General features: G+C 50.8%; 12 protein-coding genes across 45 annotated transcripts; 3 read left to right on the top strand and 9 right to left on the bottom strand.

Annotated features, from left to right (window-relative positions):
• Positions 1–911: 911 nt before the first annotated feature.
• DNAJC7 (DnaJ heat shock protein family (Hsp40) member C7) lies at positions 912–28,956 on the bottom strand. Of its 6 annotated transcripts, XM_060133323.1 has the most exons (16): positions 28,331–28,956; positions 20,481–20,519; positions 17,357–17,445; positions 15,530–15,654; positions 15,037–15,150; positions 14,314–14,388; positions 10,506–10,624; positions 9,648–9,801; positions 8,951–9,115; positions 8,036–8,127; positions 4,942–5,015; positions 4,417–4,563; positions 4,032–4,184; positions 2,680–2,799; positions 1,652–1,714; positions 912–1,243 (listed from the first exon to the last, which is right to left on the bottom strand). In XM_060133323.1, the coding sequence occupies exons 1-16, from the start codon at positions 28,405–28,407 to the stop codon at positions 1,206–1,208; spliced, it is 1,644 nt and encodes a 547-aa protein (XP_059989306.1). In that variant the 5' UTR covers positions 28,408–28,956; the 3' UTR covers positions 912–1,205. The 6 variants fall into 6 exon arrangements, with proteins under 6 accessions (XP_059989306.1, XP_059989307.1, XP_059989308.1 ...); XM_060133324.1 differs by lacking the exon at positions 20,481–20,519 and having other exon boundaries at positions 28,331–28,954; XM_060133325.1 differs by lacking the exon at positions 2,680–2,799 and having other exon boundaries at positions 28,331–28,954.
• Positions 28,957–30,653: 1,697 nt separating this feature from the next.
• On the top strand, positions 30,654–35,091 carry NKIRAS2 (NFKB inhibitor interacting Ras like 2). Of its 2 annotated transcripts, XM_060132888.1 has the most exons (5): positions 30,654–30,791; positions 31,778–31,885; positions 32,285–32,526; positions 33,172–33,264; positions 35,059–35,091. In XM_060132888.1, the coding sequence occupies exons 2-5, from the start codon at positions 31,792–31,794 to the stop codon at positions 35,074–35,076; spliced, it is 447 nt and encodes a 148-aa protein (XP_059988871.1). In that variant the 5' UTR covers positions 30,654–30,791; positions 31,778–31,791; the 3' UTR covers positions 35,077–35,091. The 2 variants fall into 2 exon arrangements, with proteins under 2 accessions (XP_059988871.1, XP_059988870.1); XM_060132887.1 differs by lacking the exon at positions 35,059–35,091 and having other exon boundaries at positions 33,172–33,545.
• A 229-nt stretch (positions 35,092–35,320) lies between these two features.
• Positions 35,321–92,631, bottom strand: LOC132510688 (zinc finger protein 385C). 8 transcript variants are annotated; one of them, XM_060132880.1, is made up of 10 exons: positions 66,210–66,338; positions 49,768–50,489; positions 48,199–48,586; positions 45,292–45,440; positions 43,390–43,500; positions 41,922–42,087; positions 38,095–38,388; positions 37,373–37,569; positions 36,962–37,072; positions 35,321–36,432 (listed from the first exon to the last, which is right to left on the bottom strand). In XM_060132880.1, exons 2-10 carry the CDS (start codon positions 50,293–50,295, stop codon positions 36,196–36,198), a joined length of 2,181 nt encoding a protein of 726 aa, XP_059988863.1. In that variant the 5' UTR covers positions 50,296–50,489; positions 66,210–66,338; the 3' UTR covers positions 35,321–36,195. The 8 variants fall into 8 exon arrangements, with proteins under 8 accessions (XP_059988863.1, XP_059988862.1, XP_059988861.1 ...); XM_060132879.1 differs by having other exon boundaries at positions 36,977–37,072; positions 49,753–50,489; XM_060132878.1 differs by having other exon boundaries at positions 49,753–50,489.
• Positions 92,632–94,637: 2,006 nt separating this feature from the next.
• DHX58 (DExH-box helicase 58) lies at positions 94,638–103,885 on the bottom strand. Of its 3 annotated transcripts, none has more exons than XM_060134450.1 (13): positions 103,841–103,885; positions 103,427–103,595; positions 103,014–103,215; positions 102,440–102,630; positions 100,767–100,880; positions 100,044–100,170; positions 99,699–99,890; positions 98,760–99,022; positions 98,071–98,220; positions 97,817–97,978; positions 96,908–97,098; positions 95,522–95,618; positions 94,638–95,226 (listed from the first exon to the last, which is right to left on the bottom strand). In XM_060134450.1, the coding sequence occupies exons 2-13, from the start codon at positions 103,592–103,594 to the stop codon at positions 95,041–95,043; spliced, it is 2,043 nt and encodes a 680-aa protein (XP_059990433.1). In that variant the 5' UTR covers position 103,595; positions 103,841–103,885; the 3' UTR covers positions 94,638–95,040. The 3 variants fall into 3 exon arrangements, with proteins under 3 accessions (XP_059990433.1, XP_059990432.1, XP_059990434.1); XM_060134449.1 differs by having other exon boundaries at positions 103,768–103,875; XM_060134451.1 differs by lacking the exon at positions 96,908–97,098 and having other exon boundaries at positions 95,088–95,226; positions 103,768–103,875.
• Positions 103,886–104,312: 427 nt separating this feature from the next.
• On the bottom strand, positions 104,313–112,754 carry KAT2A (lysine acetyltransferase 2A). 10 transcript variants are annotated; one of them, XM_060134329.1, is made up of 18 exons: positions 112,348–112,754; positions 112,085–112,208; positions 111,605–111,750; positions 111,413–111,502; positions 110,923–111,104; positions 110,641–110,832; positions 109,687–109,793; positions 109,381–109,491; positions 109,152–109,288; positions 108,849–109,057; positions 108,506–108,632; positions 106,524–106,634; positions 106,059–106,202; positions 105,689–105,803; positions 105,561–105,597; positions 105,415–105,478; positions 105,197–105,281; positions 104,313–105,098 (listed from the first exon to the last, which is right to left on the bottom strand). In XM_060134329.1, exons 1-18 carry the CDS (start codon positions 112,684–112,686, stop codon positions 104,905–104,907), a joined length of 2,514 nt encoding a protein of 837 aa, XP_059990312.1. In that variant the 5' UTR covers positions 112,687–112,754; the 3' UTR covers positions 104,313–104,904. The 10 variants fall into 10 exon arrangements, with proteins under 10 accessions (XP_059990312.1, XP_059990308.1, XP_059990311.1 ...); XM_060134325.1 differs by having other exon boundaries at positions 105,981–106,202; XM_060134328.1 differs by having other exon boundaries at positions 109,152–109,291.
• Positions 112,755–114,034: 1,280 nt separating this feature from the next.
• HSPB9 (heat shock protein family B (small) member 9) lies at positions 114,035–114,496 on the top strand. The gene is given in 3 exon segments (XM_060135733.1): positions 114,035–114,152; positions 114,155–114,203; positions 114,205–114,496. Coding segments are annotated over 3 exon segments (459 nt in total).
• Positions 114,497–115,911: 1,415 nt separating this feature from the next.
• RAB5C (RAB5C, member RAS oncogene family) lies at positions 115,912–137,799 on the bottom strand. 3 transcript variants are annotated; one of them, XM_060134100.1, is made up of 7 exons: positions 137,664–137,766; positions 133,291–133,400; positions 119,627–119,879; positions 118,031–118,182; positions 117,702–117,824; positions 116,750–116,843; positions 115,912–116,240 (listed from the first exon to the last, which is right to left on the bottom strand). In XM_060134100.1, exons 3-7 carry the CDS (start codon positions 119,790–119,792, stop codon positions 116,125–116,127), a joined length of 651 nt encoding a protein of 216 aa, XP_059990083.1. In that variant the 5' UTR covers positions 119,793–119,879; positions 133,291–133,400; positions 137,664–137,766; the 3' UTR covers positions 115,912–116,124. The 3 variants fall into 3 exon arrangements, with proteins under 3 accessions (XP_059990083.1, XP_059990081.1, XP_059990084.1); XM_060134098.1 differs by lacking the exon at positions 133,291–133,400 and having other exon boundaries at positions 137,664–137,799; XM_060134101.1 differs by lacking the exons at positions 133,291–133,400; positions 137,664–137,766 and adding an exon at positions 124,284–124,437.
• Positions 137,800–140,356: 2,557 nt separating this feature from the next.
• On the bottom strand, positions 140,357–156,713 carry KCNH4 (potassium voltage-gated channel subfamily H member 4). The gene is made up of 16 exons (XM_060133499.1): positions 156,638–156,713; positions 154,514–154,747; positions 154,047–154,193; positions 153,796–153,920; positions 152,776–153,019; positions 152,319–152,476; positions 149,430–149,637; positions 148,195–148,389; positions 147,550–147,749; positions 145,706–145,955; positions 144,913–145,157; positions 144,214–144,252; positions 143,682–144,034; positions 143,310–143,416; positions 142,465–142,538; positions 140,357–141,221 (listed from the first exon to the last, which is right to left on the bottom strand). Exons 1-16 carry the CDS (start codon positions 156,711–156,713, stop codon positions 140,826–140,828), a joined length of 3,051 nt encoding a protein of 1,016 aa, XP_059989482.1. The 3' UTR covers positions 140,357–140,825.
• Positions 156,714–159,116: 2,403 nt separating this feature from the next.
• On the bottom strand, positions 159,117–160,553 carry HCRT (hypocretin neuropeptide precursor). The gene is made up of 2 exons (XM_060134825.1): positions 160,426–160,553; positions 159,117–159,591 (listed from the first exon to the last, which is right to left on the bottom strand). Exons 1-2 carry the CDS (start codon positions 160,444–160,446, stop codon positions 159,217–159,219), a joined length of 396 nt encoding a protein of 131 aa, XP_059990808.1. The 5' UTR covers positions 160,447–160,553; the 3' UTR covers positions 159,117–159,216.
• On the bottom strand, positions 160,463–167,487 carry GHDC (GH3 domain containing). 3 transcript variants are annotated; one of them, XM_060134822.1, is made up of 9 exons: positions 166,556–167,487; positions 165,849–166,378; positions 165,427–165,548; positions 164,767–165,268; positions 164,184–164,376; positions 163,993–164,064; positions 163,783–163,916; positions 163,370–163,455; positions 160,463–160,566 (listed from the first exon to the last, which is right to left on the bottom strand). In XM_060134822.1, the coding sequence occupies exons 2-9, from the start codon at positions 166,264–166,266 to the stop codon at positions 160,525–160,527; spliced, it is 1,569 nt and encodes a 522-aa protein (XP_059990805.1). In that variant the 5' UTR covers positions 166,267–166,378; positions 166,556–167,487; the 3' UTR covers positions 160,463–160,524. The 3 variants fall into 3 exon arrangements, with proteins under 3 accessions (XP_059990805.1, XP_059990804.1, XP_059990803.1); XM_060134821.1 differs by lacking the exon at positions 160,463–160,566 and adding an exon at positions 162,318–162,603 and having other exon boundaries at positions 166,556–167,486; XM_060134820.1 differs by lacking the exon at positions 160,463–160,566 and adding an exon at positions 162,318–163,103 and having other exon boundaries at positions 166,556–167,486.
• STAT5B (signal transducer and activator of transcription 5B) lies at positions 166,002–235,231 on the bottom strand. Of its 6 annotated transcripts, none has more exons than XM_060134815.1 (19): positions 235,038–235,230; positions 197,343–197,480; positions 194,076–194,232; positions 192,796–192,885; positions 191,713–191,887; positions 188,400–188,530; positions 188,040–188,191; positions 187,413–187,568; positions 186,825–187,004; positions 186,383–186,470; positions 186,182–186,304; positions 185,417–185,509; positions 182,851–183,057; positions 181,641–181,735; positions 181,404–181,534; positions 179,810–179,980; positions 175,789–175,840; positions 175,407–175,514; positions 172,248–174,884 (listed from the first exon to the last, which is right to left on the bottom strand). In XM_060134815.1, exons 2-19 carry the CDS (start codon positions 197,468–197,470, stop codon positions 174,758–174,760), a joined length of 2,364 nt encoding a protein of 787 aa, XP_059990798.1. In that variant the 5' UTR covers positions 197,471–197,480; positions 235,038–235,230; the 3' UTR covers positions 172,248–174,757. The 6 variants fall into 6 exon arrangements, 5 of the variants coding, with proteins under 5 accessions (XP_059990800.1, XP_059990798.1, XP_059990802.1 ...); XR_009537647.1 differs by lacking the exon at positions 172,248–174,884 and adding an exon at positions 176,657–176,741 and having other exon boundaries at positions 175,434–175,514; positions 179,802–179,980; positions 235,038–235,231; XM_060134816.1 differs by lacking the exon at positions 172,248–174,884 and adding an exon at positions 176,657–176,741 and having other exon boundaries at positions 175,434–175,514; positions 235,038–235,231.
• On the top strand, positions 202,468–203,706 carry LOC132511569 (3-hydroxyisobutyrate dehydrogenase, mitochondrial-like). The gene is given in 2 exon segments (XM_060134824.1): positions 202,468–202,906; positions 202,908–203,706. Coding segments are annotated over 2 exon segments (1,011 nt in total). The 5' UTR covers positions 202,468–202,546; the 3' UTR covers positions 203,559–203,706.
• Positions 235,232–243,666: the final 8,435 nt, after the last annotated feature.

The raw sequence follows: 243,666 nt of genomic DNA on the forward strand, positions 1-243,666 counted from the left end.
CTAGGGAAGGCCACCTTCAGATCAGTGCCACTTCAAACACAAGGGAAGAGCTGACTCTTCCAAGCCAACAGGGGCCTGGATGGCTACATGGGAACTTCCCAGGCCTCACACAGTCAGCATTTCAGCGCAGCTTTGGCACTAAAGGGGGAAGGCTGAAAAGAAAGGGGCAGAGGCTCAGATGGAAGAGAAATAGCTATTTGGGCCAAGGTCTTTACCCAGCCATCTCTACTTACCCAAAGCACCAAAAATCAGAGCTTCAGCCAAAGCTTCAAGTGTGTCTGCCTGGAACTGAAATTATTCACCACAAACACAAAAGCCTGACCTGAACAGCATGACATATACCACTGCTTCCTCCCCCTGCTTGCCTCCCATACAGGAAGGGACACCAGTGGAGAAGGCAAGGGGCGTTTGCTAAGAATGCTGTTTCCAGCTAAGTGAGCTGACGTCAGCGCCCAGATCCCTGCACCCAGGAGCTGCCTGTCCCACTTGGAAAGGGTCTGAGGGTCAAAAAGGCAGGATTTTGTCCTTGTCACCATCTCCCTCAAGCAGTGAGAACTCAGAGCCCGTGTAAACCTCTGAGTTAGCCCAGCCTGACACCTGGCACCCACTTTGGACACATGCAGCTTCTAGTGATTTCTGGTGGCCCTACCATAAAATGTGTTTTCTGAACTCGCTGCCCCATGACTGGCATCAGGCTGGGCACGGCAGCATCCCCAGGGCCTGCTCAGCACTCCCGTGCTAAACCGATTTGGGGGCAGCCAGCACCCCACCTGCCTCCAGGTGCCCCCACCCCTCGTGGGGTGGCTCACGGAGCCTAAAGTCCACGTGGGCATCAGCTCCGTGCTGGGGGCTCAGCTCTGGCCCACTGACTCTGGAGTGACACAAAGCAGTTGCCAGAGCAAAGTGCCAGAAAGGGTCAAAACATTTTATTCTCTTAATTTTTTTTTTTTAATAAAGTTAAACAGTAAAACAAAAATTCACAAGCTGCCCTGTCCACCCCCCACCTCCCTCCCCTACCCGCAGTCTTCGGCACTGGCTCCCTTTCCTTCACCCCACTCACACAGACACTGGGTATCCAACTGAGAAAACGAAACTGCTCTAAGTACGTGGATCATAATGAAGGGAGGAGGTGAGCTGTGTCCAGCCACATTCGAGGTTAAACGGAGCAAGTCTGCATTTTCTGGGTTCTGGATGGTTTCCTTTCATTAGCCAAACTGAAAAAAGAAATTCCCTGGACCAGATGCTGTAGGGAAAAGAAAAGCTTGTCAGCTGGCTCTGTGGGTTTTCTGGGGGAAGATCAGTTTGCCCTGATTATGGAGAGTCTTTAAGGGCTACTTCAAACAGAAAAACCTCTAAGGGTATCAAACAGGCTGGGCCTTGGGGTGCAGGAGGGAGCATGCAAGCAGGTTGCACGTGCGTAGTTCTAACACCTTCACTCTTGCAGAGAAGCTCCGGTACTAGGAAGCTTAGAGACGTCTCCCTGACCCTGTGCAGGTGTGCCCGCAAACCCCTCCTCCATCCTCAGCAGCACCCGAGGGTGTAGATGTCCTGCTGGACGAGAATTCTGCTGCCTCCACTGTTGGGCCCCTAGTGCTGCCTAACTGGGGAGTCCTTGTGTCGGTTTGTGGTCTGGGAACTCAGGCACACCCACCTTCAAAGCTGAAGCCCCCAGGACCGCCAAAGAATGCCTTGAAGATGTTGTTTGCATCAAAATCTGCGGAGCAAAGTGAGAAGCAGAGAAGGCACAAAAAGGTGAAAAAATTAGAAGTGTCTGAAGAGGAACTTAAGAGAGACCCTTCTCTAATGGGTCTCCAAAGCTTTCCCAGATAATATCACTTCCCTCCTTTCCCCAAACTTCACCGACGAGAGGTGATCCCACTACTTGATCCCACTCCCAGGATGTGTTCCCTTCTTCCAAGCATGGTCCCAAAGGAAAGCTTTCTTTGCCTCAACCCACTTCACTGGGCCTTCTCAACAACTGGAAATGCCATTTGCGCTTTACGACGTAAGACTTTCTCCACACTGTCTCCCTATAATGCTGGGGCTGCTACTGAAAAGACTAAAATCTATCACTTAAGTGCTACTAAGACTGTATATAAGAATGAGACCTATGATTTACTGCATGTGTTTGATGCCATACTCTGTCTACACTGTATGCCGGGAAAAAAGCTATAGTTTACTAAGCACCTACCAGGTGCCAACCACGGTGCTGGGTACTTTGCATACATTATATCACTGAGTACCAATTTATACTCAACAAAACCTAAGCAGAAGCTCAAGTAACTTGCCCAAGATCACGCGGCCAGTGAAAGCAACAAAACAACACTGCCAACTCCTGTGTGCCTCTAGCACCGTGCCTTCTTCACCAGGCCACAGCAGGTCTCACACCGCCAGTCTGCCTAACTCCCTAAGCTGCACAGGATTTATCTCCACCAGCCAATCCCACCCACGGGCACATCGTGTCCAAAAGTGAATTTTTCTTCGCCTGTGTGTCTGCTCGTGTTCCTGGGTCCCCAGCTCAGGGAACAGCCCCGTCAGGCCAGCTGTGCCAAAGCCGCTCTTGCCTTAGTCCTCTGCCTCGCCCAACATGTTCTGCAGCCACTCCTGTTGATTCTCACACTGTCTCCCGATTGTACCCTCCGATTCTGTCCTAGTGATTGTGTCTTCCCTCCTCCTCACCCTTTCCAAACCAGCTCGCCTCACTGCCATCACAAATACATCTCCAGAGCCTAAATGAGGTCCATGGCTCCCCGACTTGTATCCCTTCAACAGCTTTCGACTGCTTACAACTCTTCTCAGCTGCTGGGCAGAGCAATGTTTATTTTTTTTTTTTGGCGGGGGGGGGGGGAGCTGCACCTCGCAGCATTAAAACCATGCCCCCTACAGCGAAGTGCGGAGTCCCAAACACTGGACCGTCAGAAAGTCCAAAGCTAGGCTTTATAACACACACACACACACACACACACAGACACACACACACGAACTGGCAAGGTGAGAACTATCTGTAGCGCATCAACCTTATTTTAAATTCCAGTACATTTTCTCAGCGGAAGAGAAAGGCCTGGCGTCAGAGGCAGTGGTCTGAGAACTGCATTGTTCGGGGCTTCTTTTATCTCCACCTAAGCTCACAGTCAGCAATGATGCTCATGGCTGCACTTTACTTCATTCTAGGTCTTCTGGGGAAACTGCAGTCTGTAAGGGCTTACAGGAATGTGGGAGACGCATAAGTATCAGCAAACACTTTGCAGTGGGGGAAGAAAGAACTTCCAGCCGAAAGGAAAAGCCCACATTCTTTCCTGTAGCCTCTAAGGCCTGCTGAGGTCTGACCCAGCTTCTGTGCAGTTCTCACCGCTCTGTGCCTCGAGCACCCTCTATCCTCCTAGCCGAGCCCCTGGTAGCTCCCACAAGGTGCTATGCTTTTCTGCACATCCAAGCCTTCCCTTGCTAGTGCTGACCTCCTCGGCACCCACTCTGCACCCTTGACACCTGCTATATTTTATTGCCCTCGTTGGACTCCGTGTCTATTAGACCAGGGGTCAGACTTGGCCTATGGGCCAGAGTTTGCAAACCCCTGGACTGTGAGTTCCCGGACGTCAGGGAATGTTGGATTCACCTTTGTTATTTTCCACACCCATCAGAGTACCTCACACATTACAGGTACTTATCAGAGTGCACTTTACAAACTGCAGAGCATCACTGGCTGATTACGTAAGACTCTCCCTCTGGAGTGTCTTTAAAAAAATAACGTTCTGGGGCTTCCCTGGTGGCGCAGTGGTGGAGAGTCCGCCTGCCGATGCAGGGGACACAGGTTCGTGCCCCGGTCCGGGAAGATCCCACATGCCGCGGAGCGGCTGGGCCCGTGAGCCATGGCCGCTGAGCCTGCGCGTCCGGAGCCTGTGCTCCACAACGGGAGAGGCCACAACAGTGAGAGGCCCGCGTCACGCAAAAAAAAAAAAAAAAAAAAAAAAAAAAAGTAACGTTCTGCAGCTGTCAGATTCATCCTAGGCTGCCCCAACCAACTGCCAACTCACCACCCATATTCATGCCCTCTTCATCCAGGTCTTGTCCACTGTCATATCGAGTCTTTTTCTTGGGGTCGGAGAGAATGGTAAAAGCTTCTCCGACTTCCTTGAACTTTTTCTCCTCCTCCTTCTGAACTTCAGCACTGGCTCCACTGTGCCGATCTAAAGGGAGGAGTATGGGAAGAACTCAGAGCCTGAAGAAAACAAAGTCTGACAGAAAGACCACATTATCCCTGATTTTAGAATCTGGTACTTCCCGAACTTGGAGGGTATGGAACTGAGCAACACCTTATTCCAGCTGAGCAGCCTCTCTGAGGCTTTCGTGCTGGACTGAGCTTGGCAGCGGCCGGCCTAGCCTGCTCCCCGCACCGAGCCCCCTCCCCACCCGCTCTACCTGGATGGTGCATCAAGGCCCGTTTCCGATAAGCTTTCTTGATCTCGTCCTCAGAGGCATTCTTGTCTACCCCGAGAATCTTGTAGTAATCTTTCCTCTTACTCTTCTTCAGTTCCAGCTGTGCATTTTTTAGGAGCTGTTTGTGTTCTGGAGGAAGACATCTGGCGTCAACGACGCGCCTGATTCTGGCTTCCCTTACCAGGCCCCGCCCAGATGCCCTGGAGTCAGAAGCCTCATTAACCTTACCAGGGGCTTTTACGGTGTTTTCTTCTGGAGATTAAAAAAATCTACTGCTAGGTATGTTCTTCACATTGGCCTCATCACACAGAAAAGCAAGTGAAAGTGACAGGGAGGACTGGGGACCAGAAAACAGGTGCCTTGTCCCACTCTCGGGGTCTCTGCTCACTTCTTCAAATAAGCTCCAGGTTCATTCATCCCTGAATCAAACTACTCCTATGTCCAGTTTTAGGACCTACAGGTCAGACCACACAATTCCCTGAGAAACATGCTCTCAAACTCCTTTACCTTTTGTTTTCTCCGTCTGATACACTTTTTCATAGTCCCGTACTGCTTCTTCATACTGTTCTGTGTCCATGTAACTGAGAAGGAAATACAGGGCAGTACAGCGACGTAAATAGCAGTGGCCTTCAGTACCACTCTAGGGGAAGAGGCGCGGCTCAAGCGAGAGACACACACTTTTGGTTGAGACGCTTCATGAAACAGGAGTCCTTAAGCTAGCCATGTGAAAAATGAACTACCAAGTCCGCGAGAGAGAGAGAGAGAGGGCTCATGCCACTTGCACCTAACCAGCAAAGTGATATTCTGCTCTGAGCAGACAGCAACCAAGAGGAGAAAGTTCCTTCTGATTTCACTCAGAGCCACCGAGAGGCATCTGGATCACCTCAGGAGAGACAAACGTGAAGGTACCTACTTGATTACTTGGGACTGAAACACAGGAGAAAAACTATCAAGTGAGGTCAATGGATATGGAAGAGCTTGGAAACAGAGAGTACCATAAACATGCAGGGCCAGCTCCAATCCAGAGGTGTGGGATTCGTCAGCCACTGGAAGGATCAAGTTCAAGGTGGTGGCTGCTGGCAAATGCTTCCATTAAGACTAATCAATCCGAGAGATGTAGGTTAATGAGATAGAAAAGGAGACGTAAACACAGGCTTGCTTCTACTTCAATAGCACAGAAGAATGGAGGGCCCCTGGCCCAAGATGGGAGGAAACAAGCTTGACAGGCTGATCGCCAGACCTTTTAAGTGTCTCTTCCACAGAAGTAAAGGGCATTTTCCTGATAATATCACTGGCTCCAAGACTGGCCTACCGATTAAACAGACTCTGGTAGCAGTTCCAGACAGTCACCATCAGCTGGGGAGTGGGAAGCGGCCATGCAGTGCAGCTAGCCACTGCACCAAGAGGTTCAGTTTCTTACACTGCTGCCACGCAAGCCGATCTTTGCAAACATCACAGAGCCCCACCAGGCTTAGAGGCCAGAGCAGGGGGAGCACTACTGATGTGGCTGGCAAAAGTGAAGCCCAACATCTTAGGCATCTGATTTTCTGGCCACATCTTGATTAATGACTTTTAAAAAATGGTGACAAAACCAATGCCCCACAGACGCAAGGCACAAATGCTACTAGGAGTACAGAGAACCCATCTGCAGGATGGAGTATAATAATATAAACTGAAGTAACAGCAAATTAAGAACTGACAGCTCTGGGTATAGAAATGATGTGACAAACAAGCTACCTTGATGGACTTACCAGGCCCTACAAAATGTACTAAATAAGCTTATATTAGTGACTTGCATTTTTACTTCACATTTTTTTTTAATTCAAGGACATCCTTACATTAAAATATTTTTTTTAAGTTGAAGAAAAAGTAGAAAAGTAGAGCTTTAGGGCAAATGGAAAACTCCAGCCCATCATGGGAAATGTAGCAAAGATCTGGCCTCTCCCCACCTGTAGGGGTGAGCTGAGGCAGACTGGGGCAGTAGTCAGGGCTCTCGTAAGGCTCTGGCCTGAACTAATCTCCAGTACTTCTTGTCAATCCCAGCTGCCTGAGGGGACTGCTGCCAAGCCCTCCACCGACTGTGCCGAACAGTGCACGCTGTCCTCTGCGGCAGGATCTCATGGCAGAGCCACTCAAGAGAACAGTTCTGTTTCTACCACAAAGATAAGGAGCTATCTGATCAAAGCAACTCCTGATTTTTATTTATTGCACATATGAAAAACAAAGTCCTTCATCCCATTACCCTCCTAACAAATCCAGAATTTTCTGTTCTCTTCCCAACCCTGTTCAAACACTACAGTGTTCCATTGAGTTGATACAGTATTATGTATCCAGCCACCCCCTTCCCACTAGACATCTAGGTGAGATTCTCCTCTTATGCTATTACAATAACACTGCAGTAAACATGTATATAGCATTTTGTGTCTGATAAAATAAGTCTTTAGCTGGGTCAAAGGGTACGCTTTTGTCTTCCATGTGTGTCTGCAAGTGGTTTGAAAAGATGAGATGACTGACAGTTGGTCTCACAGAATCTGTAATATAATTCCGTGTATGTTTGTTGGACAGATTTAGTCATCTACTTAGAAATTCACTTAAAAAAAAAAGCACTACACACAGGAGTTTTCCTATTTTTTAAAAACGTGGATAATTTTGAGAAAACTAAATGGGGAGTAGCCCATGCTCTGCACAACTGGTGAGACTGGAAAGCTTGAAGAACTATGGGCTCATCAGGTAGCAGTAACAGCACCTGTCTTTGGCTATGCCATTTCATGACAAGCAATGGGATGGGTGTTGGAGGACTGGTATACAACAAATAGGTCTTCCTTTAGGAACTTTAAAGACAGGACATTCTTCTCCGGCTGGGAAATTAACCTGAAAAAAGAAAAGATGGATTCTGGGGAGAGGTCTCTCCTAGCCCCTGCTCATGTTCCTGTCCGGAGAAAAGAGTCTAGTGGGGTCAAGAATAAAATGAACAAGTATGCTGGGGAGCAACCTGACTCTGAAGGCAAATCTGAGCACTAGACCTAGGCAGGAATATCCTAGTCAGACAAGGATATTTCAAAAGGGGCTTCCATATACTGCTGGGAGGCTGAGCCAGATTAAATCCCTTCCTGTCAAAAGACTGTCTTCCCTAACCCAGAACATACAGGATAGGCACAACTCTCAACTATCACAAGAGATACCTTTCCTCCTCTTCCAACCACCATACATTCATTCAACAAACATTAATTGAGTGAGCACCTACTGTGTGCCAAGCACCAAGCACTATGCCAAGTTAGAGCAAAAGTGTACAACACAAAATAAAATCTCCAAAGGAAATGGATTTAAACTTTAACAAAAGGAATTTGGGTCAGGCATCAGAGGAAACTTACTGACCGTGAGGGGCGTAAGACACTGGCATGGGAGACTGAGGGAGCTTGTGCAATCTCCTTCGCTGGAGGTCTATAAAGATAGTCTAGGGCTGGAACAATCCCACCTAGAGGCAGGGGGAAGGACCAAATGACCTCACAACATCCCTGGGTCTGCTTCATCATCCATAATGCAATTCCCCTGGCAGGCCAGCAGCAACACCCTCTTCCCCCCACCCACCAGAGGAACTTACCACTGAGCTCTTCTCAAGTAGGCTTTTATATAAGTGTCATCAAGCTTCACTGCATTTGTGCAGTCTTCTATTGCATCATCTAGTTTCCTAAGCTTCAGGAAAAAGAGTAGCAGTCATACTTCACATCTTGGGTGACTGAGGGAGCCCAGAAGCTGTGGGCATGGCTTCAAAATTCTAGGAGGATCGATCAGTCATGCTGGCCCCCTAACCGCCACACTCATTCTTGGTCACTGGAAAGCCAGTATCTCAGAGGGCTAAGGACACCAAATTCAAAATTGGTTTCTCTTCTAAAGGATGGAAGCAAAGCACACTTATCTGCAAGGATAAACCACCTCTACCATTCCAGGTTAGTGCCCAACCAAGACATGGAAAGAGTAAGGGTGGTTCTTGCCTCCTATTCTTCCAGAGGCCAACTGGAGGGATCAGAATTACTGTGATTTTTAAACCACTAGGACTCTGCGAGAGCAAGGAGCCTATTCTTTCTGACAGTTGTGTGGGACAGAACTTAGGACATTTTCAACTGAGCATGGTGACCATCAGTTATACTGGAGAAAAAAACTAAGCCTGCCTCATACTCGAATTTCCTCCAAATCACTCCTAAAAAAGAAATAATCACTTGCTTAGGCAAAAAGAAGCAATACTTGCTTTAAAAATTGTCCCAAAGCCTCTAGCCATTCTTTTACTGGAAGAAAGAAACTTGAACAACAGGTGGGAATATCCTTCTGAACTGTCCCTCAAGTGCCCCTAAATTCCACAGAAAAACTAAAAGCTTGCCTCTCAGAAGGAAGTTCCTAACAAGCTGAAATATCAACCTTTTCTCATCTGGCTTACCCTCATTGGGCAAATTTCCCACGACTGCATTGTTGGCCCTTAAAAATATCTCCATAGGCCCCAAGCCCCAGACCAAGTGCTTACCTTGGAATTAACCGTACCCCGATTACAGTAGAGTTTAGCATTTGTTTTTATATTATTGGGGTCTATCCCCAGGGCTTCTGTGTACAGTTCATATGCTAGCTTGTAATTTCCTTCTTTAAATGCTTTATTCCCATCTTCTTTCTTTGCTTTAAGTGCTTTGGCATTCTACAGAGAAAAGCAAGGGGAGGTCAGTTCACATCCAGAAAGCCTCGTCTGAGAGGCCACTGCACAGAGAGGCCAGAGTCTATTTTCAATTGCTTAGATCCCAGCGGTTTAGCATCACATGGCCCTCCACCCTGCGCAACCCCACCACCTGGGCTATTTGTTGCTCACTGGTGCTTCCTACAGAGTGGACAGGGGAAACCAAGATTTATAAAAGAATACCAATGAGACCTGTGTTACCCAGGGTTTACCTCCACTCCCCAGGATAAGCATTACTATCTTTTCTTCACTGAAGGAAGAAAAAAAGAAAAAACACACTTAGATATTAAAAGGATCTGACCCTATAGATCACATTTACCTTTAGGCAAATAAAAGTTGCCCTGAAATAATTTCTCATGAAAGGATCAAGCATCCTGGCAAGGAGGGAAGAAGTGCTATCACATTCCCTGTGATTCTAAAACCTTCCACCTTAACTCTCTAAAAGGCTCAAAAAGAAAGCTTTCTTTCCTACCCAGATCTGGTGCCTAGAACTTACTCTGCAAGCAACGCAGGCCTTCTCATGGTCAGGAGCCATCCGGAGAGCTTGGACAAAAAACTGAACCGCCTTCTCAATACAATCTTCATAATAAAGGCAAAGACCTCGTACATATAGAGCATCGGCATTGGTGGAATCCATTCGTAAAATGTCACTGCAATAGCCAGAAAGGGGCACATTCAGCTGTGGTTAGGATCTCCCCCACCATTACTATCATTTGGCCAGTTTTTTTCTTGACCATGTGTCTAATATGGAAAGTATCCAAAAGTAGATTCCCAAGCACTCTTCCCAACCTGTCCCCAAATAAATCACCTGTATCTATCCTTATATACTTCTTGTGTCTCACAATCTTTATTAGATCAGGGGTTGGTAAATACAGCCCACAGGCCACATCCTATCTGCTGCTGGTTTTTGTAAAGAAAGTTTTATTGAAACTCAGCCACACCATTTGTTTATCTATTATCTATGGCTGCTTTTACACTATAGTGACTGAGTTGAATTGTTAACAGAGACAACACGGCCTGCAAAGTCTAAAATATTTACTACCCAGCCCTTTAGAGTTCACAAACCCCTTGAGTAGAAAGAAACGGACATTTAAAAAAACAAAAACACACCAAAAAATCCACACATCTCTTCTTTCACATATAGCTCAAGTACCTACTGAACTCCTACATAAATACCTTTGGATTTTCGGTATAATACCCGGTCTAACCTTTGGCTTTAAGTCCCAGGAAGGTCTGATCACCCTGGCTGGCCTACCTACAGGACAATATGTTAACTCCTGTTGTAGGGAACTGCCAGACAGCATTCGTCCAGTGGTATCTGGCATTTTAATACAAAACTGGCCTGACTTCATACCTGGCCACAGACTGTGCTTCTGGATAACGACCCAGCATTGCTAAACATTCTGCTTTGAGGATTTTGAAGCGATGGCAGGCAGGGGCATATTCTAGGGCACGGTCCATGCAAAAAACAACCTATGCGGAAGAAGAAAGCAAATAAGGTTCTTCATCCTGGACTCCAGAAAATGTCTTGACTTTAGTTTGGTCACAGGCAACAGATTCAAAGGGAAGTAATACCAGAGTTTAAGAATATACCTGTTTAAACAAACAAACAAACAAATATATATATACACACACACACACAAACACACCCCTAATTTATTTGATTAAACCACTGAAATGAGGAGAGCAGCCGATACAGATGATAATGATGACAGCAAACATTTACTAAGTACTTTATATATTAACCCATTTAATGCCCACAACAATTTTCTGAAGCAGGTAATATTAATACCCTTATTTTACTGATGAAAAAACTGAAGTAGAGATTAAGTAACTTGTTCAAGGTCACCAAAGCCTGGACCTTGGACCAAATAGGAACAGAATTTGATCTTAAGACACAAAGACTCCAGAGCCTATAACCTTAATCACCATACTAAGGTGCCTCCACAGGGAATCATATCGATAGTGACTGTGATCAAAACTCACATTCTTCTAGTAGAAATACCATTATTTGCTACTTTGCATAATTCATCATGCTTAGCCTACTAAGTAAGACAAGGAATACCAAAAAGAGAACCTGATAAAGAATCATTACTCCCTATATTACTGAAATTGCTCACAGTTCCCTCCTTCCTGTGGCATAAGCCTCACATGGTGGCCACTCTTCCACTTCCACTTTAGTACAGAAATATCTAATGATTAGTTTGCTTTCAATAGTCCTAAACTATACCTAACACATTGCTATACAAACCAAAAGGTTCTCTCTCTCTCTCTCTCTCTCACACACACAGCTGAGATTATTTCAGTCTTTCAGCTTCATAAAGACTTCCATATATTCCTATTTTTTCTGAGTTTGTTCTCTGAGCTTTCACTTTGGTTTATCTGTTATTCCTGGGAAATCCTTCCTGAATCATATTCTCCTCCAAGAATAACTGACCCAATGGAGAAATCTGGAGTTAAGGGACACCCGTTCCCTCTAAGAATCTGGTCATAGGGATCAGGAAGAGATGAAGTCTGAAAACTGGAAGCAGAAATAACTCAAATTCCATCAACAGGAGACTGGTTAGGCAATGTAGACACTCATATACTAGAACACTAACTACTATGTGGATCTAAAATAGAATGAAGAAGTTCTGCATATACTAATATGGAAAGACTTCCAAGGTCTATTAAGTGGGGGGCAGGGGGGAAGCAAGGTACAGAACTTTGCAGAGCGTTATTACCTTTCATGCAAAAAAGAAAGAAAGAAAGAAAGAAAATTAAGAATCTATCTTTGTATTTGTTGGGAATTCCCTGGCGGTTCTATGGTTAGGACTTGGTGCTTTCACTGCTGGGGCCAGGGTTCAATCCCTGGTCGGGGAACTAAGATCCTACGAGGCACGAGGCGTGGCCAAAAAAAATGCTGTATTTGTATTTGTTTATGTAGAACAAAACTGTGGCAGTAAACAGAACAAGAACAGTGGTTATCCTAAAGGGTGAGAAATAGGCAGATGGAAGATAAGTTTGGGGGGAGCACTTATCACTGAGTAATTGTTTATACTTTCTAACTTTTGAACCAAGAATAGCACCTACTCAAATATTTAAATTTAAAAATAAAGGGAAGTAGGTAAACACCATGAGCTGTTGCACTGGCAAGGCTTTCCGCAGGGTCAACAGAGCAGTGGTGGGGACACCTTTCCTTGAATGGCACAGCTTATGTTCTAAGAACAATATGAAAATGCAGGTACTGAGCAGGGCAGTCATGGTGCTAATTTTCCCCTCCTTAAACAGAAAAAGAATTGGGAGGAGGGCAGTCAGTCAAAATGTAAGCAGCCACAACCTGCTGCCTTTGTGACGTTCTGTACAGAGAGGGTTTAGCTCATGGTGGGGAGTGTCAGTTGGAGCCTCACTTCCCACCCCCACCTCCCCATGACTATGGACAGCTGCAGGCAAAGAAGATCTTTGTTTCTTCCAAGTTCATCTGTTTCCCCTGCCAGGATCATAATTCTTCATTTGTGACATCACCATGAACTACAGTGGGGGTGCTGGGATGTCACAAACAGAGGATTCTGTCACAGACTAGGGATTCTGGCTCCAGGGTGGGCAAGAAAGAAAAGAAACCCAAAAGACCGCCTTTTGAGACAAAGCTTTTGCCTATGCAAAGCTCTAAAAATGTGACACGAGGCAGAATTGCTTTCCAAACACACACACACACACAAAACAAAGTATGAACTGCACTACAAAGACACTGTGGTTATTAAAACCAATGGACAGAAGAGGGACGCTAATAAGTTAATGCTAGGACTCTGTATAAGCTAATCAGATATTACCAAATAAAAGACTGTCACAGTTTGTGGCTTAAGAATGATTCTTAACTGTACCCTTTTATCAAGCATTTGAGTACCTGCTACAGAAAGCACTGAGCAAATTCCCACATATGAAGTGACGACTCCAGTCCTTGGATGATACAATCTTAAGTGATCCTGAAAACTGATCCTGATCAGTGGTTTTTAACCCTTTTGGGGGCCACTTACCTCCCCTTTTGAAACTCTAGTGAAAGCTACTTCCAAGTTCCATCTAAAGAAGGGAATCAGGAATTACTCAGCTGAGAGATAACCACTACAAATAAGACTTAGAAAGATACCTGGAACTTTGATACCTTTCCCATACTTCACATAGGTCAATCCCTTTGGCACGTACATTTTTCATGTACTATCACACAGCTCCATAAAGGACGGTAGTGTGCTTCTGTGGAAAGGCTTAACAACAAAAAGGTATGACGACAGGTTACGTACACTATTCAAAAATGTAAAAGGGGCCTTTATCTTTTATTTATGGCTCCATCTAGATCACACAAAGCAGGTGTTAAAGCTAGCTCTCATTATTCTAATAAAAATGGGTTATCCAAACCTAATATTTAATTCCAACTGGCTTTTCCTCTACTAACCAGCATACCTTATATCAGAAACAGGAACGAACTCAAGTAACAAACTCATATCGCTTTTTATGATAAAGCGAAATATAATTAAGAAAATAAGAACCTTAACAAAAAAAAATGTTTTTAATGTTGATGATGTGGAGCGACAGAAGCGCCCATTCATTGCTGGTGGGAATGCAGAATGATACGGTCACTTCTGAAGACAGTTTGGTAGTTTCTTGCAAAACAATCTTGCAATACTTTTACCATAGGATCCAGCAACCGTGCTTCTTGGTATTAACCCAAAAGAGTTGCAACTTATATCCATACAAAAACCTGCACAAAGATATCCAGAGCAGCTTTATTCATAATTGCCAAAAACTTGGTTGTAACAAGATGTACCTCTGGAATTCTCCTCTGGGGAACACTGATAATGGGGGAGGCTACGCATGTGCGGGGCAGGGGATATATGGGAAATCTCTGTACTTCCCTCTCAATTTGGCTGTGAACCTAAAACTCTAAAAACAATAAATACTCTAAAAACAATAAATAGAAGTCTTAAAAAAAAAAAACAGGGAAAGAAAAGGTCAGTGCCAAATTAAAGTGATAATTTACTATTCTAGATCTTCTGTAGCATACTACTCCTCTAATTACCTCACACACACACACACACACACACACACACACACACACACACACACACACAGAGAGAGAGAGAACTTTGTGAGAAAAGTGTAGATGAGACTTCCTCACGGTTGTACTTTACCTTCCGAAAATCCCGCTTCTCAAAATCCGTTTCTGCTATTTTCTCATATTCTAGGACTGCATTAGCATTCTTGAACTATACCAGAAAAATCATATAAGAGAGTTTTAATGAAGTTGCAGATTCAACAACCAGAAAAACCAACAAGGACTTGATGAGTTTATTTCAAGAAAATCAGAACCACAGACTTTTCACAAATCAATTTGGTGAAGATGTAGCCGAGACTCCTTAACAGAAAGGTTAAGGCCCAATCTTTACCCTCAGTTTGAACTTAAGGTCAGAAACAAAGGAGCCATGACGCACATACATAAAATAAAAGGCACTGTCAGAGGTTCAGTGAGATTCTCACTAAATGCATCCAGGAGTAAATTAGGTACATATGAAGATGCAACTAAAACATCTTCTAGCTGCTACCAATTTAATCAGGATATGAATTCAAATTTTTTAACCTCACTCAAATCAGTTCCTTGACGCATCTGCCCATCCTCCCAGCTATCTCAGAAACCCTCCAAATTGCACAGATTTTCAAAGCTGTAAATCATATGCAAAATTCGTTTTACAGATAAGGAAGCTGAGGCTCAGAGACTATGAGACTTGCACACATTCACCCAGGTGTGGCTGATGGCAGAAGTGAGACAAGATCTCAGTTCTGATTCTCAAGTCACTATTCCTTCCAAATATACCACCCTGCTGTTTCTTCTGATACTGACGGCATCAGACCCATACCTCCTGTTGTGCCTGAGCATTTTTGTGATCCAGTTCTAGGGCTCTCTGGAAACTACGACATGCTGCCATGGCATTCCCTAGAGATAGGTGGCATTTGCCCTCTCGTAGATGTCCCTAGAAGAAACACAAAGAGGGAAGAAAAGGAGCATGATTGGCCAAGCCAAAGGAAATCAACAGCAGCAACATGCACACACAACCAACAAGGGATGGAGCAGCACGGTTCTCAACCAGGGGTGATTCTGCCTTCCATGGGACATTCAGCGACGTTAGAGATATTTTTGGTTGTTACTACTGGGAAGGGAGGAGAGTGCTACTCACATCTAGTAGTTAAACGCCAGGGATCTACTGAAAACATCCTATAACGCACAGGATAGCTCCCCACAATAAAGAATTATCTGGCCCCAAATGTTAACAGTGTCAAAACTGAGAAACCCTGGGCTAGAGGAATCCAACTACAGCAACTCAGACCCCCCCAAACAGCCCCATTACATACCCGAACAAAACTGTCATCCAACCTCACTGACTGCTGTGCATCTCCAAGAGCTTCCCGGAACTTTCCAAGCATCATCAAGGTGGCTGCTCGATTCCCGTAATAGCTAGCATTTTTAGGACACATATCTACAGGAAAGGCAGAAGAATGTGAAACGAAGTTTAGCATGGGTCACTGCTTCAAAAACTCAGGGGCCGTCTCCCTCAGAACTATATCAAAGCAATTAAACTGTAACAGGAACGCTGACATACTCTAAAAGGCCACAGCCAAATTTTTGACTACTTGGACAAACGGACAGCAGCAATGGTGCAACCACTTTACAAAGACAAGTTATTTAAAAATATGGGGCTTCCCTGGTGGCGCAGTGGTTGAGAATCTGCCTGCCAATGCAGGGGACACGGGTTCAAGCCCTGGTCCAGGAAGATCCCACATGCCGTGGAGCAACTAGGCCTGTGAGCCACAACTACTGAGCCTGCACGTCTGGAGCCTCTGCTCCCCAACAAGAGAGGCCACGATAGTGAAAGGCCCGTGCACCGCAATGAAGAGTGGCCCCCGCTTGCCACAACTAGAAAAAGCCCTCGCACAGAAACGAAAGACGCAACACAGCAAAAATAAATTAATTAATAAACTCCTACCCCCAACATTAAAAAAAAAAAAGCTTGGGAAAAGAATTGCTTAGGATACTTTAAAAATATATATATATAATAATAATAATTTATACTTAGCTTTAAAGTCCACTGATTATTCTTTATGGGTTAAGGGGTTAGCATATTTGTCTTCTTAATGATTTGTGTTTTATGTAATAAGACATGAAAATGAATTTGCATTTGTTGAGTTGGGGGTGGGGAGCCTGTAAACAAGTTAGGTGAGAAAAATGCTGGCATGGGATTAAAATATACTGGCAAATTGAGCATGGAGGTAACTAAGACTTGTTAATATCTACAAAGGCCATTTTCTAAGATGGTAAATGAGTTGGCAATGTCTGAGATGCATTTAGGTGGGTATCTTATTGCCATATTATCTAGAATTTCTAGAACTGCCTTTAATTTGCCAAATGAAGAACTACCTGCTTGAGCTAGGAAAAGTTATCCCTCATAACAGGGGGCCCCAACCCCCGGGCCGCCAACCAGTACCAGTCCTCGGCCTGTTAGGAACCGGGCTGCACAGCAGGAGGTGAGCAGCGGGTGAGTGAGCGAAGCTTCATCTGCAGCTCCCCATTGCCCACATTACCACTTGAACCATATCATCCCCCCCACCCCGCCCCGTAGAAGAATTGTCTCCCACCAAACTGGTCCCTGGTGCCAAAAAGGTTGGGGATCACTGCCACTAAGGACATTAAACCCAAAGACTTCACACAGTAACAGTTATCAACCCACTACGCAGAAAGACTACTTCTTAGAGAGGAGCTATTTATAACAGTATTTGGCGGGGGGTTTTCCTGGTGGTGCAGTGGTTAAGGACCTGCCTGCCAATGCAAGGGACACGGGTTTGATCCCTGGTCCGGGAAGGGTCTGGGAAGATCCCACATGCCGCGGAGCAACTAAACCCGTGCACCACAACTACTGACTCTGCGCTCTAGAGCCCTCGAGCCACAATTACTGAGCCCATGTGCCGCAACTACTGAAGCCTGGGCGCCTAGAGCCCGTGCTCCGCAACAAGAGAAGCCACCGCAATGAGAAGCCGGCACACCGCAGCGAAGAGCAGCCCCCACTTGCCGCAACTGGAGAAAGCCCGTGCACAATGAAGACACAACGCAGCCAAAAAATTAAATAAATAAAAATTTAAAACAACAATATTTGGCAAATTATTTTCCAGTGTATCCCTTCTCACCTATGGCTTTTGTATAATAGTTATAAGCTTCATTGTAATCTTTCTTGGCATAGTATGCATTTCCTTGTTCCTTGAAAGACTCTGCTTCCCTGAAAAGGAAAGAGAAAGAGAATCATGTTACTATACCGAGGGAATAACCCCTGTAATCTCACGGGAACAATCTTTTGGTCTAGAGCCCCCAGCACATTGAGCTGAAAGTTTATGTGATACTTGAAGGAATTTATAGATTTGTTTGATGGGCTGATGGACCAAAAGGAGGTGCTAATGAACGAATCCAAGTTCTTCAGATGCTATTTTTTGTCACTTAATACATTCAAACTAAATCAAGAAACCTCTCTGATGTCGCCTGACCTTTCCTCACTACTCCTACCTGTAATCATTCCCCTTTAGGACAGGCAAATTTAGACATTCTCTCACAGAGACGGAATTTTTATATTTATTTCCTTTCCACTGTGTCACAACTTCTGCCTCTTTAGCAAACTTACAGAAAGTCAGTTATAGGTAATGCTGTTCAGGGGCAACTGATTTCTCAATGTGAAATGGGTCATATTCTTGGAGTTTTAATGATTTATTCTCTTGAAAACTGGCTCATGCATTTGTCACTGGAAGGACAAGCAGAGCAAAAGCAGGTGGCAAAGGTGTTAAAAGCACAGCATATTGGTGTTTAAGATGGAGGACAGAGTTGAGTGACAGCAGAGACCAAGAACTTCGATGACAGGGACATACAAAATATAGACTGCCAGTGCCATGCTCTAACAAGTACCCGCCTACTGATGCTCTCCGCCCATCACATCTATGTGGATACTTAACTGCCTCCTCAACCATCCCTCTTAGTACCTTGTATAACCACCCAATGGCGTGGTTATGAATATCAAAAACTTTGCCCTACTCCAAGATCCATGTTTTTGAAGCTGTGCATGAGACAAACTGTACTTTCCAAAAGAAACAATGATATATAATTGCAAATTATATTCTTGACCAAAGAACTAGACTCAATTCAGACATGACCAACAATGTCTCAAAGAACAAACTTGTAACCTCTATCAGAGATACCCAAAATCACTCTAATGACCAACTTGAGTGACAAAGATAATTCTTTACCAAAATGATTACTGCAACATAGCTAAATATCTGGCATTTGTTATAAGGAAGAATCTTTGTTTCTTTTTCTGTCCTCCACGCATGCTAAAAGCCCAGTTCAAGGGCTGGCTGAAGTGGGGACAAAAATACAGTTCTTAACCTTGGTGATGGTATAGGAGTTTACAGCTTGATTCCATGGACATCGGCAATGGGAAGATTTGTGATTTTATTTACTCACGTATTTTAAACTACAAACTGGCAAAACCACCCTCCTTTTATTGAGGCGATCTCCCTTTCCATTCTTCTCCATCACTGTCTTGGCAAGCCCTATTAACAAGAAAAGTCTGCTAGCAGAAAGGAGACAGAAGATGGGGGATTTCCCTAGTGGTCCAGTGGATAGGACTCGGCGCTTTCACTGAGGGGGCCTGGGTTCGATCCCTGGTCAGGGAACTAAGATCCCACAAGCTGTGAGGCATGGCCAAAAAAAAGGGAGAAGGAAAGTGGAAATGACCTATAAATGATGACAGATTTGAACTGTGATGGATTTGAATAATTTTATTACACCAACTGTCACAATGATGTAAAGAGGCCATCTGCTATTAAAAGTTCTCAAGAAGGATCCCCCAACTGCAAGACTTATAAGACCAAGCACAATCTTTCCACATGCTGAACAACTCTAAATTAAGCCAGGCACTATAAGAACTATGAAGAACCTATCCTTTAAGAGCAGACATGCCGAAAGATTTGAAGAAGGGGCTTCCCCAACACAGGATGTCAGAAGTTGAATTAAACCACTATGAAGAAATGGAGTAGTAAATTCAAAAGCAACAGGCCCAAACTGTACCTGAAAAGATCTAGCCTTCTATTCAGTCAGCTAGTGGCTAAGACCACACAAATCCTTGAGGAAAACCAAAGGCATCTGAGCACTTGGATAGACGTTGTAGCAGCATATAAAGCTTGTGAGTCAAAGGGGGGACAATCTGTAGAAATACAGAGAGATACCCTTTCTTTCCTGAAACACTCACTCCAGTGGAGGCCATGAGTTCAGCATTGGCTTTCCAGCAAAAACGTAAAGGATGACTTCTGTGGAAAATCAGTAATTATTACTGAGGCCAGGTACTTTCCATACATTATCTTATCAGGTGAGTTTCATTATTCCCACTTTTCAACAGAGGAAATTAAGGGTTAGAGATTAAAAACTGTCCAGAGGGTCAGGGTGTCAACCCAGACCTGCAGATCCCAGAGCTGTGCCCTATCTACTATGCTAAGCTCTCTCTCTCTAATACTCACCTCTACCTATTGCCTAAGACTTTAAACATTAATCTGTACTGCTAAGAACAATGAATATGAATTTCTTTCAACTAAAACACAAAATAGCCCAGCGTATAAAATCCAACTCCAGAACTGCAACCTGGATTTAAACAAGCCAAATGACATTCCTAACAATCAGTCACAGACAGAGTAAGGCTCCTTTCCCTTTAAGATGCAAGACCTAGTGAAATGGACTTTGCCTCCCCCAAGAAATGCATTTCATTTTAGTAAATGGTGAGTAGATTCCATTCTAGAGCAAACAAAGCGAGTAATGTAGAGTCAGCCCACAGCAGAAAAGAACAAGAAGAATTGTGTTGTGACACGTTACCATGTTTTTAACCTCACACTGCACAGCATCAGGCCAGAATTAGCTATTCCCACACAACTGCCTCATGAAAAGGACTTATTTTCATAGAAACATGGTTGATTAACAGCTGCCTAAACAATGGGCACTTAGTGCTTTTAGACTGAATGCTTATTTTTTGCCTCCAGGTCCAACGCCCAAAGTGGAGTCCCTCCGTCATCTTGAACCTCCCCACCAAATACACAACAAGCTTTAACCAATGGGCCTGACCCTGCGAGACCAGCCGAGGAAAGAGTGGATCTTTGGAATCCAGCATGGCAGCAGCAAGAACTGAACAAGGCTGCATCAGGAACAATTCCAGGGTCAAATCCATTCAAGTCCTGCCTGGGAGTCTGAGAAAGGGCTGAAGCTTGTTCAAGTTGCCCTTACAGCAAAGGGACTGAAGGATGAGATGTCAAAGGCGTAGGACTGGAAAAGAAGGAGAAGAGCTGGTTAACACTGGAATTGAGGGCAATCTGGCGGTGGCATCTGTCACTCCACTCACTGCCAGTCAATTCATTTGAGAACCAAGTGAGGTTACAACATGTATCTAACTAAAACACATCAGTACTAAGAAAGGAAGAATTAGGATTAACTGAGTTCACCTGGATTAGGTAAAAAAAAGGAACAGATTCCAAAAGGGACTACATTAAACTGCAGACTATTTTCTGTGGCCACAAAATAAAATTCAGACTAAACCCTGAAATATAACACCACATCAAAATATAGACTTGGCCATAACTGACCCGATGACACTATTAACAGAGACTGTATCTCTAGTGCATTTTCAAATTTTCAAAACATTTACAATGAGGGTCTTCACAACGGCCTTCTGAAGTGGTGATGGTGATAATATCACGTGTCCTCCAACAGACGAAGAGCTAGTGAGGCACCCAAGGTGGCTGCACAGGTTTCCTAAATCTTAGAGTCCCATGTTTTCCCCGCTAGATCCTATGAGTGGCAAGGTTTTTGGATTAAAACTAATTTATCCAGTTCCCCACCCAATCCTTGGATCACCTCTAAGCAGAAAAAGCTTCACTTCTGATTCACCAAGAGATGCTGGGAATGACTACCTCTACCAGACCAGTCCTTTCACTTGAATAGCCAGCAACAAATTCCTGTGAAAACAGCTCATGAAAGGTTTTCCAAAAACTCTGCCCTCTTTGGATGTATGATGGGAGGGTGTCCCACAACGGGATCAGTGTCAGAGGGCCAGGCCGGCCTTCTCTCTGACAGACGTAGGTAAGGAGAATACATTCTACTCTTGCTCTGCTTTGCTATTTTAAAATGTATTTATTTTTCAGAAATAACCTCATCAATCAGAAAACTGCAGTATGAAAACCTGCTCTTCTAACACTACATGTGCGTGAAAAATCTGTATATCCTCTGATCACACAGTTCCATTCTCTCTCCCAATTTAGCACTCATTCATCACAGATGCTAATTACTCCAACAAACACTGCCAAGGGAATCATTTGGTATCACACAGGTCTTAGCAGGGCTCAGCATCATGCGATCAAATCAGACAACTTGGGCTTATGATCACCAGCCAACTTTGCACATTTACAGATAAATTAAAAACAAATTAAAACACCACAGTTGAAATCGTAATGTGCCCCAAATTAGATGCTCTATAAAAACTTCCATTTTCTCTCTAAATACTTCCAAGTTGAACACTTAAGCAATATCTTTGCCTTAGGCCAACTAGTCTATCTTCTAGAAATTAAACAGGTATTTAGAAACTTTACTCAACTCTCACTAATGCAGGATTCACTGGCAAGTATTTTTTTTAAAAAACGTCTCAACATCTCTGGGTTCTCTCTGGAATTACTTCACATGTATATGTGTAATGTACCATTTTTAGATTTATTCTACCCCACTGCATGAAAAATAAAGACTAACATGGCTTCACTATTCTACATTTGCAACTGAGGAAATACTGATTAGATTTTTGAATGACCAAGGGCAGGGGGGGAAGCGGGGGGGTGAACCACAGTACTCTTATTTATTTCAAGTATTTGGCTAGAATAATGTATTTTTAATAAAGTTCCGCTCTTCCAATAGCCATTAATACCAGTTTAAATCAAAACAGACGTAGCAGCTTGAATGAGATCTTTTTTTTCTTTTTCTTTGCATTTTCTTGATGTAGTCTGCTACTCCAGAAGTGGAAGAGAAATCTACTAAAATTACAACTCAGGACAACGTGATTTCTTGTGAGAGCAGAGGAGCGTTTAGGGGCCTCTGACCTGGAGACTATTTTACTGGCAGGAAGAACTTTAAAGAAAGATATCTTTCCTTTTTTTACCCTCAGGTCTTTAATAATAATACTTTATACTGCCAACCAGTCAAATATCCTTTATGCATTCCTATTATATTTACTACTTCCAAAATGTCACCCTTACTCTAGATTGTTGCACCCATTTCTTTTATTCAGTCAAATTTACTAGTTGCCCGTTGATGAAGGAATGCCCTCCACCCTTCAGAATTTACGGGATCTTGGCCAGTCTCAGAGTAGAAATTCCTTGCTCCTTCCCACAGTACAAGACCTCTTGTTCCCAAAGGCATGTCACAGGGCCTGTTTCATGTTGTACTCTCTCTGACCTTCATGAGAGAGTAAAGTAAAAGGAGCCCAGAAGCCTTTTACTCCATCTTACCAAATGCATATTATTCGATTTCTTTCTTTTTTATCCTCTAACAATTTAAGTTTCACATGGATAGGTGGAAGCCATATATGAGCGGGAACAATTCCACAGATTGAGTGTTTGCTAAAATGCAAGGCGCTAGATGTTGAGAGCAAATAAAGGCTTCATAAAGGTCCAGAGAAAATAGAGGGTGGACTCTATCCAACTTCTACCTGTTGGTAAGGGTGGGCTACCCAGCTTCCTTTACCCAATTTCCTATAGAATAGGCAGCTTCTGCTTTCACTTAAAAGCCCAGTTAAAACACCCACCCTCCCCCCAAAAAGAGAAGGAGATGAAGATGAAAAAAATATACCACTTCAAACTGTCCTCCGTCTGGACACTCAGGGAATCTCAACAGGGGCAGAGCCAGAAGAGACCAAAAGGCACCAAGTGCAGTCACAGATACAGACTACACAAGGCAGCAGCTCTCTCTACTGCTCAAGTAGGGAAGGACACCAGGCAACGCACTGGAGGTGGCTGTCTTATTCAGTGGGGAAAAAGAGCAAGCAAGCAAGCAAGCAATCCGGACGGAAATTCCATCATTGCAGGCAGAAGGATATTCACACAGAAATAGCAGCCTCAACTGTGTTAAAAACTTCTGCTAGTTCCTTAAATGGGAGGTGTCAAAATCTGTGGCATCTACCTAACCTTCATTTACCCCTGGGGACAGGAGACACAACCAAGAAGTTGCTTCTGAGAAATAAGCTTCTCAGAAGCTACTCTGAGGACACAAGCCACTGGCTTTTTGGCATTAGCCAGAGACTTGTTTTCATAATACCTCCCCAGACCCACCATTTTCTATCCCTTGGTTTCCCATTCTGTGACATCTCCCACTACCCTCACGGGGACACTAGCACTCATCAAAAATCTAGAACTGGGGAATTCCCTGGCGGTCGAGTCGTTAGGACTCTGTGCTTTCACACCCGAGGGCCCGGGTTTGATCCCTAGTCAGGGAACTAAGATCCCACAAGCCATGTGGTGCGGCCAAAAAAAAAAAAAAAATCTAGAACTGAGGAACTATAATTAGGAAAAAGGTTGCTTTCCGAGTTTTTCTGGTTGTTTTTTTTTGGTGGGGGTGGGGAAAGAGGGGGGGAGATGGAGATGGGAACTAGAGTCAGAAGTCTACACTGTCAACTGTTATTTTGCTTCCCAAGTTTTTGTGGTTCTTTAGCTCATCAGGTGGTTGACTGTCTCAGAGCAAACTGCCCGAGGCAGAATTCTCAGGACAGAAACTCTAATAAGAGAGAGCCCTGCTTGCCTCACACACCCTCCCCAAAAGCCTTATATTACAATCAGAAAAGACAGTTAACACTTCGCTTATCTGACAATCTGGCCACCCCACACAAAATCATAGGCCAACAGAGTATTAGGTCTCAGAATCAGACTCTGAAAGTCAAATATTCCTGATCATATTACCATTCTCAAAAGCCTCAATCACTCATACCCCTGCCATGGTGGGATAAACACAGAAACTGCTGTTTGGATCTGCATGGGAAAGAAAAAAACTGTTAATCCAATAAAATGAATAAACTACTGGAAAAACTTGCATGCTGAATCCTGTTCTTACTGCTGAAATCCAGACAATTTAAAAGAATACCTGGAACGACCTCTAAGTAACTTGCACATCACTCAGCACTGGAGAAAGGGGACCAAACATTAGTGGAGTAAGGGAGAAATGGGCTCTCAGAGACTCTGCAGACCACAAGGCACCTAGGCAGCCACTGACCATTGTTCTCCAATCTTCTAAAGAGAAAGAAAGCAAAGGCAAGTGCCCAGTATGCAGCTTTTAAAAACTTAAGAAATACTACCTTCAAAGACTAAACCAATTCCTGATTGGTTGGAATGTACAATAAGGCTGATCTTTAAGCCAATCAGAGTTCTGGTTGTTGGGAATGAACTAGACACTAGAGCAACTGCCACTCACTTGGCCCAACATTTTATTAAAATCGCTCAATTTACCTGGCTTCAGTTAATACATGAATCTGAATTAAACCAGCAAGGAACAGAGAGACCCTTTCTCTGTGCTCTACCTTTGCTCCAGTAAAGACTATTTAACAGTTTTGCCACTTGTTAATACCAGGGTTCAATTCAATCAATTATTTGCTGGTATTCAGGATTCTGTATTCCTAGCTTTATCCCTTCCTTAACCGTGACTTATTTGTCCCACTTCTTCATCTCTGACCCCACAATTAAAGCATTCCAAAATGAAAGTGAAGGCTGAAAGCAGTGTTTCTCACTGATTTGGGCTCCAGGTCAAAGATAAATTCCCATTCAGTTTGCAGGCTTTGTCTAGCTGCCTGCCTTGGAACTTCAAGAGAAAGTTTAGGGGGACACAAACCTAAGAATTTGAAACAGAGTGGGGAAGAAGGGGGAAAAGTAACCCCACAAGCTCTGCAGTTAAGGCCACAAACTCCAAAACACCCCAAGAAGCTGCAGTTAATAGCAACTACAGCAGCCCCCAGGATATGGATTCAGGGTTCAGTGCTTCCCACCAACAATATTCATAGAAAAATAAAAGGCAAAATCCCAAAAGAGTTTACAATACCTAGGTACTAAGAAAGGGCCTACTAATAATTGTTCTTGCTCTCCTCCACCAGGAAAACAGACACTGAGAAGTTAAGATTATCAGCCCAAGCAATCAGGTAAGGATGCCCTTGGATCCTAAGTCGATGGCTCCCATTGGTTCTTTTGGACCTCACTGCCCAGTCAGGCCAGATATATGCTGAGACACAGAAGTACTTCCTCTGTTGATTAGCAACTTGAAATCCTTCGATTTTACCATAATAAAGACCACCTACGGAGACCAAACTACTCCCCAGTCCAGGAAATACGACCAGGCAGCCTTCACTCAAGACAGGCATTCATGTATTAGGTAAAACAATCAGCAACTTCCCAGGAACATGTAAGTTTTTAAATTAGCTGAAATGTAAAACCTCTGAAATTTAGTCCTCTGGCTCCCCAAGCAGCTTTATCTATTCTGGTGGGCAAAGGGAAATAATAATCTTCATGTCCAGAACCCTGATCTATTTTGGAGTGCCAAATAACACATCTTTTATTTTAGCTTCTCAGCTGCTATAAGGGAAAAAGAACTTTGTCCAGAGTGACAGGCAAAAAAACTGGAGTCCATTTCTTTTTCTGTAGAGACTCTAATGCTAAGGAAATAAAACATGTAGCCATTTAAAATGCTACAACCATGAGGTCCAACTTCTTGAAAGTTCCTCTCACTGTGCCCGCCCCCCCCCCCCGTGGGACTGTGACAATTCAGCAGCAGCAGCAGCAGCAGGATGCCCTTGGGCCACGATGCAAAGAAGGACTCCTTGCTGGACTTTACAAAAACAACCCGAGAGCCATCAACTCCTGTGTCCCCAAGTGAACTAGGAGTAGGACTGTAACAAGAGACACGAACTTGGCCTAATAACTAACCAAGTCAGATAGTAAAGGGCATTTGTAAGAGATGTGCCTATCCCTGCCCTCTGCTGTGGCTACACAGGAGGATTCCAGGATATGTGAAAAATGTAAAACAATCTTCCTCCAAAACTTCTAAGTCACCACTCCATTTTCAGCCTTGGAAAGCTACACATAAACAAGGCTTTTTCTTACTAACAGAGCCCAGTATTTACCCTCCTAAGGATGCCTTATATGGCGGAAAGTCAAATGGTGATATTTTTATTTCACTGTATTTTCCTTTTGATTTTTTCACATAAGTGGTATACAATAAACATTTACATTTTATTATGTCTAAAAAAGATCTATGTATGTTTTACATATAAGTCTATTTCATAAGAATGCGTTTTTCAGTTATAGTTTTTTTTCTTAGTGGCAGAGAAAACAATCGTGCATTTTACAACCAATGACATCTTAAAACTCCATGAAATAAGGCAGTTAACATCAGTCAACACCCTCCCTTATTCTGTTTACTGCTACCAAATACCATACTTTTTTGTGTGTCTGATGTGGTCACATTACGGCATCACCTGTTTTATGTTTTTTTATGATAGAATATCATAAAAGGGCTGATTTTGTTTTAAGGAAAAAAATTTGCTTTACATAGGAACTTTGAAGGGAAACTCAAATTAAGGACAGTGCCTACATCAGAGATTTATACTAAGTAGGCTGAGTTTATTTTAAATTACATATAGCCCAACTCCCTATTTACAGCACAAAGAACCACTGAACTCCTTCCAAACACAAGTAAAGTAAATCCCTACAATTAATTTAAGTTCTGCCTGTATTGGTGGGAGTTTTGTGTCCTGTTTTGCAGTTCCTTAATGATGCTTAATTCTAAACACCTGGAAAGAACTGGTTTGTGAAACCCCAAAACCAGGAACAGACAGAGACTAGGCTCTGGTTTCCTGCCTTCTCTGATATCCCAGGGACCTATTACACTTTGTCAAGGCTCTCAGCTCCTGCTCACAACAGATCAGGAACCTGGGACACTGGCCGTAGTAACTACCCTTAAGCTTGATAACTATTAATTCTGCCTCCCTGAATACCTCTGATGTTTCAAACCTAGATAGTTAAAAAAGGTAAAAATTCTCGGAATCCTGATTTCAGATCTCATGAACTAATCACCACCTCGAATCCTCCAGACTGAAACCATAATGGGCTTGGTATAAAGACATGAAATATGTGGGAAGGAGACTGAGAGAATTGTAGTCAGTTCACCTGCGGTTGATGAGGACAGGGCTCCAAACTTCCAGAAGCTTTTCGTTAATTCTGCTCCAGAATTAGGACAAGTATGACTACCCACAACTGTGTTCCAACCCCACTTCCAATAACCTGCCTTAGCTGTAGCCAAAATCCAGAGCGTTCTCGAAAACCACTCACTCTGCAGCTCCCTTGCCGAGTCCGGACTGGCAATCTCGAGCCACTGCGGCTGCCCAGCAGAGCCAACAGCGCCCAAGCAGCTGCCCTCCTCCTTGCTGCTTAATTTAAGAAACAGCCCTGAAAGAATGACCTTTGAAAGGGTGGAAGGAGAGGGTTTGACGTGTGGAGCACGAGACAAAACCCCTCACCCTTCTTTCTCTATCACCTTAGACTTCTGGGGTAACCGAGGGACCACCAGGTCAATAACGGAGACACACAATACCTCGGGCCCAGACTAGCGCTCGCTGGGGTATAATTACTGAGGAAAGGAAGTGAGGACAGCAAGAGCTTCGGAGACGCAAAGGGCTGAGACACAAGATACAGAAGTTAACAAGAGAAGGAAGGGGTCGGGGGCGATGTAAGAAGGCGTCATCACAGCCGCGCCGCCACCCCCCCCGCAACAGACCTCCGAGACCCCCTTAGAGACCCGGCCTCTACAATGAGAACATCCTTCCTCTCTGCTGGGCAACAACGCCATGCCTCAGCTCCTCAGCCAGGCGGAAGCAGGAGAGGAGGGCAAACCTCCGAGAGCGCCCCTTCAGGGGGTCCATCCGGACTCGATCTCAGATGGGGGAGGGGGGATTCTCGGAGGGCGGGGCATTGCCTCTGTAGGGCCTGCACCACGGCAAGGACGGGGTTACCGGAGCCATGGAGCTGAAGATCGCCCCTTCCCCTACCCTGCCACCCGCTTACCTCTTCGCTTCCTCGTCGTCTAGCAGCTCTGGCTCGGTCGTCGCCATTACCACATCGCACTCCGCGGCAGCCGCCATCTTACCGCCGGGACCAGAGAGCCGGGTGGGAGGTCGGCGGTGAAGAGCACTTCCGGTCGGAGCATCGAGCAGCTCGGCGGCGCTGCGCCCAGAGGGGCTACCTCGGGCCCGTCTACCAGCGAGAGGCCCTGATTGGGGCCAGAGCGGCCTCCCGCCCCCGGAGGTCCAGGGTGGTCTCCTCGCCGGAGCGGGGGCCCAAGGACGGTTTCTGTGCGTAGGAGGCGCCACTTTACCCGTGGGTCGGAAGCGGGAATACAGGAGGGTGTCGGCTCTCTAGGCTTTGGCTTTCCTCAGTATTCTGAGAGCCTCGTTGCCATAACAACTTCCAATCCTAGAGAGTCTCCTGTGAGGCTCAGGGAGTCTGAGTTGGGTAGGGACGCGGTGACCCTGCACCCTGGAGAGAAAGTGCCCCCCACTACCACCTTTCCGACCTTGGAGTATGTCCACAGCTTCCTCCCGCGAAAGGCAAGAAGAGACACTCTGAATCCAGTTTCCTCAGCGTTCATCGGCCCCTGGAAGCCCTGACCAACCAAGCCAGGGGAACGCAGGGCGTCTTCACACCACGCCTTTCATCCCCTCCGGATCTCCAAGCACCAACTCGTTCATCACCCTAATGACGCTGACCTTTTTATGAGGCTGCTTTCATGTCAGCCGCCTGGGAATGCCACCTCAGCATTAAGCCTAGGGAGGGTGGCACAGGGCCCCAGACCCTGCCCTGGAGTTTATAAGGTAGCTCGCGGGGTGAGGTCCCGGCTATACAGTGTCCTCAGTGCTCCCAACCCTCATATAAACTCTGTGCTCAGCACGCTTGTCTTGCCGATTGCAGTCTGGATTGGGAACTCAGAGAGGGCAAGGACACAGCCCTTCGTAGTACTTCCCTTCACCCAAACCAGTAATTTTTGTGGAATTGAGTTAAATAGGGGTTTCCTGAGGTTAAACTGGGGGAGTTTGAGGTTAAATTTTTAAAGTTAAAGGGTACTAAAATAAGAATGGGTCAAGAGAATTTTAAAAGGATTTACCCCGCCCCCCAGACCCCTGACGCCCTTGCTTGCTTCTCCAGTAAAACAGTCTGTGCCATTGTCCATAGGACGCTTGCATGGTTCTTCCTATCACAGTGCTGAGGGAGCTGAGATCACACCTAACACTGGGGAGTGGAAGATGGGAGAGGCTCAGGGGTTTGGAAGAGAGAAGTCATTCAGCCAGCCAGTCATTCAACAGCCCTCTCCAAAGTACCTACTTTGTGCTGGGTTGGGAAAGCGCAGACTCAGACCATCTAACCTGCTTGCCAATGGCTCACGGTCTACAGTCTAATACAGGAGGCCCATCTGTCTTTAACCATCTTCCTCCTTTGTGTTCTTGGCATCTAAAACTCCCAAGTTATCACCAAGTCTTGTTGATTCTCTTACCAAATGTCTCCCAAATCTATCTCCTTTCCATCCCAATTCAGATTCTCATCATTTTTTGGAAAACTTGGAATACTACCATAGTCTAACTAACCCCAAGTCTCACCTCTCTCCAACCTTCACTCTTCTACCAGAGTGATCCACTTAAAAGCAAAAACTGATCATGTCACTTCGCTGGCATAAGTCGTATCAATGGCTTTCCACTGCTGTTAGGATACAGTTTGAACTCTTTGGCCAGCACACAGGCCTTTGATTATTTGGCTCCTTTCTACCATCAGTAATGAACCCAAATACTTGTAGTTCCAGTAAATGCCATGACTCTTGCCGTATTTCCTCCACCCTTTCCTCCCACACCCTTCAAACTTCAACACAGACCTGACCTCCTCTAGGAAGGTTCCTCGGAGAATGTGATGCCCACTGCCCCCAAGTTAAATGCCCTTAGTTGTGCTCCCATAGCACCTCTGTAATAGTTCTTACCATGCTGTACTGTAATTATTGGTTTAGATGTCTAGCTCCTCTAGATGGTGACGTTCTAATGGGCGGCAACGGTGTCTAATTCCTCCGCTTTTTCTCAGCACGTGGTCCTGTACCTGGCACAGAGTAGGAGCTCAGAAGACATTGGATGAATAAATGACTGAGTAAACAAAGTGTTACTGTAGTAGCCTTTAGAGAAAGAACATATGGGCATCTGAGGCACCAAAACAGCCGGCCGGTCTAGGGAGCCTTAGAACCCTGTGCTCTGGAGACCATTCAGCCCAGGTCCCGGCCGTCATTTCCCCGCCGGCCTCTGGAGGCGCTGTTCGGCTGGCGCCGGCTCTCCTCCGCCAAAATAGGTCTTGCAGGATGGAAGCTACGGGGCGGGGCCAGACGGAGCCCGGAAGGAGCCGGAGGAAGATCCGAGTGTTTGCGGCCGTGCTGCCCCACCCCTGGTCCCGGCGCGCGTAGAGGGGCCCGGCCGGGCTGCTGCTAGGGCCCCAGGAGGTACGGAGCTGGGAGGCCGGGATCGACCACTGCTTCCGGACCCTTTAGGTGGCAGGATTCCGATTCCCTCTGGGAGCCCTCTCGTGGGGAATTCTGTTCCGGAGGCCCGCCTAGCAGTCGGGGTATCCCTTAATTTCGGGGCTCACTATATGAGGCCCCTCGCGGGGAGGGGGATCTGTACTAAGAGTTTACTTTGGAGAGGTTTCTGTTTAAGATCCCTTTGGGGAGTGATCTCTGTATCTCTCCTCTGGCAGGGGCGGAATCCTCGTCTGGGGCTCCTTCTGGGAAGCCTGTGTTTGGGATGCCTTCGAGGAGATCTCTGTTTGGGACCTCCAAACAGAGAAGGGATTTCTGTGTCTAGGCCTTATCTGGGTTTGTCAGTTCAAGAGAAACAAAATTATTCTTTTTTCTGAAGCGTTTTTTTCCTTAGATTCCTTCACTCTTTTGTTTGTCTTTTTCATCTGAGCCATGGCCTTGACTGGGAATTCGAGGGAACTAATTGTCTGGATAAGCCATACGGGAAAGCAAAATGTTCTTCCTAATTGTTCATTCTCCCCAGGAAGAGTGGTATAAGACAGATCCACACAAAATAATAGTCCCGCTTATTTCTCCATGGGGTCATGGGTAAAGAGAGGGAGCTGAGCCAGAGCTCCCTTCAGCAACTGGTCCTCCACATCCTGTGCACAGAAAGGAACCTGGCTAGTGGTTCCTTTAAACCAGCGACTCTCTTCCCCCTTTATGGCAACGCTTACCGAGCACCTGCTCTGCGCCAGTTACTGGCCTCGTACTGGGAATAAGATGAATAATATACAGCTAACTGTCCAGTAGTGGATATAGACACATCACTTTAGTACACCCTGCCTAGGGTAGCAGACAGGGCCGAACCCCTGAGGCCATGCATCCACTTCAGAACTTGCGTCCTCAGTCAAGGGAAGTTTGCCCTTGGTTTTGATCCTGCCTCACCCAGTGTGCTTCCGTTCTTCAAGGTTGAAAGCTAAGCATGGGGAAGAGCTGCAAGGTGGTCGTGTGTGGCCAGGCTTCTGTGGGCAAAACGTCAATTCTGGAGCAGCTTCTGTACGGAAACCACGTAGTGGGTGAGTGTTGCTGGGTGTGAGGCATGGTGGAGGAAGTGGAAGAATGAGGAGAGGATTTGATCGCAACACGAAAAGGCTAAAGGTCGCTGCTGCTGGTCATTACACCGAAAGATCCCAACTCTACAACACTGAGGACATCTGGAAAGAGAAAACCCAATGTCCGAGATAGGAAGGAAAAACTTCCGCGTCACACTGTGTTTAGCAAGGTATCAGCGTGAGATTAGAGCTGTCCCCCCAAGTTATTCCAGTCTGGCCAGACTCGCAGTCTTTGGCCCTCTCTCCTCAGCCCCCATGTACCTTTCTCTCCCTGTCTGGTTGGCCTGTTAGGATATATTCAGTCACTCATGTTCCCAATCTCTTTTCTCCCTAGAAACAAGTTTTCTCCTCATTTTGTCCCAGGTTCTGAGATGATTGAGACGCAGGAGGACATCTACGTGGGCTCCATTGAGACTGACCGGGGGGTGCGGGAGCAGGTGCGTTTCTACGACACCCGGGGGCTCCGAGATGGGGCTGAGTTGCCCCGGCACTGCTTCTCCTGCACTGACGGCTACGTCCTAGTCTACAGCACGGACAGCCGAGAGTCCTTTCAGCGCGTGGAGCTGCTCAAGAAGGAGATTGACAAATCCAAAGACAAGAAGGAGGTGTGTGTGGGAACCCTGGTGATGAGAGAGAGTGGGCCCTGGGCTGGCTTTGGGAGGCCTGGAAAGGCTCTGTTTTTCACTGATTTGCCAGGACGTGGGTTTAGAGCTGGAGGGCGGAGATGGAGGCCACTGGAGGATGTCTTCACTCCTAGAGGTGGCCGTATGTTGAGGCAGCTCTACCAAAGAGGCTTCTCCAGTTTAAGACGTCCCCACTAGTCTTTCTTTATAATGGTTCTGTGCTCTCCCCTGTGAAGGCCCTTTTGTTCTCAGATCCCGCTTTAAGCTGCAGGCATTCTGGGAGCGCTTCCTCACCGGTTACTTTGCCAACAACTAACTGACTGCCAGTAATGATCAGGCATTGGTGACACCACAGGGCTTGTAATGGAACTCATCCAGATGGAGGCCCCCGTCCACAGTTTCTAATACAGGAAGAGATGAGACATCAGCCATTGAGACTTTCCCTCGCCTACGACTCCGAGGTGGAAATGGTTGCTTTTTCCTCTCCTCCCTCTGTTCAAATTCTGGCCTCCATCTGGCACCCCCTCCAGGCGTTCCATTACAAGCCCAAGGTGGTCACTGGCCCTCACGACCATTCCTGAGGTCCATGCTACAGCCACGGGCCTCTACTCTGTCCCTCTTCCCCAGGTCACCATCGTGGTCCTCGGCAACAAGTGTGACCTGCAGGAGCAGCGGCGTGTAGACCCGGATGTGGCTCAGCACTGGGCCAAGTCAGAGAAGGTGAAGCTTTGGGAGGTGTCAGTGGCTGACCGCCGTTCACTGCTGGAGCCCTTCGTCTACCTGGCCAGCAGGATGACCCAGCCCCAGAGCAAGTCTGCCTTCCCCCTCAGCCGCAAGAACAAGGGCAGCGGCTCCTTGGATGGCTGAAGAGCTGCCTTGCCAGCTCTGGAAGATGGGTTGAGGGGAAAGGGAGGGGGGGTTTTAGGCAAGCTGTCCTTCCCAGTCAAGGGGGGAGCTCCCCACTAGGCCAGGCAGCTGGGCTGTCCCAGGCTCAGGTCACTTTTGCTCCCTCCCAACTCTGGGAAATGCAAATAGTCTAGGTTAGTGGTCCCCAAGCCCCCCAGCCCCCAGCCTGCTGTATCCTAACAGCAATGGAAAGCCATTGATAGAATTTATGCCAGTGAAGTGACATGATCAGTTTTTGCTTTTAAGCAGGTCTAGGGTGGTTTTGGATCACTGTCCCTTCTGCCGGCCCTGGACAGGAAGCAGAGCTGTGTGTGGAAGTGCCCAGTCTAGGGTCTGATTCCTATCGCAGGGGTCTTACACCTCCGAGTTTCCTGCCAATCTCACACACACACACTCACACGCTTACGGCACCAGCCTGGATTCTAGAGAAAGGGCATCCAGGTGTCTCGTTTGTGTGTGTGTGTGTGTGTGTATAGATGTGCACACGTGTGTGTGCTGGTGTTCGGGGCGCCTCCTCATCCAACACCCTGACCTCTCTCCTGTCCTGTCCTGGGCTGAGAGAAGCTAGCCTGCTGGGAGCATAATCTTCTGTTTCAACTCTTCCCCCAGCTTCCTGCTTCCCCTTCCTGCTCAGGGAGCGTTTTCTTGGTTGAGGTGGAATGGAATGCCGACTGGGCTGGGAGTCACCAGCTGGCTTTGTGGCCCTGCAAGGCCTTTCGCCTCTAGGGGCTTCAGTTTTCTCAGCTGTAAGGTGACGGCAGTTGCTTAGATGATCTAGATCCTCTCCAGCCCTGTGTGGGTTGTATGCTGCCCATGGTTGGGCTGGCTGCACTGTTCCCTTAGCTTCTCCCGTTTCAAGGTGCTATGCCTGTGGCCCTGGAGGCTGGGACACTGCTCCCCACCCCCCAACCACCAGGGGGCAGGAGTGCACTACCCACTCTAGTTGCCAGAGTGGCTGCCCAGTGCCCGATCCGCGGACCTCACAGCCCTGGGGACTGGTCGTCACCCTTTCCTGTGGTTTTCAGCTGATAGCTGGACTTCTATTTATAGATTACCTGTGTTTATATGCCTGCCGCCATGGTGGAGGCTGGGCAAGGTGCTCGTCTAGCCCTCCCCTCTTACCTCAGATGCCTGAACAGAGTAAAGCCGGCCAACAGCAGCTTCTCAGGAGCTGCCAGATCTCTGGGGGCTCAGAAGGGTGGTTACGCTTCCAACACGCTGTAAAGTGAGCTGGTGACCCACAACTTCCCGTGCCCACTTCGTGCTTCTGATGTACACACCTAGCATAGGTGAAGACACTACAGCCAGGTGACCTTCAGTACACGCCCCTTCTCCCCAAGATGGGAGAGGTGAGCAGGGTCAGGTGGCCCAGGCTGGGCGAGTTAGGGCGTGTACAGGCTTGGGCTTAAATTGATTTATTGATGCGTTGGACACAATAAAACCACAACTGTTATCAAAAAGTTTCCCACCCTCCCCCCTTTTTCTTGTTCTCCCATTGGAAACAGCTTTAAAAAAGATACAGGTGGATACTGGCAAAGTCCCATATTGTGGGGTGAGGGTGGCAGTGCTGCTCGGGTGGGATGGAGGTTATGACATTAATTTTGACAGCATGAAAACGGGTCTTGAGAGTGGCTCCAAGTGGATCCCAATACTCAGGTGAGTCACAGTGAGGGGGCCTTGGGGTGCTCGTGGGGGAAGGGAAAGCTGAATTGAGCGCTTAGGGGCCAGTTTGGGGTGAGAGCTGGAAGGGAAAGCTCTTTGTTTGGGAGCCCTGGGGGGATTCGGTGTTAGCTGGAATTCGGTGTTAGCTGAAAGCTCTTTGTTTGGGAGCCCTGGGGGGATTCGGTGTCAGACTGGGTCTGAGGGAGACCCAGTGCCACCCCCCCTTCCCCCCACCCCGCCCCGAGAGCTGGGATTCAGGAGGAATCAATGAAAGGCTAAGAGAGGAGAACGTGTGTGGGACTGAGCACTTCCTCTGTTAAAAACTGGGCCCGGCCAGCACATTACCCTGGCCTCCCCGTCGTAGCCCATCCTGTCAGAGCGGATGGAAAGCCCCAGAGGCTTGCAGTTCCAGCCACACCTTGGCTTTGCCCCACTTAGCACTGCTTCCTTCCTCCACAGTCTTCCACCACATCCCCAATGGTCAGCTCGTCCAGGTAACCTTGAACCCACTCCATCTTGAGACCCTGTGGTTGGGGTGGCTGTGACTGTCCCCTTAGCTTCTCCCTTGAGACGGCCCCCTCAACACCAGTGATTCTCTAGAGAATCCAGTGAATGGGGAGGGCCTCCCCTCCCTGCCCCCAGGGCATGGGAATAGAGGTCGGGCTAGGAAAAGGTAAGAAGATTCCTCGGACCTCGGGCCACATGGGTATAGGTCTTGAGTGGGAGAATGGGAGCACCACAGGGCTGGGGCTAGGATTTTGCATAGATCTTTGGATTTTCCAGTTTGTTCCCCATAAATCAGGATGGGAAATGGAGGGGAGCCCAGGGCTAGCCCTAGAGGCCTGGGGAGGGGAGGGTGCAGAGGGATGGTCCTTGGGCCGGGGGCGGGGGGGCATTGGTTGAATCCCCAGTGCAGGTTGAGTGAAGGGCTCTTAGCATTAGCCCAGCTCTTCCTAGATTGGGCAGGAACCCCTAGGCTGTAAAAGGCAGTCTCCTGTGGGACGCAGGGAACCGAGGCATCTTGGGGAGAGGAGGAGGGGGAGGGCAACTGCTGGGAAATCAGCCCCGGGCTCCCCAGGAGGGCTAATAGGGGGCAAAGACGATGGGTCCCGTGGCAGGGCGAACGGCTCCTGCTGGGGTGCGAAACAGAGCTGGGCCCAGGATCGGAGGCGGGAAGAGGGTGGTGGCTGCCGTAGGCGCAGGCCGGAGGGCCAGGGGCCCTGGGAGGGCACAGATGGTTGCCGCCGCGGTGGGGATCGGTCTGGGCAGGAAGCGGGCTGCCAGCGTCTTGGTGAGTTGCTTCTGCAAGGCCAGTTTAGACTGCAGAGAAGAGAGGAAAGGACTCAAGTCTCTGACCCCAGGAAAATCCCGTCCCCTCCCTGGGCCCCCTCCTTGGGCTTTTTGCTGCGGAGTGGGGGGGGAAACGTGACTGTCAGGATTCCAAACCTAAATCCTCCTCCCCACCCCCAAACATTCATTCCAAAGGGCTTTCTCCACCACCTGCCTTCCTGCCTGGAGGGAGGAGAATCTTAGGATGGGCCGAGGGAGGAGGCTATGGGGAGCGGGGTGGAGATGGTCTCCGGGAGATGCAGGCCCACGCCTCGCTGTTGCCCCTGAGGTTCCTACCTGGGCCCACCTTCCCCCCCCCGGAAGTGTTTCTGAGCAGATCCCCAGACAGCCAAAAACCCAACCCCAGCTCTTTCCCTGCCCAGGCAGCCTCCAACGGGGGTGGCTTCCTTCCTGCCCCTCCTCCCAGCCCCCCAGCTGGCCCTCCCTTCCGGCCTACCCTCTCCCCTTACCCTCTCCCCTCTGGACCCGGGTCCCAGCTCTGTCGCCCGGAGACAGATACCTTGAGGATACTCACAGCCAGCGCTGCGTGCTTCTGCAGCCTGCTGTGCTGGCTGGAGGGCTTGGGGGGCTTCCCGGCCAGGCGGTCTTTGTGCCTCCTGCTGCTCAGGTGCTAATGGACAGACAGACAGACTGGGAACAAGATGAGGAACCCAAGGACCCCCAAACTACGGCTAGCTCACCCTTCCTCTACCCACAATTCACACACCTAATGCACATGGCCCTGGAGCGGCCCTGGGAAGGGGAGGTTAAGAATTGGCCTTCGCCTTCCAGGAGCCTCGCACCTCTTCCTCCACTGCTCCCTGCTCTGCTCTACCCACCTCCTCCCCGCAGGCTCCCTCCTCCTGGCCTGGCAGTGGGCCCACCCCCCTCACCCCTGCTCCACCCCCAATCCCAGCCGCACTTGCCCTACCTGCTTGAGTTGGGTCTCTGAATTGACCTGGAGCTGACAGAGAGCACAGTGGAAAGGGGGCCTGGGCCCCTGCCGGCCCCCGCGGACCCCCGTCACTCTCTTGGCCTTGTGTCCAGCTCCTCCCCGGGGCACTGCGTGGCCCCTGCCCCTGCGGGGAGCGCCCCGCTGACCTTCCACCATCCACCGGTGCTTGGCTCCTGGAGGGAGGAAAGAAGACAGCTTGCTAGCACCAAAGAGGGGTTTCAGGGGCCACGGAGACCCCCTCCAAACCAGGTCAGTTTGGCTGCCCCCTGAAGCTTCCAGGCTGCTCAGCACCGCCAGCCCCTCCAGCCATGTGAGATTTCTCTTTCCCTCTCAAAGGTCCTCCCGGCTGTTCTCATTTCATGCCAGCATCCCCCAAGGAAGGCCTCGTTGCTGAGTAACAGGTCGGCTTCCCTTTGGCTCTCATTCCAACCCAATTCCCTCGGGTCTGATGCAAGGAGAGATGGGGGGGTGTCTCCTGTCTTCAGTGATGACCCTCCAGTTCTTGCTGCCTGACTTCTCTCCCCGACTCTCCCTCCTCAGGCACTACCGGGAGGACCTGAAATGCCCGCCCAGCCACAGCTGAGCACAGCGCCTCTGTCACCTAGCCCTGGAGCAAAGTGCCCGGAAGCTCTAGCCTGCCCACACCTGCTGAGGGCCATCTCCTCCCCGGGACTCGAGCTGGTGAGGGGCGCACTGACCTGTGTTGTGAGCCTGAAGCTGGGAGGCGGAGTTCACGGTCACCTTACATGTGGGGCAGTAGAGGCGCCCCTTCTCGCTCCTGCCTTCCCCACTCACACCACTTTCCACAGCAGCCGCCGCCGGTTCAGGCCCTGGCGCCTCTCTCCCAGGCTCTGGGGAGCAGGGTGGGCAAGAGGAAGAGGAGGAAGAGGAGGCAGCATCCAAGACGTCTGAGTGGGCCGGCTCCCTGGGCGTGGGTTCCGGACTCAGGGGTGGCTGGACTTTGGGACCAGGAGGAGGGGCTGCAGGAACTGCTGGGGAGATGGAAGGCGTGGGGTAAGAGTGTGAGGCCCAAGATGATTCTCGAGACCACGATTTTAAGCGCAGATATTCTGGGGGTGGCATGGCAGATTGGAAGGGTCCTTGGTGTAGATATGACCAGCACTGAATTCCAGACTCCCCACCAAAGCACTGGGCAGACTTGGGCCTCCTTGGGCCTCAGCTTTCCCACCTGATATGATAAAGTTGGATCCAGTGGTCTCAGAGAGCCCACCCAGCCCTGATGATCTACAGTCATTAGGGAGCTGTTAAATATGTGGAAGTCACCCAAAAGATGTGCTAGAATATTCACGGAGCACTATTCATAGCAGAGAAAACTGGAAACTATCCAAATATCTGTCAACAGGAGAATAGCGAAAGAGTTGATGGGGCACGCAATGGAATATTACATGGCAATGAAAAGGGACAAAATACAGCTACACGCAACAACTTCTGATGGGGTTATATCCTGATAAACCCATCGTAAGTTGAAAATACCGTAAGTTGAAAATGTCATAAGTTGAAAATGCAGGTACTTCCCTGGCGGTCCAGTGGTTAAGAATCTGCCTTCCAATGCAGGGGACATGGGTCAGTAAACTAAGATCCCACATGCTGCAGGGCAACTGAGCCCACGTGCCACAACTAGAGAGAAGCCTACACCTTGCAACAAAGAGCCCTCCCACCGCAACAAAAGATCCCGTGTGCCGCAACTAAGACACAACACAGCCAAAATCAATCAATCAATAAAAAGGAAGGAAATTTTTTTTAGAAAATGCATTTAATACACCTAACCTACGGAACATCATAGCTTGACCCAGCCTACCTTAAATGTGCTCAGAACACCTACATTAGCCTACAGTTGAGCAATGTCATCTAACACAAAGCCTGTTTTATAATAAAGTGTTCAATATCTCATGTCATTTATTGAATACTGTGCTGAAAGTGAAAAACAGATGGCTTGCATGGGCACAGAATGGGTTGTGTGTCAGTTGTTTACCCTCCTGGGCACGCGGCTGTTGCTGACCAGCATCACAAAAGAGTACGCACCTACCGCATATCGGGGTCCCCACCCCCCAGGCCACGGATCGGATCGGTACCAGTCTGTGGCCTGTTAGGAACCGGGCTGCACAGCAGGAGGTGAAAGGTGGGTGAGCGAGTGACGTTTCATCTGTATTTACAGCCACTCCCCATCGCTCGCATTACCACCTGAGCTCCGCCTCCTGTCAGATCAGCGGCAGCGCATTAGATTCTCAGAGGAGCGCGAAGCCTACTGTGAAGTGCGCGCGCGAGGGATCTAGGCTGTGGGCTCCTTATGAGAATCTAATGCCTGATGATCTGGGGGGGAGCTGAGGCGGTGATGCTAGCGCTGGGGAGCGGCTGCAAATACAGATCATCATTAGCAGAGAGGTCTGACTGCACAGAGACCACAATAAATCAACTGCCTGCAGACTCATATCAAAACCCTATCCGTGGGCTTCCCTGGTGGCGCAGCAGTTAAGAATCTGCCTGCCAATGCAGCGGACACAGGTTCGATCCCTGGCCCAGCAAGATCCCACATGCCACGGAGCAACTAAGCCCATGTGCCACAACTACTGAAGCCCAAGTGCCCTAGAACCCACACTCTGCAACAAGAGAAGCCACCGCGATGAGAAGCCAGCGCACCGTAACAAAGAGTAGCCCCTGCTCGCCGCAACTAGAGAAAGCCCATGCACAGCAACGAAGACCCAACACAGCCAAAAATAAAAACAAATTAATTAATTAAAAAAAAAACCTATCAGCGGGCTTCCCTGGTGGCGCAGTGGTTGAGAATCCACCTGCCAATGCAGGAGACACGGGTTCAAGCCCTGGTCCAGGAAGATCCCACATGCCGTGGAGCAACTAAGCCCATGCGCCACAACTACTGAAGCCCAAGTGCCCTAGAGCCCATGCTCTGCAACAAAAGAAGCCACCGCAATGAGAAGCCTGTGCACCACAACAAAGAGTAGCCCCCGCTCGCCGCAACTAGAGAAAGCCCATGCGTAGCAACGAAGATCCAATGCAGCCAAAAATAAATAAATAAATAAATTTCTTAAAAAAAAAAAAAAGTCCTATCAGTGAGTGGCAAGTGACAATTAAGCTTCATCTTACGGAGTAGACTGGACATGAGCAACACACTTCGGGTGTCACTGTCTCCCATCATCCCCAGATGGGACCAACTAGTGGCAGGAAAACAAGCTCAGGGCTCTCACTGATTCTGCATTATGGTGAGCTGTATAATTATTTCATTATATATTACAATGTAATAATAATGGAAATAAAGTGCACAATAAATGTAATGTGCTTGAATCATCCTGAAACCAACCCTCCCTCCCCGGTCCGTGGGAAAATTGTCTTCCGTAAAACTGGTCCCTGGTGCCAAAAAGGTTGGGGACCACTGCCGTATGTTGCTAGCCCAGAAAAGATCAAAATTCGAAATTGGAAGTCCAGTGTCTACCGAATGCATATGGCTTTCACACCGTTGTGAAGTCAAAAAATCATAATCCAGGGCTTCCCTGGTGGCGCAGTGGTTGGGAGTCCGCCTGCCGATGCAGAGGACGCGGGTTTGTGCCCCGGTCCAGGAGGATCCCACATGCCACGGAGTGGCTTGGCCCGTGGGCCATGGCCGCTGAGCCTGCGTGTCCGGGGCCTGTGCTCCGCGGCGGGGGAGGCCACAGCTGTGAGAGGCCCGTGTACCGCAAAAAAAAAAAAAAAAAAAAATCATAATCCAAACCACCATGAAGTCGGGGACCATCTGTATATCATTAACCAAAACCAGGTGAAACTGATCTCTGGTGAGAAAGGTCAGGCTCGTAGTTACTCTGGAGGAGGGGTGTAGGTGGTTGGATAGCATCACCTCCAAACTCATGTCCATCTGGAACCTTAGAATGTGATCTTATTTGGAAATAGGGTCTTTGCTGATGTCATTAGTTAAGACAAGATCATACTGGACTAGGGTGGGCCCTAATCCAATGACTGGTGTCCTTATAAGAAGACCATGTGAAAGCACAGAGACACTGGGGAAAATGTGATGTGAAGTCGGAGGCAGAGACCGGAATGAGGCATCCACAAGCCAAGGACTGCCGGCAACGACCAGAAGCTAGAAGAGCGGAATGAAACAGATTCCCCCCACCCAACCGTGCCCCCAGAAGGAACCAACCCTGCTGACACCTTGCTTCAAACTGCTGACCTCCAGAACTGTGAGAAAATACATCTCTGTTATTTTCAGCCACCCAGTTTGTGGTCATTTGTTATCACAGCCCTAGGAAGCTAACAACAAGGTAGTGACCGGGAGGGGACCCAAGGAGGGGCTTCTGGGGTGCTTGTGACACATTTCTTCATCTCAGCAGATCCAGACTGGAAAATCCGTGGCGCTCTACACATGTGATGTGTGCCTTTCCCTGTATGTATGGAATACTCCCACACGAGCAGGAATAATAATAGGCAGAAATCGCTCAACCCCTTGTCAGAAGCCAGATTTGGAGTGGGATGGGGGGAAAAGTTCAGGACTGACCTTTGCTCTGTGGCTCTTCAGGGGCTCCACTGGCTGGAGTCGGGGATGGGGGCACCAGCGTCCCATCCTGGGCCAGGGTTTGCGGCCTCTGCTTGCTCTTGGTGGCTTCGACAGCCTTGAGTTTTCTGGCGTGTTTGTGGCCTTTGTAGTGTGCTTCGGCCTGGTTCTGGGGAGGGGAGGGCATGGGGTCACCATTCACTGGCTGAGTCCACCTGCCCCATCCATGAGCTGGCGCTGGGCAGGGGGCAGGTCAGAGGGAGGCACGGCTCCGGCCACACAGGGGGCACCGCATGTGTGTGGCCCTGAGGTTTACAGAATGCATTCTCATACACGAGCTCCCAGGCAAGCAGCCCCTGGCTTCAAATTCTGCCTCAGCAGCTTATTAACTGTGCATCTTTGGGCAGGTCCCGTCACCTCTCTGAGCCTCAGTTTCCTCGCTCGTGAGCTCTGTGATGATAATACTGATTTCACAGAGTTGTGAGAATTAAAATGAGAACATGAATGATAAGGGCCTAGTACAAACAGTAGGTGCTCAGTGAATGTTAGTTACCAACAGGTTTATAAATGCGCAAGTGGAAAAACAGAGCAGTCCCCACACTCTCGGGAATGTGCACCTCAGATCATTCAACCCTTTGTACATTTTTCCAACAAATAGTTATTGAACATTTGCTATGTGCCAGGCACTGTGCTGGGCCTGGTATGAAGAAGATAACGGTTCCTCCCTCAGAGTGAAGTCTCTCTGTCCATCACTTCCATGACTCACATAACCTGAAGGCCTGGAGGGACCCTCCAGATCTGGCCTGTCCACTAGGGGTCCCTTCTTGTTGCTCCCAAAAGTAGGAAAGACAGGCCCCCGTGGCCCCTCCCTGGGCACTTTCACCAGAGCAGGGAAGGTCCGCTCTCTAGGGGCGGGCCATGGTAGAAAGCATGCGGACTATGGGGTCAGCCAGGCCTGGGTTCAAATCCCAGCTCTACTTACCAGCTGTGTGGCCTCATGCAAGTCACTTAACCTCTCTGAGGCTGAGTTTCCTCATCTGAAAAGTGGGGCTGATGATAGCACCTCTATCCATCTCACAGATGTATCATGAAAACTCATTAAGAGGATAGGCATGAACACATTCTGGAAACTCTCAGGTGCATTAAGAACTCAGCTCTGGACCGAGAGCCGATGGTGACCCCTGGGACCCGGAGTAGGGAAGGGCAGCCTTCTCTCTGGCAGAAGGGTCCAGGACACAGGAGAGAGGCACAGGGGAGGGAAATGAAATCCCAGGGGGATGGGATGGGACGGGGCAGAGGAATCTGGAGAGAGGAGAGGATGGGATGGATAAAGGACCAGGAGGGGCTCTTCTGCAACGAAGGACAGAAAATACGGAGCCCAGTCCCTTTGCCACCCCTATTCCTCCAGGAAAGACCCCAGAAGCCCAGTCTCCAGCCCCCTCCCCAGCCTGTTTCCACTACTCCTTCTCACCGCTGAGTTGAACCTCAGGTGACAGATGTTACAGGAAATGAAGAGCTTCTTCTTCAGAGGGGAGGGAACCCCAAATGTGTGACTGATGACGGCCTTCTGGACCGGGTCCATCTGTGAAGGGGGTGGGAGTGCACAGTAACTTTGGGGTCAGCTCAGTAAGGGCGGGGGGCGGGCACTGCAAAATGCCAAAAACTAAGACTGTGGAGGAGGGCAGTGACCAGCCCAGAGGAAGAAATTTCCTATGTCTGTGGACATTAGAGAAAAAGAAACAGCCTCTTCCCTGGCTGACCTTCTCTGTCGGCCTACGCTTCTGCTTAGAGGCAGGGGGATGGCCAGGATGACCTCCATGACCTTGCGAAACAGAACCATGCGCTGGCGATCACACTGGCATCTCTTGCCGCCCCTCTGGTCTCTTTTTTTTCTCATTCGCAACAGTCACAACTATCGGGACAGAGAGTTGGGGGCAGGCAGAAGCAGAGAAAGGAATTTGCAATTTCCTCTCCCATAACCCAGACTTGCGCTGGACCTGCGGGCTGGGGGACATAAGGCTTATCTTACCAGCTCTGCCACTGTCACGGGGTCTGAGAGGGAGAGGGACAGCCACGGCCCAGGGGCGGTGGGGGGCTGGGCAGGCGCAGCAGGGGCAGCAAGTGGAAGCCAGAGGAGGGTTCCCCGAGTAGTAGGGTCGTTTCTCTGGCATATTAATTTGCGTGTGTTTTTCTTTTCCTTATTTTAAATAAATTTTTTTTCTTCTATCAAACAAAGCTTTTATGTTCCCTTTTCTCAGGGGCTAGGTTGTTGGGCCCAAAGCAGAAGCTGTCTGGAAGAGGAACTTTCCAAACCTTCCTGAGAGAGGAGAACAGAAACTTTGAGAGAAACTTCCCTGACAAGAGAAAGAGGCTCTAACTCCCACAGCACCAGGACGGGGGCGTGCAGAGGACAGGACTTCAGAGGAGAGTGGCCTGCGGGGCCCCCAGTAGGAGGACGACAGCGGGTTGACCCCCTCTTAGGGATTATGTGCCTGAGCAGTGAGCATGTCAGCAAGTGACAGTGGGGACCGAAGACCAGAGGACCCTCCCCAAATGTCTCAGGCTCCATAGGACGTTTGCACAACCCCGGAGGGTGGGAAGGAAGGAGCTCCCAAGGGTGACTGAGACGGAATTTCCTACCATCTTGTCAGGATGGGGTGGGGCTCATCAATGATTATATTTGATTTTCCAAATTTTTTAAAAAAGGGGACGTACCTTATAGGTCATGTAGTGAAGTAAATTTCATATTTACACACATACACACATGGAAATACATGTTTCCGTGTATACAGACTAGTAGACAGACACACAGCGCATAAGCTTACAGGCAGTTACAAATTACAGAGACAAGTAGGAAGATACACACTGGCATACACACCAACATCCACACACTTACTGTCACCCAAACCACGAAAAACACACACTCAGAGGCCAGACACACACCAAATACATACACAGTCACACCAAGACACAAAAAAACTCTCAGATACACAGGCACATACACTAATTACAGACAACTACCCAGGCACAAAGAGTTTATAAACACACATGCACAAGCTCACACCCACGAACAACAAAGTCCTATAGAGACAAACTAAAACAGAAAGGCACACCCCAAGTGCACACAGACATCCCCATAGAGAAACTCAAGTGAAACCTGCAGTTCACAGGCCCCCCCAGTGCCCAGCAGTAGTTGCTGGGGGGAGGGGGTGATACCATCCTGGATCCCTGGCCTAAGTGGGAGCTGGGCCCCATTTCAGGAGCACTTGGTTACTCTGGTGACCAGCTTCTGAGAGCTGGGCCCTTGCAGCCCCCCTTCCCCTCCACCCCCACACTCGGCTGCATGCCCCCCACCCGCCAGCCCAGCCCGTACCGTGCTGAAGTTGGGGAAGAGACTGAGCGGGGTGGCACCATTGAAGTGGAAGGCGAGCAAGTGCTTGAAGTCCAGCGGGGGCTGCAGAGGCCTGGCGGGCAGGGGCAGGGAGGCCAGCAGGGGGCTGGGGGTGCTGGAGGCCGGGCCTGCTGCAGGAGGAAGAAGGGCAGGGTCTGAAACGGGGAGCCACGGGGCTCACTCCTCCCTCTGCAGCCAGAACACGAGGCTGATGGGCTTCTTGGGTGTAGAGAGAGAGCAGAAGCCCCTGTCTCCCTGTTCGCAAAGTAGCACTGGCCGAGTCCAGGGCGAGGACAGCGCGTTTCTGTGCCTCTCCTCTCCACAACTGGGGAAGCAGAAGCAGGGAGTCCACAGTTCCAGGCTGCCAGCCCAGAAGGACGACCACCACCCCACCCATAGGGGCAGCGTAACGACCTAAATGAAGCCCAGAGGGGAGTCAGGCCAAGGGAGTCAGGCCCCTGACACACACACCACCACGGAGACTGCACGATGCACTGGGTTTCCACTTTATTGCAAATTAAACCCAAACCCAGGAGGCCTGGGGAGAGGCCAGCCCCCTCCCCTCTCACTACCTACCCTGTCCAGATCCCCACATGGTTCACAGCAAGGGCTGACAGAGGGGATAGGAAACCCACTGGAATCTGAAAGGATGTGTTCCCCAGCTCTGGTGAGGCCCCAGCTGCTTCCTTCAAGAGGCAAAAAGCCCTCCGACATCCCTGTGTTGGGCCTGAGGCTGCATCTCGGACTCAGCCAGTCCAGCACTGCGGTTTTACAGTCTTTGGTCTTAAAGGTCTGAGGCAGGGGCCCAGGTTCGATCCCTGGTCGGGCAACTGAGATCCCACAAGCCAAGCAGTGGGCAAGAAAAAAAAAAAAATCTGTTGGGAATTCCCTGGCAGTCCGGTGGTTAGGACTCTGCGCCGAGGGCCCAGGTTCAATCTTTGGTCGAGGAACTAAAATCTAAAATCCTGGCGTGGCAAAAAAAAAAAAAAAAAAAAAAAAAAAAAGTCTGAGGCAAGGGCAGGGGAAGGCCAGGAACTTAGAGAGCAACAAGATTTTGAGGAGGAAAAAAATTAGAAATAAATTTAGTTCACCTGGGACTTTTTTGGACCCTGTCATTGCAAAACCAAAGTAAGTCCTTTTAGATTTTGTGTATTAACACTGTGAAAGATAGGATAGATTTATTTTACATTTATAGATGTGTATGTCGATATACACAGCCATATAGAGAAAAGCCTCAGGCAGCCTACTGGTGAGGAGGGCACCACCACTTCCCTTGAACTGTTAGCTTGTGCACAGAGAGGGTGCTGTGCTGTGTGTCAAAAACAAGGGCGGTCATCTGCTCTCCAGTCACATCTGAAGAGATGTTGCTAGAAGTGGGGGCCAACAGTCAAGGACCCAGTCTCCTCTCCTTCAACCCCTGAATTGCGCAGACCCTGTCTTCCTCCCTCCAACCAATAGCCCCTCAACTTTTCTAGGACCAAAACTTGGGCTGAGTTCAGAGGGAAAGGGGTGAGCTACTCTCACCAAACTCTGGAAAGGTCAGGAGTGATATTTAGGGTGCCCCAGACCCCAGCACCTCTGCCCACTGGCCCGAGCCCCGCCCCCGATCCAGCCCCTCCTCCACAGCCCACGGGGCTGGGTTAGTACTCAGCGTGGAGCAGAGGAAGCACGGGGAAGTTGGGTGGGAGGCCACAGCTAGGAGGTCAGCTTGGGTGCAGCACAGTCAAGTCCGGCTTGGCCCTTAGAGAGCCTAGGGCCCCGGGTTGGCTGGACAGAGGAGAGGAGGCCGCCCTCACGTGAGCTGCGAGCCCAGGAGCCCCTCGCCCCACCCACTCTCTAGGAACTCCACCGCCAGCGCAAAGTCAAACTCGTGCAGCGGCGGCCCATCCACCGCGATCTTCACCGCGGGGCCGCCCCGGCCTTCCCCCGCCCCGCCCGGCCCCCACCACCGCAGCTCCCGGCTGCGGCCGACCTTGTCCAGGAGGCCGGCGCCCGCGGGCAGCGCCAAGGCCAGGGAGGCGAGGGCGGCGAAGTCAGGGAAGAGCTCGTGCAGTTCAGAGCGCGCGCACGCCAGCTTGGCGCACAGGGCCCGCGGGCCCAGCCGCCCCAGGCTGCACACCACGCGCTTGAAGAGCGCGAAGTCGCCCAGCGCCCGCTGGCACACCACGGCGGGGGCGAAGGCGCGCAACAGGACGCGCAGCGCCCCCTCGCCGTGCGCGCCCAGCTCCTCGGGTGCCTGCGGGTAGCGGCGGGGGTCGAAGATGGCCGCCAAGGCGGCCACGGCGTCCAGCGAGGGCCCGGGGTAGGAGTCCCGCAGCCCCCTCCGCATGGAGTCCAGGAAAGCCCCCCGCAGCCGCTCCAAGCCCTGGACCGCAGCCTCGGAGTAGCCCACCAGCTCCACACCGCGGTAGGTGCAGCGGCCGCGGCCCAAGTCAGGGCTGGAGGTTGCCAGTTCCTGCAGGAAGCCCTGGAGACGCGTCCCACCTGAGCTGCGCTGCGCTTGGAGGGAGGCTGCAGCTGCCGTCACCAGCGGTTGCAGCAAGGCCAAGTCCGGCTCTTCTGGCTGCAGGACAAGGGCGAGCTTCTGCACGGACGGCAGAGCATCCAGCAGGAGGTGGGTGAAGGCCACAAAGGTGAACTGGCGCAGGGCGAGGGCCAGTGCCCTGGTTGTAGGTGAGGCTGGGGCAGAGGCCTCCAGCGTGGGCACCAGGCAAGGCCAAGCCTCAGCCACTGCTTCCACCACAGGCAGCAGGGAGGCCCAGGGCACTGGCCGTGGTCCTGCCAAGTCAATAGCTGCAAGGTCCAGTGCCGCCCGGAGCTCAGGGACCACGTGGGAACTGGGGCCACCATGGAGGCGGAATAGGGCATCCAGCACACTTTCATATTCACCTAGGTAGGCAGGGGGCTTGGGATCTGTCCGGCCGGGGAGGCAGTGCAGCTCCATGAGCAGTGGGCAGGCAGCCTGGAGCTGCGGGCCCACGCTCCCCAGGCGGTCACTGGGGAGGCTTGAGCTGAGCCAGGCCAGCTTGGGTGCAGACACGCCGAAAGCCTGCAGAATGTCCAGGAGTTGGCCAGCAGTGGCCTCGCCTTCCTGTAGCTCCACACTGCCCAGGAAGGTGGTGGCAGGCTGGCCATCGCAGGGGGACACCGAAGTGGCAAACAAGGCCAGATTGTGGGACTCAGGCCAGTCCCTGGTCTCGTCCAACACCAGGCCCACATACGGGGATGCCTTCAGGCGTTGGCAGGCCTCTGTGTGCAAGACACTGGCAATGGCCACCTGGGACAGCCAGGGAAAGAAAGGGAGGGAGGACAGAGTTAGGCTTGTCCTGGGAAGGGGAGGCAGGCAGGGTGGGGTGATAGAAAGAGCACAGGCCTGGGGTCAGACTAACCCTAGCTTTGCCACTTACTGACTGTGTGACCTTGGGCAAATCATTTCACCTCGCTGTTCGTCTCTGTTTCCTCAGCTCTAAAACCAGGCTGATACCTGCCCCCAGGCTCCTCAAAAGGTTGTTGTGACTCATATCTTAGTGCCCTGACCAGGGACTGAACCCGGGCCCTCATCAGTGAAAGCGCAGAGTCCTAACCACTGGACCGCCAGGGAATTCCCATCAATGTAATTTTGTGTTGTACTTATACGTGTAAAAATGCTTTAGGAACCATAAAGATTCTACAGCGTTTTGTGTGTGTGTGTGTTTCTACAGCATTGCCCCTGTCAGCCTTATTCCTGGGGTCTCCCTCTGCTCTGCTGCTCAGGGATTAACTGATAGACACGTTGACTCCCTACCAGTTACAAAGGGCCCCAACTGTGTGCTGTTTGTCGTCTCTCTGGGCGATGAGATCCAACTCCCCCACCCCCTTACCAGCCCCCAGGACTCATACAGCCAGTGCCTAGGACACAGCTGCAATATGCATGCCCCCAGGGGCCACATGGGTGATACTGACCTTGAAGTGGGCCAGGGATAAACCAAAGGGAATGGGGAAGCCCATGCCCTGCTCTCCAACTCCAGAACTTCATGCCCTGACTGCACAGGACCTAGCTTTTTAGTAGAAGTCACAAATCCACATTTTTATATGTAATCTCTTGGGTTTTTTTGGTTGTTGTTTTTTGTTTATCTTGGAGACTAAGTTTTCTTAAAAACTGTGAAAACCACCAAAACACATCTGTGGGCCAATCGAGCTCCCAGGCCACCAGTTTGCAACCTCTGACCTAGGTAGTGAGGGGAGCGGACCTGAGCCCTTGAGGACAGGGCCTGGTCCGGCCTCTTCACTGTTGGGCACCCAGGAGCTGGCACCTGGTACGCCCTCAGTGAAGGCTCTGATGGGCGAAGGTGTGAATGAAGTGCTTTGGCTGCTGCCCGGGGGCCTGGCGTGCTGGTACCATGCCCAGATGGCTCGATGTTCTCCCTCCTCAGTCCCTCCCCCACAGCCCTGGCTGCCACCCACCTGCATGTCCCTCACCCTCCTAGGACTGTAGTAATCGCCGTGCTCCATGCCCAGCAGCGCCTGGCACAGGTTGAACCTCTGCAGCTCGAGCAGGGCAGAGCAGCGGTCGTCAGGCACGTCCTCCTTGGCCATGCAGTACACCGTGGTCAGCACGGCCACCTTGGCCGGGTTCGCTTCCACCTTGACACTCCTGAAGCTGGGGGTGGTCGCCAGGCCCGGACAGGTCCCTCCACCCTCAGCCTGGCCCTCAAAAGTGGGCCGGCCCCGGTTGACGGCCAGAGCCTGGCGGTGGGCCCCCGAGGTCACGTGGCGCAGCAGGGCATGGCGCTGGAAGTTGTCGGTGCCCACAGTGAAGGCGTTCTCCGCTTTGCCGTGCTTGTTCCGCACCAGGGCCTGGCGGCACTCTAGGCAAAACATCAACTTCCGCTCGTAGTCGAAGTCCAGCCAGGTGAACTCCTCTTTCCAGTGCTCGTTGAAGTAACGCTTGCACTTCTTATTGGAGTTGGAAGCCTCTCCGGCTGGTTTCTTCCCCGGGGGCACCATTCCTGCTCGAGGGGCAGGGCGCCTCCAACCCCCACCCAGATGCTCTTGTCCCCCCAGCCTGCCCCGCACACCGAAGCACCTCCTTTGACAAGGGGAGTCGGTGGGGAGGCAGGAGGGGGGCAGCCCGCCAGGCTAATGGGGACCATCCATCTAACTTAGCCCGGAAAGTTTATTTCCACTCCGCTGGTGGGAGACTGGAGGTGAAAGAGACAAGGGAGAGGTGTTAGGCGTCCACTGGGGGTTCACACTGCCCACAGAGGACTCCCTGGGTGAGGGGTGGACTGGACCCAATGGGGAAGGGCTACTGGGAGTGGGCCATAAAGCGTTATCCAAAGTGGGTAGAGGTACGGGGTCTGCAGCCCCCTCTAAGGGTCTCCCTGTATCCAGGACAAGGCATGTCAGAACTCAGAGCTGGAAAGACCAGCACCATCAATGCAAACACACTGTATAATCCCGAGACAGCGCTGGTTCTCAGGGCTCACGAATAACTCGGGGCTGAATCCTGGCTCCTCGCCCAAAGGATAACTGGTACCATCAGGCCAGTCATTTGTGTCAACAGAAGGAAGTTAGCACGAAGCTGAGCTCCCAGAGCCACAGGACTGAGGAATGGGATTTGTTTCCTCTGGAGCTCCCTTCCCTAAACACACGCGTGGGCACGCTCACACACACACCAGCTGTGCGGTTCTGGGAAGGGTAGCCCAGAAGCGGGGGCTGGGTTCCAGACTAAAGGCAGCCAGCTGGTTGCCTCTACCTCCCTCCCTCTACCACCACGCCAGGCGCGAGGCGAGGATGAGGAGTCCAGCTGATGGCCAAGACCTGCCACCTCTGCTTCCTCATTCTCTCTCACACCTGCCCCTCCCCTCCATGGTTACTGAGAACAACAGTGGTAACTACCATTTACCGAGTGCGAACTGACTCAGGCCCTGTGCTAAGGACTGGGGTGACCCCATCAGGAGACCAAGATTACTCTTGCAAGTACTCTCTGAGGATGCTATCATCCTCACTTTGGACAGGAGGAAACTGAAGCTCGGGAGCTTTAAGTGACTTGCCCAAGGTTTGCCAAGCAGTAAGTGGCTGAGGTGGAATTAGAACCCAAGTCCCCCTGACTCCACAGGCCATGCTGAGACCCTGGCCTGCACCGTCTCACCTGGATTACGCAGCGGCTTCCGCCTCTGCCTTTGTTCCACCACATTCATACCTCACGTAACGGCCAGAGAGCAAGGCCACACACAGATCCCACTGTGTCACTGCCCTGCTTCCGCCTCTCTGGTGGTGTCCATTGCCTAAGTCTACATACCTCACCGTGAGCCAGCGAGACCCCCCCCCCCAGCCTCTGGACACCTCCAGAGCCTTCCCACTCCTGTCTGCTCAGCCAGCTCCAAAGGCTTCCCATGTCCCACACACATTACTGTTATTTCTGCTCCTGCCTCCATCCCCTGTGCCTGGAACTCCCTATCCCTCCTCTTTCCCTGGCTATTTCCCATTCATACCTGGAGAGCAGCTCAGGCATCCCCTCTGCCACCCTAATTCCGCCCCCCCCCCGAACCTGGGCTGGTACCTGTCCTCTATTCTCCCATAATTCCCCGTGTATGAGTCTTTGTAACACAATATGGTGAACGCAGGGATGCTCTACGTATCTCTGTACTTGGTTCCTGGAAGGTCAAGATCACATTTGTTCATTTTTGTACCTCTACGTCCCTGTACAGGACTGGGCACGCAGATGGCTCTCAGCAAAAGCTGGTTGTTTAAAAGAACAAAAGGATTATTTTGGCTATATGAAACAACTTCTTGTTTCTTTTTTTTTTTTTTTTAAGATTTTTTTTGATGTGGACTATTTTCAAAGTCTTCACTGAACTTGTTACAATATTGCTTCTGTTTCGGTTTTTTGGCCGGGAGGCATGCGGGATCCCAGCTCCCCTGACCAGGGATCGAACCTGCACCCCCGGAACTGGAAGGCGAAGTCCCAACCACTGGACCGCCAGGGAAGTCCCAACAACTTCCTGTTTCTGAGGCTGTTGGTTTAGCTGATTCTAAACTCTGAGAAAGCAGTGACTGTCTTGCCCACCTGATATTACACCCAGCGCCCTGTGTGGAACCTGGCGCTTAGTAGGTAGGTAGAGTAAGGGCAGATGAGTAGAATTCCACGGGCAGCCCATTCAGTGTAAGGAGAAACACTCCATGTTGCCAGAAGTGGGTGAACCTTGCTGGTCCTCTTCCCCTGGACTCTGAGTGGCAGTTGGTATTGCTCATCACACCCCCCTGAAACACACTTTTCTCTTGCCTTCCAGGACACCACAGCCCCTGGTTTTCCTTGCTCCCGTCAGCCACTCCTCTGATGTCATCTCATCCTCTTCTTCCCTATCTCAAACTGTCCCAAGAGCTCAGAACCATCTCTACAGGACCCTCCTCTGGGCACCACACCTTTCTATCCAACTGCCTTCCTGGCTTTTCTAAACAGATCTCTCCTGTATCTGTCCCTACAAAATATGCTCCTCTCCCAGGCTGCCCCGCTCAGGAAAATGGCCCTTTCTCCCACCCAGCTGCTCCGGCTGGAAAACTGCCCATCCAACCCCCACTCTCTTCCGCATCAGGACCTGGTCTGTCCACAGGTCCTGTTGATTCCACCTCTACGATCTACCTTTAACTCATCCCTTCTCTCCATGCCACTGCCACCTTCCCTGTCCAGGCCACCATCATCTCTTGCTCGGACTACAGCAGTTGCTTCCCGATGGCACTCTGGGTCTCCACTCTTACCCCTGTCTGGGGTCAGAGACTCTCAGTAGCCAGAGGGGGCTTTTTAAAACATACAGCTTAAAATCCCTCCATGACTGCCCATTGCTCTGAGGCCAGCACCAGAATCCCTTTCAAGATCTGTCAAATGCCCAGGCACTGCTGACCTCTCTGGGAGCCACCTGTGCCTCCCTCCCCTTCCAGCTACACTGGGCTTCTCTCAGTTCCTCCAGAGTGCCAGAGTCCCATCGCCAGAACCTTTGCACATGCTGCGGCTTCTTCCAGAATGTTCCCACCCTCCCTCCCAACACTTTGCCTAATCCACTTTCCCTCTGGTCTTAGCATAATGACCTCTTCAGGGGAGGCTTCTCTAATTATCCTTCCCCAGCAAGTCCCCTTATTTTCTGTCACTGCCCCGTTTGTTCCCTCCAGCGCACTCCCCAAAGTTTACAGATATGCTTATTTCTGTGTATTGCTTGTGCTCTTGCTGTCCGCCCCCCTCCCCTGGAAAATTCCCTGAGGGCAGGTAAGGTAATTTACTTGTTCCTCTTTGGACTCCAGAGAAGGGAACCACCGGCTGGCCCCCAGCAGGTGCTCCACAAAATTTGAGCAGTAAATGAGTCAGGAAGCACAAGCTCTCAGGCAGAGAGAGCAATGGAGAGGACACCTGGGCACCTTTTGGGTGGCTAAAACAGCTGCCTTTGACGTCCTTTCCTCCTAAGATCCCGTGATTCTGTGACTTTGTCTAGCCCACCACCCAAAGGGTCTTAGAATGGAGAGGAGGTGCAAAGTCAAGGTGACACCCTTCTGGGTTTTTGAGAAAAGAACAAAAGAGTAGGGAGGGAGGAGGCCTGGGAAGATGGAGATTCTGAAACTGTACTGTCCAATAGGGTAGCCACCAGCCACATGTGGCTGTTTAAAATTAATCAGAATTTTAATTTTTTTTTTTTTTTATGGTCGCACCACGTGGCTTGCAGGGATCTTAGTTCCCCGACCAGGGATCGAACCCACGCCCTTGGCAGTGGAAGCGCAGAGTCCTAACCACTGGACCGCCTTGGAATTCCCCAGAATTTTAAATTTTTAAAAATTCAGTTCCTCAGCCACACGAGCCACACTTCAAGTTCTCAATAACCATGTGTGGCTAGTGGCTATTGTACTAGATGGCCCAGATAGAGAACATATACAGCATCCCAGAAAGTTCTACTGAACAGCGCGGCTCTAAAAGACCAGGCAAAAGCCATTGACATTCTCCTGCCTCAACCTGAGGGAACCGGCTGGGTGGGGCGGGATGTAAGACATGACTCTTGAGGGGCCCCTGGGGCGATGTGTGTTGGCCGGTGGTCCCCACTCCACCCCAGCACTTAAGCCTCAAACAGTGTCTATATGGCCCCAGGATGGGGGTCCCCAGTCCCCTCCCCAGGCTTCTTTGGGTCTCCTACTTTCGGGACCCCACAAGAGGAGTCCACGCTCCCGGCAGAGTAGGGGCAGGAGGCCCGTCCCCTGGCAGCCCATCCTCCCGGGGCCTGGATGCGGAGGGCTGGGGAACTTCCTCTGGGGGGCGCGTGGTGCAGGAGCTCTTCGATGGGCGCCGCCCGCGCCGTGCCGCCTCTCCCGCAGGACCCCCAGCCCCCGTGGCCGCCCCCTGCCTGGAGGTTCCTGGAGGGGGCGCCCCGCCCGGCCCCCTCCCCTCCCCGGCCCCCGCACGCACGCACTCACTGAGTCTCGGGAGCCACCATCTTGCGCGGTGGACGCTCTGGCCGCGGTCTCCTTGGGCTCCACTGAGCGACAGCAGCCACTAGCGGTTACCGGGGCGAAGAGGCGCCAGCGGCGGCGCGGGCCGGGGTCGCGGGCAGGGCGGCGGCGCCCCAGGGGGTCGGCCGTTCGCGCCCACCTGCCGCCGCTCTGGCCCGGCGCACCCTTAGCCCGGCGTCGCTCTCACCCTCCCCACCGCGTGCGCTGCAGCAGGAGCAGCTCAGGTTAGACCGCAGGAAGGATGCTCCCCGCCAGCGGGAGGGACAGTGGTCATTCATTCACCACAGGTATCCGTGGGTTCCTAGAGGAGCTCACAGGTGAGAGCCAAACAGGCGGAGCGCTAGGGAGGCTACACTCTGGCAAGTGCCCCGGGCGAGAGTGATGAACAAAATGCTTTGGGATCACAGAGGAGCAGGCGGGCAGCTGAAGGTCATCAGCCTGGAGAGCCAATTAGGTTTCACAAAAGGGTCAGTGAGAGTTTACCAGGCAAAGGGCATTTCAGCAGTGGGAATGGCAGAGCCATTGGGAACCATCGTGAAGTTCAAAGTCGAGTGCAGGTTCTCAAAGCTCAAGGTAGAACAGAGGTATGGAAGCTCTGCAGTGAATGCTGGGGATTTTGACCTTCCGGCCTTGTGGGGAACCTCAGGAGGCGGGTGAGCTAGAAAATCATGTGGATTGAACCTGGGCCCTCAGCAGTGAGAGCGCAGAGTCTTAACTGCTGGACCACCAGGGAATTCCCAGGAAATCAGTGTTTTAATCTAATGAGTTATTTGTAACAGGGATGACAAATGGGGTGGGTGGGAGGAGTGACCTCTTCCTAGAACTTTCAGATGCCCAGGAGACCCTCACCCCTGTGTGGGTTTCCCTGCAGGAGGAATGTGGGTGGTACCCCACCCTCCTAGACCTAGAAGCCTGCAGCGGAGCTCCAGTAATGACATCAAACTCTGAGGCCTTGGCAGCCCAGAACTTAGCCTCAGTTTCCTCACCTGTGAAGTGGAAATTACAGCTGGGTAAGGAGGAAGGGGCAGGACAGGAATGGGTCTGAGGGCCAAATAAGATGCTGGGTGTGGAGGCTGTTTGCACAGGGGGTGCAGGGCACTTGGTGACCCAGTCTCCCCTTCTGGTCAGCACAAAGTCACCCGGAAATGCCTTCCAGCCCCTGCACAACTGGGTACACTCTTCTCCCACTCAAGGTCTAAGGCACACGTTGAGATCAGGGCCTCTCCAGTGGTTGCTGGGAGCTCCCCGCAGCCCCCTTCACGCAGCACTGCTCTGAGCTGCCCACCACCTGCCTCTGACATTCACTGTGAGCCCTGGCCCCCAGGGCCGCTGGGATGACGCACGAGTCATGACACATGCACACACGCGTGTGGCCACTTGGCTTGTGGGTGCGCTCAGATGAAGGGAGACATGGCAGCCCCCACCCCTGTCCCAAGATGGTACCACACAGCCTGACGGGTCTAGAATTCTGCACCCCAAAAACGGTCAGGTGTGTGTTGGGGGGTGTTCTCGGGTAGCATCTTGCAACAGAACAGCCACCCTGGCTAAGTGTCTCAGAGCAGTCCCTCCCCACCCCTGGCCAGGGGTCCACAGCCGGGACCCGGGGCTCATTGGATGGCTGCCTCAAGAGGGTGGGTTGCTACTCTGATCAAACAGGAATAAACCAGACGAAGTGACGGAGAAAAGGCCACCCCCAGGGGTCCAACAGAGCCTAGGGCAGGGGCGCAGAGCAGGTGTCTCATGAAATAACATCACCCTGCCTGCCATCCAAGGGAGAGAATCCGGGGAAACTACGTCCTGCTGTTTTGCCATCACTGGGAAAGATACACACGAAAGAGCACAGGGACACACACCCTGAGGTCCACAGGCATCCACACAGATAGTGACAGGGACAGACACCAAGGCACACACTCACACACATCTCCCTATGGTGAGACCGTCTATGCACACTGATGTGTGTACATACGGAGGTGGTACCCACGCAGAGACAGACAGATACCCCTGCTGGCCAAGGGGCGGGCACAGAGGCCACGCATGAGCATGCATGAACACACAGACAGGCAAGAGCAACAAAGACACACTCGGATCATATATGCCCAGAGGGACAGACACACGAGGACACGCAGACCCCTACAGACGCACATACGGACAATACAGAACAACAGGCATGCAGTGGCACACAACATCACAAAGAGGTGCACGTGCACAAAGGTCCATATACAGAAACACACACCCCCCCTTACAAAATTAAATGCATCTGACACACACACAAGCTCATGTAGCCAAACCAGAGTCCCCCTCCCACCCCCCCCCCCGAGCCATAGGGGCAGATGGTAGGGTCCTCCCCAAGGCAGGCATGCACACGCACACGCGCGCTCACACACAGACACACACACAGACACACACACAGACAGACAGACAGACACACACACACACACACACCTCAAATAGTAAAGTTGCCAGTTTCTATCACAGATAAAACCAAAACTCTGAAGAAAGGGAGTCCAGGAGGGAGAGAGCGCCAAAGGCAGGGAATGAGAGGTTGAACCAAGACCCCAGCTTGCTCACTCCCCGCTAGGATTAGGATTCCTCCCCACATTCCCCAGCGCCCCCAACCCACCCTGGGCTGGCCAGCACTGTGGAGGCGTTGATGTTCCAGACTCCCGCCCTCCCTGCACCTGAGGAAGACCCCCGAGCCCAGTCACAAGAGGAACTCTGCTCCCAGCCCCACGGCCTCCAGCCCTTGCCCTTGTGGAAGGAGATCCCCCAAATCCTTAAAGGGTAACGGCTGTTTCCCTCAGAAAGGACCAGGCAAGCCCTGTGTGGGGAGGTGAGCCCGGAGACCACGAGCGAAGCACGGGGGGCATCGATGTGGACCCCAGCGCGGTGGCTGGACCTCAGCGGGCGCCTGGCTCTCTCCTCTGCTGCATTAACAACTGCCTCTAGCCCCCGACCCCTGCTCCCCCAGGCAGCCCCTTCGAGGCAGCTGAAGGTGTGATTTGATACAAGCAACCTTTGTAGCGGCTCCTCGGATGGCGCACACCTGCCCCAGAGCGCAGCAGCCTCATTCCTGCAGTCCGGACCTCCAGATTCCCGACCATTCCTGCCACCCCGGCCCCACCTTTGCTCCCGGCCAGAGTGGGGGCTCCCCCTGCCCATCCTTGAACTTGGGAAAAGGTACCAAGAGTCAGCTGGCTACTGGAGCCTCTAAACAGACGACTCTGGGGGGGCCGACAAAAGGAGGAAAAGAATAGGGCAGGGGAGAGGGGAGAGGGGGAGAGGCCCACTCTCGGCTGGAAGCCCCCGCCCCAACCCCCCAGCTCAGGCGTCCTCAGCACTCACCCAAGAGCATTCTCTGCCTTTGGAGGAACCGCTGAGCGCAGAGTGAGAAGTGAACGAAACCCAGCCGGAGAGCGACAGAGGGAAGGGGTGGGGGTGTGGAGGGACAGGAGGGGAGGGTGCGAGGGAGGGGCTCCTGCTTCTGCTGGGAAGCCACGGTTACCGGGCCCTGTCTCCCCTCTCCAGGAAGGCGCTGCCTGTTCCCTGGTTTCCCCATCCCAACCACCGGTGGAAAGAACAGGGCGCTTCTTCCCCGAAGGTATGGGGATAGGGGGAGGGTGTCCGGGGACCTAGTGCCTCTTATACTGAAGCGAAGAGTTGACCCTGCCCACAGAGGCCTCCAGGACAGGAGGTGCTTCCAGCCCCTTCTCTGCCTGCCAGAAAATTCTTCTTCTGAACTTTGAAGCCCTGCCTCAGGGCTTGCTGCCGCAGGGGCCCCGTTCTCCTATCTAGCCTTACTTATCCTCTGCCCCCATCCCCTTTTTTTTGTTTTTGTTTTTTTTTTATGGTACGCGGGCCTCTCACTGTTGTGGCCTCTCCCGTTGCGGAGCACAGGCTCCGGACGCGCAGGCTCAGCGGCCATGGCTCACAGGCCTAGCCGCTCTGCGGCATGTGGGATCTTCCCGGACCGGGGCACGAACCCGTGTCCCCTGCATCGGCAGGCGGACTCTCAACCACTGCGCCACAAGGGAAGCCCCCCCATCCCCTTTTATTTACCTCCTTTTGCTGCAGGAAAAACCGAGGCTCAGAGAGGGGGAAGCGAGCGCACGTGGCTTGCAGTTCAGTACCTGGACTGCCGGACCTGCTAAATGGGCAATGCCAGGAAGCGGGGAAGGGGTGTTCATCTGATCACCTAGAACTTCTGACGCGCCTCATCTGCCCGCACCCTTCCCTCCCACCCATCTTTTCTCTTCTGATTTGGCTTCCTCCTCCCCCTCCTCTTCCTGAAACCTGCGGGCTCCTAACTCACCTGAGCACCTGGTGCCAGGAGGGGGGTGGAATGCGGGAGAGGAGACAGCCAAGCCACAGCTGGATCCAGTCTCGCATTCCAAGCCCGGGTCCCAGCGCTAGCCCCCCACCCCCCCAGCATCCTGTCTCCACCAGACAATAACCCGTAATCTCTGGAGTAGCCGGTTCTCAAGCTGCAAAGAGGTCTGGGGAGGGGGTGGCGGCAGCAGCCCCTGAAAACAGGTTTGTTAGGAAGAGGCTCTGTGGGGGGAAGGACTTGCTGGTGTGGGGAGAGGAAGGAAACTCAAGCCCAGAGCTAATTAACCCACCCAGAGACACAGACGGAACCTTTGTCTTCTGCGGGGGCAGGGATCTGAGCTAAGCCCCCTAATTTCCACCCAGACAGCCTTGCCTTTCCTGGTGGCTGCTGGGGGGAGGTGCTGATGGTCAGGTTCACATCTGTGAGCGGGTGCTGTCCAGGGAGAGTGAGGGCACCGCCATCACCGGCCACTTAAGGAGAACCGCAGGAGGCACTGGTTAGACCCCAAGGACTTCTTAGTGGCGTTGCGGGAGCCAAGGTGAAACAGGCATGCAGAGGCCTCAGGATGGGTTGGGAGGGGTGCTGAGGAGGAACTGGAAACCCAGGGAGATACTGAAGCCACGGGGGGACAGGCTGGAGGGCTTCCGGGGCCTCCTGATGGGACTGAAATTAATCCATCTGCGGGGAGTGGAGGGAGAGGAGCTCATCAAGCCAGTGACTCAGGGGTGACCCAAGCTCAAGGCCTTTGATCTCTGGGGCTCAGAATGCAGCCGGAGGCTTCTGCAGTCAAAGACTAGGAGAGGAGGTGGAGGGGCTGCTTAGAACGGGATCTAGGAGAGGTCTGAGGGCGCAGGGCCGGGGACAGCCTCCATCTGCCACTCTGATGCCTTCCCGTCCCCAAAGGCACAGGGGTGTCTGGTACAGCTGCAGCCAACTTTGCCCTGAAATCCAATATAGTCTGACTCCGTCTCCGCTTTCTTGTCCCCGTTAGCGTCTACCCTGTGCTCCCCATCCGAGTCCCGTCTGGCCATTTCGGTAAGCCAGAGCTTAAGTCATTTTTGAAATCTCCTTCTCTCCCCGCTGGTGTCATGTTGCAATGGTGGGGAACAGGGGATGCGCCCTAAATTGGGCAGCTGGGTCAGTCCTGCCAAGAGACAGGGGGAGGAACCAGTTGGATTTAGAAGGTTCTCCTCCCTGTCCCGAGCCAGCCTAAGCAGAGCGGGAGATGGCTGGCATCTCCCCATTGTTCAGTTGAGGACACCAAGGCATGGGTTCTGAGCACTTGAACTGCCTGTCACGGGAGCTGGTCTGCCTGCGCTGGGCCATCCCTCCTCCCCATTCCTGAAACATTAAGGCTCTATCTCTCCTTAGGTATGCTGCTCTCCTCAGCAGCAAGGTGGGGAAGGCACGTGAGAGACAGGATTTAGAGTCAGAGATGCTGGGATCTGAACCTCGCTGTGGCCTTAGGCCTGTTGCTTACACTCTCTGAGTTCTAGTATCTTAGTTTCTAAAGTGAGGGCTGAATGCCAGTCAGCTACGCCCGGGGATGGCTGGGTGAGGAGGGAATGCTGTGCTGCTTGTGGAAGTGCTTTGCAAACAGTTCATCTCCTAAGTACATGCTCATTGGCCCTGGGGGTAGGTCACAGCTCTTTCCCCAAGGTCCAGGTCCAGGTGTCCGTCCCCCAAGCCCGGTGCTGGCCCAACATCTACACTAGAGGTTGGAGGTAGGAGGGTTGAGGCAGCAAACCTTTCTCTCTACAGATGTTCAAGAACTACCTAAAATTGTTTAGGGGTACGCGCACGCACGCGCGTGTGTGTGTGTGTGTGTGTGTGTGTGTGTGTGTGTGTGATGGTCAATAGGGTCACTGAGTTCAGCCACATTGAGGCGGAGGTTCCTGGTGCCCACACCTCCCATGGGGGGCAGGTGGGGTGAAAGATGGCTCATTCCTGAAGGATGAAAGGGTCTGCTGTGTGGGAGACAGATCGGGAGGAGGGCAGGTGGGGGAATGACCTGGAGGAGGGGCTGGGGAGGGGTGCGGTTCCTGCTGTTTCCCCATCCTGTGCTGTTTCCCCTTCCTAGGTGTTCCAGGCTGACTCATGGTGGGCAGCTGGGTGAGGCTGAGTAAGGAGGCCTCTGACACAGGCATTGGTGAGGAAGCTGAGAGAGGGGACAGCCGCCCCCCATATCTCCCTCCCACAGATGGCCTCAGGGACAGGATCCTCCAGACAGGATCCCGCCTCACTGCCCGTGACGGCCTGTCACTGTGCAAGGCGCCAGCCCCCCCAGACCCCTAATCAGAGTGACAGCTCCAGGAGGCTTCCCAGAAGGGGAGCCTCGAAGGGGCATGACTGGGCCGTCACCCCCACCACTTCAGCACCCTCCCAGGGAAGGGGCGGCCCTCCTGGCTGCCACGGGACTGAGCTCTCAGGTGTCCAGGAACAAAGCCCTGCGTTCAGGGCTCCTCACACTTTGCCTCAAGCTGCCTGAAAGTAGACGTGACTCTCTCCATTTCCGGAGGGTGCCCCAGTCAGCCGTGCCCTCAGGGCTCTCTGCTCTGGTCCAGCCTCCTTGAGAGGACTATCGCATGACTGAGGTACCCACTCCCTCACCCCTGGGGAAAGTTGCTAGCATTGGGCTGCCTCTCCCACCCCCAACTCCCAGAGGGCCAAGGAGACAGGAGAGTCCATGGAGGGGGGTGGTTTGCTGGGGGTGATGACCTGAAGTAGAGTCAAAGATAAGCAGGCCAAGGGACTTCCCTGGCGGTCCAGTGGTTAAGACTCCGTGGTTCCAATGCAGGGGGCACGGGTTTGATCCCTGGTCAGGGAACTATGATCCCACGTGCCTCTTGGTGTGGCCAAAAAAAAAGAGAACACAGGTTCTCGGCTGGAGCCCAGGGATTCCCGGGCTCCCAGAAGTCTGAGGATGCAACATCCTCGTTCTAGTCACAGCCATCACCCCCCGGCCCACCATGCTCCCACAGTGCCGCTCACTCCTCTTAGCATGGTGGTGGGGGATGGTCTGGCCCCGTGGCTGTCTTTCCCTCCAGACCGTGAATGCCCAGCACTGCTCGGTACAGAATCCCGGCATCCTGCACGGGGCCAGCGCAGGGGTGGAAGGCTGGTGATACAGGACAGGTGACTGGAGGGCCAATGACTTACGAGGTGTTGTTTAACAATCTCGGGGGGGAGTACCAGGCATCGTGTCTCCTGGTGACCCCCCCAAACCTACCCTGTACTCGGGGGATAAGGACTGTGAGAAAAGGGAAGCCAAGTGAAGGGGGACCCCATCCCTCTGGGCAGCCTGTCTGTGGCCACCAGTGTCAGGTGCTGCGGTCCTTTTCCTCACACCCCACCTGCTCTCTCCACACTGGGATGGTGGGTGGGGGAGAGAAGGAAGGACCACTGCCCAGAAGGAAGGCCTGAAAAGCCAGAGTTAGAGGGGAGCAGGGGTGGGACCAAGTCCTCTGGTCACAGGAATGGCCTTCCCCACCCACCCTTGCCTCCCTCTCAGCACCCCCTTTCCGATGACGGAACTGTCCATCACAGCATCCCCTAAGCCAGAGTCATCCTTGGCACCTCCTTCCCCTTGGCCCCACATCCTGTCAGTCACCAAGTCCTGCAGAAAAGACCCCAGAATCTGGTTCCACCATCCTATCCCCTTCCTTCTCATGTACCCGCGAGACTCACCCTTCCCCCTCACCAGAGACGTCTAAAAACACTAACTACTCCGCTCAAAACACTTCAGTGATGCCTGTCACCTTCAGGACAAAGGCCAGATGCCCAGCCTGGCTTTGAGGACTTTACAGGCAGCCCCTGCTCACCTCCTGCCACGCCAGCCACTTGCCCAGCCCAGCACCACCTGCTGTCCCTGCAAAGCCATGGCCTCAGGCCTGGGTGCATTTGCTCTAGCTCAGGGGTCCCCAACCCCCGGGCCGCAGACTGGTATTGGTCCGTGGCCTGTTAGCAATCAGGCCGCACAGCAGGAGGTGAGCGGTGGGCTAGTGAATGAAGCTTCCTGTATATTTACAGCCACTCCCCATCGCTCGCATTACCACCTGAGCTCCGCCTCCTGTCAGATCAGCGGCAGCGCATTAGATTCTCATAGGAGCGCGAAGCCTACTGTGAAGTGCGCGCGCGAGGGATCTAGGCTGTGGGCTCCTTATGAGAATCTAATGCCTGATGATCTGGGGGGGAGCTGAGGCGGTGATGCTAGCGCTGGGGAGCGGCTGCAAATACAGATCATCATTAGCAGAGAGGTCTGACTGCATAGAGACCACAATAAATCAACTGCCTGCAGACTCATATCAAAACCCTATCCGTGGGGGGCTTCCCTGGTGGTGCAGTGGTTGAGAATCTGCCTGCCAATGCAAGGGACACAGGTTCGAGCCCTGGCCTGGGAAGATCCCACATGCCACGGAGCAACTAAGCCCGTGTGCCACAACTACTGAGCCTGAGCTCTAGAGCCCGCAAGCCACAACTACTTAGCCCGCGTGCCACAACTACTGAAGCCTGCGCGCCTAGAGCCTGTGCTCCGCAACAAGAGAAGCCACGACAATGAGAAGCCCACGCGCTGCAACGAAGAGTAGCCCCCGCTCACCTCAACTAGAGAAAGCCCGCACACAGCAACAAAGACCCAACACAGCCAAAATAAATACTTTTTTTTTAAAAAAACAAAACCCTAGCAATGAGTGGCAAGTGAAAACAAGCTCAGGGATCCCACTAATTCTGCATTATGGTGAGTTGTGTAATTATTTCATTATATATCGCAATGTAATAATAATAGAAATAAAGTGCACAATAAATGTAATGCACTTGAATCATTCCAAAACCATTCCCCCACCCCCCCAGTCTGTGGAAAAACTGTCTTCCACGAAACCGGTCCCTGGTGCCAAAAAGGTTGGGGACCACTGCTCTAGCTGCTCTAGCTGTCTCCCTGCCTGGGCGACAAGATCCAACAAGATCCACCTTCAGTGTCACTTCTCTGAAGCGTTCCCTGACTTATGTCAATTCACCTCTCCCTCCCACTTCTCAAAGGAGCCCATCCCCACATCTATGAAGCCTGCTGTTATCTTGGACAACCTTGTCTGCATGTAGTTATCTAGACAGTTCTTTCCTAACAGGCAGCTCTGTTGCCTTTTAAAAAGACAAATTCCCAGACAAATGCTGTATGTTCTCACTTACATGCAGATTCTAAAAAAGCGGAACTCATAGACATAGAAGAGAGTAGAATGGTGGTTGCCAGGGGCTGGTGGTGGGGGAAATGGGGACATGTGGGTCAAAGGGTACAAAGTCCCAGCTGTAAGATAACTACGATCCGGGGATCTAGTGCACAGCATGGTGGCTGTAATTAGCAGAACTGCCTTATACGCTTGAAAGTTGTTAAGGAAGTAAATCTTAACTGTTATCTGTACACATACACTCAGAATTATGTGAGGGGATGGAGGTGTTAACTAACCTTACTGTGGTAATCATTTCACAATATATACATGTATCAAATCATCACACTGTACCCCTTAAATTTACATTTGTTATATGTCAGTAATATCTCAATAAAGAAACATACAAAAAAATAAAAAATACTACAAGGTCCTACTGTATAGCACAGGGAAATATACTCAATATTCAATATTTTGTAACAACCTAAAAGGGAAAAGAATCTGAAAAAGAACATATATATATATATATGTATATATGTATATATATATATATGAATCACTGTGCTGTACCCCTGAAACTAACACAACATTGTAAATCAACTCTACTTCGATAGAAAAACAATAAAAATAAAAATATGAATACTCCCAATCAGCAGCTCGCACATAGTAAGCTGTCTGTAAGTATTTGATGAATGAATGAATGACTTTTGAACACACACACACACTCCAGAAACATCCATACGGTTGAATATGCCCTTATTCAGAGTCACATCCTGGGGTCCAGCCCCAAGTGCTCAGGTGGGGAAGATGGTACCAGCCATTAGAGCATTCCCTGCTTTGCTTATTCAGTGACCTCTGCCTGTGAGGTCCCTTTTCCTCTGACCCCTGTTCCAAAGCTCACTGCAGCCCCCCTCCTTCGGGAGGCCTTTCGTGGTACCCTCAGGTAGAATCGCCCTTTCTCCTTTGTACCCCTGGGGTCATGTCCCATGTAGCACCCACAACACTCATCTGCTCATTTCGTATCTGTCTCAGCCTAAAAGACAGTTTCAGTCTTGGGGGCCGTGGTGGGAGGAGCAAGACTGGAACGTCTCCAGGCCCCAGCACAGTGTGGGGAGCACAGAGGGCATCCCATAAACACTCACCCAAACAACAGGCAGCCCTCAAGAGGTCAGAGTGCAGCCCTCTGGCGAAGCTACCAACCTGGGCTGCAGGGTGTGTGTGCAGGACATGCTTCTGGTGGCCGCCCCCAGGAACCAGGCAGAAGTTCTGGCCCTTCCTGCCTCTCACGCTGGGCCTGGTTCATAACCTGTTTCCCCTGCCGGCCAGCAGCCTGCTGCCCCTGGTTTCTCCCATGACTCCCATGTGCCTGTCAGCTGGAATCATACTCACGAATCCATTCACCCACTTCGCCCAGAAATCTGCCTTGCAGCCAGCGGCCCTCTTGCAGCCCAACCTCTGCAGAGTCATGCCAGCCAGGGAGAGGCCGAAATTCTGGCCAGGAGTCCAGTGGCCAAAGGGAGAGGGGCTTCTCCCCCCTCTTCCCCTGACCACCTCTCAGCCCTTAGCCGGAGTGTCGTGCACTTCGCTGACCCTGGCCTTCAGAGACCAGAGCAGGAGCCCGGGATGCCCCGTAGGTGAGGCCCTTATCTGGAAAACTATCTGCCAGGGGGCTCCTGGCTGGAGAAATGCTGCTTAGGGGGCCTGGTCCTAAAAGACCCCACAGGGAGAGCCCCAGATCCAGAGAAGGCCTCAGACCTCAGGCCCTGAGAGACCCCATAGTGGGCTGTCCGGATGCAAAAAAACTTGATGGCATCTGGGGAACTTCAGACTCTAAGACCCCATGGAGGGTACTCCAGACCAAAAGACCCCACAGAGTGAGGCCATAGACCCAGAGCCCCTCACAGGGGCCCAGAACCAAATCTGTGGGAGCAGCGCCCCTCCACACTGACCTGGCCCCAGGGGCGTCTTTCCCAAGCTGAGCTGCCGCAGGCGCCTCTGGTGGGCCCGCCCCCCACAGTGCACCTGGGCCTGGGCTGCCGAGTTCAGCTGGATGTTGCAGACGTCGCAGAGGGTGTACGACGGCCGTTTTCTTTCCCGCTTGGGTTTAGGTGGTTCTGGAGGCCGAGGGGGGCACTCAGCAGCTGCAGATCCTCCAGGGGGCTCCTTCTCACCCGGGGGAGATGGGCTCAGTGGCCGCTTCATACCTGGGCAGATCGGGAGACAAGTAAACAAAGGCGAGTGCAATGAATACACAGAAGGAGCAAGAGGGCTTCGGGACCCAGAGATGCCTGTGCCCCAGATCCCAGCTGAAATTCCCTGGCCTTCTGAAAGCCGTAACCCAAGGATGGCAAACGGGAGCAGAAGGGGGGCTGTTTTAAACAAAGCAGCAGTAAAATGCAGGGGTATCTGCAAGAGTGTCAGAAATGGCCACACACTGGGGGGCCGACACCTGAGGGCTCAGAGCAAAGCGCTCAGAGGGAGAGCGGGGCTCTCAGAAAGCAGGCGACGTGGAGGGAGAGCCAGCAGAAAGGCTACTGGAGACACTAGCCTGGCCCAAGGCAGGCCAGGCGCTGACAGTGCTGGGACAGGCAGGCCTGTGGTGCCTGCTGGAGATGCAGGAGCTGCCCGCCAGAGGATGACTGCAGAAACCCAACCACCTCGTGCCCAGTGCCGGTGACATTCACAAACGGTGACAGTGTGTGAAGCCATCCCCACCCCTGCCCCACGTGGCTCCCGATGCCCCCTGCTGTTAGGGCAACAGTTGGTGTTTACACACACACACACACACACACACACACACTGGGCCCTGCAGAGCATGCGCATCGCCCCTCCAGGCCCCTCCCCTTCTCCTTTCCGACTCACTTCTCTGAACCTTTCCCACCCACCGGACCTTTCTGCCTCTAACTGGCTCTATTCTGCCCCATGACCTTCCTCAGACTGAACTGGGTTGATTTTCACTTTCCTCCTGAATCTGTGTAGATGCTTCCTGCCTCTGCTTCAGATTGGGTACTTCCCGAGGGCAGGCCTGGTGTCCCCCTCACCAGGACAGAGAATTCCTGAGGTCAGGGACTGTGTCTCTCGCTCAGAGTTGGGGAGCCCCAAGGCTAGGGCCTGAGTGAGAAGTGACAGAGCCCATTTCTCTTGTATGGGCTGAATTATGTCTGGTGACCCCCACCCTGCCCCCCTCCCCACAAATTCATACGTTGAAGTCCTAACTCCTAGTATCTCACAATGTGATTGGATTTGGAGAGAGGGTCTTTAAAGAGGTAATTAAGTTAAGATGAGGTCATTAGGGTGGTCCCTAATCCAATATGGCTGTTGTCCTTATAAGAAGAGGAAATTTGGGGAATTCCCTGGCAGTGCAGTGGTTAGGCCTCCATGTTCTCACTGCCGAGGGCCCGGGTTAGATCCCTGGTTGGGGAATTAAGACCCCACAAGCCGTGTGGCACGGCCAAAAAAAAAAACAAAGAAAAGGAAATTTGGACAGAGACATTTACAGAGATAAGACCATGGGAAGACACAGGGAGAAGATGGCCATCTGCAAGCAAAAGAACAAGGACTTAGAAGAAACCAACTCTGCCTACACCTTGAGCCCAAACTTCTATCAAACTTCTATCCTCCAGAATTGGGAGAAAACAAATTTTTGGTATTTAAGCCACTCAGTCTGTGGTTCTTTGTTACAGCAGCCTAAGCGAACCAATACATCCTCCTAAAAGACATTTCCTGTGTCTTTAGACTTGTGTTCATTTTGCAAATTAGACCCAGTGAAGTCAAGTGATGCCATAACGTTCCCATAAGGCCACATGTCTAGTAGTGGAGCCCACATCTGAACAAAGAAAATTAATTTCTCAAGTTCACAGCCAAGAACCTTGCCTGCAGTCCCTGGACCCCACCCCCTGCTCTTAGTAAGCTGCTTGTCACTTTTGCAGGCAATGTTCCCACAAAATGGGCTGTCATGACGTGTGTGGGGACTGTGAGTGAATGGAACAGAGGGGCACAGTAATGAAGAGCACGCGCTCTGGGACTTCCCTGGTGGCACAGTGGTTAAGAATCCACCTACCAATGCGGGGGACACGGATTCGAGCCGTGGTCCGGGAACATCCCACATGCCGCGGGGCAACTAAGCCCATACGCCACAACTACTGAGCCCGCGAGCCACAACTACTGAGCCCACGCACCACAGCTACTGAAGCCCACGCGCCTAGAGCCCATGCTCCGCAACGAGAAGCCACCGCAATGAGAAGTCCGCGCACCGCAACAAAGAGTAGCTCCTGCTCACCACAACTAGAGGAAGCCTGCCCACAGCAACGAAGACCCAATGCAGCCAAAAATTTAAAAAATTAAAATTAAAAAAATTAAAATTAAAAAAAAAAGAGCACGAGCTCTATATTGACCCCCACCTGGTTTCACATCTCAGCTCTGTCACTTACTGGTTGTGTGACCTGAGCCTCAGTCCTCTCATCTGTATATCTGTAAAATGGGGGTGATGAGGAACGGTTCCCAAGTCATAAGGGCACTGTGAGGATTAGACAAGCTGATCTATATAAAACGCCTCTCAGGGTCCTATAAACGTCAGCACATGGGAGTCATGGGAGAGACCAGGAACAGCAGGCTGCTGGCCGGCAGGGGAAACAGGTTATGAACCAGGCCCAGCGTGAGACACAGGAAGGGCCGGAACTTCTCCCTGGTTCCTGGGGGCGGCCACCAGAAGCATGCCCTGCAGATGCCCACCTGGGCAACGGGACCCGTCCCAAATAAGGAAAGGCATATGCCCTGTCCCACTCCCACCCTATAGAAGGAAGGTATATGTGCCTCGACCAATCAGTAAAGGAAATTTTCACCTTGGACCATTCTTTTGTTTTCTGGCTATAAAAACTGATCAATAGCACATGTTCGGGCTCGACTCTTCCAGACTACTAGGAAGTCGGCCCGCTGTTCTGGCAGTGACCCTTCCCTCTAATAAATTCTATCTTCTTTACATTCTGCTTTGTGTCTGGAAATTCTTTTCCAGCCCGCGTTCGGACCATGACAGCATGGAACAGACTTCCTTACAGCCCTCAGAAGGAACTAACCCTGATGACACTGATTTTAGACTTCCAGCCTCCAGAACTGTGAGACAAGACATTTCTATTGTTTAGGCCACCTGGTTTGTAGTGCTTTGTTATGGCAGCCCTAGAAAACGAATACACCATGGATCTGACCCTTGTGCAATCCTACGTGCCTGGTGACTTGAGGGACCCCGGCACTGTGCCTGGTGGTTTGGCTGGGCTGCAGTACAAGAGATAGCCTCCAGGTGGCGCAGAGAGCATCTAGCGGGAAGATAAGAGGTGGAACTCCTCCACACTCTTGAGGCAACTAGGTTGCCCCTCTGAGCCATGCCAAACTCCTGGGCACCATGTCTGGGGTCCAGGGGACAGCTCTGCCCACGGAGGGTACACTGGAAGGTCACTCCATCACCTTGTGAGAGTCTACCTCCTCTCACCTCTAGATGGAGGTCATCACAGCTATTCTCCTGCCTTTACAAGTCTTCCCCCACTCTCCCAGCAGGAAAGAGGAGCAGGAAGAAAGTACCAGGTATGGGTATTGGGAGGTGGGTCCAACCAGCCAGGGGGAAGAGGCTTCAGGGGGATGAGATTTTCCTGGCCATGGCCAGGAGAGCTGCCTGCTCCACCAGCAAGGGGACAGGGGTATTTTGAAATCTCAGTGCAACTTATGACAGGCAGGCCCAGGACATAGCCCAAGAGAGCAGACAAAAAATACCTGCCATGGGGCTGATTAAACGCCTGTGATATACAGCCTCTGAGCTCACAGAGCCCTCCTGGATTCCGGGGCTAATTGTGCCCCCCCCCCCCCAGCCAGGCTGCTGGGGCTGCCGCAGCCTGCCCTGCCTAACCCCGGCTTCACAGCTGTCCTCTCAGGAGCTCCACCACTCCAGCTCAGCTAAGCCTCCCAGCAAGAAAATGTGGAGGGGTGGGCAATTTTTAGGGCACACACAGGTCAGTCTAACCCCTGCTGTGGGCATCAAGAGGCCAGTACACCCCCTGCTGGGCCCTATTCAGAACCAGCATGACTCACCCTCGCTGGACCCACATTTGCATAGGACACACTGTCTTTAACAAAAGAGGAAATCGAGTCCCAGAGCAGGGGAGGGGACTTGCTTCAAAGTACATGGACAGGCAGTACAAGAACTGCTTCTGGAAGCTTCCCTGCTTCCCTCTCTACCACTCAGCTGCCCAGACCACCTCTTCTTTATCATTACACCTCTGTTTCCCGAGAGCTCACTGTGTGCCAGGTGCTTTACACACAGGACCTCTTTTAAACTTCACAACCCCATGAGGTGGGCACCATTATTGACCTATTATCCCACTTCATAGATTAGAGAACAAGCATGGAGAGGTTTCATGGCCCTGTCCCACCTCTCCTTAAAGCCTGTCAAGTCCTGATCTGAACTGCTGGGTGGGAAGGGGGGCTACGGATACAGAGAAGGGCTTCTGGGGAGGCTCAGGGATGCCCAGCCCCTACCTGGCAGGCAGGGAGGTGCTACACCCTGGGCAGGGAGAGTGGGGGCCAGAGCCAGAGAGGCTGGGAGTAAGGGGTGTGAAGACAGGGAGAGAATTGAACTTAACTTGGGAAAAGACCAGGTGAAAGCAGAGGAAAAGAGCATGCGTGTACCCAGGTGTCTGTCTGTCTGATTTACACGGGAAGCGGGTAAAGCTCCCTCTGTTCTCACCTTCCTTGAGAGATGGGCTGAGGCTGCAGCAGGGAGGGAGCCAGTACTTGAAGGCAGGCTCAAAGCAGCACTGGAGAGTTGATGGAGGCCAGGGCTGCTGTCTGCCTGTCTGTCTGTGTGTCCATCCATATGGAGCTAGAGGGGGTCAGAAAGGAGCACTCAGGCAGGCCCCAGGGCCCATTTCCATCCCTTCTTCCTGGGCGACAGTGGGCTTCAGGGCCCCAGGTTTCTTCTTTTCTTTTTCTTGTTTTGGCTGCATTGGGTCTTTGCTGCTGCGCTCGGCCTTTCTCTAGTTGCGGTGAGCGGCGAGCGGGGGCTACTCTTCGTTGTGGTATGCGGGCTTCTCACGGCGGTGGCCTCCCTTCTTGCCCAGCACGGGCTCTAGGCATGCGGGCTTCAGTAGTTGTGGCTCGCAGGCCCCAGAGCACAGGCTCAGTAGTTGTGGCGCCCGGACTCCGTTGCTCCGCGGCATGTGGGATCCTCCCGGACCAGGGCTCCAACCCGTGTCCCCCTGCACTGGCAGGTGGATTCTCAACCACTGCGCCACCAGAGAAGCCTCTCTTTTTTTCTTTTTAATTTATTTGGTTGCACCGGGTCTTCCTTGCAGCACGTGGGCTTCTTAGTTGTGGCATTTGAACTCTTAGTTGTGGCATGCACATAGGATCTAGTTCCCTGACCAGGGATTGAACCTGGGTCCCTGGCACCAGGAGCGCGGAGTCTTAACCACTGCACCACCAGGGAAGTCCCAGGGCCCCAGGTTTCAGTGGAGTCCTCGGGCACTGTGTGGGATTCTCTGACTGTACTATCCAAAGAGGGGTGGATAGAAAGAACTCTGGAGGCCGTAAGTGCAGAGCAGGGAGTTGTTTCAGCCGCAGCCTGGGGAAGGGTGTCCTCGGGAAAGCGCTGCTTTTGCCAAAGGGTTAACAGGAGAGGAAGGTTCTAGGCCTGTCTCCAGCCTTTGGCAGGGCATGAAGGGCTCCCTCACCAAACCCTTAATGAGCCCAACTACACTCCGGTATTTTTCCCCAGGTCTGTCAATAACTACCCTCCCGCCTCCCTGAGCCAGGTCCCAGGCCCTGCCTCTGAGAAGGGAGCCTGGCTGGCCAGCCAACCTTGGGCCAGTCCCTGCCCCTCCGGGCTTCAGTTCCCCTTCTTTAAAGAGAGAGGGTGGGGCTGGGCTAATCTCTTAGGTCCTTTGCAGGTGGGCAGTGGCAACACAGAGCAGCTGCCTCTCAGATTGGGGTGGGAGGGGGGAAGCCAAGTTGTATTTGTCTGTTTCAGCTGCCAGAGAAAGGCAGGGTGGGGATAGAGAAAGAACTGCCCCATGGAGAGTGTCCATTGCCATCTGGGCACTGTGTAGACAGCACCTCCGTTAACCCTCATAACAACCCCGTGAGGCTTTACAAATGAGGAAGCTGAGGCTCACAGTCGAAAAGAGAGGCAGGTGAAAAGGGTCAGTTCTGTACCATCCTATGATGAAGGGGCAGGGGGTGCACACCGCGGTGGCCCCCATCCCCGTCACTCACAGGGTCACGAGCATGAGTGTGGGATCGTGCCTGGAAGAAGAGAGGCCTCATCCGTTCTCGTCCTAATGGAGTGTGAGCCCTCCTGGGCCTGGCTGCCCCCTCAGTGTCCCCAAGGAGCCACCACTGAGCACTTTGGTCTCTCTTTCCTGCCACTTCTACTCTCCCAAGGCTGACACTTTGCAGGGTGAGGAAGGGCAATAACTCACTTCAGTTGTGCGGCCACCATAGAGCGGCACCCGACGTGGGATGGCCCAGAGAGCTGGGGTCTCTCAAGACTTACACAAAAGACTCCCCAAAGGAGTCAGAGACCCCCACCTCGAGGAGTGGGATGGCGCGAGTGGGGGCAGCCACGGCAACCCCCAACCCACACGTCCCTGCTTGGCCAGAACAGGAGGCCCTGGGGCTGGGCAACAGCCGGTCCAGGTGTCAGATGCGGCGGGGTGGGGATCCATTAGGCAAACCAAGACGGCCGTGTCTGTCTTCCCCCCCGAAGTGATGACAGAGAAAGCCGGTCACCTCTCCCTGGGGACTACTGGGTGCTGGGGATTTCAAGGGTGAGCTGGATAAGAGGTGCTGAAAGTCAACACTCCAGCTCCAAGGATGGGAGAGAGGGGGCATGGGAGGTGACGGAGAGCGATGGCCCAGAGACGAGGTCACCGTCCCCCCCGACCCTCTCTTCCCCCAATCTGTCCTCACCCCCTATTGGCTGGGAGTCCCAGAGGGCCTCCTTCCCTCCTGACACCCCCAGAGATAAGGGCTGCCTCTCCTGGACACTGAGCCTCCCCTGAAAGACCCTCAGGCCACCCTCAGGAAGGAAGTCCTTCTTGCAATCTAAGCTGCATCCCTCCTGCAGGGTCCACAGTGGCAACACAGAACCGCTGCCTCTGAGGTGGGGGTGGGGGAGGGGGTATGAGCCTCAGTACCCCCTGTTCTAGCCTCTGCCGCCAGGCAAGGCCTGGGAACCTTACTTGTTGTGCAGGAGACCCTCCACACTGCCTGCCCAGGACTCTGGCACGGCTCAGCCTCATCCACCGCCTGCTCGCCCAGCACAACCCCCCGTAAGACTGAACAGTGGCTCCCCCAATCCGTGCTCCCCATCGCGATTGTCCCACAATGGGGAGCACCTCCCTATCAGCACTTCCAAGTTGGGGCTGAGTGAATGCGTCCTGAGAGCCAGAGGAAGGAGGGTTGAGACGTCCTAGGACTGTTTGAGAGTTGTGGGTGGGAGAGAGAACCCTGCCTCCCCCTTGGACCGCGAGGGCCAACCTCTGCCCCTGACCCCGACAGAAGAGGAAGCATTCTGCTTGAAGGGGGAGGGGCGGGCAGGAAGGCCTCCAAAGACGGTGAATGAGGGGGATGGGACCCGGGGGTGGAGAGCATACTCTTTGCACCCCTGCCCCAAAAGACAACAGATCTCCCATCCCCCACCCCTTCCATTCTACTCTATCCCAGGGGCTAATAAGGGGGGGTTGATTTTTGGAGTCTCTGAACAACTTAGACGAAGAAGGTAGGTTATTTGGTGGAGCCCCCTGTCTGCAGAGAACGGTCCCTTCCTTTTTAGGATGGGAGTCTCACCGTCTCTGCCCCGTGGTCCCCAGCCTCCCTTCCCCTACCTCCTGGGAGCTGGAAGTCCTCTGGCCATCACCCTTGTCCCAGCTCCCAGCCTCTGTTTCCGGTTAAGTCGTGATTCTTGTCTCCCACCTTCCCCCAACACAAGGCGGGGCAGGGTACTCGCCGCTGCCACCAGCCCTACAGAGACACCAAAACCGCCACCCCGCGCGCGGGCCCCCTCGGGCGCTCGGCCCCAGCGGCGCGTCGGTCCCGGTTGGGGAGCCAGGAGTGCGGTCCCACGGCCCGCGCCCGCCCCTACATGAAGGGCGCTCCCGACCGGAGCGGGGCTGCATCCAGCCGCCCGCGGCCACCCGGGGCGATCTGGATTCTCGGCTCCCAGAGGTGGGCGGCGGGTGAGTCCCGGGCCCCCGCGTCCCGGGGCAGCCGCGGAGTCTCCGGAGCCCGCCCCTGGGCGGCCCGCGGGAAGCAGGTGCCAGGAGCCACGCCGCCCCGAACGGAGGGCAGGCGAGCAGGCTGGGAGAGGGGCTGCTCCCCTCGATGGGGCTCCCCAGGAAGGAGAGGAGGGGAGACCCAGGGGCTCTCCTGGTGGCGGGGCTGGGCCCATGGGTGAGTATCCTCCCTACCCCTGGCTGGCCAGTCCTGAGCGCTCCTCGCCTTCGGAGGGGTTCCAGAGCTTAGGGGAGGGGACCCCAAAGTGGCCACCTCCCAGTGGCCTGCTGTGACCTTCCCTACCCCTTTGTAAACCAGCCCCTCTTCTCGGGGGAAGTTCAGGGAGAAGGAGGAAGCTGACATTCATGGAGCACCTCCTGGGTGCCAGGACGATGGCATTCAATCCTCCCAACAACTCAGCCCAGATTGGTTTGATTCCCATTTTACACACCAGGAGATGAAAGATTGGGGATGTTAAGCAACTGGTCCAAAGTCACTCAGGAAGTGAGCGCCGAAAAGGAGACTCCAGGTTGCCCGGAGGTCAGAGCACCAAACCAGGCCGGTGCGCCTGCTGGGGAAATATCACCGGTGTGTGCAGCTGGGAGACATTTCTGATTCTTCCCAGGGAATCAGTGCACTGGGTCTGGGCTGCATCAGGGCACAAGGCAGGGGTATGAAGCCAAGCAGAGGAGGGCAGGAGGCAGGGGCCAGTGGCATAACGTCCTAACAGCTCTTGCCATCATTCCATTATTGGGGAGTCCCCCCAAAAGGGGATGGGAATGGCTCATGTACCTAAAGAAGATGTACCACTGCTGCTCACCCCACCTCATGCTCCGGGCAGGCTTCACGTGAAAGAGGCCTTCCAGAGAGGAGATCCCGCTGTGGGGAGCCCTGGAGATGCCATGCCCGCTCCCTCCCAGCACTTCTGGTTCTCACACCCACCAACTCACTCCTGTCTTGAGGCCTCTGCTGTTGCCTCAGCCTGGAACTGATCTTCACAGGGCTGTTTCCTCGTCACTCAGGCCTCAACTCCAATATCACCTCCCCAGGACCCCATTTCCCCAGCCCCATTATACTTTATCCCAGCCCCTGGTTAACTTCCCTCTTAGCACATCTCCCAGGATGTAATGCTTTTGCTTGTCTCCCTCATGGGGGCAGGGCCTTTATTTCCCAGATATCGGAAGCACCAGCGCAAAGCTTGATGCGTACCTAATAAATGCTCCATGTGAAGAGTTGCTGAACGAATGCATGAATTCACTTCCACGCTAAGAGTCAATCCACATTAAAGTGTACACTTTAAATGGGCGAATTGGGCTTCCCTGGTGGCACAGTGGGTAAGAATCCGCCTGCCAACACAGGGGACACGGGTTTGAGCCCTGGTCCAGGAAGATCCACGTGCCGCAGGGCAACTAAGCCCGTGCGCCACAACTACTGAGCCTGCGCTCTAGAGCCCACGAGCCACAACTACTGAAGCCCGCGTGCCTAGAGCCTGTGCTCCGCAACAAGAGAAGCCACTGCAGTGAGAAGCCCGCGCACCTCAACAAAGAGTAGCCCCTGCTCACCGCAACTAGAGAAAGCCTGCGCCCAGCAACGAAGACCCAACACAGCCAAAAATAAATAAAATTATTTTAAAATGGGCGAATTGTAAGCTATGTGACATATCTTAATAAAGTGGTTACTCACAAATCAATCAGTGCAGGGTGGGGCTGACAGTCATGGTCCACCACGGGTACCTCGCCATCCCCCAGCACACCCCCCCCCAACTTGATCCAGTCACATCTCTGTCCGTCACAGTCCACATCCTGTGTCTGTCCATGGGGAACTGCAGTTGCTCAGACTTGGAAGGGATCTTAGCGGTCATCCTGTCCCTTCTGTAACGTGTCCCTGACAGGTTAGCCTCTGGCCTCTGCTTGCCTATACTGATGACTCACTCTCTCACAACACAGCCCATTCCGCTGATGGATGGTTCTCGAGGATAGAAAGCTCATCAGTATGGGGTCTGGAAGTTGCTTTCCTGTAATGCTTGTGCAAGGGTTCTAGAGCTGCTCTCTGGTAATGCAGAAAAAGCCCACCCCGACTTCCATAGCCTGCCGAAGACGGCTGGCAGCCTCTTCCTCAGGGGTCTCTTCTCCCAGCAAAACAGACCTATTTCCCTCAACTATTCTTTCCCTTATATGGCCACCTCCTCCAGGAAGCCCCTCCTACATGCTCCTAGGGCATCTCCTATGGGCCCCAACACTGCACTTATCATACTGTATTGAACTGTGTCCCCCAAACCCTGCCCCAGCCATCCCACTGTGCTGAATAGGCTAGTTCTGGGCCTTTACTCATTCCCTTCTGCTCAGTCCCTTGCATGGTGATCCAGTGACCTGAACTGCACAACTCAATAAAAATCTGTCTCCAGAGGTTTTCTGACCCCACTCATATCCCTCTTAAACTTACTTGGGCTTTCAATGTCCTGCTTAGAACAGAGCAAAGGAGATAATCACCTCCCCCCATCCTCCATCCCGCCCTCTATGAATGCTGCCCAGCCCTTAACTTTTCTGCCCTCCTGAGTCAGCTCTATATAGAGCTGAGGGGACCTCCCATGTCTACTTTCACGTGATATGTTGGCAAGTTCAGCCTCCCCATCTAGTTGCCCAGAGCGTGATTTCTTGAACTATGACCACCAGACCTTGTGTTTGGGCTTGCTGGCTCTCCCATGAAATCATTCTGCCCAGCCTGATGAAATCATTCAGCAGGACCACAAGTGCCAGCTTAGTGCCACCACAAAGACGTGGCTTCACCTAGATACACAGGGATAACACGCCCTTGAACTCCAACCCTGCACACACGCACCACACTGCTCTCAGCTGTGAGCCTTCTGCCTTCCAGACCCTTCCCACAGCTTTATCGATCCATTTTATCCTCCCAAATAGCCTTGAAAAGTCAGTATTCCTCTCCTCACTTTAAAGATGAGGAAAGGGAAGCTCTGAGAGGTTAGTTTACCTGCCTGAGGTCACACAGTAGAAAGGGTTGAAGTTGAACCCCATCTGGTTGACTCTAAACTCTAGGGCCTCTTTCCTCTATGTAATGGTGCCTCTAAAGGCCTTATCCCAATATACCCAGACATTTTTCCTATAAAGGTGGGTGAGGAGGAAGAAAACACAGAAAACCTCTTCTTCGTCATGAGAGCTGGAGGTGCCAGGTTGGGCTGGTGCTCCCTTTCCCGCCCATCACTCATCCAAGGAGGGATTCAGGCCCCTAGTTATTGTCTTCCCCCTCCAATGCCGCCAGAAAAATGACCCTTAGTCTAAATAAGGCTACGGAGTCTCTAGTTGGGCCACTCAGTTCTCCCTGCTGCTCAGTCTCATCCCATCATCTCCTCTTCCTCTGTTTTGTCTGTGATGAATCCTCAGCCCTAGAACAGTGCCTGGCACACCAAATGCAACCAACACATATTGCTGGATTTGAGGGACGAACCAACTCTCACTGTGGGCACAAAAAATGGATTGGGTTCCTTGCTCTGGCTGTGTGGGCTGAGGCAAGTTACTTTCCCTCTCTGAGCTTCAGTTTCCTTATCTGTAAAACAGGACAATTAACAGATAATAGGGCTTCCCTGGTGGCATAGTGGTTAAGAATCTGCCTGCCAATGCAGGGGACACGGGTTCGAGCCCTGGTCCGGGAAGATCCCACGTGCCGCGGAACAACTCAGCCCGTGTGCCACAACTACTGAGCCTGCGCTCTAGGGCCCGCGAGCCACAACTACTGAAGCCTGTGCGCCTAGAGCCCGTGCTCCGCAACAAGAGAAGTCACCACAATGAGAAGCCTGCACACCGCGATGAAGAGTAGCCCCCGCTCGCCACAACTAGAGAAATCCCGCGCGCAGCAACAAAGACCCAACGCAGCCAAAAATAAATTTATTAAAAAAAAAAATTTGTTTTAAAGAAAGGAAAAAAGAACACATAATAACATGGCAGAGGGTGATGTGAGATCATCCCTGCAGAATGACTGACATAATATGTGCCCAATTAATAAAATGGGTATCATTAATGAGGTGTTATGGTCCCTGCTTTAGAGACGGGGCGCTGGGGCTCAGAGAGGTGAAGGGACTTACGTAACACACACAAGCTGTTATGCCCAGCTTGGAAGTGGCCCATACAGAATGGGAGCCCGGTATGTCTGGCCTTAAGGCTGTGCCCTTTTCCCTGCACCGCAGGGCCTCCCCTGAGTGCTCAATAAATATAAATCCCTATCACAAAGATAGGAGATGGTTATACTAATCATTCTTACTAATAACACCAAGGGCCCCAGCTGAGGCAAAGCCTGTAGCAAAGGGGCTCAGGAGAGGCGCCAAAGACCCCTGCCCAGACAGCAGCTCCTGTTCTGCTCATGGCCCCACCTGGGGTTGGGGGCGTAGAGTAATTCTAGGCCCCTGTGTTCCAGGAAGGCGGGGGAAGCCCCAACCTCAGGTGGGCCTGCCCTGTCCATCATGGGTCCTTTCCATTCCCACTGAAAGGGCAGAATCACTAACGGCTGAGAGCCCTCCCCGCAAGGGGGCCAGCCTTTTGCCTCCTAAAATAGCCCAGAGCCACCATGTGCCCAGGGCGTCTCCCCACTTGTTGCAAATCCCTCTGAAATTAAATCCCCATCCTGCCCCAAGCAGGATGGCACAACCTGCTGCCGCCGCCGGGCTCTATGGCTGGCCGGGCTCCCCCCAGGGGAAGCTGGGACAGCTGTCCTTCACGGTGACCGAGACATAAATCCCCAAATAATGAGACAGGCGCTGGGAACACAGAACCAGACACGGTGCTAATTGGTTTACTTCTGGGCAGGCATGATGTGGAGACAACAGCCACAGGCCTCGGTTTCCCAGCCGGGACGATGGGGTGGGGAGACGTGATGACCTTCTGGGTCCGAGTTTCTGTGCCCTCTGACTGGCTTCACACCCAGACTCGCCAGCAGTTCCTTCCTAGAACATCAACTTCTTAGATGTAAAAGGGAAGGACTGGGATCCCCTGGTCCAGGTCTTGAAGTAGGGAGGCCCAAATCATGCCTACCATGATCTAAAAATACCTCTTTCCGCTAAGAACAAAAACAAAACAAAACACAAAACCTAAAGTCTCAGCCACCTCAACATGCTTGAGGATGGGGGGTGGGGGGAGGGCCCAGCACAGTCTCCCTGCTCCTCGCGCATGGTCAGTAGTGGATTCTTGGACGCGCAAGAGGTCCTCAGTTTTCAGTAATCAGGATGAGATTCTCACATTAAACTTTAAAAGTCTTTGCTCAAAAAGAAGCAGCAGCGTGAAGTCAGAAAGGGAAAAACAAATATCATATATTAACGCATATATGTTGAATCTAGAAAAGTGGTACAGATGAACCGGTTTGCAAGGCAGAAATAGAGACACAGATATAGAGAACAAACGTATGGACACCAAGGGGGGAACGTGGCGGGCGGTGGTGGTAGTAGTGTGATGAACTGGGAGATTGGGATTGACATGTATACACTAATACGTATAAAATAGATAACTAATACGAAAATAAATAAATAAAATAAAACAAACAAACAATAAAAAGAAGCAGCAGCAGCTGACGCCTTCGACTCCCCCGACTTTGCCACCATCACCCTCTCCTGGAAACATGGCCAGATGAGCTCCAAATACGGGCCACACGGAGGCTCCATTGCACTGGCTTAGAGGCAGTAGGATGGACAGGACGACCTTTCCAGGCCTGGGCTGCTTCTGCGTTGTGGTGAGATGGAAAGGGGAGGAGCCAGGGGAGGGGATAAGTGTGTGTCTGTGAAAGTAATTTGGGGGAGTCTCATGAGAACCGGAGTAAGTTGGAATCAGGGAAACATGCATTTAAGTACAACTCTGCCACGTACTGACCTGTGACTGGGAACACGGCCCTTTTCCCCACATCTCAGTTTCCTGATCTGTGAAATGGGGATGACAATAATAATAACTAATAATAACTCCCCTAACCCAAGGCTGGCAGCTAAGAAGATTAAATAAAATAACAAATAGAAAATACCCTGCAGGCTATAGAGAGCCATTGTGACGTGAGGGGATGACATTGTTAGTTAAAGCAGGAGGGACAGTGGTAAGACTGCAGAAAGAACTTCCTCACAGCTGTGCAATGGAAACTAATGGGGCAAAAGAGAGGGAAGACAAACGGGCCTGGGCAGAACCCCCCAAACCTCACCAATGATCCCCTTTCCCAACACAGGGTGCCCCTCCCCATACCCAGACTAGACCCCTCCCCTCCTGCCTGTCATCTTGCCTCACAAGGCTATCAGCCCGTCCCCAGTCTTTCCCAGCCCAGAGCTATATCCAACTTGTTTTTGTTACCAACGCAATGGAAATTATTTCAACCTCCTCACTCAGCTTGGCAAAGCTGCCTGTGTTGTGTAGGAGAGGTCGAAGCTGGAGGAGAGGAGGCTGGGAACTGACGTGTCCACAGCAGGGGTAGCCCCCTCCCCAGAATATTCATTGCAACAGCAGCAGTCCAGAAGGCAGTCAGCTTACTGGGGGGACTTCCCCATACTGCCCCATGGAAGAGAAGGAAAGGCTGAGGGCCCAGGGGTCCTCACTGGGACCTTGGCTACCTTCCCTCTTACTTAAAGAGCTGTATTCAGAAGAGGCCGGGAGAGGCCCTGACTACCAGCCAGGATCAACCCTGAGGAAATTAAGATCTTTGAGTTTCCCCAACCCACCCTTCATTTTCTGATGCTTTTATTTAGTTAGTTTGTCCAGCAGAATGCTCCCACCCCACCGGACCCTGAGGTCCTCTCCTCTTCCTCAGTATAAGTAACTGAACTTAACGCATCCTAACCTCAGAAGGATGGAGGCAGGGGGAGGCTGAGGATGACCCTGAGGATCTGGGGTCACCTGGGGCACGAGGTGGGGGACAGACTCCAAGCCCACTGGCTGAGGGAGATGGTGGGGTGGCCGCGGTCCACCTTGCTGGCCAGGGAGCAGCTGCCGACCACAAGGAGTCCTCCTCTCAGATCAGTCGGGTGGGTGGAAGCACAGGGCCGTTGCAGGCCATGAAGGAAGCCTTTCAAAACCAGCAGAGAGGCTCCAAGAAACGCCCTGGGGATGGGCTGTGTCAACACGCCCTATGCCCCCCAGGCCCTCCGCTCAGCCTCCAGGCTGCCAGGCTGCTTCCCACAGTAGAGGCTGCCAGAAGGCCTTGGCTGGGAGACAGCCTGGGGCCCAGGACAGAGCCTGGGCTCTGGAGCCATCAGACCTTGGGCAAGTCGCTTCACCCCTCTGATCTGTAAAATGGGCACAATAGAATCTACCTTGCAGGGTTGTTGGGAAAATCAAGGGATGTATATGGAGAGTGTCTCCCTTTGGGCCTGGCATAGAGTAGGGGCTCGATAAACTCACTCAATAAACATTCATTGAATACCTACTCTATGCCAGGCCCTCCATTCTATGCCCTGGGGATCCAGCAGTGAACAAAAGTCCTAAGGGTCCCTCACGGGGCTTGCAATCTAGGGAGATGGTCAGGTCAATACGCAGACAAACACACAAGGTCAGGGAGAACAAGAGGCCAGGAAAGGCCTCTCTGAGGACAGGACAGTTCAGCCCAGAGCTGGCTGATGTGAGGGACAGGCCTGCTTGAGGGTCCTCAACTGTGGCTGTTCACTGGAATCACCTGGGCAGCTTTGAAAATGATGCTGGGGCCCCTCCCCAGGGATTCCGATGAACTTGGTCCAGGGTGCAGCCTGGGCACCAGGACTTTTCAATTCTGCCCAGGTGATTCCCATGTGCAGCTAAGGGTGAGAACCCCTCACCCTGCAGTTTTCCCCAATGGCTGGCCCCTTGAACATTACCTGGGAGCTTGCTGGCCATCCTGGGCTGGGCCCCAATCCCAGGGGTTCAGATTCAGGGGCTGGCGTGAGGTTCAGCGTCTGCCTTTTTAACAAGCACCCAGGTGATTCTGAAGAGCAGACAGGCCTAGAGATGTGTCTGGGATTCCAGCACTGTCCTGTCCAGAGCCACGCCCTGCTGCTTAGGAGCAAAAGGACCCACCTGTCTGACCTCAGCCTGGGAAGCCCCGCCTCCTTTCTCAGGCAGTCAAGTTCTGCGCATGCTCCTGGGCTTAACCGTGAAGACGGAAGGTCCCCACCGCTGTGGGCTTGGACTCTGTTTCCTCAGCCTCTTGGCCGAAGCCCCCACGCCATTCTGTTCCATGTCCACGTTTCATGTCCAACCATGTGGCTCCAAGTCTGGCGCCCCACAGGTAGGACTCGTCCTGGTTGAAGGAGTACCAAACCTACCCCAGCCTCTGCTGGACACAGCTGCTCCCACAACTGGGCCAAAGGCGGCGGGGTTGTGACCTGCTCCTGGAAATCCCTGCTCCACCCCCTTCTCCTGTCCTGGGTCTCTGATCCCAGGACTCCTCCCGTGGAGTCTGACTTCTCTCCCTCCCACTACACTCTCAGCCCTGCCCTAAGGGCCAGGCCCTGGGATGGGAGAGAATCCCCTTACATCCCTGCTGAAGAATCAGGTCCCCGCCCCGCCTCATGCTTTAGCTGCCTGGCCTAAGGGATGCTCACCCTTTAGGGAAGCAGCATAGTATAGCCATATCCCCACACTGGGTTCAAATCCTGCCCCTGCCACTTCCCAACTGTGGGACCTTGGCCACCTCTGTGCCATAGTTTCCCCATCTGTAAGATAAGGATAAATAGTATCTTTCTTAGAGAGTTGTTACGGGGATTAAATGAGTCAATATTTGTACAGTGTTTAGCAAACAGGTACATCGTACATTATGTGTGTTTGTTAAATAATATTTAAAAATATATGATTCCACGGGCTTCCCTGATGGTGCAGTGGTTAAGAATCCGCCTGTCAATGTAGGGGACACAGGTTCGAGCCCTGGTCCAGGAGGATCCCACATGCTGTGGAGCAACTAAGTCCGTGCGCCACAACTACTGAGCCTGTGCTCTAGAGCCCGTGAGCCACAACTACTGAGCCTGTGTGCTGCAGCTACTGAAGTCTGCAAGCCTAGAGCTCATGCTCCGCAACAAGAAAAGCCACTGCAACAAGAAAGCCCGCGCACCGCAACAAAGAGTAGCCCTCACTCGCCACAACTAGAGAAAGCCCACGCGCAGCAATGAAGACCCAACACGGTCAATAAATAAATAAATTAATTAATTAATTAATTTTTAAAAATACACGATTCCAGGAAGGTGATGCTTTAGTCAGTCAACAAAGTGGGTCCTGGCGATGCGCTAGTTCTGGGAGGCTGGGATTAAGATTCCATTTTACCGGCAAGGAGACTGAGGATCAGGTCAGTTACTTCAAGCCTTCTCCCTTCAAGCACCCCAAGGCCCACCTCCCTTACTCCTCAGGCGCCTGGCCTGGCCCAGGTGGGCTCTGTGCCCCGCACCGACAGAGGTCCCTTTGTACCCCTGCCCAGGGTCACACCCAGAGCTTGGAGCCACGGACCAGACAAGCGCCTTGTGTCTGGGTCTGTTTCACGGCCAGATCTGTGGTCGCCCTGGCTGCTCCAGCCATGTGCTCTGGGCAGGTGGGCCTGAGGGCCATCCCCACCCCTCCCAGCCCCCCACCCCAACCTCAGCAGGGCATCCTTCACCCTCCCTCGCCACATTCAGCCAGGAGACAGACTGGGAGGGAGCCCCGAGGAAAACACCCTAGTTCTCGGTCTCTATCCCGTGCAAACTTCAAGTGGTCGGACCCTGGGGTGTCTGGGGCTTCAGAGGAAGGGAGGGGCAGGAGCTGAGGGTGTGAGGAATGACATGGAGGTCACTCTGGGGGAGTGGGGAGGGCCATGGTGGGATCCGGGGAGTGAGACGGGATTACCTAGCCCTTTCTACCTCCCTAATCTGTCTTCAATCTGTTCACTTCTCTTTACCACCTGGATTAGCACCATAGCCTCCTCACCAGCCTCCCTGCCTCCACTCCTCCACCTCCCACACTCCCAGTCTATTCTCCACATGGCCAGAAGAGCCTTTTTAAAAGGCAAATCTTCCCTGGTGGTATAGTGGTTGAGAGTCCGCCTGCCGATGCAGGGGACACGGGTTCGTGCCCCGGTCCGGGAAGATCCCACATGCCGTGGTGCGGCTGGGCCCGTGAGCCATGGCCACTGAGCCTGCGCATCCGGAGCCTGTGCTCCGCAACAGGAGAGGCCACAACAGTGAGAGGCCCGCGTACCGCAAAAAAAAAGGCAGATCTGAACTTGTCACTCTCCTGCCTAAAACCTCCAAAGGTTTCTCCTTCACTTTATTATTATTAGTTTTTAAATATCAAATCTGATTTTTATTTTAAAAATTTTATTTATTTATTTGGCTGCATTGGGTCTTCTTTGCTGCACGTGGGCTTCTCTAGCTGCGGTGAGCGGGGGTTACTCTTTGCTGCGGAGCACAGGCTCTAGGCATGAGGGCCCCGTAGTTGTGGCTTACGGGCCGTAGAACGCAGGCTCAGTAGTTGTGGCGCATGGGCTGAGTTGCTCCGTGGCATGTGGGATCTTCCTGGACCAGGGCTTGAACCTGTGTCCCCTGCATTGGCAGGCGGATTCTAAACCACTGCGCCACCAGGGAACTCCCTGATTTTTATCTTATTATATTATTATTATTTTTTATTTTGGCCGCACTCTGCGGCTTGCGGGATCTCAGTTCCCCCACCAGGGATTGAACCTGGGCCATGGCAGTGAAAGTGCAGAGTCCCAACCGCTGGACCACCAGGGAAGTCCCTCCTTCACTTTAAGAGAATCCTTACCGCCTGGAAGATCTGGCCCCTACCCGTCTCCCCAAAACCCTTCTCCTCTGCAACCCACCATCCTGCCCACAGATTAACTGAGATATAAATGCAACTCTCCACTTAAGGCTATGGCTGGTAGAAGTAACACTGGTAACAGCTAGAAACCAGATACAGGAAGACTCGTTATTGACTAAAGTGGACACAGGAATCTAATCTTGACCACAAATCTCTTTTTACGTTCGAATCTTCCAAAATTGGAGTTTACCCAGTCACTCACGCAATGGCAGAGACTAGGGTTGGGGGTCTTTGATCATTGTGAAATTGATCAGTGAATCAAATCTCGGTGGCAAAATCTACACAGAATCGATGCCAGTGAAAATAATTTCAGTAAAATTAAAATAGAATGGAAAAAAAAAGGAAATTTGTTTAATTGTAGGGGAAGAATGGAAAAATCTGATCAAGGAGTTAAGCTGGATGAATAGGGTTCAAACTGGAAAACACTTTCTAAAAGTCTTCAGTGTTGGTATGTTTTGATTTAAAATGTTTGCATTCAAAACATCCTTTGGGTCAAAACGTCCAGGTCAAAATATCCTGTGCCCCTCGGATCTGTTTTCGTACCTCTCCCTGCCTTTCTTATGATACTCCAGCCACACTGGGCTCTTTCTCTCCCCGGAGCACAGCAAGCTCTCCCTCACCCCGGAGGGTCTCAGAACCTGTTCTTACTGCCTGCAGCGCTCTTTTCCCCCTGGCTCCTACCTCTCTTTCTCATGGCTGATGCTGAAATACCGTTGAGAGGCCTTCCTTCCTTGCCCTCTTTAAGGTAGATGTCCTTCCTGCCTCCTCATGTGCTCTCTTATTCCCCCTGTCTTATTCCTCCTTGAATTCCCAGGGCAGGGCCTACCAAATTGTAACACGTAGTAGGTGCTCAATAAATAGTTGTTTGTTTGGTTGTGCCACACGGCTTACAGGATCTCAGTTCCCCAACCAGGGATCGAACCCGTGCCCCCGGCAATGGAAGTGTGGATTCTTAACCACTGGACCGCCAGGGAAGTCCCAATAAATATTTGTTGAATGAATGAATAAATCAGTAGCACCAGGGTGAGGGGCGGGGGGATGGGTTAGGGCTTACAAAAGCCCCGGGAGAGCAAAGAGACAGGGCAAGGGAACAGTCTTCCACCTCTAACCCCCTCTTACTCATGACACCAGGTTCTGGAGAAGCCCATTTCAGCAGAAAGGAGGGGACAGTACCAGTTCTGCTTCATTTCTGCCCCTTGCCCAGCCTCCCAAGGTCCGAGCCCATGTGCCAACTGGCCAGCTGCCCCACCCCCACCCCAGCTGGGCTAGGCACCCTGCCCCCCCCAGGCCTGGCTCCCACATTTGGCTGTTGGCCAGGCTATTTGGGGAAACTTCCTGATCCCCCCTCTGGCCTCTCTGCTCCCACACCTCATCCCACAGCCCCGGAATAGCTGTCCCCGGCCTCAACCTAGGGACAGTCGCATTCTCAATTAGCACCCAGATGGTTGCAACCATCTCTAAAAGCTTCTCGTGTCCCTCTCCCCTCAGGAAGCCGCTAACTAGGACAGCAGATCTCGGAACAAGGTCACAAGACTCGTGCCCCTACACTCCCTCCCCAGCTAGAGACACGGGAGTCTCCATTGCAGCCCGTGAAGATGGAGGAGGCGTGGGTGAGGGTGAGATGCAGGGAGTGCCAAGTCAGCCTGGGCTCCTTTTTGCCCACAGAGCAGTTCTGGCTCAGCCCGGGGAGGAGGCCTAGCTGTGGGGAATGAGGAGACCTGGCGTCGAGTCCACACTCTGCCTGGATGGGGACTTCATGACCTCTCCAGGTTTCACAGGGTGGGATGTGGCAGTTCTGTACACAGTACAGTACCATACAAAATCCAGGGACAGAATAACCCTTGGGGTCCGAGGGAGATCATTCTGGGATGAATCCTGGGAAGGGCCCCAAACCCATTAGAGAAATATTCCTCCACTGAAGTCTTGTTCTACCGCTGGCTCCACGCTCAGCCAGTGAGGGTGGGTAGGCAGGTGGGCAGACTTCTCCCACATTCTGAAAACTACACCCCATGTGTTCTCTTTGGGAACCCCCAGAGAACCCAAGGGATCCAGTTCCCAACACCTTCTCAGGGTATTTCCGCCAACCCCAGGTGAGGGATGGGGGTTGCAGGGCTGTGTCGTAGCTCCCTCTCCTGCCCGGCCAGTGGGAAGGGGGTCGCTGGCATCAGATGTAGGAACCAACAGACCTGAGATCAGGAGGGTAGAGATGTCTGGGGCCTGGGGAGGTAGGAGAGGCTGATGGGGGTGCTGGGGGAGGGCAGTGAGGGCGGCTGGAGCGTGGCAGGGCCCGGCCTGGCCTCTGGCCTGGGCATCTGAAGTGGGGGAAGAAAGCACCTATGGAGTCGGTCCTCACCCCACCCAAGGAAACCTTAGTCAAATAAACAAACAGCCAACACAGCCGCTCCTGTAAGAGAAGCCAAGAAGCCGTGGCAGTGAGGAGAGGCCCCCTGAAGTGGGGAGGCTGTGGGAGAGGGCAGGGAGGCTGTTTGAACAGGCCCCGCGGCCCTGGGGCAGTTGGCAGAAATGTTCGGAACAGGGCGGGGAGCGCAGTGGTGGTTTGGATCCACTGGGGCCTGGGGTGGGCGCGCTGAGCTGGGCTGCTTCGAGGAAAAAGAAAAGCGTCAGTGGTCAGCGACGCTTCTGGTCAGTGACGCTTCTGAGGAAGACTCGTAGCCCCCAAGACCTTTCCCTCGGCTCAAGGCCACAGACAAGGGGCTCTCTCCCTCGTCACTCTGAACCCCCAGCCCTGCTCCCAGGCCTGTGACCCGGGGCCTTGTTGCAGAAGAAGATGCTGAATATTTCTGTCTGGAGCCAAAGCCCCCAAATTCTCAAGTTCTCAACAGAGGAGCTGGGGCGGGTGGGCCGACATCCGTCCTCCCCAGAACCTGATAGTCCTCCTCCTTCCTGGCAGTTGGAGGGGCCAGAGGTGATGGCAGTGCCTGGGGACGCTTTATCACCTTTTTCTGCACTCAGAGACACCTGGCTGTCCTGTTCCCTGGGACGCCTCATGAGAGGAAAAGAGACTGGAGAGACAGAGACCTAGACTTAGCAGCAAAGATGGGGAGAGGCAAAGACAAACAGACACAGAAAGATGAACTAGTGAGACGCCACACGACCAGAGACACAGAGCCAACGGACAAGGAAGGAGATTGAGAGTGAGGCGGCGTGTGTCCGTGACAGAGAGACAGACGGAAGGCAGAGCCACACACAGAAAGAGACTAAGAGAGACAGAGACAGATGTACAGAGAAAAGGGGAGAGGAACAAAGAAAGACACACAGAAAAAGAGAGACTCAGAGAAGGACAGAAAATGACAGGCACAGGAGCAGGGGGAGGGCCGCCCAGAGAGCACACGGGACACAGGGACAGACACCCGTACAGGCTGAGAGGCTTCCAGAACTACACAGGGACCTGGAGACACTCCCTGCGAGCCGCGGGGGAACAGAGGGGCCGATTGTTGAGCCTGGCGGGGTTTGCAGGGAGTCCCAGGAGGGCGGCATGGCTGCCTCCTGTCCCTAACGCTGAACCCCTGCAGGCATCTGGCCCCCAACCACCCTCAAGTAAGCCAAGCCCTGGCCACTGGAGCTGGTGGGTCACCCAAGGTGAATGAGAAGTCACCAATAGGGGAGAGGGAATGGGAACTGTAATGAAGGCAAAGGAGCTGGTGTAGTGCACGTGTCGGGATGGGCCTGTGGGGGATCTGTATCTCGGATTGCACTTGCAGTGGTGATTAGGGGTGCGCCACCGTTCAGTGACGTCTGTGGGTTAGTGTAGGTGGGCATGCTTGCCTGGGTGTGTGTCTGAATGCGAGTGTGTGTGTGTGTCCGGTTCAACCAAGCACTTCACAGCGCTAATGAGGCCAAGGCAGCAGGTTTGATCCTCAAGCAGCCCAGTCAGGACCCGTGAGTGAGTCGGAGGCGGCCACGAGAAGGCTGCGCGCCTCTCGTTCCGAACAGACGGTGTGTTCAGGTGCCACAGGGCACTCAGCTCCAGTCGAGACCAACATGCCATTCCTTCCGGCTGGGGATGACCCCACTGCCTGGCCAGCCGGCCCCCACACTCCTCCTCATCCAAAGCCCAAGATCCAAACTTAGAGGAGGACCCGCATTCCAGACACACGGCCCCCTTCTTGGCTGCGGGCCCCACGCCCTCTGAGAAGGGCAGCTGGAGAAATGGTCCAGCCCTGATCTTGCTCCAGTCTGACTTCCATCCCTCCTGCTGCTGCAGCCCCACTGAACTCTCTGCTTGCTCCTTGGGTCCGGTGAGTGCCCACACCCGCCCTACAGTCAGGAGATTAGCAACCTCTCTCCCTCTCATCCCTTCCCTCTTAAGCATCACAGGACATTTTTTAAATGTCCCAGTTTTGGCATGGAGAATGAGGTCAGCAGGCCCAAGGGGGGACTGCTTGTCGGTGGCAGCTGACAGTCTTCATTTCACCTTGCAGCTCCTTCCTGGTCCAGGTGGGCGTGTCCTAAGCCCAGTTTTACAGGGGTGCTATTGGGGGACACAGAGAGCAGGAAGGGAATTCACCAAATAGCGGTTTCGGTCACAGATGCTGCCAGGCCCACCTCTAACATTTGCAGGGCCTGGAGCAGGAGGACAAATGGGGGCCCACCTGCCCATGTCTAAATATTTAAAAGTTATAAATCGAGCTAGTAAACTGCTAATTAAAATATGTTCTGGGAATTCCCTGGCGGTCCCGTGGTTAGGACTCAGCGCTCTCACTGCCAGGGCCCGGGTCTGATCCCTGGTTGGGGAAATAAGATCCTGCAAGCTGCGTGGTGCGGCCCAAAAGCAAACCAAATAAAATTAAAAAATAAGTTCTAACCTCCCACCTTGATAAATACACTTTCATAATGTCCTGGAAGACCAGTTTCCAATTTAGATGCCTCTGACTCCTGGGAGTTTTGCAGAACAACTCTGTATAGGGAGAGACAGCTCCACTCCCACCCTGCGCCCCGCCAGCAGCCCCCCTTCCTACTGCCAGCTCCTTTCTACACTGCAAGGGACTCATAGGCATGGAGGTCGACACCCAGCCTCAACTCACATCCTGGTTCCATCTTCATGCCCTGCAAACAGCTGTCCCTTAGCCATCTTCAGGTGTCCTTCAGGTCTAGGGGTGCACACACTAGTGGCATGACCTGCCCTGAGGAGAACAGGCCCAGGGAAGAGGCTTGCATGTGCTGGGAGCAAGCCGGAGACCTTCTGGGCAGGGACCTCCGGAGTCACAGGTATGGCACATGTGGTCTTGAAGGGGATACCCAGGCTCATCCCCTTGGCCCTGCTGACTACTCCTCACCCGACAGGGAGAGGGATGGCAAGAGGAGGGCCAGAGCAGAGACCTTGAAAGCACCCAGCCAGGGTATGGGCCACCCCTCCCTCGCCCAGGTTTAAGGGCGCTCATTAGACCCAGACTTCCCTGGCAGCCTCCAGAACTCGGGCCAGGAACGGGAGCTGTCTTTCCATTGGAGGGCAGCTTGGACAATCCCCAAACAGGACTTTCAGTCACTTGTATTATTTATCTTCCTGGAAAAATTTAGTGCAGCTTGATCCCAACTTGTGGATTTCTGGATGTGGGGAGGGCAGAGAGGTGATGACAATGGGGCTTTTTTTTTTTTTTTTTGGTTGGGTCTCTAAGCCAGTTTGTTCCCCTGAGGCACAGCCCTCCCCAAGTGGGCTGCTGCTGGTCCCCGCCCTGTCTTCTCACCCTGGAGACAAAAAACAGGGTGACTAAGGAGAAGGTGGTGAGGGGACCTGGGCAGCCCAGACAGACCCAGTCAAGATCCAGGGACCAGCAGGGGCTGGGTGGGGATGGGGGTGAAGGGCACGGCCCTCTCTGGCCAAGTTTAAAAAAGAATTTCCAACCCCACCCCTACCCCTGGCAGATCGGCTTTGCTGTCCTACACAGGAGGGGACACTTGCACTTGTTGAGCCCTCACCAGGCGCCAGGCACTGTGCTAAGCACTCTATGCCCACATTCTCATTTAATCCTTGCAGCCACCCTATGAGGCGGGTTCTATTATTATCCCCATTTTACAGGTGGGGAAGCGAACTCATAGGTGAACTAACTCGCCTAAGGTCACACAGTAGGTAGAGGTGACAGAACCCAAGTCTAGGTGACCCCAGAGTCCCCACTCTTTCCACCATAGCACATTGCCTCCCAGAAGCAAGAAGCTGGTACAGAAGCGGAAGGGATGAAGGTCAGATAGGAGAGAGAACTTCCTGACAGTGTCAGTGCATGTGGTGAGAGGAGACAATGGAATGGGCAAAGCAGACAGACACAGAAAGCCCCGCCACCTGAGTTGGGTCTTGGTCTGTCTGTTAGCTTGTGATGATCTCTAGAAGGTCCATGGGGTGCTGGCTGGATCCAGACAGAAGCACCCTGACCTCCCTCCGTTCTGCTATCTGGGGTCCTCTGCTCTACCCTAACACAGCAGCTAGGCCCAAATTCTGACTCTCCTTTGTGGCTCAGAGCTCTAAGCATCCCATCTGAGCGGTCAACTCAGGACCTCCTTTTCCAGGAAGCCTTCCTTGAGGTCCTAGGAGGCAGGACCCCTTCCCTACAGCCCAAATCCCAGCACAGAAGGTGCAAATGCACCCACGTCTACAATAACGCCCACTTCTGTGATCACCTCCCCCATCCAGCTCTGGGACATGGACGCAGAGAAGATCTATTCAGTCCCCAGGCTCTCTGGGTTCCCCAGGCCATCTGGACCAGCCCCTGCTCCCTCTTCCCCTTCACCCCCACACATCTGTTTCCAGGGTGTAAAGAAATGATGCAGGTGCCCTGGGGCACACCAGAAAACCCAGGCTCCAACTCAGGTATGCAGTGTCTCTTACCGCATTTTCCCTCAGAGGCCGTTTGGGTCACCCCATCACCCCCTAAGTGGGAGGAGGGAGTAGGATGCTGCACTGAATGAGGCACGGGGCACTCTGAGTCAGTGAGGTTCCTTACCCGGAGCCCCGCAGTCACCACCCGTAACCTGCTCTCCTCCAGAAAGCTGCGTGCCTCAGGTCCGGCTCTGTCCTTTTCTGTCCCTCACAGCCTGCCTCGGCATCAAGGAACGCCAGCCGTGACCCTCTAAACTTCTCCAGAGTTTAGTCTCACCCGCTACCTAGATGCCCAGCATCAGTGCTCAGAGCCAATAGGGATATCCTCCCTGCCCCTTGGGGTCCCCCAGTTTTGAGGCGAGGGCACAGGACAGGTGGAAGGGGCTGCCTTGTTCTCCCGCACTGCCCTCGAGGTCCTCAGCGTGGACCAGCCTGCGTCGCTGACTTACCTGCGGGGCACAGACGAGCCCGCCGCGGCCACCTGCTCTCACCGCGCTCCGTAGCGCAGCGGCTTCGCGCTTGCCGAGGCGGAGGCGGGGCCGGCGCGGGGGCGGGGCCTGGGGGAGCGGCGGCCGAGCCCCTCCCCGAGTCTCCGCGGGGAGGAGCGGGCCGGTTTATTCAGGTGGGCATAAGCGGGGGGAGCATCCGGGCCACTAGGGAGGCTCTGGAGCTCTAGCTATTCTGAGGGCTGGGATTAGGATTCCTGGGTCCTGAGGACCTCATGAAGTGCCCTCCTTCAGGCAGCCTTACCCAAGTGCCCAGGAGGCAGTGGCTCCGCATGAAGACCCCCTCACACGAAGAAGCAAGCCCGGGAACCCCTCCTCGTCTGCCTTCCCCCTTCCATCTGAGCTCAGGAAAGCTCTCCCAGCCTGGCAAGGTGGGTGCGCGATAGGACACGTCCTCTAAAGTCAGGGCCCCCCCATCCAGGGGTCAGCTGTGTAGGGGCTCAGGCCACCGAGGGGACCATTAGGTGCCCAGGTCATCTTTATCCTCAGTCCATCTCTCTCCCAGCAACACAGCCACACACACACACACACACACACACACACACACACACACACACACACACACACACACACACACACCCCACGCCACCCCCACCCCTGCCCTCAACACCAGCTCAGGTCCCTCAGCTGTCACTGTTTAGCCCTGGAATGACAGGCATCTGGACTCCGCGCATCCAGCCACACTCAAGGCCATTGAGCTTAGCACCCCTGGGCCCCTGCCCCCCTCCCTCTGCCCCCAGCCGCTAATTTTATTGACCTGTAAAAGGCACGTTGCTGGCAGGAGAGATCACAAGTGAAGGTGAAGTGGGGAGCAGAGGGGCAGAAGAAGGGGCCCTGGGAGGCAGAGATGGGACAGGAGGGAGGAGAAGGGTGACTCCTGGAGCCATGGAGAATAGCAGGAAGAGAGGCCCTAGGAAAGAGGGGTACACTCTCTGGGGGAGTGGAGGCCAAAAAGACTGGTACTGAAATGTCAGCCTTCAATCAGAAGATGAAGAAAGATGCTGGGAGAAGGGAGTGCACATTATTTCCCATCTACCCTTAGGCAGGACCAGGGATGTAGCCAGAGGGAAGGAGGTTAGATGGCAGGAAGGACTGCCATCCTGCTCTCAAATCTCTGCCCTAGCCCCCTCCCTTCCTCTTGAAGGTGACTCCTGCCTGCTGGGCTGCTTACTACAGAAATAGCCCTTTCCCTGAAGAATCAACCTAGATCTTGCCTTTCTTTTTCTTCCTTTCTTGTTAAAACGAGAACAGAAAATTTAGGCCTTTACAACTTCTCCCACCCCCCATGCCTACCTGAGCCCTACCCCTCAAATCCTGGATCTCAGCCTCTCCTCAGCCCAGGCGAGATGACCTGGGGGTTAGGAGAGGATGGAGAGGGGGGCACTGGGGTATGAGCCTATTATGGGGTGGAGGAGGCAGAAAGGCCTCACATTCTCAGTGGCTCTCAAATTTAGACTTTTGATGCTCTCTCCAAATCAAGGTTACATGATAGCCATAAAGAGGGGTGTTAAAAAAAATTTTTTTTAAAAAGCTTTGAACATTAGAAATACAGCACAGGGACTTCCCTGGTGGTCCACTGGTTAAGAATCTGCCTTCCAATGCAGGGGACGCAGGTTCGATCTCTGGTCGGGGAACTAAGATCCCACGCGTCACGGGCAGTTAAGCCACAACTAGAGAGAAGCCCACGTGCCACAACTAGAAAGAAACCTGCATGCCGTAACCAAGACCTGACACAGCCAAAACATAAATTAATTAATTAAAACAAAACTAACTAAAAAAAAAGAGAGAAATACAGCACAAAGCAGATTGGTGGATGGGGAAGGGGAAGAGGATTACATTGGGAGCAAGGAAGTTTTGAGGGTGATGGTGATGTTCATTATCTTGATTGTGGAAGCGCATACATACGTTAAACTTATCAAATTGCACACCATAAATATGTACAGTTATGTCAATTATACCTCAACACATCTGTTTTAAAAATACCACCCACTTTCTACATGAGTTCTACTTCTTTATTTTTAATTTATGGAGAATCTCAAAGCCTACAAGTGGCCTTGGCAGGGAAGGAATGTTGAAGCCAAGGGAAACTGGCGATGCCTAGTACAGTGGGGCCATTCCTCTGCCTCAGTTTCCCCCCACCAGCTCCATCCATTGCATACGAAGGTGTCTGTGTACGTGTGAGGGGGGTCTGGGATGAGCTGTGGCTCTCCAGCTGCTTCCTCGGTGTGGGAGTCCAAGCCAGCCTGGGTGCCCAGGGTTCCTCTGTGGCTGGTCAGCCGGGAGCCTGGAGCTGGTGACTCGGGAGGGAGGGGCTGGACCCAGGCTCTGCCCAGGAGATGGTGGCTGCTGTGGATTCTCCCGCCCCCTGCAGGCTACAGCAGGCACTGCAGGGACAAGATGGTCAGTCCAGGGAGAAGTCTGCCAGGCTCTGGGCACAGTGCTGCACGTAGTCAAAGTCAGGCACGGTGAAGGGCACGCGGGACCACTTCTTGGACTGGACCCGCCCTTGCGGTGTCTCCAGCAGCAAGCTACGGACTTTGAGTACTGGCAGCTGCACTGACTTGTAGACCATCTGCAGACCCCAGCCCTGTGGGTGGGACAGAGATGACCAGGTCTGCACCTCTGTCCTCAGACTGGGCTTCTCTCCTCAGGTCGGAGTTCATGAATGCTGGGCCTATGTCTCCCACCTCAGCCTGAGAGCCATCTCCCCCACCACACTGTGGGCTCCCTAAGACAGGGGTGGAACTCCTCAGATTGGGAGCTCCTGGGGCAGGGCTGCCTCCCCCATCCCAGTGAGGGCACCCTGATGGCAGAGGCTGGGCTTCCTCTCTCAGACCGAGGACTTCTCAAGACGTGCTAAGGGCCACGGCCCCAGCACTTACCTCCCCACAGTTCCTGCAGCTAATGACACCTCCAGGCCTCCAGTCCTTGAAGACTCTGTTGATGACCACAGGCTCCTGGGAGATGTTGTAGTAGATCCTGGAGAAGAATGGGCGTGGCCACAGCCCTCATGGACCACACCCCCCACCCCCAGCCCCAGATCTCATGCCCTCCTGCCTGCTGAGCCTGCGCCTGGGCCCTGGGCCTTCCTGCCTGTTGAGAGGTTACACTCTGCCTATGCTGCCTTCACGGCACCTTCTTCTGCCATGCTCAGGCCTCAGCACCACCCACCTGGATGATTTCAACAGTCCCCCAACAGCTCTCCCTGCCCCATCCTTCCATCCCATTCCATCCTTACTCTCAACCCCACATCATCCTTCCACCAACTGTCAGAGTGACCCTCTACAAATGTACATCTGACCCTGACATTTCCTTGCTCAAAATCCCTCCAAGACTCCTCATTGCCTACAGGACAAAGGCTGAACTTTCAAGCCCGACCTTCAAGGTCCTCCACAGGCCAGTCTGTGTTCCTTCAGAATCTCATCCTTCACCATCTCTTCCACTCAAGTCAACCAGAATTATTCCCGTTGCATCATCCCTGCCTCTCCTCATCTCACATTCCAACCCAGTGCATCCTTCAAGACAAGTCCTAGTTGAAATGCTACCTCCTCAAATGAGAGAACCTGTGTGAAGATCCTTGGCATAGCAGGTACCTAATAAATAACGAAGGGATGGAGGATAGGGAAAGTTTACCCTCTAGAGGGTGGAAGATGAGGGGATGGCTCAGGGACAACTAGCCTCTCTTGATGTCTTCAAAGTAGGTAGGACCACCTGGTTGGGGAACCAAGATCCCACATGCTGCGGGGCAATTAGGCCCAGGTGCCGTAACTACTGAGCCCGTGCGCCTCAACTACAGAGCCCATGTGCTGCAGGTAATGAGCCCATGTGCCACAACTAGAGAGAAGCCCGCGCGCCACAACGAAGAACCCACACACTGCAACGAAAGATCCTGAGTGCCGCAACTAAGACCCAATGCAGCCAAAAATAAATAAATATTAAAAAACAAAGTAGGTAGGACCAGGGGGCCAGTCTGTGGCCCCTCAGCATTTGGCGTCCTGAATTCCAGCTCTTGCTCAACCACATAGGGGCTGTGGGAGCTTGGGCAAGTCACTTAGCCTGAGCCTCTGTTTCCTCACCTGTGAAGTGGGGTGATGATAAGACCTGTCTACTCAGACTACCGTGAAAATGCATACTTGGTAGTTGTTAAAATGCTCCTTAACCTTCCAAACCCTCAAAGCACTGTCTGGATGGGAGGGATTCTCCATCTCCCATCATACCCTTCTTCTCTCCCCGCCTCCCATCCCGACAGCCCCTTCTACAGTTCTCACAAGAAGTTGGGGTTCACATTGACGTGGTGGGTACCCTCCACCCTCCGTAGGTCACTCCCATAGCCCACGGGCACCGTGCAGTTGACACAGAGGAGCCGCACGTGCTCTGCCAGGAACTTGTGCTGGTGACTCTCCCGCTGGGCCGCCTGGGCTGCCCGCTTGACCAAGGCTGCCCGCTGCAGAGCCTGGATCTGGGGTGGGAGGGGACATGGGGCATGGTTGGGGCCTGAGAGACCTGACCCCAGGAATGCTCCCAGGGGGACAAAGGGCTCCCAAAGACCTCAGATTATTAGCACCCAGAAGGGACTTCCTCAACCATCCCTGGACTTTTTAGAAGCAGCTCTGTGGAAAAAAATATGGGGTGGAAAAAAATATGAGAGGAAGGCAAGTCTTTTTGCTGAATCTTTACTCCCTCTTTGGAGGATTTTGTGCAAAGTGGCTTCTTTTAATCTAACATGGGGCATCATTAATAATTATGCTGGGACAACAGGAGTAAATAGGGACCATCTTGAACAAGGCTGGACGATAGTGACCCTGCCTAAGGGGAACTGACTTAAGCCCTGGTTCTGGGCTTATTTTGTGGATGTGTCTGTTTGTTTCCCTGCTGCCTGGTTCCAGAAGGGCTGTAAGGCGGCTCTCACAGATACACAAAATATTTGGTGATGAGGATAAATTCAAAGCCCTGGATAAGGCCTGTTTCCAAGGCATTTTGGAGAACAGCCATTGCCTTCCCTGGAAGCCCCACCCCCAGCCTCTACCTTTCCCTTCATTCAGATCTTCCCCAGGTGGGCCAGGCTAGCCCCCAGAGGAAGGGGGACCAGGGGAGTGTATGTGTGTGGCAGTCAGAGACCTTCTAGGCAGAGTGTCTTCAGTCCCCTTCCCCGTAGGGTACTCAGGCTGCCCACAAACCTTGTCCTGGTACTTGGCCCGGTCCATCTCCTGCACAGCAGCTACTGCCCGTTCCATCAGCGTCTCTAGCGCCTCATTGGTCAGCTCCCGCTTCAGCTCCCGACTACCTTGGGCCGCCACAAATGAGTATACACTTTGGCTGGCCCGGGCACGGCCCCTTGCCTGGGAAAAGAGAAAACAGAGGGGCCTGAGTGGGGCTGGGGTCCCACACAGCATCCTTGGAGGGCTGTTTTGGGGAGGGATGCTTTGGGCACCTGGACCATGGAGATCTCATTGGTCAGGAGCCCATAGCGCACCACCACCTTGCACTGGGGGATGTCCAGCCCCTCCTCTGCCACGCTCGTAGCCACCAGGAGGTTCAGGGTACCAGTCCGGAACTTCTGGATCACTTCTTGCTGGTCCCTCTGGGGGGAAGTGGGGGAGGAGAAAGAGGATGGTAAATGAGGTAGGTTGAGGCCTATCTTCCTGCCAGCCCAGCCTCTCCTGGTTTAGCCCTTTTACTCACAATCTTGTCCCCTTTCCCTAGGAACCCTGCGTCCCCACCTCTATCTTCAAGTAGCCCCAGGACCTTGCTCATCTTCCCAGGTACCCATCTAACCCCCGTTTCCCTTAGAAGTCCCTAAAGGTCCCTGCCCCTCTACTCTAGGAGCTCTCATGGACCTATTCTTCTCATGCAAGGAACCCCAGACCCCTGATTCCCTGTCCTGAGGACATCACTCGCCTCTCCCTGCAGATCCCCAAGCCTCTGCCTCTCTTCCCCCAGAGATCTCCAGGTTGGGGGAACCTTCAACACTGGGGATCTCAGTGTCTACCTCTTCCCCCCAGCTCTCTGCCCTCTGCCTGGAGCTCATCAGTCCCCCATTGCTCTGTGCTGAAGATCCTGTCCCTTCCCTTTCTCCACTAGGGAAGCCCCACCCTCAGCGCCTTTCCCCAGAACCCACACCTGGGTCATCGGGATCATCTGAGCGCTCTGGCTGCTGTTCCCAGCCCCAATCAACAGCTGAGGCCTGATGGCCACTGTCTGCAGGCCTGGCTGCTGCTGGAGCCAGAGCAGGAGGGAGTGAGCACTCTGGCGGGTCCGGGTGAAGATGATGCCCTGGGGGCTGTCAGGGCTCCTGAACTGCTTCTGCAGGATCTCTTCCAGCACCTCCAGTTTCGGGTTCTCTGGGCCACGAGTTGCCAGGTGGGCCAGCTTATTCTTGTGGTCTGCCAGAAAAGCCCAAAGCAGAAGCGCAGGACTCAGGTCTGGAGGTGGGCAAGGCGTGGGTTGGGCGTGGGGGACTCATGGGGATAAGATTACAGGAGTTTGGGGTCCGGGGGTGCCTGACGACACCTGCTCCTGCCTAATTCCCCTGAACAGCACCAAAAGCACATTTAAGGATACCCTCTGCCTGCCCAGCCTTAGGTCGGGGGCCTACAGTGTAGAATCCTTTGCTCACACACCTCATCCAGTACCCCTCTTCAACCCAGCTACCAGGATGACCCTGGACATTTTCATGCTAATCTTTGCTCCTGGGGTCTGACTCAACTCAGGTCTCTTCAGAAAGATCCCTGCCCTCCAGCCCGTGCTGAGGCCTCCTCTAGCCTTACATTTCATCCTCTGACCACCTCACTTTCCCAGTTTAAAGGTACCACACATCCCAAGCCTTCAAGGACCGTCCCAATTAAATGGTTTTTTAAAAATCTCTGTCAAAAACATGAATTCGTTTTTATATCTATGCAAACCTTCACAAATGAGGGCATATTATCTTTTGTCATATCCACGGCCTTGACTTTTGGTTAGAAAATTCGGGCCCCAGTACCCTCGTTGGCACCTTCCCCACCCACGTTGGCACCTGCGTCCTGGCTGGCCTCTGACCTTTAGTTCAGTTGCGAGCCTCACCATCAAACAGCGCCAGCAGCCAGCGCTCGGCACGCAGGATCTGGGTCTTAGTGGTGCGCTCCCTGTCGTAGAAATCCTGCAGAGTGGCCAGGGCATCCACCGCACGGACCGTGTCGTGGATGAGCAGTGCGTCGTTGTAGCGACGCAGGTGAAGCGCGTACACCCGCCGCTCCTGGAGCCCCGCCTCAGCCGCTGAGGGAGGGCAGGGTTCGCAGGGCCTGAGTGGCCACGCCCCTCCAGGGCCCACTTCCGCCTAGACTACGGCCCCCGAAAGGCTCCGCCCAGGCTGGCCCCGCCCCGGCCCGTCCCGGCCGCACACCCCTTCCCTAGACCCGCCCCTCGCACCATCCCGGCTCAGCTCCACCACTTGTTGCTCGTAGGTCTGCGTCCCGAAGTCCCGTCTCAACTCGGGCATCTCCAGATGGTCGTGGATTTGGTCCATGAGCTCCTTCAGCATGTCGCCAAACGGATCCTGGACGAGAAGAGTGAAGGTGTGAGGGGTTTCCCACACACATCGGGGGAATGGGCACTCAGAGGGGACGCTGATCTCCGGGTGAAGCTGCGCCGCTACTGCCGGCACATCGGAGCTGGACAGGAGGGAGCCCCGGAGGGAGGCCGGCTGGGGTGTGAAAGGAGTCCTGGCTGGAGGCAGAGGTCGGGGTCCTGCACCGCCCCCCCCCGCTCCTGCTACGTCGGAATCCTTGACTTCTGGCCTGAGCACAGTGATGTCTAGTCCTTGTCCAGCCCTGTCATAGCAGACACCAGACAGTGTCTGCACCGCAGGAGAGAGCTTGGAACAGCCTCAGCACAAAGTGGCCCAGCTTTACGGTTTGCAAAGCGTGCCCAGGGTTTTGAGAGATGCCCACGGTGGCATCTGAGTCCAACGAAACAGCAGGCTGAGGGCATGGGCTGTATCTGCCCCATTTCACAAAAAGGGGAAATGGAGGCTGAGACAAAAGCAAATAACCTGAAACCACAGAGCTAGTGAGGGTGGAGTCAGAGCTCAACCCCAGGTGCTCTAACTTCACACCAGACCCCACCCCTTGCCACGGCCCTCCCCCCACGCACCTGGGTGCGTCTGTGGCAGAGGTCGTACTGTTTGCAGGGCTGGCGGCTGTGCTGCAGCTGGGAGCGGTAGTCCCGGGATGACATGATGCGCCACGTGTCCAGGTTGGCACAGAGCTGGGGCAACAGAGAGGGGTTCACTGGAATGGGGGGTTCTGTGGGGACAATGGGCAGAGCTTTGGGGCAGGATGGGCTGAGGCAGGGCCATTGGGAGTGGAGACTCATGTATTCAACAAATAGCTATTGACCTCCTTCTCTATGCCCAGTGCTGTTCTAGTTACCAGGGATACAGAGCATCTTACATTGGAGTTGGGGAGACAGGGGATAAACAAGAGTAACAGAATGAGGGACTTCCCTGGTGGTCCAGTGGTTAAGAATCCGCCTTCCAGTGCAGGGGACACGGGTTCGATCCCTGGCCCCACAACTAAGATTCCCACATGCCGCGGGGCAGTTAAGCCTGCACGCCACAACTACTGAGCCCGCGTGCTCTGGAGCCCGTGCCCCAAAACTAGAGACAATCCTGCCCATTGCAATGAAAGATCCCGCATGCCGCAGCGAAGATCCCGTGTGCCGCAGCTAAGACCTGACACAGCCAAATAAATTAATTAAAATTAAAATTTAAGGGCTTCCCTGGTGGCGCCGTGGTTGAGAGTCCGCCTGCCGATGCAGGGGACGCGGGTTCGTGCCCCAGTCTGGGAGGATCCCACATGCCACGGAGCGGCTAGGCCCGTGAGCCATGGCTGCTGAGCCTGCGCGTCCAGAGCCTGTGCTCTGCAACAGGAGAGGCCACGACAGTGAGGCTCGCGTACCGCAAAAAAAAAAAAAAATAAAAAATAAAATAAAAAAGAGTAATAGAATGAGAGAATTTCACATAGTGTTAACTAGCTCTGAAAAAATAAAACTGGATGATATGAAAGAGTGCAGTGGGACTTCCCTGGTGGCGTTGTGGTTAAGAATCCGCCTGCCAATGCAGGGGACACAGGTTCGATCCCTGGTCCAGGAAGATCCCACTAGTTGCCGCAGAGCAACTAAGCCTATGCATCACAACTACTGAGCCTGCGTGCCACAACTACTGAAGCCCGTGCGCCTAGAGCCCGTGCTCCGCAACAAGAGAAGTCACTGCAAAGAGAAGCCCGTGCACCGCAACGAAGAGTAGCCCTCACTCACCGGAACTAGAGAAAGCCCATGTGCACCAATGAAGACCCAACGCAGCCAAAAATAAATAATTAAAAAAAAAAAGAGTGCAGTGATGATCAGGGAAAACTCTGAAGACGTGACATTTAAGCTGCTCCCTGAATGACAAGAAAGAGCCTGACAAGTAAAGTGCAGGGTAAAGGCATTCAGGGCAGAAGAAATGGCAAGTGCAAAGGTCCTGAGACACGACAAGCCTGACGTGCTCAAGATACAGAGAGAAGGCCAGAATAGTGGGAGTGAGGGGAAGGGCGCAGGAAATGAGGGTGGGAGGTAGGCAAGGCCTAGGTCACATGGGACTTCGTAAGCCAGAGTGGACTTGGGAGATAGAATAAGTGCGACAAGAAGTCATTCGAGGCTGGGGCTTAGGTGGGGAAGCGGCTTGAACCCTGCCTGGGGGAGTCTGGAGAGGGCTGATGGGCATGGCGTAAGGCAGGACAGGTTAGGGAGGTTTCTGGTGGGAGGGTCACAGGGGCCAAGCTGACCTGCAGGACGTGGTCAATGGCCCCATTGAGCGTGGAGGCCCCGCCAGTGCCTGGCGAGGCTGTGAGACCCAGCACCTGCGGCAGCGGCCGGGTCCTCCGGAGTTTAAGCTCCAGGTACCGGCTCAGGATGACGTTGTAGACGGTGTCTTTGTGAGTGTGGTGACACTCATCCACCACCAGCAGAGAGAAGGCTGGAGGCACACAAGAGAAGGTTATTACCTAAGTTTGCAAAGCCCTTCCTCCCATAAGCTGTTTCATGTAGTCCCCACAACTCATCTGAGAATTCCTTCCTCCCTTCACGGCTTGCAGCTAGGCCCCAGAGAATGGGCCAGGCAGGGCCGATTTACCTCCATTTTACAGGTTAGTAAACTGAGGCTCAGCTGGGGGAAGGTACTTGCCCAAGACCCTGCACTCTAGCCAGGTCTGTTTCTACTGGGGTGTATGCTGGGGTTTGGTGAATGGGGAACCCCTCATCCCATGAAATGTCCCAACACCTTTACTAGAACAGGAGCCCTGGGGTTGGCAGGCAGGGGGCCTCAGGGGTGCACCCTTTCCCCCTGCCCCCAGCCCTCACCGTTGAGCTCCACATGCTCCCCCTCCTCCAGGCTGGTCAGTGCCTTCTGCAGCAGCTCAGCTGTGCAGATGAGCAGGTCGTGCCTCTGGGCCACGTGGCCAAAGCCAGCTCGTGGCCCCATGTCCCCACTCAGGGTTGTAATGGTCCAGCGTTTGCCCAGCATGCGGCTGAACTCCTCACAATGCTGGGTCACCAGGTGCACCTGGGGGTGGAGAATGAGATGGGGAGAGGAAGCTGGATCAGGGCCTGGGGAATAGGGGGAGTAAGGTGACCCCCCAGGACATGGCTGAGTTCTGGAATGGGTGAAAAGACAGGTGAGCTTAGAGACGGTCACAGCCGCTTTGGAGTTCCGGAGGGTCCTGAGAGGCACCCGAGGAGTTGAGACGCCGCTGGGGGGAGGGCAGGACACTCACCCTGTTGACCAACACAACCACCTTGGCTCCGTCTACAGTCTCTAGATGCCTCTTGGCCAAATAAGCAGCTGCCCTGGTCTTCCCGGAGCCCGTGGGCAGCCAAATGATGATATTCTTGCCCTCCAGGGCAGGCATGATCACCTCCCACTGGTAGGGTCGCAGCTCCATTCTGGAAATGGCAGGGAGCTCAGACCACTGGTCCTCCTGGCTCCCTCCCAGGCCCGGCACCCCTCAGAGCCACTCTCCACTCCTGGCCAGCTCAGTCTTGCGTAGGGAACTCCCTGTGCCCCGGACTCCATCCAGCTTGAGGGAGAAGGGGGCAGGGCAACGGTGGGACCTACCGGAAACCGATCTGGGCAGGGGAAAGGCTGAGTACCACAGACCACACTTGCCCCGTGCCAGCCCGGGTCTCACCTGCAGCCCTGCCGGCTTAGCCCAGATGCTGCTGGGCTCCGCTGAGCAGGAAATGGAAACTGAAACTGAGGGGAGGAGCCAGCCCTGCAGAGATCAACCTAGGAATCTCCCTTCGCTGCCCCACAGAAAAAACTTTGTGCGCTCCAGGGGGCCCGGGTGGGGGGCTATGGTGGGTGAGGGGGGAGTGAGAGGGTGAGGGGTGGAGGGAGGGGGAGAAGTGCTGCTGACAGCAAGGCACCCTCTCTTTCCTCCTGGGTGCTGCTAGCCCCTCCCCCAGGAGTGGAGTCTTCACATGGACCAGGAGCAGACAGCAGGGAGAAGTGGGGGGCTGCAGCCCGGCAAGCCCCACCGCCCCGGGGGCGCGGGACAGGCATGAGGCTTGCTGAGAAGAGCAGCCCCAGCCTGCAGGCAGTATTGGCGGAACAGGGTCAGCCTGCTAAGGCCAGGGGTTCTACTTAAGAAACAATCACACTGAGAATAAAAACCCCAAAACTTTATTGTTCCCTCCAAGGGATTAATGCCAGGAAATGAATGGTCCCCATGCCCCCCACCCCTGGGGGACAAACAGAACAGTGCAGGATGAGGCACGGCCCCTCCAGTCCAGGTTGAACTTCCAACCCCTGAAGCCCCCTCACTCAAGCTAAAGTTGGCAATCCTGCCCTTGAGGGGGCCAGGGCCAGGACTCCAAAACTCCATAGCTTGGGGGAGTGTGTGTGTGTGTGGGGGGGGGGGGGGGGGGGGGGGTGGGGAGAAGGGGGGATCAGGCAGGACTGGGGGCCACCAGGGCTGGACAGGGTTCATCCTCTGGCCACCAGCCACTCTTAGAGGGGCTGAACCCCAGACCTGAGAGACCCCTTCCCAAGGTCAGACACAATGAAGGGTGGGACAGAGCTGCAGGCTTGGGGGTGTCCCAGGGCCCTGAAACGGCTGCAGGATCAGGGGCTGGAGGGCCCCTGGCTGGAGTGTCTCAAACTGAGGCAGACCCGGGCACAAGGGCACCCCAGGGATTAGATCAGAAGCCGAGGTGGAGGCATTCCAGGTTGAGGCCGAGGTCCAAAGCCAGACTACTTGTCAATGAGCCCGCCCTCCTTGAGCTTGAAGTAAAAGAACTTCTCCAGGGCGCTGGCGCAGCGGCAGTACTCGCTGTCCGGGGGGTTGTACTCGCGGCAGTTAGCGATGACCCGCTGCAGGTCAGCTACAAAGAGCTTCCGGGTCACATAGTAGCGGCTGCGCAGCCTCTCCGTCATGGTCTTCAGGTCTGGGCAGCAGGAGAGAAGGGCACTGTTTTCAGAGGCTGCACGGCCCAGGGAGCTGGAGCAGGTGTGGGAGGAAGGAGTTGGAACGGGGGGTCCTCACCGATGGGGAAGCGGATGACCTCGTAGTAGTCTGGGGCCTCCGACTTCTTCACGGGCTCCATGAAGGGCCAGGCACTGGGGTGGGACTGCAGAGGAGAGCCGGGCTGAGGCCAGGCCCACTGTGCCCCCGCCCAGCTCGAGACAGCCACCCCCCACCCTGGGTCAGAAAGCCGCAGCCATTGGCACAGGGACCCCCAGAAGGGAGCCTGGTCTCCCGACCTTGATCTGGGCCAGCAGGTTTTTGAGGGTCATGTAGAGCTGGTCTGGGTCCTTCAGCTCCTTCCTGGGGCAAGAGAGGCCGAGTCTGAGGCTCCTGGGCCCTCTGCCTCCCCCTCCTTCCTCCCTTCCCTCCACACAACACTCACCCCTTCTCCTTCCCCAGCGGCTTCCAGCCCGTCTCTCCTGCAAAGTGGAGAGTGGGGAGAACACCCCTAAGAATGCCTGTCTACACCCCAAGCAGTACACCCCCTCCCCAGCCAAGACCCCTGCTCACGAATGCCGGGGACGCTCTCCACAGGGATCTGCCTCACACCCTCCTTGAAGCAACTGAGCCCGGGGTAGACCTTTCGGATCTGTGCCTGTTTGCGCTCAATCAGCTTCTTGATGATCTGAGGGAAGGAAGGGTCTGAGGGGCCAACCCAGCTCCAGCAACCACCCTCCCAGGCCACAGTCAGGCCCCCCTAATTTCCCCTAAGAGGCAGAGCAAGAACCAAGACCCTGGCCCATCCTTCTTCATGTGCGTGCGCACATGCGTGTACACGTGGTACACATCCACACGTGTTCACCCTCAAGTGCACGTTCATGAAAAGCCCCATGGAGACGTGCGTGTGTGTGCGAGTACACGCACACACATGCACACACACCTCCTTCTGCTTCTTGATGATGTGGGACAGCTCCGTGTAGGGAATTCGCGGGTTCAGCTCACACTCCATCAGTGTCGCGCCCTCATAGTCCTTAATGTAGCCCAAGTAGCGGCTCTTGGGCACCTTGATGTCCTTGGAGAAGCCCTAAGGCGTGGAGAGTTACGGCCAATCCATCAGCAAGCCTTTTCCAACCTGAATCTGTCCCTGGCATGTTTCCAGGCTGGCTACCCACCCCCCGACTCACCCCCAGAACCTCCCAGCTCCCCCAGCCTGCCCAACTGCCCTAGAGAACCCTATCCTTCCCTGGAGCAGCAGCAGGAGGGAGGAATACAGGCGTGAAGGACTCCCCCGCAGGTGTGGGATGGAACAGGGGAGACGAAGGACTCCTACTCCATCCACATTGGGGATGAGACAGAATGACCCCTGTCCCCAGGCAGTGGGCAAACGGGGTGAGGTGAGGGTCACCTGCTTTTTGAAGTAGCCAATGGCGTACTCGTCGGCGTAGGTGAGGAAGTAGAGAATGTTGTGTTTGATGTGATACTCCTTCAGGTGGTTCATCAGGTGAGTCCCATAGCCCTGCAGGGGAAGGGGGCAGGGCTTTTCAGGGGGCAGGGGGCAGGCCTGTGGCTAGAGAGGTCTCAGGAGGGCAGGGAGGGGAGGGCAGGGACAGGAGGGAGCAGACTGGAAAGGAGGTGGGAATAGCCAGGGGATCCAAGTCAGGTAGGAGGAAAGGCGACTGGCAGAGGAAGGGGAGTTTATGGGGAGAAAAGCGAAGGATGCTGGATTTCTAAGAGCTTACTCTGGAACAGGTGTGGTGCTTGGTTCTTTACAGAGTAATCCTCAAGTTAACCCATGAAACAGCTATCGTTACCTCCATTTTACAGAAAAACACCTGAAACTCAGCTATGTTAGGAAATGTGTCCAAGTCAGGTGGCCAGCTATGGCAGGGAGGGCCTGCATCTAAACCCAACCAGGAAGCTGTGGTCCTCAGGCAGCTAGTTCCCAGTCCCCGGGCCTCAGAATTGGAGGAAAGGGGAGGGGGAATCACAAGGGCCCCACTCATCACAATATCTGAACCCCAAAGAGACTGTCTTCCACACACGTCAGGACCAAAGAGGCACCATGCAGATATGGGTTATGTAAAACAGGACAACGGTGGAAGTGTCTGTCAGCCCCGTGGTTAGGACCCCAAACTTTCACTGCAGAGGGCGCGGGTTTGATCCCGGGGAAATAAAATCCTGCAAGCTGCACAGCGAGGCCAAAAATAAATAAAGTGGCTGCATCATTTTACAAAGTAAATAAATAAAAACAAAACAGGACAAGGGACTTGCCCGGTGGTCCAGTGGCTAAGACTCCACGCTCCCAATGCAGGGGGCCCGGGTTTGATCCCTGGTCAGGGAACTAGATCCCACATGCCGCAACTAAGAGTTCACATGCCACAACGAAGATCCTGCGTGCTTCAACTAAGACCCGACACAGCCAAATAAACAATAAATAAATAAACATTTTTTAAAAAGAGTATTAAAAAATAAATAAATAACAAAAAAATTGGGCTTCCCTGATGGTGCAGTGGTTAAGAATCCACCTGCCAATGCAGGGGACATGGGTTCGAGCCCTGGTCTGGGAAGATCCCACATGCCATGGAGCAACTAAGCCCGTGCGCCACAACTACTGAAGCCCGCACGCCTAGAGCCCGTGCTCCGCAATAAGGGAAGCCACGGCAATGAGGACCCCGCGCACCACAATGCAGAGTAGCCGCCGCTCGCCGCAACCAGAGAAAGCCCGCGCGCACCAACGAAGACCCAACACAGCCAAAAATAAAATAAGTAAAATAAATCTATAATAAATAAATAAATAAATAAATAAAACAGGACAACCCTGGACCTTACTAGTGGGTCTACTGTAACAATTAAAGGACAGAAACCAGGACTATCACCCAGCACAGGTGCTGTTATAAAAGTTAACTCCCCGACATACGTGAACATTCTTGTGACGAAAGAAATACAGGTCCGTTTAAAAGTGTTACTGTAAATCTGAAGAGTTCTCATTACAAAGAAAAAGCATTTTTTTCCTATTCCTTTAATTTTGTAACTATATGAGATAACGGATGTTCACTAAACTTACTGTGGTCATCATTTCACGACGTATGTAAGTCAAATCATCAGGCTGTACACCTTAAACTTACACAGTCCTACATGTCAGTTATATCTCAATAAAACTAGAAGAAAACAAAATAAAAGTGTTACTGATTCTGGCGTACCATATGTCAACAAGTGTTTCCTTAATCCAGTTATCAAAGTACAACTGCCACCTTGTGGGGGTGTGAAGAACTGTCTGGCCACTAAAAGAAGGGTTGGGGGCAGCTGTGTCACTATTGTGTTGCTCTGACCTCGTCCAGAGCAGAAGCAGGGGGTGGGATGGAGCTGGGACCAGGGGCATGGACTCACCTTGACCTGCTCATTTGAGGTGACAGCGCAGAAAACAATCTCCGTGAAGCCCTGGGTGGGAAACATGCGGAAGCAGATCCCACCAATGACCCGCCCGTCCTTGATCAAGGCCAGAGTCTTGTGCTTCCTGAGGGGAGAGGGGTCAGGTCACAGGCCCTACCTGTCCCCCAAATGCTCCCCAGGAGCCCACAACCACCCCGGAGGCCTGAGCTGTACACGGTGCTGGGAACTAAGGAGCAAGAATCGCCCAGGGTTGGAGGAGGAGGCCTGGGGAGCAGTGGGGAGGCCAAGGAGGAGGTGCCCGGGTGTGGTGGCCTGGGGCTGGGCTCTCCTGGGGACATACGGGTCAAAGACGAGACGGGCGATGTACTCCTTGGGCATGCGGGGCAGCTGGTGGGAGAAGACGTTCTGCAGCCCTACGAGCCACAGCAACACCCGCCGGTTGGCCTTGGGTGTGAGCGAGTTGCCGATGACGTGGAACTCGATGATGCCGCGGCGCTCCTCCAGGCGGGCAGTCTCATCCCGGGCGGCGTTGGCCGACAGCAAGCTCGTCTGGGCACCAGAGCAGGGGTGTTGAGCTGGGGTCTCAGGTGGTGAGCCACCACCCCACCCCCAGCACAACTGGCCCATAAGCTGGGCTGCCCACCTCAGGCCCCAGCATGGCCGCGGGATCCGTGATGGTGAGCATGACCTCATTGACGAGCTCCATGGGGATGTCGCCCATCACACGGAGCCGTTTGGCATCCTCCAGGGTCAGGTTCTCTGGCAGCTTCCTCTTCTCACCTGCTGAGGAAGCTGGCAAAGTCTCCCAGGGACAGCAAGAGGGGCCGGGGGAGGGGTGAATGAGGGGTAGAGGTCAGGGGTCAAGCACCCACCTGGCATGGGCTCAGCCCCTCCGGAATCCAGGCTCAAGGAGCTGTTGCTGCCCCCAGCCATGGTGGGACTGAAGATGGGGGCGCTGGGAACAACCGCAGCGCTGACTGTAGCTGAGAGAGAGACGAAAAAATCAGGGGATGGAGGTTGAAGGTGCTGGTGTGTCCCTCTAAGGGATCCAGGCTTTCCCACCCCCAGCTGAGCCCTCCTGTACTTCCCCACTGCTGCCCTTCGCAGCCCCTCCTCCACTGCGGGGCTAAGGTCAGCCAGGAGGGCCAAGCAGAAAGCCTACTGTGTGTGGCACATACCCGGCCGGGGCACCAGCTGGGTTCCCTCTGAGGGCGGCATGGTGAAGCCCGACTCCCAGATTGGAGAGTTTGCCCCGTAGATCTCCTCCTCCAGCATAGACAGGAATCTGGGGGGAGGGTAGAGTCTGTCCCACAGCTCTGTCCTCCAACCGAGGGAGCAGCCTGGGCCAGACACGGGAAGGCCTGGAGGCTGCCCTCAGGGAACTGGGAGACAGAGACAGCCTCTGCCTTCAGACGAGGAAGAGGCACAGCTCCCTGTCTTCTGGGAGCCCCCCGTTGAAGATAGGAGGACAGGATGATCCAGAACAGAGACTAGAAGCCCAGTATGCCACGGTGAACAGCACAGGGAGACAGGGTCTGAACCAAAGCCATCCTGTGCTGTGTGCCAGGCGGGGCACCCAGTCACCCTGGGCCTCAGTATCAAAATGTGATTCCACCCTCTCCTGCCGCCTCTTACTGCCACCTGGTGGCAAGAGAAGCACATGAGGGCCTGCATTAGTTGGGAAAGGCTTCTTGAACTGGGTGGCTGTAAGCCAGCTTTAAAATGAAGAGATGGTGTGGCAGAACAGAGAAAAATCTTACAGAAAGGGCTAGGACAGGGGTGAAAAGCAGTTTCACCTCAAGTGTAAGCTCTTGAGGAGTGCTGTGGTGAGAAGGATTCTGAGCTGCGTCCACACCCCATGGGAAACAGTTAGTCATGTCTATCAGGGGCATGGGCAGTGTTAGCACTCGGGCCATGTACCTGTCATCCCCAGACTAGTACAGGAAAAGGCAAGGAGCTAGCAAATTATATCTGGGCCTTGGGCAAGTCTCCCAGGTAGAGGCCCAGATCCATCCCAGAAGATTCATGGAGTGAGAGGAAGGACCAATCCAGGAAGTCCTCCTGGAAAACAGGGGACCACAGGGAGGATGTGAACGTGGTACAAGATCCTGACAGGCCAGAATAAGCCTTACTTGGGGAAGTGGGTGAGGATGAGGGTCCTCTTCTCGGGCACCAGCTTGTCCTTCTCCACCCGGAACTTCTCCAGCAGCTGTCGCCGGGTAACGGTGAAGATGGAGCGGAGAAGGCTCCGCCCAAAGACGTGAGTGGTCTCGTACCGGGGAAGGCTATCGCAGCTCTGGGGCACGTGGCAGTAACAGAGCCATCTGCAGAGCAGATGAGGAGCAGGGAGGTGGTAAATGAAAGCCCAGGCTGGGCCTACAAGCCTCCCCCATGCTGTCCCTGGCTGGACCTACCTGGTATAATTGACCTTGTAGGTAGCCACGTCCTCGGCCTGAGACCTCTGCCGAAATTGGGCAGGCGTCTCAAGCTTCCAGTAGTTAAGGCAGAGCAAGAACATCTTCGAGAGCTCGAACATTGTCTGCCGCTCCCGGGGAGCCAGATGACTAAACTTGTACTGCACAAAGTTCAGCACACCCTGAGAAGGGGAGGTAGGTAGGGGACAAAACAGGAGGAGGTGTGGGCAGCCAGCAGGGCCTTCTTATTCAAAAGTAGGTGCTTCCTGAGGGCAGGGAGCTCTCTGCGGCTTTTGCTCTGGAGCTGTCTGTGAGGAGAAATTATACCCCCTCCCACCTCCATGCCCACCTGAGGTTAGCCCAAAGCATCCTCCTTTCTCTGAACCTCTCCCCTGTTCTCAGCTTGGGCGGCGGGGGGGGGGAATGGATAACACAGCCTCCCCACTCCTCCAAGATGCCCCCAATCCTCTTACCACCTGCCTCATCCCACCTGCTCAATATTAGGCTTCTCAAATGGGGGGCTGCCCAGGGACCCCTCCACCACGGGCCGAGTCATCTGCAGGATGCATTTCCGCAGGAGCTGGAAGAAGAGGAGGGAGGGGTAGAGGTCAGCGGAATACAGAGCTGCAGGGCCCCCAGCCTCCCTCCTTCGCCCACGCACACTCACTTGGAAGAAGCTCACCTTGAAGAGGTAGAAATAGACCTGCTTGGTGTCCGTATCCTCCTCCTTGTGAACAGACATGAACAGATTCTCCACGTCCACCACCATCCCCAAGAGTCGGTTAATCTCATCCTCTGACACATTCTCCAGGTGGGACACGTGGTCGGCTGTAAGGATAAATGGCAGTTGGGAAAAAGAAACAGAAAAAATCAACAGGGCTTCCTACTCCTTTTCATCGCCAGCCAAGACACACCCTCAGTCCCTCCAATCAGCGTGACCGGCGACGAGACTGGCTGCTCCTATCTGGGTGGCCTCTTGTCTCTCTGGCTGGCAGATTTCCTTTCTCCTTCCCTGGGGCATACACGCTCCCAGACCAATTCCTCTTTAGGAGGCATCTTCGGTCTTTCAGAGATGCAACTATGTGGCATTAAGTCATCCTGTCCAAGTAGGACCCGGCACCTCCACCCCCACCCCCAGCTCCAAGGGCACTACCTGCCTTACCCAAGGGGTGCTCACAGCTGCGGCACAGCTCGCTCAGGTTGGCAGCTGGCTGCTGCAGGTCCATGCGGGGTGCAGTGGGGGGCTTGGGGTTTTTCCAGCCATTACACTTGCAGGTTTCATTGGCCTGGAGGCAGAAGAATCAGTCAATAACCCTGTAACCCGGGGTGAGAAGCCGTTCCCCAGCCAGAACTTTGCCCCCATTCCCACCCAAGTCCTAGGATGCCCCAAACCCCGCCCCCTCTCACCCCAGGCCCCGCCCCCACCTTGCAAGCCGAGAAGACCCCTAGCTTCTCAAGCTTCTTGGCGCGCGGCAGCCCCCGGACTTGCGCCTTCCTCTGGCTGGCGCGCTGCTGCTGGCTCAGGCCAGGTCGAGCCGGATCACCCCCGCTCCCGGTACCCCCACTTCCTACCCCGGGCCCCCCAGTCCCTGTGCTCCCGGCTGGGGCTGTAGCTGGGGCTGGGGCTGATGCCGGAGTGGGAGCCGGAGTCGGGGCCGAAGCCGGGCTGAGGGTAGGAGTCGGAGTTGGGGCGGGGGCTGGGGACTGAAGAGGACGGGGCTGCGCGGCCGGGGCCGGGGTCGAGGCCTGGGAAGGTTCCGTCATGGCCTCCCCGCAGCGGAGCGCGGCGCAGCGCGGCGCGGCGCTCCCAGCCCTAGGGCCGCATGGGCAACCGGCGTTCAGTGCGCAGGCGTCCATGCCCCGGAGCATGATGGGAATTGTAGTCTTACACGGTCGCTCCCTTTGCCTCCAGCTTCGAGGTTTTTTTGTTCCGTCTCTTGATGTCGGACAGACAAGTGAGGCCCGAGCGAGCACCCCAGATTGACGCCTCCTCACTTGTAATCTCTATTGAAGGCTTCCAAGATAGTAAAGATCGCTGCTCTTGGGACAAGGAGAAGTACCCCAGAACACAGGCTTCTGTTTGGGGAATCACCTCCCAAGCCCAAGGGTGAAAATGCAAGCCTGGGGCCTGGAGTCGAGTTGGTTCTTGCGCATCTCCCTCCTGCCCCGACCCTGGTCCTATCCCACACGTCTCGGGACACAGAGTTGCACCCAGCGTGGCGATTAAATGGCAGCAGTTCTATTTCTTGACCTGTTAAGTGGTTATACGGGTGTGTTCTCTTTGCGCACTTTTCTCTGCGTACATTATACTTCAACAAAAAGGGTTTAGTTTATAAGCACTGAGCGCCACAGTAATGGCCGTGGTCAGGTAAAAGGCTCCCAAGGTGGAGATGGAGTAGAGGCAGAGGAGGGCGGAACGGCTCTCCCGCCCACACGGTGGGCACCTCTCACGCAGGGCCCAAGTCTCTTCATCATTGTGGTCCCAGAGCCCAGCTCTGAGCTGCCACAGTAGGCCCGGGATGGAATGAAGGAAACCAGGAAGGCGCCTCCACCTTCCAGTCCCCATGTGTCGCAGGATTGTGCGTGGTCAGAGAACTGCAGGACGTTCCAAGAATGGATGACCCCACGGTCACACTGATGGCTCTGTTCAGGGGACAGTCCTCCTTCCCCCCAGGCCCGATTCTCAGAAGGGCAAGAGCCTGGCGGCTCATCTCATCTCCGCTCCGTACTGGTGACAGCTCCAGTGTTGGGCTTGAGCGCCACCAGCCCCTTTTGGCCTATCCGGTTGGGTCTCAGCCCCGGCCGGGCCCTCTGACTACGGTGGGGAAGGGCCCGAGAAAGCGGCCGGATCCGAGATAAAAGCAGCAGCAGGGGCGCCAGGGCGGCTGCCAACCTGACCCATGGAGGTAGGACGTGCACAGCTGACCCCATACTCTGTGGAAGCCAACCTCGGCGGAAGCCAAGGGAGCCCCCTGAGCGGGGAGGCGTCGCGCGAGCAGGAGCGGAGCCACGCGGGGCCACGAGGGCCCCCGCTCCCGGCGTCCGCCCCCCGGCCCAGCGCCGAGCGCTGCATTCGGAGCCTCGCGCCCTTCAACAGCAGTTGCTCACTCGGATGCAGCGGGTCGGTAGCAGTCTCCCCAACGGGAGCCAGTCGGCGTCCCGATGTCCCAGCGTGGCCTTTACCGAACAGAACCAGGTGACCACCCTGCCGGTGCGGCAGCTCGCGGAAGAGTAGCAGCTGTACGGGGTGGCTTCCAGATGAAGCTGTATGCCCACGGCTTCACCCGAGGAGCTGGTGGTTCAAGTGGACGGCGGATGCCTGATGGTGACTGGCCAGCGGCAACTGGAGGGCTGTGACCCGGATGGGAGCAGCTTCCGCGTGGCGCGGAAGGTGCACCAGCAAATGTCATTACCACCGGACCTGGATCCCGCCGCCATGACCTGCTGCCTGACCCCCTCTGGCCAGCTGTGCGTCCGTGGCCAGTGCCGGGTGCTGCCTTCCCCTGAAGCCCAAACAGGACCCGCCTCGAGACTCAGGAGCCGTGCCTCTAAGAAGGGTTCCAAACTAGCCTGACCCAGTAAACCACCACCGTAGTGAGCAACACAACAGCTTCAGAGTCTGCGGTCGTTTCTTGGGGCTGGGGTCAGAGGGGGAGGTAGAACAAAGGTAGAGAGAGGCCAGGTGGAGGGCCCAGAGGGGCAGGAAAGGCACCTCAAGGTGGTGGTCCACGATAAATCTGGCCCCCGGGAAGCTGGGGGGAGAGTGGGCAGTGTTGCTTTACTCAGCTCAGCTCACTGCTTGGACCAGCAGGGAGCAGCAGAGGGCCAAAAGGGCCCCAGCATCACTTGACTCCAGAACCAGCAGAGGGCCCCCCAGAGACTAGGGAGCAGACGGCTTGGACCCAGTGTGGGGCTGCCGTCTTGGCCTTATGACCAGTCCAAGGTTCCAGAGGTCGTCGGTGTTCCTTCCTCTTCAGAGAAGAGGGTGAGAGGACCCCATCTCTCACGAGCCTAGTACAGACTAATCAGAAAACCCCAAAGAGGTTGTTTCTGGTGTTCAGAGACCCAACTATTTTCAAATACAGACTGCACATACCCCAATATAACCTGGAGGGGCTGGGGGAGAGGCAAATGCAAGGCCCTCAACTTCAACCTTGGTGAGGTTCAGCCCCAGCTCACTCTCACCCCACTCCACCCAGTTAGAGCAGTAACAGCTGGCCTCTTTCTCTTGGTTACCATGACCACCAACATCCCCTCACTTTGGGGGCGGGGGGGGAAGAAAGCTTTTGTTTAACAAGATTTAGAGGTTCATTTTAAATTAACTTCAAGTAAGCTAGAGAGGCTACGGTCTGATAAACTCTGCCAGAGAAAGACAAGGAAGACAAGCAGGAGGTCGATCGATCGGCTGACTATATTGACAAGATACTGATTGGTTACATGTTGAGAAGAAAACATACAATACAAAATACAGAAAAAGTTGGTTCCATCCCCTCCCACTACCCCCCCTTACCCACCCACCCCCAAATACTCATCATTGTGATTTGGTCAGAACAGGGCTCAGAGCCAGAGGTCAGGGTGACCAAGGACGAGGGGGAAGGGGGCTGTGGGCAACGGGTTCGTGGCTGTCACAATAATGCTGTGGTAATGCTGTGGGTTCTCTCCCAGCTGTGAGTCAGGCGGTGGGGAGGGGACGCTGCAGCCTGATGACAGCCAGCTGAGGGAAGAGCTGCCTCCCCCTTCCCTGGCCCCTGGGGCCTGCCCCGTCACCCAGAACGAAGCGCACTCCAAACACAGTTAAGGATATGGATGCTCTTGCTGAGCCCGCTAATCAGCAAGAGGGAAAGAAGGGGAACTGCTCCAACCCCCGCCTCCCCATACACCAGGGTGGGGGGAACAGGGGCACGTGGCTACTACCGGCAAAGGAAGAGTGGGAGAGCAGTAGAAAGGGCAGAAGTGGGAAGAGCAGATCATATATATTAAAAAAGTGACTTAAGACTTAAAATTGAATTAGTATTTGTACAGAAAGGTGCAGGTGGAATAACTCACTCCGGCCTATGATCAAAATGATATGGAGAAACCATGGTGGGCCCCTCCCCCTGCCCCCCAGTGGTGGCCCGAGTCGGTAAGTGCGATTGGTTAGAGTGGATTCCAGTCGGGTCGTTGAGGCGGAGGAGGTGGGGGCAGTGGGCAGGTAAGGGGGGCTCAGTTGCTGCAGCACTGGCTCCGGCTGGCAGGGTTGTTCTCCTGGAGGTCCACTCCTCGGTTCCGGCCCGGAGCACAAGCTGTATTCTGGGGCTCGTTCTTGGGAAGCTTCTTAGCTGTTTGGGAGACGAGGGGGAAGATGGGTGTTTGTGGGGGAACCCTAGTACTCTCCCAAGTCCACTTGGGTGCCACCCAACATCCTGATGGGTATGTGTTCTACGTGCCAAGTATATTTTGGGTCTTTCAGGAAACTGAGGCAAAGGGGTTAAATAACTTGCCCAGGACCACAGAGTTAGTAAGTGGCAGAGCAAGGATTCAAACCCACACAGGATGACTCTAGAGCCAAATGACCCCCAAAATCCTAAGTGGGTAGGGGGCCGGTGATGTACAGCTTTAGGTGGGTGGTACGCTGCAGGGTCAGGAAGTGAAGGGTGAGACTTTGCCCAGGCTTTAGAAACCTCTGGAGTGAGCGATCTATATCTGAGAGTCAGATGAAAAAGAAAACAATTTTATCAAAGTATCAAAAATGGTAAAAGATCTGTTGGTGAAGGGACCCCACAGACCTACACAGAACAGCAGGCAAGTAACACACCCTGGTTGGGGGAGGGGAGCCGAGGCAACTTACCTATTGCCATGAAAATTTCATTCACGTTCATCGCAGTCTTTGCTGATGTCTCCATAAACAGCAAACTGTTGTCCTCTGCATAGGCTTGTGCTTCCTGATTTGGATGGAGGTGAGAAAGTGGGTGGGAGGGAAACACTGACAGTTGGCAGGGGCTGAGGCCCAGGATAAAAATCTTCCCTGATCACAGTGTCTTCCACACAACAGAGACAACACAGGGGTGTTCAGGCCTAAGGCTCCCCTGCTCTGAGCTCCCCCACTTCACATACAGCACCTCTCAGCTCACACACGTCAGCAGAAGTTTGACTCGGGTCTCCATAGGCCCATTCTGCCTTCTTGCTCTTCAAAATCACTAGGCTAGGAAATATTTCTAGAAAGGTATCCTACAAATACACTTGCACATTTGGACAAAAGTATGTGGATGTCGACTACGGCACTGTTTCCAGTCTTTTGCAATTACACACGACCTAGAAGTCCATCGGGTGGGGAGTGGTAAAAAAGTTAAGTATATAGTATGTAAAGAAAGGGATTCATACGCTTCTGCATGTTTCCAGAAAGACAAGAAACTGCAAGGAACTTGGGGGAAGGGAGATTGAGTTTCTAGGGTCAGAGACCCAAATTTCATCCTGTATACCTTCTTGTACTGTTTACAATCTCCTATGTGCACATATTACCTGAAAAAGTCTGTCTTTTTCACCATTTCGTTAAAAAGCCAGTTCATAGAAAAAATTAGCCGAAGCTTCTGCTATCCATATGCACACACACCCCACCACCACTGACAGAGAAGGCGGAGTGGTGGACGGCATCCCCTTTAGGCCCATGCTCGAGCCGTGAGGGGACAGCAAACAGAAGCTCCCCTGCTGCCGCCCAACGCAGCCCTTCACAAAGCCCGAGCAGCCTGGGGAAGCCGAGTGGAGCTGGCTCGTCCTCCCCCGGGGCCTGGTCCGTCCCCCACCTGGAACTCCACGGCTCTCTTGCTGGCCAGGTCGGCCTTGTTGCCCGCGAGCGCGATGACGATGTTGGGGCTGGCCTGCCTCTGCAACTCCTTCACCCAGTTCTTGGCCCGTGCAAACGTATCCTGGGGAGACAGGGCCAGAGCGTCAACAGGACGGAGCAGGCATTCTGCCCAGGGCTGTTCACTGGAGAAGCTGGCGCTGGCAGAGCTGAGGTGTCTAAGATGTCATCACCCTGAAGATTCTGGCGAGACACCCCCAAACACCAGAGGAAATGTGCCCACCCCCCCATTCAGGAACAAAGGGTCGAGAAGCAAGGGAAAATCTTTACTGTGTTGGTGATGTCGTAGACCACGATGGCAGCCTGGGCCCCCCGATAGTACATGGGGGCCAGGCTGTGATACCGCTCCTGTCCAGCTGTGTCCCAGATCTCAAACTTGACTGTTGTGTCGTCCAAGCAGACGGTCTGTGTGAGGAAGGCCGCTGGAAGAGGGAGGGCAGTGTTACCAGGCGCAGAGGGGCCGAGGAGACACCCTCACGTATCTGCACTTAGAAGCCCGAAAACCCCCAACCCGGCGGCCAGAGAAGCCGAACAAGGCAGGTGGAGCGGGCGCTTCTGTGAGTCGAGGGGGCTGGGGGTTGCACAGGCTTTACAGACCCAGCCAGGCAAGAGTGGGAGAAGGGAAGCCTGCTTGTACTTCAGCCATTTCAGGAGCCCTCTCTGAAGGACAGCGGCGAGGGGCAGGACAGGGAAAGTCTAGGAGAAGCCTGGCTCCAAGCACAAAAGGGTGGGCCCACGCTCCTCCTCTCCTCCCTCCCCTCAGAGAACAGTCCTAGCCCCTCCGTCTGCTCCAGCCCAGGGGCATGGCTGGCCTTCGGTGTCCTGAGGACACTCTCACACACACTCAGCCACGCTGGGGAGACTGAAGTACACGCCGTGCTACTGCCAGGCGGGGGCTGGGTGGCCGGCTTCCCGCTACCCCTGCCACCTCCAGGCACGCTGGCTAGCCGCCACCCTCGGCTTTGCCCTAGACTTTATTCCTGATTGGCTCGACCTTCAGGGAACACAGTGACCACATCTCTGGCCTGAGGAGGCAGGGGAACACACGGCACTTGTGCACGTGCTTCAAAGGAGTCTCGCAGCTGGGGCTGGCAGGTGGGAGTCGCAGCAGAGGATCCCGACGGCTCTGTGCAGGAAGCCCGCTCTCCTGCCCGGCCCTCCCCCCTCCTCCCTGAGGGGCCTGGGGCACCGCCTCACTTCCCCTCTCCAGCTCCTGACTCCAGTGCTGCAGAGGCACAGAAGACTGCTGACACGGCCTACTTTGTTTCCAGCTGCCTGGAAACCTCCTGCCGACCAAGAGGGTAGAAAAAGGATGACTCAAGCCCAAGGTCGGCCCCAGCCCCTCGGGGTGTGTACTGGCCACTGAGGCAGGAGGCTGGGTCCAGACCCTCACGTGCTAAATGCTGACCACTGGGAAATCAATGACGGGCTCAGAGCTCAAGAAGGGGTAAAGGTCAGCTTCAGAAACACCAGCCCACTTACGAGGCCATTTCCCCATTCTGGAACGTGGGGGAGGCCGGGATAGATGCACTGCCTGGTAGCGGTAAGAAGAACCCTCAGAGAGGCAGACGCAGCCTCTCCCTCCCCAGGCCAGTGGAAGGATGTACCCGGGGCCACACAAAGAAATCAAGAGACGGAACCAGGAGAGGAAGGCAGTTTTCGAATCTCAGCTAATTCCTACTAGATGCTTGTTGGGACTCTTGACATGGAGACCAGCTGCTGGGTTTGATTCCAGGGCCCAGATGAGGCAAGGTGCTGCTGCCCCAGGCATGCTTAGCCTCTGGGCAGTCAGCTTCCCTTCTCCTCCACGCCAAGGCATTTCTTCCACTTCCCTGAGGCCACCCCCTCTCCCTTGGGCCCACTCACCTCCAATTGTGCTCTCCTGGTACTCGTGGAATTGACCCTTGACAAAGCGGAGGACGAGGCTGGATTTGCCCACTGCGGACTCCCCCAGCAGGACCAGCTTAAACTGACAGATCTTGTTCCCAGCAGCTGGTCCGTTGGGTCGTGCTGCACCTCCCCGACCCGCCATGGCCCGTCCCGCTGCAGTGGTGCCGGTGAGCGTGGGGGCGGGGGCCAGTGCTGTGCAAAGAGGCACTTAGTGGGGAGGGGCCTCCAACTGCAAGGGAGAAATCGGAAGTGCTGGGTTAGGCCAAAGACTGCCACCCAGTGAGCCCTCCCTAAACCACAGGTCACTGCCCCGCCCTGATGACCTGGCTGACTGCCTCCCCTCTCCCTAACCCCCTGCCCGGCTTCTCGCAAGTTAGGACACGAGCCCTGACTAGGCTGTACCACACATCTCCTGGCCCTACAGCCATCCGACAGTAAAGGGAAAAGTGGTCCCCCAACTCTAGGCTCACAGTTCTGGGCAAACACACTGACCTCCCATCCCCAGATATGAACATTCACATACAAATAAACACCCACAGGAGAGGAATGGGCGTATGCCAGCCTGGTGACAGTTAAGTCAACAGGCAACACAGGGCACCAGAAAATGGCTCAGCGGACACTAGGATCTAGCTCAACAAACAGTTGACCTGCGTGCAGTCTGGTAGCTCAGATCACAGCCTGCCTCTGTGCAAAGCCAGAGTGGGTGCTGAGGCCAACCAGGGAACGGGGAGTCCCGGTGGAAAGCTCCTCAGACAAGGTGCTCGGCCAACCTCCCGGGCACTCAGGGACCAGGGCCTGGCCAGGTGCAAGTCGTTATCAAAAGAGCTGTTTTGTCCTGCCATCCGGTCTCAGTGTGAGGCTGGAATCAAAGCCTTATTTCACTCCCTCATCCTGAGCCTCTTCCCCCCAGCGCTCTCGTTTTTGATGGGCCAGAAGTCTCACACACATTAAAAAACCAAACACACACCACAGCCAGCGAGCTCTGCCGGCAGTCAGACAGCTGCCAAAGCTCCCTTTTAAATAGAGACCTCAGTTCCATTCTCCACTGGCAGAGGCAGGGCTGAGGGAGGACGAGGGGGAGGTGTGGGAGGGCGGAGACAAACACGGGTACCAAGACCAAGACCTGCACACCCGGCAGCTGGTGTTCCTGCACTGACATCTTTTTTTTTTTTTTTTTTGCGGTATGCGGGCCTCTCACTGTTGTGGCCTCTCCCGTTGCGGAGCACAGGCTCCGGACGCGCAGGCTCAGCGGCCACGGCTCACGGGCCCAGCTGCTCCGCGGCACGTGGGATCTTCCCGGACCGGGGCACGAACCCGTGTCCCCCGCATCGGCAGGCGGACTCTCAAACAGTGCACCACCAAGGAAGCCCCTGCACTGACATCTTAGTCACTCAGTCAGTGGTACCCTCGGAGGCGCCAACTTTTTTTTTTTTTTTTAAGTTTTGGAACTGCAAAGAAGGATGAGGAGGCTATCTCCAGAAGCCTCTAGAAGACTTATACTAAAAGGTATCAGAACGTACACAGAATGTTTGACAAACGAGCACTGTGAGTAGGTACTGTGTCCTAAACATGCTGTGCGGCATTTGAACCTAAGCTGAGAAGAAAAGGTTTGGATGAGAATGCCCTGTGCAGAATAGAGTCTATGCAGGAAGGGTCTTCGGAGCAAGACAGCCCTGACCTGCCCCTGAACGCAGGGAGCGCGTTCCCTGACAGTCAAAGGACGGGGTGTGAATGAAGAGGGGAACGTTTGTGGGAAGCAATGGTCTGTGCTCATGCGAGAAGCAGGCACAGAGGGCTTGCTTTGTGCAACCTCAAATCGTTTCTCCACGTCCAAGTTCTCCCAGCAACTCATTTAAAAAGTGAGCTTCAGGAAGAGTGATTCACTAACCAGGAACAACAGTTTCCTTTCTGGACGGCACTAAAGGAAAAGAGGTTTGAAGCGGGGGCCACCTATTCCCCAAGAGTACAAGGAAGGAAGCATGGGGGGGGAAATCTCAATTAGTGACAAGAAACGCCAGTTTTGAAATATTTTAGTTTAAGATGCTTTCTCTTTTCACCCCAGTCAGTGATGTTGGCAAGATTCTACACTATGGCCCTTGAGGTGAGGGCCGTGCTTTGGCTTCTTTGCTGCCTTCCTCTCTATGTTCCGGACACACAGGGAATTCAAAGAGCGCTCACCAAATGAAATGATTTTCAGAGACAGCTAACATTTACTGAACGCCTGCACAACGATTATCTCCTTTAAGCTTTAAAACCACCTCCCATTTTTCAGATAAACAGCCTGCGCTCAGGTGTTAAATGCCCTGCTCAAGGCCACACAGCACATGGTGACGGTGCCTGGACGCCAGCCATCCTCCCGGCTGTAGGAAGAACCGTGGAGGCAACGCCCACCCTCTGTGTTTGGTTTTGGGCTGCTGGGTGAATGAGAGACTCTTTTAGTGGCAGCAGCTTTGCTGGCCCAGCAAGGGCTGGCTCTGGCTGACAGTCACAGTGATCTTGTAGTCCCTGTGTATTCCTGCCACCAGTGGGAGGAGTCGCCCAGGGCCGGGCCAGGCAACAGCAATGATGGGAAACCACGATGGAATTACAGGTTGGTTATTACCACGAATCCACGTGACACATAATCTTGGCCAGGCGACAGAGTGTGGCTGGGGCACTGGAGAAGGAGGTATGAATGAGTGGGGTGAGGGGAACAGAGGTGAAGACTCTGATGCCAAGAAAACCAAAGCAGCTGGGGCTGAGGGCCACTGGGGTAGGAGGTAACCAGCATCTACAAGTCAAGAAAAACAGAGGTAACATCTAGGTCTCGTCCCTATCAAACCAGTGGGTTTCCAAACCTGCCCAGACAGAATCTGATTTTTTAAACAAGCCAGGAGAGACAAATAACTTTCATGCAGTGGTTCTCAGTTCTCAACCGTGTCTGCACAACAAAATCACCTGTGCAGCCAGCCCCCGGAGATCCGATGAAGGTTTGGAGAAGGGCCTGTGTCTGCATTTCTTAAGCGCTGTTGGGTGCTCCGCCTGGCGCAAACCGCCTGGTGACATGTTCTGCCTGGATGCTGGTCCTGCCCTCCACAGACACCTGAGCAGGCACACACAGCATTTTTTTATGGCCTGTTGCCTCGTGGTTTACCTGGACCCACTTAGTGATCACGTGAGCAGAGGTCTTGAACCTTCCCAGACAATAAAGCACAGAGGAAGCGGATTGTGCCATGAAGGGCACATGGAGACATGGAGGCGCCTCAGACAGGCAAAGGCCACACTCTGAGCCCCAGGAAGCCCTATGCCCTCTCCTCCCAAGACTGGGAAGTCAGAGACGGAGCCCCTGGCAGGTGGTGAAGGTGAATTCACTGAGCTTGCCTGCTGTCTGGGGGAGGCAAGCCCACTGTGGGAATCTTCCCTCCTGAACCAGCAGCTAGAATTACCCACAGGCACAGTCAAATGATGGAATTATAACCCAAAATGGCACAGTAAAAGTCTTCCGGTTTTTAATAATTTTTTTTTTTTTGGCCATACCACGTGGCTTGTAGGGATCTTTGTTCCCCGACCAGGGATCGAACCCGTGCCCCCTGCACTGGGAGCACGGAGCCTTTAACCACTGGACCGCCAGGGAAGTCCCCAGTAAAAGCCTTCTTTCAGACCAAAATCCAATTCCCTTTAAGAGCTAAAGCTGTGGTCAAAGTTCCTTATAAGATACAGAATAGGCCAAAAATATATATATATTTTTAAAAACCAGTTTCTCCAGCACCAGGAAAAACACACAAGTGGGATGAATTTCCTCCTGGATATTTTCATGAAGCTGCTGAAATGGGTAGAGCAGCACCTCGAGGGCCCCTCCTTGCCGTGACCCCCTCCGCCACGCTCCAAATCAGAAACCTGGTTTCTTCAGAGGTCACGAGAACAAGCACCACTCCCAACCCCACGTCTTCACAGGAAACGGGAGAGAATTCGAGGACGGGGGCATCCTACACCTTTCCCCACGGGGCACATGAAAGGGCAGAAGGGATCGGAGCTCCTAAACACTCTGGCCCGTGAACAGGCATAATGGGCACACACCCAGCCCATCCTGGGGCCAAGCGGGGAGAGAAAGAGGAAAGAAGAGCGGGACGCTGCTCTTCCTTGCTCTGGACACTGTAGGTCAGTGGGTCTCAAAACTTTTCTTCATCAGAATCACCTGGGGCGTTTAGAAAATAAGCCTGACCAACTGAATCTAGAATCTCTAGAGGTGCAGTCCAGAAATCAATGTTTTTAAAACAAGTTCCCCAGAAATTCCCTGGTGGTCCAGTGGTTAGGACTGGGTGCTTTCACTGCTGGGGCCCCGGGTCCAATCCCTGGTCAGGGAACTAAGATCCCACAAGCCGTGCGGCGTGGCCAAAAAAATAAAATAATAAAACAAAATAATCCCCAAGTGATTCTAGGAGGCTGATTTAAGCCCAAGAGCTGCAGTTGACACAGGAAGGAGGGAGGAATGTGAGAAAGGCGCCCCCCAGATGGGTACCGTGGACAATACAGGTGGATCAGGCTGGCGGTGGAGACTGGTTCCTGGCTTTATTCAACACCTGAAGCCTTCTCCAAGATGCGAGATCCTGCTGGAATGTTGCCCCTCCCCCCAGCCTCCACTCGAAATGTTCACCTTTCTCTTCTCTAATCCATGAAGTCACCCACTTCATACTCTTTGTCCTTCTGGTAAAGAGTGAGCAATTCCAGCTGGTGGGTGTCTCTCTCGTGCTTCCTGTTTGCTTCGGAGACTTCCTCTAGCTGAGAGTCCCGGCACAGCTCGGATAGTGAGCAGATTAAGGAAACCAACCAGATTTTGTTTTGGCCAGAGGCTGGTCTGCTCTAGACTGGCTCACTCAAGGTTAGCCTGGGGCCCCCTGGGACCAGGACAGGGAGAGGAGTGGGGAGGGCGTGGTGCGGAGAACCCAGCAAGCCCGCCCAGGGCCCCTGGAGGCGGTTCTGGCTGGTGGCTCTCCAGCTACACTTTACTCTGGATAAAAGCATTCCTGAATATTTAACACCCTGAGAGCTGGGCAAGAGGACATCAGAAGCAACCTGTTAGCTTAAAGAGAATAAATGAAAAAATCAGGGGACACGGGAGAGGTAATTAGGTTCAAAAGCTAAGGTAGAAGACATTAAAACGCTCAGAACAGCAGGGGAGATGATTTACCCGTTGACTCAAGAACACAGCTCATCCTCAACGGGAAAACCACCACTACTGGCACCCAGGACCACAGGGAAGACTCACAGCAGGACTACGCAGGCCTCGAGCTGGTTGCAGAGACAGAGGAAAGAAGAATCGGAAGCAACACAAGCCAAGAGCCCCATGAGGTCCCCACGCTCCTTCCCAGCACAACTAGCAGTCAGGACGTGGGAGGCTGAACTGGGTTTGGTTAAAGCCTGGCTCCACCGTTTATTAGTTAAGTGACCTTGGCCAAGGCAGATGAGTGACCGCTGTCAGCTTCAGTCCCTTATCTATAAAATGGCATTACTTAATACCAGTCACACAGAGTTGTTAAATGAAACAACACATGGTGTGCATGGTACAGTGCCCTCCTGAAGGTGAGGTTCTAACGAACGGCAGGGTTGTTATACTAAGAGCCTAACTAAGTAGCTTTGACTCACTGGTTGTCAAAGCTCAAAACTCCTCTTCATAACTACAGAGAAGGAGATGGAGGTGAGGCAAGGTGACCTGCCCAGGGTCACAGCCAGGTGGTGGCAGAGCCCGAGCCCAGGACTCATAACTCCAGAAAGGCTCCACCATCAGAGATAGAAAACCCAAGAATATTAATAACGTCATCACATCCACTAAGAATAATGGGGCCACCACCTTCTGTCTATGCTTTAATAAAATATGGCTTTTAACCATGGGAAAAGGAGTTTGTATCAAATTTAAAAAACACGCTGCTGGATGGAAAAGTTCTATATCTTGATTTGGGAAGTAGATACATGGACGTCTACAAATGTAAAAATGCACTTAAGATTTGTAAGCTTCGGGACTTCCCTGGTGGCACAGTGGTTAAGAATCCGCCTGCCAATGCAGGGGACACGGGTTCGAGCCCTGGTCCGGGAAGATCCCACATGCCGCAGGACAACTAAGCCCGTGAGCCACAACTACAGAGGCTGCACTCTAGAGCCTGCGAGCCACAACTACTGAAGCCCGTGCGCGCCTAGAGCCCGTGCCACACAACAAGAGAAGCCACTGCAGTGAGAAGCCCACACACCGCAAGGAAGAGCAGCCCCTGCTCACCACAACTAGAGAAAGCCTGCGCGCAGCAACAAAGACCCAATGCAGCCAAAAATAAATAAATACATTTATTTATTTAAAAAAAAAGATTTGTAAGCTTCACTGTATGTAAGTTACATGTCAATAAAAACGTTAAAAATGCTGCTGGTATAGAATTTTGCATACAGCAATGAAAAATTAAAGCTTAGAAATATGATACCAATCTAGCTCCCTTGTACATAAAATATTTTCTGTCTTAGTATAAAACAATTCAGAGTAAAGACTATGAAAAAGGGGCTTCCCTGGTGGCGCAGTGGTCAAGAATCCACCTGCCAATGCAGGAGACACGGGTTCGAGCCCTGGTCCAGGAAGATCCCACATGCCGCGGAGCGACTAAGCCAGTGCACCACAACTACTGAAGCCTGCGCGCTAGAGCCCGCGAGCCACAACTACTGAAGCCCGCGCGCCTAGAGCCCGTGCACCGCAACAAAGAGTAGCCCCCACTCGCCGCAACTAGAGAAAGCCCATGCGCAGCAACGAAGACCCAACGCAGTCATAAATAAATTAAAAAAAAAAAAAGACTCTGAAAAAGATGCTGTCTGAATTAGAAGAGGGCCAAAAGAGAACAAAGATACCCAAACAAATAAGGGGCAAGAGAGCAGGATTCACCATAAACAAATGTGCCTGCTGCATACATATTAAGAATATATTTATCGTTTGTACTTAACTGTGAGCTAAAGAATTTTAAAGTTGTTTAAAGCTTCACGATAGTAAAAAGAGAAGTTGACGCTTGTCTTTTCAGCAGGGAGAAAGAGGTTATGATGGTGTGATGCTCTGCACTCCCCAACCTGTCCAGAGCGTATCTGCAGAGGGAAAAGGGGTTTAGGGGTGGAATCAAAGAGAGGGGTGTCCTCCCTGTGTGACCAGGACTATGGAATTGCCACACAGAGGGCCTGTCTCTCACCTGGAGCGTGTCACAGAAGAAGCTGGGCCCTGGAAGCAGAAGCTTAACGGTGCAGGTTGAGATTCGGGGAGATGCTGACAGGGTGTGTCAGGCCAGGGCTGTAGCCTCTCCCCACCAGTAAGTAGGGGGCTGAGGGGAGATGGCAGCAGGAGAGGAAGGGTATGCTGCCTTTACAGAGCCACAGCAAGACAACTCCCTTTCCAGGGGGAAGGGAGGGAAATCATCCCAGAGGGGGCCTGAGAGTGAGAGGGGGCCCCCTACCGCTGGGGCAGGCCCTTAAATCTGCCCCAGCCCGCCCAACTCCCTTAACTAGGAGCAGTTTCACTTCACTCCCCTTTCAACAGTAAGACTCTACTGGGGCTGAGTGCCTAGACTCCTGCACCACAGTGACGCCTGTGAGCATGGAGTCCATGAACTCCACCAACACCTGCAAAAGGGGCCAGTGTGCAGGGGCACCAAGAGGCTTAAACCCTGGATATGCATGACCGAGTGGCCCTTGCCCGGCGTCCGGGCTGAACCTGGAACTGTGCCAGGAGCAGCCAGCCAGAGCACAGCTGCCACTGCAGCCCTCTCCCTTGTCGGGAAGACCAGCTGTGTCGCTCAGCATAGATGCCAGGCCGAGTTGGGTGGAAGCCACTCTTGAGGACAGACCCCCAGCCTCCCGCGGCCCTGCCCCAGCAAGAGCACCAAGAAATCCTTCTCCGATCTCCAAGCTGCTTTCTCAGCTCTCAACCACAGACGGGCTCCCTGGAGAGGAGGAGAAGCAGAGTCAGCGCTAACTTTCAGGCCCAGGATGAAAACCTCCAGTCCCTCTCTTCCTGTGCCCATGGGGAGGAAGGCTGCTGGTGGGGGCAGGGGCTTATCTACAGGGATCTGCTGACACAGCCTGGCCGTTGTGGCTGCCCATACCATCTGTGGAAGGGCCCCGGGATTCAGGGGCAGCTCTAGGGTTCTCATTCACCGGCCCTGCTGGCCACAGAGGAGCCAGGCGCTTGGGTGGTGGGGTCATGGGGAAAGCCAGCCAGACAGCGGTCTGCCTACAGCTGCACCAGGCAAGGCTCATGCTGCCTACTGATTCGAAGAGGCACCGGGGGGGCTCTCGGCCCTACGAGTGCTACTCCTAAGAGACTATCTCCCTAAGAGGGCCTGGCCTCCGGCTCAGCGCACCTCAGCCAGCAAGGCTGTGGCAGACTCTCCAGGCCCATGCGGGGCAGCTAAGAAGCCTCAAGCGAAAGCCCAATTTGAAGTCTGGCACTTTCGGTGGCACAAACCCACACACGCATCCAGCTACAGGGTACGGGGTACGGGGTGCGGGGGGAATGGGACCAAGGCTGTGTGGTGGCTCACCTCCCCCCCACCGCCCCAGCTCTTCACCTGCTGGTGCCAGGTAGAACACAAAGATAGCTGGACAAGGCTCAGCTTCTTCCCTGGCCACAACCTATACCTGCCATGGCCCCAGGATGGAGCACAGGTCATGCGGAAGCCAGTCAGGACAGTTGCAGGAGACCAGCTGACCCACAAGCCTCACCATTACTCTGTGTTTGAGCTGTTTATGCTCATGCAGTTACTATTTCCCCAGACGGTGCTAACTAGGATCTCAACAATACAGGGCCCATTGATCCCTCTGTCTTGGGAAGGTCTCTGCAGGGGCCAGGAATACCTGCCTGAACAGCTGCTGCTTCTGCTGCTGCCCCAGGCCCAGAAAGACTCTAAGAACCTCTGCTGAAAGTCAGGATCATCAGCAACACCTGTTGATCGAGCTACTCATGCCAACAACTGACACCTCTCACAAACCCTTCCTGTCTTTACAAAAAAACAGAAAGTCAGTTTAAGTTACCACCCTCTTTGTTTTGCCCTCAGCTCCTAAACAGAGAGCAGAGGGCAGAGGTCATGCTTCAGAGGCAAGCAGGGGAAAACAGAGTCAGGTATCAGATCTGGCAAAACCAAATTCCTCCTGCTCAGACACCACACACGCTATGGTCAGAGGCTGCCCAACCAACGAGAAACAAGGTCAAAGTTCCTGCTGTGGGATCTGAGGGATGATGGCTGCTCTCAGGAGCCCTGGTGCCAAAGAACAATATTTTAGGCTGATTTTTTCTTTCTTAAATATTTTTTTTTTTTTTTTTTTTTGTTACGCGGGCCTCCCACTGTTGTGGCCTCTCCCGTTGCGGAGCACAGGCTCCGGGCACGCAGGCTCAGCGGCCATGGCACACGGGCCCAGCCGCTCCGCGGCACGTGGGATCCTCCCGGACCGGGGCACGAACCCGTGTCCCCTGCATCGGCAGGCGGACTCTCAACCACTGCGCCACCAGGGAAGCCCTCTTTATTTATTATTTATTTATTTTGCGTTACGCGGGCCTCTCACTGTTGTGGCCTCTCTCGTTGCGGAGCACAGGCTCCGGACGCGCAGGCTCAGCGGCCATGGCTCACGGGCCCAGGCGCTCCGCGGCATGAGGGATCCTCCCGAACCGGGGCACGAACCCGCGTCCCCCGCATCGGCAGGCGGACTCTCAACCACTGCACCACCCGGGAAGCCCTCTTTATTAAATTTTTGTCGAACAAAACGTAGAAGGGTGAAGTGAAGAAATCAGGCAATGAATGGGTTTCAACAGGTTTCGATGAATGAATCACACTTCTACTTCATAGCCCCAAATCTTCACGACTGTTGCGGGTGGCAAGAGGTTGGACAACTTGGGGGCTTGAGGGTTGGGAGTGAGAAAGTGAGAGAAGCTAAGGGCATGTTGCAGATGAAACGATCATGCTACAAAATTCGCAAAGGCAGACTATGGGTTTCCCTTTAACAGCACATAACATCAAACCTGACACACAGTGGGTGTTCATAAATGTGGTGAACCGAGCCTGCGATGTAGGTACAGCCCGGTTAGGTCTGGCAAGTGAACGGGGCAGCTGAAGGCTTCAATACACATCCATCTGCCAGACAGTTTGGATCCCCTAACAGAGCCATAGCCCAGCGAAGGGGACACCTCGCCACCCCAGACAGGACCTCTTAGGTTCCTTCTACACAGGGGTGAAGAGCACAAGTGCTGGAGTCAAACTTCAGTTCAAGTCCTGGAGCCACCACTTCCTAGGGTGACTCTGTGTTGTGTCACTAAACCCATCTCCTCCCGTGTAAAATAGAGAGATTAGCATCACCCATCTCCCAGGGCTGCTGGGTAAAGGATGCACCGAAGACTCCCAGCAAAGGGCCTGGCTCAGAGCAAGCGCTCGATAAATAAACGTTCGTGGCGGGGAAGTCCCTGTGAAGTGGATTCCTCGAGTAAATGTTCAAACACTATTTATTCACATATTGCTTTTGCTTCCCGTTTCCCTGAACCCCATTCCTCAGTGCCCCTCATCTGGAGAGAATGCTGAGTAGGACAACAGCTCTAGTCTGAATATTTTTGTCCCTCTCCCAAATGCCTATGTTGAAATCCTAATCCCCACTGTGATGGTATTTGGAGGTGGGACCTTTGAGAGGTGAGGCCATAAGGGCAGAGCTCTCATGACTGGAATTAGTGCCCTTTTAAAAGAGAATCCCAGAGCGCCCTTGCCCCTTTCATCATGTGAGGACACAGCAAGAAGTCGGCAATCTGCAACCCGGAAGAGGGCTTCCACCAGAACCCAACCATGCTGGCCCCCTGAGCCTGGACTTCCAGCCTCCAGAACTGTGAGAAATAAATCTCCTCGTTTATAAGCCACCCAGTCTGTTGTAATTTTGTATAGCAGCCCAAACAGACTGAGACAACAACTTTCAGCAGTGCCCTAGAAAAAGGAGCAGCTCACAGCTGATGTCCTATGTCCTGTCAACAACCAGAACCTTCTATTCTCTAGAGACTGGCTTCCAAAGCCACAAGAATGGAGTGGGGGGACGACCACCACCAACCAAAAAAAATCAACAGTGAGTTAAAGCCCCTAACCAGGCAAGTCATGAACTCTTAAAAAAAAGAACAAAAAACAAAAAAAACCCTACAACACAAAACATCTTAAAGCCCAAATGCCGTTCCTTCCATTTCAAAGCCTCTTTCAGGAAAGGGAAGGAGTTCCGTGGTGGAGAGGGGGAGGGGACAGGACTAGGACAGCTGACAAAGACACCAGAGTTCCTTTTAAAAAACAGGCTGCAAATGCTAGAGGTTTGGAAATTGGTGTCATTAATCACCACAGCCTTTGGAGCGGCTCGGAGAGCAATTTGATGACTAGGAGAGCAGCCAGGGTTAGGGAGGCCACCCACACCCTCCCCCACGCCCTCCCCCACGCCTGGGATGCTTCTGACAGAGCCACCTGAAGGGGACACACACGGAGCTATGAATAGAAGGCCAGAGGCTTGTAAACCAACTCCTGTTAAGATCCCAAGTTAGTGTTTCCAGCAGGGCTCAAGTTACACATCTTCATAAGGATGACAGTACAACGGAAGGATTTAAACTATTCAATGATTCAGGATCACAGCTCAAAGTGACAGCCTGCCCTGAGCCTGCCTGGAGCCACAAACCCTGCACGAACCCTCCCAAAGGGGAGGTCCATTTTTGAATGGCAGCAAAAGAACGCTGGCCCAGACCACATGGACTCGCCTACCAGACCTGGAAGGTTTAGCTGGAGAACTTAGCACCTGAAATACTCAATGATTATGTACCTCACCTTCCCAACTGGATAGTAAACTCCAGAGTAAATAGCAAATCCGACCATTTTTGGATCAGTCAAAAAGCATGAGGCGGGGGTAGCAGAAGTATGGAGAAGCAACCGCCTGCCATTGGGGTCAGCTCCCAGGAGTCTCCAGGGGTGGATTTCCCAGGCGCAGCTCCACCTCACCTACCTCTGGAGGCTTTGGTGACTACAACTAACCATCAAGAGGAGAAATAACATAACTCCGACCACAAAACTCCATATCAACATAACTGAGAGGAAGCGTTTGCTAAAAAGGGAGTGGCCTTGGACAGCCAGCTGATTCCAGGACCAGGGCAGGAAATACACAAGGTAAGCCTGGAGCATCTTGTAGTGCCAAAAAGTAAGGAAGTGCTAACAAAAATGAAAACAAAAAACCCCAAGATGATGGGGGTAGGTCAAAGGGAGCTGAAAAAGCTCCCAATGACCAAAGTTGGAACAATTTGAACAATAAAATGAAGTAGTACTGGATTATAAACCAAAGTGTAAAATAAATGCCCACGAGTTCATAGTGATATAAATAATTGAATATATAAATGGGGGAGGATAGACAAATCTTTTGTGTACAAGAACTCCAAGTAATTCACGTAGATACCCTGCCCTGGAGGAGAGGAGCCTAACTCCCCACCCCTCAAGTGTGGGCTACACAGAGGGACTGCCTTCCAAGGAGGACAGCACAAAATGGGGGAGGGGAGACAGTGGAGAAGCCTGACAAACATCGCCTCAGGACTCCCCTGGTGGTCCAGTGGTTAAGAATCCATCTGCCAATGCCAGGGACACGGGTTCGAGCCCTGGTCCGGGAAGATCCCACATACGGCAGGGCAACTAAGCACGTGTGCCACAACTACTGAAGCCCGTGCACCTAGAGCCCGTGCTCCCTAACAAGAGAAGCCACCGCATTGAGAAGCCCACGCACCGCAATGAAGACCCAGCGCAGTCAAAAAAAAAAAAAAATCGCCTCAGCCGGGTGACCAACGCTGACGCTGACAGCGCTAAGTCACGTTGGCTGTACACACCCGATACGATGTGGTGAGAATGGCTCTGAGGTCTTCCTCCCGCAAACCCATAGCCCCAGTGTAACCGTGAGAAAAACATTAGACAAATCCCAATTGAGAAACACGCTATAAAACATGACTCCTCAATACTCCTCAAAACTCTCAAGGTCATCAACATCAAGGAGAGCCTAAGACACTGTCACAGCCAAGAGGAGCCTAAGGAGACAAGACTAAAGGTAAGACTAACTAAAAGGTAACGTGGTGTCCTGGATGGGATCCTGGAACGGAAAAAGGACGCTAGATAGAAACTAAGGAAATGTGAATAAAGTATGGACTTTGGTTAATAATAACGTATCATAACTGGTTCATTAATTGCAACAAATGTACAGTATAATGTAAGACGTTAATCACAGTGGAGACCAGGTGTGGCGGTTTGGGAGGAAACTCTACCACCTGTGCAATTTTTCTGCTGGCACCCCCCTTGTTAGGCCCACCCTTATTCAAGAATGAGCCTTGTGCAGATATGCGAAGGAGCACCCAGGGCCCAGAGCTGAGTTCACTTCCATAGACCCTTGCCCAGCCCTGACCTGGGGTCGGTGCTGCCAAACCACACACAGCTGTGGGGGCACACTGACCAGGTACACGCATGCTGGAAGGGGGTCAGCACACCGTGGGTGGCCAAAGCCATGCTGCCTTTCCTGATGAAACTGTGCCGGACAGAGAGCTGTACCCTCTGGAAATTTAGTTTGTGACCTGTCTCCACCCCCTATATCATCTGTACTGTAGCGTTCATCCTGTTTACCTGTCCGCTCTCTTATCTATGAGCAACTCTGCGGAGGATGGACGAAGAAATGGCTCAGACTTTGGGATCGGAGGGACGTGAGCATGAATCTCAGGTTCACCACATCTGTGCTGTGTATGTTAGAGGAAACGGGCAGGCGTTTGCTTCAAGGGGAGGTTTGAATGTCTGCCCTTTCCTTGGACAACCACAGCCTACTATGCTGGGTGTCACAGTGGGACTGGACACAGAGATAAAACAGGACACGATCGGTGCCCCCACAGGGCTCACACACTAGACAAGGAGGCAGACAAGGAGCAATGAGAGGAAAGTACAGGGAAGAGAAAAGCCCTCAGCCTCCTTCAAGGGAGGGGAGGCTTCACAGAGGAAGTGATGTTCCAACTGCGCTTTGAGAGAAAAGCTGGGAGATGCTGCTCCCAGGCAGGAGGTGGAGAAGGGCCTTCCGTGCAAAGGGAAGAGCATGCAGTTAGCCCAGAGACAGGGTGAGGAGGGATCCGAGCACAGACTTTCTCCCCCGGCTCTGCCACTCACTATGGAGTCCCCACCGTAACCTGGGGACTGAACGCAGTACCTTCATCCTGGGGCTGCTGCGAGGATCAAAGGAGAGTGCCTGGCACATCGGAAGCAAAACTCAAAAAGTTTAGCTTTTATTTGCATTATTGTTCCTATATACAAGAGATGGGGATGTTTACTCTGAAAACTAATCTTTTATAGAACCAAGCTATTAATGCAGAGAACTCCTTAAGAAATATTCCAATTCTCCCCTGCCAAGGCTCTTGAAAGCACTATTACCTGGGTTGGGGCACATCCTAGTTTACAAATTCTACCTGAAATGGCCCCAACAAAAGTATCCCGACTCAAGTTGGGGGAGAGAAAATGCAAACTTCCAGGAATCTGGGAATCGAACCCAAAGCAGCCTGCTGCAATCAAAATATTGTCCTCAAGTTTCCTGTTTTAGCTTAAATACATGCAAACTTTGCATTCCAATCTGTAATAGATCCAGGATTGTTCTGGTATAAAAATGTTGAAAACTGAGTAAGACTGAAGTGCCTAGAAGATGCAGAGATGTGTGGCTCTGAGTATCCACTGGGTCTGAGAACCCCAGCGGGAGGCGCACAGTCATGGTCTTAGTGTTCTCTTCAGTAAAATGGGAATAGAACCCACAACAATTCTGTTTACCATCTATGGAACAAGACAGTATGGGAACCATCCATCAAACCACCGAGCATCCCAGTGAAAACTGGCAGAAATGTTGAATCAGAATCTTAGGGATGAATTATGATGTACCTTCAAAACTCCATGGACCTCGTGATTATCTATCCTGTGCCAGGGAATGGACTAGCTTTACCCTTTGTTTCTAATTCAGCAAGATATTTTGTATCTCCATTTCACTGGAAGAAAGAGAGGCTCAGAGAGGTCAAGTAACAAGCCCAAGGCCACGCAACTGGTAAATGAGGGAGTCCAGATGACAACTCAGGCCTGGTTGACTCTAAGGCTCTCGTGCCTTCCACCCCACCACACCGCCTCTGTTTACCAGGCAAGGGTTAGAAGAAGAAGGGTCTAAGAAGTACCTGGTTGGTGGGGCTGAATTTAAATTTCTGACCTTACTCTGTGTTTCCATGTAAATTCTAGTGAAAGGAGCACCTGATAGATAGCCACATCCTTCCCACTAGAAGCAGTAGGCAGCACCAGAGGAGAATTGCGGGGGCTAAGCAGAGGCCAGCTCCACCAGTTCCCTGTGCCCTTCACCCTGCCCAGAGGGACCCCTGAGTCCACTCACTTTTACTTTCATTTTCTAGCCATCCTGACTTTCAGTTTCCCAAGAAATTAATAGCATGCAGATGTGAGCAAACTCTCAGGCCCTGAAGAGTACTGACTCAGGACCCATAACTGCCATGGTCCCCAGAGGCAGAGGAGAAAGAAGACAGGAGGGTGCGGTAGGGCTGGGGAAGAATACCGGAAGCAGAGGAGGAGTGCCACTGATGAGGATGCTAAAGAATCTGACCTGGGCCACTGCTTGCTCACCCGCATGTCCATTCCCTCCACAAACAGACCAAAGGAGGACCTGCTATCAGGCAAGATGAGGCACATCTAATCCCAAGACCCAGCTCTACCATTTTCTAACTGTGTGATCTAAGACAAACTACTTCCATTCCTTCAGCAGCATCTCTAAAGTGGAGATACAATTCCCACAATCTCCCAGGAACACATGTGAGGAACACATGTGAAAAGAACTTGGCAACTTTAGACTGATTTATAAAAATCAGTTGTTACCACCCTTCTATAGTATAAAGGCAGAAAAAGACCCACTGGTTGTAAGAGGCAAGCAGGAGAGGAAGGGCATCAGAGGGGAGGGGCTTCTGGCCCACACACAGCCGTCCCCCTCTCTGCCAAGCAGTGGCAGGTCTCTGCTTGGACTCTATAATCTGTGCATGCCAGAAGTGGCCACCTAACCAGTCAGGGCACTGGCGCCTTCCTGTCTCACTGAAAGGGAGAGCTTCTCCTTCAAAAGCTTGCTTTAGAATTAGAGCTGGGAGATCAAGTCCAGACAAAGAAGGTCCCCTCGGAAGGCTGGCCAGCCTCATCCTGGGACTCCCAAAGAGTTCCAGAAACTACAGCCCACTACTGAGGAGGTAAGTTTGGTCAGAGACCAATGGCCGGTGAGTAGAGGCACAGACTGACCAGATTAGAGAAACCAGGTTGGCCACAGAAGTCTCCAACAACCCTCCAAAGAAGTCCACAGAGAGAGAGCTTGTGATTCTACTGCTGACTCTGACAAGAAGCTTTTTTTGTTGTTCCATAAAAAATGAAAGGAGTGCATCCCAGGCCTAGCTCAAAAGTTTGCAGGAGTCAGACACTGGTGATTGTCCAGAAGAGGTCAAAAAGCTCTCAAGACGAAACAACTTTAACACTTATAAGTAGCATCCAAGGGCAGTAAAGATGGCCCAGAACACTGAAGACATACAGAAATTCCCAAAGATTGCATGGCCTTCCCTCCCTTCCTCCACTGTAGATAGCAAGGGTCAGTCATGGCCTCAGAGTCAGGCTGCTCTCATTAAGGTGCAGTCTCTGGCCTGTACTTTGGCCACATAACAAAGAACCTCCCAGCCTGGTCTGAGACAGCAGCCATTTCACACACCTAAGTCCCAAGCAAGGGACAAGGATCAGATGTCAGTACCGGCTGCCTCTCGGAAAAGGTGGGGAGCATCAGCACTTTGTGGCATGTGTGGGAATTCCTTGGGCTACAAAAATTTGCACATTAAGGACCCAGAGGTGCCACCACAGTGGCATCAAGTTAATCCTCTGCAATCTACAACTTACTTGATCAAGCCCAGAAGGGAATGGAGATAGACCCTAGGACTAAAAGTGGTGTGACCTGTTGATCAGGGAGGTGAGCATGTGTGTTTAGGGTGGGAAAGAGATAGCCCAGGACTCTTCAGTTCCAGACTCCTTATTTTTGGTCTTTTTTCTCTTCTCTAAGGACCAACAGACAGCAGTCCCAAGAGGAGCAGTCCCTCTGAGGCAGCCTGGAACCACTCACGGGCTCTGGGAGGACAGGGCTGAGACTCCAGCAAGGGGGGAGGAGGAGGGGAGAGAGATGATAATGAATGGGCAGATCTATCCTGATCTATGTGATCTGTAGCTAGGATCGAGCAAACCTCAGCTAAATTGTTCAGAGGCAGGAAGAGCCAGAGATACACTCAGAGAACGACACAACACAACCAGAGGACAGGGCTGGGGGCTCAGGGGGCAAGGCACGGAGAAGACAGCTCATTCCTAAAGAGTGACCCAGACTTTAAACTCTGCTGAGATCCTGGGTGGCTCTCTGGCTTGAGGAAAGAGAGGAAGTTAAGGAGTTGTGGGAGCCGTCTCAGCCAGGACCCCCCCACCCCACCCCGCCCCAGCCCCAGGAAATCGAGATAAAATTCCTCTAGGGCTGGAGCGACAACTGTTTTTGTGGGACGGGACGGGGCGGGGCGGGGTGGGGGGACGGGCTGGGGACAAGAGAGGCGACAGACAACACTCCTGGCTACCTCTAAAAGAGAAGGGGGACAGGCTCTTTCACACCTGACAAAGATTCCTCCAATTCTGGGAGCAGAGGGAGAGGAACTTAGAGTCTCTCCCTCCCACAACCGGACCGGGACAGGCCAGAGGAGAGCCATAGGAGTTTCCCAAGGCTCACGAAGGGCAGGGAAGGGAAGGAAAGAAAAGATCTCCCCCGCTTTGGCTCGACGCCTGGGGAGCCCCTTAAGAGGGGGCTACGGGTCGGGGGAGGGGTCAGTATCCCCCTAAGCCAGGGTTGGGCGGGAGGAAGGGCCGCCCCGGAGAGGCTTCAACACGAACGAGACACTGCGTCCCAGGACAGGCACACTCACGGCGGCTCCGGGTCGGCGGCGTTACTTGGGGCCGGGGCTCGGACAGGCTCCGCTCCTCTCCCCCCAGCGGTGTCCCAGGCTCCGGCCTCCACTTCCGCCTTTCAGCCGCTCCGGATCCGGATCTCCACCTCCAACCCGCCCCTCAATACTCCCAGGCGACTGACAGGGCGGAGAGACCAATGGGAGGCACTCTTGGCCGACTCACAGGCGGTCCCGGCGTGGGGTGCGGGAGAGGCGGGAGAGCGCGCGCGAAGGACGGCGGGACTTGTAGTTCGCAGCGTTGGGAGGAGCCGGTGGCCGCCTGGGATTTAGGCTTAGGGTGGAGCCGGCGGCCAGCTAGGCGGAGCCCGGCCGGGAACTCTTTAAGGCCGGGCCTGCCGACCGCGTCATCACGGATTCCAGGCGCCCCGAGGGGAGGCGTTTGGCGGAGCGTTGCAAGAGTGCAGAAGGCTGTGTGTGCAGAATTGGGAAAGGAAAAACATGGTGTGAATGAATATGCACGTAAGGCCGCGTGGACCAGCCCTAAGCACTCGCTAACGCGGAGAAACCCCTGTCCAAGCTTTCGGGCCAAGTCAGTTCTGGGAGCCCGACTGTTGGGGACATTCTGAGATGAGAAAGATGATGGAAGCGCTATAGAAAGGGCTCTCTGGAGGCTACTGGGTGGGATCACAGGGAGAGCTCTTGCTACTGCCCAGCCGTAAAGCGGGACCCTCCGCCTTTGGCTCAACCCCAGCCTCAGCCCCTGCCCCTGCCTCTCTCCATCCACAACCAGAACCGGCCCTTGTCTCTGATGCCGAATACTGAGTCAGACCACTTCTGCCTTGTCGCTCCCCATACATCCATAAATGCCGATTGGAACCACTTCTGTCTGTCCCCACTTTGCCCTTCCTATGGATCAGGACTATTTCTATTTTTTCTGCTCCCCTCAGTATGGATTAAGACCACTACTGCTTCTACCCGCCCCCGACCCCCCAACACAGACCAGCATCTCCTCTGCTTCTGCATCCCACCCCCAGGGACACTACTCGGAACCTGTATGGAATCAAAGCTCACCCTATAGACAGCTGTGGGCCTTGTTGCTATGACGCCAGCCAACACCCATCATACTCTGGAGCCTGAGCTGGAGAATCGACCTGCAACCTGTCTGGGACAACCTGCCACAATGCTGCCCACATCTGGTCACCAGGGTACCTCTTTCTAACATCCATAACACCCACCCCTGCAGTGATCATCAGAGAAGTGAAAGCTAAGAAAGAAGAGAGACCTTAGGAGAGCAAAGAGGATGGGGCAGAGCCGGTTTCCTAGCAGGTTCTTGGCTGGTGACAAGGGCTTCCTCCAGACCCTGCTGTACCTAGCTTGCAACAGGTAGAGGATCGGTTAATGCAGGATTGGTGGGGAGTCCCATGGGCCACCTTTCCAGGGCTGGAGGTGGACCTGAGTCAGGGCCCTTCCCACATACCGTGTCTGAATCTGTGGCTTTGACCAGGTTGGGGGGAGGGTGGGTGTAATGGGCCCATAGTGACTCATTAAGGTTTCTGCCTCATCTCTGGGGCCTCTGGTGGAGTGAACATGGTACCAAGTGGATTGGTTGGCACCTTTGCCCTCCTAGAGACAGCAACAGGGCCCTGGGGTACTGTGGGGGAGTGACTATTGTGTAGGTTCCTCCAACGCCCTGGGGCTATCAGACCAATCTCCAGAAACAGCCAGAGCCAGAAACTACAAAAATAAAAATTTATTTCCTATCCAAAAGTGAGCCCAGGGTGTTGGGTGGTAAAGGAGAGCTGGAGACCGGGGTTAATTTTCAAGAAGTCAGAGCCCTGAGTGAGACCATATTGGAAGGGGGAGAACAGGCGTGGCTGAGGTCTGGGGGTGCGGGAGGGGGAGGAGTGCTGCTGGGACTGTTGCAAGTTGCTGGCAGCAGAAGAGACCACTTTCAGTGTCGGCCTGCAGAGAGACAGAAACAAAGATGTTGACAGGCCCAGGCCCAGGGGTAGAAATAGACATTACTGGGCCCAAAAGGCACCCACTGGGGTAAAGGAACCTGGGAGCACACTCTAAGGCAGGGATTGCAAACTGAGATACCCATAGAGACCAGATAAAGAATTCAAATGAGGGAAGCTAGCTGGGTGTCAGGAGATGATCAAGGAATGTGGGGACTGCAAAGAAGTGGAGAGTGCAGGTCTCTTCCAAAGAGGACAGTGGCCACCCAACACCAGCTGATTATTACCAGGTGCGGCGTTGGCCCAGTGTCACCAGATCTCCCGAATTTGCTTAGAGAAGCTGGAATATCTGGATTTCTATGTGAACTCTCCTGATTTTCAGTGTGACAACTCATTCATATTTTGAAAAAAATGCTGTGAGTCAAAGAATACATATCTGGGGTCATCGGTTCATTTCCTATGTGAGCTGTGGGGTAAGGTGAGCCCCTCCAGCTTGGGCTGATGGTGGGAGGCCTAAGAAGTCTTGGGTTACTCAAATGTCAGCCAGGGGACTTCCCTGGTGGTCCAGTGGTTAGGACTGGGAGCTTTCACTGCTGAGGGCCCGGGGTTCGATCCCTGGTTGGGGAACTAAGGTCCCACAAGCCGCACGGCGCAGCAAAAAAAAAAAAAAAAAAAAGCCAGCCAGGATCTCAAACCTACCCCTCTGGAAGCAACATTGCTTTCAAAGTCTCCAGCAGAGACCTGGGGGCTGGGACAAAAGACCTCACGGTATCACTAAGCTACCTCTGCACTGGAATCTGCAATCCATCCCTCTTGCTGTAGACACCAAGATCCTGCCTGCTCTTGCCTCAGTCTTCATTTCCCAGGCTGGATCTGGGGGCTTTTCCCTTCCCCTCTCTGCTCCCCCATCTCTACCTGCCTCCAGGTCCTGGGGAGAAAGCCAGACATCTCATCTGCCCAGCTCAGTGGGCACTGCGGTCCATCTCATGCCTGTTGGGTTCCACGGCCTCAGGTGGCTCCCCTCACAGAGGAGAATAGAGGAGGGTTTGGAAAAGGCAAAGGGTCAGAAGTGACCAGGCTTTGTTAAAAAGGTCAGAGAATCCAGAGCCAACCAGACCATCTGGTGGCTGCTAACCCAAGGCAGGAGGCCAAGGGGCCCAGCCCCTCCCTGGATGGCAGGCGTCAGTGCCCACCCCAAACAGGCCTGGGCCCGTGGCCAGGGTCAGTGGAACGTGTCTGACCTGGACCGGAAGCTGTGCCTCATGAGGCTTGAGTTCGGAGGTAAGGCCTCTGGCACTGGGGAGGGTCCCAGAGGGTCAGGCTCTGAGGGGTAAGGGGACAGCATGGAGGGTCTCAGGTCGGGGGGGGCAGCCCCCATCTCTGCTGTCCCCACACTGGCTGGGCAGTGGACCTCAGCGAGGGTAGTATCCTGGAGGCCAGGCAGTGGTCTGGACAAACAGGGAGAGATGCATGGAGGCCTCTGTGGTGGGCAAGGAGGATCTGGGGGCCAAGCCGAGACTGTTGGGTGGCCTGGGGGACCCAGCCTGGCCTGTAGCAGGTCCATCATGTGTCGAAGCTCCTGGCTAAGCTGAGACACTTCCTGGTTGAGACGGGAGATCTGTTGAAAACACATCACATTGTCTCCCAGGTGCCATACAATCACCACCCTCCTAGGTGCACTCCCTTCCACAGTTTACAAAGCTCTTTCGTACCCACTCTCTGCTCATGGCCACCCTGAGAAGAAGACAGGACAGGGGTTATTTTTGTCTAGAGGTAAATACCCCAGCCTCTTTCCAAAAAGGATTTGGGACGACAGCTCTTGCTACTCCCCGCCACACACACTTTGACAAGATGTAGAAAAATGTGCTCAAAGAGGCCGCACAGCTGCAAAGTGACAGATGCAGGCTTACTCTCAGGTGATACACCACACGAGCTCAAGTGTCTATTCAGCGTTTTTCAAATTTCAGGGAGTACAGAATGAACTGAAAAGCTTGTCAAAATGCCAATCTCTGCGCCCCACCCCAGACATTCCAGATTGGGTGAAGCCCGGGAGTCTGCATTTTAACAGGTTCTCTGGGTACTGATGGACACCCAAGTTGGGGAACCACTGGTCTAGAAGAACCGCATGCGGAAGCAGGGCTGACCTTGAATCCTGCCAAACCGGGGCTAGCTCCGCCCCCAGCCTCAGGGCCCACCCCAGCCCAGGTGCGCCCCATGGGATGCCTGCTCTTTATCAGAACCCAGGGAAGGCCCCGAGCACTCCCGAGGGCTCAAGGGCTTGACCTGGCTGCTTTGTGGACGCAGCTCTGACATCCCTGAGGGGGAGGCGGAGGCACAGCCTGGGCAAACAGGATCAGGGCTCTTTCTGACCAGGATTCAGACCTGAGGGTCCAGGTTCCCTGGGGTTGAAGGCCTGCTCAGCCTCCCAGTCCTCTGCCCCACTCGTCGGGGGGAGAGGGCCGGAAAGGACTGGAGCATGTAACTTAGTGGGGGGAGGGTCCCTGCAGGAGCAAATCCCATGGCGGTGGAGGGAGGAGAGGCCCTCTTTTCTGGCTGGACCACCTGAGCCAGTTGGAGGGATGGAAGTAGCTGTCCCTGAGTACTTACGGTGTGCCAGGGACTGGGCCAGGCATGTATGCGCCCTCATCTCATCCTCACAACAACTCTGGGAAGAACGTATTGATTTCCCCATTTTCAGATGAGGAAGTTGAAGTTCAGAGTGATTGTGGGACTTGCCCAAGGTCTCCCAGCTAGTGTGAATATCCAAATTCAGGACTCTGGCTCCAAACCCTTTGAAATGCTCCTATACTAAGCACATCTCTGATCCCAAGGTTGGAGGGGAGGGGCCAGCCCCAACCCACCTCCTGGTTCAGCCTGCAGACCTTTTCCTTCACCTCCTCGGCCTCAGTGGCCACTTCCCGGCTGGGCATGGTCCCTGCAGACGGAGTGGGGAGAAGGGATGCTGGGTGAGTACAGGGAGCTCAAGTCTACAGCCTGGGCTGGGCCCTTCACTGGGCAGGCAGAGGGCAAGGGGAGAGGACGTTCTGGGGTCAGGATGCTGGGAAACCCAAGCTCTTCAGGATGGTTTCGTGGCCCTATCACTTCCCCAGCCCCTCCCCACTCCACCCCATGGAGAAGCATGGAGCTTCTCTTTGCTATCTGTTTTGTTTTGTTTTTTTTTTTAGGCCGCACCATGTGGCATGCCCCCTGCATTGGGATCTTAGTTCCCTGACCAGGGATCGAACCCGTGCCCCCTGCATTGGGAGCGCGGAGTCTTAACCACTGGACTGCCAGGGAAGTCCCTTCTCTTCGGTATCTGAACACAACTGCTCTTCTGGTCATACCTCTATACCTTTCACCAACCGCCTTGCTCCACCCCTCAAACTCCTGCCCACCCTTTAAGACCCACCTCTAGTGTCCCCTCCTCTAGGAGGCAGGGTTAGAGGCTCCCTCCTCTCCTACCTCAGAGTCCTGTTCTTTGTCTCAGTCACGGCACTTAGCACCCTGTTCTGGAATCGTTTATCTGAGTACACAGGTGTCTCCCCCACTAGACTGGAAGCTCGCTAGGAGTGTGGACCAGGTCTGGGTCATCTGCGTGTTCCTAGCACAGCACCTGGCAGCTGGTAAGCCCTTACTACATGTGGGATGGATGGATGGACGGCCGATGAATGGGTGACGTGAGTTGAAGTCCACTGCTGGCCCTTACCTGTAGGAGGGGCCTGTGAGTGAGCCCTAGGGTGCTCAGGCCTCCTGCTGAACCGGAACGTAGGGGCCTCTGCTGTGCTGCCAGAGTCCTCAATGCCATCCACTATCCTGGGACGGAGGCAGTGGTCATCAGTCCCACAGGGAGAGGGTAAGGGCCAGAGCACAGCAGGCAGAGGGTGAAAGGGGCTGCGGTGCCAGGGAGCTGGGGAGGAGCAGCCGTCAAAGACGAGTGGGGTTGCAAGCTGCGGTGGATCAGGTAGGGCAGGGTGGGCACATGGGGAGGAGCACTGGTCAGAATGCTGGGGACGGAGCCCAGAGAAGGTTCTGGAAGCCAGCAGGGGTATAGGGAAGGCAGGGGAGGCTGGCGTCTCACCGGGGACTGAGGTCCGGAGGTCCAAAGGTTCCCAGTGGGGGAATGAGAAGCTGGGGGGGCTTCCAGGCAGCAGAGCCCCTGGGGAGGCCATGAGGGGAGGGGCTGTGGCCCCGGCCAGCCAGGGCAGGGGAAGGGGTCGGGGACAAGGAAGGAGAGGAGACAAGGGCTGAGAATGGGGGCAGCTCCTCCCCCAAAAGGCTGACCAGGGAGCCCCGGGGCCGTGCTGGGCTGAGGTTGGGCAGCAGGAGGGCCCGCCGGGGCCTGGGACCACCTCCAGGCTCGGCCCCAGCCTCAGCCTCTGTGACGGATGGCTGGGTCTTGTCTGAGAAGGAGCCCAGGCTTTCCGAGCGGGTCTGTGGGCAGAGGGGGCAGCTGATGTCACAGGGCAGTGACCAACAGGCGCCTTCAGTAAGCAACAGCCTTCACTGGCGGTTGCCGCTCTCCATCCCCTCTCCCTTCACCCTGGAGCACAGCAGCCAAGGAAAGGTGCCCCCCACTCCCGTCTTCTCCCATGCAAGGAAGGGTGCGTTACCTGGGAGAGGCGAGGGGATCTGGAGAAGCGGCAGAGGCCCTGCAGGAACACGGGGGGTGGGGGGGGCGGGGTTCAGGCTGACTCACACCTCCCGGCTCCCCCGGTGCACCACCTCCTAGTCTCACCCATCAGTGTCGTGGGGTTTGAGAATGTGGGGCCTTTTTGTGGAATTGAGTCAGAGATACCCCCAACTCTGACTCAGAGAAATCCTGAGTGGCAACATAAGTCTGAAAAGCAGTAAAAGACCAAGGTCTAAGGTGTAAACTACAGACTTGGCCCAGAGCCTAAACCAAAACGGGCCCAGGAAACATTTGGTGAGTGGAGAAGAGGAAGCCCCAGGGGATGAGGCCCAGTCCAGAGAGGGAGGGAACTGATGGAGGAGAAGCACACGAAGTGGGGGGGTGGGTCCTTTGAGGAGTCTGGAGTGAGGCGGAAGCGGGGCCAACAGGAGATGGGTCAGTAGAGTTGGAAGTACACGTGGTGAGCCATGGTCCATGGGGTTGGATAATGGCCAGTGGAGTAGGGTCAGTGGGTTGGAAGATGTTAAGCATGGAAGGGGCAATGGAAGGGGGTGGCTGGAGTTGAGAGGTGATGTTTTCAGGGTGGAAGGAATTCGTGAGGCTTTCTCTGGGGCTGGGGGGTGGTCTACTTTGAAGGAGGCGACCTCAGAGAGGAGGAGGCCATAGGGAGTCTACATACATTGGTGTCAGAGCCCTGGCGCAGGTTGAAGGTGAGGTCCCGGCGCAGGCCAGCCCTGAAGGCAGCCCCGTACTCAGGATAGAGCCTCAGGACTTCAGCCAGCCCTCGGCTGCTCAGTTGCTGCAGGCCACAGTAGGTCAGTGCCTTCACGTCGGCGCTGGTCTTCAGCACGCAGCTTGGAGCTGTGCCTGACCCAGGCTCCTGCCCTGGCTCAGGGATGTCTGCCCCAATCAGGTCTCCTTTTCCTGTGGGTAAGAGATGCGGACAGACAGCTGGGGCAGAGAGACCAAGAGGATATTAGTGGTAATGAGGGATGGTCAGTGTGTTTGAAGGATGGCTGAAGCGGGGTCAATCGATGAGATTGGTGGAAATAATGGAGTCGGCAGAAGGTCAGTGGAGAATGACTGGTGAAGTTGGGAGACAGTCAATTGGGGATGTCAGTAAAGCTGGAGAAATGATCGATGGAATTGGATGATCAATAAAGCATGGCCAGAAGGGTCAGTTAAAGGGTAGAAGTCAATGGAGTCAAGGGCCGATGGAAAAGGGTCAGTGGAATTGGAGATGGTGCAATGGGAAAGGATCAGTTGACTTGGGGGACAGTCACTGGGGAAGGGTTGATGGGTTCAGGGATGGCCACTGGGAGTAGGGGAGAGCCCAAGGGGTATGGTCTAAAGGGGATGGTGGTAGGATGCGGGGACCAAGAGAGAGTACCCAGTCCCTAGATTCCTGGCTACTCCCAAGGCCTCTGTGGGAAGGTTTTGGGGTAGGTAGAGGGTGGTGGTGGGATCCTCACCCAGGATGGCCAGCACCATGTTGTCCCGGAGCACCTCCAGTGAGCCGGAGCAGACATAGTAGTGCGCCTGCAGGGCATCCCCGCGGCGCAACAGGTACTCGCCCGGAGCGCAGAACGAGGTCTTGATGTGCAGGGAGAGGGCCCGCAGGCAGCCCCTGCTCGCTGCTCCGAACAGCGGCAGCTGCAGGATGTCCCGATTCAGGTGCATAGCAATGTCAGCTCTCAGCTCGTCTGGGAAGTCACGCAGTAACTGCATAAGGGGCATAAGTCATTCTGGCCATCCCCCTGAAGCTGCTACTTGAGCTCTACAGATATGCTGAGCTGTCTCCAAGGACAGAGCTCAAGTTACCCATTTCTGACCTTTAGGAAGACTTCTGTGTGTCTCACCTCAATTTGACTTGTGTGTGGACCTCCCAACCCAAGTCCTGGGGCAGAGACTAGGTCTTCTCCTGTCTGTCCACTGCTCACAGCTACACACACTGGTCACTCACACATCCTGGTTACTCAACCCCATGTATGCAAGGACCATCCCTGGTGGGTCAGCCTTCAACTGGAAGTCAGGAGACTAGAAATCAGCGCTGCATAAATCCCTGTGGACTTTGGGCAATCCATTTCCTCTCTCTGGGCCTCAGTATCCCCATCTGTAAAACGCAGGGTTACACTAGACCTTGAATTTTACCAATGACCTCCCAGGAGCCAAACTTAACGTTCATGGTTTGGTTCCATCCTCGTCTTATGGAGCCCCTCGGCCACCCTGGCTTGCTTACCTCTCCCTCTTGTCCCCCTTTCTTCCCCAGGCTCCTCTTCCTCAGCAGTCTTCTCACTGTCCACATTCTCCCTGCATCATGGCAACCAGCCAGGATTTCTACCTCCCCGTGAGCCCGGAGCCCTATCTCTGGGTCCAGACCTGTATTTTCAACTACCCACGGGGCGGCAACCTCCACCTGGATCCCCCATAGGCACCACACCCTCATCATGGCCCAACCCTGGACTCTCACTTTCACCCCTAAGTCCAATCTTCCTCCTGTAATGCCTCCATCCCACCCTTGGCCAAAACCAGAAACCTGAGAATCACTCTGAGCTCCTTTCCTGCAACCAGCGCATCACCAAGTCCCAAGGCTCCTGCTCTCAGAAATACCTCCTGGATCTGCAGGCCACTCCCCAGCCTAAAAATGTGGCAGGATAAAATCTAAATCCAAGGCCATGCATGAGCTGGGCCTGCCCGCCTCCCCAGCCTGGTCTCTTCACTCCTCTGTCCCTCACCCCTCCACAGCGCGCACACACCCTTTCCTGAAGGCTCGCTGAACTATTTTCAGTTCACCCTGCTCTTTTGCGTCAATCTTTCCAGACCTGTGTTCCTACTGCTCTTACTGCCTGGAATGGCCTTCTGGCCCCAGGCCAATTTTCTTCTTGTCCTTCACGATGTCGCCTCTTCTGTGACACCTCCCCTGCCTCCTCTAGGCCCAGACACAATGAGGGACCCACGGCACCAAGTCCCTCCAGTACAGTCCCATTCACAGCGTAACTATTTGTTTACCCATCTGCCTCCCTCACCAGACGGGTGCCTTCCCGAGGGCAAGGGCTGGGGGTAATCGTTCCGCAACCCCCTGTGTCCAGCACAGAGACTGGCCGGAAGCAGGTGCTCGAAGATGGTGGCTGAAGGGAGCATGGCATTAGCCATGTGTAGAGGAAAAGGGATGTGGATTCCGGTGGGTGCGTGCCCTTGTGAACAGCACCTCGTCTCCCTGCACCCCATTTGCCTCCATCCCAAACGCTGAGAGGCAGCGACCCCTTTCCCACTTCACCTCCGCACGCTGGGTACCACCGGGAGCCCCGCGCACTACCTCGTTGGCGTCGATGCCGCTGTTGACTGTCCACGTGGTCTGGAAGTACTCGAGCATGCGCTGCTTGAGCGGCCGGGGCAGGCGGTGCACGCGGATGAAGTCCTTGAGGTCCTTCATGCGGCTGTGGTAGAGGGAGCGGCGCGAGTACATGCGCTGGATGATGGCCGTCACGTTCCCGAACACCACTGCGTGCATCAGCGCTGCGGCGCACAGCAGTCAGTCAGGGGCGGCCACCCCTCCGGCCTCCTCCCCCCGCAACTCCCCCTGCCCTGGATGGGTCTCGGGATTCCTGGGGGAGGGGCAGGTGAACCAGTGGGCTCCTGCGTGCCTAGGTGCTGGTTTGGGGCGGGGAACAGAGGGTGGTTCTGAGAGGGGTCAGACTCGATGCTCCTCTCATGACCGCCCACTGGCCCGCCCGCCCCATCAAGTCATGAACTTGGGCTTCCCATTCCTTTTGCAAGAGACCCTCCTGTTTGTGGCATCCCCCCAGGGCCAGCACGTAGCAAGTGCTGAGCAAACACCTATGAATAAATGCACGAGTGTCTGGTCGTGGGTGGACACCTTGCCTTCCCTGGGCCTCAGTTTCCCCACCCACACGCTGGGCTTAGCAGGGCCACCCCGGGGGCTTGGCAGGCCCGGCCTCACCGCCTATGAGCATCGCGCAGATGGAGAAGATCTTCTCGGCGTCAGTGTTGGCGCACACGTTGCCGAAGCCCACGCTCGTGAGGCTGCTCAGCGTGAAGTAGAGCGCAGCGATGTAGGCGCTGCGCCGAGACGGGCCACCCGCAGAGCCGTTGACATAGGGCACCTCCAGCCGCTTGCCCAGCTCGTGCAACCAGCCTAGGGGGTGGAGGGATGCAAGGAGCCCCGGCTGCGCGAGCAGGGGAGGGTGGGGTTTCCTTGAACTGCCTTCACTTGACCTTGGTCAAGTATTTACAGAGGCGAGGGGAGGTTTGCACAAGAAATGCGAGGAGCAGCCCGTGCCCCGGCCACCCCACGGTGAAGTGGTTACCGTTGCAGTTTAAGGCTACCAACTCCCTACACGGCTGACTGTTTAGGGGCCCCTTCCAGTCCCTAATAGTTTATTAAGTGCTTCCTGTGTCCCAGGGTGCTGGGACTTGACCCAAACACGCTCCCTGCACTGGTGGAACTTACAGTCTGGAGGGGAAAGACATGAAATAAATCATTACAGGTGGAAAGCAGCTACTAAAAAGGAAGTATGTCTTCGGGAATCATAATGGGTTAGGGAGAGCCAACCCAGTTTGGTGGGGGTATGGTTCCTGAAGGACTCCCTTAAGATAGAGCATTTTAGTTGAGACCCCAAGGATAGAAAAGTGGCTTAGGAAGAAGGGAGGGAAGACAAAAGAGAGGATGCCAGAGAGGAAAACACGTTCAAGGCCCAAAGTGAGAAAGCAGTACATCCTGGGTGCTGGAGGGAGGCCAGGGCGGCAGCAGCAGAGGGGGCCTCGGAGGAAGGGAAGTCAGGTAGGGGTAGAGAGGGCTGCAGGCCCATGTAGCGTGTGGACTGAGTGTGGACTTTACTTTGAGGGCAGTGGGGAGCCACCAGATGAGTCCTGTCAGGGGTACTTAGCCTCTGCCCAGAACACCTCCCCACCTTCAGAGTGCTTCCCATACTGTATTTTGATTGCCTGTCACTGGTCTTGCACCCCTGCTATGCTGTCAGTCCCCACAAGGCAGAGCCCATGGCTTCAAATCAGTATTCCCAAGCCTGATCCGGCAAGGAGCTCATGCATGTTTATCGGATGAGTGGAGGAATGTGGAGTAGGGGTGGGGATCCTGGTGGACGTGTCAGCTTGGGGGCCTGTGTGGACAGGGAAGGTGGATGGGTGGTCAGTGAAAGCCTGGGGTCAATGGCTCACCGATGTCCCAGAGCAGCGGGTCGTTGGCCTCCATCTCCCGGCGCCCGACGACATACCAGACGCAGGCCATCCAGTGGGCAAGGAGCGCAAAGATGGACATGAGCAGCGTGAGAACCACGGCACTGCACTGCGAGTACCGCTCCAGCTTCTGCAGCAGCCGTAGCAGCCGCAGCAGCCGCACTGTCTTCAACAGGTGCACCAGCGACGTCTGCGGGAGCGAGTGCAGTGGGGGAGACTGTCAGCCGGCCCCCCACGTCCCTTGCCAGCGCCTTGCCACCAGATGCCCCGGAGCTAGGGGAAGCTGCCCCAGGAAAAGTATCCCTGCTGTGCTGAGAAGGTGACCAGGAAATGCAGGGGGGAGAGGGTAACACTGAAACTAATAATGGCTAACAGTAAGTATTACGTGTGTCAGGCACTGGGCTAAGTATTTGTAATCCTCATTAAAAAAGTATGCCTTCAGTCCAATTATCATCATCATTCCCAGATTGCAGAGGAGTAAACTAAGGCTCAGAGAGGCTACCACTTACTTGCTCAAGGTCACAGATCAAGGAAATGATGGCGCTGAGACTCAAATCTGAGATGACACCAAAGTCCGTTTTGTGCTCTACTGCCTCTTAGCACCTCAGCTGGTGAAAGGGCAAGTCTGGGTCAGAAGCGGGGCAACAGACGGAAAGATCTCTGGCCCGTGCTCAAAGTCCCCAGTGTCCTAGGTACAATCAGCTGTGGACAGGGGAAGGTTTAGGGACCTCGCCCCTTGTGGGTCAGCTGCAGATGAGAGGGTCACACCGAAATGTTGAGGGAAGGAGAGCAGGGATGAGGGTGCTTGGGCTGTGAGGTCTCAGGCCCTGTGGGGTTCAGTGAGGGTTGATGGAGCTAGTGGCACCTGGCAAGGTCCTGTAAACGTTAGCTAACGTTCCCACTCTGCTTTCGTTGTGCTTTGATTAGCCTTCCAGTCTTAGATGATGAGCAGGTGGGGGCTTATCTTCTTGCTACTCTGGGTGGGGCAGCTTGGGGGCTAGGGCTGGGGGCTCTGGGGCAGCGTCTGGGGATCTCGGTATGAAGGCCCTTCACTGTCCTTTCAGGGGCCTCCAGGAGCATCCCCCATAGCCCTGGCCCTACACAGCTCCTGAGTCACTGCCTGCCATTTTCTCTAATTTTAGGCAAGGGAGTTGGAGAGGAGGTGGCTTTGATTCCCCCACATGGACCCTCTCCAGGGCTTAATGCCTGCCCCCAGCTTCCAGAGCTCCTGACTCCAACCTTGAGTTCTTCAAGGCTTCCCTTTGTCACCTGCCCCTGGGCCCCGCTCCCTTGGGGCCCTCCTCTCATTCTCCTTGGACCAGAATGTCTCAGGCCTGGCTCCTTCAAGTCCACAGCTCTGCCGGTGCCTACTTCTCCTCCGTCTTTGCTCGGCCTCGCTCCAGCCCCACATTGCTCCTCCTCTCCCCTCATGCCAGGCCATCCGCTCAGGTACCCTGGTTTCCCGGGAAGCAGGGTAGCACGCTGGAAAGAATACCAGACCAGGAGTCTAGAGACCTGGTTCCAGTCTCCTGCCTGCCACTGCTAGCTGTGTGACCTTCAACAAGCCACTCAACCTCTCTGAGCCTCTGCATCTGCCTCTGAGAAAGAGAGATATAAGAATCGGCCCTGAAGGGTTACTGTGAGCTTCATATGTGATGATGTGTGGAAGAACTTAGTAAACTGTAAAGTGGTCCTGAAAGTACCAGAGGAGGGGGAACTGCCTGGTGGGCACAAAACCCGGGGGGCCGGGGGTGCACTCAGGGGAGGGGTGGGGAACCCTGCTTGGAATGGCTGGAGCCTCAGGGCAGACACACCCACATGCACGTGTGTGGGAGCGTGCACACACGTGTACACAGCCAGGAGAAGAGGCCCACAGCCCGTTGGCGGCTGGTTAAATCCGGCTGCGTGTAGGTGGCTTCCCGCTATAGCTGAGGGTGGCAGGGAGAGGAGCACACAGGGAAACTGCTCCCCACCTCCCCACTCAGCAACCAAGGGGGTCTGGGGACACAGGGTGGGACTCCCTCTCCCTGGGCCAGAGAAGACCTAGTATCTGCCAGCTAGGTTCAGAGCTGACCGCCTAGGGCGCCTCCAGGCAGTCCCCGGGGAGCTGGGAGGATGAAGGTCCTGGGACTCTCCGCCTCCAAATCCACTCCGCAGCCTCTACCTCCCTGTCCTGGCTTACTATGCTCCCCCCAGATGCTCCCTCTTCTTGTCTCCTGCCAGTCAGGTCCTAGTCTGTCTAAGGTCTAGCTCTGCTCTCACCTCCTCCCACAGGAACCCTTCCCAGACCACCCTAGCCTCTGCCCAACTGCCATGCTTTGGCTTCCTAGGCACTGGCCAGATTTCAGATCATTTTTGCGGGAGCCCACGTTCCAGCCTGGAACTCCAAGGTCGGCTAGCTCCGTGCCCAGCCCCCACGCAGCAATACCTTGGTCCCATCTTGCACTCCATTCAGCTCTTCTGTTCCTGCTGTTCCCACCAGCTTAGCTACCGAGAGGCTGAATTCTTACCACTTTTCTCCACAGTGACCATGCCACACACAGTGCTTTGCAGACAGCTAAATGCTCATCCTTTGTTTGTTAAATAGAAATGTGAAAAGTGCCACTCATTTGGCTTCAGACCAATGCCGCCTTGGTAGCCCTACTTAGCTTTTCATTTGTCACAGCTTCCCTCAGAGATTGTGAGCTGAGCTCCCCAAGAGCACAGACCCTCTCGGACCCTTCTCAGCTTCCAGCGCTGGGCTCTGCCCATCACAGATGCCTGACAAATATTCGCAGATGACTGAGTCTGGGACTGAGGTGGGTCCCTTAATGGGAGATGCTGTGCTGAAGTTGGGCAGCTAGGCTGCAAGGTGGGACAGGGAACACTTACCACGGTGATGTTGAAGACGTAAAGCAGGTCAAAAGGCAGAGCAGCAATGAGGTCAACAAAGAACCAGGTGGCCAGATAGTGGAGGCCAATAGAACGAGGAGCAGAGATCACTTGGCCGGACTGGGACACATAGGTGGTGCGGAAGTTCAGGATGATATCTGGGGGTGCAAGAGGCTGTTACTAGGGGGCCTTGGCCAAGGGCAAGAGACTCAGAATGGAGGTGGACGCAGGAATGGGGAAGATGCATTGGGCTTCAGGCTGGTCCTTAGGGAGGAGAGGTCTAGAGGCTGAAGTCTCCAGGGGTCAGGGGTCAGGGCTCACGGACCATGAGGACTAAAAGACCCAGAAATGGGTAGGCTCTGACTGCCTGGGTCCTGCAGGCCCAGGATGGAGTGAGGCTTGGATGAGTGGGTCCCTCCAGCCCATCAGCCAGGGTACGTGGGGCAGAGCATCTAACCGAGGATGAAGAGCATCTCCACGGCGATGTCGCTGACAAGGGTGTGTCGGGAAGTGATGGGGGTGTCGTCATCATCCGAGAAGCAGACATTGTAGGGGACGGTGACCGCAACGTAGAAGGTGGCGAGGAGGATGAGGCCGTCCCAGATGGCCTTGGGCACGCTGTAGTGGAGGAGGAGGCAGCGGGACCCCCCCACGGAGGCCACCTTGTATTCGGGCACTGATGGCTTTGGCTCAAACACGTTCTAAGGGGAGAGGGGTGGCGGTTGGGGACACTCGGGGGAAAGAGGAGCCAAGGTTGGGGGGAGGGAGAGGTAAGGAGTGGGGAAGGGGAGAGTGGGCACTGCAGGTGTGACCACGAGAGGAGCTAGAACGTGCAGGAGAGGGGGTCGGGGCTGGCACCTGACACCTCCTTCCTCTGCCAACTTACTGCTCAGGCCCCCTTTTGAATCAATCATGTTTTTTGTGGGGGTAGGTATTTCTAAGGCTTGACCTTCACCTTGCTTGAGAAGGTGATTATGACAAATCAGGCACAAGCCCTGGCTTGAGAGGTCACTAGCTTCTCCTTCAAGTTCCTCTTGGGTTCTAGGGGTGCAGTGGAGGATGAGTATACCCCAGGGATGAGGGGAGGATGGCATGGTGCACCCCACTCGCTGTAGCCATAACACACTGCACAGATGGTTGGAGACCCGTGGCTTCATCAGGGTCCTAGGAGTGGTACACAGGGCTAGATGCCAGGCCCCCAGTGGGGGCTTTCTCCCTGGAACCACAGATAGTGATTTCGTGCCCCCCTTGTGACATCATCAGAGCAGGGTATTGGCAATCACAAGGAAGCAAGGGAGATGGGGATGGAAGGAGATGTGGGGGAACATGGGATAGAGCAGAGAACCGTACATGAGAAATGGACGGACAGAGGAAAAAGCCTCTGGAGAGAGATCAAACAGACAGAGAAACAGGGACACAGTAACAAGGGTGCCTCAGAAACACGGCTGGAAGATGCTGGGGTGGAGATAGGACTCACATTGGTTTTCATGCCTCCCTGGCCCCGGCGGCCAAAGTGGCCGGTCAGTCGGTGTAGGACAGTATGGCTCTGCCTCCTGGTGGATCGAAGTCTCGAGCTGGCTCCCCTCCTACCAAGGGACTTTTCTGTTGGGAAGAAGGGTACGGAGATAAGTGGGGGCGCATCCCATGAGGCTGAGTAGGGAGAGGTCTTCTGTGACCCTGGGCAAGGACTTCTGATCATTCATGCCTTCTCCCCAGACTTGCAGTTACCATGATTACTGTCTCTGTGGCCTCCTGGGGGGCCAAGTCCTGGGCCTCCACTCTGAGTGATGTCCTTGAAGGAAAAGAGGAAAAGTACAACCTCCCCCATCTCATTCTTGATGGGCATCATGTCCAGGAGGCACCAAAAAGCTGAGCCTGTAGGTGTGGAGAGACGGAGGAAGAGGGTGAGCAGCCCATGGCATCTCTTTCTCTCTCATCCCCCTTGGTTCCTGGGCATAGTCAAAGGGCTTGGCCAAGGTTTAGTGCTGGAAAGAAGCCCAGAGATTATGTCAGCTATCTCCTTCACCTTCCTGATGGGAGAACCACGGCCCAGAGAGGGTCGGGGATGCACTCAGTGTCACACAGTCAGCTTGTGGCAGTGTGGGGACCAGCACCCAGGCTTCCACTGTGCCAAGTGGACTCTGGCTAAGGCCTGTGGTCTGGGCAGGACTGCAGGGCAGGCTAGGCCCCCTCACCATCCTTTCGGTAGAAGCAGATTTCAGCCCGGTGCTCCTGATGGCCCTCCAGGGCCTTGTGCAGCCTCTGCAGGGCTGGCTCACTGGTCTCTGGACCGTAGAGGAAACGGCAGTTGCAGGTTTTCTGCATGACCTCAGTGCGGCCGTAGCCTGTGAGCTCACAGAAGCCGTCGGAGCAGTAGACAATGGGAAAGCCCCGTGGGCCCTGTGTGTTGGCCAGCAGGAAGTTGCCGTCTGTGGGAAGAAGAGGTCAAGGTCAGGTCAAGGCCAGAAGGAGAGCTCAGCTTCCAGGTGGGCCATACCTCCCCCAAGCTGTGGTCAGAGATCCCAGAGCTAGAAACTTCCCAGGCTCCCCTGTGATTCCTGGATCCCCTTTGGGATATTCTGAAATGAGAGTAAGAAGAGATAGAGCAAAAGGACAAGGACTTAAGGGTGGGAGGATTGGGAGAGGGGCTACTAGGGGGTTGGAAAAGGAACCCCGAGAAGTCATGAGGTTCATCCTCCTGCCTTCAAGCTGGTGAGCTGTTACTGTAGGAGGCAGCACAGCATGGTAAGGGCATGGGCTCCAGCACCCACCTCTGCCACTTACTGACTGTGTAACCTTGGGCAAGTTAATGAACTCTTCTGTGACTCAGCTTCCTTATGTGAAAAGTGGGGTATAATATATCTTCCTTGCATGGTTGGTGTGAGAGTTACATGAGTTACCTGGGAAGAACAAGTCCTGGCACACAGTAAGTGTTACACTGAGAAGGTGAAATGATGCCCCACATTCGCCCAGCTTTCAAAGCACATCCATAGCCACTGTCCTATCACCCTATTAGAGAGTGAACAGGGCAGAGATTCTGGTGAGATCATGCCCATTTTATTGATAGGAGACGCAAAGGCAGAGTTATCCAAACTCACAAACCTCCTTTGTTGGGGGAAAAAGACAGTGATGAGTAGCATCCTTATTCCCTGCCTTTCAGGAAAGGTCCTCTTTTTAGCATCCCTTAGCTAATTTCAGAGGGTCTGTCCCAGTGCTCAAAGTCTGACAGGCTTGAGCAATGAAGGTGTGGTTTCAGCAACCCCAGCAACAGAACCTGAGCTGGCTCCCTCCAGCTCCAATGGGCGGGAGGCCTCAGGGGGGCTCTGTGGGCCATCTAGGGACAGTCTCAGCTGAGGGAAGGGATCTGAGACACAACCAGTCCTGGGGCGCTAGGAGGGCTGAGTGTCTGGGGGTGGAGCGACTGATGGGGATACTGCAGAAGCCTGGGAGGCGCTGGGCCCTGGGCAAGCAGCCTCCTTCTTCCATCCCAGGCCCGTTGCCTGGGTGATGGGCGCTATGGAAACAAGGGAGGTGTGTGTGGGGGCGGGGTGGGGAGGCGGGTAGGGCCCCGGCGGCTCGGTTTCCGCCCTCAGGTACCGCTCCCCCCACCTGCCAGATCCCAGCCAGGGTGTCCCAAGGGGGGCAAGGGGAGATCTCTCAGTACCAAAGTAGGAAAAGGGAACGGCGGGAGAAGAGGCGGGTAAGGAGGATTGTGGCTGTCCAAGGTGCTGAACCTGGAACCCAAGCTGGGATGGGGGTGTAGGCAGTTCCCTGTGTCACACAGACCACCCCCCTCTTCCTGCCTCACCTCCCTCAGACACAGAAGCTCTACGGCTCGGGGGCGCGTGACCTCAATCCAAGCTAGGTCCTGCCGAAGTCTGATCTTTTCTCTCTCTCTTTTTTCTTCTGAGGGAAGTGGATGCTGGAGTCGTCTGGGAGTAGACCCCAGAGCGTCTGCCCATTTCGTCCCACCTCCGCGTCTTGGATACCCCCTCACACGCCTCCAGCAGCGCTCAGCCCGAGAGTGGGCGGCTCCCAAGGACTCTTCTCCGCTTTGCCGCACAAAGAGCCTTTCCTGCTTCCAGTCACACAACCCCAACCTTGGCCCCCCACACACTCTTGGTCCTCGCCCGCCTCCCCTCCCAGGGCGCCCCCAGCCCTGTTCCTTTACCGCGGCTTAGCTCTGGGAGTTCCTAGACCCTCAACTCCACTCTCTCTCCTCCCCTCGGGTCTCTCTCACCATATCCAGGAGACCCGCAGCGCCGAAGGAGACTTAACCCCTAGCTCGAACCCCCAGCCTCAGCCTCCGGCCCACTCACGCGTGCGGTCGAAGCGGGTGGCGATGGTGTCCAGGAAGGTGTTCTGCGGGGCCAGTAACCCCTTCATGACCGGCATGGCCTCGGGGCGCGGGCTCGAGGCGCGGCGCCGGGGGGCGTTCAGCGCGGCCGGGCCGGAGGGGGCGCGCTGCCGGCGAGGCCGGGGCGCCCCATGCGCCCGCCTGCCTCCTCCCCTCCCTCTCGGCGCCGCCGCCGCCTCTCTGCTCCGAATCCAGCAGCTCTCCGCTCTTCTCGGCGCCGCCTCGGTCCCCCCCACCTCCCGACGGGCCAGGTTCTTTCCCTCGGGCTCGGCCCGCGCCCGCCACGTGGCCCCGCACAGGGAGGGGCCACCAGAGGCACCCTCACCCCTCTCTGCTGCTCTCCTCCCGGTGGGGAGCGGCCCACGCGTGTCTCTCCCTCAGAGAATTCGGGACACGCCCACCCGGAGCCAAGGCTCCAAGCGGTGGGGCAGGGCTTGAATGACAGACACGCCCACCTTCCAGGGTGGCCACGCCCCCACGCGTGTTTCCCTGGCTGCTCCTTGTGTCTCCGCCCCTCGGGCTTCCCCGCGCGCCGCCCACCCTGGGAATCTTGTCTGGTTCACAGCGTCGCCTGCTGGAGTTGGTATATTTCACAGCACCCCCAGCTCCCTGAGCTCCAGTGTGAGACAGCAAGTGTTAAAGAGGCTAGTTTTGCCGGTGGAGGATCGATGGGAAGGCAGGAAACTCAAATTCTAGAACGCACTACTTAACCCTCACCTGTGCCTCAGTCTGCGTAGGGCACCCTGGCGAGCTCTGCCTCTAAGCTCAGCAGTGTGGATGAAAAGAGCTTTGGAGTCCACTGGGTAGAAATCCCAGCTCTGCCACTTACTGTGTGACTTTGCCTCTCCCTATCAGCTGTAAAATGCAGCTAATAATTTTTACCTCGTATGGTTGTGAGAATTTAATAGCATAATGCATACCTTTGGCACGCAATGTGTTGGTGAGCAATTGTCTCCCTATTCTCCCTCTTCCTATCATCCTGATTTAACCCTCCTTCTCTCTGCTACCATTTAGGTGGAAGAGAGGCCGGAAGCAAGTTTGGGGCTGAGAAAGATAGTTTCAAGCTGGGCAGTCAGTTTGTAAATCTCCAAAGGTGCGCTGGTGGATTTTGTTCTTCTCCAAAACGAAATAAGTGCAGCAGCAAGAAGGACCCAGGTGAGACCAGACACAGGACTTTTTCACTGTGGAAGCAGAAAATTACTCGGGCAGCTGAGTGTGGTGGCTTGGGGTGGCTGCTTGCCAGAACAAGACAGCCAAAGCCAGTGACAAAGGGAAGATGGGCTGGGGAGAGGGCAGGCCAGTGTTCCTCACCCTCACGCTGAGTCTGAGCTGGGCATTATCTGGGATGATATATTGCTTAAAAGTGCCACATCTCTACTTTTGGGTGTTAGTTTCTTAGGGCTGCTGGAACAAAGTACCATAAGCTGGGTGGCTTAAACAACAGAAATTTTTGGCTCAGTTCTGAAGGCTGGAAGTCCAAGATCAAGATGACTGCAGGGTTGGTTCCTTTTTAAGGCCGTGGGGGAATATTTGCTCCATGCTTGTTTTCTAGCTTCCGGTGGGTTGTTGGCCTTTTTTGGCTTGTAGATGCATCCCTCCACCTCTGCCTTCATGTTCACGTGGGTTCTTCTTGTGTGCATGTGTCCAAATTCCCCCTTTATATAAGGACACATCATGTTGGATTAGAGGCCCACCCTACTCCAGTTATGACCACATTTTAACTAATTACGTCCACAAAGACTCTATTTCCAAATAAGGTTACATTCTGAAGTGCTGGGGGTTAGGACTTCAACATGTAAATGGAGGGTGTGTGTGTGTGCACACAATTCAACCTGTACCAGGTGTGTTCGGTTAATTGCAGGAAGATCTTGCCGCATCTCCACTTAAGAACTTCTCCTGACTCTCAGCTACCTACAGAATAAAGTGAAAAGCCTGACTTGTGAGGGTCTTCACAATCTGGGCTGCACAAGCCTAACCGCCTCCCCTTCAACGCCTCACTGCTCCCCCAGACTCTCTACCCCACGCTGCAGCTCTCTGGAAGATTTATGTTGAACCTCAGATTCCCTGCCTTTTCGGCAGGCGCAGCTCCCTCCCTCCCAGCCGGATTCCGCTCCTCTGCTTGCTTTTTCTCTCCTCTGCGTCTCTCCGGAAAGGCCCTGCGATACAGAATGACTGGTAGAGCACCGAGGGACGTGTGTGTCCCCATCCTCCCCTCCAAGCACGCACATATGCGGTTCTCTCCGCACCCCAGGGCCTTGCAGAGTTCCTTGCTCTGGGAGCTCCCCGCCCGAGAGTGTTTCGGGTTCAAAGATGCCCAAGCTGAGGTTTCCCCGAGCCTCCAGGTTTTCTGGCTCCTTATAGTTAGAAAGACTCTCACGCCCCCTGGAGGGCGGGACGCGACCGCACCGGGACAGAGAGCAGCCACACTAACAGAGGGAGACTCGTCTTTATTGCCCTTTTAATGCGGGCTGACACCGGGCGGGCTGACAGAGGGGAGAGGGCAGGGCCAGGGTAGGGCCAGGACAGGACCTGAGCAAGGGCTCAGACCCCGGACCGTCCCCCGGGCGCAACAGACGAGGTGGCCTCAGCGGGACACCGGCGCTCGGGGCAGGGGCGCGGCGCTGCCTCTGCGCCTGCGCGGCGGCCCATGGTCAGGATGCCGGCCGCGTGGTTGCCACTGGCCTGCAGGAGGCGCTGCAACCGGCCCTGGAGGCCCGGGGGCCCGGGCCGCCGCTTGCCCAGCGTGAGGATGCCGGCCGCGTGATTGCCCGCGCCGTGCAGTAGCTCGTAGAGGCGGCAGGAGCACGTCTTCTGACGGCAGCAGTCGGGCGGAGGCTGCGCGGCCGCCCCGGGCGACAGCAGTGCAGGCGGCAGCAACAGCAGCAGGAGCAGCAGCGTCACGGTGGCCCATGAGACCTGGGGAGGCGGAGACCGGGCGCTGAGTGTCGCCCGCATCCAACCCCTACGCCCGGGCTCTGCACAGCTGGCTTCACGCCCCCTCCTGGCCTGTGCTCCTCCCTCGCTGTCGCTTAGCTTGCCTGTCTCTGTGCAGAGCTGTCTGAAGGGCTCTGTTGGAGAAGGGCTCGTGTCTGGCTCCTTTACCTACTCGTCCTTGAAGACCTAGCAGAGGATCTCCTCCAGGAAACCCTTGGAGACCCCCTGGACAGAATGAATCCCTCTCTCCTCTGGGTACCCATTAGAGCGCTGACCACTCCCCCTGAAAACAGACATGTCTGAATCTGTCCCAGACGTTTGTGGAAACTTAGCTCAGGGAAACAGAGGCCCTATTTATCCGCTCCTCCCCCCTCACAGTGGGCAAACACGTGCAAATCAAGGACTGGCAGGATCCAAGCTGTTGTCTTGTCGGCTGCTCCCTTGCAGGGCAAACAGCTCAGTCGCTTTGGGCCAGTTTCCTACCCTCTCAGGGAGCACAACATCCTCACCTGTAAACTGGGTATTAAATAATTCCTACTGTGCAGGGCTTCTGGGAGGATGAAATGAGATGACAGGTGCAAACAGCACCTAATACGTAGTGAAGGCTCAGTAAACATGAACTCTTAGGAGAACACGGCACAATGCAATGTTAGCCAAGGCAGATACTCGGCCAAGGGTCCACCCCGTCCGCTGCCTCAGAACCCACATGGGAAAAGGCCAAGAGCTAGACACCTTCAACCTTTCTTCCAGCTCCCTGAGCAGGCCCTCTCATTGCCCCTGGCCTAATGAGTCACCCCTCCGTCCCCGGGTCTTTACCTTTGTAGAAGGAGGATTCATGGTGTCTGGAGCTCAGAGTGGCGTAGCCGGGAAAGGTGTCGTCTGCAGTGGTCCAAATAGCCAGGAGCTTGGAGGCTGTCAACTGCAACCCGCTTCCAGGGTCCTGGGGTTTATAGTGCTCTGGGGTGGCGGGGGAGAGATGGGCACTTGCGTCCACTCTGGGGCCAGACAATGGCAAATCTAAGATTAGCCTCCCGCGGGAGGGCCGTCTCCAGGCTGGGCCCAAGGAACGGCCGCCAAGGCACTCAGAGACTGGAGGTGGATCATTGTGCTCCTGGCCACCTCCCCGCCCCCGTCTGTCCGCCTGCTCCCTGGAGATGGGGCGGTCTCCGGGCACTAATGAGGCCAACTCGCACCTAGGAATCTGGGAGCACAAAAGAGGCCTTGCCTGGGATGCTGGTGTGGGACAGTGTGTCAGGGGAGCTGCTAATTAGGGGCAGGAAAGGAGGCAGTCGTGAGACTCACTCTCCACAGGATGTGTGTGGGGGGAGAGGGCAGCCAGGCAACAGGCCTCTCCCCCCGTCCTCCTGTCACTGCTTCTGGGGCCTTCAGGCTCCAGGGCCTTCTTCCTCCACGGAAAAGCTTTCTTAGCTGGCTCTCCCTCCCCTCTGTCTCTCTTCTTCCCTCTGTCCCTTTCACCAACCTCCAAGATGGAGAAACTTGAAAGCCAACCCTGGGCAGTGGGAGGAAAGCAGCAAAACCTGGTGAGATCCTTCAACATCCCCAGCTTCCTTGCTACCTGGCTGGGCTGCCTGGACAGGAGGGATGGAGTCCCATCCCACCATCAGCAGGGAGAGAGCCACCATGGGGTGAAGGACACATGCCATCTCTAGGCTGATGTCTTATCCAGGGCATTGTCTACTGAGCACCAGTTCCGTGCCGGGCCCTGCTCTGGGCACTGGAGTGACAGTGTGCATAGGATATAGCCCAGTTTTCAAGGAGCTCCAAAGTCCAGGTGGGGAGGCGACCCGGCAAAAGGCTAGCTCAGTGGAGAAAGGCCTCTGAAAAAGCCTTGCATGAAAAGTGGGTTTCATCAAGTAAGGTCAGGGGAGAAGGCATTCTGAAGAAGGGACAAAGACCTAGACATGACAGCGCTTATTTCTCGCAGGAAGTAAGGTGTGGTCCACAGATCACTTCTCTTACAAGAGAGAGGTGACTGGACAGGTAAGTGAGGCCAGGGTGGGTCAAAGGGTCTTATTGGCTAAGCTGATTGGTCTTGATCTCACGGGCGCCAAGGCGCTGTGGGAGGATTTGAGCAGGAACGAGTTGTGGGCTGGTGTGGGGACCGGGTGGGAGGGGGCAGGGGCCTGGATGTGGGGCATGGAATCTGGAAGTGGTAACTCAGAGGCAGAACCTGAGGCTTGGCCACGGACTGGGATCAGGTGCCGAGGTACTCAGGAGGAGCTGCGGGGCTCTGGGCAAACCTCACGACCCCACGAAGCCTCAGTTTCCCCACTGGTAAGATGGACGGTTAAGCCCGATGGTCTCTGGAGCCGCTTCCTGCTCTGATTCTTTATGATTTACAGTACAGGGCCTGCCCATGGAAGTGATTTGCGGGCGTTGGGCCAGGAAGGGGACTCGTGCTAAGCCAGGGCAAGGGGAGTTGGGGAGCAGCCCCTCCGCATTTAGGTAAAGCTTGGAATGGGGAGAGGTAGGACGAGGGGCTCTGTGTCTTCTGGGTTGACTTTGGCTGCGGTAGGGGTCCCCGAGGGCTCTGCGGGCCCACACACTCAGGGCCTGCCCAAGCCCAGAGGGGGAGTGTGGGGAAAGCCCTGGTGTCCAGAGCTGAAGCTGGGAGGGGAGCCCAGGCTGCAGCAGCACCACAGCGAATGGGACCACTGGTTTCCCCAAAAGCAGACCCCAAGCCAAGATTCTGGGTGCAAGAGGTTTATTTGGGCGGTGATCCAAGAAAGCACATAAGGGAGTAGGGACGGGAGGGAAAGAAGGAGAACCAAGGACTTTGTTAACGAGAGGGTGACCGCTGTGGGCAACTGGTGGTGACCCTCCGAGGGAGACAATGCAGAATACGCTTCAGGTTGTCCCACTGAGGGACGATGAAGCTGAGGTCCGTGATCACCAGCTCCTGTTCCTTTGCTGACTGAGGGTCACTTCTGAGAGCATTAACTCCCAACACTTCCAGCCTGCCTGGTGCATGGGCTGAGAGACACAGGCACTGTCAGCGTGGACTGGAACCTCAGGGTCCTCCAGGGTGGGCCGGGGGGCTCCAGATGGGGCACTGCTGGTGTCTGCTCTATCCCTGAAGTCAACTCCTCAGACCTGACAGACTAGGTCGGGCCTCCCTAAGGCCCAGCAGCTCTGATGGGCCACCGTCAGCTGACACTCGAAGACCCTGGCCAAGGGCTCCCCATCCAGAGGGGCCCCAGAGGAAAGAGCGAGGCAGCCCGTGAGGGTGAACAGGGCAGTGGGCAGGCCTCAGCTCAGGACAGCACCCTCCTCTGCAGGTACTGGGCCAGGTACCTGTGCTTGAGGACCCGGGGCATCTCAGGAGGGAAGGGGGCTGAGGGGCAGGCAGCGAGGGCTGCCCGCAGTTCTCTGAAGGCCCCCCACCCCACCAGGTGGACTCGGGCAGGGCCCACGCTGCCCCGGAACCGCAGGGACTTGTAGCGAGCTGAGGCTTCCTGAAGGCAGTGGTCAAGCTGGAAACAGAACGGCCGGCGTGAGGCTGGTGTGGGGCTGGGTGGCGTGTGGCGAGGCACGCACGGCCATGTCCAGGGAATGCGTGGGTAGCAGTTTCGTGCGTATACGTGTGTGTCCGTGGGACTCATCCCTCCCTTCCCAGAGCCCCAGGGAGGTTCTCCCGCCCACACTCCTCCTCCCCATCTCTCCCCTGTGCCCACAGCACCTGGGGGCATGCAGAGTGAAAGGGACATGCAGTCATACCCTGTCCCTGTCTCTTGTGTACCTTGTCTCGATTTTCCTCCGACAAGTTCCTTAGCCCCTTCAGTGCCACAAACACCTCATAGTGGGGAGCAGAACCCTCGGAGGAATCTGTAGACAAACCCCGCATCGTGGACACGTGCTTTTGTGAACAGGGCAGCATCGAAAGCCGAAGCCTACTGCCCCCACCTGTCCTTCCCCACTCCCAGGTTCACAGCGGGGAGAAAAGGAGTTTCCTGGCAGGGAGTGGGGTGAATGGAGAGAACATGGATAGAGGCAGCAGGAGGGATGGGAGTTAGATATGGGGAAGGACTTTTGTTAGGAGCAGCAAAGCAGGCTAACTCTTTTCTCTTTCCTAGAGATCTCCCAGCAGGATGGGTATGGGTTGGGGGACAGTCAAGCCAAGGACGGGAGGCAGGAGCCAGTGGAGAAGCTTACCCAGAATGCTGCTCTCCACACAGCCATGGTCCAACAGCCTGGCCCCTGGCCACTGCCCCACCGCCCGGCCCAAGGCCTCAGAGAACACGTCCTCACCAGTGTCTTCGCCTCGAACACTCAGGGTCTGGCCCAGCCTGGGGAGGAGGAAGCAGGAGGAAGAGGAACCCAGGGCAAAAGGATGATCTCTCAGCCACCCAGGGGGTCACTTACCTGCAGATGAACCTGACGACCGGACACTGATTGTAGGCACCAACCACCTGGACCACGTCACCCAGGCGGCACCTGATAGAGTAGAAGTGGGGGTGAGGTCAGGCCCAAAGGCCCATTAGCTCATGCCCCTGGCTTTCAGCAGGGTTCCAGAGGGCCTGAGGTGGCCTGGGGGTGGGCAGCCAGGTGGTCACCTGGTGAGGCTGGTGTGGTCAGTCAGCACCAGTTCGTACTCCTTGCCCTTCTGGGCTTCGGCCAGTAGGACAGTGGGGGCAGCCTCTTCCCGGGTTCCTTCCTTGAGTGGGAGCAGCTCAATAAAGGGGCCTCCAGGGGGCAGAAGGTACAGGCCATGGGGCTGCTCTGGCCACAGACTCAGGCCCACCGCCCCTGTGGTGAGCAAGCGGCTTCTTCATCTGGTGGTACCGTTGGGCAATAGCCCCTCACCCTGGATCCCAGTCCCCAATCCTCTGAGCATCGATCCCACTGCTGCCCTCCCACTCCACCCTTCCTGGCTCCCCCAGGCTCAGCCCTCTGCCTCTAAGGTCTTAATTGGGAAGGGGCGGTGGTTCTGGAGGTGATGGACCTGTGGTTAAATGCTGGTGTGGTGTAAATGTATGTGTCTCTTAACCTCTATGAGCCTCAGTTTTTTCATCTGTAAAATGGAGCTGCTGGTTGGGCAGGATTAGATGAGACGCTTAGATAGGCTTTGCGACTTGGCAGCTAGCTGTGTGACCTCTGCCCCCTGCCCTCACCTCACTACCCTTGAGTCTTGCTGACCTCCAGAGGCAGCATAAGCAGGTGAGAAGAAGGCTAGCCCTTGGCACCACAAGGCCCCCAGGGCAGCCACAGCCTCCGCCTGGCCTCCTGCATCCAGAGTCACCACCACCTGAAGCTTTGGCCAGAGCCGAAGGGCCAGTCCTCGGGGTCCCTGCTCCAGGGCCTCCCGCAGCTCAGCTGCCCGTCTAGGGAGAGATGCTCCTGGGTTCCCAGCAGCTAATGCCTCAGCCAGCTCTTCGCCATCAGCCTCCAGGCCCAAGAAGACGTCTAGGAGCTCGACCGCCGTCCCAGCTTCCAGAGCCCGCAGGCCCGGGGACCTCAGTGCCTCCAGCAGCAGGGCCCTAGGGTCCTTGGCTCCAGCAGGGCCCAACTGGCCCAGGGCATGCCAAGGCCAAGGGAGCGGGTAGGGCCAAGGGGAGGAAGGGGTCACACGGGCCGTGCCTTCTGGGGCCAGCACTTCCGGGCAGGTCTCCTTTAGGGCTGCCAGGCCCAGCAAGGTGGCCTGGAGGGAGACAAGAGGCAGTGTCCTCGGCCCTGGGCCTGAGCCAGACCCTGAGGCCCCAGGTATTTTGTTTGTTTGTTTGTTTCCCATTCTGATGGGAGGGTTTGGCTGCAGTTAGGGATCTCTGGCGGGGTTGGGCTCCAGCCTTCCCAGTTTACCTGCAGAGAGACCTCCCCACGGTACTGGTTTGAGGTAGGAGGCAAGAGCTGCACTCCACTTTCTTCCTCCTGGAGCTGGCTGGCCTTGGTCAGAGGGAGATGATTCCGGAAGACGCCTATATCTGTAGCCCCAAAGACATCGTAAAATCCTCATGAAGCCACAGAGTTTCCCAAGAGTTTCAGGTAAGACTGGTGAGGCCCCTGAGGAAGGAACCCAGAATAGGCCTGGGGGAAGAGGGGCTGTCAGGGCCCAGGATGGGAAAATTCATCTTGAACAATCTCGGGCCTGGGTAGGGTCTCTGGGTCAGGTCCCTCTGTGTTGGCAGTAGAAGGGGGAAGGGAGGTCTTCAGGTTCCGGAATCTGACTGTCCTATGGGGTTTCCTTCTCTTTGGGCCACCTCCCCAGACCCTGGGAAACACACCTGTGCTCCCCCTGAGGGGACAGCGGGGACTCTGGGCTCCCTGCAGACACCGCCTCAGGGCCCGCTGCTGGCTCTGGCCCGCGTGCAGCGTGCTCCGCACTAGGCTCTTCCGCTGCCAGGCGGCTGCCCAGCACAGGGCCCCCCATGCCACACGGTGCTGGAGATGGACCAGCCAGGACAGCCTGGCATCCTGGGACGGCCGCCGCCGCCAGAGCAGGGCCAGCGGCAGCAGCAGGAGGCACAGCACGAGGCACGGCAGCAGCGGCAGCAGCATCTCCAAGCAGCTCCTGGCAGGAGGAAGGCCCCCAAGTACTGGCACTAGGGGGAGGGGGGAAAACCCATTTCCTCCCCCCCACTCTCCCGCGCACAGGAACACCAAGTGAAACCTGTCAGGCAGGTGATGCGGGGGAGAGAACATCAGGGCTTTGGGGTCACACTGACCTGAGTTTGGATCCTGGCTCTGCCCCTCGTTAGCTGTCTGGCCCTGGGTAACTCAGCCAGCTGCTCTGAGCTCCGTTCCCTTCCCCGATCTGTAAAATGGGAATAGTAATAATACCCCTCAGAAAGTGCAGGAAAGGCATGGCACGGTGCCTGGCACACAGCAGGTACTTAACGGATGGCACCTCTGGCCCACTACCGAGAGGCTCTGCTTTGTCCAGGATCCACCCTGTCCCAGCATCCTGTGCGCCCCCGAAGCCCACATGCACCTGTCACAGCCCACTTGTGCCTCTGCCTGGCACCCAGGGCCCCCTCCGCAGCCCCCTCAGCTTCAGTACACAACCTGCCAGAAGGATAGAGCCACAGCTTTAAAGGGCTGGGCCTGAACCAGGAAATCCGGCCACCGGGCCTGAGGGAGGAGCTGGGAAGGGGGGGGCTCTTAAAGGGGCAGGTTGCCTAAGGGCCGCTGTGCTGGGAGCTGGCCCAAGCTGGCAGGTGGAGGGAAGTTAGGGCCAGAGTATCATGGTCCTCAGACTCGTATCAGCTTGAGCCGGGAGTGGGGTGCACCCCATCCTGGAGCAGGTGCAAACTTGAGAACTGTTAAAAAGCAAAAATGTTTTCCAATCCAGAATTGGTCTCCACAAAGGTAGTAGAGGAAGGAAATACTTTTGTTATTGAATAAACGTTAAGGCAGAGTGTGCAGCATCACAGGCAATCTGCTGAGACTGCAGATAGAAAAGAGTCTCACTCTCTTTTAAAGCCAGAGCCAGGCAGACACAACCCATTAACACCTGTTCTCAAGATAACTACCTGGTAATTGAGGTCGCCACCTGTGTTAGCTTATTGGCTTTATCGCAAGGAAACACAAACTTCTCCCATCCTTACGCCAGGAGGTAGTTTTGCAACTGGGAATAAGGTGCCCGATGGAGCTCGGCTCCCCCATCCTACTGAACAGCTTGAGAAGCTGTGCTCGGAATGAGGTTCTTCTGCTGTCCGTGGTTAAGCCCTCTCTCCACCTGTGCCCTTGACCCAGGCTCTCAGACACCGAAACCTTTCCCTACACCCTCACCTGCCTCTCCGTCTTGCAGTCTCTCTTCTCACAGCTGAGCTTTTAAAGTATACAATTCAGTGGTCTCTAGTATCTTCATAGGTATGTGCAACACCAACAGTCAATTTTATAACATTTTCGTCACCACAGAAGCAATCCCAGGCCCTTTAGCTATCACCTCCCAATCCCTTCCCACCTCCCTGCCCCCAGCCCTAAGCAACCACAAACCTACTCTCTCTATATATACATTTCCCTATTCTGGACATTTCATTGTAAATGGAATCATATAACATGTGGTCTTTTTTTTTTTTTTTTGCGGTACGCGGGCCTCTCACTGTTGTGGCCTCTCCCGTTGCGGAGCACAGGCTCCGGACGCGCAGGCTCAGCGGCCACGGCTCACGGGCCCAGCCGCTCCGCGGCACGTGCGATCTTCCCGGACCGGGGCACGAACCCGTGTCCCCTGCATCGGCAGGCGGACTCTCAACCACTGCGCCACCAGGGAAGCCCAAGATGTGGTCTTTTGAGTCTGGCTTCTTTCACTTAGCATGTTTTCAAGGTTCTTCCATGTGGTACTGTGTACCAGTAGTTCATTCCTTATTATTGACAAATAATGTTTCATCGTATGGATGTATCACATTTGTTTATCCATTCATCGGTTGATGGACACTTGGGTCATTTCCACTCTTTGGCAATTATGTAAAATGCTGTTACGAATGTTTGTACAAGTTTTTCTGTGGACATGTATTTTCTTGAATAAAAATGGAATGCAAGGGATTCACTGCGTTCCATTGAGTGGAATGTCAGGGTCGTGTAGTAACGGTTTAACTGTTTAAGGAACTGCTAAATTGGTTTCCAAAGTGGCGTCACCATTTTACATTCCCACCACCAGTATATGAGGGTCCTAGTTTCTCTACATCCTTGTCAACACTTGTTATTATCTGACCTTTTGATTATAGTCATCTTAGTGGGGTGTGAAGTGATCTGAGTCAGTTTTTGCATTTTCCTGATGACCAATGATGTCGAGCATCTTTTCATGTGTTTACTGGCCATCTGTATACTTTTTCGGAGAAACGTCTTTTCAGCTTCTTTACCCATTTTTTAATTGGACTACTTGTCTTTTTATTATTAAGTTGTAAGAGTTCTTTATATATTTTACATACAAGTCCCCTATCAGATACATATGATTTGCAAATATTTTCTCCCATCTTTTGTGTTATCTTTTCATTTTCTTGACAGTGTCCTTTGAAGCACAAAATTTTTAGTTCTGATGAAGTCCAACCACCTATTTTTTCTCTTGCTGTTTGTGCTTTTGGTGTTGTATCTAAGAATTCATTGTCAAATCCAAGGTCATGAAGATTTACCCTTATGTTTTCTTCCAATAATTTTATCATCTTAGCTCTTACATTTAGGTCTCTGATCCATTTTTTTGGATCCATTTTTTATTGTGGTAAAACATACATGAGTTACCATTTTAACCATATTTAAGTATCCACTTCAGTGCCATTAGGTACATTCACATTGTTGTGCAACCATCACCATCATGTCTCTCCAAAATTTTTCATCTTTCCAAACTGAAACTCTGTACTCATTAGACAATAACTCCCCATTCCTTGGCAACCACCATCCTATTTTCTGTCTTTATGAATTTGACTACTCTAGGTGCCTAATATAAGGGGAATCTTACAATATTTGTCCTTTTGTGTCTGTCTTATTTCACCTAGCATAATGTCTTCGTGGTTAAGATTCATCCGCGTTGTAGCATGTGTCAGAATTTCCTTCCTTTTTAAGGAAGGAAATATACGTTGTATGTATGTATAAATGTATACCACATTTATCCATTCATTCATTGATGGACTTTTCTGTTTTTACCTTTTGGCTATTATGAATAATGCTATGAACACGGGTGTACAAATATCTGTCTGAATCCCTGCTTTTAATTCTTTTGGGTATATTCCCAGACGGGGAAGTGCTAGATTATATGGTAATTCATATGTCTAATTTTTTGAGGAACCACCATACTGTTTTCACAGCAGCTGCACGATTTTACATGCCTGCCTTCAATGTACAAGGGTTCCAATTTTTCCACATCCCCTACCACAGTTGCTGTTTTCTGTTTTCTTTTGTTTTTTAAATCTTTGACATGGCTCAATAAGGCTGCCTTTAAAATATATATTTGTTTATTTTATTTTCTTAATTTTTTTGGCTGTGTCGGGTCTTAGTTGCAGTATGCGGGATCTTTCATTGCAGCACGTGGGCTTCTCTCTAGTTGTGGCATGTGGGTTTTCTCTCTCTACTTGTGGCCCACGGGCTCCAGGGCGCGTGGGCTCTGTAGTTTGCGGCACGCGGGCTCTCTGAGATGCAGGCTTAGTTGCCCCGCAGCATGTGGGACCTTAGTTTCCCGACCAGGAATCAAACCCGCGCCCCTACACTGGAAGGTGGATTCTTTACCACTGTACCACCAGGTACAGGAAGTCCCTGTTTTTGTTTTTTTGTAAGAGCCAACCTGATGGGTAAGAAGTGGTATCTCATTGTGGTTTTGATTTGCATTTCCCTTACAATTGAGCATCTTTTCCTGTGCTTTTTGTCCACCTGTGTATCTTCTTTGGAAAAATGTCTATTCATGTCATGCTCCCATTTAAACTTTGTTGTTGTTGTTGAGGAGTTCTTTATATATCCTGGCTATTAACCCTCATCAGACATACGATTTGCAAATATTTTCTCCCATTCTGTGGGTTGCCTTTTCACTCTGTTAATAGTGTCTTTTGAAGCATAAAAGTTTTTCTGTTTTTTATTTTTTTGGCTGCACCATGGCGCAGCTTGCAGGACCTTAGTTCCCCAGCCAGGGATTGAACCTGGGCCACTGCAATGAAAGCACCGAGTCCTAACCACTGGACCACCAGGGAATTCCCCAAAGTTTATTTTGATGAAGTCCAATTTATCTTCTGCTCCCTGTGCTTCTGGTGTCTTGGCCAAGAAATCATTGCCAAATCCTCCATCATGAAGCTCTGTTTTCTTCTTAGAGTTTTATATAGCTTTAGCTCTTACGTTTAGATGTTTGATCCATTTTTAATTTTTATATATGATGTAATGTAAGGTAAGGTTCCAAATTCATTCTTTCACTTGCGGCTATCCAGTAGTCCCAGCACTATTTGTTGAAAAGACTATTCTTTTCCCATTGAATGGTCTTGGCACCCTTGTCAAAAATTTGTTGACCACAGACACATTGGTTTCTTTCTAGACTCTGAATTCTATTCCACTTATCTATAGGTCTATCCTTATGCCAGTACCACACTTTGTTGATTACTGTTTCTTTGTAGTAAGTTTTGAAATTGGTAAGTGTGACTACTTCATTTTTGTTTTTCATTTTGTTATGTAGGACTGTGTTGTCTAATTTCCATATATTTGTGAATTTTCCAGGGCTTCTGATAAAGCTGCTCGACACCATTAGTCATCAGAGAAATGCAAATTAAAACTGACTCAAGTCATGTCACACTCCACTAGGATGGCTATAATCAAAAGGTCAGAAAATAACAAGTGTTGGCAAGAATGTAGAGAAATCAGAACCCTCATGTAAAATGGTGCAGCCACCTTGGAAACCAGTTTAGCAATTCCTTGTTTCTTGTCCAAGTAAACCAGTTTCCTTGTTTAGTGAGTGGCAGGATTATGTTAGTGAGTCTATCTGCTCCCCACTGCCCACCCACACACACAGTGTGAAGCCTCTGATATTGCTACTTAGGGGGGAGTTATGCCCACAGTCACCCTAGCAAGACAGTGATTTGCACAGATCTCTCCTTGTCTCTTTCCCCGACCACACCCAGCTGTTAAACTACACTAGTTGCTGGCTGATTGCTATATTTTTCAACAACGCCCTGGGGAATAAATGGCTCCACAAATTGATTCAATCAAATTCAGGCTTTTGGGCTTCCCTGGTGGCGCAGTGGTTGAGAGTCCGCCTGCCGATGCAGGGGACACGGGTTCGTGCACTGGTCTGGGAAGATCCCATATGCCGCGGAGCAGCTGGGCCCTTGAGCCATGGCCGCTGAGCCTGCGCGTCCGGAGCCTGTGCTCCGCAGCGGGAGAGGCCGCAACAGTGAGAGGCCGGCCTACGGCAAAAAAAAAAAAAAAAAAAAAATTCAGGCTTCTTTGAAGGGATGGTTTCAAAGGTCAGTATTTGAGATTTGTTCTGACCCTGATAGAGTTCCTCCCAGCTGTATCTTTACCCATTTCTTTTCTTTTCTTCCTTCCTTCCTCCCTCCCTTCCCTCCTTTCCTCCTCCAGGGAAGTCCCCCTAATTGTTCTTTAAGAGTCAGCTCTGCTGTTCAGTGCCCTTCCTGTCTGTTCTTTTATATTTGATAATGGCCTTGGGACAGGTTTAAGGCAGCAGGAGCCAATATCCTATCATAATTGGTGGTGTTAGCTGTCTTTCCCATGTTTTTGGTTGCGTTGGGTCTTAGTTGCGGCACACGGGATCTTCGTTGAGGCATGTGGGATCTTCTGTTGCAGCGCGTGGGCTCTTCATTGTGGCGTGTGGGTTTTCTCTCTCTAGTTGTGGCGCGGGCTCCAGGGTGTGTGGATTCCCAGACTGCAATCCTCTTGAGGGCAGGAATGATTTCTCATCCCATACACAAGCCTGGCTCAGGGCAGGCACTCTAAATGTGCTAAATTTTAAGAATGAACTTTCTAACAGGAATAGGAGATAAAAGACTATCATTCTAATTTTCAAAATCTCATGTGAACAGGAAGGTAAGAAATGCCCCCATCTGCCATCAAAGCTGGTTGACACACACACTCTGAGGCAGCCAATGCCCAACTCGTTCCTCTTTTCAGAGTCACACTGATGATTTCAAATTTTTCCCTATGAAAGCCACTCTATCTCACCACCTGATGGAAAAAAATAAAAAGAGGACTCAATATTGTCCATTTAGAGGAAGTATTTATTGTAACATAAAATACACAAATCGTAAACAATACTTTTTTGGTGCCTCTATACTAACCTGCATCAACACTAAAATCTGTATCTGAAATAATTTCACGAAGTTTTATAAAGAAAAATTATAAAAAGTATGTTTCCATTTTAAGTTATATTCACTTTTAGTCTCCCTCCCACCCCCTACGAAGCCCCGCACATACCACACATTGAAACATTTTGATGACGTGCCCATGTGTGTCTGGGAGCGAGTGAGAGGCTGAGGTGGCCAGGACTTGCCAGTCACCTCTCCTTGCGGTTTGCAGAACAGGGAGAAGACAGAAGATACATGCAGATAGCGAGCGCAACTTTCAGTCAAAAATCTCTCCCATCTACAGGCATAGCCTCAGGAGAACGGAGGACAGTTCAGCCACTGGACGTGCGCGGGAACCCCAGGCTCAGGGCAGCCACTTTCTTGGGAACCTGTCCCCCCAACCCCAGTGCTAACTATGCAGTGAGAGCTCTGCCCTCGGCACGCCTGTGGCTAGGCCCACTCCTCATCTGAAAGTGTGTCAATCCCTGCCCCCAGGGCTGCTGGGACAACCAGGGCCGGCACTCAGGGTGCCCCGGTGTCGGGCATGAGAGGTCTCTTTGAGTCCAGGAGCAGCCAGGCTTCCTTTCTACCTTTCTCCAACACTCCCAACCTCAGGGGGGATTTTCATCAAATCTTGAGGGGACGTAAGGGGCTTCGCAGCACCCTGCGTCGGTGCTGGTATCCATGGAGGAGGCCGCCTGCTCTCAGAGGCAGAGACGGTCTACTGCCCAGCACAGGAAAGGAAATCAGTGTATGAAACCAAGCTAGGGCAAAGAGCAGCTTGTAAAAAGTCCTCTTTCAATAAATAATTTACTACAGAGGAATATTTTCCTTTAACATCAAAACACTGATAAATTCAGAAGTTATTTTTGTAAAAAAAAATATGTTTATTTACTCACATGTATAAAAATAATGTTTTTAGGGCCATTCTCTCCTGGGTGTGGTCAGGCCCTTCTTTTGGAGGGGGGCTGGGGGTGACCTTACAGGCCTAACCCCAAAGTTACACCTGCTTCCCCCTCTTCCCACCTGCCTGCCATGGCCCATTCCTTCCTTCTGGTATAAAGCTATGGAACAAACTTTGGATAAAGTTACGCCGAGGATTTTTGGTTTTGCCTTGTTTTTGCAAAGCAAACTTCTCAGCAAACTCGCTGGCTGCATTTCCCCAAATTACCAATGCCGACACCCAGCACCCTGCACCAGGGTGGCAACGCACTGGTCCTGGGTTCAGCCCACATTCCTGCCACCCACTCCCCAAGACATTGTGTGCGGACAGTGAAGGGAAATGAGGTGACCTGCGTCCCAGGGGCACAGGACCTGACGCAGGAAGAAAGAATTCTGATGTCAAATTAGGGTGGGAAGGGAAAAACAAGTCCCAATTTGGAAACAAAAACACCATTCAACCTTTGCAAAATGCCGTTATCAATAAGCCTTTGAAAAGCCTCGCTTGTGCCTCTACCAGCACAGAGGAAGGACAGGCAGACTGGACAGCCACTCCCGGGTAACAAGGCAACGTTCTCAGCGCCTGCGAGCCGGGGCTGGGCAGTCCACTCTGGCCACGACACAAAGGACATCAACACTGTAAGCTCTAGTTATGTGACTCTCTTTTCTTTCCTCTACTTCATCAAACGTGCCTGCACATGCGTACACACATAGGAACTAAGCGGCAACTCCGTGCGGGCTGGGAATCAGCGGGAGAGGCAGAGAACATTTAGATGGGTTACGGGTTATTTAAAAAGCCACTACCCATCGGAAAACCCACATCTTCCCTTGCCCCAGCGATTGCTCTATGTCCCCCCTTCTCCCATCCCTACCGAGGAAAATGGGGATTGGGGGACAGGGAAGGAGGGAGGACTGGTTTTCTTTGTGAAAAGGCAGCTTCTACGTTTCAGAAGAAAAGTGGAAACAATCATGTTCATATATCAATGGCTTGGCAGACACAGTGACAAAAAGATTCACCAGACACGAGGTGCTTTCACCTCCCTCTGTCCTTCTCTCACTTCAACAGCCACATGTCCAAGTTCAGCCACCCTCAAAACACACGGCCAAGTTCCAGGGTTCATGGAACTAACTACCTTTCGGCACAAGGTTAAAACAACCACAGCCTCTGTTTGTGGCCCCACTGCTGCAGCTAAGCTCCGGACAGCAAGGGGGAGAAACAGCCCAACGTGCAATCACACACACACACACACACACACACACACACACACACACACACACACACACACACACACACACACACACACACACACACTCACATTCCCTTCACTGGTGCCACCATGCACAGAAACACTAAAGTCACAACTAGTAGTAACACTTCACATTATGAGTATTGTTTCCAAAGCGAAGCGATTCATGGAATTAAAACATCCACAAAAGTAACTCCTCTGGCGAGGATGAAGAAGCTGGAGGTGGCCACGGGGGGGTCACGACTGTGCGTGGGGGATCCACTGACTGTCCATAGGTCGGCCTAAGAGCTCCTCCACGCGCCGTGCCACGTCCATCGTGTCGTCCAGATCAAAGTCCCCATCATTGTCAATGACGGGGTCAGGGCTTGGGAGGGAAAGGGGAGAGGTTACGGGAAGGGAAAGGTTGCCAGAGGCCAATGAGGAGCAGCAGAGTCCACCCCGCACCCCCCCAGGTGAGCGGCTCAAGACCGACCGCCTGCACCCTTGGCCCAGGCCTCGCAGGAAAGCAGCACTCTGACCTGAGCCCTGGGGCAGAGTCCTTTGCTAGCTGGTTGGACAGAGTGACTCGGACTAAAATACCCAGCCTACCTGCCCCTAACACTGGCTGCCCGCACACACCTAAACCCCACCTGGTCCTTATACAAAGCCAGAAAAATCTCCACTTTAAGAGAGGGGAGCAGGTGCCGTTTGCCCAACCCCACTCTAAATTACCAACACCTACTGGTTGAATGTCCCCTCCCACCTGGGCGTGTGCCAGAGCCCGGCCCGGCCTGGTGGTCTCAGACCTACAGGAGCTCCGGGTTCCTTGCCCACCGGCCCTCTGCTGCCCAGCCTGAGGCCAAGTGCCCAGTTCCTCCCCTCGGAGCCCCAGGAGAACACAACCTACTTCTGTGGGTACATGTTATAATGAGCCTGGGGGCACACGGCTGGGGAGGGGGCCTGGTCCATGTAGGTGGCACTGCTCCCGGCAGAGTCCGCAGAGGCGCTCACAAACCTGCGAGAGGAAGCAGGGCACAGCCTCAGCGGCGAGGGGCTCGGGGGCCGCCTTCGTGTCTTTTTCAGGTGCGGAAGGACAGAGTGCCCGCTGAGCCTGGGGCCCTGGCTGCAGGAGCGGGGCCCTGGGTACCGACGCCCTGGTGACCAAGCCCAGCTCCCTCCCCAGGAGGGGCGGCGGTGAGGGGTGAGGAGAGCCAGGTGCGGGGGGGGGGGGGGGGGGTGAGAGGAGGAGAGAGGCAGCAGGAGACCAGAGCTGGACCCGGGACACTTACTCAGGGACCACTTGCTTGATCTGTGGCTTCACGTATCCGTCCACTGCTTTAGCTGCCGAGGGGGAAGAGTGATGAAAACCAAAGTTCTCAAATGAAATGAAAATGCAGTCTCCCTCAAGAATCCCATCTTTTCTCAGGATGTGACGCAACTGCCTCATTTTATCTTAGGATCCAGTATAAGCACATCTTTTAATCCGTTAGGAAGACCCAGTAGAGTTGAGAAGCCTCAATACTGACACCGCAAGGTAAGACAGCTCCCAAGCTGGCTTGGATGTGTTCATTAATTCTTCAAACCACAGGAAAGATATGCTTCAATACAAATCTAAATCAAACATTAACTGCATTCTAACTGTAAAAAGAAAACATATCTTAAAAAGTTTAAAGTCGCAGATGCAGAAAGACAGGGGACAAAACGAGGACCAACAGGAGGAGGTTGCAACAGGACAAATTCTCATTCAAATAAGGAAGAACGCTGTCATCACAGGAACTCCCCGAAACAGTCTCGGGAAGAACTGATTTCTTCATCACTGGAGGTCTTCACGTGGAAGGTGTACCAGCACTCGCTAGGGGTCATGTGGAAAAATCTAAGCATTAGAGGGGAATTAATTTGACTTGAGGATCCCGGGAGTTACTCTAGTTCTGAGCTTCTACCCTTTTAGGAAAGGGAATGTCACTCTGTCAGGTGTCTGCGTGCTCTTTTCGTGGGGTTTCTGCACTCGGGGGTAATAGGATGCTCATGCCTCCCAGCGGGTGCTGTCTGTGCTGTGTGGCTGGTTAAAAAGAATGCTGCCGCTGTGTCTCACTCTTCACAGCATCCCCACCGGGACGTGGCAGGCTAGGGATAACCTAGCAGATAAGCTAGAGTTACCTTTTCAAAAGGCTGATTATGGAAATCCAGCTAAGTAGGTAGTAGGAATGTGATGGTCTGAAGTCGGTGAATGAAGTCTTGTTTCCTGGGTGTGTAAATATGGAAATAAGTATAAGCTTAACTGTATCAGACAATGAAGATTCCGCTGAGGTCAGAAGGAGGACTCAGCCCAAGAGAATGAACTGCTCCGTGGGTCACACATTGCTTGTTATCCTGACCTGCTTCTACTGGGGCTTCGAATGTCAGGAGCTGCCTTTTCATAATATCTCATAGGCTTTTTGTGCCTTACGGTCTACAGAGAATTTTACAGAATGGCAGAACAGATAAAAAAACAAAGAAATGTTGTAAAAGTAGGATTGAAAAATCTAGATTAGTTGTGCTAACAAAAAGAAGCAGTGGTGGGTTTAATCCAAAATACCACATAAGTCTAAAAATATTTTGGCTTATTTCCCCACCTAGAAATATAACCAGGTGGGAAGGCATGATACAAAAAGCAGAATCTATAAAGGAAAAAGGTCAATAGATTGGGCTATATAGAAAATACAAGTCTTTGCACTTCAGCAAAATAAAACCTAAATGTTAAAAGAACAATGACACACTGAGGAAAATCTCTGCTACAATAATAAAAGCTATATTTACTGTATAAAAAAACACTTGCATCTTCTTAAGAAAAAAAGGAACTCCAAAAGAAAAATGAGCAAGGAATAGGAACGTACTTCACAGAAAAAATACAAATAGCCAACAATGGGGAGGTTAAGAAGTACAGGCTAGACTGAGCTCAAACCCTGGCTCGGCCTCTTCCTAGCTGTGGTATCTCTGGTAATTTACTTCACTCCTCTGTGCCTCAGCTCCTCAAATGTAACATGGGGATGGTGACAGTGCCTACTTCACAGACCTGTTTTGAGGATTAAATGAGAAACTATTTGAAGTGTGCTCAGAAAAGTGGCTGGTATGCAAGTAAGCATTCAACGAATGTTAGCTGCTATTATTATCTAGTTATTATTGTTATTATTATCTTTATATGAAAAGATGTTTCGACCTTACCTAGAATCAAAGAAATGAAAATAAGAACTAAGATTATCATTTTTATGTCTATCAGACTGGCAAACATGAAACTGCTGAAGAGACACTACCACTGGCAGGAGGAGGATGGAGAAGCAGGTACTCAAACAAGACGTCTGTGGGAGTGAAAATGGATTCCACTTTCTGGGGGGCAACTCTGGACAGACGTGTCCAAATGCTTGAAAAGTATATACCCCTTGACACAAACTATACCTTAGGGACTTGTCTTAAGGAAACAGTAGAACAAGATGCATGTACCAGGTTATCTCAATATTAACCAAAAAAAAAAAAACTGTGAATAACTTAAATTTTAAGTATCTTAAATAACCAACATAGGATCACCATACAATGGAATTCTATGCAATTGTTAAAATGATGCTGTAAGTTTATATTTATTAACCTGTAACTCTGCCTGTGATATATTTTTAAGTGAAAGAATAATCAGGTTACAAATGACGACGTATGGTTATAACCCAAACCCGACATGATCTGGTCCCTCCCACTGCTCTGCCCTCATGTCCCACCATTTCTCCCCTGCTCATTCAGCTCCAGCCTCCCGGGTCCTCATGAGTGTTTTTTTTTTTAAATATATGTATGTATTTATTTATTTTTGGCTGTGCTGGGTCTTCGCTGCTGCGCACGGGCTTCTCTAGTTGCGGCGAGCAGGGGCTACTCTTCGTTGGGTGCACGTGCTTCTTTTTTTTAAAATTAATTATTTATTTTTGTCTGAGTTGCATCTTCGTTGTTGCGCATGGGCATTCTCTAGTTGCGGCGAGAGGGGGCTACTCTTTTGTTGCGGTACGCAGGTTTCTCATCGTGGTGGCTTCTCTTGTTGCAGAGCACGGGCTCTAGGCGCACGGGCTTCAGTAGTTGTGGCACACGGGCTCAATAATTGTGGCTTGCGGGCTCTAGAGGGCAAGCTCAGTAGTTGTGGAGTACGGGCTTAGTTGCTCTGTGGCATGTGGGATCTTCCCGGACCAGGGCTCAAAGCTGTGTTCCCTGCACCAGCAGGCGGATTCTTAACCACTGCACCACCAGGGAAGTCCTGTGCGTGCCTCTTATTGCGGTGGCTTCTCTTGTTGTGGAGCACAGGCTCTAGGTGCACGGGCTTCAATAGTTGTGGCACACGGGCTCGGTAGTTGCAGCTCGCGGGCTCTAGAGGGCAAGCTCAGTAGTTGTGGCGTACGGGCTTAGTAGCTCCGTGGCATGTGGGATCTTCCCGGACCAGGGCTCAAACCTGGGTCCCCTGCATTGGCAGGTGGATTCTTAACCACTGCGCCACCAGGGAAGCCCCCTCGTGAGGTTTTCTAAGCATGCCAACCTCACTCCCACCTCAGGGTTTCTGCTCTTGTTCTCTCGGCCTAGAATGTTCTCTCTAGATCTATGCATGGCTTCCTCACTTCATTCAGGGCTACTCTGATGTCACCTCCTCAGGGGAGCTTTCCCTGACCACTCGAGTGAAGTGCTGTGCCACACACACACCCCCGTCACTTCTCTGTCCCTTCACCTTAGTTGTTTTCATAGTGTCCATCACTAGATACATTTATTTGTTTACCTGTTTATTGTCTTCCTTCTGCTATTAGACTGCAACCCCCCACAGGAAGTGCTTAATAAGCCTCTGGTGACTGAGCGACAGAATACATATCTACGTCGACTGGAAGAACATTCACTAAATTGTTTACGTTGATGAGATAAGAAATGTTGTGTGGTATCTATTTTCTTGTCTATACTTTTCTGGAAATTTTACAATAAATACATAATACTTTTATTCTCAGAAAACAATAAAACCATCTCTGTTTTGAAAAACAAAATTTTACCTTCCTAATTTTGTTTGATCTAAGCTTGTATTAAAAGCAATTTATTCCCTTCAGTTTGATATTTGGGGTTGGCGGCCGATGTGTTTTTTGTGTAACTGAAGAAAATAGCCCAGGATTTACATCTGCCCTGGACAGAGCTCAAACAGCAACAACTGAGTGTTAACCGCGTAGATTTTCATGCCAGACAGACAGACTGACACACACAGACACACACGTACACCTAAAACAAAACCCAAATCACAATGAAACCAAATCAGAATGCGAACATTGTTACCGGTGGCAGGCTCGCAGGGAACTGGGGTGTAATATTTGGAGTACACTTCATCTTTTGGCCGGTCAGGAAACACGTAGATAAGGTAACTCAGGTCTCCCAAGCGGTCAGCCAGGGACCGGATGGAGAAGTCTCTGGTGGTAAAAGGCATCAGATTCCAAAACATTCTTTCCTCTAGATCAAAAAACAGAATAATCATAGTCTAAATATGATTTCTGAACAGGAAATCTTAAAACCCAAATATACTACAAATAAAGCTCTCCATTAAAATTGTCCCAATAAAAATCTCCATTTAAAAATTACCATAGGGCTTCCCTGTTGGCGCAGTGGTTGGGAGTCCGCCTGCTGATGCAGGGGACACGGGTTCATGCCCTGGTCCAGGAAGGTCCCACATGCCGCGGAGCGGCTGGGCCCATGAGCCATGGCCGCTGAGCCTGCGCGTCCGGAGCCTGTGCTCCACAACGGGAGAGGCCACAACAGTGAGAGGCCCGTGTACCGCAAAAAAAAAAAACAATTACCATAGGTTGTAGATCAAGTAGTTTTTTAAAAATTTATATATTATTTATTTAGTTTTGGCTGCATCGAGTCTTTGCTGCTGCATGCTGGCTTTCTCTAGTTGCGGCAAGCGGGGTCTATTCTTCATTGTGGTGCACGGGCTTCTCGTGGCGGTGGCTTCTCTTGTTGCAGAGCATGGGCTCTAGGCGCGCGGGCTTCAGTAGTTGTGGCTCGTGGGCTCTAGAGCACGGGCTCAGTAGTTGTGGCGCATGGGCTCAGTTGCTCTGCAGCATGTGGGATCTTCCCGGACCAGGGGTCGAACCCGTGTCCCCTGCATCGGCAGGTGGATTCTTAACCACTGTGCCACCAGGGAAGCCCGATTAAGCAGTTTTTTAAAGTCATGGGTAGATAAGCAGGTAACACATATACCACTTTCCTAGAGATCGAATGATCTCAGGTAGTTTCCAGTTCAAACAGTATTCTGTCCCTCCCTAGAAGGAACTTCTTGCTGACTCCAGTCCCTGATTCCCTGTACAAAAGTATGTAAAAGAGATAGGAAGTGTGTCCATAGCCAGAGGGTGCATGGGAGTTATTAAAAGCTGTTAAAATCTTTAAGTCACAAAAAACTAGCAAGCTACTCTTGTCTTACCGTGAGGGTCAGAGGAAAAGAACTAACATTCTTGAATGGAAATGATCGATGGCAGTATCCTTATGTTAGGATAAAGGAATAATGAAAATAGCACATTATTTCCACTCTAATGACTCCAAACAACAGAGTAATTCTTTACTGAAATAAGCTCAAGGTTGAGTAATAGGAAGGCAAACATTTCAAAAGGGAAGCAGCTGAGATTTTGGACAGGATACTGCATCACGTGTAGCCATACGTCGGGTTGTACATCTGTGTTTCTCAAAATTAGTAATTGTGTTTCCCATAGTAAGATTTTACACAAGCTGCAGCTGTGTCATGGTTATACATTTCTGCTTCCCATAATTAGTACTCGTGCCCAGGAATAATAAGTACTCAATAAATTGTTAAAGTAATTTTGCAACAAAAGCACCTAACCAGAGCCAAGGTGTGTCTTAAAAAGGGAGGGGCACTCACGAGAATCAAACTTCCAAGCAATGGTGATGCCACCAATTTCAGAGTCACTGAACCTCAGCAGGAAGGTCCCGTCAGGCTTGTTAATGAGTAGGTCGTGGGCCTGTTGCTTGTTCACGAAACCCAAGATAGCCCTGGATCACAAAGGCCAAATGAGCAGAAGCAGAGTATGATGTTTTAATGCCAGAAAAAAGACCTTGCTACTACTCTACTGCTGACTTAACAAATGACGATTCTCACCCATCATTCCAATGAGGCTTGAGATGTTTTTTTAACACTTCCATCACACCGTCAAACCACTGCCAGAAAGTGTAATTCCGTCCTGGTAAATTCTCCTGGTTGGAGATACAACAATGAACACAAGAAGGCAAAAGTAACACTTGGGATATTATTACCTGTATATACTTTAACTGGAAAAATTAAATGGAAAACAACATCTACATTGTCAGAATCATACAAATATACACACCTACCTGAGTTTGACCAAACGGTCCTACAACCCAAAAACAGAATCGAGGGGAAAAGACGGAAGAAGGGGAAAACACCACAGAGCAATTACCAACACCCAGTGGACCCTGGCTACACATACTTTCCCCTGTATCTAGGCTGACTAGTCCTTTGCTGGTTTTGATGTGTGGTCTGTGACCAGCAACAGCAGCATCACCTGGGAGCTTCGGAGAAACCAGTAAATCTGAATGGGATTAGATCACACCGTGAGGCCACAGAGAACACTCCATCATACGGGTGTTACCAACAATTATCAGCAAAATGCAGTGATCTGATTCCGGTGGAAGGCAGGAGCCGTACTGTAATGGCAAAGACAGACCACCTAGGCCTCCTGCTTCCCTATCAAACCTCCTCTGACCACCAGTGAACCTGTTAGCCAGCTGGTTAGCATGCGACCATTTAAAAGAGTTCCACTCAGAGACTGTGAGATCTCTGAAGTAGGGCATGTGCGGTGAGGGTGGGGGGCGTAAGCAAAGACACGAAAGTCCAGTTTATAATCAGAGGTGTGACGGGTGACATCTGAGCTACCAGATGCTAGAGGCAAAGTTTCCTTCATCAGCGTCCTCTTTTGCAGGCTGGGGGTCCCACGGGAGCCTGATTTTGCATTACACATCAAGGAACATCAGAGAGTCAAGGGGACAGAGCCACGGAGTCTTCATCATCACGAAAGCCTTACTTCTCATGAGTTACGCTGCCGTTTACTTTGCTGTTTCCTTTACAAAGGAAGAAAATGCACTAGCCGCATGCAAGGCCCAATTTGCTGATAGAGTCAAACATAATTTTCTACGTAAAAAAGTATGTGGCTGTCCAGCTATTCAGAAGCTTCCTACTACCACGGGCACGTCGTATTAGAGACATGAGGAATGAGGGCCGAGGGCAGGGAGACTCCTGAGGGATCTGGTTTGCAGGGGCCGATCTAACTGCAGCGGGCGGCGTCCCTCACCCTGTTGAACTGGGACCAGGACACGGACATGCCGTTGTAGTCCTCGAGGTGGCTGCTACCGCTGTTGAAGAGCTTCTGCGCCAGGAACACGAGGTTCTCCTTGGTCAGGCCCCGGTTGCTCTGCACTTCGGCCTTGAATTTCATGTTGAGCGCCTCGCACAGCTGCGGCCACAGGACTTTGTCAGGCACTGCAAACGGCACCCTGCCCTGGTGGGGAGAGAAGCCAGAACCTTAGGAGAAAACAGGTGCATGATTTATTCCCTCAACCTGCAAAAGAAAAACACTCATGGCTGGATGGAGTTACACACACTTGTCTCTGAGCCTGAGGATAAACTCAAGCTTCCCTGGGGTATGCGTTTCTGTGAAATTCGGAAGGTCCCATTTTACCACCTTCACACATAACTTAGAAGGTAACCTCGGGCTATCTGTGGTGTCCTGTAAATGAGCTGCTGGACGTACAGTGCAATCCTACTTTCTTTTTTTTTTTTTAATCATTCTCTCCTCATTCCCTTATTTATTTATTTAGAATTTTATTTATTTATTTATACAGCAGGTTCTTATTAGTTATCTATTTTATACATATTAGTGTATATATGTCAATCCCAATCTCCCAATTCATCCCGCCCCCACCCCCACCCCACTTACCCCCCTCGTGGTGTCCATACGTTTGTTCTCTACATCTGTGTCCCTATTTCTGCCCAATCCTACTTTCTAACAGCCACGAAAACAAAACATGACCAAGGTCTGGCTCTGACACTCAAAGGGAGTCAAAATCTACAAGACTGGTTCTCTAGGTACAGAGAATGTGTGCATGTGTCCATAAGTGTGTGCACAAGTGTCAGCGTGTGCACAAGTGTCATCCTTGCCCTTGACCCCTTCTGCCAAGAACTCTAGCTCAAAGTGAAATAATATATATACATATATTCATATATATATATATGAATCACTTTGCTGTACACCAGAAACTAACACAGCATTGTAGATCGACTATACGTCAATAAAAAAAGTAAATAAATAAAAAAACAGCATAAGATGTACACTAGTCATTAACGTAACTAAAAATGTTAAAAATGCTTACTTATTTAGACAAGACACTTTAGGAATGACGTATCACAGGAGGTGCCAGAGTTACATGAGGAGTGGGGTCTGGGGATGCACAGGGAGGGAAGTGAGGGCAGACACGGCAATCCTATCCAGGAGGCTTATATTTTTTCAACTTTAATTTTTTCCTTGTCTTTTGATTCTCATTCATGCATTCTTTCCTATATATACACACACACACATTTCTATGCGTATATTTATTTATTTGTTTGTTTGTTTAAATGTCTAGTCAGTCAGTGAATCAGTCGTCCTCCTGTTCCAACTGATTGTTCATCCCAAATCCTCCTTCGTTTTTTGTTTTTTGTTTTTTTTTTTTTGCGGTACACGGGCCTCTCACTGCTGCGGCCCCTCCGGCTGCGGAGCACAGGCTCCGGACGCGCAAGCCCAGCGGCCACGGCCCACGGGCCCAGCCGCTCCGCGGCATGCGGGATCCTCCCAGACCGGGGCACGAACCCGTGTCCCCCGCATCGGCAGGCGGACTCTCAACCACTGCGCCACCAGGGAAGCCCCCCAAATCCTCTTTTGGATCAAGTCTTCAAGCTCCTTAGGCAGGTAGTTTTTAAAAGGAGCCTCAAACGCAGGGTTTGTAGCACAAGCATCGTAGAATTTCCGCTAAGAATCTCACCCCTACGGCAAAAATAGTGTTCTCTAAAGAGGCCTGTTGAAAATGCCAAGTTGTACTCTTCACATTAGAGCCACATTAGAGAAGGACATACTTTTATGTCCCAAATAACAAGTATAACCTTTTATCATGCTTTTGTGGACTAATCTCTACTGGAAATATGCCAACACATGGAACTCTGCCTACTGAAATGTTTTGAAAATGATCAAGCAGCACATGAGTGGTAACCAGATAGCATTTGGGTGTGTAAATCCACAGAATCGTATTTATTTCTTTACACAAAGCATCTCATTCTTCCTGAGACTTGGGATGAATCACAGAATCTAAAATTTGGAAAGGACATTAAAGCTCACCCTCAGTCATGGGAGGGAAGAGGACAGGAAGCAACTTCGAAGCTAAGTGACTTCCTGAGAGGTACAACCTCTAAAAGAAACCCGGGAGTCCCAAATTCCATTCATGGTTTCACCTACAATTCAAAATACTATTTATAGAGCACTGACTATGTGACAAGCATTCTGGGTATCCCCTAAATGAATCTTCCAAACACCACTCGGGAGCATTATTCTCCCTGTGTTGCAGACACTTATGGGAAATTTAGACTCAGAGAGGTCAAGTGAATTTCCTGTTGTCACAGAGTGAGGAAGTGGTGGAGCTTGAATTGAAACCCTGGCCTTTCTTCAAGCCCCTGCTCATTCTACTTTCCACATGCTCTCCATTCTGCCTCCCACTAAGGAAAACTGCATTTTTCTTCTATGCCTTTTGGTGGGGATAAAGAGACTTGAAAGAGATTCATGACAACAGTATCAAAATCTTGAGACCCACGGGCCCAAAGAATACACTCACAGGCTCTGCAAAAGCGTTGTCCCAGAGAACAGTGGCCGTCGCATTGTTGTCCTGGCTGCCGTGAACAATCACCACCACCGGGAGGGACAGGGTCTGAAAAAGACACAGGAGCAGGGCTGAGCTCCTGCAGCCACACGCTCCGCCCTCCTCCCCTTTTTTTCTATCACAACACGTTTATTCTCTCTACAAGTTTCAGTAAATGTCACCCTTGAATACAGAATAGGAAGGGCTCCAGGAATAATGAGACTTTGCACATTGGCACAGGCTTAGAAATTTTAGATATTTTTAAAAGAGACATTTCTGTGTGACATTTTGGTATTTAGGTATTTCTTAGATATTTCTGAAGGATGGAGTAAGTTTCTCAAAGCTAGAGGCTAAGAGAGAAAAGAGGAGAAAAATGGAGACATTTCCGGGGAAAAAGAGCAAGTAACGAATGTCTAAAATTACTACAACTGTACTCAAATCCATCCTGACTGATGTTTCTCTTGGTTCGCTTCTGCCTACATCTCCAGCTATTTCATTTCGTTATTATTTTGTTCATGGCTTAAGAGAATCTAAGAGATAGAGTCCTAAGGATGAGGTCTCCTCACTTCTGTTCATAAGTAATCTCAAGAAGATACACCTGAAACTAACACAACATTGAAAATCAACTATACTCCAATATAAAATAAAAATTAAATTAAAAAATTATCACAAGAAGATACTCTGTGATCAAAACAATTCTTTTGGGATATAAAGTACACACACACACACACACACACACACCTTGACTTGAAAAACCAGCTCATTTCCACCAACACTGAACTGTGATTCAAACAGGATTGTAAATTTTTCTTCCGTCACCGACTCCGCTCCACGACGGTCAGACCTCTTAATTCGTTTCAGGGACTGAAAAGGAGAAAAATAGAGGATAAAGCCCTCAAACAGCTAGGGAAAATTCGTTCACCCTCTTTCCCCATACCTCACCATGTTCCTGAAGTGAGCGCTGAGGGTGCACGTGGCCTGGTGATACTCCATCACACAGCAGTTGTTCAAGATCTCTCCGCTGTAATCACTGCAAATCAGACAGACAACTTTAAACCCATACAGGGTCTCAGCACACACAAGGTAGAAAACACATTGGGGGTGGGAGGAAATAAAGAAGGTTGTCAAAAACCTTAAGTCATTTAAGAGGAGATGGGGGTTCGGCTGTATAATCTATCTAAGAAATAAATGTACATAAAACACATAAGAAGTTTCCTATAGACATATCCCTACTAAATCATACTTTCTTCACAGAAGAACCCCCTTACTGCTTCTCTGAGAGCTGGAAGGGGACACAGAGCTAATGGGGCTCCTACAAAGGAACGGCCAAGCCTAGAAACTTCCGAGAAGGTGGGATCACTTTCCTATTTCGAGGGCAACGTACTTGCGGGTGTTCTCGTTCTTGAGCAGCGACTTGGCCTGCTGCTCACTGATGATGGTCGCCTTCACCTGCGGGGGGTTCATGTGCACGTTCAGCTTCCCGCCCACCAGCAGGCGCACGGTGGCTGCGAACTTGGTCTGGGTCTTCAGGACCTGAGGGGGCTGCTTCTCGATGATGAACGTGCTGCGGGGACACAAGTGACCAGGTGACGCCTCAGGGGACGGCGCTCCGGCCCCTCCCTCCGCGTGGCGAGGCCGCCTTGCGCGGGGCACGGCAGGCGAAGGAAGGGCTTGTGGCACAGCGCCCGGTCCCGGGGGGCCACTGCGAGTCGGGGGAGCTGGCAGGAGGGGAGGCAGTGAGATGAACTCAACAGCTGAAATGGGGGGAACAAGCCCATACAGTGTCCACGAGAGAAACTGGGCAAGGTGAACCGCAAGAGGCCACAGCAACAGGCGACAGAGGGGGATGGGATGAGGGTGTGAGGCACAGACGGAAGGGTTCAAGCCAGAGCGCCCCGTCTGTAAAGACCCTGCTGCCCGCGACCCAGGCCAACCGGATGGGGCCTGGGCGAGGCCAAGAGGCAGCAATCACCTGGTCACCAGGGCTGAGATGATGTCTGTGATGGTGGCGTTGACCTCAGCCAGCATCTCCTCCACGGGGCCGGGGATGGGCAGCTGCTGGCAGAGGTGCTCAGCTCTGCGGATCTGCTGCCGGTTCTGCCAGATGATCTCCGCCAACTTCTCACACCTGCACGGGAGCCCCGAGGCCAAAGGGAAGGACAAAGCCTTCAGCCCCTTCCTCCAGGCCAGAAGCCAGAAGGCTCCCAGGCTGGGGAGAAGGCCCAGACCCAGCTCCACCCCCAGGAAGCCTCGGCGCCTTAGCCGCCCGGCCTGTCCACTGAGCAGAGCACGGCTGCCCTGCCTTCCAGAAACACAAAGAAACTCCCAAGAGGAGCGACCCTGACTTGGGTCCAACCAGCCTGAGCGTCGCTCTGCACACCTGGCCCCACCCCACTCCCTCACCCAGGGACGCCCCTCCCGGGGAAGGTGGCACAGGACGGGGGCACCAAAGTCTGCATCAGGAACCAGACCACTGGTGAAATGAGACCTGTGCCCCGACAGAGGGAGCCGGCTGCTCACGGAAACACAGGAGCAGGACAGCAGCCGGTGGCGCCACGCTGAGCCCCTGCCGCCCCCGCCTGGCCTCCCACACCACTACCAGGATTGTAGCACGTCCAGGCTGCCCTCGGGGGGCCCTCCGTTCCCCGCCAGCTGCTGCCGCCGCTTCCACTGGATCAGCTCGTCATCCAGAATGACGGTCTGCTGCTTCCGCAGCAGCTGCAGGGTCTTCTGGTGCTTCTCGGCCAGCTCCTGCGGGGCGGGCGAGGGGAGCGGCCCTTCTGGGCTCTCAGAACACCCTGCAGGGCCTCCCCTCACCCCTTGCCGACCCGCTCTGCCCTGCGTGCCCACACAGGGGGGAAGGCTCTGGCCTCCTGCTCTGCTGGGTCCTGCTCTCCTCCTGGCTCTCTCCCTCCCTCAGGTCCACGCCCGGGAGGGGAGGGACGCAGAGCCCACTCACCACGCGGTACTGCTGCAGCGTCTGGGCCTCGCGCTGCAGCCAGGCCTCCAGGGACACCTGCTTCTGCTGGAGGGCCGTCTCCCGGCTCAGACGCTCCTGGGGGTTCAGCTGGGCCAGCTGGGCAAACTGAGCTGGAGGAGGGGACAGGACACCCACGACCATGACCTCCCCGGGTCCAGCTGGGAGCCCGGCAGAACTGCACTCACCTGTTCTGGAGGCAAAACCCTGGAGGGGACACAGCTGACAAGTGGCCAGTCAGGGTTCCACAGCCATGGCGCCCAAAGATGAGTGGGCTCCGTCCCCTGGCCCCCCGACTCTGAGCTCCCCTTGGGGAGTGGGGAGACGGAAGCTCGGGGTACAGCTGAGGAGGAGCCAGCCCATGGCCTCCCTGTCCACTCAGCCCTCCTCTCCCCACGTGGGGTCCGGCTTAGAGCCACCCTGCCTGGTCTGAAGTGTGTCCTCGCCGTTTAAAAGGTGGGTGAACTCGGGCAAATCACCTCACTCTCCCATGCCTCAGCTTCCCCAGGTGTAAAATGGGAGAATCACGGCACCTGCCTCAGTGGCTGCTGTGACGTTAAATAAGCAATGATGCAGAAAATACTCAGGAAGCTGCCTGGCACCATCAGCTCCAGGTGAGAGTCAGTCCTCACGGTCAGTGGGGTTACAGGACGGGATTAAAGGCTGATGGAGCAGCTCTCAGGACAAAGCCGCATCGGGAAGGCCCTGCTCCGCGGGGCTGAGCGCAGCAGCCTCTCCTCGGGGAAGCGGGGTGGGGTTTCTCCAGGTGCTGAAGGGGCCTAACATGTTTGTCCAGGTTGGGTCACTGTGAGCTCAGCAGACCAGCCGGAAGAGGGAGGGAGACAGAGCGTCCAGGGCCACTGGGGACACGAAAGCAGCAAGATTCTCTCAAGAGAGGGAGGCAGCTTCTCTCCACACCAGCTGTCAGGCATCTCATCGATGGCAGGAATAAGGTAACGAGGCCTCACTGACGAGGCCTTTTCAAAAAATCTGTTATATAATACTTAAGACCTAGGCAAGTATTGATAGAAAGGATGATACAAGGAACACCTGTGTATCAAGACGCCAGCTTAAGAAAGTAAACATTTCCACAGTTAAGCACCTGTACACCCTCCCCTGCCGGCATCCCCATCCCTCCCTCCACAGGCAATCACCATCCTAGATGCTGGCATTCCTACCCCCACCAATAGGCTTTTGGAACGTCCCACGGTCCTTACTGGGGCTGAGTCAAGAAGATGAGAGCGTCAGTCAGCAGGTCTTGGTCAAGTTCCTGGCAGGCCTCTGAGGGCCATGTCACACTGACCGAGGCCCTGCCCTACGGACGCACAAAAGCAACTAAGGACACACTAACACAACCCTAGACAGCCAGGAAGGCCCAGAACTAGAAGAGAACTTAGAAACATGGCTCTCACATGACTGCGGGGGACGGAGCAGGTAAGGAACACAGCAGAAGAATCTGGAGAGCCACCTCGGAATCCTGCCGCCCACAGGGAGGTGGTGGGGATCCCAACACCAGGCCCAGCCTCCTTATGCAAGTGACCCACTTAGGTCTCTCCTGGCAAATTGGAGAAGCTTCTGGGAAGGACGCCAGGAGACTTGAGGCAATGTCTGCTCCACTGGAGGGAGCTGAGACTTCCCTTGCACACACGGATCAGTAGTCTGTGTTTCTGATGGGTGCACTTGATCAATGAGACTGAACTGACATTGCACGATGGGGACAAACCCAAACCAGAATTGAAACCCAACCTCACAAGTAGGGAACATAAAACCCCAGAACAGGATCATCAATATTGTCAACCAGTCAACGGCCTTGGGTAGAAATAATAGCCTGAAATGTCCCGCTCCCTAATGTAGCAGGAGGGCCTTCCTTTCTTTCGGGTCAGTCTGGGATGGATTCAGATCTGAAGAAGAGCTGCTAGAATTGTCTTCCCAACATTTACTCAACACCTGCTACGATTTGGGCTGTGCTAATCTCAGGGTACAGAGATAAAAGACATAGTTCCTTCTCAACAAATTTATATTCTACTGGGGAGGACAGAGTTAATAAATAGTATTAATACAGTTCTAAAATGGAGCCCACAGGCACGGCAGTAGAGGAACACCTGGTATGTGTACGCATGTGTATTTTCATGGCTGGTTGATTGAGCTAAAGCTTCTCTGAGATTTTGAACTGGGCATGCAACCAGGGAGAGGAAACTACAGGTACACCTCATCTTACTGTGCTGCAATATACTGCACTTCACAGGTACTGCATTTTTACTTTTTTAAATAAATTGAAGGCTTTTAGCGACCCTGTGTCGAGCAAGTCTACTGGCTGCCATTGTCCCAACAGCATTTGCTTGTTTCTTGTCTCTGTGTCACACTTTGGTAATCCTCACAGTATTTCAAACTTTTTCATTATTGCTATATTTGTGATGGTGATCTTTGATATTACTACTACAGCTTGCTGAAGGCTCAGATGGTTAGCATTTTTTAGCAATAAAATATTTTTAAATTAAGGTATGCACATTTTTTTAGACATAATGCTATTGCACACTCAGACTACAGTCTAGATAAACATAACTTTTATATGCACTGGGAAACCAAAAAATTCATGTGACTTGCTTTATTGCAATATTCACTTTATTTTAGTGGTTATGGAATCAAACCCTTGGCATCTCCAAAGCATGCCTGTGTTAAAGTCACCCTGCCAAATTCTATAAGGTCAATAGGGGGCGCTCGTGGGGCTCCACACCCTCCAGACTGAATTCTGACTCTGTACCCAAGTGCCAGCAGGATTTACCGCAGCCAGGGGAGCCCTTGTCTGTAAGGGCTAACTGAGATGCACTAGTTGCTCTGCCCCAGGACGGCCTCTCTGAATAACCACACAGAACAACATTAAAAGGCTGTAAAACACAGCCCGCCGTGGCCCTAATACCCTCCCTGCTTAAAAAGGTTAACATTTCAATAAAGCATCCCTTACAAAATGTCTGCCACATAAAGTACTGTCTGCTACTGTTTCCTTAGTCCGTGTGCTCCTTCCCACAAGAGGAAATGTCTTCGCTCACAGCCCAGGAGCTCCTTGGATATGGGTAGTCAGAGTGAGACCCCAAGCTCTCCAAGGGCCAGCGCCTGTCTTCTTCCCTTCCAAAGCCTCAGCCTCCTGCACTGCCTTCAATGCAAATGATTCTCTGCTACTCCAGAGAGAGGTAAACGCTTCTAAATGGAGAACTGGTTCTCTTCCAACCCGACCAGCTTCTTTCTAGTCCTCATTCCCGTCCCCCAGACACACGCTGCCCTCCCACACCAGCCTCACCCTGGATCCTCAGGCTCTCTTGATACTGGATGATGAAGTACTCTTGAGTCTGCTGCAGCTTCTTCAGCTCATTCTCTGTGTCTTGCGTGACCAGTCGCAGCTCCTCAAATGTCTGGTTTATCTGAAGGTGTTTCTGGGACATGGCATCAGCGAGACTTCCAGCCGGAGAATTACCCTGGAGACAGATCAGGGAGAAAGTGTGGGCAGCAGTGAGCTGGGCAGGAGGATGGGAGAAAGCCTTAGGCCATAGTCCCAAGGAAAGGGCGATGCTCGCATTATAACTGGGCTGAGATGCCAAAAGCTAAACTTCCAGTCAGAGAATTGCAAGTGTTACTTGTGAGAGTTGGGGTAGAGTGGGGAAAGAGGAGCAACAGAAGACCTGGCAGACTACGGCATCTTCATGAAGTACTGCAGAAAGCTTCTGACCTCCACCAGAGTATCCCACCCAGGGTCCATCTGGGTTCTCTCTGGAGAGACTAGAACTCAACATGTCCCAGGAGTTACCTGGGTTTTCCTACTAATGATGATGACCCCTCATTTCACAGTCACTCATTGACCCAATGCCACCTGTGCTAGGTGCTGGGGACACAGTGGGGGACAAGGCTGTGGGAACACACATCATCTGCGTCCTCCCTCAAGACCTTCTTGTGACTGAGGGAAGAGGGTGAACCACTCACAGGCGGTGTCCTGGAGACCCCAAATGAAGTGACAGGGGGGGTATCCACAAGGGCTTTGTGGATCCAGCCACTGAACTGCCCTGGTTGGGGGGTTGGGGGGTGAGCAGAGGCTGTTCTTAAGTAACCTCACCTGAATATAAGCACGCCTCTCCTCAAATATAGTTCAGTTGGGGTAAAATTATTTTGCACTTGTTCACACTGCTTTGTGGTTGCGATCTCATCAAGGTTACAAGTCAGTTAAGATCAGAGACCAGGCTTCTATTTCCTTTGGGCTTCTTAGGACAATGCTCTGTTTATAGTGACACCAACAGATGCACACCGAGTCATCTTGACAAAGCTGGGTCCAGAAAGAGCTGGGCAAGAAAGGACATCCCAATGCCTCTCCCCAAACCCATGGGACACTCACATTGTTGGCTTCTCGGACCAGCCTCTGTTCATTGTACAGAATATGGCGGATGCAGCGGACCAGCTCCATGGGGCAGCGATCGTATGTGTTCTGAAAGAATCCAAGAGCAAACATCACTTTGTTCCACTCCATGCTATGGGGCCGAACTGTACCTCAGAGCAGGGGGCCAGATCATAAGATTACACAATGGTGTAATCATGAGAAAAGCTACTCCTCCAATGCCAACGGGGACAAGAAAAGCACATTGTGGGAAACCCAATTACAGGAAGAAGGTAAAATTATTCTATTTATTGCATCTTAATTTGCTTAAAGTAAGGGCACCATGCTTGGAAACAGAATACATTTTAAAGAGGCCATATTAGAGGAGAAACTGGACACCACCTTGACTGGGCAATCAAAATTACTACCACCAGTGAGGATAAGATGGACGTTGTACGCCTCTGGATGTGATACCCTGAGAAAGACACAACGCTACTTATTTAGAATTCTGATCAGTGGTGTGTAACCTGAATCTAATCATGAGGAAACTTCATACAAACCCCAAATAAGGTCCATTTTGTACTTAAGAAATGGAGGAGCTGAATTATTTTAAAATGTCAGTGTAATGAAGGACAAAGAAAGATTGACAAATGGTTCCATATGAAAGGAGATTAAAGAGACATGACAACTAGACGCAACATGTGATCTTGAACAGAATCCTGGGCTGGAGGGGAAAAAACTGCCCTAAACGACATCAGTAAGTCAGTGGACAAAATGGAAATAAAGGTATAAGATTACCTAAAAGTGTTGTATTGATGTTACATTTGCGGAAGTTGATAACTGTACTATAACTACATAAGAGCAGATGCATATTCTTAGAAAACGCACACTGGAGTACTTAGGGACAAAGGGACGTGATGCATGTAACTTACTCTCAAGCGATGAAAATATGTGCGAGTGTGTGTGTGCATGCGCGTACATGCACATGTTAACGACAGGTGAGTCTGAGTGTAGGTAGGGGTTAGTATCAATCTCATAATTGTCTATACATTTGAAATTATTTTCAAATAAAGAGTTTAAAAAAGGCAGCTACAACCACAAAGCCAAACAATAAGAACTTTATACATGTCACACGTGACTCAACAACCTTGGGTTAAAGAAGAAAAAGAAAATCTCTGAATGCAGGAAGAACCCCTGCAGGGAAGAGAATGAAGTGTGGCCTGGCGCTCACATCCACCTGGAGCTGCGTGGCCTGGAGCTCATGCCCGCCTGGAGCCTCGAGGCCCCAAGATCACACCCACCTGGAGCTGCGTGGCGTAGTGCCCCAGCTTGATCTTCAGTAAGAACCCATCTTCCCCCACTTGGTGCTCTGCCTTCTTCTGCAGCTCCTGCACCAGGCCCTCCAGGAGCTGGGTGGCCTTAATGTTCTCCTGTGGATTATCAAGATCTATTGAGTCCCTAGGGGAAAGAAATTACATACATATGTATACATACATGCACACAGCCTGTATAAATGCAGCCTCAACGCATCACACCTTTTCTTTGGCTACAGTAGTTTCTTTATAATGCTCACTGCAAATTTTAGGAAACAGTCCAATCCAAATTGACTAGATACCTACATTAACCTATTCCTAATCCACTAATGACCTAAGTGGGATGTATAGTATATTTTCTTTTCTTTTTTCTTTGCAATGTACTGCTCTTTCTCCTACTGACTTGCTCTGGTGCTTATGCTATTTGCTTCTAGGAATGAAGGGAAAAGGAAAGTGCTTTGTGTACTCTAAAGGAAATAGGGACTCTGATAATTTCCTATTTATAGTTACCCCCTCATGGGTGTAAGGGGGCACAGGGTCAAGAACGCTCTACGTGTTTTTTCCAGCCTCGACTTGTTCTACGTCTTGCTAATTTCACATAGAGTCTTTCTTAAGTAAAGGCAGGTGAGTCAACATTTATCATTACTTCTAAGAAGCCCTAGAAATGGGATATTAAGACAGAAGATGCCTACAAGTATTTACACAAGTCAAACATTTACATCAATAGTTGCAGATTTGGGACATGTAGGCAACATTAACTCCTCCAATGAACCACAGAAGTCACTAACAGGGCTTCGTATTAATTCAGAGCCACTTAACTGTTGACAGGGGTTGGGTGGTCTCCCTCCCTCCCTTTCTTCCCCCACTCTTCCCCTCATCCCTGACTCTCTTTCTTTTTTTGTGCGATACACGGGCCTCTCACTGCTGTGGCCTCTCCCCTTGCGGAGCACAGGCTCCGTACGCACAGGCTCAGCGGCCATGGCTCATGGGCCCAGCCGCTCCGCGGCATGTGGGATCTTCCCGGACCGGGGCACGAACCCGCGTCCCCTGCATCGGCAGGCGGACTCTCAACCACTGCGCCACCAGGGAAGCCCCTCTCTTTCTTTTTTTAAACTACTTAGGTAACAATTGCTATTGGGCAGTACTAAATTACTTAACTCGGCTCACTGAAGAAAACTAACAGTTGTAAGGTTGAAATAACATTCATTACTGCTGGTGGGTCTGGAGCCAAACAAGAGACCTGGTGATAGCTAAGCAGCTCTGTCATCTCTACACAGCCCTGAAGTCATTAGCAACTAATTTCTAATGGGGGCACAAACAGGTATACCAAAACACTGACACATTACTTCATCAAATAATATGCTCGAATCTGCACTTTTGAGAAGGCAGTGGAGAAAGCCAAATTTCAAATATGTGTGTGCTGTGTACTAAATATGTCTGAATAAACGCCTGGAAGGAATGAAGGCAGCCCTGCACCTCTGTTTCGACTGGCAATAATGCTCCACTCTTAAGAAGCGACAGTCTCTGAGCACAACTCATGGAAATCAAGTACTACTGGTTCTCGTACTTCAAAACTTAACTCTCTGCCATATATATATATATATGGATATATATATTGAATACATATATATATGAACTTTCTTAGTTTAAATGTGAAGAACTGAAGATGTTTTAATTAAAATCTTTATATTCTTAAAACCAAAACGGAATAAAACTCAGGTTTTCCTTGATATCAACATAAGTCTCTTAACATTTGTTCAGTAAGAAGACTGCATGGGAAATTTACTAAATGAAATTTTAGATCAACAGAAACCTCCTACTAATGTTTTTCTGAACTCTCCAAATCTTTAACAGAAAATGAAAATGAAATGGAAAAGCACTAAACGAGGTACAGTTGACATGCTCATAGTTAGCTCCTTTTTTTCTCAATTACATGAGGCTGAGTTCTGGTTTTTTTTAATTGCCTAGAAAATTGCCCTCCTTTGGTGCCCTCCAGCTTTTGAACAGAAATCTGCTACTAACACACAACTGCAATTATTCAGAGGCAACATTATCGATGGGTTTACAGCTCGCCTCAAATAGTAACATAAAGGCTGGTTTCTCCAGGGCTCTGTCAATGAGGACCCCTGCTCTCCTGGCCATGACGGTGAAGGCCTGAAGTATCTGATGAATACCACAGATCAGACTGAGACTGGTAACGAACCAACACCTGCCCAGGCCCTGAGCAGAACAGCAGACAGCCTGCTGCCTGGTGTGCAATAACGCTGTTGATTCAAAAGCTCTGTTGTCAGTCTACTGCACTGTACTAATTCTGAAAGAATTTAAAAACAATTTTCCCCCTGGGTATATAAACAGTAATTTGGGAAATAAGAAAAATAAACATGGTTGTTAAATCTGCGACTAAGACATAATTATTGTTAACATTTTGGTGTATTGTCTTTTAGTCTTTACCTATATATATATATATAAACACATACATTTGAAAATACCAAAGTCACCATTGTTAAACTTGTTAACAATACACTTTATTAAATTGTATGCATATGCATACCTTATCTGCCCCATTAAACACTAAATTCTTTGTGGACAAGGGCTTCAACGTTTTCTATGAACTCTACTAACTACAACACTGCTAGGCACTCACGACATATTTGCTAACTGTTTTTTATTAGCAGCAATATTTTAATGCTTTTAGCCAAAATTTACTATTAAAGGAAACAAATCCTATTTTTTAAAATCCCAATAGCCATTCCATCTTCTTAATCTTTAAGATGGAATTAAATACCTTTTCATGGGTCACATAATTTTCTTTATAAATGTACAACTTTTAGAGTATTCACTATGTTGTCTTTCCAATCAAACTTCAATATGGGGCTTCCCCGGTGGCACAGTAGTTAAGAATCCACTTGCCAATGCAGGGGACATGGGTTTGAGCCCTGGTCCGGGAAGATCCCACATGCTGCAGAGCAACTAATCCCGTGTGCCACAACTACTGAGCCCGAGTGCCACAACTACTGAAGCCCGTGAGCCTAGAGCCCGTGCTCCGCAGCAAGAGAAGCCACTGCAATGAGAAGCCCATGCGCTGCAATGAAGAGTAGCCCCCGCTCCCCGCAAATAGAGAAAGCCCATGCGCAGCAACGAAGACCCAACGCAGCCAAAAATAAATAGATAAAATAAATAAATTTATATATAAAACAAAAACTTCAATATGCTTGTGCTTCACAAAATATGATGGAAAAAACTTTGTTCACTTACCAAGCTTGGCTTTCAATCCACTGGGATAAGTAATGCCGCACCTCAATGGGGAAATGCTGACCATACAATGCTTGCATCTGATGAAGGGCATCTCCTTGGAGCTGCTGGGCTTGTATCCACACAGCCATGGTTTACAATCTGTTAAACAATCAGTGGTTTGGATGAGCTTTTTTTCTTCCCCTTTTAAATCCATCAGAGTAAATACTCGATTATAAAGGCCAGAGATAAATGCATTTAAGCCCTTTTTGATAGACTAAAGATCAGTGTTCTTGAACTGAATTTTAGCTTCAAAATGTTTTCAAAATTCAGTGTGGCCATGGAAAGGTATATAACTGTGTCTATGAAGCTCTGACTATAAAATGTACTGAAGTCCTATAAGCAAAAGTACAAACCCAGCATTAAGGGAAGAACTGCCTATAGCTTTGATATCACAGACATGTTCTTTCTTTTACATGTATTCCAAACTTGAAGCCACAGTAAGCAGCAGTTCAACAGTAATGATAAATAAGCAGCACGGACGGGGATTTTGTAGAAAATCACTTGTTTTAGATTTGGTATTTTGACTTTTAAGAAATGCAGTAAACGTATTGCCATTTTAAAAAAGGCCCAGTAAAAGAAAAGCGATAATATCTAAAGCACGGATGGAACTCTATGTATTATCACGATTTACCTGAGCAGTAATTGTTTGCACATAAAGGGCACAGATTTATTTGGAAAAATAACCCCAAGGTTCACCTTCTGATTTACTGCTTAGGAATTTACAAAGCAATGTTGTTAAAATTATAGCATTTAAAAATCTTTCAGACATAAAAACAACACATTCCAGCTAAGAGTTAGAAGCAAGAACCATTATATTGCAATGGTGAGTAGGTTTTTAAAACACACTGTTGATTTCACAAAAAGTTTTATAAAAATATAAAACTACCATGATGCCTTCTCAGACTCACCTAATAATTTTTTTTTTTTTTTTGCGGTACTCGGGCCTCTCACTGTTGTGGCCTCTCCCGTTGCGGAGCACAGGCTCCGGGCACGCAGGCGCAGCGGCCATGGCTCACGGGCCCAGCCGCTCCGCGGCATGTGGGATCTTCCCGGACCGGGGCACGAACCCGTGTCCCCTGCATCGGCAGGCGGACTCTCAACCACTGCGCCACCAGGGAAGCCGAAGAATTTTTTTTTTTAATTTATTTTTTTTATTTTTGGCCGTGTTGGGTCTTCGTTGCTGCGCGCGGGCTTTCTCTCGTTGCAGTGAGTGGGGGCTACTCTTCCTTGCTGTGCAGGGGCTTCTCACCACAGTGGCCTCTCCTGTTGCGGAGCATGGGCTCTAGGCACGCGGGGTTCAGTAGTTGTGGCTCGCGGGCTCTAGAGCACAGGCTCAGTAGCTGTGGCGCACGGGCTTAGTTGCTCCACGGCATGTGGGATCTTCCCGGACCAGGGCTCGAACCCGTGTCCCCTGCATTGGCAGGCGGATTCTTAACCACTGCACCACCAGGGAAGCCCTCACCTAAGAATTTTTAATTCATTTGGCAGAAACTCTCTGGGATTAACCAGATTGTGACAGCAACAGTACTTTCATGTACACAAAGGGGACTAAAACGGAATCTTGCTCTAACACTGTGGAAGTAGTATAAGGCAGGGATATCTTGAATCCCATCCAAAACTATCTGGCTACTGATCTGCACGATTCTCCTAAGAACTGTGTTATAGTCAGGGTACGGTGAATTAGACCTTGATTTTGTTGAATACCAGAGACCATGCAAGTGTGTTAGGAAACAAAAATCCCTTCTCTGTTAGTTGTAGTTGTCTGATCGCATAACACAGAGCTATTTATGGGACAAGTTAGTTAGCCAACAATGAGGTGTGGGGTGGGTGCCAGTTACCTATTTTAGATTTGTGCAAGGCTGGAGAACACTTGAGCAGTGTACAATTTACGGCTTTTGAGCATTAAGGCTGGGATCACTGTAAGATCACCCAGGACATCAAATTTCATGGCTGAGGGTTTCCTAGGAGAAAGACTGGGATAAAAGAGCTCTCTCCAGAAGTAATCCCACATTACAATCAAATATGTGGAAGACATTTAATTGTACAACATAATTTCTAATCAAATGACTCATATCATATCCCAAGATTTTGGAAAATTGGAAGCGATACCAAAGCATGTTTTCTGGACAAAAGGTAAAGGGATGGATGGGATGGATGAAGGTGCTCTGGCAAGAATGATCAAGGAGTGAAGAAAAGAATTCAGGTAGTATTAATCTCTTTTAGTGGTAAGGAATTGGAAAGAAGCAGGACCTCGCCATAGCTCTCGTAAAGAATATGTAAATGATACCAACAGATACGAAAATTATCTTGCATCCTGCATTCATTAACCGAATTGACCCAAGAGACAGAAGGAAGATTGTGGGGAAATGTTTATCTTCAAAGAGACTCCTCAGTCTACCCAAATAAAATAGTATTCTGTTCACTCCCTATCGTCTCAGTCTGCTTTATTTTTCTTGGTATCATTTATCACTTCCTGACATTTATCACATATTTGTTTAATGACCTCCCACTAGGGTGAAATCACCACGAACACAATGACTTTGTTTTGTTTTCTGCTCTTTCTCTTGTCCTAAAACAGTGCCCCGCACATAAGCATTCAGTAAATTTTTTGTTGTTGCATGAATAAATGTATATACACAATTTAGTCAAATCTATCAGCTCTTCTCAAAGTCATCATGGAACAAGATATCAGTATGAAACACCAAGTCAAGAAAATGATACAGGTTTTATAATTTGGGTGAGTCAATGGTCTATCTGTCCCTTAATCACATATGGCACAATTTGAAATTTTAAAATAATTAATTAATTTTTGGCTGCATTGGGTCTTTGTTGCTATGTGCGGGCTTTCTTTTTAGTTGCAGCAAGCGGGGGCTACTCTTCGTTGCAGTACGCAGGCTTCTCATTGCGGTGGCTTCTCTTGTTGCAGAGCATGCGCTTCAGTAGTTGTGGCACATGGGCTCAGTATCTGTGGCACATAGGCTCAGTAGTTGTGGCTCGCGGGTTCTAGAGAGCAGGCTCAGTAGTCATGGTGCACGGGCTTGTTGCTCCACAGCATGTGGGATCTTCCCAGACCAGGGCTTGAACCTGTATCCCCTGCACTAGCAGGCGGATTCTTAACCACTGCGCCACCAGGGAAGCCCACAATTTGTAATTTTCCCTTTTAGTTTTTCTTAATTTGTGTTTGTCTGTTTCCCCACTGAATGAGAACAGTAAGTGAGGGAGCATGTTTATTCACCACTGTGTCTCGAGCACCTGTTATGGTGGCATGCCATGTAAGTATAACTTTATACTTAAATATTGGCTGAGTGAATGAATACACACCAAATATTTGGTAAATATTTCATATGTTATGCTGTCTGAGCATAATTCCAGGAGTCTATTATTGTTTTAAGAAAGAAATACTATGGTGATATGCCACATAGGTAGGAGTATTATATAAACGTCACACTGTTTTGTCAAGTTGTATATTAGTTCTTAGTTTTTATAAAAGAGTAGAATGCTAAGCTCTTAGAAGTTTTCAGAATATTTTTTATGGTTCTAAATATGAACATGCCATAATAGTTATTTTCTAAAATGTCATTTGAAGGATAATAGCAGGCAAATATAAGGTGGTAAGCGCCTTATTTTGATAAATACAGTATAATTTCACTACAAAAAATGCTTTGATAGAGCTGGAAAGTAGATTTTGCCTACCAATGGTCAAAAATGTAAAATAAAAATACACTGAACAGTACAGAATCATTTTTATTTGACTTTTAAACTAAGAGTAATATACACATGGAATATGAGATGACCTACTGAGATTATCATGCAACGATTTAAAACATGCAGTTTAGAAAAAAACTACTTCCCCCCACTGACTGTATCAATAAAACCTAGGATCTAAGTAGTGCTTTTCTTCATACACGTCAAAACTTCACACGTGTCCTACACACATGATTAGGCAAAGCCTACACCTGGTATCCGCTGACTCCCTGTCCTTTCCCACTAGTACATCCAGCCACCCCACACGCAGTGAACGCGTGTCTGTCCTCAGTACACGCTCTCTTGTGCTTATTTACGGGCACCTCCATCTTCAATGCGTGATGTTCTGACAAGGGAAGTGGTTTGTATCTTTGGTAAATCATCACAGGGGCTTCTTTAAAGACTGGGAAATGGATTCACAATCTTATTTTTAGCCAAAGATGAGAACTATTTGAGCTTTGTTAGTTGCATTCTTACTGTTCGTAAGCATTCCAAACAACCCCAAACCACCTTGGACGCAGAATCTTGTACTTTCTGAAAGCATAAGGTAACTACATTGACCTCATATATCTGGATATATCCTAGGAGTCCCAAATAAAGCAGACCCTCAGGCATTTGAAAAAAAGGGTTTCAAAGTCTAATAGCTCATAATGTTACAGGCTTATTGCAAACCGCAGAAATGAGTACCTGTTAAATAAATGATATGAGTGGGTGAGATTTAACGATAATTTTGTCCCAATAATAAATACCTTTTTATTAGATGCTTTCCCTTTTAGAAGTAAAATATAAACCTTTGTTTAAAAAAAAAAAAAACTCACTCTGAAGACTTCTAGAATGTTGTGGCTCAAGTAATGCTATCGTTAACCTGTCAAGGAGGAAATGCAGAGGACAGGACAACACAAGGTTCCCAAAGCATACCTGCCACCTGCAAGAATGAATTCTAGCTTGCGGTGGGAGTAGGGAGTTTCAAATGTGTACAGGGATTTGGTCTGCTGGATTCATGTATATAATTTAGAGCGTTTTATAATTCCTATTCTCCATCCCATCACCACTGCCAAAGACTCTAAAATGGGGTTCAAGTTCTGGAGATAATGGCAAACTCTCCTAAACAGAGCTTTACAAAATATTTAACCTCTTAAACCTCTCTGGGCCTCAGTTTCTTTATTTGTAAAATGGGAATAATAATTCTTATGTCTCTCAGGGGGCTGCTATAAGAATGAGTTAACATGGGTAAATGCTTAAAATGGTGCCTGGCTCATAGTAAATGCTCAATCTTATTCTGACTTCTTAAAAAATATATAGTTTTGGCGCATGCGGCCCCACGCCGCAGCCGACCCCGCCCGCCGCACCACGCACCCCAGCAGTCAGTGGGTGAGCTGGGAGCCGTGGAGGTCACCGTGGGGAGGCGGGGCAGGGGCAGCATGGCAGCCTCCTTACGGCTCCGTGGAGCCGCCTCCGGCCTCCGGTACTGGAGCCGCCGGCAGCAACCGGCAGTGGTCAGCCTTGCAGCGCTGTGTTCTAGGTCAATGGCTTCTAAGACTCCAGTTGGATTCACTGGAGTAGGCAACATGGGGAATCCAATGGCAAAAAATCTCATGAAACATGGCTATCCACTCATTATTTATGATGTGTTCCCTGATGCATGCAAAGAGTTTCTAGATGCAGGTGAACAGGTAGTGTCTTCCCCAGCAGATGTAGCTGAAAAAGCTGACAGAATTATTACAATGTTGCCCACCAGCATCAATGCAATAGAAGCTTATTCTGGAGCAAATGGAATTCTAAAAAAAAGTGAAGAAAGGCTCACTATTAATAGGTTCCAGTACTATTGATCCTATGGTTTCGAAAGAATTGGCCAAAGAAGCTGAGAAAATGGGAGCCGTTTTCACGGATGCCCCTGTTTCTGGTGGTGTGGGAGCTGCTCGGCCTGGGAACCTCACGTTTATGGTGGGAGGAGTCGAAGAAGAATTTGCTGCTGCCCCAGAGCTTCTGGGGTGCATGGGCTCCAATGTGGTGCCTTGTGGAGCCGTCGGGACCGGGCAGGCTGCGAAGATCTGCAACAACTTGCCGTTAGCTCTGAGTATGACCAGAACTGCTGAAGCTATGAATCTGGGAATCAGGTTACGGCTTGACCCAAAACTCCTGGCTAAAATCCTAAATATGAGCTCAGGACGATGCTGGTCAAGTGACACCTATAATCCTGTACCTGGGGTGATGGATGGAGTTCCCTCAGCTAGTAACTATCAGGGTGGATTTGGAACAACACTCATGGCGAAGGATCTGGGATTAGCACAAGACTCTGCTACCAGCACGAAGAGCCCAATCCTTCTGGGCAGTCAGGCCCATCAGATCTACAGGATGATGTGTGCGAAGGGCTACTCCAAAAAAGACTTCTCATCCGTGTTCCAGTTTCTACGAGAGGAGGAGACGTTCTGAGTTTGCCCTTTGGCTGTGGACACTGTTGGGAACCAAACTCTGTCTTGGAGCCTCTTATAGCTCACTCCACAAGTAAATGGGCTCAATCAAAGGTCACCTGTCTGCTTTTGTTTGTCTAGTTCACAATAAACCCTGGGATTTTTCACCTTTTTTTGTTGTTGTTGTTACGCGGGTCTCTCACTGTTGTGGCCTCTTCCGTTGCAGAGCACAGGCCCCGGACGCGCAGGATCAGGGGCCATGGCTCACGGGCCCAGCCGCTCCACGGCATGTGGGATCTTCCCGGACCGGGGCACGAACCCGCGTCCCCTGCATCGGCAGGCAGACTCTCAACCACTGCGCCACCAGGGAAGCCCTTTTCACCCATTTTTAACTGCTTATCTTTTTCTCTATTTAGCAAGCACATATTATCTGGTTTTCTTTTTTTCCTGCAAGCCACTGACGGTCTCTGCTAGCTAGCTGACTGACCTTTTCCAGAAGTTTGATTCCTGACCATCATTAGCTAAAACATTGCCTATTTCAATCAGGATACTATTTACTCCACTTTACAAATAAAACCAAATTTTTTTTCCACAGGATAAAGCCTCTCCTGGAGGAAAGAAAAGAAATCGGTGTGAGGAAAGGAGTTAGAGAAAGGGGAAGTACAGTGAATGACTCCCTGTGTCCCTCAGAAAGTTTGTCCTGTTAACCCAGTGGTGGTATTCTTGCATTCTGAGGTTACCGGTTTATTTTCCAGAACTTGATAAAGCAAGAGAACTCCTTGCTGCCTGCTGTGTAATTTGGACTCTGTTACATTACCTTGGTGTGCCCCTCTTGTAATAACTCCCAATACTCAACAAACTTATTTTTTATATTTTTGCTTCCTTGTACATTCTTACTACATATTTTTTGACTTCAAAAGAATGACATCTTTAGAACTGTTTCAGAGCCTACGATGATATGTGCTTTAGATAATTATTATATTATCCTAAATATAACCATATTATTTTGAATTCAAATAAATTTCTATGCTGGTAAAAAATATATATATATTTTTTTATTTAAAAAATTTTTTTGGCCACACAGTGCAGCTTGTGGGATCTTAGTTCCCCAACCAGGGACTGAACGCCGGGCCCTCAGCAGTTAAGAGTGCAGAGTTCTAACCACCAGACCACCAGGGAATTCCCTAACTTTTACAACCTGAAACTTACAAAGGTGGCTTCCTTCTCCCCACCTCCAATTTTAACTCACTTCAATTAAGTACCTTCCCAAAGTCAATGTTCCACAAAGAGCTCTTGCTATCTTTCTCCTTAACCAATATCCTGCACATAAACTTTACCTTCCTGTTATAAGCTGGTATTCTCATTTCTTAATCAATTTCACTGGCACCAGGACTCCCACAGGTGAGACCTGATGGAGGCTGGTGGAAAGGCACTGGGAAGACTGTTCCCTCACCTCTGAACGAGGGAATTAAGAATTGTGAAGGGTGGTGTAAGGAGAGCAAGGCTGCCATAAGTATTCTAAACTCCAAAAAGAAAACATCCATTCTGATGTGCTCTTCTGGCAGCCAGGAGCTAAGCCTTTTCCTATTCTTTCCAAGGATGCACCTGACTCCAACTAATTAAAGTATGAATTATTAGCAACAAATATTTTGATTCATCTAATAAATTCCAGAAATAAGAATGAAAACTGATTTAAAATAACATTTATTAGTGTTAGTAGCCACCATCCAGATTTATCATTTAATATCATTTACTGAACACTCGCTATATTATTTTATAACAATGAGTACTTTTATGAGTCTACCATTTAACCCTCACAAAAACCCTATGAGGTAGCGCTATTATTACTCCCACTTTACAGATGAGGAAATTGAGGCTCAGCAAATTAAACAGGATTGTAAAATGGTGTAACAATTTTGGAAAACCATCTGAAGGTTCTTCAAAAGGTTAAACATGGAGTTACTATATGACCCAACAGTTCCACGCCTAGGTATATGCTTAAGAGAATTGAAAAATATATGTCCACAAAAACCTGTACACAGATGTTCATAGCAGTATTATTCATAATAGCCAAAGGTAAAAACAACCCAAATGTCCACCAACGCATGAATGGATAATATGGACATGAGTGGAAAAATAAAATAGATTAAATGGAATATTATTTCGCCATAAAAAAGGCATGAAGTACTGATACATGCTACAATATGGGTAAACCTTGAAAACATGATGCTAAGTAAAAGAAGCCAGATATAAAAGGCCACATATTGTAAATTCCATTTATAGGAAATGCCCAGAATAGGCATAGGCAAACCCACAGAAACAAAGCAGAAAGGTGGCTGCCAAGGGCTAGGGGATGGGCAGTGACTTTTAATGGGTATGGGTTTCTTTGGGGGGTAAAATATTTGTGCCAGGTCCCACACTGCTGAGGGGTACCATCTGGGCTGGATCTGGGCACCCTGGCCCCAGTCTGTACTCTACACTGCACCATGCTGCCTTTGTCTTGAGGACTTGTGGTGGTAGTTTGTCATACTATGTTTTGTACTTTTCTGCATGTGTTATATTTCATAACTTAAAGAAAGAAAATGAATACGAAATTAGAATCAGAAACCTAATATTGCGGGGCTCTGATTTGGGCCAAGGCTTGGGCTAGTTGGCAGATGAAACAGAAGATGTGCAAACAATGCTTCTGATCTGAAAAGAAATCTGATCTGGCAAGGAACCAGGATTCAAAACTGTTCATCATATCAGCACCACTTAATGACTAAAGGACTCTGGATGGAATAAAAGAAGCAAGTTCTCTGGTTGTGTTTTCTGCTTTACTGTCAATACATCTCTTCAGTGGTGGTGATTACCTAGCAGTAGGAACTTGGAGGGACAGAGACATATTAAATAGTAGCAATAAAGGATTCAGATTCTGCTCATATTAAAATTGGCCTAACATCAAGTAAGGTTAGAGTAAAACTATCCCGTCTAGAAGTAGGTCAACACTGGAGCCATCTGCTCTCTAAAAACAAATTTCTAAACACTACGTTATAAGCCATCAGGAAGGCAATTCTCTAATAAAAGCAGATTATTAAACAGATGGGAAGCGAACAGAAAGAATAAAAGTATTTGGCTCACAAAGAAACAAGCAAGGAAAAATTTGCCAGGCAACATAGAGATGATAATATTCTGGGAAGACAATCAGTCATAAATCTTTACATCACAGCAAAATCATTACATATTACTTCGGGAAAAAGGAAGGGAGAGGGAGAGGGAGGCGGGGAGGGGGAAGGGCTCCCTCATGACACACTGGCCCGCAGCTTGAATGCGTATGCATTACCATTATCTCTGTGTTGAAATCTATTAAGCAACTTGAACGACCCACTTGGGAAGAAGCTACATCAATAACATTTTTCAGAGAAGGAAAAACATTTACTGTAGCCCACAAACAATGGCCATCTGCATTACAGAAAAGTAAGAAATGATCTGAGGCTGCCATGTAGCCCCATGTGAGCCTCAGAATTTCGAATGAAGGGTTTTTATTTTCTACCTTTTGAAATTTTTTTATTTTTTAGGCCGTGCCTCGCGGCATGCAGCATCTTAATTCCTTGACCAGGGGTCGAATCCGAGTTCCCTGCAGTGGACACGTGGAGTCTTAACCACTGGACCGCCAGGGAAGTCCCTCTAATGAAGGTTTATATCTGTACCCATTTATACTGTTAAGACCAACCCATCTTAGACTGTGTCTCTCAAAAAGATCGAATCCCACAGTTCAGGAAATAGAAATTCCTCAGCTATTACAATATACTGAGTTTCTGTACCATTTAGATGAAAGATAATCCCTTCCCTTCTGTTCTGAGGTTTTGTTTAAAAGGCAATTTATTAATAAATTTACACACGTTCCTATTATTTTCCTCATTAGAGTTCACAGCCTCCCTCTTATCACTGAGAATTATAGTATTAAATTTCCACTTGGCAAAATTTGCTTTGAAGAGCACCTAGCACTAGGTCAACTCCTAGGGACAACAGTTAGACAGTATTAAACACCATAATGAGAAACTAGAAATAACCTAAATGTCCAAAATAAGAGACTGGTTAAACTATAACATATTAATCTGATGGAATACTGTGCAATAATTAAATGAAATATAAAGGCCATGTTGAAATATAAGGCCATAGATATTTTCCAAAAGTATAAATAAAGGAATATTAAATGAAAAGTGCACACAGTATGTATGCTAGAGGACACATACCAGAGAAAGGTCAGAGAGAACTATAAACAGCTGTTACATTTAGATGGAGGAGTTTTGGTATAATTTTTTGTAAAGTTTTTTGATTTATTAAATTTTGTTTAAAATGTAAAACCTGAAATAGAAATTTAATAATCATGGGCAATTGGCACTGCTCACTATTCCACAGGAATAAAGCATAAAGGGACATGCAAAAGACATAGGAAGAAATATTTCCCATCATGACAGTATCCAGCTTATGGCACAAATTAGGTAGTCTTGATTTAAGTAGCGCATGAGATATTTATACATTTCTTAAAAAAGAAATTCAATTCGGGACTTCCCTGGTGGTCCAGTGGGCAAGACTCTGTGCTCCCAGTGCAGAGGGCCCGGGTTTGATCCCTGGTCGGGGAACTAGATCCCACATGCATGCCACAACTAAAGATCCCACATGCTGCAACTGAACACCCGGCAACAAAGATCCTGCGCGCTGCAACTAAGACCCGGTGCAGCCAAAATAAATAAACAAACAAATAAAAGAAACTATAAATGTTTAAAAAAAAAGAAAGAAATGCAATTCTATCACCTTCAAGTACATAAGAACAATGTGTTCTCAAGTAGTGGTTCAAGACTATTAATAGCTAAGCTTAATTTGTAATTTTGACATCTATTTATATTTTATTTCAATCCTTTACAATGTCTTGCACTCAGTAACTGTTCATATTATTTTTTTGTTTAATAAACCCTTGTTTTAGAAGTAATATAAAAGTAAGTGGCACAAAAATATATTTTGAAGTATTTTTTTGAAGTCCAGAAGAAACAAAAAGGTGTTTATGTGGAGTACATAAAAAAGGATTAACAAAATTTTGGTAATTTTTGAACTTGAGTGATGAATCTATGGAAATTCATTATACACTATTCTTATTTTGTGAGTGTTTGAAAATGTTCATACCAAAAAGTTCAGAATACCAAAAATTAAAAAAGGGTAAACTAGAACTTAGACTAGGTTGAAGATTAGTGATCTCAGAGGGAGTAGAGTTTGAATCTAGGAGGTTTTCTTGTGATTTCTGAAAAAAACATGGAAAATAGAAAAGACAAAAAAGAATATTTGAGAAAGTCATATTTCCAGGCAAGAAATAATACATACTTATTAGATTCATGTCTGGCTCTTTTTCATCTCTGACATGACTAAGCAACGGTCCCTGCAAATTTGTTCCGATAGTAAATAGAACGAAATACACAGAAAACCACTCCCAGCAGTGCAAGGATTCCTTTTAATTTTTATTTTATTTATTTATTTATTTATTTTAAGAATTCCTTTTTAAAAACTGTATTTCCCTTACCCCTAATGACACACCTGGACACAACTGGCCTGGATGAAGGCCCTTGATAGTTCAAGGGTAACAATTCAAGACCTCTAGAAGGATACGGTTACAAAATCAGCTCCCAGAAAGCCTTAGCCATCCGTTCTTAACTTTGCTCCTACTCAAAGGCCAACAGAACTGGGGGGAAATCTTCCTGTTTTGTTGATATCAACTTATTTTGTGCCAGAACCTATACCTAAAGCCAAAGCAAGGTTTGTACTCTCAGGAAGGTTGAACAAATCAGGCCAGGTTCCAAGAACAGAAAAGAAGCACTACAGGGCCACCTTGCTAAGGGAAGACTCTAGATAATTCTCCCAAGGTTACTCTCTACACATTTTATGTACATCAACGCTAACGCTCACCCAACAATCTTTACTATTAACAGTAAATCTAGGAAAGAGACCAATAATACATTGGAAAAGCATGTCTATAAACTGAACTCAAACTAAATGCAGAAGAATACGGTATTTTGCCCCTTTTTCAGGTAGCTGTGTTCTCTGCATTCACCAATAATCATAATCAACTTCATTTTTGCTTACAGACACTTACTTGAATATAAGTCCTTTTGAAAAACAAAATAAACCTAAATATGTTTTGATTAAAATATCGGAAGACTAAGATCTTTTCTTTTAAGAGAGAAATGGCTCATCAGCTAGTTCCTTTGCCTGCTGACTGGATGATATTCCAATTTGGAAGCCCAACTGTAGCTTTCTGAAGAAAATGCCAATGTGTGCGGTATAATACTCACTCTATCTAAGTAAAACAACTCCTGCAGAAAAGGTGGGTCCAACAATGGGTAGCAGGTGTGGTAAGAAGTTAATTCTAATTCTGAGATGAAATGACATTTAAATAAGAGCTCATGTCTTGGAAGATAAAAATGGCCTCTCAGGAAAAAAAGGGGATCTAGTAAAAGAAATAATACTGATATTAGGACATTCAACATTAAGATTAATTAAAATTGCACACAAAGTAATTATCCATAGCATTAACACTGGGACTTGGCAAGAAAATACAATTAGTTTTGCTAAAACAAACTACTTTTTCTGGAAACAGATACTCTCTCACTATCTGTCTACTGGGATATCTACACACAGCTTAGCTCCGTGAACTTGAGTACATGTTCCTACAACACACTGCACTGAAAGACTCCCACCTCTTAACTAACAGCTTATGCCCCAAGACACCAGCCAGGATAACGACAGAACCCTTCTGTGTAGACGTTCTTTCAGAGGCTGCACTGTTACAGGAAGAAGCAAAGAGCAGCGATTTCCTTCCAAAAGGTCAGCTGCCACAGACAGACCAAACAGAAAGCAGTTAATTCTTGCCAACTTCCCCTCCTGCTTCTGTAGCTAGAACGCAATAGCGTTCGGTTTCCAGTAAAGCTCCAAAGAAAAACAAAGCAAATGTGAGACCCAGAACCTGTGTAATGTAGTGTCTCACTTGACTAAATTAAAGACAATAAGATCACGTGGAGCTACACTCTTTAAACAGCAGTGGAACTCTTAAGAACTACTGGATTTAATGTGGACTTAAACAGGAGGAAAAGTACAGGATTGGAACCATCCTAGCCTTTATACTACTGCTCCAGAAGTCTCCACCTAAAAATAAAGTGGCATTTTGGCTATAATAAATACGGCAACATATAAGGTCCCTAGTTGACTGATATAAAAATAAATCTTTAGCTTTCTTCTTCTCAAACTAAAGTCAAATCACCTGTCCGACATGCGAAGGCACTGGCCAGGTTCAACGCTGACAATCAGTAAAAGCACATATACCAGGGATGTATATTTTCTTAGATTAGACATGGTTTAAAGACTGTACAACTTATAACAAAAAGGTCAAGAAGACAGAAAATATGATTTAAAACCTTCTTTAGGTAGTAACCCTGAATAGTTGTGGAACAATATTGAAGACCCCTAACCCCCAAAGAAACAACACCGCATTCTCACGCAGACTTCTTTAAATTAAGTGAGCATCTATGCATTTAATGTTCCCAGAGACAACAAAATTAGATCTTTTGAGTTTAAAAGTGGAGAGGGAAGGAAAAACAAAAACTTTTTGTTTCCTCAACCAGATCGGTTCCTGGCTTAGCTATCTACATGCAACTTACAAGAAAATGTGAGGGCTCCTTCAGAAGGGCTCCTACAAGCATGTCATAGGGCTCTATGTGGTTTCTAACTCGTTAGTTTCAGGTTGTGGTGGCAACAGAGACACAAAGCTTTTTGTGAGACAAAGTCTTGTAAAGCTTCTAGGCTTTGATGATGGAGGGTATGTAACCCCACTCTGAGAATACCTCCTTTGAAATGAAGACAGTTTGGGTTTCAAGGAAAAACTTATTCGTTTGTTATATATGCTAAATTAACTACTGCTACCCACACCAGAAACTGTTTCCTGTTGGAAATAAAACAAACTATTAAATTTCTAAGCCTTTCCTACACTTAATCACCAAATGTTAAATAACAGCAAAGGAATTAGCAGGGGAAAGGAGAAAAAGGGAGTACTAGCAGCAGTAGTAATAGTAACAATGGTCACAGTAGTAACAATAAACATTCAAGGAACTCTTACTACGTCATGGACTGTTGCCTGCATGTTATATGTACCCTCATTTAATCCCCATGACAACTCTATGAGGCAGTAGGATTATTATCCCCATTCTATATAAGAGGAAGCAGGCTTAAGAGTTAGAAAATTTGCCCAAAGTCCTGTGGCAAGTAAGTGAAGGAGCTGGGATTAGCACGAGGCTGCCCATTTCCAGCGCTCATACTCTCAACCCCCGTGCTTTATTTATTAAAAACCTCACCTAACCAAATGAGTTTTTCCTGACCATGATACCTGTGGTTGTAAGAATGCTTTATAATAAAAGCTACAAAGTAAATGAACAAAGTGCAACTCACTGATACCAAAAATTATTTGACAATCCAAAAATGTTTTAAATGGGACATCCTTCCCTAAAGGTCAGAGCACATCAAGATGACAAACCTTCAAACACAACCAAAGGAAGCCATATTAGGGGTGTGGTTATTCACCTTCACTCTTCTCAGTCAATCAGAAATCAGCTAAGAGCTTTAGATTATAAAAGGGGGTGGGAGGAGAAAAACGAGAATCATTCTGGGGGTCGGTGATTTTCCAGTGAGGCCCAAATCTAGATCCTGACCACTTGTGTTCTGAATTAACACAGTGACACTTCCTATGAGAAGGGAGTGGTTACGTTTGTTATATTTGTTCCCAAATTCCTTATTGGGTTTCCATTAGATACATTATTATCTATCACCAGTATTTATCAGAGATCATTCTAAACTCAGGTTTTCTGCTGGCAGAAAACATTTCTCATTAAAGGGACAATATCACTAATACAAATGTGAAAACAACTTGTGAACTATTCTAGTGGGTAAGATAGGATAGTAAAAGATACTGAAGTCAGTTATCTTGATAACTGTTCACATGATACCAGTAACTAAACATCAAGTTACCTGATGCTGATGTGATTATAAAGCTAGAGAGATGTAAATGATAAATTCCTGTGATAACTAACACTAATATGACAAATGTAGAAATAACTGCGTTACTGTGCACAGTGCCCATTAAATATTGGTTGACTGTTAGGAGATCATTTGGGTTTACCAAGCCATGCCACTGAGAGGTACTCTGATGGGGAAGACGATGTCTGAACTTACGTGTTGTCCAATATGTCTTGGGGAAATCTGGGGCAGGGACACCTGGCAATTCCGTGCTCCTATGAAAGGTGCCTCATACAATCTTTAAAACATTTAGCTAAAAAAACCACATCAACACAATACCTGTATCCTATGTCTTTTATCATCTTGATCATCCAGTTTTTAAAAAGATGGAATGCTTTACCTCTCTAGAATTAGAATTTATCCTCCATTCTGGGTGTAAGAACCAAAGCATTTCTGATTTAGCTGCTGCTCAACTACTAGACTAGAAGTTATACCAGGGAAGGAACCATGTCTCATTCATTTTGATTTCCTTGGCATAGGTACATGACAGCTAGTCAATAACTGTGTGTTAAATTAAATATAATTTTGGTAGACCTCCATGTTACAAAAAGAACCTAAATTGGGGGAAATGAATGGTAGGTCAGTTATTTCCTTCAAGATGTTATTTTTAACATCGCGGAGGTCATTAACTCGAATCCTTATTACAGGAATAATGGTACTGAATCACACTTTATAGAAACTGTGACGGAGGTTTTGACTCATCATTGGTGCTAATCAAGGTAAATACAAATTGCAAGCTGTACCGCTCCATAAACATCGTGACAAGTTTGTAAAACAGAGCTGACAACCTCCTTGCAGCAATTTCTTTTTTTTTTTTTTATCATGTTTATGAGGTATGTTTCCTACTTCTTGGCATTACAGCAGACAACAGTGTCACCAAACTTTCTGAAACCGTGCACCTCAGATTGGGACCTGAACCCACACAGCCGAGACTTGAACCTGGCCAAAACCCACAGTCTTCCAACTGAGATCACACACCTGGTTTCAGGGCTTAATGAAGCTCAGGTTCTTTTTTTTTTTTTGCAGTAAGCAGGCCTCTCACTGTTGTGGCCTCTCCCGTTGCGGAGCACAGGCTCCGGACGCGCAGGCCCAGCGGCCATGGCTCACAGGCTCAGCCGCTCTGCGGCAGGTGGGATCTTCCCGGACCGGGGCACGAACCCGTGTCCTCTGCATCAGCAGGCGGGCTCTCAACCGCTGCACCACCAGGGAAGCCCGAAGCTCAGGTTCTTGATGTCTCATTGTAGAAAGAATTCAGTGAGAGACAAAGTGATAGGTAAGAGATGGATTTATTTAGAGAGAAACATACTCCACAGACAGAGTATGGGCCATCTCAGAAGGCGAGAGTGGCCTTGGGAGAAACACACGCCACAGACAGAGTGTGGGCCACCTCAGAAGGTGAGAAAGGGCCTTGCAGCAATTTCAAAGAGGAGAATTACATGACATGTGATGATGCTGATATGAGCTGAAATTCCAAAGAAAGCATCTTTATGCAAACTAAACTGTTTCTTTCCCTTAATTATGTCTCAAGAAAGAAGTTGAGTATAAACCGGAAGCACAACGTCTACGAACAATTCACTCCTTCGGTTACCATGCATACTACCAAATACAATCCAGAGTGATTTACTATTGTGCCAAAACAAGACGATGAGTTTCTACATCCAGAATGTTGATTAATGTTAGAAGGATGACTCAGGACTAATTCCATCGGTCTGACAGACACTGAACCTATGTTTTATCTCCTGAGAGTTCTTCAACTACAGGACCAAATGCCAACTCAGGAAGATATTTCAGCAAATATAACCACCTCTGACTACAGACTATTTTTTAATTCAAGATGTATTTCCATGTAGCAAAGTAAATTTAGCAAATGAAAATATAGCCTTGAATTGCTATGGATGGCCCCTACCCCTGCCAAAAATGACAAGCTGCTCACTCGAAAGCTGTCACTAATTAGCAGCTGCTGCTGTAAAGAAAATCAAAGTAAGTGCCAATAAAAGCATATGGAACTGAAAGAGGACCCTATGGCAAGGAATGGGAAATGCAAGAATCTATTCGTGACTGGTAAGCTTTATAAATACCGGTGATCTAAATCTAGGAGAAGTGGGGCAAGGCAGTAATGGCAATCTACGTCCATTCATATTTAAGCAGGAAGGACTGGAAGATTCTCCTAATGTTCTGAAATTCAGAAATCCCAGGGTCCTGAGGTTACTTGAATTCCATCACAACCATTTCCACCTCTCCAACAGGAGCCAATCTTGGCTTTGGGTAATTTTTCATTGTCAGTACTTCTGTCTCAAAAGACAACCCTCAGAATGGGAGAAAATATTTGCAAACGAAGCAACTGACAAAAGATTAATCTCCAAAATATACAAGCAGTTCATGCAGCTCAATATCAAAAAAACACACAACCCAATCCAAAAATGGGCAGAAGAACTAAATAGACATTTCTCCAAAGAAGATATACAGACTGCCAACAAACACATGAAAGGATGCTCAACAACACTAATCATTAGAGAAATGCAAATCAAAACTACAATGAGGTATCACCTCACACCAGTCAGAATGGCCATCACCAAAAAAAATCTGCAAACAATAAATGCTGGAGAGGGTGTGGAGAAAAGGGAACTCTCTTGCACTGTTGGTGGGAATGTAAATTGATACAGCCACTATGGAGAACAGTATGGAGGTTCCTTAAAAAACTAAAAATAGAACTACCATATGACCCAGCAATCCCACTACTGGGCATATACCCTGAGAAAACCATAATTCAGAAAGAGTCATGTACCACAATGTTCATTGCAGCACTATTTACAATAGCCAGGACATGGAAGCAACCTAAGTGTCCCTCGACAGATGAATGGATAAAGAAGATGTGGCACAGATATACACGATGGAATATTACTCAGCCATAAAAAGAAATGAAATTGAGTTATTTGTAGTGAGGTGGATGGACCTAGAGTCTGTCATACAGAATGAAGTAAGTCAGAAAGAGAAAGACAAATACCGTATGCTAACACATGTATATGGAATCTAAAAAAAAAAAAAAGGTTCTGATGAACCTAGGGGCAGGACAGGAATAAAGACACAGACATAGAGAATGGACTTGAGGACACGGGGAGGGAGAAAGGTAAGCTGGGATGAAGTGAGAGAGTAGCACTGACATACGTACACTACCAAATGTAAAATAGATAGCTAGTGGGAAGCAGCCACATAGCACAGGGAGATCAGCTCGCGGTACTTTGCGACCACCTAAAAGGGTGGGAGGGATAAGGAGGGTGGGAGGGAGACACAAGAGGGAGGGGATATGGGGATATACGTGTGCATATAGCTGATTCACTTTGTTATACAGCAGAAGCTAACACAACATTGTAAAGCAATTATACTCCAATAAAGATGTTTAAAAAAAATTTACAAAAAAACCCCCCAAAACTTCTGTCTCTGGCATACTAACACCTGCATTTGTAGACATCATAAAAACTGAATTTAAAAAGTACCTTTCGTGGGGCTTCCCTGGTGGCGCAGTGGTTGAGAGTCTGCCTGCCCATGCAGGGGACACGGGTTCGTGCCCCGGTCTGGGAAGATCCCACATGCCGCGGAGCGGCTGCGCCCGTGAGCCACGGCCGCTGAGCCTGCGCGTCCGGAGCCTGTGCTCCGCAACGGGAGAGGCCACAACAGTGAGAGGCCCGCGTATGGCAAAAAAAAAAAAGTACCTTTCGTGTTCTCATGGCTTTGGCTCAAAGTCTTGTGATTCTGAATCTAATTGTTCACCCTCCATTTTACAGGTTGAGAAATGGAATCAGGGAAGGCAGAAATGATCTGCCCAGTGCAAATCAGCAGGGGATACAGTGGGAGAACCAACCCTATGTTCAATAGTCCTAAAATAGTGAACCAACCCTATGTTCAATACACCTAAAATAGTCCATGGATTACGATTCTGCTTGAAATTTCAATTGCACAGGTTACTTTTTAAATCATCCTTCAAGATGCTCCCTCTCTCTTCCTCTTTGCTTCTTTACCAATTAGATCTCCCAGCATATTTCTTTTTCCTCAACAAGTTAGTTTCCAATCTTTAAAAAAAAATATTTAGTTCTCGTACTCTCTTTTTCCCCGTCCCTCCAAGTAGACTGATAGAGAGCTACAATTATTTTAATTATATTTGGACCCTAGGTTCAGGTTGTCTCTGTAGCAACTACTCAGGAAAATGAGAATGAAAAAGAAAGAAAAAAGAAAGGAAGAAAGAGATGGAAGGAGGGATGACAGACTAGAAGGGAAGGAAAGGGATGGAGAGAGGGAGGGAGGAAGATATAATGAGAATAGAAAAAGAGAGAAAAGAAATGAGTAGGAGCATGTAATTTCCTAATGAAGCTGCAATCAAAACCTTTCATGTAGCTATTGTCCTTGTGTAGTTTGTCTTCATGGCTGTATAAACAATTACAACAACGTGCCAGTAATTTTCCAGTTCATAATCAGGCTATAAGAAGGAGAACAATTTGCTTTATGAAACATGGAGAAAGACTAATCTCTGATATTATTGTCAGTGCAGGTTTATCAGCAAGACTTGGAGGAGATAAGCCTACAGACATACAGATTAGGAATCACATTTTCAAAGCTTTAATAACCCCCTAGTGGCATGCAACAAGCTGCTGAATTAACTTGTCTTTGGACACTTACTGTGTATGCATCACTTGCTAGATCTAGGTACAAAAGGAAAAACTTAAAAAAATGGGGGAAAGAAAAATTGCCAAGTCTCCAAGCAAAGGGGTCATATTAAAAAAAAAAAAAAAAAAGGGCTTCCCTGGTGGCGCAGCAGTTGAGTGTCCGTCTGCCGCAGAGCAGCCAGTTGGGCCTGTGCGCCACAGCTACTGAGCCTGTGCTCCGGAGACGTGAGCCACAACTCCTGAAGCCTGGGCGCCTAGAGTTGCAACGGGAGAGGCCACTGCAATGCGAGACCCGTGACCGCAACGAGCAGTGGTCCCCACTCGCCGCAACTAGAGAAAGCCCGAGCGCAGCAACAAAGACCCAACGCAGCCAAAGATAAATAAATTAAATAAATAATAAAATTTTTTAAAAAAGAATAAGCCAGAAACAAAGGGCCAAATATTATATGATTCCACTTATATGAAGTACCTAGAGTAGTCACACTTATATAGAGAGAAAGTAGAATGGTGGTAACCAGAGTCTGGGGGAGAGTGGGGAAGGGGGGTTATTGTTTAACAGGTACCATTTCAATGTGGGATGACATTAAGTAATGTCACCGAACTGTACACTTTAAAATGGTTAAAATGGTAACACAAACACAATTTTTTTAAATGGGGGAAAAAAGGCCAGTTCCTGCCTAGTAAACTCAAATTTCTTCCATCCTTAACTCCAAAATCCAAATGAAATAAAGAGAATTGGTTTTCCCCTCTCTTTTCTTTCTTCCACAGTAAAAGATAGACTTTCAGCCCTACTGAGGGTTGAAGTGGTCTCTGGAGACACCCTCTATGTTGAGATTAAAGGGGAACAGATGGAATTAAGGTACCTTCAACATCAACCAATCTTTATTATCGGAGATGAGGATCTTCCTGCCATAAACAAAAGTAAGTGCATCGACCCACTCATAGAAACTATACGTATTTATTTAACAAATACTTGTTGAGGACCTGTTATATGCCTGGTTCTGTTCTAGCTCCTGAGGATATAGCAGTGAACAAAACAGATGTGCCTTTTATGGAACTTAGATGCTAGTACCTGATATGAAATACTTTAAAGTTTAAGTAAATACAGACTATGCTATACTTTCTATTTTTGCTTTTAATTTTTTTTTTTCCCTGTTAGGGGAGAAGGACACCATACCTGACTAACATAGAATCTTACAAGTAAACAGCAAAGTCTGTGCATTCAAAACAGTATTTGGAAAAAAGTTTTAAAAGCATCTCAACAAAATCAGACTAACAAGGGTGATGACTGGCTTTTGTGAAAGGCTTGGCAATGTGAAAGCAACTTCTGATAAAGCCAGGACATCTGTTCATCCCTGATGGACGTCGATCATCTTTATGGAGCTATAGTACGTGCAAAACAATGCGGGTCTAATCAAGGATTCCACCGTTAAGGTCATTTCAGTGCGGTATTAGCCCAGCTTTTTCCCAGGAGACATAGTTTTATAGAGAGGATAACTTTCATGCTTGTCACAATCAAATCAAATCATTTATCTCTCAGAGATGATTTGCAGATTCAATTTCCACAAGGTACTAAAAATATAGAGCACAGAGTTTAAAATTTATAATAGGACTCAGGTTTCTCCCCACTAATGCATAGCAGCACAAGGTGGCAGATGGCTTGCAAATGTTTAGTTTCTTCTTTTTCCCATGGAATAAAATATATGTCAAATTCTACTAAAATAAATACATCACAGTGAAAACCCAGGTATAACAAAAATATTTTGAAATACTTGACTGTTTCTCAACTCAATAAAACAATCTTTTGTTTAATGTAATGAATATAATGAATTTTAAGACAAAAGAGTCAGATTTCCCCTTGGAGCACAACGGTTTTTATATACGCTCTTAAATTTTCACCTTTAAGGAAATATTTTAAATATTCTAAAATAGGCTGTCATATTATATTTGAGAAAAAAGGAACTTTTCCTTTATGGAAATAATTCTCAATTTTATTGAGGAGTAATTTACAATCAGTAAACTACACCAGGATGTGTTAAGTTACAATTAACCTACTTTGGACACCATATTAAAATAAAGGGGTGGGGCTTCCCTGGTGGCGCAGTGGTTGAGAGTCCGCCTTCCGATGCAGGGGACACAGGTTCGTGCCCCGGTCCGGGAAGATCCCACATGCCGCGGAGCGGCTGGGCCTGTGAGCCATGGCCGCTGAGCCTGCGCATCCGGAGCCTGTGCTCCGCAACGGGAGAGGCCACAACAGTGAGAGGCCCGCATACCACAAATAAATAAATAAATAAATTAAATTAAATAAAGGGGCTCCTAAAGGCTACCTGGGAGTAAAAGCTACTAAGTGCTTTATTTAACATTAAAAACCCAACTGCATTTAGCTTAGAGTCTGCCAATATTCAAAGCAGCACAGAAGTTCTATCCATTTCTTCAAAGGTTCCTTCTAGAACCAGGGATCTAAAAAGACATTTAAGATAAACTAAGTAGTTTATGGTGGTCCAATGATTAAGACTCCGCGCTCCCAATGCAGGGGGCCCAGGTTCGATCCCTGGTCAGGGAACTAGATCCCCCATGCTGCAACTAAAGATCCCACATGCCACAACTAAAGGAGCCTGCATGCTGCAACTAAAAATATCACGCATGCAGCAACGAAGATCTTGTATGCCGCAACTAAGACCCGGCACAGCCAAATAAATACATTTAAAAAAAAAAGATAAACTAAGTAGGAAGGCCTGACGATCAGAGGGTTGAGTTGGCCTTCTGAAGCTGTTGGTTCAGTCTTCCACATAAAGGTGGAGTTACCATCGCCCCACGATGATAACTAAATATTACTCCCCTCCGTAAAGTATCTCCTAAGATTAAACTAACATTAGGGGGGAAATCTCTTTTGAAGGAAAAATTTCATCTGTAACTAGATCTCAAATTTCAAGCATCAACTTTATGTACAACATGAAAATGAATAGTAGCTAAGACCAAAAGACGAATATGATTCTTTTACAGGCAAACTCAGTTTCAAAAACAACATACACCACCCCCCCAAAAAAACCCAAAGTAACAAAAAACTCTGCCTAAAAGCGGTTTTGATAGTTCAGGTATACCTAAAACACTACGGGTTGTTTTCGTTCCAGAGGAGTAAGCAAGGTCGTATAGGTGACAAGAGACAATTTAGGCTGATGCATCAAAGTTCAACACTCAGACGCCTGCACTTTCTGTAATAAGGCAACTGCCAACCTCTTCCCCACACCTTCTTCCTGGTCACCTTACAAATGGAATCATAATCCAAAATGCATTTGCATATTTGTTGTTTGGGACACAAAACACTGTCCCACAGAAACAAAGTTATAAAGAGATGAAAAATTCCTACTTAAGCCCCCAAACCCCAGTTGATCTACGATCCTACAAAACCTAATGACCTTTTATAATTTTGTTTCTGAAGGAAAAGAAGTTAGAATGTCTAGTCAGGGATACCATTAGTAACAAAGTAACCCCTCTACTCCTGCCCATCCCAGCTCCTACAAAGCACTAACAGCTCTTTTACTCCCAACGAAAGAAAGGGCCTCCAAGGATGTGGATAATGCTTCAACCGGCCTCAGTTGCAGCAGTTTCCAAAAAAAAAAGAGGAGTCTGTGTACATCTGTGTGCATTTTGGGAGTGGGGTCTGGTGGGAAGCTTTAGGGGTATCATCTTCTTTCAGGTAAGAAAAGCTTCTGATCCCTTGTAGAGCAGTTCCCAGAGGGCAAGAGATCCTACCTGTATTTGAGCTATAGGTAAACTAGATGTTAAAAGTAGGAGACAGCCTGTATTTTATTTTACTTCTTTAGAAGCCCTGTAACTGCACTGTCCAATAGGATAGCTATAAGCCACATGTGCTATTACTGGGCACTTGAAATGTGGCTAGTGTGACTGAGAAACTAAATTTTTATTATTTTAATCATTTAATCAACTTAATCATTTTAATCAACTTAAATGTAAACTTAAAATTGATGCTCAATTTGGTTATTGGAAAACTTTCAAGTACGTTTGGAACAACCTGGGTATGTGAATCTACTTTATCAACTAAAAGCTTTATGAAAACTGAACACTTCATGTATTTCTGGTAAAAATTTTGCATCTAGATTGAGATATGCTGTGTACGTAAAACACACACCAGATTTTGAAGACTCAGTAGCAAAAAAGGAATGTAAAATGTTTCCGAAGTTTATATATTGATTACATGTTGAAATGGTAATACTTTGGATATACTGGGTTAAAGAAAATATATTATTAAAATTGATTTCATCTGTTTCTTTTTACCTTTTTTAAAGGTTACTTCTAGAAAATTACATTTATATTTATACTGGACAAGGTGCTTGTCTATAACATAAATATTTCACATGTTCCTATATAACTCTTACAGTATTCTAGTTCATATGTGTCTTATCTGTAACAATTGTAACTTTCCTTCTATGCTTTGCTTAGAAGAAAAAATATTGAAAGCAATTCTAAGCTTTTAAATTAAAAAACTTAAAATATATAGTTTTACTACACTTACTGAAACGTCAGAATGAAATTACACTATTTGAGTTGAAAGCGTACAGCTTATTGTTTTTAAAAATTACTATTCTGTCACATAATCTCTATAGAAAGGTATGTTTAAGAAGATTAAATCTAGTGATTCTTTAATGTAACTACCCGTGATTATCCACCATCTGTTCAAAGAATGTGAAATTCATTTTGAGTCATATTAAGATCCTATCCCAGTGCGTATTTCAAAGGAAGTCCATGTGAATTCTGACCTCTCTGATTTATTCTCTGAACAAATTGTAGTGATCCAAATAAACAATGTGGTGTATTCGGAGCCATACTGATCTATGGAAAAGGACAGACAAGACGCAGATCTGAACATGTATGAGGACTTGGTATACATTAAGATGGATTTTCCTATCAATGGGGAAAAGAGGGAGCTGGTGGAAAGTGGTGGATTTTTTCTGGATAACTGGCGAGCCACTTGAAATTGATTTAGGTTGAAACTGTTAATACCTGTGAAACATGTCGCTCAGTGCTGGCACACAGTGAGTGAGTGATCAATAAACAATATTGTTATTTCCAGGAAAACTAATAAAGCTACATTCCCACCTCACTTCTTACACAGTAACAGATTCTACATGGATTGAGAGACATGAATCTACATGGATTCTACATGGACTGAGAGACAACGAAAAAAAAATAGAACCATAAAATATGCTAAAAGAAAATACAAATGAAAATTTTATAATCTTTGGTCGGTATGATTTTTGTAAGTATGTCTTAATAGCCAGATCAGAGAAAAAAAGATTAGTAAATTAGATTACATAAGAATTTAACGTTTTTGTACTGCAAAAAAATAGTATACTAAGTTGCAAGTCAAAAAAAAAAAAAACGGAGAAAATTACTTGTAATATGTAAGACAGAAAGATCTCTGAGGAAAACTCAAGCATATGTAATTAAAAAAACAGGCCAATTATATAAAGAGGCAAATCACAAAGAGGAAACAAAATGGCCAGCGAACCTGTGAAGCACTGCTAGAAATCAAAGAAACACAAACAAATATGAGAGACTAGCAAAGAGAGAAAGGTTGTCAACACTTTGTAATGGCAGATGTGGGAAAATGACCATTCCCTTCATGCACTAGTTATTGGTGGGCATGCAGACTGGGATAGGCTTTTTGGAGGGCAGTTTGGCACTATCTATGCAAATGACTCAGCAACTCCACTTCTACAACTTAATATTAAGGAGATGGTCTGGTAAATGTGAAAAAAACCCACTCAGCCTAAGGATCTGTACTACCGTGTTATTTACAGAAGTGAAAAACTGGAAACAACTATCAATTATTAATGGATTAACTAAATTACAGCAGGGTTATACAATGGAATACACACCTTAAGAATGCTGAAGTAAATTGGTATTTATTAGTTCCCTGGGGAAACAAGCCCCTTCTGAGTCCCCAGATAACAAAATAAGAGGTTCCTTTTAACAGTACATTTGGATTATTTGTTATTTCTTCTCCATACTCCCTCATCTCCATTATCTGTGTTAACAGAGAGATTGTTTACAGTAGAGGTTTGTAACCTGAGTCCACGAACCTCTTGAAATGTATGCAGATTTTTATGTGTATGCATATTTTACTGGGAAGAGAGTCAATGGTTTCATTAGTGCCTCAAAAGGTCTCTTAGTCCACAAATGGTTAAGAACCACTGGTGTATATAATTTAATGGGTCAAGTTGTCGTCTAACTGCCTTAAAAAACGTATTAGCTCACTAGCTAATTAGCTCTCTGCGCATTAGCAGTAAATATTTACTTAGTATTTACGAAGTCTTACCTTGATTGGTAGCCCAATTACCGTAAAATTTTGGAATAAATTTCTTTACTCACTTTGGAAGTATTTTTAAACACACACACACACACACACACACACACACACACACACATACACACGCTCACAATCCCCAAAAGCCCTCTAGCAGCTAAGAAACAAAAAGCGAATTAGAGAGCTTCAAACAAAATTATAATGTTAACTTTTAAGAGAAGTAATCATTTTTTACAGTCATTTGAATCTTACATACATTTGAGCTCCTTTACTGAGATAATTTTAAGATTTATGGACTTAGAAAAAGACTTACCTTTGTGAGGACAGCCAAGTTCTCAAAAACAAATAAAGGCTAGATAGAACACTATCAAGTAACTAGTTCTAAATGAAGAAAGCAATAAATCATTTCACATATTAATTTTAAAATATTCTATAATTTACTGATGCCATATTGTGAAATATATAACGCTAAATTTGAGGTCACAGTTTATATAAGTTCTAAAATATCTCATGGTTTGGTGAAGATGATTCAGATACATAAGGGAAGAAGGGGATTATTCTAACTGGTCACAATAATATCACAGTGATAAAAGAGATTACAGGGAAAATCAGCAACTATAAATGAACTGAAACCAAAGGAAAACATACTTTTGGATTAAATGAGATTATCACATTTTCAGGAGGCAGAGGAGGTAAGAAGTGATAAGCAAAAAAGAATAAAATCAACAGGATTTATTTATGAAGGCATATTGGGCAATATACGTTTATAGTTTTATCTTTAATACACAAAAATAATTATCTTCAAAAAATAATAATCATCAGACTTCCTTGGTGGTCCAATGGTTAAGACTCTGAGCTTCCACTGCAGGGGGCGTGGGTTCAATCCCTGGTCAGGGAACTAAGATTCCACATGCTGCTCGGCCAAAAAGATAAAATAAAAACTTCTATTTAAAAAATAAATAAATAAAATAATAATAATTATTATTATTATCTTCATGAATTGGAATGAACTACTTATGGATTTAGGATTAAAAAACACCAAAAGGTACTATATGATCTCTTTTATGTTTCAGTATTCCCAAAACTGACTTAAAATAAAATTCTGTTACAGGAAATTCCATTACAATAAATTACAAGGCACAATCGAAGTTAAGGTAGATTTTTGCTGAGTTGAGTTTTACATAAAATATGTAGGTGTTCTGCTGGGCTCAAAAATACATATATTTTTAAGATTGTAATTTTATTTGTTGCAAAGTAATAAGACCTACAGAGCTATGTACCACAATTCTCCTAAAGCATCAACTTGTAATTTATTTTCATTTTTCTTCCTTAAACTCCTCAAAATGTTAAAGTGCTTTTAAAACTAGATTTAGTTACAAAGAAACTATTTAATTTGAATTTAATTACGGCAAAACACAGTCTCTTGTATTAGCAATGACATATACCCAAAAGAAAGTGTCTTTCACCAGAGATTTACTTTACCAGATATTCCCAAATGAATGTCATAATAAACACAGAGAAGTCATTAAGCATGACTAATGGAATTACAAGAAAAAGAAATCTATAAACCTAGCAACCTTTGTAGGTATCATCATGAGCAAGAAAGCAGTATAAAAGCAAATGTGGAGGGACTTCCTTGGTGGCTCAGTGGTTAAGAATCCACTTGTCAATGCAGGGGATACGGGTTTGATCCCTGGTCTGGGAAGATCGCACATGCCGCAGAACAACTAAGCCCATGCGCCACAACTACTGAGTCTGCATGCCACAACTACTGAAGCCTGCGCGCCTAGAGCCCATGCTCTGTAACAGGAGAAGCCACAGCAATGAGAAGCCTGTGCACCACAATGAAGGGTAGCCCCCGCTCGCAGCAACTAGAGGAAGCCCACACGCAGCAACGAAGACCCAACGCAGCCATAAATAAATAAATAAATAAATAAATAAAGCAAATGCAGAAAATATATTGAAATAACAATGTTCAGGGTTGCAAGAAGTTAAATGAGACCATTTTTTTTTCAGAAGTTGAATAAAAACAAACACCTTCAATATGAAATGAATGGTAACCTAGCAAAGCACATACACAAGTAAAATAATATAATTTATTTATTATATTTATAAACAGTATAATTCTCCATCAGCTTATATATAAAAATATGAAACATTCCACCAAATATAGGAAATAACTCAGTCCTCAAGTTATTTTAACTCTGAAAACATTAAATACAATTTAAATGATTTTAATACCGGTCATCAAAAAAAGATGTCATATAATCATACCAAAATAGTATATCATGCCAAATATTTAACATAAACATCACAAACTACTTGTTTTTCTGCTCCTAAAAAGGAAACACTAACTGAAAACAAAAACAGGTTTCTCATTCTGAGATAAATCAATATACAAAAGCCATTTAAAAAATAACTTTTCCCCCAGCTTTATTGAGATATAGTTGACATACAACATTGTATAAGTTTAAGATGCAGATGTAATGATTTGATATAAGTATATATTGTGAAATGATTACCTCAATAAGGTTAGTTAACACATCCATCAACTCACACAGTTACAACAGGCATTTGGTGAGAACTTTAAAGATCTCTTAGCAATTTAAAATATACAATATATCAATAGTATTGTTAACTATAGTCACCATGCTGTAAATTACATCCCCCGAACTTATTCATCTTAATAACTGGAAATCTGTACCATTTAACCAGCCTCATCCATTTCCCCACTGTCCTCCCCTGGAAACCACCAATCTGCTCAGTTTTTGGAGTTGCGTTTTTTTAGATTCCACATGTGAGTGAGGTCATACGGTATTGTCTTTTTCCGTCTGACTTATTTCACTTAGCATAAGGCCCTCAAGGTTCATCCACGTTGTCACAATGGATTTCCTTCTTTTTATGGCTGAATAATATTCCATGTGATCTCTCTCACGTTTTCTTTACCCATTCATTAAAAATAACTTTTTTCTTGATTACAAAAGTATTTCCTATTCATTATTACCTATTTATTACAGAAAAATGGGAATACACTAGGAAGTGTATACATACATCCAAAATCCCACAACCCAGAAGAAGTCTTTTTTTAATGCCTATTCTTAATGCCTATATGTACATATACATTTCTTTTATGAGTTACTTCATAAAAGCTACTGCTTTTATATTTTTCCTGTTCAAATTTACCAATATAATTGGAATGTAATGTTCAGTTCTGTCCCAACTAGACCTCTCACACTTGGATAGTAAAAATTCAAAATCATAAATTTTGACGTCACTTTTCTGGAACAAAATTTCAAATGTGCGCTTAAGGTAATAAGTTATCCTAAGGATCCATTCCTTTAAAATTATGTGTTTTGCTCTGGTATTGCAAAAGAAAAGGATTATGCTTCATGCCCAACTCAGCATGTTCACTGCAGCCATACCATTCAGGAAGCCAAATATTTTCTATTTTGTTTTGATACCTTCAATGGTTAAGGAGTAAGGCCAATCTCTATACACATTACAGTGAATTTAGTATTTTTACTTGATATTTAAATTCACTTCAAGAAAAACTCATCTTTAAAATATGCCCACATTCAGGGTCTCCAAATACTGTTACACAATTGAAAAATTAACAACAAAAGAACGAGGAATATTTGTACTGCATCCCTGTGTATTAGACCTTCCATACCTTTTGGAATAAGACTCTACAAAGTCCATTTCTCGCTATCATTCTTTCTTACTTTCTACCAGAAACAGATCACAAATCCTAAAAACATAAATCCATAGGCTGAAGTGACTGTTTCATTTTGTAAAGAGCTATATATTTCTGTAGACACATAGTTTGCTACTTTTTTCAAGCCTAAAAGAGGACCAAAAGATTTTTACAAACATGAAACAAAAGGAAAAATAGAATTAGCATTATTTCTGAGAGAATATTTTACCTAGTTTAAACCATTAATGAATATACTGTAGAATGCTATATTACGAAGCTCATAAATCCCAATTTTTAGTACTTTAACAGATTAAGTGCTGAACAGTTTTTCTTTCTTTCTTTCTTCTTCTTTCTTTCTCTACAGTGATATTTTAAAATATAGTTTATTTAAAACATTTCCCCAGGTTTGGATTTTTAAAAATCCCACTCTTTACAAAAACATAGCGATTTACTGCCAGCTATAGGCTCTGAATTTTAGACAATACAAAATATTTTTTCACAAACTTTCTCATTGACTCTCACCTAAAGGCTGGAAACTCCCACTGAAGGCTTTTTAAACTCATCAGACATATATTTAAAAAACAAAAAAAAAAAACACCTTTAATTGTAGGATCTCAGTGACACAAACATAAGGAAATTCTGAGTTATAGATACTTCACATTAAGCTTTTTCCACTGACATTGTAACTTTTGTCAACATTCAAAGAAAATTCAACCCTGGTCAAAGGTGACAGTTTGACAACCCTGGAAGCTAACATCCTCTGTTTATTTGAGCAAGTTCATACTCTCTGCTCAGGAAATTGAAGGTTTTTTCATCCCTGACTTGATCTCTCAAATTCAAATCACTGCACTTTAGGGTTGTGAATTCTGTCTCCAAGACTTAACGTCACAATCCACCTCTAAGAAAAGTGCTGATAGAAAACAAGCATCAGATATGAAAAGGAATACATTTCTGAGACTAGTTTCTAATGGTCTTTCCACGGCTCTAAACACACAATAAATTCAGTTGCCTTAAAAATTATCCCCCCAAATTAAAATTCTTAAGTCCTTCTAGCTCAAAAATCACAATTACTATCTTTAAAACAAGAACAGGACCATAAACCCCTTCAAAATAAAGTTGTAAATAAAATGTGCTGGATACTTGCATTCTCAGTCAACAAACATGCAGGTCTCAAACCACACTGGCAAAGAAGATCCTTTTGTTTATAAATAGAAGCCAAAGAGACAGCTTAGAGCCCTTCTCCTGTGATGTACATGGTAACACTAGTAGGACAACAAAGGACAACTTATAGTTAAAATTAAAACTTTCTCAGGACTTCCCGGGTGGCACAGTGGTTAAGAATCCGCCTGCCAATGCAGGGGACACGGGTTCCAGCCCTGGTCCAGGAAGATCCCACATGCCGCGGAGCAACTAAGCCCATGCGCCACAACTACTGAGCCTGAGCTCTACAGCCCGAGAGCCACAACTACTGAGCCTGCATGCCACAACTACTGAAGTCCACGCGCCTAGAGCCCATGCTCCGCAACAAGAGAAGCCACCGCAACGAGAAGCCTGCACACCGCAACAAAGAGTAGCTCTCACTTGCCGCAACTAGAGAAAGCCCGTGCGCAGCAACGAAGACCCAACACAGCCAAAAATAATAAAATAATTTTAAAATTAAAAAAAATTTTTTAATTAAGACTTTCTCTGTTTTAATATAATTTCCATCAGGAATATATAAGTTGGAAAAACACCTATCATCACCATCATAAACTTCAAAAAAATTTCCAAATATACATTAAAAAATTTCTATTAAAAAAACACAAGAGTGCATTTTGGAACACAAATAAAGAACTATAAGCCCTAAAGAAATCAAATGTCTCACTGCGAAGTTGCAGTTGCCTGCTCTCCTTCACAGTGCAGTGGGTAGCAAAGCAGCCTCTGGAATCAGCTCCGCCTGGGTCTGGATCCAGCCCTGCCATTAGCAGCAATGTGACCTTGGACAAATTAACTTCTCTTTGGCCACTTCTTCATCTTTCAACTGAGGATAATACCCACCCCTTTGAGGATCATGAGTTAAAACATGGCAAGAGCTTATAACAGTGTCTGCTTGGCACACTGTAAGTGAATGATGTTAGGTATTATTTTTATTCTTTCTACTTTTAGGTTTGGGGCATAATTTGAAGTATTTTTAAATTAATTTTCTGATCACTTTTTGAAAGATGGCACAATAATTATTATATAAATAATTAGTACACCTTCCCAGATGAGCTTACGGTAAGTAGAGCTATAGCCCAGGATGGTAAATAGTTTTTTATACAAATCATGGATGTGACCATTACTGGTAGCTTTGGCTTGATTTCCCATATGCAAAAAAAAAAATCCCCTACTAGGAAAAACAAGCAGTATTAGAGAAAACTTGAGTTTGTCCTGTTATCATTGCAGGGTAAAGCCAAAGCCACTTTTACTAGCCTGATGGGCGTTGAAAATATTAGTCACCAAATTAATCCCAACAAATAACAATAATTGATTGGCTCATTGATGTATTTCCCCTTGTCTTCCCCAATCTTTCTCTAACTAGTCAGAAAGGGAAGTTTTCATATCTTCTGAGAATCTCATTACTGCTCTCAAACCATACTCTATATCTTAGTATAATTAAAAAATGAGTCAGCATAAGCACCTCAAAAAACTAGCAGTGAATAGAATATGGAGATATTTCTCTTCATAACAGAAATCTGGAAACGAATTTTTTAAAGTGTTAATCAGAGTGCCAAAGGCAATGGAGGAACAAATGGAGAATGACTGTTAGATTTTGCAAGCTAGCTTCCAAAAGATAAATGTTCTTTATCCATCAATATATGCATTTTTCATCTTAATAGTACTACAATACATGAGAAATGGAGGTAATTATTATAAATAAACTCAATGAAGAAAATATCCAGTATGACATATAACTTCTCCTTTCTTGACTATGGGGTGGGGGGGAGGGATGGGAGGTCAAGATATTCTACATATTAACCTCATTTGCAAACTGTATTACTATGCAACATGCTAATGCAGTACTGCCTTTAGTGATGTGATCCAAAAGAAAATTTAGGAGAGAGAAACTGCCCCTACACTGCAAACATGTTTGAATGCCAATTTAATTAGGAGTCTATTTAGTCATTACACTTCTTAGAATAAAGTTAGCTGAAGGCTAGGAAAAGGCCACTTGCTTCAATCACTGAAACAATACTATCCGTACTCCTTTCAAGGATATTCTTCTCTGCAAGCCTCCAAATAACTCACACCCCAACATCTGTATTAAAAGGGACCTACCACGTAAAAATTACCCAGGAGGGTCTAGGAAGAGTTTCATGGCTGAGGGTGATTCCTCCAAAGTTCTACCACCACCATACCCTGAATTTCTCCTTGTGCTTATTTGACTCCTCCATGATATTCTGTGTGCCTTTTAGGTGAGGTCAGAAAAACGGCTATAGTCACTGCTAAATAGATGCTAGCTATATCTTATAAACCTATGGCAACCCCTCTTGAAGGCACTGACATTCCAAGCTACACGTAACACGTTTTCGCCCTATCTTAGTGCTATGCATTTTTTAAAAAAATATTATTTATTTATATTATTTATTTTATTTATTTATTTTTGGCTGTGTGAGGTCTTTGGCTCAGCGGCCATAGCTCGTCGGCCTAGCCGCTCCGCGGCACGTGGGATCTTCCCGGACCGGGGCACGAACCCGTGTCCCCTGCATCGGCAGGCGGACTCTCAACCACTGCGCCACCAGGGAAGCCCCTGTGTTAGGTCTTTATTGCTGTGTGTGGGCTTTCTCTAGTTGCGGCGAGCAGAGGCTACTCTTCGTTGCAGTGCGTGGGCTTCTCATTGCCATGGCTTCTCTTGTTGCGGAACACGGGCTCTAGGCGCACGGGCTCTAGGCGCACGGGCTCTAGGCGCACGGGCTTCAGTAGTTGTGGAAAACAGAAAGCAGCAGCCCCATTTTTCTGTTAACTGCACCTTTGTTGTGGTAGGTAAGATTCCTTCCAAGGCAGCTAAACCTTGAAGGGAGCTGGGAAGATTTGGGATGTCTTGCCTTTCCAATTGGGTACTCGGTAGAGCTGTCATGGAGCAGTACAATGGGTCAAAGACAAACCACATGGCATCTGATGCTCGTCTTTATATGTTTAAGATAAAAATGTGACACCACGAGAAGGTTAACATGTGGACCTAATTTTGAAAATACAAACAGGAAGCACCCCCACCCCAATATTACCATTTTAAAAAAAAGGAAACCAAACTTCAAAGATACCTTCCAAGGAAGTCACGGGTGTGACCAAACTAACAAAAGCAATAAAACGTCATCTAAAACCCTGAAATCACCAAAAGTGAGGGTCTCCTTCAACTAAAAGTTGAACACGTGTAAATTACTCCCCTCGTTGATTAGTAAAAATAGAACCCATTTAGATATGTAAAGTCCTCTCCGAACTGGCTTAGGTTTTTTAATAGTAAAAGGATCATCACTAATAAGAAAACATCCAATGTAAACAGGCTACTTAAAATAAGGACATGACAATTAACAGAAGGCAATTAAAAAATTTAATCACTGTGATGCTCACAATTGAAGTGTACAAGAAACTGTCTAATCAATGGAAACTAGATTGTTAAATTTGACTTTCTTATTCCTAGAGATAAGCATAAAACTGTTGTGTTTCCAACACTGCAGAGGAAAAAAATACTTCTGATTTTAGAACGGTTCTATTAACAAAGCTCAGATTTAAAGAAAAATCTTTTCCTTTAAACACCACACAAAACTGGGGACAGTGATACTTTCAAACAAACTTTTAAACATTATTTTTATTAAGAAGTGCCAGAGTCAAGGTATTTTGACGCTTTATCATATGCAGTAAAAGGATATTCTTCTGAAGAGCTCAGTAACCTAGGAATGTCATAACTTTTTAAAAGAATAAGTTTCAAATGCTCAAAACACATTAAGAAAAAACAGAAGGTTTTCTGCTTCCTTTTGTAGGTATAATGTGGTAATCTACACTCTAATAGAAGGGAGGAAGTATGTGTCACTGGTAGTCCAGAAATCTGTGAATAGTTCATGAGATACATACATGTTTGTAGGGCACTAGAAGAGTTAAGCTTCCTCTGATTCTACCTTTAACCTGCAATCTAATCTTGAGCGTATTATTTACCTATTTATAACACCTTGCTTTTATAATAAGACTACCTGTATTACCTACACAAAAATAAGCCAAATGAACCACCACAAGCACATTTATAAACATATACTTAACACAAATCACAAATGATGTCAATATAATTTGAAATAATTTTAACGTAACAATATAACTTGAAACAAATGGACGTAAGTACCCAAAGAGCAACAAGTGATGCTTTTTACTAGTCCTGATGTGGTTTTTGCATATGTAAATAAAATTTTTAAAAAAATCAATTGAGAGCAAGAAAATGAAGATGAAACGAGAAGTTGGGGCACAATAGGAAGTGCTGACCAAAATATACATGTTGTAACACTCCAAACAAGGATAACACTTTTTCCCCCTTCCATCATATATATCATGAGGTATCCATTTAAGAAACATAGACACCTTAAATTTCTTAACACAATCCATACTAATAGCCTGTGGGCAAAAATGTGAATCCTGACCAGTGAGAAGGGGGGGATAATATATTTAGTCGGGTATACAGCAAAGATTCTGTGCAGTTTAGCTCCAAGTTATGCAATAACCAAACTGCTTGTGATAGAAATCAACTCTTGTGTTTTTTTCTGATGTTTTGCTTTTTAAAAAAAGATCTCTCCATTCCTTCCCTGTGTCTCAACCAGATGCTTGAAATTTTCATCTTCCGACGGCTACAGAAAACAAGTAATCTACTAGATAACACTTACCTGACCAAAGGTGTGGTGCTGTTTTGGTTAGACCAACAGTTCGGTTGGTCTAGAACAGACGGTTCGGTTGGTCTAGAACAGACGGTTCGCAAACCGTCACATAATAAATTTTCTTAAAATCTGCAGCCCCCTTCTCCCATTTACAGTACCAATTCTAACTGTGATCTTCCAAGAGATGGAAATTGGTACCAAAACAAACAAAAAAAACCCAAAGCCTTGAAATAAAGTCAATCAATAGAATTCCACCATTTGATATCATCAGAACTGATCTAATGTTCCTAGTGTTATGAAATTAGAAAAAAATGACTGGCACACTAAATAAAATACATCCTCTTCTAAGAACTACAGCAAATGAATATGAACAATGTAACCAACATAATATAAACAAATAAACAATAACAGAAAAGTGTTGAGGAAAGAGGCAAAGTTCTATTATCTTAATTGAACGATAACAAAATTGAGATAGTATACTCAACAGCTGAAAGCTTATTATGGCCCAGGCGGCTATCCAAGCCCTTTGGAAACCTAAGATACAAGCGGATGATAAACACCATTTGAAGACTGAAAAAAGGACCTAAGCTCAGCTTAATAATTTGGTGACACACTAGCCCTTTCAAGGGGCATTCCCCGAGGACATTCCAGAGACAATTTATGGAACTGTGTTTAGGCAAATGTCTACTGCTTCTCTGTGCTTCGGGAAGAGCACTAATCTGAGAGTCTTCAGACCGACATTTCAGTTTCTGAAGTACTGAACAGCTGCGTGAATGGAGCAGGCCAATCGCTCCACCTATCTGGCCTCAGTTTCCTCATTTGTACAATAAAAGAATGGAGCATTACCGCCGCGGTCCTTTCCAGCTCTTAACATTCTACGACCCACTTTGAGCACTATTTATTTGATACGACGGTATCACATACAATGACAGGATCAGAGGGGTCGAGAAGAAAAAGATCTGGCATGGCTCTTTGGGAAAGAGAGGATCGCTATCTCTTTTTGCCCTTAAAATTCCTGTGGTTCTCATTAAGCTCCTCTTCCTAAAAGCTGGCGCTTGTTTTTCTCCCTCGCCTTTTCCATCACTGCTGGCTACAAGTGTCTGCAAACGCCTCTTGCTCCACACAAGTTCTTTCCTCTTTGATCTGCCTGACCATCTTGCCAGATTCCTTTAGCCTCAGACCAGCTTTGGTGACACAACGACTCCCCTTCCGACGCTGCGTATCTACCCCCAACACCAGGAACACTTTTTAACTCTTTATCCCTGGCTAGAAAAAAAGAACGCACTGCGTCCACAGCCACACGCACAAGCCGGGGCCTGGCGGGTCCCTGATGAGGGATTCTGCACCCCCGAGCCTGATCGAAACGTTCGTATTTGTTGTCTGGACTCCTTATAAGGCGCTGTTCCTTGAAGCCTGGCTAAAATCCCCCACCCCACCGGGCACCACAGGTCTCATCCCACCCCTAGGAGTCGCAGATACCCTTTTCTCCCTTTGAAAAAGGGAGAAAAGCGAGGAGCCGGCGGGCGCTATTCCGAACTGCAACACGAAGGTGTGAGGGGGCCGACGGCAGCCCACCCCGACACACACGCACGCACGGTCTCTGCCCTCTACCCCTTCCGGCCCGCCGCAGCCTCCGCACGACGCCCCTCGCCCGCCCCCAGCCTTCGCCCCCCGTGGCCCCCCTCACCCAGCGGCGCGGTCCCCGCGCCCGTCCTCCCGGCCCAGGGAGCGATGGCGGCGGCGCAGCGCGGCCCTGCCGGGCGTCTGGGCGGCCGGGGCGCGGGGCCCCGCCCGGGCCGGCTCCCCGGCCTCCCTCCGCGGGCCCCGAGCTCCGGGCTGGCCCCGCAGCTCCTACCTCGCTTGGCCCCTCGGGCGCCAGCGGCTGCCTCCCGTCCGCTCTCTGGCTCGCCCGCCCGCTCGCTCGCTCGCTCGCTCCCTCCCTCGGCCGGACCGCCGCGCTTAGTTTCCTGCGCTCGGTCCAGCCCGGGGTGACGGCTCCGGCCGCCGACTCTCCTCTCGCCCGGGCCCACGGGGGCGCGCGCGCCTCTCGCGCGCGGAGCCCCGGCCGCGCGCGTCGTCCGCAGCCTCGAGCGCGCCCCGCGCCAGCGCGCGCCGCTTCCTGGTTCCGCCCGGCGCGCGCTCGCGAGCCCCGTGGTCCCTCGCCCCCCCCCTCCTCCGCGGCCGCCCTGGAGCGGCCCGGAACCCCCTCAGCGCGCTCTGTGGGGCCGGCGCCGCGCGCAGCCCCTCTTCGCGGAGCGGGGGCGGCTTTGCCGCTTGGCTCCCTGGCCGGGTCCGCGGGCCGCGAGCACATGCTGCTTTGTTTGGGTGGGGTCTGCTGGCCCAACTGTTGTGGTCTTGTTGATTGGCATCCCCCTCTGCGGCCCGCCCACCTCCCTTCGCCCGGGCTGAGGTCCGCGTTTCGGGTCCAGTCCCTCCCAGGCTGAGGTCAGAAGTCCATCGCTGACCCATCAATAATTGCCCCGGGTTTGCTCCCTGGAGGGCGTTTCAGCCTGGGCTTCTGCCGCTTACCACACGGAAGAGCAAGAGGAAAGCCTGAAGGGACACAGCAGGAGTTTACAACTGGCCCTTGCCGAGTAGATCCATCCACTGTTCCAGAGTGAATCTATGGGGGACAGGGGTGTCTGAGACCATTTCCCTCTCTGGGGAATCTTGCTAGCTCCCACCAGTGGAGCTACGGGAGGGACTCTCTCCTCTATCTGGAGAAAGAAGAATAAGCAGGATCAGCTCTGTAGGATCCAGAAGAAAGGGAGTCTCTGAGGGCCTTTTCCATGTAATGGGGAGGGGGTGCAGTGTCTGAGAAGGCAGCCTGAGTCACCCACTCTCCTCTCGCTACATCTGTGGAGCTGGCCAATGGTTTCCCTGGCAACCCTCCAAGGGCCCGCACCAAAGCAAGACATGTCAGATCTCCAGAAACCCAGTTGCAGGGGCAAAAGAAGGAGGACCCCACAGATGCACACAGAGCGTCCCTTCCCTACAATCTGAAAATCTTCCTGTCCAGAGATGACCAAGATCTGCAAGTCCTCTTGTTCTCCCATAATCCACCTTTAGCAGCTCTTCCCAGCAGCCTTCCCTTCACCTCCAAAATAACACCAGCCACAAAGATCTTTGTGTCTGCAGCTGATCACAAACTCTTTCTCCCCCACCCAGGCTACTGCTTTTATCCCACATTCTGAGCCAACACCTGGCACGGTGCTTTGCACAGAGTAGGTACCGGGAGCTTGGAGGCCAGAGCACGAGGACAGGCTGGAGCAGGAAGCTGGACAGAAGCACCAGCCCTGAGCTCTCTGGCAACCCCTCTGACAGTTACTGTCCAGGAGGTTTCAACACTTAGGCACACCACATTTCTCTTTCCTGTAAACTTTCATACCTGCACACATGCCGTTCCTTCTGCCTGGAATGTCCTCCTGCCACTCAGTGTGTGCCCTTAGGTGACGCTTGCTCCAGGCAGTACGAACCTCGCCCTCCCTGTTTCCAACCACACATTTATGCCCCTATTATGGCACCTCTCGTGCTGAAGGACAATTTCTTGTTTACATGTCTCTCTACCCCCAATGGCACACAATATCCCATTCACCTTTAAATGCTCCCACCCCGTGCCCAGCCCGGAGCAGACACTCAATAAATATTTGAAGAACAAACCCTACACTCTAGGAATAGAAATGGAAACCAGGAGGACTGCACAGTAATTAAAAGCACAGAATCTAGAACCAGACTCATGGTCAGCTCCTTGAGCCATGCAACCTGGAGCAAGCTTTTTGCCTTGATTTCCTCATTGCAATATAGTGACATTAATAGGACCTACCTCAGAGCATTGTTGTGAGAATTAAGTGAGTTAGTACATGTAAAGTGCTTCGAATGCTGTAAAGCACTATAGGGCTGTTAACTATTATTATTGTTTTTAGTAACAGCTAAGATTTACACCCCTCTTCCTAGGACTGGTCAGGTCTAGGACTCAATCCAGTTGCCTTAGCTGCTGGTCATCAGTGGCAGCAGGGTGCAAGTCTGAATGCTGGGAGGGCGGGGCAGGTACATCTCATAGCACACCTGTGACTGACCACTAGGCACCCAGCTAGATCTGGCTGGCTGCGTGCATAGACACCAAGGACAGAATGTTCTGGTGACTACCTCCACAGAACAGGAATGTTGTCAACCTGGGAGAGGAAGGCCCATCCAACACCTACCTACCTCTCCCTACTTCCAATTCACATAAGGTGAGACCCTACCTGGGTCTCCTGGCTCTCCCGGGGCCTCAGGGACATAGTCCCCTAAGTTGAGGGGACAGCAGACTGAGACGTGACACAGAAGGAGTCCTAGAAAGAAAGAAACGGAATGGGAAGGTAGGATCCAGAAAGACTCTACAGAGAGCCCACATGGGAAGCTGCCAGAGACATAGTTGCAAATGCAGAGATATCTACTGGTCAGAGAGTTGGGGTCATCTCTTAGCCCACCCTGGCCTGACCCATGAGAGAGAGAGGCTTGAGGGAGAGCCTGGAAGTCTGGTGGGCAGCCCTGTCCAGGCGTCCCTTCTACTCTGCACCAGGGGCTGACCCCAGCCTCCTCTCCTTGCTCGCATGCAACAGCACGTGGCTTCCGTAGAGAACAGCCCCCATGCTTCCCATCCTGCCTCAGCCCTGCCCAGCCACAGGGAGATCATGAGGATATTTTCTGGAAACGTAGCTGAAACCACAACCACGATCTCCTCTAGCCAGAGACCCACACTCATGTGGCTTCTCTCTCCAGAACTCTCTGTACCTCGGGAATCAGATTGGTCCCTACCACACAGCAGCCACAAAAGGACACCTGTGGGAACTTACCTTCTTCCATAGGTGGGTGCTTCCTCCCTATTAAGTCAATACAGGCCCCTGGAGCCGCCGGCACTCAGCAGACAGGAAGCAGAGACATCTCCAAGGCCCCGGAATAGAGGTTTGTCATAGCCAGTGGTTCATGGGGGCTCTGTCAGTACCAGGGCTTACTTCTGCCAGAGCGCAGGCAGAGAAAAGAGCCGAGTTTTACAGTGAAATCTGGTTCCAAATCCCAGCTCTGCCACTTTAGCTGCTGTGTGACCTCAGTCAAAGTACTACACTTCTCTGAGGGCCTCAGTTTCCCTCATGTGTAACTCATAGAAGGTATAAGTTATGTTTGTAAACGTATAGACTCTTTCTGGGAGTACACACAAGACTGTAGTAACTGTAGTTGCCCTTGTGGAAGGGACCTGAGGAACAGGAAAGGAGAGAGACTATTTACCGTATATCCTTTTAAATCTTCTGAGTTTTATCTCATGTCCTATGCTACCTATTAAAACACTGGGAACATGAACATTTTTTCAAAGTAAAAAGTAGAGAGAGAGCGTTTGTGAAAGCATCATGCCTGGCTTGTGCAAGGCACTTGATAAATGAGTATTCTCTTTCTTTTCCGCAGCCATCTTGCTGGGCTAGGAGGGAGCTGGCAGCGGGTGTGGTGGTTGGTATGTGGGATGTGGGTGAGGGATGTGAATGTCCTTGCAGACCTGGAGAATCTTTCGCACTCCCTGTCTTGCTCCTGTGTGCCTCACCTGTCTGGGCTCCCTTCCAGCCAGAGTTAAAGGGAGGGCTCTCTGGAAAGCCCGAGGCACCGCCACCCCCAACCCCCGCCTCCTGGGACGGGGTCATCGTGCCCTTTCCATCCAGAGTCCTGGGGCAATGCTGTAGCGTCCAGAGAGGGTGGGGCTGACACATACGAGGGAGCAGAGTGTCACTCCAGCCAGTAATTTCCTGACTTGCCGGGTGGGTTAGGAACTCAAAAGTCAGCCCAGCACCAGGCAAAGATGAGGCTACTGCTGCCATGGGTGGGAAAGCAGGTCAGTAGGACCAGAGCAGGCAGAGGCCAGGGCAGCAGAGGAGAGAGCCTTCTGGGTGCTGTGAGTCAGGATGTGTGAAAGGGAAACAGGGGTCTGCACTAGAGAAAGGGAACCCCTGAGCTGTCAGAGCTTGGGGAAGCCCTGTGCTGTTTTAGGGAGCTTCATTAATCCCACAGTATTTATGAAGCCACTATGACAAACCAAGCAGTAAGACACAGCGCTTTAGGCAACTAGTTAGAGCCATAAGAAGAGGCCTGCAATACAGGATTGAGGAGCTCCAGGGGGGCAGATACTGGCTAAGGTCCCTGAGCAACTACTTACTATGCGCTCGGCTCTGTGAGTGAGTCTTCACAGCAATCCGAGGAGGTGAGTCTTGCTGTCCTTCTACAAAAGAGGCCACTCAGCTCAGAGAGGCAGACTCATGGGCCTGGAGTCACACAGCAGAGCCAGGTCTGCCTTTCAAAGAAGTAAAGTAGTTTCAGGTCACACAGCCGCTAAGTTGGCAAAGCTGGGATTTGGAACGAGATCTAACTCAGCTCTTTTTGCTGCCCCCACTCTGGCAGAATCAAGCCCTGGCACCGACAGAGCCCCCTCTGATCCACTGGCTGTGACAAACCTCCGTTCTGAGGCCCTTCCTCTCTGTTGAGTGTCTGATGGCCAGAACCTCTGCGTTTTCCCCTCTGCCACACTGACCCTATGAAAGATGAGGAGGATGTTACCGGATGGCTAAGGGAGGAATGGCCTTCCAGGGAGAGGCAACGGAGGCAGCAAAGGCTTGGAGTTGAGAGAGGTCAGTGCGTTGGGGGAACTGCATGGCTGGAGCACAGAGTGAAGGGAAGGCTGGTGTTTGGGGTCCATCACAGCAGCAAATGAAGACCAGGCCAGTAGCCAATAAGGAGGGGATGGGGCATTGGGCCAGTCATTTTGACTTCATATACCCCACTGGCTTCTGGGGCTGGGGAGCTGATTCTGGAGGCTGGGAGCAGGCAGGGAAGACGTGGGTGGGTTTGTGCCTGCAATAAACTGGAACAATGGGAAAGAGGGCTAGAGAGCAAGGAACCTCCTCAGGTCGTAACAAAGAAAAGTGTCAGAGTGATGGGGGATGGGGGGGAAGGAGATGCACAACCCCTCTCTCACATAATGCCCAGAGGGCTTGAGGTCCATACTGGGCAGGCTAAGACACAAAAGATTTCTTGTTGGGCTGGAAGGAGGAGAAACTAGCTCAGCGGGAAGAGGGGCCTGGTAGTTATTGGGAATGAGGATGGGAGCCAGGCCTGATCCAGGGCTGCTCAGGACAGTCACCGGGTCCATCACCTGCCCAGCTCAGTGCTCGTGGCCCATCTCTCCTCTCTCCCGGGCCTACCCCTGCTGCCAGGAAGGTGGACTCCTCTCTGCCTTCCTTACTAGGGAACGTGTGCTCAGCCCAGACATTTCACCCCCTCCTCTCCCTGTCCTGCAAGCTTCTCTCCCAAGGCAGGTGGACAAGGCAGCTGGGCAAAGGAAGGCCAGCTTTCCCCCTCCCGCTCACTGGGTCAGTCCCGCACCCCTCCCTTCACTCTGTTCCCAGAAACAGAGGACAGTCGCTCTGCCGCAGGCTAGAAGGCCTCGTGTTCCCTTGGTGACTTCACTGGAAGTTGACTTCCCTGAAGAGTGGTAGAGGGCAGGGGATGGGGCAGGAAGGGTGGACAGGCTACCCCGGGACCCGAAATCACACCGAATTCCTCACGGCGCACGTACACCCTCCCTAGGTACCACTCTGTCTTCAGGGACAGGAATGGGCGGCATTTCCATAGGGAGGTACCAGGGTGAGGAGATTCCGGGAGAGGCAGGGACACTGGTCTCGGAGGTGCGGTATGTGCTGAGCACAGGCCTGCGGTCCCCCCTTCCAGGAGCCTTAAGGGTGGAGGCTGGAGAGGAGGTGGAAGGTCCCCACAGAGGCAGGGCGGGGGTGAAGCAGTACGCTTAGGAGCCCACGGGCTTCAGCTTTGGCCGTCCCCGCTCTGCTGGGGCGCAGAGATACTTCCTGGAACACCTCTAGCTTTCCTGGGAAGGCTCTTCACCCCCCACCTCCCCTCTGGCTCCCACACAACAGGAACTCTCCTTGAAGAAGGGACTTGGAGCAGAGGAGACAAAGGCATCTCTGTACCATCTCCCCCCACCCCCAGGGACGGTTAGGTCAAGGTGACCTCAATCCGTTCTCCCCAAGGTAGGGGCATCAGCAGGGCCTCCTTCACAGCTAACCTGGTCTCCAAGGGCCAGAAACAGGACTTGGGATCATTGTCCCCTTCCTGTATAACTCAAACCCACCTCTGTGTAACACACAGGTCACACTGCCTCACTCAACGGAGCAGGGGCAGGGACCAGCGTAGCGATGGAGGTGCCACACAACAACCATGGGCTACAGTGAAGACTACGGTGTGCGCTCGGGCTAGGGAAAATTACGAAAGGTTGGACGCAGATCCTGCCCACAGAGCCGGGCAACTTGGATCCTGGTGGCAGCTGTGCATCTACTGGCCAGACTGCTGTGGACAGGACTCTTTCCTGGACTAAGCAAAGGGGGAAATTCTGGTTCTGCCCACCTTCAAGGCTGTTGCAAAGATCAATTGAGTTGAAGAGTTCAACCACCTTTGTACATGAATATGCCATGATTCAGTTCAAGATATGTGCATAGAGTGTGAACTACACACTAGGCTAGGGACTATTATGATTCCTATTAAAATGCAGCCAGTCTTCTTTGGGGGAATGTCTTCCTGTGAGAATTTTTTTTAATCCTTCTTCATTCCCCACGTAATGCTGTGACTTGGAATTGGGGATGAGAGGCAGTTAGGGGCGGCAGCCTGGGACCCCAGCTCAGTCTAGACGCGAGGAGGTTTCTGATCTTCCTGAACCCCCCATTCTCTATGCCTCAGTTTTCTCCTCTGTAGTCTGGGCCCGTAAAACCAACCACCAGGGCGCTTTGCTTTGTGGTGGGAAATACCAGAGACCAAACCAGGGGACTGAAAGCAAAAAGAAACCCCAAATTTGACAGTTCCGGGTAGTTGCGTTATCCGGAGCCCTAACCACAGTCACCTCTGCCCCCAGCCTAACGCTGACACCCTTCCCTCCTCCACTCTCTTGGTTGGCCTTTGCCCATCCTGGGAAAGCTCCAAAGCTCCTCCCCTCCCACTGCATCTCAAAAGGAGAACAGAGGCACAAAGAAATGGAGAGCAACCCAGGCAGAATCAAACAGAGACCCAGACAGAGACTTAGAGAGAAAGAATCAAATGGAGAATCAAAAAGCAAGAGGAAGAAACATGCAACAAAGGACACCCGAATTCAGGGCCTCACAGAGAGGCCAAATGGGGAGAGATCCAGAGGTGCAGGGAAACAGCTGTCGCCACTGGACACAAGGGGAAGAGGGGGGCATGTGAGAACTCTGAAGGCACCGGGGCACACCCTTTTAGGCCAATCCCTCCAGTTTTGTTCACGGGCACCCCAATGCTAGCTTTTTTTTAGGACCCAGGAGGACCCACCCCCCTAGCCAAGCCCAGTCCCATCCAGCCAGATGTTTGGTGCGCAGGGCTGTCATCTGGAGCAGCAGGCCCCGGCAGGCCCTGGGGAGGAGGCTGGAGAGGCGACTGCCTGGAAGTGGGGAGGCAGGGCCCCCACGCTGAAGCTGGCATCCCCATCGCACCCTTTCCAGATGCCCAGATGCGGTTGCATGGCAAGGGTGGTTCTCTGCCTTCCAGACGTGGCTCAGAGGACTTGGAAACTCAAGGAATCTGCTCCCACTGACTGACTTAGCCACCTGCTCACAGGGAGAGGCTGGAGGCCACAGGTGCCACATCGGGCCCACCCACTGTGTCCTCGTGACACTGACCGGGTCACTTCCCCTCTCCAGCCTGTGTTTCCCCATTTGTAAAATCATCTTTACGTTTTTTTTTCCAGCTCTGACACTCGGCTGTCACTCCAGGTGAGCCCCTAGCTGTGTGTCAGACCCTCCCCTGCCGGATCCGTTGCTCCAGGTGAGCCCCTAGCTGTGTGTCAGACCCTCCCCTGCCGGATCCGTTGCACAGAGTAGAGGAAGGAAAGAGGGAGAGGATTGTGCTTCCTCCGCCCTAGAGCAAGTTTTCCCCAATGCCTTGAACCCCTTTACAGTTTTCAATTCCTTTCCTTGCGATCCTGCCAACTGAGACCGTGACCACACATGGAAGTGTGTCGGGGGTGGGAAGGGGAGACAATGCAGCTTCTGCAGCCTTAAACTTCGGGTTTTCTCTGAAGTGAAAGAATGAAAGTGGGGCAGTAGTGAGCGGTAAGAAGATGGGGGGCACATGAAGGGGGGGAAGGAATGGAGAGAAAAGGGCAGGTCCAAGAAGGAATTAGGGCGGGAGGGAGGGAGGGAGAGGAGAATGATTGCCCCCAGTACATGAGGTCTTGGCCCAGCCGGCCCTGAGTGGGCTGCCAGACTGGCCCCTCCCTTGGTGCTGCCAGTACCAGCTGCCAGGCATGGGGGTGGCCCCAGAGGAGAGGGAAGCTGGGTAAAGGGAATGGAAGGCTTCCAGCGCAGCCTTGCCCAACTCCACAGGCCCCGTAGGGGGGGCTCTCAGGGAGGGGGCTGGGACCCAGGCAAGGCTCAGGGAAGGTGTTC

Source organism: Lagenorhynchus albirostris, chromosome 20 (assembly GCF_949774975.1).
Source record: "Lagenorhynchus albirostris chromosome 20, mLagAlb1.1, whole genome shotgun sequence".
NCBI classification, from domain to species: domain Eukaryota; kingdom Metazoa; phylum Chordata; class Mammalia; order Artiodactyla; family Delphinidae; genus Lagenorhynchus; species Lagenorhynchus albirostris.

Coding starts and splice junctions, on each gene's coding strand:
- DHX58 (XM_060134450.1), bottom strand. CDS start 103,594: ATGGAGCTGCGACCCTACCAGTGGGAGGTGATCATGCCTGCCCTGGAG. Junction 100,881..102,439: donor CCATTGACCACGTCCTGCAG/GTCAGCTTGGCC, acceptor CTGTTGCCCCAG/CTCTGTGCCAACCTGGACAC. Junction 97,099..97,816: donor GGGCCAAGTACCAGGACAAG/GTTTGTGGGCAG, acceptor CTCCCACCCCAG/ATCCAGGCTCTGCAGCGGGC.
- RAB5C (XM_060134098.1), bottom strand. CDS start 119,792: ATGGCGGGTCGGGGAGGTGCAGCACGACCCAACGGACCAGCTGCTGGG. Junction 117,825..118,030: donor TCTACGACATCACCAACACA/GTAAAGATTTTC, acceptor CTGTCTCCCCAG/GATACGTTTGCACGGGCCAA. Junction 116,241..116,749: donor TGAAATTTTCATGGCAATAG/GTAAGTTGCCTC, acceptor TCTCCCAAACAG/CTAAGAAGCTTCCCAAGAAC.
- HCRT (XM_060134825.1), bottom strand. CDS start 160,446: ATGAATCCTCCTTCTACAAAG. Junction 159,592..160,425: donor TGAATCCTCCTTCTACAAAG/GTAAAGACCCGG, acceptor CCGCCTCCCCAG/GTCTCATGGGCCACCGTGAC.
- NKIRAS2 (XM_060132887.1), top strand. CDS start 31,792: ATGGGGAAGAGCTGCAAGGTGGTCGTGTGTGGCCAGGCTTCTGTGGGC. Junction 31,886..32,284: donor GTACGGAAACCACGTAGTGG/GTGAGTGTTGCT, acceptor ATTTTGTCCCAG/GTTCTGAGATGATTGAGACG. Junction 32,527..33,171: donor AATCCAAAGACAAGAAGGAG/GTGTGTGTGGGA, acceptor CCTCTTCCCCAG/GTCACCATCGTGGTCCTCGG.
- GHDC (XM_060134820.1), bottom strand. CDS start 166,266: ATGTTCTCTCCCCCGCATCACCTGCCTGACAGGTTTCACTTGGTGTTC. Junction 165,549..165,848: donor TCCCCTCAGGGGGAGCACAG/GTGTGTTTCCCA, acceptor TTGGGGCTACAG/ATATAGGCGTCTTCCGGAAT. Junction 164,065..164,183: donor GACCACACCAGCCTCACCAG/GTGACCACCTGG, acceptor CTACTCTATCAG/GTGCCGCCTGGGTGACGTGG.
- STAT5B (XM_060134815.1), bottom strand. CDS start 197,470: ATGGCTGTGTGGATACAAGCCCAGCAGCTCCAAGGAGATGCCCTTCAT. Junction 192,886..194,075: donor ACTACGCCACGCAGCTCCAG/GTGGGTGTGATC, acceptor GGATTCTTTCAG/AACACATACGATCGCTGCCC. Junction 175,841..179,809: donor TCCCTGCGAGCCTGCCACCG/GTAACAATGTTC, acceptor CCCCCTCGGCAG/CTAAAGCAGTGGACGGATAC.
- LOC132510688 (XM_060132878.1), bottom strand. CDS start 50,295: ATGGTGCCCCCGGGGAAGAAACCAGCCGGAGAGGCTTCCAACTCCAAT. Junction 48,587..49,752: donor GGAGGGTGAGGGACATGCAG/GTGGGTGGCAGC, acceptor TGGCTGTCCCAG/GTGGCCATTGCCAGTGTCTT. Junction 36,433..36,961: donor TGGCTGTGAGTATCCTCAAG/GTATCTGTCTCC, acceptor TCTTCTCTGCAG/TCTAAACTGGCCTTGCAGAA.
- DNAJC7 (XM_060133323.1), bottom strand. CDS start 28,407: ATGGCGGCTGCCGCGGAGTGCGATGTGGTAATGGCGACGACCGAGCCA. Junction 5,016..8,035: donor TACTTGAGAAGAGCTCAGTG/GTAAGTTCCTCT, acceptor TTTCCTTCTCAG/TTACATGGACACAGAACAGT. Junction 1,715..2,679: donor GGCGAGCTGGTTTGGAAAGG/GTGAGGAGGAGG, acceptor TTTGCTCCGCAG/ATTTTGATGCAAACAACATC.
- KCNH4 (XM_060133499.1), bottom strand. CDS start 156,713: ATGCCGGTCATGAAGGGGTTACTGGCCCCGCAGAACACCTTCCTGGAC. Junction 153,921..154,046: donor CCACAGAGACAGTAATCATG/GTAACTGCAAGT, acceptor TCTTCCCAACAG/AAAAGTCCCTTGGTAGGAGG. Junction 144,253..144,912: donor GCCAGGGCTCTGACACCAAT/GTATGTAGACTC, acceptor GTGTTCCTGCAG/GGCCTCTGCCGCTTCTCCAG.
- KAT2A (XM_060134320.1), bottom strand. CDS start 112,686: ATGACGGAACCTTCCCAGGCCTCGACCCCGGCCCCGGCCGCGCAGCCC. Junction 112,209..112,347: donor GGGTCTTCTCGGCTTGCAAG/GTGGGGGCGGGG, acceptor TTCTGCCTCCAG/GCCAATGAAACCTGCAAGTG. Junction 105,804..105,980: donor TCATGAACGTGCACTTGAGG/GTGAACACGTGT, acceptor TCCTTCCCTCAG/ATCATCAAGAAGCTGATTGA.